The sequence below is a fragment of the Camelus dromedarius genome, chromosome 33 (assembly GCF_036321535.1).
Source record: "Camelus dromedarius isolate mCamDro1 chromosome 33, mCamDro1.pat, whole genome shotgun sequence".
Lineage (NCBI taxonomy): Eukaryota > Metazoa > Chordata > Mammalia > Artiodactyla > Camelidae > Camelus > Camelus dromedarius.
The window spans coordinates 5,166,608-5,449,443 of record NC_087468.1 but is presented as its reverse complement, the minus strand read 5'-3'; the positions used below and the strand labels follow the sequence as shown (position 1 = coordinate 5,449,443).

At 47.3% G+C, this 282,836-nt stretch overlaps 7 protein-coding genes across 19 annotated transcripts; all 7 read left to right on the top strand.

The window, feature by feature from the left end:
- Window positions 1-15,101: 15,101 nt before the first annotated feature.
- On the top strand, window positions 15,102-23,572 carry SULT1C3 (sulfotransferase family 1C member 3). Its single transcript, XM_010991879.3, has 7 exons — window positions 15,102-15,273; window positions 15,910-16,038; window positions 17,608-17,705; window positions 20,374-20,500; window positions 21,344-21,438; window positions 21,834-22,014; window positions 22,202-23,572. Exons 1-7 carry the CDS (start codon window positions 15,102-15,104, stop codon window positions 22,312-22,314), a joined length of 915 nt encoding a protein of 304 aa, XP_010990181.1. The 3' UTR covers window positions 22,315-23,572.
- A 2,117-nt stretch (window positions 23,573-25,689) lies between these two features.
- SULT1C2 (sulfotransferase family 1C member 2) lies at window positions 25,690-36,433 on the top strand. 3 transcript variants are annotated; one of them, XM_064481768.1, is made up of 9 exons: window positions 27,533-27,637; window positions 28,552-28,650; window positions 31,383-31,560; window positions 31,925-32,050; window positions 32,821-32,918; window positions 34,131-34,257; window positions 34,675-34,769; window positions 34,928-35,108; window positions 36,096-36,433. In XM_064481768.1, exons 2-9 carry the CDS (start codon window positions 28,579-28,581, stop codon window positions 36,206-36,208), a joined length of 990 nt encoding a protein of 329 aa, XP_064337838.1. In that variant the 5' UTR covers window positions 27,533-27,637; window positions 28,552-28,578; the 3' UTR covers window positions 36,209-36,433. The 3 variants fall into 3 exon arrangements, with proteins under 3 accessions (XP_064337841.1, XP_064337838.1, XP_064337840.1); XM_064481771.1 differs by lacking the exons at window positions 27,533-27,637; window positions 28,552-28,650 and adding an exon at window positions 25,690-26,008; XM_064481770.1 differs by lacking the exon at window positions 28,552-28,650 and having other exon boundaries at window positions 27,577-27,637.
- A 9,557-nt stretch (window positions 36,434-45,990) lies between these two features.
- Window positions 45,991-54,546, top strand: SULT1C4 (sulfotransferase family 1C member 4). Its single transcript, XM_010991875.3, has 7 exons — window positions 45,991-46,260; window positions 48,550-48,675; window positions 49,725-49,822; window positions 50,097-50,223; window positions 50,413-50,507; window positions 53,086-53,266; window positions 54,182-54,546. The coding sequence occupies exons 1-7, from the start codon at window positions 46,107-46,109 to the stop codon at window positions 54,295-54,297; spliced, it is 897 nt and encodes a 298-aa protein (XP_010990177.3). The 5' UTR covers window positions 45,991-46,106; the 3' UTR covers window positions 54,298-54,546.
- Window positions 54,547-57,025: 2,479 nt separating this feature from the next.
- On the top strand, window positions 57,026-94,602 carry GCC2 (GRIP and coiled-coil domain containing 2). Of its 3 annotated transcripts, XM_031441009.2 has the most exons (23): window positions 57,026-57,100; window positions 57,231-57,287; window positions 58,246-58,330; window positions 59,441-59,508; window positions 63,694-63,798; window positions 64,489-66,963; window positions 67,666-67,735; window positions 70,106-70,206; window positions 70,302-70,400; window positions 74,588-74,707; window positions 75,164-75,328; window positions 75,631-75,735; window positions 76,485-76,647; window positions 80,723-80,823; window positions 80,920-80,997; window positions 81,541-81,678; window positions 82,417-82,538; window positions 83,916-84,092; window positions 86,406-86,623; window positions 88,005-88,196; window positions 89,161-89,300; window positions 90,630-90,831; window positions 92,996-94,602. In XM_031441009.2, exons 1-23 carry the CDS (start codon window positions 57,095-57,097, stop codon window positions 93,064-93,066), a joined length of 5,058 nt encoding a protein of 1,685 aa, XP_031296869.2. In that variant the 5' UTR covers window positions 57,026-57,094; the 3' UTR covers window positions 93,067-94,602. The 3 variants fall into 3 exon arrangements, with proteins under 3 accessions (XP_031296869.2, XP_031296871.2, XP_031296870.2); XM_031441010.2 differs by lacking the exons at window positions 57,026-57,100; window positions 57,231-57,287 and adding an exon at window positions 57,613-58,036; XM_031441011.2 differs by lacking the exons at window positions 89,161-89,300; window positions 90,630-90,831; window positions 92,996-94,602 and having other exon boundaries at window positions 86,406-86,718; window positions 88,005-88,138.
- Window positions 94,603-106,698: 12,096 nt separating this feature from the next.
- LIMS1 (LIM zinc finger domain containing 1) lies at window positions 106,699-180,295 on the top strand. Of its 4 annotated transcripts, none has more exons than XM_064481766.1 (10): window positions 106,699-106,829; window positions 164,767-164,926; window positions 169,640-169,706; window positions 170,750-170,870; window positions 171,403-171,552; window positions 172,716-172,866; window positions 173,274-173,366; window positions 174,131-174,179; window positions 175,304-175,379; window positions 177,658-180,295. In XM_064481766.1, exons 1-10 carry the CDS (start codon window positions 106,798-106,800, stop codon window positions 177,770-177,772), a joined length of 1,014 nt encoding a protein of 337 aa, XP_064337836.1. In that variant the 5' UTR covers window positions 106,699-106,797; the 3' UTR covers window positions 177,773-180,295. The 4 variants fall into 4 exon arrangements, with proteins under 4 accessions (XP_064337836.1, XP_064337837.1, XP_064337835.1 ...); XM_064481767.1 differs by lacking the exon at window positions 106,699-106,829 and adding an exon at window positions 127,318-127,497; XM_064481765.1 differs by lacking the exon at window positions 106,699-106,829 and adding an exon at window positions 145,293-145,443.
- Window positions 180,296-187,654: 7,359 nt separating this feature from the next.
- RGPD4 (RANBP2 like and GRIP domain containing 4) lies at window positions 187,655-238,980 on the top strand. Of its 4 annotated transcripts, XM_031441002.2 has the most exons (30): window positions 187,655-187,816; window positions 195,715-195,782; window positions 197,062-197,173; window positions 197,921-198,073; window positions 200,358-200,588; window positions 200,915-201,060; window positions 202,654-202,846; window positions 207,052-207,139; window positions 208,889-209,098; window positions 210,159-210,340; window positions 210,427-210,602; window positions 210,756-210,879; window positions 211,556-211,717; window positions 211,982-212,119; window positions 212,198-212,344; window positions 213,202-213,381; window positions 213,468-213,551; window positions 215,573-215,708; window positions 218,986-219,080; window positions 219,967-224,758; window positions 225,313-225,390; window positions 227,609-227,779; window positions 228,368-228,460; window positions 228,740-228,918; window positions 231,684-231,888; window positions 233,061-233,162; window positions 235,687-235,832; window positions 237,143-237,416; window positions 237,547-237,881; window positions 238,267-238,980. In XM_031441002.2, the coding sequence occupies exons 1-30, from the start codon at window positions 187,745-187,747 to the stop codon at window positions 238,570-238,572; spliced, it is 9,378 nt and encodes a 3,125-aa protein (XP_031296862.2). In that variant the 5' UTR covers window positions 187,655-187,744; the 3' UTR covers window positions 238,573-238,980. The 4 variants fall into 4 exon arrangements, with proteins under 4 accessions (XP_031296862.2, XP_064337833.1, XP_064337832.1 ...); XM_064481762.1 differs by lacking the exon at window positions 225,313-225,390 and having other exon boundaries at window positions 187,656-187,816; window positions 195,718-195,782; XM_031441004.2 differs by lacking the exon at window positions 225,313-225,390 and having other exon boundaries at window positions 187,656-187,816.
- A 1,581-nt stretch (window positions 238,981-240,561) lies between these two features.
- Window positions 240,562-275,464, top strand: CCDC138 (coiled-coil domain containing 138). 3 transcript variants are annotated; one of them, XM_031440997.2, is made up of 15 exons: window positions 240,562-240,690; window positions 241,232-241,289; window positions 241,841-241,961; window positions 243,715-243,839; window positions 244,961-245,148; window positions 248,102-248,260; window positions 251,394-251,513; window positions 253,541-253,618; window positions 253,726-253,833; window positions 256,393-256,557; window positions 259,556-259,672; window positions 263,911-264,103; window positions 267,768-267,944; window positions 274,582-274,720; window positions 275,004-275,464. In XM_031440997.2, exons 1-15 carry the CDS (start codon window positions 240,598-240,600, stop codon window positions 275,167-275,169), a joined length of 2,007 nt encoding a protein of 668 aa, XP_031296857.2. In that variant the 5' UTR covers window positions 240,562-240,597; the 3' UTR covers window positions 275,170-275,464. The 3 variants fall into 3 exon arrangements, with proteins under 3 accessions (XP_031296857.2, XP_064337830.1, XP_064337831.1); XM_064481760.1 differs by lacking the exon at window positions 275,004-275,464 and having other exon boundaries at window positions 274,471-274,606; XM_064481761.1 differs by lacking the exons at window positions 240,562-240,690; window positions 241,232-241,289; window positions 243,715-243,839; window positions 244,961-245,148; window positions 248,102-248,260 and having other exon boundaries at window positions 241,924-241,961.
- Window positions 275,465-282,836: the final 7,372 nt, after the last annotated feature.

Genomic DNA, 282,836 nt, shown 5'->3' with positions numbered 1-282,836 from the left:
AAAGCACGAAATCAGGATGAAAGCCCAGAGTGAAGTTGCGTTTACAGGAAGTATTACCAAATTAAGACAAAAGAAATACAGCATCAATAATTCAACAGCCTGGTAGATTGCATATGCGACCCAACCAGCAAGAAAAATCACACCCGGCTTCTGGCTTTCAGGGTTTTAGGAAAATGATTTTTTTTTATTGGAAAGGACAGCAGGGCTATATCTCTGTTAATCTTTTTCCTCCTGCTCTGGAATTAAAGGGAATGAGAAGAGAGAAGCAGTGAATTTAAGAGACACAGAGAAGGCCATTTTATGTCTCACGAGGGCACCAGCTTTGTTAAAAGTCAGATAGAAAGGTAAAAAATGTACAGAAAATTCTGACTTTCCACCCTCAAAATAAAATCATCATTTTATTAGAAATAACAATTATTTTTAGATGTTTAAGGAAGAGTGAGTGCTGAAAGGAGAATGTGAGCGGCGGTCAGCAAGGACCCCTTTAGTATAAAACATCAAATACAAATATTGAAAGACTTCTTCAAATTCCCTCCTAGACCTCCAAGGCCAGTAAACACGCACGCTTTCCCGCCCACTCAGGCTGCAATGGGGCCAGGGACCGCGCTGGGCAGCAGCAAAGCCCATCGTGCAGCTGTGGTCTCCTGCCCTCCACGGTCCCCGAACCCGGGCACCCCCAGCACCGCACAGTCACTCTGGGCGCCCTTCTGCGGGCAGGACCATGGACAGCGAGCTGTGAGGGCCTCAGTGACGACCGTTTTCCCCGCCTCTTCAGCTGGTGTAGGCTGTGTGGGGACCTGCACGTCAGTTTTGCAGCAACACGCACACACCTGGGCACCGGGTCCAAACTGACAGCCCCGGGAAGTCTCACTGCGATCAAAGCCCGCCTCTCCGGGAAAACTCAGAAATGCTCTTCCCGGGCATCCATCCCCTCTCTACAGCCCTTACTAAAGACACTTCCCCAGAAGGAACGGGTAGTGTAGCCTGCAGTAAAGGTCACCTTTCCTCCACATGCACTCAAGACAAAAGCTGTTTAAGACACTTCCAGTGTAGGTTAACTCAGGTCCAGCTGGAGGCTCTTTTTTTTTTGGCACTGATTTTAATGCTGATTCTCCAGGTCAGCCTTCAGATGTTCAAAGGTAATGATTTCAAAAAGAATAACAACAAAATTAATAGCAGCTCAACTTCATTTCTCCCTTCTAGCCGGCATGCGGGGACTGTTCTCTGGCCACTGAAAATCAATACTTTCAGGAATGATGCTGACCCACTGCTAGTGAACAGCCTTCCCAGCAGGACAAAGAATGCTCTGAAAATTCAACTTACAAACATGTCTCAGGCTTTAGAAATGCAGTCAGTGTCAGAATCCCCACTGCACCACGACCTGCTGCTTCAGTAAGGAAAACAGGTTTACATTCCAAGGGTCTCAGTAACCTGGACAGGACCCACGAGCTGGGCGCCAACTTACACTGACGGATGGTCTTCTGTCACCCTGCCTCATGGGCTGTGACTGTTTGAAACTTCAAAATGGAGGAAGTGAAACGTGGCGGGCGCTCCCGGAGGATGAGGATGAGGCAGGGCGGGGGAGCCGACACTGTCAGAACAAGAACATGTTCTTCCCAGACTCATCCGTCAGGCTCGCAGACCTTCCGACCCGTGTGCTCCCCACGTGCACAAAAGTGTCCACGATGCACGGAGACAAAACCATGGATGGCGTTTCTTCTGTGTCTAAAATATGCAGCTTTAAACAAATGACCATCCATGTAATCCTTTTAACTCGAACTACATTTCAACGTGTGCATTCTAAACACTTAGAATTGTATTCTAAAGTTAAGGGGCTCAAGTGCTGTTCAGAGATTTTAAGCCAGAGAATTGGTTAGGAAATTACAACTAATTTAAACGATGGAACACCGGGAAATTGTTAAAAATCACATTCTAGATGATTTATATGCAGGTAATGTAGTACATTAAAAAATATCTCCAAATCGTATATCCATTTTATGTCAAATAAATGTATCAGTATAGGTAAGATCTATAGATTTAATAACACTAGATATAGATAGAAATGTGGATGTAAATACATCCAAAAACCACTGAAGTTTCACACAAAAATATTCACTGCAGTTGTTCCATAGCGGAAGTATGGGTAATTTTTTATATTTTCCCTCAAATTCTATAAATTCCCCATACGTTTATATAAGAAAAATATTGATAATTACAGTCTATATAAATTTCTCTCAATGTATACCTCTGTGTATTGAGAGTCAGCATCCTGTACTGAAGTTCAAGAAATCTCACTGTATCTAAGCACGTCTCTTCTTGAAACGACACACCTCGCACGTCCAGGGGGCCTGGAGGCTGAAGGGCCGTGGAACCAAGGCCGCGTGTGGATGAAGAGTCAGCAGCGGTCCACCTGCGGCTCCTGAGCAGACAAGGGAGGGGCCGCAGTGCTTCACGGTGTCGCTTAGAGGGTCCTCAGCTGACGGTGTTTGTGGACATGACATAAAGCTTTGTCCACTCTGTCAGGGAGGATGACTGTGTGGAGGAGAGATACCCCATCTTCAGAAGGTCGGAGGAATTGGCTCTGAACTGACACCAGTCCAGGGGGCACAGGTGCCACTCAGGGTGAATGGTCAGAGTGGGGCTTATGGAAGGACAGCTGATAAATAGTCTTGGTCTCAGTTTGTCTCACAGCGTGTCCTGTGGGCTCACAGGCCCATCCTGTGAGGGATCATTGGAATAAATATACTCAGAACTGACATAAGTCCCACAGTGACCCCCTGACCCATGGAGTGAAGACTGGTATGGTAGGCAAAGCAGAAGTAACACTGAGAGCATTTCTGAGAGAAATCGCAGAGGTTAGTGTCACCATGAAGGACGTCAAAGACGGAAGCACTTCACTGTACACCTGAAACACTGTAAATCAACTATGCTTCAATAAGGGGTGGGGGTATGTAATAGCAGCCAGTATAAATCCAAGCAGATCTGGGTCTAATGAGCAGCCTGCCATCACCCAGAAATAAACGCCAGGGGTTCAGACTGCAACTGACCCTCTGTTTCCTCTGAGCACCACTCACACATTCTACGAAGCAGGGCTGGTGGGATTAGAAGCCTTATGTTGTCTCTGCAGAGCCCAGGTAAGCCCACATCCTCCATTTCTTCACTGGAAAAGGACAGAGCTCCAGAAGACTGTCTGGTTCTTGGACAAATGCTGGGAACAGCAGCACCAGAGCAAAACACAAAAAGCAAAGACACCGGGAAGTGTGTGTGAGGCGCGTGGAGGGCAGCGGGGGAAGTGGCCCGCGGACTGGCCCAGCTGCTGGTCGGCCCTGTGGGCTCTCCGGTTCCCTCCCCTCTCTGAGCCCCGCCATCCTCAACTGCGTGGAGGGAGCAATGACCCACATCATTTATCGTCGGTGTCAGGTTCACATGAGACGGAAAGGCAGCGTCACATAGTGGTTGAGGGTGGGCTCAGGAAACAAGCAGCCTGGATTTCTGTCCTGGCTCTCACTAGCTGAGTGGTCCCAGGCAGGTTACTTAACTCTCGTTTAAGTTCCTTCCCCAGTAAGATGGACAGTTCTTACCCTTAAGGCTCTAGGGAGGGTTGCATGAGCTGGCACATGAGGACTCTCGTGACAGAGCCTGGCCCGTTGCTAGTGTTCAGTATCAGCTATGACGACAATGACAGTCACGACCTTGAACCAGAGTGAGGCCCATCGAGGGCCCATAGCAAGAGGCCCCGCACATGAGCAGTCCTTCCCACGACTCAGTAATCCCCTTTAAGACGAAGACCCCAGCTTGAGCTAAAATGGCAGCCCGTATTCACGTTCCTGCAGAAACCACAGCCCTGGCAAGTCGGTCGGAATCTCAGACAACGTCTAACTCGTTTGTGTTTCTCCAGAGTCCATCAATGACTTCAACCAGTTCATCTCAAACTTTTCCAAAAACTATCCAACTCCTTTGTTCTTCTGTTGTGAGACTGTTACACTTAGTGCTTTTACTGTAAAGTTCTGTCCTAAATAGTTAAACCTCACCAGGCACTTTTATAGGGTTTGATGACGAGTGAGAAACATCTGTCCAGACAGACCCATGGAAAACCACTATTTTATTAAACACAGTTGCATTCACACGCCATGCACAGATCCGTGGTGGGGGGGCTGACAGCCCCGTGGAACGTGGGTCAGGCTTTCCAGAGCCTGCTGGCTTCACCGGAAAACAAACATTTCCTACCACTTTTACATTAGTTTTTCATGTTGTCATATTTTCAGACAAAAATAACAAAACAGTTATACCAAACAATAATATTTCACACACGTGGACACCTCCCACCTTCTCCAGTGTATTTATGTCTACGTGCTTGGAAGAGCTAACAGTCCATTACTGCATCCAAGCAATGACAGTGGAGCCCAGACTGTACTTCTGGGGGTAATAAATCACACGAACAGAGCAGCACTCCTAGCAGTGAGACCTGCAGACGATAAAATGCGTGTACATTTGTCTTCTGAAAAAATGTAAACAGATATAGACAATGCAGAAATAGATCTATTGGTTAATGTCCAAAGACGCCTGTTTTTCTCTTCTTTCTGTATGTTTTCTTATATTCATGGTTTTTTTTTTAACATGCCAGCCTTGCTTTGCAAAAATATGCATAATCAGGTTAGAAAAATGCTCAGCCAACAGCATGAAGAGCAGGGGTTCTCAGATCCAGTTTTGCATCAGAAGCACCTGGGCGGCACCTGGTTTTAACCCAGACATTAACCTCCAGGGTTAGAGGCCACGACAGTGGCTCTCCTTGCTGTCAGGGCAGAAGTGGGTAGTGACAAACGGGGACCAGAGAGGGTCTTCCTAGGAGACAGCAGTGTTCTATTCCCTAACCAGAGTGATGATTATAATTATGTGTTTACTTTGTGACGTTTAATCAGGTTTCATACTTACAGTTCACACACTTTTGTGTCTCTATGCTATGCTCCAGTAAAAAGTCTTTTTAAAAATGAGTAACTAACGTGTAAAAAGTTATCAAGGAAATATTTTTTAAATGCAGGACTAGTCAAAAAGCAGCAAAAATTTGTATTTTCCACCTCAGAAACAACACATGATGCCAGTTGTTCACCTGTTTATAAGAGGAGTAGGTTCCCCCACAACAGAAGAGGCACTGACTCAGGAGTGAGAGGCACGTGTTTGCTGTGCCCCGAGCCGCAGACCAGGGGCGCGCTCACAGTCCCTCCTCCCCAAACCCGCAGGCCTGGGGGAGGCCCCAGACTGGCTCATGTTTGACGGCTGCTCTGGCCAGGGAACAGGGTCGTGTTTTATAATCACTGTTTCCCCCTCTGGGAACGTGAGAGTCAGGAGGAAAGTAATTGCCAGGAAGAAGCCGAGCAGGAGCGAATGGCCGGAGAGTCAGTCCGTCCGGGTTTCGCTGATGTTAACTTGATTTAGTTATTGGCCTAAGTGACTGTATTAGGAAAATCAATACACCTGAAACACACTTTTCCCAGGTATGTGGGAGAATTAGGATATGTTTTGTGTTCTAGCACCCAAATCCAAGCAACCAGACTGATTCCTGAGCAATGAAGTTGATTCTTTTTTTTTTCCCCTTCATTCTATCTCTGAGTTTCTCAAAAATCTGAGCCTAAAGCAGAAAGCTCATGAGCTACTATTTTATTAAAAGGATGATCCTGTCGGCAGACATGAGGGACAAGGTGACTGAGCAGGGAGGGCAGCAGAGCCAACGCGGGGACCCCTGCCCAGCCAGCCCTGCCCAACATGAGTGACTGTTCAATCCAGGACACCCAAAAAAGTCCCGGTAACAGTAGATTGGGACTGGCCCTCGGACGAGGCAAAGGAGGATAATTCATGCACTGTTCCCCACTCCTGCTGGCCCAAGCCTACTTCTTGGAAGACTAACTCCCCACACTCCAGGCTGCACCCCCGTGCACAGGTGGGCCGCCCTGGAGAAGGAGGCCGGGGTGTGCCGTGTGGGATGCAGGTGAGGGCTGATCAGGTGCACCTGCACAGAGCTGCCCAGACAGGGATAGAACCAGAGACTGGGGAGGCAGAGAGGGTCTGCGGAGGCCAGGGGGACTCTGACCCAAAGCCACTCACTAGGCTTAGAAAAACACGTGTGGTCCCCTCAACTCTGTGAGGCAAACTCAAGGAGACGTTTAAGTATCAGCATCACTGGCAACATCTTGTCTCAGAAAATGTGACATCAAATCAGTGCGGATTTATCTCGAGTTTGGAAGGGGTTTCATCTGAGCATTCTTTGTCAGTGTGTGAAAAGTCAAAAAAAACAAAAACAAAATTAAAGTCTCCCTCTAGTGTCCAAACTGCTATCTTACAATTCTGTCCATTATGAAATGGAGAAGCACATCCAGATGGCAAAATATTGATTAATCTTGTAGAGAACATTTTTTCAGCTGATAAATGGAGTAACAGAAAGTGGTATACGCATACAACAGTACACTACTCAGCCACAAGAAGGACATGCTGGTTCAGGCAACGGCACGGGGGAGCCTTGACAGCACGTGACCAGTGAAAGAGAGCTTCACACTGCATTTGTGTGAAGTGTGCAAACTGGGCAAATCCCTGGAGGCAGAAGGTAGGTTCCATCTCCAGGATGAGGGGTGGGGGCTCCCTGCTGGGGGCACAGGGCTTCTCTGGGGGATGGGGAAGCACTCAGGATTAGATAGCAGTAGTGTTTGCATGACTCCGCGAATCCCTCTAAAACCCTGACTCGTACCCTTTAGATGGTGGATTTTATGGAACATGAATTACAGTTGACCCTTGAACAATGCAGTGGGCAGAGGCATCACCCCGTCACCCACCTAGTCAAAAATCTGAGTATGACTTCACAGTCGGCCCTCACATCCACAGCTCCCTCGTCCCCAGGGTCCCCAGGGCAGATCAACCACCTGGATGTGTGGCACTGCGGTATTTACTCTTGAAAATATCCAGGAATAAATGGACCCACACAGTTCAAACCTGCATTGTTCAAGGGTCAATTGTGTATCTCAATAAACTGCTATTTAACAAAACAGAAAAATGCATAAATCTTAAGTGTAAGACCCAATGAATTTTCAGTGAACACACCCTTGTAACTAGCACCCAGATCAAGAAATAGAGTATTCCTTTTTTTTTTTAATTTATTACATCTTAGAGGGGTTGAGGAGGGTTAGGTTTTTTAATGGAAGCACTGGGGGTTGAACCCAGGACTTTGTGCATGTTAAGCACACGCTCTGCCACTGAGCTCTACCCTCCCCCAAGAAATACAGTCAGAAGCAATCTTCTTCTTCAATATTCCCCACTCTCCTGACACCGTAAATTAGTTTTTTCCCCTAATTTGGCCTTCACATGTATAGAATTACAAAGAATATGCCCTTTTGTGTCTGACTTCAACACAATAGCAACCCCCTCACATATGTGAGACTCACGCAACTGCTGTGCAGACCGTTCACTCTCACTGACCGGTGTCACCCTGCTGGACGAACACACAGCACTGCACACATTCTGCTGCTGCTGATGGATAAATAGGTTGTTTTCTGCTTTGCACTGTACTGCAGGTCACGCTGCTATGACCGTTCGTATAAAGATGGGTGCACTTTTGATGAACGTGTGTGCATTTCTGTTGGTTATATTCTTAGGAAAGAAATTGCTAGAATCGGAGTTATGCAAGGCTCCGGTTTAGTGAATTCTGCTAGTTTTCTGGTGAGAAGTATATGAAAATTCCAGTTGCTCCACATCCTTGCAAATGCTTTTACGCACAAGCACACACACACGCCCCTGCTGGGATTTTATTGGCATTGCACTGAATCTACAGATCAGTTTTGAGGAATTGACAGCTTGTCAATATTTAGTCTTCCAATTTATGAACATGGTAGGTTTCCCCATTTGTTTAGGTCTCTTTAATTCTCTTGTAAATGTCTTATAAAAATAATATTAGTCTTGCACAACTTTTATTAAATCAGTCCTAGGTGTTTAATGCTGTAAGTAATAACAGCCACGCCATCTCTCACAAGATCTGGACCTCAGCCCTGGTGGCTGCAGAGGACAGATCCCCTCCTGGGAGCTCCCATCTCAGCCCTACTGATGGTGGCTGCTCCTTCTGCTATTCCCAAATTCTTTAGAGTTTTTCTTTTTATTCTTACTAGCCAATCCCTCTTACTTCAGTCCCTTGCATGGCTCATAACTCTCTGTGTTAAACTTCCTCTGCTCAAATGACTGTGTGGTTCCTCTGTCCTGTCTGGACCAAGACTAACACACATGTAAAAATACTGTGCACATATTTTAAATGCTTAATATTTGTGATGCTTCTCTTTCACTTTTTGACATAGATATTAAGCATCCCCTGCCCGCTCACAGATAACTTTGTAACTATTTCAGTCTAACTTGTTTGATTATCTCCAAATGTAAATAGAGAACCTGTTATTTTGTCAGTTGGCTCCCAGTATCTTCCATCTTTCCCAAGGCAAGAGATTAAAGAAACATTTTTATAAGATTAAAATGCACCTTTAAAATACTGGGGAGGTGGAGTGGCAGGTTTGAATAGTGGACTAAAGACAAGATGGAAAATTCTCCTGTGTTTAAAAAATGGAGGATAAAATCATCAGAAGAATATGACAAAGAAGCAAAAGGTGACCCTGGTAAAAGAAAAATCATAAACACAGGGAAAAAATATTTACTGTTATAACCTTCAAGACTCTTTCTCTCGCTCACTCTGTGGAAGACCTCATTCTGCCTCGTGGACTTAAATTCCTTCTACATGGTGCTGTCTCCCAAATTGGTGTCTCAGATCTCAACACTGAATTCCTGAACTGTCCATCCAACTGCCTACTCCATATCTCTACTCCTGTGCTTAATATACAGTTGATCCCACGTGCAAAAGAGTGAAACCGGACCACTGTCTAACACCATACACAAAATCAATTCACAACGGAATAAAGACCTTAATTGAATGTAAGACTGGAAACCACAAAACTCCTGAAAGAAAATACAGGTGGTGAGCTCGTTGACATCAGTCTTGGCAATGATTTTTTGGATTTGACACCAGAAGTAAAAATAAACAAGTGGGATGACATCAAATAAAAAGCTTGGGCACAGCAAAGGAAACCACCAATGTAAGAAAAAGGCAACCTAATGGGAGAAGATATTTGCAAATCATATATCCGGTAAGGGGTTAATATTCAATGTATGTGAAAAACTCATACAACTCAATAGGGGGAATAAAATCAAGTAATCTGATTAAAAATGGACAGAAGATCATAATAGATATTTTTTCCCAAAGAATATGTACAGATGGCCAACAGGTACATGAAAAGATGCTCAACATCAAATCATCAGAGAAGCACAAATCAAAACCACAAGGAGATATCACCTCACACCCATCAGAATGACTATATCAAAAAGACAAGAAATAAATGCTGGTGAGGATGTGGAGAGAAGGGAAACCCAGCTCACTGTTGGTGGAAATGTAAATTGATGCAGTGACTATAGAAAACAGTATGGAGAGTCCTTGAAAAATTAAAAATAGAACTATCATATGACCCAGTAATTCCACTTCTGGGTATTTATCTGAAGAAAAATGTTAAGTCAAAAAGATATATTCACCCTATGTTCATTGCAGCATTATTCACAGTAGCTAAGATACAGAAACAACCTTTATGTCCATCAATGGATGACTGGGATAAAGAAAATGCAATAGATAGATAGATAGATAGATAGATAGATAGATAGATAGATATAATGGAATATTATTCATCAATAAACAAAGGAAATCTTGCCATTGGCAACAACATGGATATACATTTAAGGCATCATGCTAAGTGAAATAAGTCAGATGGAGAAGACAAATACCATATGATCTCACTTATATGTCAACTCTAAAAAATAAAAAATAATTTAAAAGCCAAGCTCACAGATACAGAGAACAGATTGGTGGTTGCCTGAGATGGGGGATAAGAGCTGGGCAAAATGGGTGAAGGTGGTCAAAAGCTACAAACTTGGCAGGTATAAAATAAACAAGTCCTGGGGATGTGATGTACAGTGTGGTGACTCAAGTTAATAATACTGCATTACATGTTTGAAAGTTAATAAGACAGTACACCTTAAAATTTCTGATTACAGGAAAAAAATTTGTCTGTATGGTGATGGATGTTAACTAGACTTACTGTGGTCATTTTGCAAGATACACAAATCTTGAATCATTATGTTGTACATTTGAAACTAATATAATGTTAAATGTCAGTTATACCACATTTAAAAAAGAAAATTTTAACAAAACTCTTAAAAGACTCATTCATGAAAACACTACTGAGAGAAATTTTAAAAGACCTAATAGGCATGCATACCATTTCTATGAATCGAAAAGCTCAATACCATTAAGCTATCAGTTCTTCTGAAATTGATCTATAGAGTCCAAGCAATTTCAGTCACAAACTAACAAAAAGATTCTAAGTTTTACATGAAAATACAATTACCCTGGAAGCATTGAAAAATAAAGTCATAAGGAAGCACTAGACCTGTAGCCACAGAGCGTTTGATAATGCATTCAAAATAAGGTTTACAACAGAGAAGAGACAGACCTTTGGAACAAAATACAGAGTTCCAAATTCACATTGAAATTTAAACTGTGATAATGGTAGCATTTCAAGTCAGTGGCGAAAATGTGTATCATTCAATGCAAGACAGTCAAATCCCTGGCTAACACTTGAACAAAATAAAGCTGAAGTCTTACCTCAGTCCCCCCATTAAAATGAACTTCTTTTTTTGTTTGTTTTGTTTGGTTTTGTTTTTAAAACAACTTTACTGTGATATAATTCCTGTACAGTAAACTACACGTATTTCAGACGTACAATTTGATGAATTTTAATAGCTGTATACACCTGTGAAACCACAGCCACAATCAAGATACCTAACATTTTCATCACTCCCCAATGAATCAACAATTTAAAGATAGAAAAAAAACCAGAGTTGGGGAGTTCATTTATTTATAAGCTCAGAATAAAGAAGTCCTTGCAAAGCAGAACACAAAACCAGAAACCATAAAGGAAAATATTGACAACTTTGAACACATAAATATTTATATAGTTTTCTTTCAGATGAGAAATGCCCCAAACACAGTCAAAAGACAAATGACAAAGTGGAGAAACAATCCTGAAATATTTGATAACAAAGAGCTAGTTTTATTCATTGTGAAGAGCTCACAAAAACAATAGGAAAAAAAGATGAGCGCCCCAACGGGAAAATGGGCGATATGTATGAATAGGCAGATGAGAGACAGCCACAAATTTACAAAAGGACATCTGCTCTGTCTTAGATATAAAGGACTTCTTTTCCAGACAAGGTATGTTCCCCGTCTCAGACTGATAAGTATCACAAGGTAAGCAGCACCAGGTGTGGGAGGGGTTTGGGGAGGCAGGCACTCTCTCATCCCACAGTGCAGTGCATCCCTTTCTTGGAGAAGAATTTGGCTGTGTCTATCAAAATTGCAAACATACATTCCCCTGCCCTGTAGTTCATAGTGCAGACCTGGTCACAAAATTTTTCGAAGCAAGGTTCCTGGGGATGGGAACCCGTGTTTCAGCAAAGTTTACTTTTCTCCCCTAGAACATGTTTTGTTTTGTTTTGTTTTTAAATACAGACTAAAATTACAGCCCTGTCTGTTTCTGGGAGGTGGATTTCACTCCAGTGCATTTTTCCTTCTCACATGGGAAGGAAGGAGGAAGCCAGGGGAGGTCCAAACAAGCCCACTCCACGCAGCCGGACACCTGCTTGCCCGCGCTCCTCTCCTCGGGAAAGTAAACAACTCTAATCCTCCTGTGCTTGCACATAAATGAGCTTATTTCCACCAAGGATGAAATCATGCGAAGGCCTCCAGGAGGCAGGGAGTCAGGCCTTCCCCACACACACGTCTATTGTGGGGAGAAACAAATGATTCCTGCAGGTGTTGGAGCAGTAAACCGATACGCCCCGAAAGGTGCGTCTGCTGAAAGGGGCGTGGGGCAGCCTGGCCCTGTGACCAGTTCTGTCCCCAAGGACAACACGTCTGTGATCATATCTGCCAGAAAGCACATTCGCCAAACCACTGCGGAAACCTGCAGTCTGGGGTGGGGGTGCAGCCCGAGGGTAGAGCGCGTGCTTAACCAGCGCGAGGTCCTGGTTCAATCCCCAGTCCCTCCGCCACGTAAATAAATAAGTAGATAAATAAACCTAACTCCTCCCCACAAAAAGAAATTTTTTAAAAACCCTGTAATCCAGAACATGTCTATAAAATGGATGCCTTTCAGTATCACTCCAAGGTGAGCTCGTGAGCCGTGACTTGAGAGCAGACAAGCTTCTGGGCTGTTACTGCCGTTGGCACCCCGCCTCCTGCAAACTGCTTTCCAACAGCAGCCAGCCTGCGCTCTGCCCAGCATGGTGCAAGCCCTCCAAAGGGGCCCTATCAATGTAGAACAAAACCCAAAGTTGCGTCCAGTCCCAAAGCCCGCTTGACCATTCGGACCTTGCCCAGTCATCACACTGGGAGGTTCCTGTTGGTCCAGCCCTGGGTCTTAGGACGCGCGGCCCCTCTGCTCCCATTGGCTGCTTTCTTCACCTCCTCCTCCAGCCCCGAGCCTTTATGTATAGTCTGCGCCTGACCCACCTTAAGCAGGTCCTGTTCCAAGGGAACAAGTTTCAGGATCAGTGTCAGAGCTGCTTCCCCGGTCTCCTCGTCTGGAACACGTCTGACATCCTCGGAGGAAGAGCCGAAGCAGGCGAAGCAGTCAGGCTCAGCAAACAGGATTGGAGGGCAAGGTGCGCGAACCACCCGCCTGGGGCCGTGAGTACCGCCTGGGGCCCTCCCAGCTTGGCCAGCATAGCCTGGTCGGGGAGAACACAGCAGGCGGCCAGCGGGGAAAGAGATAGCCCCTCGCTCCAGCTCACACAGGGAAAGCATTTTTCTCAAAGCTATGAAGGAGGAAAACCACTTTTCTGCCCTCATCCTGAACTTTCCCAGAGCCTCTGTCCATGGGTCCCAGGGCAGCCTTTCTGGACGGGGTGGGGGCAACCTTTCCTCCAAGTTCACGTAGGTTCCCCTGAGCAAACTGGCAGGTCCACTCTCCCTGCAGGTGGGAGACAGGCCACCTCCATGGAGTAGGGTGCCCTGCCCAGGTGTGTCCTCCAGGGAATAGGGCCGGGGTGTCCATAGTGGGGCCCAGACCACCAAGCTCTCTGCCCAGGGTGTCACCCCAGGACAGGTGGCCCTGCCTCCAACTTTGCTGCAGGTTGTTTTGGAAAAAACGGATGGACTGACAGCAGATTCCAGGCCCAGGCGGGAAGCCCACAGAGCCAGGGGCCAGGGCTCGGGTCCGGGTGACCAAAGGCCTTCCTAGTCTTTCTTTTGGCTGCAGAAAGGGTTCCATCCCCTGACCTGTCACCCCAGGATGGGCTCAGCCGGCTGCCAGGGACACTGAGCTCTGGTTCTAGATTCACACCAGGTCCAGCCCAGGGGTCCAAGGACCCAGGGAGCAGAGTCAGGAGAGAAGGAGGCTGAGGTGGTGGTTTAAGAACAGTAACAAAGTCATCAGACCAGCCCTGGAGGCAGACTAGGCCACGGCTTTCACAATCCAAGCTAAAACGAGTTCATTGGTTTATAGGTTTCCAGAGCAATTGCTCAAGTACCACTGTTTCTCTACGCCATTGAAATTGTTTTTTACTAAACTGAGTATGTTTCTAATATCTCTTAATTGAAGAAAGAACTTGTTTTTTAGGGAAATGCTCTTTGTTTTTTGATTCAGTGTGAGAACTTTAAAAAGTTTAAAACGTGTACGTAGGGAGGTCCTTTCTGCCAACTTACAGTATAAAAATGTCTTATACTTAACCAACACAGCCAGCTTGATTTGTGAAACAAGGAAATAAAGGCTTACTTCTCCAAAAACAAACAAACAAAAAAGTTTTACTTAAGCCAAAACTAATAGGTTAAGGAACTTCCGGGTCCAATACCCAAATCAGATACTTGAAAATCCTCCCAGTACAAACACCAAGAAATTCTAACCACACGAAGCAGACTTTTTTTAGATGTGAGCAGGGCGTGGAGAGGGAGCAGGACACTCAGAGGAAGGGGCTGAGCTCTGACGCCGCCCGCGTTGCAGGGCCGTAGGGTTGGGGGTGGCCACCTCCGTGTTTAAAGCCTGTACAGGTCAAGAGAGGAGACAGGCCCCTGCCCTGAGGGGACGTGGAGCTGGACGGCCCTGCTGCAAACCTGGCCTCTTCCAAGAGCCCTGGGGAAAAGTGATCTCGTGCAGGGAGTGGCCACCCTGGGCTGGAGGAACAAGCCTCCCCTGGGAATTTGCAATCAGACTGCAGACCGAACAACACAACCCACACGGCCCAGCAACCCCCAAGACAATGTGTTAAAGTGAAATTAAATCTTAGGTTAGCCACACCCTGGGCCCCTGCCAGGGCAATCCCAGAACTTCTGCACAGACAGGCTGCTGCCCTGAAACCTTTCCAAGGTCACTGTGCCAACAGGGACCTCCCCTCGCCCCACAAGTTCAGTTAAGCCTCACCTGCTTCTGGAACTTTGCTCTGTAGTGCCACCAGCCCGCCCCCCTCCTGCCCCCTCCCCACTGCTCTCCTGACCCCGGCCACTTCAGCACTGGTTGGCATCCAACCAGCCTATGTGCCGATTCCACTCTGGACATCTGTTGCTCAAAGGTGACTGCGTCTGTGAACTCGGTGGCCCTCTGCCTGATGCCCTGCTCGGCCACCCCCTCCTCCATCACTCAGGCTTCAGACGGGCCACCTCTGACGAGGCAACCCAAAAGACCACTGCCTCGTGCGCCCCTGGCTGCACTTTCCGCCAGGAACTGCAACTCATCAGAAACGTGTTCGTTTCTCCAGGTCTTTACAGCCAGAATTGAGGCGACTCAGAATGCTTCCGGCTCCCACAGCACTCCTGTCTCTCACTTAAGTTAGCATTCAACAAAGCAATGCGTTTCCACTGCATCTCTCCTGACTTTTTCAGGGAATCGTTCTACAAAAAGAAAAGAAATGACTGTTCAAAGCTTTAGAAATGACACGTGCACACCTTTCTTTTAAGCACCTGTCAAGTCAGTCCACGTAGAAAGATGTCCTTGGAGGAAATGAAAGACCTGTGTGTGGATGAGAAATGCCTGCGGCCAGAAACCTCAGAAGTGGGCGGGATCCTCATGACCAAGCTAATGAGCGATAATTGGGACAAAATCTGGAATTTCCAAGCAAGACCAGACGATCTTCTCATCGCAACCTACGTAAAGTCAGGTGGGTTTGAGAAGCTGGCAGTAGGGAGCCACGTTAGCAGAGCTGGGATCCCTGGAAGGGGCCCCAAATTTAATGCCACGGTCACATTTAGCTGTAAGAGAGACTAAACGGTGTAACCTGTGAGCCAGGTAGCCCTGTGCCCAGCTGAAAATTGAAGATTTATTAATTTGAGAAAGAAGGGGAAAGTGGGTACTAACTAGGCAGGAGGCAATCTCCGTCATATCTTACCTTCTACAGAAAAGACTGTACGCGTGGTCGGGCAGGGACAGTATCTGCTTCACCCTTGTGTCTCCCTGCTCCCCTCTGAGTCTGTATTCTTTCACTCAAGCTGTATGTATTAGGTGCAAAGCCCTAATGCGGGTGTGAGGGGCAGAGGGAACAAACAGCCAGAACCTGCCTCTGCAGCATTCTTGGTCCCACATGACGGCAGGTGCGTGGGAAGACCTGGATGATGAGCACAGGGGACCTGGTGCTTGGAGCAGAGGCTCCATCCACCTGGGTGTCACGCAGAGGAGGTGGTACCTGAGCTGACTCTACTCAACGCTAAGCACGTGTGAATTTTACTGAGTGTGTGAGTAACCAAGGAAAGAGAGCTATACAGTGAACGGGAGGGACTGAGGAAAACCGACCCTCTAGGCACAACGTGGACACAGGAGATTGTGGACATGATCCAGAATGACGGGGACTCGCAGAAGTGCCAGCGAGCCAGCACCTTCAACCGGCAGCCTTTCATCGAGTGGGCTCTGCCCCCGCTCATCAAATCAGGTACATGCCCAGTGGGGGGACCCGCGGACTGCAACCCTGTGCGGGCCAGTTCGCTTTGAAAGGAGAATTACTTGTACAGTCAGCCTTCCAGAAAATATTTCCAAAAGGAACAGGGAAAGCTTTTGAAGGAGGTTCAGGTCAACACACTCCTTCACCTGGGAAAAAAGACCCCTCCATGCCTCTCTCGAAATGCGTGAGTGGGTGGCCTCAGGCAGCACGCTGCCCACTCAGGAGTGACCGCAGAGGTCCAGTCCAGCGAGGGCAGGCTGAGGACTCCTGGAAACCACACCCCTGTGTCCGCATGCTTCCCTTTAGGGGGGTCTGTCTTCTGCTCTGTTTGATCTGTAACCTGTGCATCCACCGAGAGTCAAGCTAGATGATACCTAGGACCACTCTTACCAACAGGTGACTTACTTCCCACCAGAGATACTAAGAAATACTGAACACAGCATCCTCGAAGAGCTTGCAATCATTTAGGAATACAGGACAAGTTCTTATAAAGTAAATAGTAGCAAAGAGTAGCTTTTTCTAGAGAGGACAACCCAGTGGTGAAAAGGCACCGATTTGGGAATCAAGCAGTCCAGCTTCAGTTCTGGTTTGCACTCTTATCTGGGTGACCCTGAGCAAGTTGCTAAACCTCTCAAAACCTAACCTTTCTTCACTTGTAAAGTGGTACCTGCTGAAAACCTGTTACTCACTGAGCCAATTATTCCAGCACTACTGGTGGAAAAAGTTACCTTTTCTCCCATCGAATGGCCACAGCCCCTTTCCCAAATCTAATGACCCCATACCTGGGCGCCTTCTGGACCTTCTGCTCTGTCCTTGGCATCACGTGTCCCTCTTTATGCCGGCTCCACACTTTGCGATACAGCAGCTTTATACGTTCAGAAATTAGGTAGAATAAGCTGACGGTTTTTTTCTTTTCAAAATTCCTTTAGCTATTTTAGGATCTTTGCATTTCCATATAAATTTTTGAATCAGGTTGTTAGTTTCCACTGAAGAGGAACCAACCTGCTGACATGTGATTGGGAGTGACCATTGGTCTGGCCCTTCATGGTGACTGTCTCACTTTCCAGCCCTTGGCTGCTGTCTGCAAGGTGCCAGAGGTGGCCGTGGGCTGCTGGAGTGAATTTAGACCCGCGTGTGACTGGCAGGCGCTGGGGCTGGAGGGTGGCCAGGCCCCTCCCTCCCTCCAGAGGGACGCCAGCTCTTCTCCAGTTGCCTTATCCAGCCCTCCGTTCCGGGAGGAGGGACCCCAAAGGGGAAATGTCCCGGTGCACACTGGGTCAGAGTTGTCACCCCTGCCCCCCCCCCACATCCTCCCTGCCCGCACAGGCACACACACCAACAATCAGACCAGGGGCGTTCTGTCGCCAAGGTTGTTTTCAACACATAATTACTATTTCCTTCACCAGAAAGGACAGTAAAGGTGTCACCAGGAGGAAAATACAGATTGTAAAATCGTAATTTTAGGCAAAGCCAAAATGTGGTAATTCTGATTGCAGACGCTTGACCCCCAGCAATGACACTGGAGACGAGCGTGCATTGAGTGGCGGCCTTTTTTCGCAGGGCTGGACCTGGCCAACAAAATGCCGTCTCCGAGGACGCTGAAGACCCACCTGCCTGTTCAGATGCTGCCTCCTTCCTTTTGGAAAGAAAATTCAAAGGTAAGAACAGCCAGCTCTGATCTGTTGGCCAAGCAGTGTCTCCATCTAAGTGGAAACAATTGAAGCTGTTGGAAGACAACCACCCGGGGGGGTGCAGGGCAGACAGCAGCATCAGACCCTGCTCTTTCCCACTCCTCCTTCTGGAGCCGCCTTTCCCTTAAAGCACGATCTCTGGGTGCACCCGGGACTGGATTTCACACAACATCATTCTGATCACCTGCCAACAGAGCCACCACGGGAGGGGCATGAAACAAAGCGCTTGCTTCCTAAGGAAGGCGGCTCCCTCAGAGCGAATCCTCCAAGGAGCAAAGTGCAGGGGTTTCTGTCTAGGGAAGACCCATGAGGGGAACCGTGGAGGGAGACAACGGGGCGTGGAGAGAAATTGGTCTGTGTCCCATGGCTCAGGCTCCAAGGCACAGTCCTACCTCCATGTCCTCCAGTTTTTATTTCCTTTTTTGGTTTTATTTTGACACTTCCACATTCAGATCCTATAAATGCCATGTACACTGAACATGCCAGCGTTTTTTCCTGATATCTGCTTCATCAGTGACTCTTGAAATCAATGAACTATGGAGTATACACCAAATACCAACTTATACACCTGCAGTGACAGGTGTAGCCGCCCAGCAGAGCCATACACCTGTCTCCGCTGGACCATACAACTCCCAGCGGGGAAGCCACGCTGGGGCCCAGCTGCAAACCCTTCCGCCCTCTGGACTGAACGCTTTCCAAGGAAACCACATGGTCAAGTCTGTTTTCCCAAGACACTATCTCCCAGGCACGGTGCTCAGACCCTCTGTCCCGGGTCTCCCTGGCTCTCCACCCCGGATGTGTCTCTGGTCCCCAGACCAGCTGCTGTGGACTTAAGTAGGTTCCCAGAGATCAAAGCACTACCTCATCCCCGACTCGCTTCCCCAAACTCCCACCCTGCTCATTGTGGCCTTGAAAACAGCTTGGCTTACTCCTGCAGACAGATAACTCAGTCTTGATTAGGGACCAGTATGATTTCCAAGTGATGATAGTGTGGATCAGTCAGGAGACACCCTCACACTCGCCTGCCATCAGATTACCAGCTGCCCTTGGTGAGCCAGGCCTTCTAGAGCCGCCACTCTCCGTGGCAGGGCCTCCCTTCGTCTGCTGAGGACGGTGGATTACTTGAGGAGGCTGTCAGAGAGTTGAGTCTGGGCGTTTCCTCCTGTGATGGTGTGCTGAGCAGAACAGGGTCCCCCAGACGCCCGTGAACGTTGCCTGAGGGGCAGATGTGACCAAGTTGAGGCTCCCGAGGTGGGAGGAGTACCTGGATTCTTGGGGTGGCCCTGAAGATCATGATGAGGACCCTTACGAGCGGGAGACAAGAAGGCCAGAGGAGCAAGCTGGGGTGCGACACGTGACACAGACACTGGAGGGCTCTGAGGGCAGAGCCGAGAGCCAAGGAAAGCGGGCAGCCCAGGTTCTAGGACAGCGAGGGAGTGGATTCTCCCCTGGAGGCACCAGAAGGAGCCAGCCCCGGGAAGTCTGGTTTTCAGAATCGTAAGAGAATAGAGCTCTTGTCTTAGCCTCTCCAGCTACGGTCACGCGTTACAACGGCAGCAGGAAGCTCCCAGATGCAGCAGCAGGCACGGGAATTGTAAGCTGGGCATCGCTCATGCACAGCCGTCTGGCTCCAGACTCAAAACAGTTCACCCTGCTCCCCATCCAGCCCGACTTCCCCTCCTCCAGTTACTCTGGTTTGATTTGCAAAAAAGCAATAACCCACATAAGCACTGAGAAATATGTTTACTTGTTAATAAGACCTCGCTGCTGTGTCCTGCTTTTTGGTCCCTGAGTGTGTTTGTGAATATCCGAGAGAAACCCAGCAGGAGGGAAGGGGACAAGGACAGCCACGGCTGGTCTGGGCTCCTGGAGAGGAGCGACTGGGGAAATGCAGCTAGGGCTGCAGGATCTGGGCTGACTGCCCGGAGGAGAACCCAACAGGGAACGGGTGTGGCTGGGCCCACAGTTCTGCTGCACAGCTGGGGCCTGGGGGAGCACGCCTGAGAAACCACCAGTCTGCACCTCCTCCCAACCCCACTGAGGGTGCACGCAGCGGGGCAGGCTGGGCTGGGGGCCGGCTGGGAGAGTGGGAGGGAGGGGGCAGCAGGGCTGAAAGCCAGACCACGAGTCTCCTTTCCCAGGAGAAGAGAAGGCAGGTCACCCGCAGCTCCAGAAGGTAGACCGAGCCCCGCCTCAGGGTCCTGTAGTCTTAGCAGCAGAAGGAATTATCTGCATGGCTGCGGTTCCCTGTGCACAGATAAGGCAGAGGCTCCTCCCATCCTATAACTGAGTTAGATCCCCTGCTCGGGGAAAGCCACGGGGCCCTTCCTTCCACACACTGAAAATGCCACAGAGCCCCTTCAACCTCCAGGGACGTGACGGCCAGGGTGACTGGAGTATTTATCGTGAAAACCGGGACACTTTCAGAGAGAAAGGGGGTGTTCCCAGTGACGGTGCCTCAGCTGTAGATTCAAACTCCACTGGGGAGACCGGAAGAAGTGGGCACAGAAAAGGCACATCCAGTCACTCACCCGGGTGGTCTGAGGTTCTCCTGGTAACGTTGGCTCTGTCCTGAGCAGGCACCTTTTTTGTCTTGTTTTCTCTGTGTCTCCATCCCCTGCCCGGCTGGTTTCAGATCATCTATGTGGCCAGAAATGCCAAGGACTGTCTGGTGTCCTACTACCACTTCTCAAGAATGAATAAACTGATGCCAGACCCTGGCTCCTGGGAGGAGTACGTGGAGATGTTCAAGGCTGGGAAAGGTGCGTACCAGGGAGCTGTGGGGCCACGCCTCCCGCGCGCCCACCTGCTGGCATCAGGAAGGCGGGGCTCTCGCTGAGCGACCGTGTTTATCAAGGTCCTGGAAGGATGCGGATGGGACCCTCAGGTGAGAGTTTAGCTAGGATGCTCCTTGGAAAGCTGTGGCAGGGCGTGAAGGACCCGACAGGTGATGGGACCGGGTTCTGGGCCACTGAGCCCGGGGAGGGAGAGGGCTCCTTGGCAGCTGCTGCAGGCGTGGCTGGGGGACGGTCGGCCACGGCAGCACCATCCTCGCCCTCCTGCTCCTCATGCCTTGTGCTCGCAAAAAAACGAGGACCCTGAGGGCGGAGGAGCCCTCTGACACAGACCAAGAGGTCAACCTCATGGGGGAGGGGGGAGGGAGTGGCTTTGGGGGCCCATGAAGACACCAGTGCACCCCTCTCCCTCCACTGCCACCACAGAGAGTGAAGGGGCCCAGGTGTCTGGTCACTGTGATTCTTCAGAGTGAGATTTCTTTTCAAAATCAGCCTTTTGGGGAGCAGTACTTCTCGCCAAGCGCTGATCTCGGCACCTGGCAGTGAAGCAAGGGGAACACAGACCATGCACCCTGCCCATGAGCGGCCTCTCACGAGGAAGTCAGTTCAAGGGGCAGACAAAAGCCACGGAGCCTAGGGTCCTTCGTATGGTCTCCCAGAGGGTTAAAAATCCCTGTTCCTGCAGGGAATTGCGCCAGGGTCCCTGTTGCCTGGTTGTGCATATTCAACATCCTCTTTTACCTGAGACACCTTGCCCATCTCATAGGGTTCAGGTCAGTGCTCACGCCCCATCTTCCTCTGTCCCTTCAGTGCTGTGGGGCTCCTGGTACAACCACGTGAAGGGATGGTGGGATGCCAAGGACCGGCACCGCATCCTCTACCTCTTCTACGAGGACATGAAGGAGGTGAGGCTGTGCGGCCGCCTTCGCCCGCAGACGGGCCCTGTGCGAGCCCTCTCTCAACAATTCTCTCCAACTCAAGTTTATCCTAAGATGCCGTAACCTTTTTTTTTTTTTTTGGTCTTCTAAATTTTCTCTGCTTAAGCTCACAATTTCCAGAAGCTCCTCCCCCTCAAGAAATATCACATGCCTTTATCATCTGATTAATCCTGACACTTAGGAGCCATGTCTTTCATCTGCAAAATGCACATCACCTCTGTCTGAGTCTCATGAAAGCTTCGTGAGGATGTGTGAGATCGCGTGGTAAAGCGCTCCCTAACCCATCCCACCCCAAACACGGTTGTCCAGACAGAAAGAACGTCCCTAATGGGAAGCCTCGAATTATTTGTTTGATCCTGCAGGACCCCAAGAGGGAAATTCAGAAGATCCTGAAGTTCCTGGAGAAAGATGTCTCAGAGGACATTCTGAATAAAATCATCCATCACACCTCCTTTGACATGATGAGGCAAAACCCGATGGCCAATTACACCAGCCTGCCCAGCAGCATCATGGACCACTCCATCTCCCCATTCATGAGGCGAGGTGCATGGGGCCTGCGCTCTGGGGCTGGGCGGGGTCTGCCCCACCATCTGCATAGACTTTCCAAAGCGTCTCATGCTCCTTCTTGTGGACGCCACTGCGGGACAGTGTCCCCCTCATGCCGGCCCCGCTGGTGAGTGCTCCCCCTCCCAGGGCCCCCGCCAGTCACTGAGATGCTTCCTCATTGCAGGGATGCCCGGGGACTGGAAGAACTACTTCACGGTGGCTCAGAACGAAGCCTTTGAGGCAGACTACGCACAGAAGATGGCAGGGAGCAGCCTGACCTTCCGCACGGAGATCTGAGTAGTGGGGGGCGGCTGGGGACCCCACATGAGGCTTTAGACGTCTGAGCCTCGTGATCAAGGGCGCTTAGAACAGCAACTCCCTTCCTCCTTCCCTAGCTTTGCACACAACCCATAGATGCTACGCCCCAGTGTAGACAAAACGCGATCAAAGCCTGGGTAGAGGCAGACAATTAAATCACACAGTTACCCACGTAGACCTGACCACATGGTGTGTGGATGCAAAATGAACACAGGACTGAGCTCTGTCACTGGTGTCCCCCAGCCCGGCCCCCCACAGATGAGGTTTGAGAAGAGAGTCAGAAAGGAAAGGAACCGGGGACGCAAAGAGCTGAGATGTGGCCCCAGGGAGAACGTGAGAGCGGCCAGTTCTCACCCTGACGACATGGGAACCAGAGCCACCAGGGGCCCGCAGTAGAGACGTGAGCTGAGGGGTTAGGGGTGGATGGAGGAGCTGGTCTAGGACTGAGGGAGACAAGGCCGGGGAAGCAGGGCCGAGAGTGAGAATGACCTTGTATTTCAGGCAGACTTCTGGGGGGGGTTAGGGGGGCTCACGTTAGCCAAGAGAAAATAAAAGGCAGTAAAACACCCAGCACCACGTGCACTTTAACAAAACCTGAGTATCACATCTCTGATACGAAGCCCATGGTATCCTTCTTAAAGAGGCTCTTGGCAACATTGTCAGGGCAGCCAAGCTGTTTAGGTTCGCAGGGAATCGTGTTCTGATCCTTCTTGTTAAAATCTACTCAAGAAAGTACCACCATCATCTACACAAGTTGTGCGAAGGTTGGTGCTTTTTCTTAAATTTTATTTTATCAAAGTGTAGGTGAGTTATAATGTTAGTTTCTGGTGTCCAGCAAAGCAGTTCAGTTCTACAGTGGTCAGTGTTCAGTCTGAAAGGCTGTCAGGAAGGCTGCTCTGTGGGAGGGACTCTGCCCTGGGCCAGCACATCCTCTGACACAGACAACCATGTCCCCCGCCCCGGAACTAAGGCAGCCCCTGTGCACACTCCTTCTCCTTCTAAGGCAAGTGTGCGGATCATTGACCACCTGACGGATAAGCCCAGTGGCATCTCTGCAGAGGGCTGAGTTGCACGGAGGAGCAGGAGGGGGAACCAGCCGGCGTGATTAAACAGCAGACATGCTTCTGCCAGTGAACCCCACGCCTGACATTCTGGGGCTACTTAGCAATCTAGACAGCGAGCACGTAACTCCCTGTGTCCAGCACGGCCTCGGCGTCCAGGGGACCACGGTGATTAAACAGGCAATGTATCTAGTTACAACTAAGCAAAGCTTGTCTTTCTTCTTTTATGAACGGTCCAATTCTTATTGATTTAACTGTGAAAATAAATTGCACTCTTACATTCTCCATAAATTTCAGTCACAGAAAACATGTGTGGATTTCTCTCTTACAAAGCTCTGCTATGTCCTTTTAAAAAATACTCAAAGTATAAAGAGGAAGAATTAGTGGTTTAATTCTTAAACCTTTTGAGGTATCTTCTGTCTCTCAGTTGCTGGGCTCGGCCCACACTGGACTTAAAACTCCATGGCCCCCTCGAGGTCCAGCCCAGAGACCACTGGCTGCCCCTGAGCTCCGGGGGGATGGGGAACATGGTGGCCCCACCAGTGCGGGCCACAGGGAGGGGTCCAGTGGGGACGGGTGGGGGAGAGGTGTTAGCGGGGGGAGGGACAGCGGGGAGCAGGACAGTAGGGAGTGCGGAGGGACAGGCATGCTGGCCTCCTACACGGGGCCCTGCAGACAGTTGGCTGTGACTTCAGTGCATGATCTCACGTGTCCTCCCAGGAACCGAGTGACCAGGGAACTGGCATAAAACACCCCCAGATTCCCCCCAGCCCAGGTCCCAGGAGGATGGAATGTGGTGGAGTCAACCCAGCAGGGAGCTGGCATCAGCCTCGTGCTGATCTTGGGAGGCCTGGGGTCCTGGTTTGGGATTGGCTCACAGAGCAGACCCCGAGCTGAGGATTGAGTGCCCCCATGACAGACTCTCTAGGGAGCGGGGCAGCCGGGTGGAGGGACAGGAAGGGGTGTGGACAGAGCACAGCCCCAACCTGGGCCTGATCGCCAAGGTTCCAGGGTGCCCACCCCCCAGGCATTGGTCCCCCAGAGAGCTCAGCGCTCATACTCTGGTGCCCTCGGAGCATGGGGCAAAGCCACTGGGGCCAGGGCTCCCCCATCCTGTGAAGGCAGCAGCCCGGGCCTGGAGGGAAGCCCAGCTGAACGAGGTGGCGCTGGGGCACCCAGGCAGCACCAGCAGGTCCCCACATCTCCAGGAGCTCTGAGACCCACAGAAGTCCCTGTTAGGAGCCCCGAGCTCTGTGGGACCCAGAGTCCCACCCTGAAGCCAGATGCGGGGCCGTTGGGTAGGTGCAGATGGGACAGGCAGGTCAGAGTGAGGACAAGACGGTGGCTCCTGGGGTAAGGATTTGCCGGCCCGGCATGGTAGGTAGGCTCTGCCCCAGCCTTTGCCCCCCGAGCTGGGAGGGCCTGCAGGTGGATGTCCCCACCCCACCCGGCTCCCCAACATGCAACATGTGGCCTCTCAGATGGAACCCACCTGGCACCTGAGACAGGCAGCCTACTCCCCGAGGGGCAGAGGGGAGGGGGTCCCATCCGGGGGTCCCCTAATCAGGGCACGAGTCCCACTGTGATCACAGGAGTACAGGCTCCAGGGTTAGGTCTGAAATGAGGGACTGAGACAAGGTGGCTGGAGAACACAGCCTGGGGAGGAGTGGGTGTGGGCAGGACAAACGCTCACAGGGACAGCAGGGGACATGAGACAGACAGGAAGTGAGCAGACGGGAGGGTTTGGGGGAAACACCTGAACCCCGTGGGGTGGGAGGGCAAGTCCCCCAACAGACCGGCTTCACTCAAACCAGAGGGACAAAACATTACTGCGTTTTCCGAATGTACTCAATAGATCTTTACTTAATTTCTGAAAGCTGAAAATAAGAAAATATATACTTTTCCATTGACATTGAATTTTATCATGAAACCTTTCATTGTGAGAGAGAGAGAGAGAGGACTGTTCCCCTGTTTCCTGGGGTACTTGGCATGTGAGTCCCTAAATGCCCACACACCATGGGGATTCAAATGAGGTTTGCCTGGTCCTTCTGCCTGAGCAGGATGTTTGGTTTTGCAAAGATTTTCCTTTACAAACAGCCTGTGGACATTCAGGCTGGAATCCAGGCATGTCTATGTAGAGCTAAAGCAGAGAAACAGTATTGGAAATCGTGCAGCGATCTGGCACAAAGCTGCACCCAGCGGCCCCGGAAGTCCCATGGGAAGTCGAGAGAACGCTCTTTGCCCTCTCTGTGCCTGATGTTCGCGGTCAGACAGATGGGCGGGAGCGCAGGGCTCACTTCCCCCACCCCTGGGAAGCTGCCCTGGTCCCCAGGCGACAAAAACCCTGCGTCTGCACCAGGTGTGGCATCACTATCGAGAGTAAACTGTGTAGCCAGAGCCCTGACAGGAGGAGACCAGAAATGAGCTCCTGGACAAGAAAACAGCAACCACAGGCCACAGGCTTTGCCGAGAACGTGGCCACACAGCCCAGCGGAGGGACGCGTGATTGCCCAGAGCCAGTTCCCCAGCGGGGCCTGACAGCCTGGGGGTGGCCCCGTCCGGTCTCCCAGCCCCTCTGCCTGGAGACACACCACTGCCCCTGAACTCCAGCTGTAAGTAATCCTGAAAACACAGAGCACGGGCTTGGAGTCTCCCTTTGGAGACTGTAAATGAAATGGATTAAAACACTGAAAATGCAATGCTACTGATTCTGAAGGGGTGGTGGGATTGTAAGCAGATTAAAGGCAAGAATAAGTTTATGTGACCTTGACTGATGAAAGAAACGTGTTTCCACTTTTATTTTTTCCCCAGATGATGACATGTAATGGATGCATTACCTTGTGTAAGTTTAAGGTTGAGCGGGTTGATTTGACCCAAGTACACCCTGCAAAGTGACCACCACCACAGGGTCAGCAACACCCCATCCCGTCACATAATTACCGTTGCTTTTTTGTGGCGAGAACATTTAACAACTTTCGTGTGTATGATGTATTATTGCTAACTGCAGCACCATGCTGCACCTTAAATCCCCAGAACTTGTTCCTCTTGTGACTGGAAGTTTGTACCTTTGACCAACGCTCCCCACCGCTCCCTCCCCTGACCCCGGCAACCACCATGCGAGTCTTCGTGTCTATAAGTCAGACTTTTTTTAAGATCCATATGAAGTGAGATCACACAGTACTTGTCTTTCTCTGTCTTCTTCATCTCACGTTGCATAATGCTCTCCAGGTCCATCCATGTTGCTGCAAACAGCAAGATTTCCTCATATATATAGATCTTCCTTACCCACTCATCTGTCGATAGACACTTTGGCTGTTTCCATGTCTTGACTGTTGTGAATAAGGCTGCAATAAACACAGGAGTGCATTTGTCTCCTCAATAACCCTTTTTAGTTTTCTCCGGATGTACAGAAGCAGAACTGCCGGATCACATGGCAGTGCCAGCTTCGATGTTTTCAGAAGCCTCCATACTATTTCCACAGTGGCTGCACCAATTTACATTCCCACCAACAGTAAACAGGGTCCCGTTTCTCCACATCCTCACAAACATTCGTTGTTGTCTTTTTGATGACACCCATTCTGACAGGTATAAGGTGGTATCTCCTGGTTTTGATTTGCATTTCCCTGGTGATTAGTGATGTTGAGCACTTTTTCATGTGTCTGTTGGCCATCTGTACATCTTCTTTGGAAAAATGTCTACTCAGACCTTCTGTGAGAGAAATTTGCTTTACTGATCCGGCTCCACACTGAACCATGTCCCCTTTGACGAGTGTACCCTTTACTCTCAGCACGTGAGAACACAAGGACACAGAAGTACTGTCTCCAGGGGATCAGGTGGCTCGTAACTGTTTACAGACACAGCCCAGGGAGCCCCCAGTGTTTGGGGAGAGAGTGGCTGAGGCTCTTTGCCTCCAGAAGTGGCGTCTGAAGGTCTGGCCTCAAGGGAAGTGAGCCGCCGTGGAGTCCCCCCCTTGTTGGGGCCAGCCCTCTGCCCACACTCACCAGTAAACAAGGCTTCAGATGGAAGAAATAAAAGAGAACACAGGGAGGTGGCGCCAAGCTGGGGCAGGAAGGACGTAAGGAGGCAGCAGTGTGGTCGGAGCATCCAGGTCACCCACCAGCCCCCCCGACTCAGCGGTAATTTGAGGCTCACCCTGCCTCCTTGGAAGGCGAGACCTTTGAGCTCACTGCCCCTTGGTCCCTCCTGCCTCCAGGCTGCTGGGCTTCAGCTGGAACCTAAAGGTAAGAAAATGGCTTAAAAGAAATCCTTTACGTAACTCATTGATTTACCTTTTTTAATCTGTACGATAGTAATGTAGGTGCGGCTGTGTAGACGACTGATTAATTCAAGCCAGAAAGCATGTTAAGGAACCTGAAGAATAAGATGTTTGTAACCGGCAGGGCACCAGCCAACCGAGCAGGGCTGAGAAACCCAGGCCCAGGGCAGACGTCTCCCTGAGCTCCGCTCTGACGACAGGGTCTCGCTCCCACCCCTGCCCCTAGCGGCCCCCACTTCTGTGCCACGGCCACTCCTTCCAAAAAGTGCCCTCCTTCCATCCGGCTGCTGCCCACACTCAGCACTGGGTCTCAGACGGGCTGGGATCCGGGCTCTGGGGGCCATACGTGCAAGCAGGGAGCGTGGGGCAGTGGGGGAACAACTCCGGGGCTTACACACGAAATGCTACAGGTTCCCACGGAAGGGACCAGGATTTCTGTCCATGGCACCAGGGAACTTTTTTTTTTTTTTCAATCTCTAGGTTCTTCTCCACCTGTTTTTAAATTCTCTTGTGATTCACTAAAGAAACTGTACCCTTGACCTGCCGACTTTCACAAGGTCTGCATTTTGTCGAGCCTCCCTGTGGGGTGTTTTAACACGTTGCCCTGTTCTCCGCATTTTCTGTAACGCGTCTAGATTTTGAGACTTAATCAGAATCAGATTCAGGGCTTTGGGCAGAACCACTTTGTAGGTAACGTGCTTCTCACCGAGGGTCTGCTTGTCCTCTCTGTGATGTTGGGGCCTGTGAAAGTTAAAACCCTGGATCCTTTCACCATGGAGGGCTGCAAAGGACCTTACAAGCCTGTAATTTATTGTTCATGTGTTTGCTGGAATAATTCTGTGAAGAGAAACTTTTTTCGTCTCCTATTTGGTTTTTCAGCAGTGCAATCAGTACAGGAAATTCAAGATGAATGGTTTATCCTCTCCCTCCAGTCACCAGTTTCCAAATAGACAGCTGGTCTCTAAGCTGCCTTCGAAGGTTAGTTTGCATTAGTCCGTTCAGGCCGCCTTAACAGCATAGCCTGCACTAAACGGCGTAAACAGCAGAGATCTGCTTTCTCACAGCTCCGGAGGCCGGAGGGCCCGGGTGAGGCATGGGCAGGGTGGTTACTACCGAGGCCTCTCTCCTTGGCCTGCAGGTCAAGACTTCTTGCCGAGACCTCACGTGGTCGACCCTCTGGGCAGGTGCAGCCCTGGCATCTCTGTGTCTCATCTCCTCTGCTAGTAAGGACACCAGTCCGATTGGATTGGGGCCACTGGCCTCATTTTAACTTAATTACCCCCTTAAAAGCCCCATCTCCAAATACAGTCACATTCTGAGGTCCTGGAGGTCAGGGCTTCAGTTTGGGGGGAGATGCTGTCAGTCCATGGTCCATGATCATGTCCCCGGAGTGGTTTGTAATATATACAGTTTCCTGTTGTGGCTATAACAGATTACCACAAATTTAGCATCTTAGAACAACACACATTTGTTACCTGACACCTCTGTCATCAGAAGTCCCCAGCAGGTGTCTCCAGGTGAGACCAAGGTGCTTGCTGGCAGCGCTGCGCTCCTTTCTGGAGGTCCTGGGGGAGAACTGCTCCCAGCTCATCCTGGTTGTTGGCAGAATTCAGGCCCTAGTGCTACAGGATTGAAGTCCCATCTCCCCGCTGTTGGCTGAGGGTGGTTCCCGAGGACACGTGGGGCCCCTGACCCCTCCGTCTCCAGGCCAGCGACGGCTGGATGAGTCTCCCTCAGGCTCTGAATCCCCCTCCGCTGCTGCATTGCTCCCTCTCTCTGGCTCTTCCAACTCTAACCGTCCTCGCGGGGGCGTGGGTCCCACCGGCTAGCCCAGGACAACTCCACAGCCTTCACGCTCTTAAGCCTAATTCCACCTACAAAGTCCCTTGGCCACACACTGTGACAAATGAGGAATTAAGGCGCAGACCCCTTGGGGGCTACTCTTCTGCCTACCACGCATCATGTGTATCTGAAAAGGAAACACATCAAAATAATAATTCCTGCATGATGATTTTTTTCCTTGTACATCTGAGCTTATTCCAAATTTTATGCCCTGTGTATGTGTATTTATACTCACAACACAAAACAAGAGGTCATTCTTAAAGGAGGAATGTGGGATTTTAGGCAAACTTTGGCTGCCATCCTGAGCAAGTTACTGATCACGTGACTCTCCGCTTCCTCACACGTGTAACGATGTTAACACTCTTTCCCAATAAATGTTTGATACAAATTACAAGAGAAAAATTTGTAAAAGCTCTAACACAGAAGGCCTGTTAGAAACCTTAGTTCTCTCCCCTTCTCCCTCCTGAAACTGACCATAATCTCAGGAGGATTGTCCAAACTCCACCTTCTTTGACACATTATAAATACAGCTGCTTCTTATGGTTGAAATATTTTTGGAGAGAGTTTGTCTTTCACTTTCTGAAAACACAGGGTCCATCCTGAAGGGCTGGACTCACCCTGAGAGTAGAAAACCCTTGAAAAGGAGTCTGGGTGACGGGGACACCAGCCTCCCACCCACTCCTCGGAGGGACTGCCCCAGGCTCTCACTCAGCATCCAACAACCGTTTCTTGCCACAGCTTCTGGAAGGACCCTTTCAGCTTTAAAGTTCTAACAGTCATTTTATGCAAGAGTTGGAATGACTTCAAGTTCATAAGGCACTCAGCCCAGCACATGCAAACTGACGTGTTTGGTGCTGTTAGATTTTAAGTGTTAGTTAAATTGGCAGTAGCACTAAATGTCTCTGGAATCCCAGTTGCCAACTATCCTGGGGTAACAGTGCCCAGCCTTCCTCATTTCGTGCATTTAAAAGTCTCTCTATACAACAGCAAAAAACAGACAACCTGACTCAGAAGTGGACGAAGGATTTAAGCAGCCTCCAGAGAAGACACACAAATGACAAACAAGCACATGGAAAGGCAGTCAGTGTGGCTGATCGGTGGAGACACGAATCCCCACAGCACGATGAGCTGTCACCCATGAGGACGGCTATTATAAAATTCAAAAAGAAAAACATAAAATAACGAGTGTTGGTGAGGATGTGGAGAAGCTGGACCTCAGGTACTGCTGGCGGGAAGGCAAAATGGTGCAGCCGCTGTGGGAATGGTAAGGCAATTCCTCAAAAAATTAAACCTAGAAATGCCACATGCCCGGTGATGCCCCTTCTGGGGGAGGACCCCAAAGAGCCAAAAGCAGGTCCTGAAGAGATGTTTGTCCACCCAGTTCACAGCAGCATGACTCACAAAAGCCAAAAGCTGGAATCAACCCCAGGGTCCATGCATGGACGAACAGATAAAATGTGGTCCACACACACCGCGAACGATTATCCACCCTCAGAAAAAGGGTGAAATTCCAATACACGCTCCAACATGGATGGATTCCGAAGACGTGATGCCCAGTGAGATGAACCCATCACCACAGGACAAAGAGTGTGTGATTCCCCTCGTGTGAGGTCCCTGGAGGTCCGATCCACAGAGACAGAAGGCAGAGGGCAGGGCCTGGGGCTCAGGAGGGGACCGTGGAGAGTGAGTGTTCCACAGGGACAGAGCTCCAGTTTGGAAAGAGGAGACGTTGGCAACCATGACACAGCAGTGAGGTTGTGCTTCATGGCAGTGAATGGTGCACTTAAAAATGGATAAAATGGTAAAAATTTATGTCACGTGGATTTTACTACAGTTTAAAAAATCTCTCCTCTATTCTCTGCCCATAGGGACGCCCCCTCCCACCCCAAGCTGTCATGGCCCTGACCACAGAAGTGGGGAGATGGCCACCGCTGAGTGAGCTGGAGGGGGTGCCCCTGCCAGCGGCCACCGTGGACAACTGGGGCCAGATCCAGGGGTTTGAGGCCAAGCCAGACGACCTCGTCATCTGCACCTACCCGAAGTCAGGTGGCTGTGGGGCTGGGACGGAGCCCTCAGAGCTGGGTGGGCATGGCTTCCCAGGGCAGTCGGACCTCCCCCGATGGGAGGTTCGCCCTTGTTCCAGGAGACCTCCTTCTGCGCCGGGACGGGTGCTCCGGGAGGTGGGTTCCTGGGTTTACAGGCTCAAGCACAACAGCTTGGGGGACCCAGCCTGCTGGGCTCCTCCCTCCCTGGAGACCCCGTGGGTGCCTCCCGAGTGGGCGCCCGTCTCTGAGGCCAGCAGGACCCTAGCCCGAGAGGAGGCTGATCTGAGCAGCCATCAGTCTGCCCAGAATGGTAGGGGCGGACAGTCTAACTGGTGTCTGCCTCTCACCATCTGTGTGAGCTGCAGGGACGACGTGGATCCAGGAAATCGTGGACATGATTGAGCAGAACGGGGACGTGGAGAAGTGCCAGCGGGCCACCATCCAGCACCGCCACCCCTTCCTCGAGTGGGCCCGGCCGCCCCAGCCCTCGGGTGAGAGCCCCTCCCTCACTGCCCTGCCTCCTCCCTTCCTTTCTTTTAAGACTGTACTTTTTTGGGACAGTGTTGGGTTTACAACAAAATTGGGAGGGAGGCCCAGAGATTTCCCACAGCCCTCTTCCCATCACTACCCACTCCCCGAGGGGAGCCCACCTGTCAGGACTGAATTGCCACACGGACACGTCATCGCCCGGATCTGAGTCCATCTGAGGGTCCCCCAGGCTGTGCCTCCTGGGGGTCGGGCACACGTACAGGACGTGCGTCCATCCGGACAGTGTCACACTGTCTGCCGGGCGAAGGATGAGGAGGCATTTGCATCAGCGTCTGGTCCCTACACGGGGTGGCTGCTTCTAGAGAAGGACATAACTTCCCAGCCACCCTCAGGGCCACACGGTGGTTGCACAGGCCAGGTGCCCAGGGAACGTCTACAGGACGCGGCAGGAGTCCCAATTCACATGCCATCAAGAACAGCGTGTCTAGAGATGAAGCGAGGGGCTGGCTGGGGCGGGGCACATGCGGGGCCTGGCTCTGCCCCAGGAACACATCTGCTCATCCTCTGACCCACAGTATGTCAGCCCTCTGCTCCCCGCAGCTCTGGGCTGTGTGGGTCCACATGGGGTGATGGCAACACTCCTGTATGAAATCCCTGAAGTCGAGACGCAAGCAGAAAAACAGGCAGGCGATGGGAGTCTGGACAGAGCCCCGACATAAGGTCCCCGTGACGCCTGCACCACAAAGGCATTTCCCCTCTACTCACATTATAGGTGTGGAGCAGGCCCGGGAGATGCCGTCCCCGCGGGTGCTGAGGACTCACCTTCCCACCCAGCTGCTGCCACGGTCCTTCTGGGAAACCCGCTGCAAGGTGAGAAGCTCCCAGGGGTGGGGACAGTGCCTGACCCCAACTCACAGCATCCTCTGTCATCGTCTTCCCTACCCCACCGTGTCGAGAGTTTAGTAAGAGAAAACAGCATCTCCAACAGGACAGGAAGGCTACAGCCAGGCTGAATTTTTGGAGAGAACCGGAGACATGGGGGAGGCTGTGAAAGGACGAAAGGTCGAATAAGAAAGGTCGAATAATTTCCAGGCTGCAGACCTAGGACTGCCCTTGGTTGTCCCTGGTTGTCTGGTCGTGGCCTGGGTGACCAGAGCAGGAAGACAGTGGCCCCAAGTGTGATGGTGGGGGCTCTGGATGGGCTGGTTTGCATTTGGAAGGTGTGCTAATGGTGAGATTACTATCTCTGCAACTGTCCAACCCTGGAAGGGCCATCCCTCCAGAGCCGAAAAGCCCCCAAGATGTCAGGGCGTCAACCACAGCAGTAAGGACGTGGTTAGTGCAGGACTGACGGGCTTGGCGGTGGGGGCAGGGCCAGCCTGTGCACTGCAGTGGGCACAGCAGCTCCCTGGCCTCTGCTCACTAGGTGCCAGGAGCACCGCCACCCCCCATTGTAACAACCAAAACCATCTCCAGACACTGCCATGGTGTCCCGATGGCAAACTCATTCCCAGTTGAGAACCACTGCTTTAGGGTGAAAAGTCATCAAAGCTGTAATGTGGCTCGTGGCGGGTCTAGGACACCTCGTCAGCAGGGCCACTTTGGGGTGGATGCTGTCAGAGTGTGAGCTGAGTACCGAGAAGTCAGGAGATCAAGGTTAGATGTTAAAGTGAAGGCTAGGAGGGCAGAAAGCACAAGGCTGTGGTTGACATGAAACCCAAAGGGCTGCTTTGTAGGGGAGGGGTGCTGGGAGATGAGACCAGGAAGACATAAGCACTTCTCTTGTCCAAACTTAACCATGAAGCGACCTCCAGGGACCATCACCAAGTACGTGGAAGCTGCTGTCTGACGGTAGTTCATAGTTTATAGTTTCTGCAGGAAGATTCTTCTCTGAGACCAAGGGGGCAGTTAGGGGGTGGCTGCGTCGTAGGATGGAGCCAGGGAGAGGCAGGACACCAGAGCTGGGTCAGTCCGCACAGGACAGCTGAGCCCGTGTGTGCAGACCCCTCGGTGACCCAGCCTACGAGAATTCTCTGAAAACCCACTCTTTACGCCTGCACCCACTTCTCTTCTCCCTGCAAGTTCCTTTATGTAGCTCGAAATGCCAAAGACTGCACGGTGTCTTACTACCACTTCCAGAGGATGAACCAGACGCTCCCCGACCCCGGCCCCTGGGAGGAGTACTTGGAAACCTTCCTCAGTGGAAAAGGTACAGGATCATCCTCCCCTCCGCATCCCCTCGTGGCGAGGCTCCATCCGGGGACCACGCACACCACCCTGACCTCCACAGGCAGGGACGGCATTGAGCGGGCTGGCCCCTCCCACAGCCAAGACCCAGAGCCCCAGCAAGCGTCCCCGTGCAATCCAGAAGCCTTTATTCCTGTCCCAACATGAGGGCGTTTGGGTTAATAAATTAGAAGCCACTTCAGGCAGCACGTTGGGATAAGCGCCCCCAAGGCTGCCCCATCCCACGTCTCTGTCCACATCCAACACATCAGGACTCAGGATTTATCTGGCCCATAATTCATTATTCTCCCTCCGACACACTTCAAGTGAGCAAAGTCCCTAAGTGCTGGAAGGTTCTGTGTGATCCCTGCACGGACTGTTGTCCTCCTACGTCTTACAGTGGGCTGGGGCTCCTGGTTTGAGCACGTGAAAGGCTGGTGGGAGGTGAGACACAGGTACCAGATCCTCTTTCTCTTCTACGAGGACCTCAAGAGGGTGAGTCAAGGCCATTCCGGGAAAGAACCACTTCAGACCCAGGTGCAGAGAAACCCCAAGCTGCTTCCGGGCTGGATGTCTGGGAGGGACACCCTGAAGAGCCTGAGTGTGTCCTGACACCCTCTCCCCGTCCAATGCAATGTCACCTCCCCCCACAGGACCCAAAGCGTGAGATTCAGAAGGTAGTGCAGTTCCTGGGAAAGCGCGTGGATGGACCTGTGCTGGACAGAATTGTCCAGGAGACATCATTTGAGAAGATGAAGGCAAACCCCATGACCAATCGTTCTTTGGTTCCCAAGTCTATCCTGGACCAGTCGATTTCCCCCTTCATGAGAAAAGGTGTGTGGGCAGCAGACACTACACGAAAACAAGTGTAAACCACTCGGGCTGTCTGTCCACAGCGCCGGCCTCCCAGCAGGCAGACGCGGCGTCTGATTGAGTCCAGGTCGGCACGTGTGGATGGTCTGTCACGGGGTGGGGATTCGATGCTGCCACAGAAGGGAGCTCGCTGGGGTGTCTGGTCATAAGGAGCAGAGTCCTCGAGCCAGACTGGGGAGACCCGTAGGGCACCGACGGACAGGTCCGGCCTCCTGCGGTCCCCAGTCTGGGGAATCCGGCGCTTTGCTCCGAGGCTCCACCGTGTACAGGAGGAGGCCCTTCTCCACTGACCAGCTCCCAGCCTCGCTGGCCGCGGTGACTTCTTCCTGCTTTACAGCCTCTGCTCACCCCCCGGGCAAGTCGGTTTTCAACGACTACTCAGAGCTGCCTCCTGCTGTAATATTTCTTAGGTCCAGTTCCCAGGAGAGGAATTCTGACTGGCCCAGCTAATGTTTTTTAAGGAAACAAAAAAGCTTTATCACTTTTTAACTTAAAAAAGTAACACATGTGATTGTGAAAACCTAGAGCAGTATAAAATCATATAAAAAAATAGTCTTGGCAAAACCCAGCTCCCACACGCCCCACAAGTGAACCTAGGCAGTACGTACCTTCTCGTGTCTAGGGTCTTTTACTCAGTGCAGTGTTTGGAGCTTTCTGTGTGTGGCCGATGTCAGAGTTCACACTCTCACCTCTGTGTGGTCGTCCTGTATGTGAACACACCCCCGGTGAGGCCAGGCCGCTGGCCCCTTTGGGTTGACTGTCCACGATTTAGGGGCCCCACCCCCTGCACAGGCACCCAGGGCCGTATCTTAGCAGAGGGTCAGGGGCACAGGCGTCCCCAAGGGGAAGGGGGTGGGGCAGCTGTGCCCACATTCACCCCAGTTCTTCCCTCGGGCCACCAAGACTTGCAGCCAGAGAGTCACACCCGCGTGGGCTTTCCTCCTCTAGGAACCGTGGGGGATTGGAAAAACCACTTCACGGTGGCTCAGAATGAGAGGTTTGAGGAAATCTACAGGCGGAAGATGGAAGGAACCTCAATCTGCTTCTGCACGGAACTCTGAGCAAGACAGAAACAAAGAGACAACAGCCAGGGTGCAGCCCCACCCTCGGCCCCAGCTGAGTCTCGGGAAGTACGTTGTAAACCCCCTGTGGTTAGTAACAGCTGATACCAACTTCATCTCTAAAACGGATCATGCCTAATGCTCATTGTCCCAACCATTCCTTCCAAAGTAAGAAATAAGATGTAAGAAATAAATGAAATAAAACACAAGACTTGGATACTGCAAGGATTTCTAAAATCTCCATTATTTTGGAAAATGCATCCTAGTTTTCTGGTTTGTAATATATTTAAAAAATAATAATAATACCTTGAGTATTCACATGCAAATACCAGGTTAAATCCATACTAAGAACCTGAAGTTTCTGATGTGTGTCCTGGCCGTTCGAGGAAGTCCAGATGTACTAGGTCCTGGGTTCCACTTGGCCGCTCTGGGAAGGGACACTTGGAGGGCAAGCTGGGGCAGCAGCCCCGAGGAAGCATGTCCTGAGGTCCTTCCCTGGCACGGGGGATACAGGGGAGGGAGCAGAGGGGTGAGCCCAGGGACCAATACCCGGTCCAGGGAGTCTTGGCGCTGGGTCATGTGGGCGACAGAAAGGCTCACGTGGCCTTTTCGGAGCCCGAGGTGAATCCTGGGAAAAGCTGGAACTTGGAGATGGGGGCAGCATGGAATGTCAGACCAGTCATGGTTTTCAGGCTTGGGGATACTTGAGTCTAGACTTCAAGCCAGGCCCTCTGCGGAGCCCCCACAGCAGGCTGGACACCCTCCCTCTGGTTCCCACGGGTTCCCACAGGCTCCCGGTGTGGCCCCGATACTCCATCCACACCTACCAACTCACCTATCTGTATCGCCCTCTGGGTCGTCAATTCTTTTGCGTTCGGTTCTTTGTCTCAGTCACCATTTCCCTGCTGGTATCTAAGGCAGTTTCCTCATCTGGAAAATGGAATCAATGTTCGTATCTCTTGTGATGTTGTGATTTATGAGAAATATATATATTTGATCTTCATGTGGTTCCTGGCACGGAGCTCCTGAACCCTTGGAATTTCCCATGAGGAGAGCCGCTCTAGTATCTTTTGTTACATGAATGAGGTGACTTTGGGAAAGCCCTACTCATTAAAGGGTGGGGACTGGTTGCCAGGGAACCAGCCACCTGATTAGAAGGCTGGAACTTCAGCCCTACCCCTTGACCTCTGGGGAAGGTTCCCCAGGGAACGTTCTTCCCATTCATTTTTACACCCTGTGCAACCAACTTGCCAAAGAAACTCAGGGCAGCTGCCCACCTGAGCCTGCCCACTCTCCCCTTGAGAGCGTCCTATCCACCTCTTAATAAATCCTCACTTTACTTTCTTAACCTCCCAGTCCCGTCTCTGACTCATTCTTTCTGTGGCAAGACAAGAACCTAATCACCGGTGACAACCTCTCCAAGACAGAGGGTTAATTTGGGCAACGTCAGGTTTAAGGACGAAATGAAGCAGGTCGAGTTCTTGGATCTTGTGACAAAGAGAAAACGGAGGTAAAGGGAGGCAGGCCTGAGCAGTGGCTGCAGAGTCTGTCAGAAGACTCGGTATCAGCCTGGAGGAAACTGGTGCCCGACCTGGCTCAAAAAACGCAGGTTAATTTGTTCAATTCCCCGGAACAGTTCTGTCAACCTTTGGTGCAGACAAATACTGCCTAATACTTGGATTTCCCTACTTGGATTGTAAAAATGCCTACCTAGATTATTTCACCACTTTATTTCCTCCTCCAGTTTCAAAAATTCAGAAACAAAGTCGTCTGCTTCTACAGCTTATATTATTCATAACTTTCACCCTTCTAAGGAAGTAAAATAAACATGAAGGACATACCCGTAAGGTAAGAGGGTGAGTTAAACATCTTCCTGACAAAGCAGCCTCTAGGACAGAGTCTGGAGATAAGAGAAGATGGGGTGGGGGAGGCAGGGCAGGAGCTGCCCCTTGAATCTGCTCGACATGGAAGGAAGGAGCCAGACACAGAGGGCAGGTCACGGACGACACCATCAGCATGAGGGTCAGGAGGAGGAGGAACTTCTCCACGGGGGTAAAGTCTGGACGGCGCCTGCCTTGGGCAGGGGTTGGTGGTGAGGCATCGACTGGGAAGGGAACTCTCCGAGGGGTGGAGACAGCCTCATTCTGATCTGAGCACTGGCTACGTGGGCGTGTGCACAAATGAAACTCCATCGAGATGTAAACTGAAGGTATGTGCATTTCACTGCACGTTAATTATGCCTCGACACTCAAAAACTCTCTGGGGACAGTCCTCAGACCCTGCGGTCTGACCTCACTCTCACAGAGAAGACCAGAGCCCCGAGAGTTAACTTGGCCTCGGAAGCTGAGGTGAACTGCCCTGGCGGGTGACATCCACGGGCGCCCCAACGTGAGACCCATTAACAGAAGCTCAGCTCCGCTCTAAGGAGCAGGGAAGGGGGTTCTCGGAATCCCCGGGACCTGGGATCGCTGACTCCAGGTGAGAAGGGGAGGAGGGGCCGGTGCGGGCAGTGATTCCCCCTCCATGGGCATCGCAGAAGGAAATGACTCAGGGAGGGGCCGGGCGCGGGCAGCCCCTTCCCTCCCGTCGGCGGCAGCCTGGGGCCCTGCAGGGCCTCGTGGGAGGAGGGCCGATGCTGGCACCATGTGAAGGGTTCCAGTCCAGTTTTCACTCAGGAGGGACCGAGCCAGGCTCCTTCTTCTAGGATGGCTACCTCCCCCATTATTTACTCTGACTTCCCAGGAAAAGGATTAGGAACCTAACAGGAAAGAGGAAGTGAGGAAGGGTGGAACTGTTTTGGTTGGCTTTCTTAAAATGCTAAAGATCTTTTGTTTTAAATATAAGTTCCCCATGAGCAATACTTTTGCACGTGACATCCTGCTCCGAAGTCTGTGCCATAAGCTCACACATGAGCTGCATGCATGGCCCAGGGCAGACCTGGCTGGTCCCCGGGTCCTTGTCAACCACGCTACTCTCCCTGCTCCCCTCTGATGGACAGAGGTCTCTGCCCCTTCCTTCTTCTACTTGGCTTGGGCCCAACCCCTCTTCCTGTCCATCTGCAGCTTTCCAATGTGTCAGCGTGGTCCCTGTGGCCCCCAGCCCCACGCCTGTTTGAGAGCTGCAGAGACTAGTCAGCGGGGCCGTAAGGATGTGAGCTCAGCCAGGGTGGCAGGGAGCTGGGGAGCCCCAGAGGGCCCGAGACTCCCTACAGGAGACACCTACCCCAACCTGGAGCCCTCCCTTCAGAGTACATGGTCTCACATCTGTAAACAGATGTCCCCATCCGGCCCAGAGTCCTGTGGCAAGCACGAAACATGGGAGATACGGGACACGGGACGTGGGAGCGAACGCCCCAAGGCTCCACGCCCACTTAGAGGAAACACGTCTCGTTTACTTTGAAGGACAGCCCTCTCCTCCCAAAAAGCGTCTTATCTGCCCCCCCCATGAGTAAAGCCAATGATGCTTCCCAGATAAAACACTCCCGCCTGCCTGCTAGAGTCCATTCGAGCACGGAGGAAACAGGGTTGTGTTCATGGAATGGCACTCGAAACCGCCATGTTTAGCGATCTGATAGTCACAAATCTACACATAATAAGACTAATAATAAGCATAACTTGTTAGAACTACTTTTAAACATAAACTAACAGGCTTTTAAAACATTGGTTTTAAATGTTTTCTCCATTCTTACCATGCTTGGCTCGCTAAGGTTTGACTGTTACGTTTTCTCCTTGGGCAGAAAAAAATCTACTACCGCCTTCTACTCCTCCCAAAAGGATCCAAACGTGAGATCAGGAAAGTGATGCAATTCCTGGGGAAGGACCTAGAAGAAGAGGTTTAAGACAAAATTGTCTACCACACTTCATTTGATGTCATGAAAAACAGCTACATGACATGAAAATGAACCATGAGCTTTCTCCGTTCATGAAAAAAGGTGACGTGTGTGCGCTCTGCCTTTCTCCCATAACAGAGAATTCACTGATTCCTAACTGGGTTTCTGCCTTCGAGCTGGGTGAATCACTGCCTGAAGGGTTTTCTGAAGCCAGTTTCTCGAAGCCTTATTCAGAGAGAGCCCACGTCTCACCCTCAGAGAAGTGTGGGAACCCACCACCCGCCCCCTTGGAGCCCCAGAGCATAAATACGTTTCTGAGAAGGAACTCTGCTTTAATTCTGCTTAACTCGGGGCTTCAAAAATACACCTAACAAAAACGTCTTTCTCAAGCAAAGCCTTTAATCTCCAGAACACTAGTGTTCCTCCCTTCACATTCTGGAGGACAGTGGCAAAGGTCATTGGCCTTATGAGTTGGGAGGGTGGCCACTTAGTCAAAATGCCTTCACTGAGAGTGACCACGGAGGCACCTTGAGTGGTTGGAGCCTGGCCGGAGCCAGGACCTGCAGCCGCCAGCCCAGCTCCTATGCTGGTGGCTCCTTAATGGAGACAAAATTTGTTGAGGTTGTAACTACTTTAGGGAAATGAAAAAAAAAAAAAATTCTGGTACCTTTTGTTTGATAAAATAAGCAAAAACTTAAGGCTCAAAGGAGAAATTTTCTAATTTGATCTTTAATGAACCTGATTTCTTTTTTTTTTCCTTTTTTTAACATTTTTATTAGAGTTGATTTGCAATGTGTTAGTTTCAAGTATACAGCAAAGTGATGCAGTTACACATAATATTTTCATTATAGGTCACTACAAGATATTGAATATCGTCCCCTGTGCTGTACAGTAGAAACTTGTTGTTCATCTGTTTCATATACAGTAGTGTGTGTCCGCAGATCTCAAACTCCAAATGTATCACTCCCCCCACCCCCTTTCCCCTTTGGTAACCATAGTTTGTTTTCTATGTCTGTGAGTCTATTTCTAGTTTGTAAATAAGTTCATTTGTCTCATTTTTTAGATTCCACATGAGTGAGATTGTGCAGTATTTGTCTTTCTATATCTGGCCTGTTTCACCTCACATAGTGTCCCAGGACTGCTTTTGTTCATGGATAGCCAGCTGTTGTTTTGGGAGCGAAGGCTGGTATCTCCTACTCCACCATTTTGCTGATAGCACTAAGGCATCTAATTTTCTTGTAATCCCATTGATAAATCATGTAACCATGTAATTTATTACTCCTAGAAAATTAAGCAAATTTACATTTCACACATGAAAATAACGCTGTACGGCTCAGAGAGCCTATGTGAAGCTGACGGCCGGGAGCCATCAGAAGGGAAATTGCATTCTATAGACTCTGTGGCCATTCTCAGTTATGAAAGACAAAAACGTCTGAATACTCTGTTGCATTAAGTGTGAAGTAAAGTTAACCAACCCTACCGTCCCTTCACAGGCCATTGCTTTATCACACGTGAACACAATGAGAACCTAGGCTGGGAAGGAGAGGCCTCAGCCGTGTTCAACTCGGAACGCTGCCCGCACTAGGGACACAGATGAGACAGAGAGCTCTGCGGGGCAGCCACGTGCACCAGCCCTCCAGCCACCCCAGAGAAGATGAGAAAAATCAGTCCTGTTACCTTAAGGAGAAAGTTAGATGTTCTGAGGGTTCGGGAAGCGCTGGCCCGTCAGAGGGCTCAAGGTGCGATGCGGAGAATTAGCCCGCGTCCCGAGCGTTTCAGAGCGAAGCTATTTGCAGACACCTCCCCTGCCAAGCGGGGCAGTCACCTGGAGCCAGGGAGCTGGTGTCTGTGCGGGGACGTTAGGAATTGAGAGGAAGGGACTGATGTGCAAAGTGGTTAAAGTGTGTGAGTGTATCATTGAGTGTGCTTTCCACTACCCTCTTAGGAGTCATGGGAGTTCACTGAAGCTCAGAACCAGAAGTTTAATGAAGACTATGCGAGAAACATGGCTGACACCTCCCTGTCGTTCTGCGTGGGGCTCTGCAGCCCGGAGTAAACATGTCCTCTCGGCCGCCTCCCTGAAGTGGAGGAGAAACCTGTTTCCAGCGACCACCATGGCTTGGGTGCCTTGACAGGAGGGCTTTTGAACAATGCCTGGGCGTCCCTCAGCCCTGAATTCCTGACCTGCCTTTTGGATGGGCCCCAGTGTCACTTTCCAGCCTCAACACTCCTCCTGCTCCCCCTCCGCAGATTCGCAGTGTTAGGTGAATTTCGGCATAGCAGCGTGTAGTGTGTGACACAGTGCACGGCCGGTCATTTCTGTTCCTCCTGTAATCCACTATCGTGCTATAATGTTCCTTGAATTAAAACATTGCTCTCAAACTTAGTCATCGGAAATGCCAGCTCCAGTCACTTGACAGCAGACTTGTGTCGAGGGCCCTATCCATGTGGGGACAGAGGGTGTCGAAAGATGATAAAAATAAGGCTACTTCCCCCAAGAAAAGTGCAGCCTAGTAGGGCCACAGGCAAACTGCCCAGTCGAGCGAGCTGACTCGCACTGCCACAGGGGAAAGGCTCTGGGGCGGGACTGCAGAGCGGGGCACGGCGCCGGGGTGGGGCCCAGAGAGGCCGAGGGCCAGGCCTGGGGTCTCACAGTGCCCACAACATCAGTCTCCCTGTCTCCCCCGCCCACAGCCTGTGGTCCTGCTAAGCGCAGGTGCCCCACAGACCTGCAGTTTCCACAAGTTAAGGCTGTGGCCACCCTGCGTCGAGCAAGTCTGAAAAAACAATGTGTAAACCTTAATTTAAAAATATTTATTGCTTAAAAATGCTAACCATCATCTAAGTCTTCAGTGAGTCATAACATTTTTGCTGGGGTGTCCTGCCTCCACGTTGATGGCTGCTGACTGGTCAGGGTGCTGGCTATTGAAGGTGGAGGTAGCTGAAGAAATTTCTTAAAAATTAGACAACAGTGAAGTTTGCCATGCCTACTGACCCTTCCTTTCATGAGTGAGTTCTCCGCAGCATACAGTGCTGTCTGACAGCGTTTTTCCCACAATAGAACTTCTTTAAAAACTGGACTCGATCCTCTAAAACCCTGCCACTGCTTTTTCAACTACATTTATGTCATATTCGAAATCCTTTGCTGTTATTTCAACAGTCTTCACAGCATCTTCACCAGGAGTAGATTCCATCTCAAGAAACCACCTTGCTCTAACATAACATAAACCAACTATACTTCAATTGAAAAAAAAAAAAAGAAAGAAACCGCTTTCTTTGCTCATCCATAAGCAGCAGCTCCTTGTCTGTTCAGGTTTCATCCTGAGACGCAGCAGCACAATCCCGTCTTCAGGCTCCATGCCGAATTCCAGTTCTCTTGCCATTTCTACCACATCTGCAGTGGCTTCCTCCACGGAAGGCTAGAACCCCTCAAAGTCATCCAGGAGAGTTGGAGTCAACTTCTTCCAAACTCCTGTGAATGTGAGTATTTTGACCTCTTCCCATGAATCAGGAATGTTCTTAAATGGGATCTAGAATGGTGACTTCCCAGAAGGTTTTCAGTGGACTCTGCCCACATCCATCAGGGGAATCCCCACCTGCAGCAGCCACAGCCTTAGGAAACGTACTCCTTAAATAATGAGGCTTGAAAGTCGAAATGACTCCTGGGTCCGCGGGCTGCAGAGTGGATGCTGTGTCACCGGCATGAGAACAACACAGACCTCCTTGTCCGTCCCCCTCAGAGCTCTCGGGGGACCAGGTGCCCTGACAAGGGGCAGTGGTGTTGCAGAAGGAACCTTTGTTTCTGGGCAGTAGGTCTCAACAGTGGGATTAAGAATATCCAGTAACCGTGTTGTAAACAGATGTGCTGTCGTGCAGGCCCTGCTGTTCCACTTACAGACACAGGCAGAGCAGGTTTAGCCTCATTCTTCAGGGTCCCAGGACTTCCGGGTGGTAAATGAGCACTGGCTTCAGCTCCACGTCATCAGCTGCACTAGCCCCTTCCCTCACAGTCCCTGAAGCCGGGCACTGACTCCTCTCTGGCTGTGGAAGTCCTGGGCGGCATCGGCTTCCCACAGAGGCTGCTGCTTCGTCTGCACTGGGAATCTGCTGTGCAGCGCGACCACCGCCGTGAGTGATCTGAGCCGGGTCTCCCGGGGAACCTGCCGCGGCCTCCCCACCCGCACCGGCTGCGCCTCCCGCGCTGTGACGTCACGAGGGCGGCGTCCCCCCTGGAGCCTCGTGAACCAGCCTCAGCCTCTGCTGCCTTCACACTCTTCCTCCTCAGCTTCCTCACCTCTCAGCCTTCACGGACTCGAAGAGAGTCGGGACTTCGCTCCAGATTAGCCTTTGGCTAAAAGGAACGCTGTGGCTGGTTGACCTCTCCAGGCACTAACACTTTCTCCGCATCAGCAAGAAGGCTGTTTCACTTTCGTCTCATTCCCGTGTTCACTGGAGCAGCACTTTTAGTTTCCTTCAAGACTTTCCCTTCGCAGCCGTGACTTGGCTAATTGACACGAGGCCCAGCTCTCAGCCTGTCTCGGCTTTCGACAGCCTTCCTCACGAAGCTTAATCGTTTCTAGCTTTTTTTTTCACCATTTAAATCTCATTTATATATATATTTGTTATTGAAGTACAAGCAGCTGACAATGCTGCGTGAATTGCCGGTGCACAGCACTGATTTAAGGTGAGAGACGTGTGGCCCTTCCTTCCACCCGAACACTCAGAGGTCATTCACTGCAGGGCTATTAATTGGCCTGGTCTCAATACTGTTGTGTCTCAGGGGACAGGGAGGCCCGAGGGGAGGCAGAGACGGGGACCAGCCGTCCGTGGAGCAGTTGGAGCACACACAACATTACTGACTGGGTTCACTGTCTTACAGGGGTGCGGTTCATGGCACCCAAAACCATTACAAAAGTAACACCAAATATCACTGCGCACAGATCACCATAACAAACAAAATAATAATGAAAAAGACTGAAATGTTGGGAGAATTACCAGATCGTGACACAGAGACACGAGGTAAGCAGATGCTGTTGGAAAGATGTCACCGACAAACTTGCTCTATCCTCCTGGTGTGGCAGCCCTTCCTCGGAAACTAAGGGCCCACCAGGAGCCACCTCGTTAGCACAAACTCAGGCGTGGTCGAAAGGGGGTCTCTAAGAACAACCGAAGATACCGCGGTCACTCAGGAACTTCTGAGGGTTTTTGAAACACAGTGTCAGAAGCCAGAGACAGGCCAGACGATTACGCCACAAGGAGAAACAGGAAAACTGCACGGGTCTGCTCTTCTTTTTGAGATGGCCAGCAGAGCAGGGTTGTGGTTGAAACAGAAGGGAAAAAACTCCAGCAGGGGCCAGGAATGGTTCCCGGGAGGGTAGCACACAGCATAAACACACAGCAGGGCTTCTAGGGAAGCACAGAGGCCCACAGGACTCTGGCAGGAGCCTGAGAGGCGGGCCCCGGGAGGGGGATGTGTTCTGCAGCTCTCCAGCTTCTGCATTCCACTTGGCTGTAGATGAGACAGATATTCGAAAGTCTGTGAAGAGGCCCCGGTTGATATGGTACTGGACAGCCTGCAAAAGGAGGGGCCCTTCCCCAGCAGAGCACCGTTTACTTAAAAATGACATGGCAGCCCCTTTCGCACCTCCGTGCTGGGAGACACAGCTCCAGCCCCTGGCTGTCAGCAGCCCTTTCAGGGAAGTTGTTCTTTCTGCGTTGCAACCTGTGATTCCACGGGCAGGTGCCTTGCAGCTCTTTAAGAAGCTTAAAATTCCCAGGAGAAACACTTAATGGTGATCTGTGACTTATTTTGTGAAGAAAGAGAAGAAGCAGAAACAGGAGGCCTTTCTCGGCAGTGACACGTCATGGCCTGGCTGGGGAGGAGGCGCGACAGGGTCAGGAGAGCGCTGGGTAAAGTCCTGAACAATAGTTCCCAGCTCCCAGCTGGCCAGCAGAGGGAGGCCTGTGGTCTGAGTCTGCCTTATCTGCGCCACACCACGAGTGCAGCCGCAGACGGAGAGGAACTCCCAGAGCAGAGGTCTGACTTCTGACACTGTCGGCTTACGTGAAATGGAGGACTTGACGTGGGGATGGGCCGAGCGCCTCGCTGTGGACTGCGTGCAGGGCATCCTGCAGCCTACGCCCACCTGTGACACCTGGGAGCAGATCTGGAACTTCCAAGCCCGGCCTGACGACCTCCTCATTTCCACCTATCCGAAAGCAGGTAGGGGTGAGGGGGACAGGTGAAGAGAGATGGGGATGAGTGGGCAAGATGCATCGATCATGAGGTAAAGCTGGGTCTCAGCGGGAAACTGTTCACCGGGCAAGACAGATCACTGGTGGAAACTGAAACCACACAAAAAATATAAAATGACATACCCGTTTTAAGAATTTAATTCTTCCCATGATGTCCATATCACTTACTTCCCCGGAAGAAAGTGGGTCAAACAGCTGAAAACAAAAGGGCCGGTTGTTGATTTGCTTGTTCCGGACTCAGGCCCTCACTGCAGTCCCTGGGGAGAAGCAGGGGCTTGGGTTATGCAACGCTGAGCTCACACGTCTCCCACTCCGGGGTCCGGGCACTGCTCCCTTAATCTCCACCCTCCCTGGGGGTATGCGGTAAACCCACTTTCTTATCCCAATAATCAGCTTAAGAAAGTCACTGTAGAAACAAGACAAACGTGAGCCCAGCCACGGCACCATGAAGACTGGAGGTGAGCCGGGGGAAGTGGCTCTCTGCCGCTGGCTGCATGGGTTTACATGTCGACTTCAAACACAGCGCTCAGTCCATGCCCCGACCGCGTACGCACTTGCTCTTTGCTCTTCTGCAAAATCATGCTCCCTGTCAATAACTTCTGCTACACGTGCACAAACACACACACACTCCAACGCGTCACCGCCTCTGTCTGCAGCGATCGGATCAAAGTCTCTGACGGGCTTTACACTCACATGTCCATTGGCTTCATATCGGCCCTGATTTTCTGAACTTACACATTGTGAGTCTGTTCAGGATAAAAATTTTCTAAATGTGAATTTCTGAAAGTAACCACTGGTGAGGATCACATCCTAGCGCCTTAATTTCATCCACAACTCTACCTTGTTACCATAATTTCAGTAAAATGTTTAATAATTAGTCCTTTCTCCACCTGTCAAATATGAGCACTAAGATTCGGTTCATTTCGGGTTTTCACAGGTTAGGGGTTAGTAGGACTTGGGCAATCCAAATGACTCACACAATAAGTAACACGCTTGCCAGCCGAGGAGGTATTTCGTCAGTCCCCCAAACCCGACACATTAATAAAGGCAGCACTGATTAGTGGGAAGAAGAAACGAGCCCAGGTGACCCGTATGTTTTACACCTAATTTTTAGGGAAAGGATGGGTGCTCTGTGAATGAGCCAAGACAAAAGCACGTTGTAGGGTCACCGACTTCTAGAGGCTGAGCTGAGACGTCGCTCCACCCACTGGAACTTCCAGCCACAGGCGAACCTGTGCCACTGCCAGCCCGTAAATTCCAAGCAAGCTCACAGGCTAGCACACAGGGATCCCACCCCTTCTGAGTACAGGGCTAAAGAAATACAGGTCCTTCATCCACGATGAAGGCATCGGTGCCAAAAAAGGTGAGACCAGCTCATCAGGGACGTAAAATGCTGGTGATCCCGGGGACCCAGAAGTGAACTGAGAGCGTGAGAAAGGGGTCCGGTAACGAGGGCAGGCATCAGAGCCGGTCAGGAAAATCAGCCTAGACCCACGGTTCAGAGCCTCCTCCCGATGTGGACTCTGTCAGGACGCCCGGCCCCACGTCGGTCAGGACTGGGGGCATCGGGAGACAGAGGCCCTTCTCCCATGGCAGTGGTGGCAGTAGGGGTGCAGCCTCTGGGTCAAGGCCCTGGGCAGCAAAGGGTGGGGTGACCTCCACAAATCTTCTATCTGGTGGGGCCACCACCAGCAGTCATGATCTCGGGAAGGGTGACCCCTAACTCCCCTCCTTTAAATCTCAGGCTCATGCATCTCACCGGCAGAATCTAAGTAGCATTCAGACCTTAGCGGCCAAGAGGTCTAGGGACGCACTTTTCAGCCTTTCAGGGAAAACAGAGGAAAGGCTGAGAGGGGACACTAAGCCCTAAGTGGCCCCTGGGTGGCAGCCCGATGCCGCGTGCTGAGGAAACAGTTCGAAGGCCATGTCATGACTACTCCCCGCCTCACAGTCTGGTGGGAAAGACCGCCTCCCACCCTTTCTAGAGAAATACGCAGCTCACTCAACAGCACAACAGTCACGATTAATGGTGGAGAAAAAAAAGAACCATATATTTATCAATCTAACAGCCACTCCAAATTGGAGTCTTTGTATAAAAGTTCCTATTATGATCACACGAGATACAAAGAATGATGTTTTCTGAATTCCGTTATAAACCTGGCCCCAAAGCTCACACAGCTGTGCTGGCAAGCGCTGGGTCATATTCTAAGACACGCAGCATGTAAAGGTCTGTGCCTCTTCCTCTGTGTGGAATAAGGAACGACTTGGACACAGGAGATAGTGGACCTGATACAAAACGAGTGTGACGTTGGCAGAAGCCAGAGAGCTCCGACCCACGAGCGCTTCCCCTTCATCGAGTGGAAGATCCCGACCGTGGAGTCTGGTGAGTACGGCGCAGCCGCCTGGGCCGCGGGCTCGGCCCGCACGCGGGGCGGGCTCTGCCCGCAGCCTCTCGGAGTTCTGGGCATCAGGCAGCTGCGTCTTGCCCGCTATGCCTGGCCACTGCTGTGCTCCAGAGCCTCCCTAAGCCCGGGCGGGACTGTGCAAAAGGAAGCGAGGTTCTGACTCTCCAGTTAGACGTCAGTTTCACTCCACAAGGATCAGCGTAAGTCACGTCATTTCACGGTGGAAGGACTTGAATTTTTAGGCTCTGATCTATTTGGTTGATTGTTATGGTTAAAAATTGCTCTAGCCAAAAAACTCATTCAGGGCTGGATGTATGCTCTCAGACGAGACTGAGATAAGAGGGGAAGGGGCAGGGGACTACTGTGAAAAGAAGGAGACAACCTTCAGCACCACAGTGGAGGAAAATTCAACTCCCAGGGGAACTTGAGGCCCAAGATGGCGGGAGATTTGACCTCCAGGAGACCTTGAGCTTCATTATACACTCACTGCAATATATTAACATGGCAAATGGCACTCCCACAGGCGCCATGACAGCTTCGAGGCTGAGCACAACAGGTCAAAAAGGGGGTGCCAGGTGGTGGCCCAGTTCCTGGGAATCCCAGCCCTTCCCCACAGCAGCTGGAATAATCCTCCCACTTGTCAGCATATGAAGTTGCCAGGCCCATTAAAACTAACACTCCACACCCCTCATGGCCGTTCTCTCTCACCCTCTGAAACGGCCCGCACTCTATCTGTGGAGTATGTATCCCTCTGAATACATCCACCTTCATTCTGCTGTGGCTCACTCTTGAATTCCTTCCTGCGCGAAGCCAAGGACCCTCCCTCACTTGATGGGGTACATCCCAGGGACTCGCCCAACACCTGGGACACCAACATCCTCTCGCGCCCCACTTACCTGTGCCAAGATCTGCACACAGTACAGGCTGCCTTGAACCGTTCGTAATGTCGTAATAACAAAGCAGCGAGATTTTGAAGCAAATAGATAAAAATAGTGGAAAGTGATGGAAAATTCATTTTTGAACACAGGTTTGGAACAAGCCAACGCGATGCCCTCACCACGGACCCTAAAGACACACCTTCCCATCCAACTGCTGCCACCATCCTTGCTGGAGAAAAACTGCAAGGTAGAAAGCAAAAGGAACTCAGAGTTCACTCCTTAGAACACCCTGAGTCGTCTTCATTCAATTTCCTCTGAAAACACTTCACTTGTTAAATTTTTTACAAAAAAGAGAGAGTTCTCTTCACATTAATCCATATGCAAATTGATATGAATGCTTTTCATCTCCCACAAAAGCCAAATCACAGAAAAGCAGCATCAGAAAACTTCATCTGTGTGGAACACACCCGCGTGAACATAACCATCTCTGGGTCTAATTCTGCTTTTGCTTCCATTCCCAGATGATCTACATAGCGAGAAACCCCAAGGACAACATGGTGTCTTACTACCATTTCCACAGGATGAATAAAGCCCTTCCAGCCCCAGGAACCTGGGAAGAGTATTTTGAGAATTTTCTGACTGGGAAAGGTGAGGTTCCTTCCTGTCTCAAACTCTTCAAGCACTCTAAGAAGAAGGCACTTCCTTAGAACAGCAGGGCTCTGCCCTCTTTACCATGAGGGGGTCACCCCGTGACACTCTCCCTCCCCTCGGGGTCCCCTTTCCAGTGGGGTGTCTGCGGGCTAGGCTTCGTGACTCACTGCCGGTTCCCTCTTGCAGTGTGCTGGGGCTCCTGGTACGACCACGTGAAGGGATGGTGGGACGCCAGGCACCAGCACCGCATCCTCTACCTCTTCTACGAGGACATGAAAAGAGTAAGGGGCAGGGCGCCTCCGCGGTTCCCATCTGACCATAAAACACCTGGGGTGTAACGTGTGGACCCCCTCAGGGACCCACAGAGTGGGACAGGGCACAGAAAACGCTGCATCTCACTGGCCGCTGGCCGCGCATCAGAGTGCACCTGGGGCACCGTGAATTTCTGTATCACAGTCTCACCTGCGCTCTGGGGTATGGGATGCCTTTCCTTATAGGCAGATGGCAGCCTGAAACGAATGACGCCTTTTTTCCCTTGCACATCTAGTTTAAAATTCCATTCAGGAGGGGAAATTTTTTTCTAGCACATTTTGGTTTTTTTCCGTTAGTACTTGAGGATGTCATAGTTTTAAGAAACAGTTTAAGAAATTGTAGTGTAATGGAAAACGCTAATGATTTAGAGTCAAATCTGTTGAATCCAAGTTCTGGCTTTATTGCCTGCTGGCAATTATTCTTGGTGAAGAGGCTTAGTATCTTAGACTTACTTAGTTTCCTTAAATGCAAAAAAGGGACAGTAATATATCCTCCTCCAAGATCTGTTACAGGGGCTAAATGAGATGGTGTCACAAGAGTTTACTCAAACGATCATCTACTCAATTCTGACTCCACTGAACACAGGGACCGATACAGACTTAGAGTCTCTGTTCTTGAACTGATGATTGAAAGTTGGGCTCTCAACAGGTAATTCGCAGACAGCTGCATGGGTCCTCGGAGCCCACACCAGGCCTGCTAACTCAGACGCACAGTTTTACACAACTGCTAGGGGACTCCTGTGCACATCAGTTTAGCTGCGTTTCTCTTGGGTTCAATCACTAGTGGGCTTTATCCACTTGTGCCTACAGAATATCAAAAGAGTAAAAACACAATCATTTTTCCATGTTTTTATGGAGATAAAATTGGCATATATTAGTTTCAGGTGTACAGCACCATGATTTGATATTTGTGTACACTGTGAAAGGATCACCGTAATCAGCCTAGTTAATATCCGTCACCTCCCAGAGTTACAAAATTTTTTCTTGTGTGGGGAACTTTTTAAGATCTACTCTCTCAGCAACTTTCAGACACACCACATCATCAGTTGCAGTCCGCATGCTGTACACCACATCGCCAGGACTTTTATAAGTAACATCTGATCTGTTCTCTGTCTACCGTTTTTATTAAACAGATAAATCGTCACATTTCTAGGATTCTCAGAACCATGATTAAGGGCTTGCGGGACACCCCACAGATACCACTGTAACATTTCCTCCTTTATGCTTGCTTCGTACAGTTGTACTAACACACCACGGAAGGCAGGGAAAAACCAGACAAGCGAGTGTGTGCAGAAGGAGACACTGGCAGCCTGGGTCCCGGGGGAACACGTTTCACAGACGGGCACTACTGAGGCTCAGAGGGTTGTCCAGACACACAAATCGAGAGGCAGCTACTCAGTTAAGGACTGTCACGGCAGGGAGCTGCATGTTATGAGGAAGCGTTTGCTCCTCTACGAGCAGATGTGGCAAACGGGAACATGCTAACGGGCACTAATGAGCTCAGACCAGGAAATGTCCACCTGGGTGACGCCTGCTCACCCTGTGTGTCACAGCCATGTCCACGGAGGACGTGCCCCTGGGAACAGTGCCCTTTTGTGGGGGTGGATCCCACTGTAGGATGAGCCCCAGGAAGAAACTTTGTTGAAACAGGCAGTCTAACCTCAGAGCCCCCACGGCCCTTTCACATGTTTCTGTGATCATGTTCCGAGTGTCACTGGACTGTGGTCACTCGAGGCTCACAGTTCTCAGCACTCTTGTTGGCTCCTAGTCTGTGTCAGGCCAAGTAGGCACTTTTGACATCCAAGCTTTCTCAGAAGGGGCCCATTTTAAGGCAGAAGACACAGTGGTAGGGTTCCACCCCACCCCCAGCCCACCATGCCTCTGGGGACAGGGGACTTCCTGCACACGGCATCCTGAGCCGTGTCCCTCTGGTGAGGAAACAGTGGTGACAACGGAACTGAAAGCTTCACCCGGACCAGTGGGGGCACTGGAGCTGGTGCCACGGTGCCTCCTGGGTGCAGAGATGTCCCCTCCCATCCTCCTGGCCCCCCATTAGCACCACTGCAAAAGTCTGGGGGCCCTTCTATTAATGTCAGAAGCAGGAGACAGGCTGGCCGTGGCCATGTCCCCAAAGCTGCTGCACAGCCTCTGTTCTCAGCAGTGGCCCTGCAACACTCCCTGTTGCGCATTTAGCTGACCAAGACCCCACTGTGGCCCATGACTGGCTGGAGCAGGACACTTGGACGTAACCCTGGTCACATGCCCTCAGTGGAACATCCCCCAGCACCACAGGCCACCTCACTGACACGGCTCAGCCGATGCCCCCATGTTCCAGCAAGAAAAGTGTGATGATTCCAATTGATACAAGGAGAACAATATGAGTCAGTAGGTCAAAATGAGTCATTTCTGAAAAGCTGAGCATTTGTGAGACGACTTTAACTCATGACATGTTACTGATTACTGCTATTAATTCATTCAATGTTCTTGTAAAACTATTATTGATTTAAATTATCTTATATCAAGTCTTTTCTTTTGACTCTGATCATAGAACCCAAAGCATGAAATTCAGAAGCTGGCAGAATTTATTGGAAAGAGCCTAGACAACAAAGTTCTGGATAAAATTGTCCACCACACTTCCTTTGATGTCATGAAGCAGAACCCAATGGCAAACTACTCATCGGTTCCAACTGAAATCATGAATCAATCAATTTCTCCATTCATGAGAAAAGGTTTTTATGTTTTCTTTTGGCCATAATCTTTCAAGTATTGTCCACTATTTCAGAGTCTTTGGGGATTTTTCTTTTCTATAGATAAGAAATGTGCAATCTGTAATGAATGATTCTGGGAAAAGAGGATTTAAGAAATTACAGATGAAATGAAATCAGTATTTAGCCACAACTGGAGAGTGAGGTTTGGTGTCTAAGTCCAACCTCTCATCCTCACTTTTACTCCAGAGCTCTGGCTCATATGGTGAAAATACACAGAATAAAGTCAGGTGGAGAAAAGAAGCCATTTTATAAATTAGGGCTCTAAGCTATTAGTTAGATCCATTCATTCAAAAATACTTAGTGAGCGGCTACTATATGCTGGGCACTGTTCTAGATAATGTTCCAAGCAGTGAACAAAACACAGAAAAATTCCTGCCCTCGTGGAAATTCTAGCCACAAACAAATAAAAAAAAACTTTAAAAATACACAAGACAGTAGATGAGATGAGAGTAAGCTCTGTGGAGAAAGAGCAATCTGAGAAAGGGAACAGGGATTGCAAGTGGAAAATTGGGGGGAAAACGTTTTTCCCCCTTCCTTTCTCAAAACTGTACCGAGTCCCTCCAGAAGCAGGCCTTTCTCGGTAGGCCTGCAGCATGGGAGCCGCAGGCACAGCACCAACCACGCTGGGGTGTGCAGGAGGGCAGGACAGAGGCAGGCACCCGGCCCGCTGTCCCCACCTGGTGGCCGCTCCTCCACATCTCGCTGATCAGGCCAGCTGGGGGGAAAGGAACAGAGGTGCGGCGGTGGGGTGGGGGGGACACGTGTGGTCCAGGTCCGCCCCTCCTGGAAGGAGGAGCAGAAGCATCTCACAGAAACTGGACAACAGAGGAGTACAGACCCTCGCCAGCTGCTGACTCTCCCCCATGGCTGTTTCAGGGACAGTTGGAGACTGGAAGAACCACTTCACGGTGGCCCAGAACGAGAGGTTTGAGGACGACTACAGGAAGAGGATGGCTGACAGCAGCCTGGCTTCCCGCTTCCACTTCTCATGAGGAAGAAAAGAACCTCAGCTCGAGCAGTAGGACGCTCACTACCCAGGCCACACGCCATTGGATTCAGGTGCCGGGCTAGTATTGCCTGTGTTTGCTTTTGCTCACTCTACACAAAACCTTGTAACCAGCAGGATTTGTAAGTAATCTAAACAATTCAACTCAATTTAAACATAAACACACCCAACGAGAGAAATTCAACTAGCCAAACTAAGGAGAGACAAAAATTAAACTGAATTACTCTAAACCAAACCAACTGTCTTTCAGTGTGTGTCTTGCCCAAGTGAGTTAAGTGATGTTTATTTTATAATTTATACTCACTTGTACACTTAGGTTCACACAGAAGCCTGTACATAAATGTTTATCGTGGCTCTAGTCTTAATCACCCCAACAAACCCAAATGTCACGCGGTTGCTGAATGGATAAATAAGTAGGGCACATCTGTACAGTGAACATCACTCAGCAACAGAAGGGAACAAATTACTGACAAGTGCGACAACCTGAGTGAATCTGAAAGGCATCTTGCCAAGGTAAGGATGCCAGTCTCAAAAGGTAACACGCTGCATGTTCCCATCTCTATGACACTGGTGGTGACGGAGAACAGACGGGGGTTTGCAGAGGTTAGGGATGGGAGGATCGTGGGCCACAGCGAGTATTTCGGAGGAGTCCCAGGGGTAATAAAACTGTTCTCTAGACTGATCACACCAGTCTGCACAGATTTTAAAATTCAAAGAACTGTGTGCCAAAAGGCAAGGCAATATTTCCGTACATTAATTGAAAAAATAAAATGAAGGTTGGGGAGGACTATAGTTTTCAAAAATGTGAATTCTTCTTATTCTTCTTTTGAGATACACTTGACACATCACATTCTAGCAGTTTCAGGTATACAATATAATGGTTTGGTATTTATATGTCTTGTGAAATGATCACCACAATAAGTCTAACATCCATCACCATATATGGTTACAAAAAATGCTTTTCTTGACTTGAGAGCTTTTAAGATCTATTCTCTTAGCAGTGTTCAAATACAGTACAATGTTGTCAACTGCAGTCACCAAGCTGTACATGACATCCTCAGGAATTATTTACTTTATAAATAAAAGTTTGTGCCTTTTGACCCCTTTACCCATTTTGCCCATCCCCACCCCTGGCCTCTGGCAACCATTCTGCTATCTATGAATTTGGTTGTTTTTGTTTTGGGGGTGGAGGGTTCTAACAAAATGTCAAAAATGTCAATTTTATAAAAGACAAACGCCATGGAAATGTTTCAGATTAAAAAAACCTTAAGAGAAGTGACAATTTAATGCAAACCCTGGTCCTCGGCTGTACCCCATACTGGAAGGGAAAAAATGCATTAAGTCCTTAATGTTAATAGAACAAATATCCCTGTAGTTTCTGTTCTAAGCTTACTCAAAACCTAAAAAAAACTGACTAGTGATCTTAGGTTCTGTTTTGCTGGTTGGTTTCTACACCAGTTAATTAATAGATTCAACTAAGTTTTCATGGAGTGTGGGCTGCATACAAGGCAATGGACTTGATGGAGAAAGGGCAACAGGAAGTCCTCTATTTTTCACCAAAAGCTGCTCAAAGTCTTGGGTTTTTCCGGCACTACCTGCCGAACTATTTGGTCTTCTTTCTGAATGGTGTTTGCTGCCACATAAACATTAAGAATTTTGGTGGCTTCTAGGAATTACTCGTGAGTTTTCTAAAAACCTGCCTGGGATGACTTGCCTAGTGTGGAAAAGTCATTCACCACAACACAGCACAAGGTCCAAGTCACGGGCGTTTTCTGAAGCCAGCTCCTTACAGGGGACGTTTTTGGCAAGCTGGCACTCTTGCCCCCAAGATACGAGTACGGGCGTTGGAGGTGACAGCAAACGGCAGGCTCTGGCTGCCCTAACAGAGCGCTCGGACCGGCTCAGGCATCACACCTCTGTCCTGGGGACTGGGACCAGGAGGTGTCCTCAGGCCACTCCCTCCCGTGCCAGCGTCCCCACGCTCAGGGCTGTCTCCTCAGTCATGTACAAAGACAGACCTCGCTGTCACCAAAGGGAAGTGTCAACAGAGGCCCCGCACCAGGCTGTGCCCCCGGGCGGGGACCGGGGCCACCACTGTCCAGGAGGACGGCGGGGTCCAGGCCATGGGTGCTCTCCGGTCGCCCTCTGCCACCTGCAGCCACAGGGCACAGCCCCAGTGCCAGGTCCCAGCACGAAGGGTGTCTCAGGGAACCAACGTGGGATGAGGGGACATGTGAGGGACAGATGAAGGGCGAGGTAAGGGGACAGCTGAGGAGACAGCTGAGGGGACAGCTGAGGGACTGGAGAGGGGACAGCTGAGGGGACAAATGAGGGACAGGTGAAGGGACAGCTGAGGAGACAGGTGAGGAAAAGGAGAGTGGACAGGTGAGGGGACAGGAGAGGGACAGCTGAGGAGACAGCTAAGGTGACAGCTGAGGGACAGGAGAGCAGACAGTTGAAGGGACAGCTGAGGGGACAGGAGAGTAGACAGGTGAAGGGACAGTTGAAGAGACAGGAGACTTGGGCGACTACCCGAGCCCGGCGAGGCCCCTCCCTGACGGCCGCCCCGCCCCGCCCCGCCCCTTCGAGGCCGTCCTGGCGGGGTTAGGGCGGGGCGCGCGTGGGGAGCCGCCTCCCAGACGGAAGCGGAAGCGCAGGCGCAGGCGCCTCCGGGCCGTCACCGTGGAGACGGGGGGCGGGGCCGGCGGAGAAGCGCGACCTTTGACCCGCGGTCGGGCTCCGTCCGAGGCGGCGGCGGGCGGAAGTGCGGGCTGCGGGCGGCCATGGAGGTAACGCGGCGGCGCCGGGGCTTGGGGGCTGAGGGGCTGAGGGGCTGAGGGCCCGCTCCCCTCCCCGCCCGCCCGCCCCGCGGCGTCCGCAGGACTCGCTCTGACCGCCGGGTCTCGCTTTGTCTTGCAGGATCCTGTTCACGATGGGGTGGCCTCCCCAGCCACTCCCGGGACCGGGAGATCCAAGGTGAAGGGAGCCTGACTAGCGGCGCTCCGAAGCGGCCGGGGTCGCGAACTGGACACTTAGCCGTGAAGGGTGGCCCGCCTGGCCGGACGCTTTCCCCCGGGGTCTCAGTTGGAGGGTCACTGTCACCCGTTTAGCTCCCTTCTCTCCTCTGTCACGTTTCCCGGGGGGAGAAGCCCTGGCTTTGGGGTCACTTCCTGTCCTGCCCGGCGCCGCCGCGGCCCTGCAGGGTCTCGGACATTGACCGGGCTCGCAGATGTGAGGCGCTGGAGGTCGGGGGACGGGGCGGGCCCCCCCCCCCCACGCGCGCCTCCGGGTCGTGGGGGCGGGTGAACGGGGTCGTTTTTACGGCCCTGGGCAGCGTTTCACAGTCTCTAGGCGGTGAGGTTTGTTCTGCATACTGAGTATCAGATTGAGACACTCGCCTGAGCACTTTATTTCCCTTCACTTCAGCTCGATAAGTACTGTTATCTCAGTTTCACAGACAAGAAAACGGAGCCCACAGGGGTTAAGTAACGTTCCCTGATTTTTTAAGTTAAAGCCTAATGCAACCCGATTTATAGTGTTGCTGTAGTGAACAGGCTTATGTGTTTTCAGGTGGCCAGAGACTTCTTTCAGCCTTAGGTAGAATAAAATAATTTTATAGCTGTAAGGAACTTTTAAGTAGAATTAGTCCCCTAATTTTGCAATTAAAGAAATCGAAATCCAGAGAGTATCTTAACCTGTAACAAGGATATCTATAATACAAGAGGGTATGTGCGTTTCTTACATTTCACAGTAGTTGCTTAACTAATAATTATTGAGATAAACTTGCATTTGCTAATCTTAAGATATGTGGTGTTTGGTTGACAAAGATTTATTCCGTAAGATGATTTTATTTGTAGGCAAGCTTTGTGTTTCTTTTTGTGGTATAGTAGAAATACGAATTGCAACAAATTGGTAACATCAGTACCTCTTTCAGCTGGAAACATTGCCCAGGGAAGATCTTATCAAGTTCGCCAAAAAGCAGATGATGCTAATACAGAAAGCTAAATCCAGATGTACAGGTATTGGCTTAAAAATATTCATCGTGACCACAGTCTTACTTAATCATGGTTATAAATATTAGTTTTTAATCGTATTTTGGCTTGTTTTGTTTAATGAGTAAATCCAGTAAAATCTTAGTTTAGTGGAATCTCCTATTAGTTAACATTTTAACCATTCCCCCCTGATATTTTTAGTTATCTCACATCTCTAAACTGCAGTTGCCTTTGAATTAGTAAAAGTCAGGGAGGAGGATTTTAAAAAATAGTTTGTTAAATAAGCACTTTTTTTTAACTTCATGTGGATTGTATATTTTGAGTAAAGCATTTTTTTCTAGAGTAGTCAATTGAAATGTTAGAGACATGAGGTTTTGAGCCTAAAGAAGTAAAAAGAGGCCTCAAGTAAAGCAATAAAAGATTTGCATATCTGAAATTATGAAGTATGTTTATTTGCTGAGGTTGCTGAATATTTCCTATTCAGCTTCCCTTTCTTTATATTCCAAAAAGATAAAGATACTAGTATCGTTATTAATAGTGTAGGTGAGCTCTTGAATTTCCAATGGCTTAACAGGTGTTAACTGCCCCAGCCTAAAAGCCAAGACTTATTTTCTACTACAGAAAGTCAAATTGTGTTTCCGGAGATTGGATCAGCTGCTCATAAAAAGAATAATTTATTTGGAAAGATTATTCTAGGCCCCAGACCTAGACATGAGTTGATGAAACGGATTAACACGTGTGTTTAATATGAAGTTAGTTGTTGCTTTTAGATTATTCAGTAAGGAGTTATTTACAGCTGAAATAATATCTGGGATTTGCTTCAAAAATGTCAGAATGTGTAAGAAAAAAATGGGAAGGAGGAAGTGAATACAGGTGAGGATGAAACAAGATTGACATAGAGATTAACCATACTATTCTCTCTAGTTTTTTATTTGTTTGGAATTTTCCATAATAAAAAGGAAAGTAAAAGGTAATACTGGGTGAAGTTAATGATTCCTCAGAATATCTGCTGCATCTTAAATATTTTCTGATTTGTAGTGACTTTTTTTTTTTTAAGAATGTACTTATCACTTTAGCCAGTAATTATTTTCTTTGTTTCTGAACTGGTATCTTTTATTTTTTTTAATAATTGTTTAGAATTGGAGAAAGAAATTGAAGAATTCAAATCAAAATGTGTTGCTGGAGGAACTGATGATATTATTAAGGTATTGAGACAGCTGGGAATGTTGCTTTCATTTTTATTTATTTACTTAGAAAAAATGCTGATGATAAGTCAGATTTCCTGGAGAGCTGTCAGCCTGCTTCAGCACTATCTGGCTTCCTGTCCCTGGGATTCCACTTCCTCTCGGCCCTTGGTTACACTTTTTACCTTTCTGGTTGACTGTAAAAAGTGAGAGTTAAGTAACCTCCCATTCTGTTCTGAAATGGGTATTACTTTCTGTCCTTTTCATCCCACGCACGCTAATTATGGTCACTGCCTCAGTCTCAGTCCTGCTCTTCCCTCTCCCCCTCAGAAAACCCAGCTGCTCTCAGGACTTTGATGGCAACTTTGGGGCTGATCATCTATAGATATAATCTATAGGGCTGTGTCCCTGGACATGCCTACTGTGATCAGATGTCACAGTTAAATTCTAGCTGTTTGGGGGGAAAATCTTCACCCGTTTCTCTTGTCCTCTTTTCATACTCAGCACGACCGCATGCCCTGCCCTGGACAGCCAGGAGCAGCACAGTTTGGGGGCCTTTTAACTTTGGAGTTTGTGTCAGTTGCCAGAGACCTCGTGTTCTTCGGGGCGATGCTCCACTTTATCCTCTTCTCTCCATTTCCACGGTTTTGTTAAACACCTCGTGTCGAACTTCACTGACTGGGCTCCCTCTCTCTCTGGCTGCCCGGGCCCTTGCTGGATCACAGACTGCTGTTTGTGTCTTGCTGTTCCCTGTTTGAGAGTTCTTATTCTTACTTCCATGCCCCTTATGCTACCTTCCCCAACCTGGCCTAACCTTGCTTCTCAAAGCTCTGCTGTAACTTTTTTCCGTCTTTTTCCACATTTAAATTTGACTGTTGCTCTCTGTTCCTTAATTATGTGTTATCTTAGTTTCTCGTTAAGTGGCTCCCAACTTGAGAGCCATGGACGATTGTGGGACTCCCAGGAAGTTCTACAAGGAGTCTGTAAATCCCTATGCGTGTCTTGCACGACCATTTTGTTCTTTATGTAACTGAAACAGTACATGAAGTGTGAATTGTGTACACAAATCCCATTTGGATTTGTAATGTGCTGATTGATTTAAACATTGCTGAATTCATAATGATTTTGTTTATTTTGGTCATTATGTATTTACTTATTTAGTCATAACCAAAGTGCAACTACATGGCAGTTAACAATGGGCACTCACTCTGGAGCCAGACTGCCTGGCTCAGGTCTTCAGACCTGTGCTCTGCCGAAGACCAGCTCTGTAATCGGGGCTGCTTTCTTCGTCCTTTCTCTGTGACTCTGTTCCTCCATCTGTAGACTAGAGAGCATATGATGCCTGCTTTTCTTAGAGCTGTGTTATGAGTTAGTGCACATACAGCAGTTAGAACTGGGTCTGTCACACATGCGCAGTAATTGTTTATTCCTGTTACCATGTGTCATTTGTGGGGGTGTTTTACACACACATACACGGACATACACACACATCCACACACTAAAAGGAGATTTTTGTATTTGAAAAGACAGCTGCAGAGATTCTGTCCTAATTTTGTATCAGTTAACTATTAGCCCTTAGAATACTTTTTATACAGTTGCATTTCAGAATATTTAAATATCTGTTCCTTATTTCCTCCTTTGTATTCTCTCATTTTGTCAAAACTACTTCTAAAGATGAGGGTGGAAAGTTTCTCTCTGTCAGCCAACTTGACCTTTCAAGTGATTAGTTTAATATTAAAGCATGTTACCCTGATCACTCAAATCTCAGAAAGTAAAGGTTTGGTAAAATTAAATGAGAATGAAATCTTTGGTTTCCAGTCCTAATGAGAAAATTACTTTGGGGAGTGATCAGAAAATCTGTGCAGCAGTTACTCAGCAGTTGTAGAAAAATCACATACTGCAGCATAGAATGTGCTCTGCACCTCCAGAAAACGGAGAAGACGTTCTTGCTAAGTTTCATCTCTTCATTGGAAAAGTACACTGGGGAAGATACGGCTTTGAATACAAGGTTTTCTGTTCGTAAAAATGTACAGCTTTTTACAAGTTTTGATTATTAAAATTTCTAGCAGTCATCTTTTAGTGCATTAAAATACATCTAAAGTTTTATTGCAAACTGGCATATTTGATTTTTAAAAAAGAGGAATAAAAACCTGTATTTCTCATGTCAAAATCTGAGATATATAATGTTAAGTGAACTCACATGCTGCTTCCAAGCCCAAGACAAAGGTGACAATTGCATGTTAAGATGCTGAAGTTTCTAGTACATGTCACTCTTGTTGAGTTCTCTTTGCTGGAATCAAATCTGTATTTCCTGGGAAGTAGCTGTCTATTTTGTACATCTAATCTTTAAGGTTATTTATAACTTTCAGATAATGCTCTCTATATATTTCCTAAAATTATTAATGTATTTTGGCTTCTGGTAATTCACCAAACTGAAGTTTATATTCTAATACTATGTAATGTGAAAAACCTGATTTTAAAACTAAAATTATTTTAACAAAAATAATATATGCACATGATTTAGAAATAGTACCAAAAACGAAATAACTCATTATGATACTGAATAAAGTATGGAAATTATTTCTATATTTCTAAATAATATGCTGTGCTGCTATTCCTTGATTTATACATGTGAGATATTAGCTATTAACTTCCTGTTAGAGCAGATGAAAATTTAGCTGTCTTTCACAATGACTTCTACTTTCCAAATGGTCAAACTGATCAAATAATCATTTACATTTTCTCCTGGGCTCCTGCCTTCTAAAGCCTCTGTCCTGTGCTAATGTCGCCTGGTTGTTCTCTTGGTCTTTGGTTTTCCTGGAATTGGTCTTTTGCCTTGACCCTGTGGGTTTCTGTACTGCTTTCCTGTGCTGGCCCCCCGCTCGCTGGTCACATCACGTCCACTGTCTTGGTTGACCTCATTTCGGTAGAGCTTGTTCTTCTGTAGCTTCCTAAGAACGAATGTGTAGGAGGAAAATTGTTGCCATCTTTTATATAAAAATGGCTTTATTCTACTCTCGTGTTTGAATAATAGCTATAACTTGATATAGAACTCTAAATTTTCTACGTCTGCTTTGTTTTAGTATTTTTGAACAACAAAGTTTTTCTTTGTTATTTCATGTAAGAAGTTTAGGGGCAGTTCTAGAGTTATAGTGGACTGATGTCTGTTTAGAATGTTAACGTTTTATCTAGATTTTAACGTTTAGGATTAACTTTATCTAAATTTGTAGTGAAATGGATCTTTGATTTTCCTGTCTGTAAAGTCCTTGGATACTGTCATCAAGTTATGCTGATTTTGTGGTATAACTCAGTAATTCTTGCTTTTTATTTCCTCTGGTGCAATTCATATGTAATTGGGATAGCCTGTTCTTTGAAAACTTAATAGAACTCACCTATAAAACTATTCCCCTTGTTTTTTTTGGTGGGCAATTTTAAACCACTAGTTGGATTTTTAGGTAGTTATAGTATTGATGATATTTTTAAATTTTTTTGAGTTATATTTTTCTAGGAATTTTTATCCATTTCATTTCAGTTTTCAGTATTATTGGCCAATAATGGATTATAATATTCTTCTTAACTGTGTAGTCTCTATTTTATATATAGATAGGTTCCCCTTTTATTCATAATATTGTTTGTGACATCTGTCTTCTCTTGGTCAGTCTTTCAAGAGATCTATTTTGTTAGCATATTTCCAAAGAACTGACTCTTGGCTTGTCGTCCTATTTTCCACTTCATTAACTTCCTCCTCCTTGTTTCTGCAGAGAATAAACCTTCTCTAGGGAGGAGGGCCGTTGGTGGTTTCTTGCCCATTTTTCTAACCACTCCCTACTGAGACTGTCAATCAGTCCCACTTTTTGAACCCCTCATGCTATACCTCCCTCCACAGTATCTGGTGCTTCCAGTTTCTGAGCATTTAATTTTCTAATGAGTGTTTGCCAGCTTCTCATACATGCGTCCCTGTGCAAGTCCTTAGGCTATAGCCTTCCTTCTGTTTCTCACTCAGTCCCTCCACCTCCTCCACTTTGTTTTCCAAAGACATACTAAAATTTCTCATGTCTTTTTTCCTTTTCTCTTTGTTCTTATGAATATACCTTTTTAAATATTCTTTCTCTGGCATGGTTTTGGAAAAGGTGAGGAGAGAATTATACATGTAGTTAATCCACTATTTTTAAACTCAGTTGAACAGATCATCCTGTTCCAACACAGGCATTGACCGAACGTCTGGATGCTGTTCTTTTGGAAAAAGCAGAGGCTGAGCAACAGTGTGTTTCTCTGAAGAAGGAAAATATTAAAATGAAGGAAGAGGTTGAGGTAAGGCACCATTTTAATTTTTTTATTTGTTTTTAGTTGACTTATGTAATTAGTCATGAATTCTAGAACTGAGACCTTAAAAAGCATCTGATCTGATTTTAACAACTTATAGACAAGGAAACAGGTTGATATTTAAAGAAAAATAACTGAAATCACCCAACTACGCAGAGATAGAGGTAACATGTATTTATTTGTTCCACTGTTTAATCTTCCTTTACCTGTAATATCAGTCTTTAATAAAAATAGAAAAAGGTATTTTATGAAGAATTGAAGTAAGTTGATTCTCACACACACCCTAAATACCATCATCTGTTTAGTTCTGGGATATTCAGTTTTGCCCATTGGGTCTGGGCTAATGTTCTCCCAGAAGATTTATTAATCCATTCAGGAGATACTCATTAAAGCTTTGTGACTTAATACAACTTACATAATTTACTACCATTTGAAAGAAAATTAAATTCAGAGATTTCCTAGCTTTTAGTTATTGCTTTCAGTAACACATTTTGTACTGCTGAAATATATCATCATACTTAAGGTCATCAGAGCCTAAGCAGAATTACTGGAATCGTAGTATCGTGTTTCTGTATGGACATTTCTGCCCACTTCCTCTTCTGTGAGCCTGTGGCTGGTATTTTACCTGAAGAGAGGGGTTTCTTTTGTCTTAGTCAATTGTTGTGCTCATTTTTATAGAACTCTGTAACTAAGTTGGAAGATGTGCACAAGGACTTTGAACAATCACAAAGCAACTATGTGAAAGAAGTGGAAAATTTGAAAAATGAGTTAATGGCAGTACATTCCAAATACAGTGAAGATAAAGCTAGTTGGCAAACGGAACTGGAAGGAGCAGTGAAAAAACAATTAGAGCTTTCAGAACAACTTAAATTTCAGACTGACTCTGAAGATAATGTTAAAAAACTCCAAGAAGAGATTCAGAAAATTAAGCCAGCCTTTGAAGAGCAAATTTTATGTCTGCAAAAGCAGTTAGAAGCTGCCACAAATGAAAAGGAGCAAGAAATTACTTATCTCAAAGGAGTCATTGAGGCTAATTCTCAGCAGTACCAAAAAGACATTAATAGTTTACAAGAAGAACTTTTACGGTTGAAATGTACACACCAAGAAGAGGTGAAAGAATTGATGTGCCAGATTGAAGCATCCGCTAAAGAACGTGAAGCAGGAGTAAATAATTTAAACCAGCTGAAGGAGAACTTAGTCAAACAGTGTGAGGCAGGTGAGAAGAACATTCAGGAGAAATATGAATGTGAATTAGAAAACATTGGGAAGGCCTCAGATGCAAACCAAGTAACTCAGATGTGTTCTTTGCTCTTACAAGAGGATAGTTTTGTAGAACAAGAAGTAAATGAAAAAGTCAAGCACTTAGAAGATGCCTTAAGAGAACTGGAATCTCAACACAGTATCTTAAAAGATGAGGTAACTTACATGAATAATCTTAAATTGAAACTTGAAATTGATGCCCAACATATAAAGGATGAGTTTTTTCATGAACGGGAAGATTTAGAGTTTAAAATTAATGAATTGTTATTAGCTAAAGAAGAACAGGGGTGTGTAATCGAAAAATTAAAATCTGAGCTAGAAGATTCAAATAAGCGGTTTTGCTGTGCCATAGAACAACATAACAAAGAAGTACAGAGTCTTCAGGAGCAGCATCAAAAAGAAATCTCAGAACTCAATGAGACACTTCTGTCAGGTTCTGAAAAAGAAAAATTAACACTAATGTTCGAAATACAGGGTCTTAAAGAGCAGTATGAAAACCTACAACAAGAAAAGCAAGAAGCAATTTTAAATTATGAGAGTTTACGAGAAATTATGGAAATTTTACAAACAGAATTAGGGGAGTCCGCTGGAAAAATAAGTCAAGAGTTCGAATCAATGAAGCAACAGCAAGCATCTGATGTTAATGAACTTCAGCAGAAGCTGAGGACTGCATTTAATGAAAAAGATGCTCTTCTTGAAACTGTGAATCATCTCCAGAGAGAAAATGAAAAGTTGTTATCACAACAAGAATCTGTACTAGAACTTGAAAATACCATAAAGAACCTTCAAGAAAAGAATGAAATGTGTTTAGTTAGTCTCAATCAGAGAGATACCATGTTGCAAGAATGTGAAACAAAGATAAATTATCTTTCTGAGGAAAAAGATGATTTCATAAATAAAATTAGAAGTTCTCATGAAGAGGTGGATAATCTCCATAAAGAATGCGAAAGAAAAGAAAGATTGATTATAGAACTTCGGGGAGAAGTGGAGCAAACTACCCAGTACAACGCTGAACTAGAACAAAAGGTAAATGAATTAACAGGAGGACTAGAAGAAACATTGAAAGAAAAGGATCAAAATAATGAAAAACTAGAAAAGCTTGTGGCTCAATTGAAAAGTCTCTCTGAAGACCAGGAAGCAATGTCATCTGAAGTGAAGTCTCTTTATGAGGAAAATAGTAGACTGAGTTCAGAAAAGAACCAGTTGAGCAGGGATTTGGAAGCTCTCCTGTCTCAAAGAGAAGGAGATTTTATGCTTAAGGAACAGATTTCTGAATTAGAAAAGAAACTTCACTTAACAGTTGAAGAAAGAGATAATTTCAATAAACTGTTGGAAAATGAGCAAGTTCAGAAGTTATTTGTCAAAACTCAGTTGTATGGTTTTCTTAAACAAATGGAGCCAAAAGTTTCAGAAGAAAGTGAAGAGCAAGATATTGTAAGTGTCCTACAAGCTGTCAGTGAATCCTTAGCTAAAATAAGTGAAGAAAAACACAACCTGGTTTTTCAGTGCGATAAAAAGGTAGTAGATTTAGAAAAAGAGATTAAGTCACTTCAAGAAGAGAATGTAATTCAATGTGAGGAACTTAGGTCTTTACTAAGAGACTCTGAGCAGGAAAAAATTACCTTAAGGAAAGAGTTAGAAGAAACCCTCTCAGAAAAAGAGGCCCTGCAGTCTGATCTTCTAGAAATGAAGAATGCTAATGAACAGACAAGGCTTGAAAACCAGAATCTCTTAATTCAGGTTGAAGAAGCATCTCAAAAATTATGTAGCAAAAATGAAAAACATAATGAAAAAGAAAAATCTTTTGTAGAGGACCTTGAAAACCTAAGGCTGTTACTGGAACAAAGAGAATCTGAATTGCAAGATGTGAGAGCAGAGTTGACATCATTAAAGGTACGTTTAATTTGAATTTTGTTGATATAAATAAATTCTTAGTTCTAATTAGAGACTAGAAAATATGTATTACTATTTTGACACTCTGAAGTCAGAAGTAAATTTTTAGCATTTAAGCTCAAATGCAAATTCCTGAAAAGTACATTCAACGTTTTCATGTCATACTTATCAATCACTTTTTGGTTTTAGATCACTTTAGAATCTTAATCTTACATAAGATTAAATGATTAGGGGGTTAAATGTCTTGGTCAAAATTATATAACTAATCACCAGCAAAACTACAACTAAACATGGAAAAAAATCTAAATTTCTTCTTTGTGTGATGCACATATTACCTTTAAAAGCACTGTTGAGTAAAAAAAAAGTAGGCTAAAGTGGTATTTAACTTTAGCCAAAAATTTAGGTTTTTCTCCCAAAATTGAGTACGATAAACTATAATCATCATTTAATCTTTTCCTTGTTACATTATGTATTTGGTATATGTTGGGTTCTCATCTTCACCTTGGATACTACTGTTTTCTTATAGTAAATGTGACATTCATGATGAGGTCAGAGTTACCTGGTCTATCAAGGGAAGAGACTGTTCACCAAATTGCTTTTTTGTATGAATTCTCTTTGATGATGATTTTTTCGTGCTTAACATGATGGCCAGTACATCATGGGGAATGCAGTGATTGTCTTTGTTTTTCCTATAAAATCTAGGATTCCTTAGAGAAATCACCTTCTGTAGAAAGTGATCAACCTTCAGTAAAAGAGTTTGAAGAAAAAATAGGTAACTATGGTTTTGCGTTTGTTGTCACGATTAATTACACCAATCCTTCTTAGTGTTGGAGTAGGTCGGGACACGTCACAGTCAGTTAACGAGTTGTTACAGACATGATGCATAGCTCTCCCTTCTTAACGCCCCATCCTTGCCCCTCTGCCATCTGTTTGCCTGCCCTCTCAAGACTCTCACTTTCTACTGTTTAATCCAAACAAAGGACTAACGTGATACATTCCTAAATGGTTCCATGATTGTTTTTGGATTTTTCATTCATTTAGGAAACTTTGTTTGAATGCCCAACTGTCTAGTCACTGGTAACAAAAAGGTGAGTGAGATACAGACTGTGTCTTCAGAGAACTCACTCTAAGAAAGGGCTGTTATTACAGCACTTTGGGGTGTGGACAAGGTAGTGGTGGCAGTGCAGGAAGGCATGATGAATTGCTTGTTTTGAGTTAGGAAAAACATTATGGAATAGGCTATACTTCTGTTGTGTGTGAAGAATGAGAAATTTAACAGAAGAAGAAAGGTACCAATAGGGAACAGCAGGTGCTTGTATGTTAATATGTAATACGAAGGAGCATACTCGGAGGTTCTGGAGACGCAGGAGGCTGACCCTAAGAGCACTGGAGTGAGATGCGGAGGAGCTGGGACTTCACCACATCCATTTATTCCTCAGAATAACAGCAGGAGCTCTTTGATTCCCATTTTAAGATGGAGAAACAAACTTACAAGTGTCGTGTAACATACCCGGAATTCCTCAACTTAATGCGCAATTAGATTGATGGTAGAGACAGGGAGAAGTGGTTGAAAGAATTTAGAACGACTCACAGTTTTCTGAAGTGGGTGATGGGGGAAAGCCAGGGGAAATTAGGAGTTCAGTTTTAGACAAATCAAGTTTAATTACCACCCAACTGGGGATGAGTGGACTGCTGTGTACGCACATCTGGGGTTCAGGGCAGAGAGCTGGACTAGATGAAAATTTGTGGTGAACATAGTTGGCTTTAAAAGCCATGAGATTGAGATCACCAAGGAACTGAGTGCAGGGAAAAAGGACCAATTAAAAATCAGAAAGATAGAAATGGCAAAGGAGACTGAGAAGGAATAGCCAGTGAGGTAGAAAAACGCAGAGCTCCAGACGTGCTGGAAGCTAAGACACGAAGTGCAAGTGAAGGCAGTGTTTCAGGAGGGAGAAGACGTGTTCCCACCGTGAATACTGTGGGAGGTGATGTCAGTCCTCGGACTCGACCACGGAGTTTGACTCTGGTAAATGCTGTGGTTGGTGAGGTAACAGTCCTCAGAGCTGACCGCCACGCTAAGCAACACAGAGGTGATTGGTGACTTGATAACAGTCATGATGCGCTGAAGCCAGTGCCTGTGAAGGCAGTTGGGGAAACTGGGGGAAGAGAAAAAGAAAGGGAGCCCGTGTGGCTCTTACAAGGAGTTTTGCTGTAAAGGAAGAGGGGCTGGGCCAGTATTCGGGGCAGGTGTGCTGTTCTGCCTCTGTGTGTGATGTGTCACCTGTCTTATTGTGACCTCGCCCCTCCCCTCTTTGGCTGCTTCCACTCTTTTGTTTCTGACCTTAATCTCTTGATGATATTTTTTCTGGTTGCATGTTTATAAACTGCTGGGGAAAAAAAAACCCATCGGAGAGGGGGGTTTGCTGCATACAAGGGGGCGGGGGCGTCGTGACGCTGATGCCCGAGTAGGTGAGAAGGTATGAGCTGAAATGCAGAAGTGGAGCGGCTGACCTGTGCCACACACACAGGCGGTTCCCTGGTAGCAGCAAGAGGAGGGCAGCGTGAACCAGCATGGACCATCTGGTTAGTGAGCAGGGACAGAATTTCAGGTGGTAACTGAAGTTAAGCAAAGATACCAAGAAGTAAGGCCTGGAAAGCTGGAGTTTAAGTAGGGGGACGGCTGAAGAAGTTAAGGGGCAATCAAAACCGGACACGTAAAACACATGCAAGTTCAGTTGTGAAAACCAGACCCACCAGCTGAGACTGTACCTGTGGGTCGTAAACGTTTAACTGCCTCCGACACCTCTGCTTGACCTGACTTGCAGGTTACCACCTAAAATCCTGGCATACTTGCGTTTCCAGAAAATCTTCCAATGATAAAAGATTCCTAACAGCCTCTCCAGGTCACAGACACCTGTGAAATGGCTGTAAACAGTAGAACTGTTGGAAGATTGAAGAAAATGAAACTTTTTTACATTGTTTGCATCACTTAGATAATGAATTAGGCTTTTAATGTCAAATTGCAGATTTTATGTTCCAGATTAAAGGCCTACTGCTAGGGCTAAAATAAGTAAATAATTTGAACATTTTTCCCTATTTTTCTTCTGAGTTTATATATAATTCTTTCATTTTATGTTTTTAGGATATCTGGAAAAAGAATCCAAAGAGAAAGAGGAGAAGATAAATAAGTTAAAACTAGTTGCTGTGAAGGCAAAGAAAGAACTAGATTCTAGCAGAAAAGAGGTAAGGTGACTTAAACTTGCAAGATTTAAGAGCCTTACATTTTAGAAAAATCAAGTTTTTCTATATATAAAAAAACTATTGTGTATTTAAAACAGGCCCAGACTCTACGGGAAGAACTTGAATCTATTCACTCTGAAAGGGATCAGTTGTCTGCTTCCATGCGAGATCTCATTCAAGGAGCAGAAAGCTATAAGGTAAAAATAGTCATTTTAATACCAAGTTACATTTGCAACTTCTAAGTTAAGAATGTACTAGAAATGTAAACTCTTGTCTGTAACATAATTGCCTTGTATTTTTCAGTAAGTCTTTTTTTCTATTTTTTAATGTAATGTGAGGTCCTCCTAGTATCAAGAGTTTAAGTGGCTGAACTTTAAGCTGTTGTTTTTTAAAACTAAATTTCTGTTTTGGGATCTCCTAATAAAATCAGTAACAAAAAAGGTGGCTATTGTTACTGTTATTATTTAATATTCTTCTAGTCAGGTGAGTAAATGTGAACGTGAAACAGCATGGCGGGGGAGGGATACAGTCAGTGGCGGAGCACGCGCCTGGCATGCATCACGTCCTGGGTTCCATCTCCAGTGCCTCTGTTATGAGGGAAGAAATGAGATAAACATGTCTAACAAGAAAGTGAAAGCATTATTTGGAGGTAATATGCTTGTCTATCTAAATAACATGAGGCTCTATTGTAAAAATAAAAATTTATAAGAATTAAAAATAAGAGAATGCCATTATATTTCTTTATGTGTTCTTTCAACAAATATTTGTACAGCCAGGCTGAGTACCAAGTACTGGGGAGATGGTCAATCAAACAGACGAAGTTCCTGCCCCCTGAGGACTTAAATTCCAGTGACATTAACAGAAAGCAGACAAAAATACAGATGCAAACTATGTAGAAAAGTAAAGGTGGGCCAGGAGAGTGAGCAGTAGTCAAGTGGGATTTGATGAAAAGAAGGAAATACCAAAGTAGCCAAAAAAGGCAATTTCAGGAAGAACTTTAATGAGAGATTTGGGCACTTACGAAGAAAACTGAAAAACATTTATAGGACAACTGAGCATTGTTTGAATTGTTAGATCTCAGGTTAACAAGTCCTGAAACAATTTCACTAAAAATTCTAGGAGGTTTTTAGTGGGACAGTCTTGCCAATTATTCTAAGTTTCAAATGGAAAGCTAGCAAGAATAGCTAACTTTTTTTCAGATTGTATTAATGGAGGCACTGGGGATTGAACCCAGGACCTCATGCAAACTAAGCATGCACTCCACCACCGAGCTATTACCCTCCCCCCAAGAATAGCTAGTGTTTTTTTTTTTAAGAGAAAAGTGACATCTTTCTCTAGCACACACTAAAATTTATTATAAAACTACAATAATGTGATACAGTTCTGATGCAAAAATAAGAGAGGTTAATTTAACAGCAGACACAGGGACTTCTGTGTAACAACAAGCACTATAGGCCAGGACTCTTCTAAGCACCTTGCATATCTCATCACATTTAATTCTCAAAACAACCCCAAGAAGTAGGTTATTAACATTGCTGACTTGCCAGTGAGGAATCTGAGGCATAGTGGTCACAGAGCAGGTAGCACAGTAGAGCTGGGACTGGATTTGAGCAGTCTGGTTCCAAATCTGTTCTTTCACCAGCTAAACTGTCCTATCCCAGTAAGATTTGAAAACAGACCAGTGAAGAAGGAATCAGAAAACTACTTTAGTAAAATCTAGTTAGACTTTTATTTAATTCCACACACCAAAATAAATTCCGGATGAATCGAAGAGAGTTTTGTCAAAAATGAAAGTGATTTTTAAAAACCTAGAATAAAATACCGGATCATTTGATTTCTGGATACAAAATACTTTTGTAAATACCAAATACTTTTTCTGAAGCAATTAAAGAATTTACAAAAGAAAAGATACACAGATGGCAAGTTAGCACTAGAAAGTTACTCCACGTCATATGTCATCAGGAAAATGCAAATCAAAACAACAGTGAGGTACCACTGCACACCCAGTAGAATGGCCAGAATCCAGAACACTGACATCACCAGATGCTGGTGAGGATGTGGAGCAACGGGAACTCATCGCTGCTGGCGGGAAGGCAGAACGGGGCAGCCGCTTTGGAAGAAGTGTGGCAGTTTATTACAAAACTAAACATACGCCTATCATGTGATCCAGCAGCTGTGCTCTTGAGTATTTACCCAAAGGAATTGAAAAGCTATATCTACGCAGAAACCTGCACACAGATGTTTGTAGCACCTTTGTTCGTAATTGCCAAAACCTGGGGACAACAAAAATGTCCTTCAGTAAGTGAATTACAGGTAAACTGGTACTTACAGACAGTGGCATATTCCGTGCTAAAAAGAAATGAGCTGTCAAGCCGTGGATGGAACTTAAATGCAGGCTACTACTAAGTGGAAGAAAGAAGCCAGTCTGAAATACCTACATAATGTATGATTCCAGCGATAGGACGTTCTGGAGAAGGCAAAACTATGGAGGCAGGGGAAAAAAAAAAACAGTGGTTCCCAGGGGTCGTGGAGAGGAAGGGGGAGGACTAGGTGGCGTGCAGGACTTTCAGGGCGGTAAGGCTGTGTGACCCTCTGAAATGTGGGTGTGCACCGTTGTACACATGCCCAACCCACAGGATGGACAGCATCAGGAGCGACCTTAGTAATGCTGACTCTGGGCTGGATGATGAGCCATGTCAGTGTGGGTTCATCAGTTTGACAAGTGTGCCCTCTGGAGGGGGACGTTGGTGCTGGGGGAGGCCCTGCACTTGGGGGTGGGGGTAACGGAGTCTCTGTGCCCTCCCCTCAGTTTTGGTGGGAACCAAAAACTTCTCTAAAAAGTACAGTCTATTAAAACATTTTTGAATCCATTTTATAGTTGTATTTCATTTGTGATGAAGTAGCAGCCTGTAAGGTGGAGTGAGCTGTTGCTGTGGTCAGGAATGGGAATCACTGTTTATAAAAACAGACAGCTGAGCTCCCTTAGGGTCCTCGGGGGCATCACTCTTGAGATGCTGAGTAATTTTGTAGGTTCCTTGTAAGTTTGCAATGTTGGTGTTACGTGTAATAATTTTAAGATCTGAACATGCAGCCATTTTGAAGGGACAATAATTTGTAATGATTTATTTGCTCAGAGGCATCAGCATACCCATCAAGGAAATTAGACCATGGCATGCATGGCCCTCATTTTTTTCCAAGACTCCCTTTAGGAACATTGTGTGATTGTGCTCAAAATTTCCTGTAGGGAGCCATTATTTACTAGAGTCAGCCTTGGTATAGCAGTATAGTTTTTTATTAACATTAGAACCATAATGAGTGAAAACAAAGAAGACTGAACACAAATGGTTTTTCAACCCCATGTTCACATGTGCCAAGAAGTGACAGACTCCTCGGGGACAAATACATCAGCCACATTCTCAGTTCCTATCCCTGTCTCCTGCCAATCACCAAATGAGCAGACCGTAAGGTCAGACTCAGATTCTGACACTCAGCCACGAGCATGGACAGTAATTGATGGAGTGTAAGTCAGAATTAGAAATGGAATTAGACGGCTGAGAATCAGATGGGCAAGCAAGAGCCAGAGAGAAGGTATGATTGCCACGCACATGACCGGGCGGGTGGACCAAGGCCCACAGAGGCCTGGATCTGGACGAGAGACAGAAAACTCAGTCTGTTAGCTCTTTTGTGCACAGATTAGTTTCTGTGAAGGAGGACCGTCAGTAGTTGTCCAGGAACAAGGCAAAAACGAGGCAAGCTAGAAATGGCGAGTCTCATTACGTATTTGGAGGGTACCCCAGATGGCTGATGTGAAGTACAGAAGTTGGTCTGGGCGTTCTGTCCCTGAGTGGGGGCCAACAAGGAACAAAAGAAAGAAAAGAAAAATTCAGTTGGTTTTAGAGTCCAGAAAATACTGAACGTTTTCCCCCAAAGGGTGAGAGACTGAGCAATGTCTTCCCTGTTCTTCCGTCAGCACGTCTGCCTTACACCAGGCCAGGCCTGAGACAGTCCCTTGTCAGAATTCTTGAAGTGGAATTGACAGGTGACCAGGTTAAGCTTTTTCTCCTCCCACCTTAAATGGTGTTCTCGTTGGAGAAGTTTATTTTTGATGATGAGAATATTTAACTTGGTGATACAATATTGCACACATTTAAAGTCCTCTTCAGTAGATCCTTTCCCCCCACCCCCATACTAAAAGTCTTCTGAATAATGCTGATTTTATTATATAATGCCATTGGGTATTCTGCCAAATGTTGAGCCTAGGTAAATGTTTTAAGCTTCCAGAATGAACTCATAAATCTTATATTAAGATGACTCAATAATAAAGTGTGGCTGGTCGAATGTGTGATAATATCCTACAGTTAAATCCTGTTGTCTTTTATTGAAGAATCTTTTAATAGAATATGACAAGCAGTCCGAGCAGTTGGATATAGAGAAAGAACGTGCTAGTAATTCTGAGCATCGTGTGGAAGACCTTACAAAACAGCTAAGGAATCTGACTTTTCAGGTAACTTTAAATTGAGTAAATACATACATGAAAATTGTAATAAGGATTTTTCAATTCCAACCTTTTTTGCATAAAAAATTTAAATTAATACATAGAAAAATTTATTTTCCTTTTCCCAGTGTTGGGAGAAGAATATGACAAAAAAGCTAGCAACCACCCTGTCTTTCTACTGCTCTAATCTCAGTTCCTCTGGGATTTTTTTGTTTTTGTTTTCTTTTTTTTCATTTTGCCTTTTCCTCTGTCAGTGCTCCTGGTCTCTCATGTTTGCCAAGTTAACATCAACCATGATTGTGTTTTAAACTTACTTGTGGTTTTACATTTTCATTCTGCGGAATTGACTTTGAAATCTTCATTTTTTTACGCTATGCCAGCATTCTTATTAATGTTCCATTTCATTCTTCCTCTCCTGTATATATTTCCTGCATGTTTACAATCATGAGTCGTTTGTCGTTCTAGTGTGAAAAATTAAACTCTGATAATGAAGACCTGCAGGCGCGTGTTGAGACGCTGCAATCTAACTCCCGGTTGTTGGAAGTGCAGATTTTGGAAGTCCAGAAAGCCAAAGCAATAGCAGACAAAGAGCTGGAAGCTGAAAAACTTCAGAAAGAACAGAAAATAAAGGTATAAACAGTTCCGTGGGATTAATTCATGTCCTGTAGTGATATTTTTATCCAAGCACTCAAGTCGGGGAAAGGCTGGTGCATAGCCTCGGTTCGTGCCGCAGAGCTCATCAGCCCCTGCTGTGTGCTGGCTCTGAATCTGAGCGTCCAGGCCAGGATCTCTGGGGGTGTATTTTTAAAATTTGGAATGATTTCCAACTTTCTGTATTTTCGTGTATCAGATTTATTTTATAACTCCATAACAATTACCTTTTTTTAATGTTGGTTGGCTTGGGGTGGGGGCCGTTTTTATTTTAATTTTAGGAGCATGCCAATTCTGTGAATGAACTTGGAGAACTTCAGCTACAGCTTCAAAAGGAGAAGAAACAGCTTCAGAAAACCATGCAAGAATTAGAGCTGGTTCGAAAGGTAAAATAAAACACCAGACTCAAAACTGATAGCCGTGTTCACATGGTTAAACTAGTCTATAAACACTGAGAAGAGGTACTTGAAAAACAAAGTTACTTGAGGTGCTAAAATTTATAAATTTTTTGCCTCAAAAAATTGAAAATTTAACTTAGTTCTCTGAGTTCCTGTCTCTCCAGAAGAATCTAGACTCACAAATTATTAGACTTTGGTTTGCTGTCTTATTTTTTGTACATGATCGTTGTATGACACATGATTTAATTAATGTCAAAAGCTGAAATTTGTGTTATACTTAGAACTTTTCTCAACTTTTTCAAAGATGAGGCTAAAATGAAAGGTACTCTAAGAGCTGTTTAAAATATGAACATTTGATAAATTAGAGCCCCATAAGAGTAGAATGACCAATGGTGGTTACTAAAAATTCTAATGAATTACAGTGAAACTGAGAAAGTTGGATTAAACTGTTACAAAAATACTTTGCTTTATGAAATTACAAACTAGAAAGTATCCAACTTCTGGTTTCTTCGTTAATGTGTAAACTTTCTATATTACGGAAAAGCATAATAGAACCTGTATATTCCTGAGGCATCCTCGTAAGAATTTTTAAATGAAGTAACTGACCTAGTGTCGTGTGGATAACTGACCTAGTGCTGTGTGGGTAACTGACCAGCGCTGTGTGGACAACTGATCTAGTGTCATGTGGATAACTGATCTAGTGTCGTGGGTGGGTCTTTTATGTACAATGTGTGCAGGATGCTCAGCAGACCACACTGATGAACATGGAAATTGCCGATTACGAACGTTTGATGAAAGAACTAAATCAAAAGTTAGCTAATAAAAACAGCAAGGTGGAAGATTTGGAGCAAGAAATTAAAATTCAGAAACAGAAGCAAGAAACCCTGCAAGAAGAAATGAGTGAGTAAAGCACAGCCCGGTCTACCTCAGTCGTTTCACCTCAACACAAGACAGGAGGGGAGCCACACTGGTGCTACGGCTTGCTGCCCGTGGCGGCCCAGCCAGGTCTTCCACACGGTCCGGGATGTGATGCAGGACCAGTGGGCTGTAAGCCCACTGTCCTTCCACGGGTGCAGGCACGTGGGTGCGTGATGCATCCATTTAGTTAAACCCTTCTTAGCCGCCTGCTGTGTGAGAAATACAGAGATCAAAACTGGTCCTGTCCACAATTTGCTGATTGTCAGCAGAGTGGGGTAATTGAAGCAGCAGTGAAATCTTTCTCTTTAAGGTTATTATATTCCATTTTACCCAAGAAGTAATTTCCGGCGTAAGCCTCTAGAGCTGTAAACATCCCCTTCGGCACTCCTTCCACTGGATCTGACAAACTGGAGCGTTGTGTTTTTATATTAATTCAGCTCAAAATATTTTTTAATTTCCTTTGAACTTCTTCTTTCACCCATGGGTTATTTAGAAATGTGTTTTTTAATTCCTAAATAATTAAAGGAATTTTCGGATATCTTTCTGACTTAATGATCTGTAACTTAATTCCCACCCTGCATGGTTTCAGTCCTTTTAAACTTGGGTTTTGTTTTATGGCCCAGAATATGATTTCTTTTGGTGAGTGCTCCCTGTTCACTTGGAAACGTGTTAGACTGGGTTAGCTGTTGGGTAGAACGGTCTGTCTAGTGTCAGATAAGTCAGTTGTTTAAGTCTCCTGTGTCCGTAACAGTTTTCCAACTACTGTCCTACCAAGTACTGAGAGAGGCATGTTGAATTCTCTGACCATAATTGTGGATTTCTTTCTCTTTTCAGTTTTGTCAGTTTTTGCTTCATGTATTTAGAAACTCTGTAATTAGCTGCACGTACATTTAGAATTATTACTTGTTCTTGGTGATTTGATCCTTCTATTATTGAGAAATGTGTAGTAACTTTTTATCTGTTGTGTAAAGTCTGCTTTGATGTAAATACTAATATAACCATTCAGCTTGCTTTCATTTATTACTTAAACGGCATGTCTTTCCCATCCTTTGACTTCAACCCAAGTCTAAAAGTGTCTCTTTTAGATAGCATATAGCAGTCTTGCTTTTCTCTTCAAACTGACAATCTCTGCCATTTAATTGGAATGTTTAAAATGGTTTTTAAATATAATTTATGTGATTGGGCTTAAATCTACCACCTTGCTAATTGTTTCTTCTTGTAGCTTGTTTTCTTCTTCTGCCCTCTTGTGAATTGTTTTTCATGATGCTGTTTTATCCTTTATTAGCTCATTAACTATACTGCTTTGTCAGGGTTTAGTGGATGCCTTAGGGTTTACAGTATGAATGTTTGATGAACGTAGCCACATCCATTTAGTGTGTTGTATGTGGCTACTTTGGTGCTGCTCTAGCACAGCTGAGTAGTTGTAACATCCTGTATGGCCTGGAGGCCTTATAATATGTATTATCTGATCATTTAAAATGTTTACCAACCCCTCTTTTAAAGAAATGAAAATGGTTATTTTTTTTAACATCTACCCCTGTATTTACCATTTCTGGTGTTCTTCATTCCTCCAAGTATCTCCAGATTCTATCAGATACGACTTTCCTTCTTCCTGAAGAACTCCCGTTAACTTACCTTGTAATGTAGGCAACAGGCATTGAATTTTCTCGTGTTTTGTCTGAAAAGCCTTTAACCTGCCTGCATTCTTCAAAGATACTTTTGATGGGTATACAATTTGATGGTGTATCTTTGTATGTTTTCTCCTTGCTTGTGGTTTATTGAGCTGCTTTAATGTGCAGGACTTTTATAGTTTTCTTCAGGTTTGGTGTCTGAAAGGCCATTATTTCCTTTAATATTTTTTGTGTAAACCTCCCTCCATTTTTCCCCCAAGGATTCCAGTCTCACACATTAGACCACTTGGTACAGTCCCATAGGCCAGTGATGCTCTGATCATTTTTCTTCACTTTTCTGAGCTCTTAGGGAAATATTTTCTGTCATTATATCTTTAAATTGTTATCTGCAGTATCTATTTGGTTAATCCCATCCAGTCACATTTTCACTTTAGATATTGATATTTTTCCTCTTTAGAAGCTCCATTTGTTTTTTGGTTGTTTTCATTTATCTCTTCACTGTGTTCATGTTTTCCTTTAATTCCTTTAGCATATTTAAGAGCTCTTTTAATGTCATTGTTTGCTAATTCTACCATTTCTGTAATTTCTAGCTTTTGATTAGGTTTTTCTCCTGTTTATGAGTCACATTTTTCTGCTTCTTTACATTGGAAATAATTTTTTAGTTGGGTGTGACTTTTACATTGTTGATGCTAGATTTTTTTATATTCATTTAAAGAGCCCCTTTTAAAGACAGTGGGGAAAATGACTGCCCAGTGTATCAGATTAACTCAAGAGGTGCAGAATCTGGGAAATACCAGCAGCCTTGTGACAGCGCAGGCCTTGAAAGGCTGAGCTGCGGGTTGTGGTGGGCCAGGAAGAAGGTAGGGAGGCCTCAGGACACTGCTCCAAGCGAAAAATGAACTGACTCCCTCTGCCTGACAGTTAGGAACACATGTCTTTTTAATCTCAACCCCTCCAACCTCGGGCCCTGTCTGACTTCTGCCTTAATTCTCATTATGCTCTCAGGTAAAGAGGACGCTTCCTTTCTCCTGAGACACGCCTTGTGCAAATTTCATCTGCTGTTAGTCTTCCTGTCATGCCCTCGTCCTCCCACCCCTGTGCTCACCTTTTGGAGTCCTTCCTAATCTTAAATGTTTGCTGTTCTAGGAAGTCTTCCTTGTCCCAGGCAAGTATCACCTGGTAGAAGCATTTGCCACCGTGGAGCCCCATGGCCTTCCATATTTCTTATTTGACATTTGTATTTGCTTGACATTATCAGGTTATCCTGAATGTTATCCCCTGATTTCATTCTGCACTCTTTGAGCTCAAGAACTTAGTCTTTCTTATCGTAATTCCTGGAGCACCTAAGGCCTCGTATGTGATGTGTGCTTTGTACACTCTTTTTAGGGCTGGGTAAATAGTAGCCAGGAAGTAGCTTATCATAACATATCATAAACGCATAGGTAAGGTGTTTCCTTATAGTCCACCTGCTCTTATTTACCGAGTGCAGCAGTTGGTATATGTGGGATCAGCTGCATGAAGTCATCCTGGCGCAGTCCCACGGCCACGGACCTGGTCTAGACTCGGCGTCAGAGCACGCTTCTTACAGACCAGGTCATAAACTCGAGGCTCACAGGCCACGTGGTCTCTGTGCGTTCGCGACAGCTGTGGCCAGGTTGGCCTGCTGGTGGTGGTTGATACTGTGACCTGGACAGTGAATCCACTTATTCCCATTTGTATTTGTTTCTTCTTTACCTCTGTTAGCATGAAAGTTTTTTGCTTTTTATCATGTTTCAGTCTGTTCCTTAGTGAACTCTCTTTATCCTAGAAAACAGTATCACAAAAACAGACCAGGTCTGTGCTTCTGATGTGATGGGAAGCACACAGCACCTCTTTTGAAGTATTTCTTAAAAGTAAAGTCTTCATCTTTTAGATATACAATAAGTATATACCTTTATTTTAGAGACACATGCTGAAAATTTACAGACAAATGGACTCTAGGGGTGGAGGGACCCCTGGGGCACAGGAGTAGGTGAGGGTGTGGGTCAGGGGTTGGCAGACGTTTTCTGTAAAGGGCCAGACAGTAAATACGGCAGCCTTGCAGGCCCCGTGGTCTGTGTGGCTGTTCCTCAGTCTGCCGGTGTTGCACTCAGGCCGCCGTGAGCAGCATGGGGACAGACTGTTGGCAGAATCAGGCAGCGGCCAGCGGCTTGTGGGCCCAATGCCTGGTCTGGATGAAGGGGGTGAGCCATTGTTGTTGTCAAAGCCGGTGACAGGCACGGCGGGGTTTGTGGTGTTGCTGTCACTGGTGTCGTGTGTGTGAAATTTTCATAGTGAAAAGTGGAGCCAGGTTCCTTTTGAAGGTGTGTTGGTACAAGACTTGTCACTTGTTCATTTAAATTCACTCACAGAAACTGTTTCTCCTCTGAAATCATTTCTCCCACTAGCCTCCCTGCAGGCGTCAGTACAGCAGCACGAGGCAAAAAACAACAAAATCAAGCAGTTGCTTGTGAAAACCAAGAAAGAACTGGCAGATTCAAAGCAAGCGGTATGCTCATTTCTCAGTTTCCTACTTTAATACTTATTCATAGAGTATTTACGAATAACTCCTTTTTTTCATTTAACCAAGTTTCTTATTCTGTAGGAGACTGATCACTTAATACTTCAAGCGTCTTTAAAGGGCGAGCTGGAGGCGAGCCAGCAGCAAGTAGAAGTCTATAAAGTAAGGCTCTTTACTTTTTAAGATTTAAAAAATATCCAAATATCCGTGTAGAAGTGGGATTTTTCTGAAATGACACACACACACACACACACACACTCTCTCTCTCTCTCTCTCTCTCTCTCTCTCTCTCTCTCGGGACACCCTGCATCAGAATTTTGAGGAAGTGGAAGCAGTAAAGCCAAGTATGCCTTCTGACCATGTCTCCCATTTACTTTAACTTTAAGCTGGGTTCTTTTCGTGTATTTGAAAACCCATACTACACTGTCTTGAGGTATTAATTAAGCATTGAGCTCTAACATTTGGCCTGAAATTGTTTCATGATTGACTTTTGGGTTGATTTTGATTTAAGGAAAACCAACTTAATTTATTGAGAAAATGTTCTACTCAGATTGTCCCACTCTTTCAAAATAATAAGTTAAAAATTCTATTTAATTGTGTCCCTTAAATGTTGTCCTCTCTCAAAGCTCAAGTTTGTGTTTAAGGCAGGCTGTTTAGTGAGTGTGGCTCTGATAGACTGGGGCCTGACTGAGCGCCTCTCCCCAGATCCAGCTGGCCGAGGTGACGTCGGACAAGCATAGGGCCCACGAGCAGCTGAAGGTGTCGGCGGAGCAGCACCAGCGCACGCTGGCCGCGTACCAGCAGAGGCTGGCGGCCCTGCAGGAGGAGTGCCGCGCCGCCAAGGTGCGTCCTCCAGGGAGCCCGCCACCCCGACCCCAGCCCACCCCCAGCTCTCACTTGCGTGGACATGGGTACATGTTGTCTCCATTTCAACCTTGGTTTCCAGTTTCCATGTGGAAGAAAGTTACTTTTTAAAATTTTGTGTTAGAAAGCTGTTAGAGCTCTTTCTGAGGCTTCACGATTATAAAACCAAATTCTAATAGAATGGCCACTCTCGCTCCTCAGCAAGTGAAACAGGCTCTGCAGGGGGCTCGTTATATGTGCAGCTCTGTTCGGCCACCAGGGCAAGAGAGTCTTGGGGTCACGGGTCACTTTGGGAACATCAAAGACCTAAGAGTTTACCTCTTCCCACTCTCCTTTGAAAACTGAAGTTCAAGTAGCTTAATTTCTTTGGGTTAATTTTTATTGTATTTATAAAAAGAGAGAAAAGTGAAAATCGTTCTGAAGTTGCAAAGGCAGGTAGTGCCGTTATAAAATGTATGGGCAGTGAATTAGTCTTCCAGGGAAGAAAACAGAAACATGCCTCTTGTCAGATAAAATTATGCCACTCAAAGGCTATTAGAAAGTGTAAGGCAAAAAAAAGTGTACTTTTTTTTTTTTTAACCGGGGGATAAGGAGTTTCAGACATTTAACTCATTTTTGGAAAAGGGTTTTCATCTTAATTCACGAATCTTTGAAAGAAAAGGGGACCATGTGACACAGAAATGCAATAGACAGACTTCTCTCTCTCAAATGTTACAGGCAGAACAGGCTGCTACCACTTCTGAATTTGAGAGCTACAAAGTCCGAGTTCACAATGTCCTGAAACAGCAGAAGAACAAGTCTGTGTCTCAGACCGAGACCGAGGGAGCTAAACAGGAAAGGTAAAGTCCGACCTCGGAAAGCGCTCTCCTCCGCAGGGCCAGAAACCCCGCTTCCGCTCCTCCTGATTGGAATTCTAGGTGAAATCACCGATGAGAGCAGAGTCGGCCTCACCGTGACTCCAGATGGCAAGGGGACCGTCGCTGTGAGGGGCACAGTTCAAGCTCAGAGAGATGGAGGCATGGGGAAGTAGGGGTCATGACACGGGGCCGAGCTGGGACTTGCAGCCCCACAGTCTGTCCACGTCAGGACGTTCTGGTCACAGTGGAAGGACAGACCGTAAAGTTGCGTGAGGACTTTTTCCAGTTTGAAAACTGAGACGTGGAAGAACAGAACGCTTCCCTGATGCACTTACTCACCACTAGCTAGGCCAACCTTAAGTTGCTTAAAAACACTGTACTTATTTCAAAAAGTTTTAAGCTAAATACTAAATTCTGGTCTACAGTTAAATTTTTCTTCTTAAATTTATGACCATCTCATTTGTATGCTGTTTCAGTAGCATATTGTTTAACACATCTTTCACACTAGCATACAGATCACTCCTGAAACAGGCGAGGAGTGAGCAAGGGAGAGCCTTCTGCAGCGAGTGTCTGGCTTTTGTGAGCAGAGGCCCTGCATTAGAGCCATTTCACGTCCGGCTCCGACTGTTCTCAGTAGGACTAAATATCCTGCCACGTTTGTGTGTTGATGCGTGTGTTACTTTAGTTTAAGTACTTAATAAACTAGGGGACTGTCGGCTGAAAGTGATGAGGCTTTTTCTGTTGATAGCTCATCTTAATGCTGAAGTTGAATAGTGACACACTTAACATACAAAATCACCATTTACAAAAGTTATTTTTGATCATGCCAGGATTTTGAGTTAAAATTATTTTAATGTAAATATTTTACATTCCTTCTGCTTTCTTATATATGAAATACTTATTTTTAAAAAGAAGCTAATAGTGCATTATACCACTTGTGGCAGAAGTGAGGGTTTTAACTTTTTCTCCAAGGACTTTCTTTCACTGTGACTTGATATAACGTGCTGTTCTCACAATGGTTAGCTTAGAAGTGTGTGTTTTTTTTTTAACTAATGGCATAGTCTTGTAACATAAAATAGACTGTTTTGATGTTATTTCATGGTCTGCTCCATTTGAATATGTAATTTGTAAATTCAGAGACTTCTGTAAATGTGTAGTGTCTGAGATCTACAGTCTGACTATAACATCTTTTATATCACATTAACCCTTTTTTCTGAATTCTTCTATTATATTTCCTTTGGCTTCATCCATAATAATGGCAAAAGTATGGCATTGAAAGATTAAATGATTAAAACTTATTTGAAAGCACAAAATCATGTTTACCTCTTTGAAAAAAATTTTTATTTATTTCTGTTTCAGAGAGCACCTGGAGATGTTGATTGACCAACTGAAAATCAGATTACAAGACACCCAGAACAACTTGCAGATGAGCGTGTCTGAGCTGCAGACGCTACAGTCTGAGCACGACGCCCTGCTGGACAGGCACAACCGGACGCTGCAGGAGGCTGTGGCCAAGGAGGCCGAGCTCCGCGACAGGTAGGGTGCCGGGCCTGCCGGCGGACTCACCCTGCTGCCCCGGGGCCGATACAGACTGAAAGGGGGAGATGGGTGTTTCTAAAGGCTGGTGACTTGCTTCCTCCACCTTCAAGCTCCTGCTTTTCGTTGTTATCGTACTTTGCTTTTTTTAAGAGTAAGTTTATGTGCTCATCCAGTATCCTGTCTCTCCTGTGGCCTTCATGGCCAGATGCTTCCTAAAAAAAGGAACACTACTTTCCAACCGGGTGTCAGACGACACGCATTTTCCTCTCTCTAGAGGAAGACCTTCAAGTGCTGCTGGCTGAACGTCCCTTTGCAGCCGTGCCCTCAGCTCGGCACACCTGCACTTCATTCATCTGTGCTTCCAGTGAGCACGGGGGTGTCGGCAGCATAGACGTGCTGTTGCAGACGAGGAGTTCTGAGTTCCTTGATACAGCAGTCGGGAATTATTTGCAGATATTTGTTGTGTCTTAGAATCTTCGCGGAGCCGCTCCCTGCAGGGCCGTGGGGCTGCTCTGCAGACCTCAGGTGCACTGGTCCCGCAGGTGGAGACGCTTCACTTCCTTGGCTTCTGCTCCTTTGACAGCAGGACTCGCATGTGTTAATCTTGTAAATCAGAGGTTCGGGGAAGAGCTACGGGTTCTGTAATTAACCTGCTACCAGGCTCTCCATAGATTAGGGTCCTTTGTACAGCGGTGTGCACTTGCTGTTTCCATCAGGAATGCCCAGCACTCACTCTGTACTCCAGAGAAGTTGCCACAGCTGTACTGCTAACTCGAGTGACGTGCGCGGGCGCCTCTGAAGGCGCTCGGTCCCCCAGGGGCATCGGAGCACCTGCTGTGTGCCAGTCACCGTCCGAAGTGCTGGAAACCGTTCACAGCATTCTTGGTTATTTTAGGGGTCTTCCTTCCCCCTACTTCCTCCAAAACATTAAAGACTAGTAGCATTGTTGCTCTCTGTGCCCTGGTGTGAGGCGATGGCTTTCCTTTACATAGCCTCCTCTCCCTTGAACAGCTGACTTTCGCACTGTGTGTGTGAAATGGTGAAAATGACCACAGGGTCATCGTGAGGCTGAGCAGCTGACCCCCACGCTGCCCAGACGACCGGCTCATGGAAATGCCCGTAACCGCCAGGGCAGAGGCAGCACGCAGGCGGGGCTCAGCCTCCTGCAGCCACGGGGGTACAGTCGGAGCAGTCCCCGCTGCCACCTGAAGCCGGAAGCCCTGTCCGGGCTCTGGAGTGTAGCCCCTGACCTCCGTAGAAAGCGTCATCACTGTAAGAGCCTTACTCTCTCCGTGGGCGCTGTTTAGACAACGCAGAAGCTGCAGGTTCCAGGCCGCGGCTGCCCTCACATTCTCTGAAGTCCAGCTGGTGTGAACTTGGCCGTTAAGATCCTTCTTCTGACACATGAGGTGTTTGTACTGCATGTCCCCCGCCAGCCACTAGTCCTGCTTTGAAACCTTCATGGATGCTGACGTTTAGCACACAGAGGAAAGGTCTTGGGCGCCCCACACTAGGCCACGAGCAGACTTTTGGTTTTATCTAAAATTGGCTCCATATTGTTTGAATTTCCGAAATCATGCTTGTATGAAAGGAGCCAAACACATAAAACCAGCGCTACAAGCGAACCATTAAAAACAGTGGTTCCCAGTTGCAGGCCCAGTGGGTAGCGTCAGGCAGACTGCATACAAGCTGCGTGGGGAACTGCTGCGAGTGAGCGACTGGGGGCCCTCCCTGGGAGCGTGCGACTCGCCGGCTCTCAGCTGAGAGCCTGTGGTTGACGAGGGCCCTGATTCCAGCCTGCAGCGAGGTCAGGCACAGTGGTAGGAAACCAGGCCCTTGTGTTTTTTAGAGCTTCGCGTTAATTAGTTTAAAATGGCCAAAGACACTTTCCTTTGCGGCTTTCCTTATGAGTCAGAAGGAGGCCTTCTTTTTCATGTTTTCATGTTGATAGAGAACAAGAACATTCATCCTGGATTTCTCTGAGTTGCTATGTAGGATAACCTGCGGAAGGGGCCTGATTTCAGGTCTGATGAGTTTATGTTCTGATGCCACCCTGTGTTCTAGCCGACTGTGAAGGAAGGAGCCTGGGTCTGAAGGGGGGGGGCCGTGGTGGGAGCAGGGGGGCAGTATGGACGTCTGGGTGGACCTCTGCAGCCCTGCTCTCCTGCAGCCCTGTGTCTCAGGTGCTGGGGTAGAGGGTGTGGACATCTGAGTGGACCCCTGCAGCCCCACTTTCCCACGGCCCCGTGTCCCAGGTGCTGGGGAGGGGTGGACGTCTGAGTGGACCCCTGCAGCCCTGCTCTCCCACAGGCTGTCCTCGCTGCAGTCAGAGGGCTCGCTGCTGAGGTCGGAGCACGCGCAGGCCGTCAGCCAGCTCACCGCCCAGAACGAGGCCCTCGGCAGCAGCTTCCGCGAGCAGGTGCGGCACCTGCAGGAGGAGCACCAGAGGACAGTGGAGACGCTGCAGGGGCAGCTGGCCAGGGCCGAGGCCCAGTTGGCCCAGCACCGGAGCGAGCCGCCTGCCAGAAGTGCGTATGTCCCCCGGGCACTGCTGTCCCTGTCCCGCGTCTCTGCTGCTCTGTCCACCCTCTCGGGTCCACAGAGAAAGTAAACACCTGACCAGGTGACGACCACCTCCCTTCTGTGACTGGGGGCTCTGGCCTTGCTTCTTGGGGAGACTTGAACACTGAACCCTTCTTAACTTTACCGGACAGCCTCTGTAACCCCTCAGATACCAGTTTTCACAGGCCGTTCCCTCCAAGTAATCGGGTTTTGCTTCTCTGGGACTTGCACACGCTCTGCCCCGACACCAGTGTTGGCTGCATCTGTTCACCATCAGATGCGAGTGTGTCTGGAGAGCGTGGAGCTTGGCAGCTCCTCCCTTCACTTCCTCATGGATCAGATGGGGATCTTGGAGGCCAAGATGAGGCCACGTTTAGTATTAAGAATCAGCTTTATACTTAACACTGGTTCCTTGTCACCAGGGCACTGGCAGTGGTGGGTCACTCGTCAGGGTCAGAAACCAGCGTCAAGAAAACTTAACATAAGCCAGGCATCTCAAAGGACGAGAGCAGCCCGGGAAACGCTGGCATCCAGAGGCAGCAGCAGAATAAGCAGTTAACAGATGTCAGAGCCCAGGCCGGTGCTGCATTGAAGATGGCCAAGGGCTGATGCTTGTGAAAGGGGGTGAGGGGTAGTAGGGCCAGTGTGGGGCAGCTTCACAGAAAGGAGGACAAGTGACATTCAGAGTTTTAAAAATCTGGTTAGAATTGTGGTCCTTTATCTTTACCCAGCTCTGAGACCTCAGGCAAAGCCATTCAATCTCTGGCCTTGCAGTTTCCTGGGGTTAATAGGGTAACGTGTTTGAGGGTGTCATCAGTCTCCCTTCCCCCACAGTGGGGGTGACCAGCTGGTGGGGAGCCTTGCCCAGGACTGAGACACATACTGTCCTGGATCTGGAGTTCTCCTCCCAGACACTGAAGTTGCAAGCGGGCGGGGATGGGCACCAGCTGGCAAAGGGGTGAGGGCAGGGGCCAGTGAGAGCGTCCTTGGTGCAGGCCTTGTCCAGGGCAAGCGTCCCTGAATCACCAGGACCTCAGGAGTAGCTAGAACCAGTCTGAGAATGTCTGCAGAGTTGGTGCCAGGCAACTGTGGTTCACGCTGATGCGAGTAGCAGTCGTGGCCTCATGCTATGACTTAAGGGCTAGAAGTTCAATAGCTAAGATCTTAGGACTGTTTTAGGAATTCTTTCTTTCTATACTGTTTACTTGTCTTCTGGTCATTCACATTCCCTACCATATCATTTGACATTCCTACAATCACTTAAATTTTATCATGTGTCTCTGTTAATGCTGAATCCATGATTTTGAACAATCTCACATTTACTCTTTAAAAAAACAAATGTAACAGGTACAGCTTCTTCCCACCAACCTGTGAGGAGCCTTCGAGAGAGAAGCGCCGACCTCCCTGTCCTGGACGTGCAGGCCGCGGCCCGGGAGCAGGGGGAGGGCATGGAGGACACCGACACCGAGTCCACGCCGCCCACCGGCGCCCGCACACCCTTCCTGGAGCAGCTGCTGAATTACCCTGAAGCGAAGCTCGGTGTGTTTGTCTGTTTAATCGTGTGTTTGTTTAACTCTGCTGTCCTGTCTCATATTACTGTAGTTTATAAATGCTTTTTCAGCTGCTCTAGTAAAGTTTTATTCAGTATTCCACCCTTTTTCAAATGGAAAACTTACCTGCAGAATGAAGCAAGAAAAATTTTTTTAAATGTTTTTTTAGTAAAATGCTAGTTCTGCCCACAGCTGGAGGCAGAATAGGTGGTGGGAAGTTCTGTGCTGAGATGAGAAGTGGGATAAACTATTCTCCCACCTTCTGAGAAACCGGCAGTTTTTTATTTATTCCTCGTAATAATGCTCAGTTTGCCTTATTCAAGACAGCTTTATTCTTCCCTGTAATGAACATTAATTCCCTAATTCGGGGGACTCTGTTTGCCATCTTCCTGAGTTTCTGGGTCTAGCGGGAGGACGGGTCACGGGTGTCCTCAGCCCTGGGTCATAGTGAGCGGACACTGTAGTCATGGTTCCTCCTGGAGAAGGTGGTCCTGGGACAGGCGAGTCGTGCCAGCATGGCCGTGACTCCAGAGTGGCACTTGGCTTTGTGACTCGTGCCAGAGTTACTGGTTGACTCTGAGCCGTTCCCTCGTGTACAACATGTGAATGATAATACCCACCACCCCACGTAAACTTCTTAGGCAAATTCGTGGTTTAAGTGCTACTTCCTCCTCCCTAAGTTACTAGACGGAGGAGGGTGAGACCGGTAAACTGGTGCCCAGACGCCCGCCCCACGGGTCCCAGGATGAGCTCGTGGGCCTGTGTCTGGCGGGGGACGGGGGACCTGCTTCTCGGCAGAGTCTGTCCCGTCTGTGCCACCAGGAACCTGTTCCCCAGGATGTCTATGTGAGACATTACAGCAGGAAATATCCCCCTGAGGGGGCTTTCTCATTCACAACCTCCCTCTCTGACCTCTCGCTTTGGAAACTAACCACAGGACCCATACCTTGCAGAGTCCCCTTCGTGGCACACTGAATTTACCAAAGAAGAGTTGGCCCAGAAGCTCAGCTCCACCACAAAAAGCGCGGACCACTTGAATGGCCTGCTGCGGGACTCAGAGGCCACCAACGCCATGCTCATGGAACAGATTAAGGTGAGGCGGGAGGCTGCCTGGTCTCCAGACTCTGCGTACAGCCATGTTAACAGTGCCCGTGGCGCATGCGTCTGTTGTGACTCCTTGTGACGTTACGTTCCTGACGTTGCAAAGTGTTGACTGCAATTATATCTGTTATATAAAAACTAATTCCTACTTTTTCCAGGAAACCATAGTAGATTTAGAAACTGGACAGATGCTCACAAGTCCCACATGTGCTTAAATAAAACTGGGACGGATGTGGGTCCCCCCTGGGTTGTAAAGGTGAACGGTGGAGCTTTCTGATTGACAGCAGGGTGGAGGGGAGGCTTTCCTGCTGAACATGGACACTGGAAACCTGTAGGACAAGGCGGTTGAGGATGACGTTGGTGTTTGCATCGCGACTTGCTGATACTGTGGTCCTGCTGTTTTCTGACCAGTTACCCCGAGGCAGGCCCTGCCTTCCCATGTTTTTTTCGTGGTCAGGTCTCACCGTGGCTGAGCGAGAACAGCTGAGGCTGATGGCGGGGGAACGTTCAGACCCCAGTCTGCTTTGCCCTGGACCGCACTTCCCCCAAGAGATCACCCTGCTGCTGCGCAGGGCCGGGGGCTGTCCCTACCAAATTCTTTTCTTAATGCTCAGTCATTCAGCTATTTTCAGTAAACTGCATATACCAGGACGTCCTACCTCTAAATACTTCGGTATGCATCTCTGTAAGCTACATAAAACACCACCTTCCCACGTGGTCAAGGTGTTACCACAGCTGACAAACCACTACCTAGCTCAGAGCCTGAGTGTTCAAACTGACATTCTCCCGTGATTTCTTGGACCTCGTCACTGTTTTAGACGACCCTGGGTTTTAAGACAGAGGTGGCCAACTTTCTTGGATGAACCTGAAACGGTGAAATGTGACAAATATGTTCTTGCTTCAACCTGGAAGTCTTCCTCAGAGGCTCCACACCCTGCGTCTTTGTCATGTCATCTGTGCCGTGTCCGGTAGTCTCCAGGCTGCTGTCCGTTCCTGAGTTTGCACTAGGTTACGTGCTGTTCGCCTGTCTTGTCAGTCACCTGCCCGCCTGGGCTCCGGGCGCCGGGCAGGGCGGGGGTCGGCCCCCTCCCCATGTGCGCGGGCTTCCCCGGGGGCCTCGCCTGCCCCGGCGCCGTGTGCTCTGGTCCGAGTCACCCGCTCCCCGTCTTCAGGGGTTTCTCGGTATTTCTCATCTGCTTTTCTCTCCTGACCTAGCAGCTCCTTTAGTGCCGTGCTTTGGGGCATTTCGGGGGAAGAGAAGGAGAATGTGTGTGTTCGGCCTGCCACGTTTGGCCGTTTCTCCCTCCTTTCTCATCTCCAGCTCCTGAAGAGTGAGATCAGGCGGCTGGAGAGGAACCAGGAGCGCGAGAAGTCGGCGGTGAGCCTGGAGTACCTGAAGAACGTCCTGCTGCGCTTCCTGCTCCTGCAGCCCGGCAGCGAGAGGGCGCGGCTGCTGCCCGTGGTGGGCACCATGCTGCAGCTCAGCCCCGAGGAGAAGGCCCAGCTGGCCGCCGCGGCCCGAGGTGGGTGCGGGAGGGCCCCAGGCGGCCGTGCCTCGGGGCCGTCCCTCTCAGACTGTGCTCACCTGCGTGAGTTCTGTCGTACTTGTAACTGGGACCAGGTGGGAAAGCTGGGTTTTTAACATTTTAGGGCAACTGCAGTGCTTTTATAACAGTTTGACACACAGCAGAACACAGGGCGGTGTCCAGTTTGATCCTCCAGTTCTTTGGAAATTGGATTTGTAATCCTGGCGTTGAACTCTGTCCAAGAATGTGGTTTCCTCTCGTCTCCTAGTTTCCTAATGCGTGTCTGCTTGTTCTCACCCGAAGCTCCGTGAGGAGTCCAGCCGTACCCCGCACGCAGGCCCCTCCGGCGTGTGCAGCTTTAAAGATGCTCTGCATTTGGAGCTCAGGTTTTCATGTGAGATGGGTTTAGTGCTGTGATTTCATAAGCGCCTTTGAAATGACTCACATTCAGCTGCTGTAGTTTCTGGTCTCAGATGGCTGCTTAAGGGTCGATCGTGGTCTCCTTGTTTCAGTTCTTACACACTTAGTGTTACCATTTCCCAGCACACAGAATGCTGGAGGGCCCCTTGAGGCTGTCACCCACCTTTGACAACTCAGCTCTCGCTCAGTCGTCCTTTGGCCGGGGCAGAGCAGAGCCCCACACGGGGTAGATTCCCCAGTGAGTCTGGACTCCTCTGCCCCTGCTCCTGTTCAGCGTCCTGCGCTGTCGCAAAGCTCTCTTTATGCCTGCCTGATAGGACTCACGGTGCCTTTGGTCGATGTCCCTTAAGCTTTGTCTTGTTTTTGTTATTTCCAGCTATTCCATGTTCCTTCTGTAGCATGTCATTCATTAGTTGAAGAAGCTGGTCGTTGCTCCTGTGGAAGTTCTGATCTGGACTTGACACTTCGGGGCAGCTTTTAACACTGTCCCAGTGTTGCCTGTAAATCAGCAGTTAGTCTCTATTCAGATCCAGGTGCCGTTGGTGGGGAGGGACAAAAACGCCCTCCAGGATTTATTTGTGTCAATCATAAAAAAAAGATAAAAAGAGAAACTGGAACACTCAGTACAAAATGATACAACCACCTTGGGGACTTTTGGCATTTTTTGAAGTCAAACATATCTTCAGAAAAATCACTTACATGTAGAATCTGAAAAAAAGACACAAGTGAACTTAAAAAACAGAAACAGACTCATAGACAGAAAACAAACTTAGGGTTACAGGGGCGGGTGAGCAGTGGGGAGGGATAAATTGGGAGTTTGAGGTTTGCAGATACTAATATCTATAAAATAGATAAACAACAGTATAAACTGTACAGCACAGGGAACTATAGTCATATCTTATAATGACCTATAATGAAAAAGAATATGGAAAGAAATATATGTATGTACACATGACTGAAATATTGTGCTGTGCACCAAAAATTGATACAATGTTGTAAACCAACTATACTTCAACTGAAAAGAATAAAATGAAATACTTTAAAAAATAGCTTATCTTCACTGACCACAACAGTCCCATGCTGAGGTTTTTATTCCAAGAGAAATGAAAACTCAAAACCTATTTATACATAATAGTTTTCACTTCCTGATCCCCTCCCCCACACACCAGCTTTACGTTGATTACTAAAAACAAGAAACAACTGGGACCCCCTTCGCTGGTAAATGCATGAACTGGTCCAGCCGCACGGTGGGTTCGTTGCAGCGAGCAGTGCACAGCAGCGTGGGTGACTGGGTGCCCTGGGGTCCTGTTCGTGTGACTTGTGGAAAAGGCAAAACGGAGGACAGATCAGTGGTTGGGGGGGCGGGGGGTGGAAACACTCCTCCCTGGCCGGGGGGTTGGGGTAGGAGGCTGCGCCTTGAAAGGACTGACTTTACCATAAATAGCTTCTTCCTGAAGGAACCTAGTTTCCAGATGGTTAAAAATCAGTTGTTGTTTCCAGTCTCTTTGGTTTAATTTTGAAGTTTACCATAAATCTATTGATTTTAAATTTTAAGTTAAGTTATATGAAGACCTCTGATTTAAAGGAGTGTAAGAAGGTCCCCTGTTGTCGGAAATACTTAGCTGTGTGGGGACTTGACTTGGGGTTGTCTAACGGGGAAAGACATTAAGTGCTGACAGTCTGAGGACAGAGGGCTGTGAAGGGTGGAAGGAGAGAGACTAATCCTGTCTTTTGCCCCCAGGTGAGGAGGAAAACGCCTCCCGCGCCTCCGGCTGGGCCTCCTACCTGCACAGCTGGTCTGGACTTCGGTAACTGACGAGGAGGCATCGCTTATTAACCAAATAGAACCCATTTGGCAAAAGGTCACGTGTGCTGCTCTTCTGTTGTCCCAGAGCATATGCGCGTGACTCACATCTGCACAGACTTGTACATACGCGAAGGTGGTAAAGGGGGCGGCCGCGGCCTGTCACCCTATGCCCACTGTGGCCACGGACCCTGAGGAGCCCCGGACAACTTGCCCCCGGAGCTTCAGGCCCACCCGTCGGGCAGTGCTGTGAATTCTAAAGTGAAGCCCAATTTTGATCCTGTACCAACTGGAATTTAGGCTGTTAACACAATGTTATGAGAGCATTTATGGCAAGGTCGGGCTTGCAGATAGATTGTTATTCGTGATCAATTGTTAAAGAAAATCTGTGAATCAGAACGTGAAGGAAAGCGCTTTCTTGACAGACTTGACACATTTATGAAGGGACTGCAAGGTGCACACGTTGCAATGAATTGCGAGACAGTTAAAATGCAGTTCTTCTGGTGATTACTGTAAGGCGAGCTGTTCTTTCGTTCTCTAAAGCGTGTCATCTCGGAAGCTGTTCTTGGTCAGGAGCCCCGGCAGTGCCGGGCATGTGTGGACGGGGCCACCGCGGGTGCCGGTGGTTCCCGGGGGGCAGGTGTCCCCAGGCTCTTGGCCTTCAGCGACTTCTGAGCCAGGGGTCTGCTCTGAGAATTCTCCTGGCTCCACAGACGGCAGCGCCCCGGGCCGCGGCTGGGCCCTCAGCATCGTGTCTGCGTGTGGACGTGGTGCCACCGTGTTGCAGCAGGTAAGTCGCTCTGAGGCTCCACGCCGGCCCCTCAGCCTCTGGGGAGATGCTTTCACAGTTCTTGGGAACAGCTCCAGGTGGTGGTGTTACTTACCTTTGATGCCTCTGAATATTTTATTGACCAGATCAAAAATGTGTTCCTAAATGGTAAATGTGAGAATTCTATTTTTAATATTTATTTGTTAAAAATCACCTCACAGTATGCTCTATGACGTTCTCTCAAGCCTTCCAATTTCTACTCTGATTTTCAGTCTCAGCTGCTGAACTGACTTTGTACTTCGGTTACTCAGAACATTGATCTCCAGTTTAACTGAAATGTGCTGCTGACACGTTGAGTTTGCTCTTTAAAAAATATCTCATATACCTGTCTTTCTTCCTGTTTTAGAAGAACAGACCTAACTAGTGAATGTATTAATGAAAATGCATCTATTTCCAAGCTGAATTTAAAAGTTTAGTTTTTTCACTTTATACCAAACTGTGAACATGAGTATGCTTGTAGCGTACAATGTAACTGTTATCATATTTAAACACATTTCACTTTCTCTGTAAGTCTAGGCCGCTTTGAATCCTGTATCAACTTGTTTTGAAATATAGTCTCTACCTATGGATGCAATAATCGAAATGCCTTTTTGCATGATAAAAAAAATTATTACTTTAATTACAGAAGGGATATCCTTTCATGGCTTCAGCAATGAGAGGAAATGTAATGATTATTTTAATATTTCTATTAAATATGTTTACCTGTATATTCTTATACCTACTTGCTTTCTGTTAGACACTGTCCCCTTGGGGTTTTAAATTAGTTTATGATGTGGGATGCAGACCCCTTCGCTCCTGTCTGTATGCAGCCGGGGCCTGGGGCACCAGGTGCCTGGGAGAGCAGGGGGCCTACTAGGTCTGTGATTGCAGCCCACAGTGCCTGCCGCGGCTGACACCCCCGTCTGCCCGAAACCCGGGCCCCCGCTTTGTGTGGGCACCTCCCAGGTTGCGGTGGCCTCTGTGCCGGGGGCTCTCATGTGCGGCAAGCTCTGTTTGTGCTCCAGACAGTGTGAGATGAACAACTTTCCTTTAAACAAACTGTGGCAGAAGCGAACCACTTACTAGCAGAGCTAAGTCTCGCTAAAGACGCGCAGTGCCCGTGTGCTTAAACCCCACGTTAGTTGATGATGAAATTACGTCGTGTTGAGAATGTGAAAGTTCCCATAAAGATACAGCCCTGGTGTCCGGTGAGCAGCAGAACACCAGCCGGGTCACCCATGAGACTAAACCGGAATGTGGGCGTGGCATCGGCCCAAGACTGTTGTGTTTTGATTTGGTGTCTGAAAACCAGCAGCGGCTTCAAAATAAGCCTGGGGGACAGCCTGATACAACTTTGCAGGTGACTTTGGGCTGATTCCCATCCACAGGTGTTAAAAAGCACTTGGTTGTTTAGGTGTTGGTTATATATCGAAGGGAACTTTTTTTTAACCTGCATTCAAAATGTGATTACATGGGGAAAAGAATCAAGTCCTGACATTCAAGTTGCTACTTTAAAAAAAAAAAATAGATTCATGTGAGTAAAACACGGACAATGGCGAGGAAACCTGATTGCAGCTTCCACAATGCAGGTTACCCCCTGGTTCCCCTGGAGGAGGGGCTCCCTTCGAACCCAGAGTCTGCCTGGCATTTGGGATGGCAGAGTGCTGTCTCCTCCACCCCTCCTGTTCCCGGGGACGTCTGCCTTAACCCCGACCGCTCAGCGGGGCGGGGGGCCCAGCCGTGAGCAGCTGAACCAGAGGCAGAGCCCCGGCCCGGCCCGGCCCAGTCAGTCAGCATCTCCCTGCACCTCGACGTGCAGAGGTGGGAGCTCCAGACGCCCCGCCGGGAAGAGCCCACCAGCAGGGCAGAGGGGGCCGAGCTGCCCTGCAGAGAGCTCCTGGCCGGCAGATAATACACAGAGTGAGCTCTTGATAGTAAAGTTTCAATAGCAAAAAGAGGAAAAAAGATGTGAGCAAAAAGAAGCAGACTATTAATAAGGGACAAATTCTTATCTAGGGAGCTCAGAATTTAATAGTCTCTGAAAACAAAATAGAAAATTTCCAAGAAGCGCTACAAGAAACCTTTGCACAAGGAAAGACGAGGTCAGAGTAAAGGGCCCCGCAGAGGCCCTGCAGGGACAGCCTCGACTCAGCGAGAGACTCGGGGTCCTCTGACTTTCCGTGGGGCGAAAGTAGCACATATTCTGGAGACACTGTTCTTGGAATTCTGAATTGCGCTCTTCTCCTAGGTGGGCGGGCGTGTGCCACGTAAACCCCCTGTGATTCTGAGACGAGGGGTTGGGGGGAGGCACAGCCGTCAGAGGGCGAGCGACACGGTGCTGAGGATGCAGCAGCCTCACCATCAGCGGGTGAGGAGGACTGTTCCCCTTTCTGCCCTCAGGGCCTCTCAGGAAGCCACACAAGACAGTTACACTGACTATAAAATGGGCTGGGTGTCAGGTGACTCTGCCCCACGGCAGGCTGGTGCAGGTGTCCTGAGAACATGTGAGCTTAGGCTGAGCTGCGATGTGGGGGGGGGCGTTAGGGGAACTGAACGCAGTTTCCACTCGCGGTCAGTTGTTGGAGCAGAACCCTATGGGAAGCGGAGGAAGAGCTGTCTGAATGAAACAGGAATATCAATGTATATTTTTAGAACAAAAAGAGGGTCCTGAAAAGTTTCCAAAGGGAAAAGGCAAGTTGCAGACGCAGGATGGGATAGGGAAAGCACATCAGACCTCCCCATAGCACCACCGCACCCCGGCAGGCCCCGGCAGGCCCTGGGAGGCACCTTCAGAATCCTCCAACCTGGAATTCTCTAACAACCTTTTGATGATGGCCGTTCTGACAGGTGGGAGATGGTGTCTCATTGTGGTTTTGGTTTGCATTTCCCTGATACTGGTGGTGGTGAACAGCTTTTCATGTTCCTGGGGGCCATCAGCTTTTCCTCTTTTGGAAAAATGTCTCTTCAGTTCTTCTGCCCATATTTAAATGGGTTGTTTGTTTGCTTGCTTGCTTTTTAATTGAAGTACAGGTGGTTTTTTAAAAATTAATTTTTCAGGGTCTGTTGAGATGGTCATGAGGTTTCTGTCTTTTATTCTATTAACATGGTATATTATTACACTGATTGGTTTTTGATGTTAAGCTAACCTTGCATTCCTAGGAACAAGAGTTGTTATTTGAAGCTTAATGGTGAAGGCTAGAGTGTACATAATACTATTCTCACTACTTCAGTATGTCTGAAATTTTATGTAATAAAAAGTTACTAAAAATTAAAGAACAAAAGTTTGTTAGAGAATTAGCGAAATGTCCATAGGAGACTAGGAAAGCGGGGGGGAAAGTTAATGTTAACGTTAGGAAAGGTGGATGACAAGGGAGGTGGATGACAAGGGAGATGTGGTCATAGCGCACTCCTGGCCCACTGGGCAGCATATAAAGTCAAACACTGCCTGTGCAATATTAGGGTGTTCTGTTGGGAGAATGGGTATAGGTGGGGTGAGGAGGCATGTGAACCCTGAATTCTCACCTAATGTAAAATTAAATCAATTAAAAAGATCAAAAATGGATTTAACAAATCTATGCGTATATTATGTAGAAATATGAAAGTAAATACCAGAGGAAAAAGGTAAAAGAGTTCAAAGTAGTTGCCTCTGAAGGGCCTAGTGTCAGAAAAGTGGAGCAAGGGATTAACATTTTTCTATTAAAATCCTTTAAAATAAATAAATGATGCACTTACATAATAAACAGGAATCCCAAGGTACCAGGGAGACTGCCCTAACGCAGTCGTTATGGGCTGAATCATGTCCCCCCACCCAGACTGCTGTGCTGAAGCCCTAACCCCCAGTGGACTGTACTTGGAGTTGAGGCCCAAAGGAGGTAAAGTTCTATGAAGCCATGGGGGTGGGGCCCTAGCTCAACAGAGTTAGTGTCCATATGGGAAGAGGAGGAGACACCAGAGCTCCCTCTCTGCACTCAGGCCCCAAGGAAGGACCACGTGGGGACATAGAGGGGACTGCGGCTGTCAGCAGCGCGCAAGGAGGATCCCCACTGGGAACCAAGTTGGTCAGAACCTTGGCCTTGGATTTCCAGCCACCAGACCTGTGAGAAAGTAAGTGACGGCTGTTTATGGCCCTGGTCTTCGGTGTGTTGTCACAGCAGCCTGGGCTGATTTAATACACATGCCAGTACCGTCCACACGTGAACGTTGTGCACTTAGGGTCTGTAGTTCTTGTCCTGTTTTTGTCGTGTTTACTGAGTCTGCTGATCTTGGGTGACAAACACTGATACCTAGCAGCAGTGGGAAACGTCAACGTTTGGTGGGTTGTTAGGACTCATTTCTCACGATAGTCAATTCACGGATTTATGTGAGTATTTCTCCTTCTATTTCATTGTGTGAGACTGTAGTGGTTAGGGTTCTCCAGAGATGCAGAGCTAAGAGGGCCCAAGCTGGAGAATCCGAAAAGTCAGGGGTAAGTTCCGGTCCAGATGCAGGCGACCAAAGCCCCAGCTGGGGGACAGTCGGGTGGAGCCAGAGCCCACTCACCCTGCTGTTTACTCTGTTCCAACCAATGGGACGAGGCCCCCTGCCCCCGGGGGGCGCCCACTTTATTCAGCCCGCCAGTCCTGGGGTTCATGCCACCCAGAAGCTCCCTCACAGACGCGCCCAGAATAATGTGTAAGCAGGTACACGGGCCCTGCGTCTCAGTCAGGTTGGCATAAAATTCACCACCGCAGGCACAACATGTGAAAGTATTCTCGTGAACTTAACAGCTTTCGTCAACAAACCCAATTAGTTTCTAACCCTATATTCATAGGCCAGTCGGGGTAAACACAAGCAAGACGCTGAACGTTGCCACAGCTTGATTTTCTCCTTCCCAGCCTGCCTCACTGACCGTACCAAGTGTGGTTAGTCCATAGCATTCCACGTGGCAAATAAATCCTTAGTTAGCCCACTTAATCCATGTTTTCCTGACTCGTGTTAACTTCACTGGTGTCTGTTCCGTGTAACCACATTAATAAAAATACAGTTTAGGAAAATGATAAACCACTACCTTTGACTACAGTTCAAGGTAGTAAATTCTATAAGCAAACCAGTGTTCTATGCAAAAGTTTCATGACCTCAGCAGCTGACTTCACTCGCCTGATATGGCAGGTGTAGGTGGTGGACAGGAGCTCAGGGACTGGAGACGAAGTGCCAGCCTCCCAGCGTCTCCGCTTCCTAACAAGCCACGTGACTGGGCAGGGTACCCTTGCTGTGCCTCCGCGTCCACATCTACCCAGTGGTGTAGGGACGCCGTAAGCTGGCCAGCCCATCACCTATTCCACATCCTTCTCTCTTGCTCCTCCTCATCTGGAGGTTGAAAATCAGATACTTTGCCAATCTTCCTTATAGTTAAGAACGGCCAAATAACTCACATTGGGCCATCTGGCCAATGAGGAACATAAGGAAGTGTGCTTGAAAGCACCTGAAAAAGCTTATGCTTTTTAAGAAAATGAAACAAGAACTTCCTGGCACCACTTTTCTTCCTTCTTCCTGCCTTGAAAGCTGATGTGTTGCCTGGGGCTGTGGCAACCATCTTGTGACCATGCGGCAACAGTTACGGTAAGAATGGTAGCTATGAAAACAGGATTTGTGTTAATTCTTTCTAATGAACTATCCCTGATCGATCTCAGATTTCTTATTACATGAAAGCAATGGATTCTTATTTGTATACTTACTGTTACATTGCAACTAACTCATTCCTAATTTTCAAGTAAAAATAATAACCTCATAAGATTAAATGAAATGATGCAGGTAAGACTCAGCACAGGATCTGGGACAGGACACATACAATAAGCATTAGATGTTTTGATTTTCCACCTCAAATATGTAATTACAAACTAGTTTCTGCACACTCTTGTCGCTGTCACTACCAGGAAGACTAACGTTCATGTTATCCAGTGAGATAATTGTGGCTATAAATGTCCGAGGGACGTACTGAATTCTAAATGGAAAGTTATTTTTAAAACTAATATCAATGACATTTGGATCATTCCTGTTACTGCTTTCCTAATTAGCAAAAGCAGTTTAAAATGTGGTTTATCCAGAATATTGCAATTTCTGCTAGTTGGGTTTCTTGTATTTTTTTTGGTAACTTACAAGAAAACAGGTGTTTGGTTTTTGGTTTGTTTTGCGATCAGCCTTGCTGAGTGTTATGCTCACTGCTTCTTAGCTGGTGGTTGCTGGCTGGATGCAGTGTGCACTGTCCTTGTGGGGTCTCTCGAGAACTGGCCATCCCTCTCCTTTTCTTACCCCAGTGGGTGACCAGAAGGCCACAGTCCTGTGAGAAGCCCCATGTTTCAGCTTCAGGCTTTACTGTCATTACCTTCCCTGAGGAGACAGCGCTGTTCCTGAAACCTGGCCTGCCTGACTTCGCGCTGTCGATATTATTCCGTGGTGTGTTTTTCCAGTTGCTTTGTCTAAGCGTAGGTGGAAAGCTCCCTCACTGCACAGCTGTGCTGGGGACGTCAGCCCAGTGGAGTAAAGATCCAAGACAGTTAGAAGAAGCCACAGACTGTCTTTTGGTGAAAGGGGTTCTTTTAACCGCTTATAAAATTAAAACAATTTAGCGGGCTGAGGGTAGCACTCAGTGGTAGAGACTGTGCTTAGCGTGTGTGAGGCCTAGGCATAATTAGGAATTCCCTACATTTTGTGGAATCAAATGATCTTATTGTAAAAGCTGAAACTCATTTTAAGCACTGGATGTTGTCCAGTGTTTAATTTGTATGATTCATTCTGAGTTTCTGTCTGAGATCACTCTGGCCTTGTGCGTTTCTCCTGGGACCCATAAAATACGCAGCTAACTTAAATTTCATGACTGCACTTTCTGCTTCCTTTCCTGGAAAAGGAGAAATCGTTCAGATCAGCTTTCAAACTGCCTTAGAGACCATGACTTTGAAACATTCTAAAAGGAACTCCTTTTTTTTTTCTAGAACTGCTCTGTCTAATACAGTAGCCACTATTCACATGTGGTTATTGAAAGACGGAAGTGTGGTGATTCCAAGCTGAGAAACACTGTAAATAAAAGACACACCAGATTTCAAAGATAGATGAACAAAATAATGTAACATATCTCATTAAAAATTTTTATAGTCTTCCAGTGACTGTGAAGCGGGGGGCGGAGGGGAGGACTCTGACCGGGCCGAGGACATCACTGTCCCGGGAGCCCGTGATCTCACTGTCCTCACAGCCCTCTGACCTTCCCCCACAGCCCCACTGTAGAATGGTTTCTCCAAAACAAGTTTTATAGTGATTATATGCTGAAATTTTAAAATTGTGAACATTTGGTTTAAATAAAATATATTCTTAAAATCAATTTTACCCACTTCCATTTCCTTTTTATGATACTGCTACAGGAAAATTTTTAAATTACTTGTTGGGCTCACATTTGTGGCTTGTATTACATTTCTGTTACCCAGTGTTCTTCCAAAGAGCCATTCCATTAGGTCCTAAAATTCACTCCAAATGCCTCCAGGAGAAGGTGCCAAGTAAGCAAGAGAGGCACGTCAAAGGAATGGCACAGCCTTAAGTATTTATATTAGACAAGATGGAAGGCTCACCATTAAGGAGTCAGGTGTCCCTACTGTGAAATTTGAAAAGACCAGCAGAATCAGTAGAAAACAAATAAGAGCACAGAGTAATGAAGCACAAAACAAAGAGAAAAATAACTTGATTCTTTGAGAAAACTAATAAAATAGACAAAACTCTGGCAAGATTGACTAAAAGAAATAGATGATAAAATTAATAATTTCATCAATAAACAGGGGACATATAAGAGATAAAGCAGAATTTTAAAAGATGAGAAGAATATAAACAACCATGCGCTAGTAATTTTGAAACTTTGGAGATGAAATAAACCAATTTCTTTAAAATTTAAAATTTAAGTATACTCTGTACGCTGTGTATCTATGATGATTGTGTAGAATTTAAAAGCTTGAATAATCCTATTACTACTGAAGAAATTGAAATGGTGTTTAAATCTTCCCAGCAAGAAAACGCAAAGTCCAAGTGGATTTGCAGGCATATTCTACCAAACTTTCAAGTATCAACTCTCCCAATTTTATACAGATTTATTCAGACAACAGAGAAAAAAAGGAACTATCCTCCAAGCTAATCTCTAAGGCCAGCGTAAACCCTGGTACCTCAGAGGGATATAATGAGAAAGGAACATTGCAAGCCGTGTCATGGTGAGTAGAGCTGCAAAAATACTAAACAAAAATTGATTCACAAGTCGAATCCAACTGTGTACAAAAAAGAATATATCATCACACTCACGTCCCCATCACTGGCGGGACCAGCCCCCCGCAGCCGTGCTCCGGCAGGATGCTGTAAGGCACCATCGGATGCAGGGAAGTCAGGCTGGGTTCTTCAGGATGCACTGACCCCAGGTGGGTGATACCCCCGAGAGCTGGTTCGTGTGCAGCGCACAGGAGTGAAGTTGGAGGAATGTTTGTAAAAGCTGGGCCTCCTTGCCTCTCCCCGTCTGGCGCAATGCCCCCGGGTCTGGCTCTCTTTCTTACCGACAGGCAGTGGGGAATTATCAAGAGGGAGGAGGCGGGAGCCTTAGAACCTTCCTGCAGGCACTGGCCGTGGTGTCAGCGTGTGAGCTGGAGGCAAGCCAGGAGTCCACCTAGGGGGCGCGGAGGTGGGGGCGTGGACGCGGAACCTCGGCAGCAGCACAGGAGAAAGTAAAACAGGCTGGAATAGGAAGGTTGCTTCTAGGTGGACGGAGAGCCAGAGACAGGAGACCCACAGCCTAACACCTGCTGTAGCGCAGAGCACGCGCACGCACACAGCCACAGCACCGCTCTTCTGACAACACGAACAAAGGCGAGGACTTTAACCAAAACTATGAAAATCTTCTCTATGGTGGGGTATGGTGGGTGGGGAGGGAGGGGATGAGAGTGGGTGAGTGTCAAGGGAAAAACATGGGAAAGAAATGAAAAGAAAATTTAAGCTGAACGATAAGAGTGGAAAGGAAGCGAGAAGGGCCTTGCGCTAATTGTCAACAAGTCAGAATGAGTAGAACTCTTTCCACCGGTGGTTAAAACCAGTTAGGACTCTGTTTTTTCCTGTGTGCTTTCTTGCTTGCAAATCTGAGCTTTCATTCCCCTTCCTCGTTGATTCCATGTGTGTTCCCCAGACAGCAGCCCCAGGGCCCCCAGGGAGCCCCACCCAGACCCACGGGGTCAGATCTGCAGGCGTGCGGCCCAGCTCGCAGGGTTTCAACACACACTTGGCGGGCCAGGTGCACACTCCGGTTTGAGAACCACTGGTCCCTGAGACTTAGCAATGAGGACCCATCAGAGACCAGAGAGCCAAGGTCAGGCTGGAGACTTGCACACACACACAGTTAGCGCTGAAGATGCAGAAGAGAGTTATCTAACTAAGCCACTAACTAATCCAATGTTTCTTGGGCATACAGCCTCCAAAACATTTCCAATAATGTGCCTTGTGTGTGCAAGTGTGTACACACGCACATAGAAAAAACAAAGTTACAAAACACCAAATTTCACTTTTAAAAGCTGGGTAATGAGAGTCAGAAGGAAAATGAAGGAAGCAGTCTTGGAGACATCTGTGTTTTCATCCTGAGAGGCTCCAAGGAAAGATGAGAAATACAGCTGAACGTTCCAGACCAATAGACAGTACTCTTCCAAGTCCTTGTGACCGACGTTGTCAACCCCGGAAGCGGGCTCATCCAGACAGCACGTCCACAGACGGGGTAACTAACCCCGGTGGAATGCACTGCTGCTCTGCACCCACCAATTAGCAACTGAGATGGGGCCAATTTTGAACCAAATATCCTGAAATGACAGCAAGACAAATAGATCATAAACTCCAGCCTGCTGAAAGCAAGCTACTGTGAGAAGAGAGCTGCTTTATAAAACATAAGCATAACAACAATTAAACAGGGCAATTGTACAAACACTTATCATTTACTGCACCTTTAAAACGGGGATTATTTGGAATATATCTGCAAAAAACTGAACTCTGTGCAAAAAAGAAGTGAGAAGTGAAAGTTATTGGGAGATGAGAGATCAAGACAAGTCTAAATATTTTGATTTTATTTCTTTAAAAACTCATACATATTCTTTTCTGGAAAACAGAAATGCAGAAAAAGAGCACACAGGTTGCTCTCCAAACAAATCAGAACTATTGTTGATATTTAAGCAGTTGTAAATCATACACTGTATAAAAATGTTAACTTATCCCATACAGTTCAGCAGATCGCATAAATCTCTTAGATTACTACTGTCTTGTAATTTGAATTTTTAAAGTTACACGACTCCATTTAAGGAAATATATTTCATGTGCGTGTTCTCCCTCATTGCTAATCCCTGGCTCCTCTACAGATTCAATTTCTGTTTCTAGTTTCTTGCATATCTTATATTTCTGCATATACAAGCTGTGTGTGTGAGAGAGAAGGGATGTATGTGTGTGTGTGTGTGTGTGTGGTGTCTGTGTGCGCTCTTCCCTCAAATGGCAACTTACTAAAGGAACATTTCCCCTTGCTTTATTTCCTTACTTAAAATAGATTGTGGAGATCATTCTTTATTACCACATATCATCTGCCTTATTATTTTTTTTAACTGTGGTAAAATATGTATAACATAAAACTGACCATCTTAAGCATTTTAAAGTGTGCAGTTCAGTAGCTTTGAGGATATTCACGTTGTACAACCAGCGTCCAGCGCTTTTTCATCTTGCAAAACTGAAACTCGACCCGTTAATCGAGACTCCTCCCTTCCCTCCCTCCTTCCCCCGGCCCCCGCTATTCTACTTCCTATTTCTTTGAATTTAACTGCTCTGGGACTTCATATAAGTGGAATCAGACAATATTTGTCCTTTTGTGCCTTGCTGATTTTACTCAACTTACTGTCCTCAAGGTTCACCCCTGCTGTATCATGTGTCAGAATTTCCTTCCTTAAGACTGAGTAATATTCCATTGTATGGATGGACCACATTTTGCTTATCCATTTGTCCTTTGGACACCTGGGTTGTTTCCACCTCTGGCTGTTGTGTATAGTGCTGGTAATGAACATGGGGGTACAGATATCTCTTCAAGACCCTGCTTTCAATTCTTTTGGACATATACCCAGGAGTGGACTTGCTGGGTCACATGGGCGTTCTATTTCTAGTTTTTTGAGGATCTTCCATATTGTTTTCCACAGTGGCTGCACCATTTTATTTTTTGATTTAAAAAAAATTTTTTGGATGGGGGCGGTAATTAGGTTTATTTATTTATTTTTAATGAAGGCACTGGGTTACCCAGGACCTTGTGCATGCTAGGCATGCACTCTACCACTCAGCTATACCATCCCCTGCACCATTTTTACATTCCCATCAACAGTGCAGGAGGGTTCCAACTTCCCCAATGACACAACATTCCTGTCAACACTTGATAGCAGTGGTATTGAACCCAGGTTAGCCTGCAGTCACTCAAGAATCCGATACTGAGAGACAAGTGTTGGGTAAAAGAAGCTGGCAATCCTGGGGAGAAGGTAGACTCATGTCCCAAAGAACCAGCTCCTCATTGTTGATCGGGGCAAGAGTTTTTAAAGAGGAGTTTAAGGGGTGCACAGATGGGATGGGGGTACATGCAGAATAGCACAGTCAGTTCTGACAGTCATCCTGAAATTGGCCATGTGGTGGTCTGATCAGCATCATATTGATTGTTTTAAGTACAGTTAATCTTCAGTGTAAGACAAAATTGTGTAAGACAGAGCAGTTAATGTCATGGCTACATTCTGTCATCATGCACTTAACTTCTTCCACCTGGTGGGGGTTCCAGTAGCTACAAGACAGCTCAAAGGACATGGCTTAGAATGTTATCTACAGCCCTTGTGGAGGAACTAAAGGTCCTTGACTTGGTTTAATGACTAAACCATTATTTTGTCCTATTTGACTGCTTTTCTTCTGCTTTTTTTCCTTTCATTTCTCTGATTATTCTTTGGCTTAAGTTTTTGTAGGGACAGGAGACAGGCAGAAGATGTGGGGTGGGGGGCGTCTGTCCTAGGAAGGCCCCTAGGGTCCTGCTTGTTACACGAAGCATCCCGTTGGGCATGAGACAGTGAGTCACTGAGGTTTTAATTTGCATGTCCCTAATGACTTATAACATTATGCATCTCTTCATATGCTTGTTGGCTAGTCTTATTTTATTAACAGCGGTGTAGCATTATAGGTAGAAACCATGACAGCTAATTACTGTCCTGGATAAACAAACTTTCTCAGTTGCTCTTAAAAACAACTACATTGCCCCCCGACCCCACCCCGTGTTCTCCCGGTTCCTTGTAAAGCCCCCTGCACTCGGGACTTCAAAACACATGCCGAAGCGCACAGACCCACAGGAAGGCGCCTGCACCCCTGAGCCGCCCCGCGGTCCCAGGCTGTGGCCGGTCTTGCTCCGCTGGGCGCACTCCCGCCCCTCCTCGCCCCCGTCCCCTTGAGGGGCAGCGTCGCCTCTGGGCTCACGGGGTTCCCGGAACGGCCACCAGAGAACCGCGCCTAAACATTGCGGCTCCAAGAGGCCACTCACAGCGCGGAACCGGGTCTCAGCAGAGGTGTCTTTCACATCCGGACAGACACTGCCGTCCGCCCCCGCTACGACACGGTGACGCGGCCCTGGGGACCCGGGCCTGCCTCCAGGAGGGCGGGGCCTCGGCTCGGGGGCGGGGCCTCAGCCCGTGGGGCGGAGCGTGGTCGCGTCCAGCGCCGGTACAGGCGGTTCCAGGGCGGCTCGGTGGGCGTGGCCTTGTGGGCGTGGCCACTCGGGCCCGCCCCCGGCCCGCACCTCCCCTTCCTGCCGGGCCGCGCAGCCAAGAGGAGCGGCGGGAGCGGCGCGAGGGGTCCGTGCAGGTTCCCGGGGACGCGGTGCGGGATCACTGAGCCTCCGGACATGCTTGGCGTGGCGGCAGGAATGACCAACAGGTAAGGCCGCGCCGACGTGGAAGCCGCCGCCGGAGCCCAAGCGGGAGCCACGTCGGCGACGCTGCCGGCCCCTCCCTACGGCGGCGGGCAGACGGGCCTGCAGAGCCGGCGGGCCGAGTGGACCGCGTCCCGGCCCGGCGCTCCGCCCGCTGGGCGCTCCCAGCCCGGCTCCGGGTAGCGAGAGGCGTGTGTGGGGGCGAGCACCGCTCACGGCTAGAGATTTACCGAATTAGAAACGAAACTGGGACTTTGAAGTACATTTACTCATTCATTAAACGTGAAATAAATTGTGATTTCAACATACAGAACGCATGCTTTATAAAAACAGTATTTTTCTAAACAAAAAAATAGTCCGACAAGTGCCGTTCCTTGATGTTTTGCAAATCTCTTAAGTGTGTTTTCCTCTGCTTTGTCTTCAGTCCATTGCGGTATGTTTTGATGGAACTCTGAGAAAATCTGCTGGTACACAGACATGCGGTTAGAAAGGGGAGGTGTGTACTTTAATAGCTTTTCCATGTAATTGTGGATATTTTCAGTTATTGCTCCAAAACTAGACAGGCCTTCGCTTCTTAAAGATTAGTTTGGACGTGAAACCCGAAGCCCTGTTAACACCAGAGCTCACTGCCTTGCAGTGTAAAGGGGCCTGTTCCCAGTTGTAACAACCTGTGTTTGTCGTTTGGAAAATGTTGATAAACTGAGTTAGGCAGCTCTTCCGAAGGTGGACACATCTCTTTATACAGTATCACTAAATAACATTTCTTCATATCACCACCGATCTACTTAGAAGCTCTTTTAAGTTTGAGAAGCTGTCAAGCTCAAGGTGGTGGATACAAGCTTTCCAGCATTCTAATTTTCAGTTGAAATCCTGATTTTTATTATTGGTAGGAAACCATTGTCAATTGTTTTCCTCAAAGTGACAGACTCGCTTTGTTTAATTTCATGAAATGTCTGCCAAATACAAGTCTAAAAACGGAGTTTGTTATTCTTTCCGGTAAAAATGGTCGACCATGAAAAAGCATCTAGTCAGCCGGCTCTCAGCCTGGAGTGCTGTCCCGGCGGACTGTGGCTCGCAGCCCCCAGGGCTGTCCCTGCGGACTGTGGCTGTGGAATGCCGCCCACGTGCTCTGTTCATCTCAAGGAAAGGACCAGTGGGTCAGGGGTTGAGATTGAATAGCATTCATCACTTGTCTGCTTCATGAAGATTTTTTTGTTTTAAAAAAAATTATTGAAAATTAAGTCAGTACAAAATTTAAAATATATGTAAGATATAAAGAATACTGATACAGTGGATACACAGCGTGAGTACAGAGTGTAACCTTTTCCTTTTAAGACCCTCCATCAGCTGTTTTCCTGGTGCTGTGTGCTTCCCATCCTGAATTTTCCCTTAGCAACCCCTGCCCTTTTTTTGGTATTAAGTACATTCTTGATGTCATGCAGCCATCGTCACCATCCGTCCATCTCCAGAACTCTTTTCATTTTGTGAAACTGAAGCTCCGTATCCATTAAACAACTCCCCATCCCCCCCCACCTCCAGCCCCGGGAACCCCTGCTGTCATTATCTGTCTCTGGTTTTGACTATATTCTATGAGGGTTGCCGCACTTGAGTGGAATCATGCAGTTATCTGTCCTTCTGTGATGGGCTTATTCCACTGAGCTAATGTCCCCAAGCTTCATTCATCCATACTGTAGCCGGTGTCGGGATTTCCTTTCTTTTTTGTGTGGTGGGGGGGGTTGCTTCCTTAGGTAGTAAGGGGGTTCCTGAGCACCTGGAACATCCTCCCGCCTACTTTATCCTCCAGTATTTCCTTCTGGTCTTCCTAGAAACCTTCCTTTCTTTTTGAGGCTTAATAACATTCCATTGTATGTGTATACCATTCATTTGTCTATTCATTCATCCTTCGGTGGACATTTGGGTTGTTTCCACCTTTTGGCTATTGTAAATATTGCTGCTGTGAACACAGCTGGACATTTTTTAAATTGAAGTTTTTATTGAGAGAACCATAGACTCACATGCAGTTGTAATAATATAGATAAATAACATGGAAAGATCCAGTGTGTGCTTTACCCAGTTTCCTCCCTTGGTAGCATTTTGCAGAATTGTATTGCACGATCCCAGCTGCGATGCTGACGGCGGTACAACCATCGACCTTATTCGGTTCCCCATGGCTTTACCCGCAGTCCTTTGTGTGTAGTTGTGTGATTTTATCACAGTGTAGGCGCCTGCCTCCTCCACCACAGTCCAGCTAGAGGACAGTTAGTCCTGTCACCGCAAGGGTCCCTCCAGTTGCCATTTCCTCCGTGTTTTCCTCCGCCTGATCCTTAAAGCACTCATTTGTCTGGCATTCTAAAATTTTATCATTTCAGAAATGTGGAATCATATGTACTTAACCATTTGCGATTGCCTTGGGATCAGTTCAGCTGAATTCTCTGGAGGTTCATCCAGGCTATTATGTGTATTGTGATCTTTCCTTTTTTCTTGCTGAGTCGTACTCCATGCGTGGGTGTAGGACAGTTAACCGTTCACCTGGGGAAGGACATCTGGGCTGTTTCTGGTTTCCAGTGTTAATAATAAGGCTATGTGAACGCTATGGACAGGTGTTTGTGTAACCACAAGCATCCCTGTCTCTGGAATAAGTGTCTGGGAGAGCAGTTGCCAGGTGGTGTGGTGATTCGTGTTTTGCTTTCTGAGGGACTGGTGGACATTCCCAGAGTGGCTGGGAAACACCCGCTGTCACCAGGGACACTTAGAAGAGAAAGCGGCCTTCTTTCATGCAGGTCCGTGGAGGCGAGGAGCTGGTCACGTTCTCGTCGTCGCACCCTGGTCAGCGCTCCCGGGCGGGGAGTTGTGCCCACAGCTGTCTTTGCGACAGCAGGGACCCTGCACCCCAGGCAGAGGGCCCAGCGACTGCTGGGAGCCTCCTGGAGGCATTTTGAAAGCAGCTGTGATGTTTAGTACGGAACAAGCTTCGGAAATGCAGACTTCTGGAATATGCAGAAAGGAGTCTATACCACGAGTTCTTGAGAAGCGTGTGCTGAACGCCTGTTGTTGCATGTGCTTTCTAGGTTTGGGGAGTTCCAGTGGGACTTGAAGAACCACTGTGGAAAAGCAACTTTTGCCAGTAAGGATTGTTCCAGGCAGGATGCCAGGGTGTTAGGAAGGGGCGATGTCGTGCAGTGAGGGGCTTCGCAGGTCTTCTGTGCTCTGTGCCTGCTCATATGGTGAGGACGCTGGGCTCTTGGTTTAGGGAGACTGATGAACACTTGGTGGTACAGACGCCTTTGGCTCTGGTTGTCGGGGGTCCTGGGGGCTGAGAGGACCGTCAGGGCTGTGCCGTCTCGATGATTATGGCCCCCTCCCTTTGTGGCAACTCTTTCTCCTGCTGAATGTGGGGACACTGAGCGACCATCCCTTTCCTCCGGGGGCCTTCCTGCCCATTCCCCTGGTCAGAGGAGCTGCAGCGGCCACGGCTGGTGGAGATCAGGGAGCGAAGATGGAGCCTCACCCCAGGAGCCTCTGCCTAAGGTCACCTGCTGTTTGCTGCTCAGATGGTCGTTGAGATACACATCCTTGTAGGTCGTGCTCTCAGCTAGGGCTGCACTTAAACAGAAGGAGAAGCATCTCAAACGATTTTACATTTCTCAAACTTATGCTTTAAGCTGTGGTTTCCCACCCGCAGGTTGTCATCTGCATTACATGCTGGCCTGTTGCCACGTTGTCCTCCAAAAACTTCCATTTTAAGGTACTTGAGACACCAGAGCTGCAGTCTCTTCCACCTGGTTCTGCACCCCCTCTGGCAGCCGTGGTCCCCCGCCACCTGTGACGTCACTTCATCTCTTGTTTCATCTCGTCAGATGCCTCCACGCTGGAGCTCCCAGGAGGGGATGGGTCCTTTTCCTGCCTCTTTTTTCACGACGGAGCCTCTTGATGAGTCTACAGTGACGTTTGACTTGGAGCTTGGGAAGCTGCAGATACTCCGGGCTCTGAGTTGTGCGCCCTGAGGGAGGTGGGAAGGGTGTGTGCCCCGTCCTACCACTCAGCCTAGTGACCCCTGCCTGATGGGGAGCCTGTCAGCAGGGCCGGTCTCTTCACTCGGCTCTCCCTGTGTCGTGTGGCGGAGATTTTCCTGTGAACCCTTCACTACAGCTCCACTATCACACCTGAAAAAGGTTACTCGTAATTCCTTGGTGTCATCAACCATCCCGTTAGTGGTCAGTTTTTGTTTTATCTCAAATGTTCGTTTTATTTTATCTCAAATGTTTATTTTATTTTAGTTTTTCTGAATTGGGATCTGAATGAGGTTCATACATTTTGATAGCTTGCTAAGCACTTTAGTTTCTTTGGACATTTAGGTGCCCCTTCCATCCTTTCCCACCCTCTTCTTACTCTTGTGATTTTTTTGTTGAAGAAATGGTTTGTTTGTCTAGCACGATTTCCTAGTCTAGACTTGGCAGATTGCACCCTCTAGGATTAGCTTAACATCTTCTTTGCTCCTGTAATGTGTGTAAGTTGGTAGTTGGAGGTGAATAAGCGGCTCTCAAACTTCTTGGTCTCAGAACCACTCTGCACCCTTCAAAGTTATTGAAGACCTTGAAGAGTGTATTGCTGTTGGCTGTGTTTGAAACTTAATACGCCTTTTGTATGTCAACATTAAGTATTTTGTAATTATTTTCCAAAAAAACAAATTAGTGAGAAGGGTGGCTTTAGAAATACTTGTTTTGGCAAATCTCCGCACTGTCTTACTGGAAGACGGCTGCTTTCCTTCTCTTGTGCTGTTTCATGGTCGGAGCTTCTGAAGACTTCACTGTGCGCCCCCGAGAGAAGGACAGTGCAGAAGCAGACACCGGCTCCAAGCTGGTGTGAACACAGCCTGGACCTCCAGGTCTCCGGGAAGCCAGGTCAGACTGAGGTTCGACGCCGACACCACTGTGACCGTGTGAGACACGGTGCTGGTCCTTTCCCCAGAGGCGGTGGTGGCGGTCTGTCTCTTTTTGTCACATCAGCAGCTGTTGCTGATCAGGGCCCTCGATCGGGGCTGGCTCCTTCCCCTTGAAGGACCTCACGGTGAATATTTCCTCCTCTGCTCAGCTGTGCTGCTGTAGCGTGAAAGCAGCTAGGGACAGCATGCAAGGGAGCCCCGCTGTGTCCCAGTGACGTTTAATGGTAGACACTGAGATTTGCATTTCATGTAATTTTCATGTCACAAAATATCACTCTTTACGTTTTTTCCCCACATTTAATATGTAAGAACCTGGGAATAAGAATCCTATCCCTCCCACTAACTACAGCGGAAAATGCTGGACGTTGTGCATAAAGCAAGCGTAAGAAGACCCTGAGACGCTGGCCGGGGACGGGGGACAGTGCGGCCTGACAGACAGCAGGCCTTCTTTTCACCTGACGTGTCCCAGACTTGGAGCTAAAGAGTCCGGCTGGCTGGAAACACCAGTGGGTGCAGACCAAAAAAAAGGTCCGACAGAAGACTGCTGTCTCTGGCCAGAGGTCCAGGAAAGACACCATCTAGCAAGACAAAAAACGTTTACACAAGAAATGCTTGACTTCAATCAAACACCCAGAAGAAACTGTGTCCCTTCCCCCTCTTGTGACAGCAAAATCCAGTCGGGTCCAGATGTTGTACTCCCCAGCTGGTGATCACTGCCCCTCCACTGCCACAGGGTCAATGGGGAAGTGTGGGGACGGGAACCCACATCCTGGCCCAGCAGTAATGAGGATGCCCCCACCTTGGGTGTCATGGAGGACAGATGGGGACCCTGGACCCTTCCTCCATCTGGCAGGGACAGGGGAGCCCCCCGGCAGAGAGACAACAGAGGAAGGCAGTTAACACCGAGTTCAAATGAGATCCAGTCTCATAGCATAACATGAAGATGTGCACGTTTCATTAGCGTCATTTGTCATATCAAGAACCAGGAAGATCCTGAAGGGAAGAGACAGCTATTAGATACCAACACCAAGAAGACGGAACCGCCAGAGTGATCTGACGGAGATTTTAAAGCAGGTGTGATGAGAATGCTTCAGTGAGCCGTTGTGAAGATGCTTGAAACAAATGAAATAAGAGGTAAGATGTAAAAAGATCCAGAAGGAAACAACTGAAAAACGCAGTAACCAAATGAGAAGCTCGGTGGATGGGTTCAACAGGAGGGGACAGAGGGCAGAAGCACTGAACTGGAGGATAAAGTGACAGAAATTACCCAAGGGGGAGGGTATAGCTCAAGTGGCAGAGTGCGTACTTAGCATGCACGAGGTCCCAGGTTCAATCCCCAGTGCCTCCTCTAAAAACAAACAAACCTACTTACCTCCCCCCACCAAAAAAAAAACAAAAAAAAACCCCAAACTAAAAAACAATAATAAATATATATATATAAAAGGAATTACACAGTGAACAGCAAAGAAAATAGCCTGGGGGAAAGGAGCAAAGCCTCAGGGACCTGAGGGACCACGCCCACGACATAACGTTTGTGTCGTCGGACTCCTGGAAGGAGAGGCGGAAGAGCAAGGCGGGAAAAGTGCTGGAGGATGGAATGGCTGAAGATTTTCCCAAATTTGCAAGAAACAAATCTACGGATTTATGAAGCTGAACAAACCAAAAACAGGTAAACCCCAAAGAAATTCAGGCCAAGACACATCATAATTAAACTTTTGAAAACTAAAGACATTAAAAAAAAAAAAAACCTTGAAAGCACCAGAGGAAGGTGACACCTTAAGTTTATGGGAAGGAATTGGAAAGACAGCAGATTTTTCGTCAGAAACAATGGAGTCCAGGAGGAAGCGACACAGTGGTTTTCGGGTGTTGGACCCTCACATCTCCAAAAGGGGGGCCTGAAAGGTCTTTTTTAAGGACCCTTTAGATCCCAGACTTCTCTCAGCTTCTGTCAGAAACACAGGCTGGCTTCTCCAGATGCAGAGCATCTAGTTGAGAACTAGTGTTTGGAATTTGAAATTTTGGATGGAGAGAAGTGAGAAGTTAAAATGCCATCAGTGCTTCTGGAGCAGAGGTCATGACTGATCTTCTCAGGGCTCGTGTCTGAGATTGTCCAGAGCTGGGCATGTCTGGCATGGCGTCCCCTGAGGACAGACTGGGCTGTCAGTGATGGCACGGGTCCTTGATGGCGACTATCTTGAACACCTGGTCTGTTTGTGCACTGCTTTGGGATTCATAAGCCGTTCTGTCTTGTCCCCCAGCCCCTACCTTTCCAGCCCCATTTGTGATTCATCTTCCTTCCCGCGCTGCCCCGGAGAGGTGTGTTCTGTGCTTTTAGGACTGTTTCTGTGCTTTGTGAGGCCTTCCCAGTCTTCCGAGATTCGTTTCAGGAGGGATCTTTTTTCGGTGCTTCCTGGCAACCTGCCCCAGCTTGCTCACCTAGAAAGGTGACGCACGCTCCTCTCTCCCAGCCCCTGGTGCCCCGTGACTCCTGCCGTGTAAACCCTGCTGCATCATTTGTGAGGGCATGTCCCCATAGCTCCGCTGTAGACCTGGTCCCTTCAGGGAGATGACTGTTCTCCGTTCAGCCTGTGTTCCAGGATCTGGCAGCGACGCCTGCCGCCTGTTAGATGTCAGTAAGCGGATGAAAGACTTAGCGTGATTGCCAACAGCCTCACTTTCACGTTAGGGATTGAAGATTTGAAATTAGAAGGTGTGCTCAGGGTGTGACGCCGACGCTGGAAGGAGCTGGAGCTTGAACTCTGGTGACTTGACTCTGGGGATGATGGTTTTCCGGCTGGAGGCGCTGGCCTGCGGGAGCCGGTGCACCCCCACCACGTTGCCAGGATGGAAGGAACCATGCGTGTTCTCTGAGTTCTGCTGATGGGATTGGTTGGAGAGGGATGAGAGCAGGCGTGGAGGTCAGAGGCGTCACATCCGCTAAACTGCCCAGGCTCGGACCCCGGCTGCTTGCTCATCCACCATGATCACCTGACTCGCCTCTGCTGCGTGTGCAAAGGCAAGGTGCTGGTGTCCTGTCTTGTGTGTCTGCCATGGGGTCAGACCTGTTTCTCCGTGTAAAGCATCAGAACAGCGCCCAGCACATCACGCACTGTTGGCTGGTGTCATTCATGTGTGTTACTGAAAATGGAGAAACGCAGGTTTCCTTCATACGTGTGAAGATGTGACCTCTTAGCTCACAGGCCTGGGCCGTGTTTTTCAGACTTTCAACCTGGATCATTAACTCATTAGGGGACTGCAACATGGTGCTGTTCTAACGTTGCTGTTGAAGACATTTTGCATCTTAGCTGCCATACTTCTGAAAAGAGGCACTTCCTTCTGGTGACTCTTGGTAACCTGGTGGAACCACGTGACAGATGACACGTCTTTGCACGTGGCTCTGCCCGTTCCCCACTCCGTGTGTGCTGACCACACCCCGTGTCTCCTGCTGGACGTGAGCTCTGTGCCCAGGGAAGTGTGTGGTCTGTGGCGTCCGTGGTGCTGGGCTCCGTGTGCTTCCGTCCTACAAGGGCTCAACTCAGCTGGGGCTGAGCCCACGCTGTCTGAGCAGGGCTGCTCCTGAGCTCAGCCCAGCCCAGGTGGCCTCCGGGTGGCCTGCCGTGGGAACCGGCAGCACTTCCCAGTCACCACGGAGCACAGTGTGGGGAGAGGCGCGACTGGGTGGCCTCCAGGATGTGGTTCTCGCATCCCTGGGATGTGGTTTTGAGAACATCTCCAGCCCAGGTCACCTGGCCAGCCGCAGGCTCCGGACGCCTGGACTCCCCTCAGGTCAACGTCCTCTCAGCCCCGGGCTCTCGGGGTAGGTGCAGAGACAGAGAAAAGGACGTGTGCTAACAAGCGTGTCATTAAAGAAGGACCAGTGACGTTTGACTTATGCCTTCATTCCTGCTCAGATTTATGTCCTCGAAACTAAAGCCTTTGAATATAGGTTGAATTTGCCTGATTCCCCGGACTGGAGTTGACTGCCTCTGTCTGTTATTCTAGTGGGAAATTTTAGAACAAAACAAATATTCATTCACAGCTTTCAGATTTTCTCATTCAGAGAGTGTGTGGGAAGGTCACTGCCCACATGAGAATTCACCGAGTCTCGTGGGTCCTCATGTGCTGTCAGAATGTGCTTCCTTTGGAGCACAATGTAGCTTTTGTCACAGCGAAGCGTGTTGGGGGACTTTGTGTAGCCTTCCTTAGAATCTTGAGATGGAGTGATACATCCACCAAAAAATGAACAGCCCTTGTTCTAGGAGTGTGGGCAGTGATGCTTTTGTAAAAAGCCATTAACCCTTCGTAAACGTGGCTGAAGACTAGTTTTATGTTTTCAAAAATGAGTTTAAGAAAGTAAGAGCTTCAGCCCCGATTAGAATCTGGAAAGTTCTGTCAGCACTTAGCCCATTTTGAGTGATTGAATATATTTATGTGATTGAGGATAACGATGAAAAAATATGTTAAAACATTTTTAAAGCTACACATATAGGACATTAGGTTGTCTGTTTTATGAGACCAGAATTACAGTGATACTGCTTTGAAGCGGGTGCAAGGCTAATGTCTGAGATAATTTAATGGTGGTTCTGGACTTAATGTCCTGTTTTTTTTTTAATGCTGGCTCACTCACAGCAGGGAGTGAGAGCTCTTGTATTCTGGGCATTGGCCAGACCTGCACCGAGCACAGGACATCTGTAGATGTCTGTTTAAGGTGGTTTAGCCTTTTGTTTATTTATTTATCAAAAAACTTTTTTTAAACATTTTCTTTTTTTTAAGCTTTTTTTTTTTTTTTGATGAGGGAGGCAATCAGTTTTATTTATTCATTCATTCATTCATTCAGTGGGCGTGCTGGGGATTGAACCCAGGACCTCGTGCAGGCTAGGCATGCACTCTACCCCTGCGCTGTACCCTCCCCCGAGGCAGTTTAGCCGTGTCACAGGGTGCGTGCAGGTCACAGTTGTGCGCGGGCTCCGTGACTGTCGCCGTCTTGCTTTAGACCTGGGTTTCCCAGCTGGTCAGTGCTTTCCTCTCTGGAGTGTAACTGGTGATGACAGGGCGCCGGTGAAATGCGGAAAGTGAGACTTCGAGCTAATACAGAGCCCTCTTTGAATTTGACAAAAGGCAAAAAAGTTGCAGCAATTCCTCAAAATTTCAGAGGTCTGTTTTTTCCCACAGAGGTCATTTTGGGACCGTGAGACCAGACTTAAAAAGAAGCCTTTTCCCAGCTGGAGCCCTTTTGATTTTTAAAGTGAGAAACACCCACGTCTCTTTCTGCTGATGCTCAGCTGCTTTCTGTGAAGGAGGAGGTGGCAGCGGTTCCAGACGGTGGAGGCGGGGGCAGTGGGCGAGGGGAGGGCTGGGGCGCGGGAACTTCGTGGAAATGGAGTTTCTGTTGCTCCGTCGGGATCCTGCGTCCCAGGAGGAAGCGTTGCTGGAGATTAGCTGAAGCGTTGCTGGAGATTAGCTAAACACGTGGGGTCAAAGTCGAAATTCCAGGTTGGATTTTTTGAATGCATTTTGATAAAGATCTTAAGTCCTGAGAATGCAACGTTGTCCAGCAGAGGCTCTGACACTTTTGGGGGCCATGTGTGTGTCCCATACCCACGTGAACACGCACAGCACACCATGGGCCCTCGCGAGGTGCATGTCAGGTGAGTACATAATGATGTGATATGTTTCATTTGGTATATCTGGGTTTTTTTCTGCTTTAGTGAAGTAGAGCTCTTTAAATATTTCCATAAAATAATACATGAATAAATGCTGATAAAGACCTTTCCAGTAGGCGTTAAGATAGATTTGAAGGCTTATTTCAACCTCATGTAATTTCAGGAATTCTGTGCAGACACAGGTTTTCTTCTCCTCCTGAGGGATCAGGGCAAGGACAGTTCTCGAACGTGGGAGATGCTCTTCTGGACGAGTGAAGCCCCCAGGGGAATGGGTTAAACCTTTTACATCAAACGTTAACACTTTTTCCCCGTGAACATCCTCAGTTTCCATATTATCATACAGCTTCAGTACTGTTAGTCAAACTTCCAAGGGGAAGTGTTTTGGTAAAACTGACAGTTATCCTGAAGTTTCTTTCTTTGGAGGAATAAAGGGGGAAAAGTAGCAGTTACTGAAGGGAAGAGGTGGGCGAGGGGAGGGCCCGGCCACACTGGCTGGTTAAACATCGCAGGGCGTCATGTGAGCTCTGTGATAGACAAGGCTTTCAGTGGGAAAACAGGCAGATCACCAACGTGGTGAGATCATTTGTTAGCAGTTAAGGGGGAAAATGTATAGCCTTACGTGACTCAGAAGAAATTCCAGATGGATAATATTTAATAGATGTTTATAGAATCAAGCCAGATAAACACTAAAGTAAAATAGAAACGAATGTTTGTCAGACTTCTAGAATGAGAAGTACTTTTTAAATTGAGAAGTTTTAGGAACAAATTACAAAAGGAAATGTATATTTAAATAAGAATAAAGTAAACTGAAAATTAAAAACAAAAATCAGATTGGGAAAAAAACGGTTGCAACAAAAACAGTATGGAAAGCGTTGGTATTGTGAGTTGATCAGAATATGGAACTATTTGTGCGGGTGTAGGGGAAAGAACGTGAACGGAAAAAAATAACAAAGTACAAGCAATAAGGGATATAGGACTAATGTGCAAAAGTATAAAAATATTCAACGTGATGAGTGATTCATCAAAGAAATGTATATTAAAGCAGAGATTATCCGCTGCCTTTAATATTAGCACATCTTGTTCAACACATAATTAGCTCATGTCGCTGATATAAGGGTAGATTACTAACATTTGTTAGGAAAATAATTTGGCCATATGTTATCAAGTCTGAAATGATTTATAACATGTAATCCGCAGTTTCTACTTCTGTAAATCCAACCTAAGAAAAAGTGATTCTGAATGTGAAGAGACTTTGGTGTAAAAAGATTTTGGCAGCATTATTTATACTAGTGGAAAGTTTGAAACTGTATACGTAAGTAATAGTAGAGGATCAATACCTGTTTAGTGGAATCATGTAGGTGTTTAAAATGACAGCTGTTAAAGCTTTGTAATGTCACGGTATCATGATCGCCTTTTCTAGTTAATAAAAAAGGCAACATGTGAAGTTATAAACATGGTATGATTACATCTTTGTCATATGTAAGCATAAAATGGCTAAAATTAAAAGAGCTTTTTTAAACAGCTTTTTTGAAGTGTAGTTTACAGTCCATACAGTCTACCCCCTTGGTTTTGTGAGGTTGCGTGTGTTTACGGTTGTGCGACAGTCACATCACCTGATGAGGACATTTCCATCGCCCAGAAGCCCCTCACTCATGCCTCTCGCCTGCAGCCCTAGACAGGCAGTGACATGTGTCCTGTCTGTGGACATGTGCCTTTCTGGGCATTTCACTCAAGTGGGGTCACGTTACGGAGACCTCAGCTCTTGGCTTCCTCCACTTGGCTTGTTTGTGAGGGTTTGATCAGGACCAGCTCAGTCTTCCTCCCATGTTTCTCCTTTTCTCCCAGGACCACCAGACTCCAGATGTGTGATTTTTCCCACACCAGGCAGGTCTCGTAGACACGGGCTGGGGACCCAGCAGCTTCACGCAGTCCCGACACTCTGCCCACGGTGTAGAATGAAACATGTTTAAGTGCACTCTCCCCACCATCCTCCCCAGAACTCTTTCATCCCATAAAAATGAAACTGTACCCACTAAACAATAACTCTCCGTGCCCCCCAGCCCCAGCCCCACCATCTGCTTTCTCTCTCGAGGCACCACGCGTAAGTGGAATCACACAGGATCTGTCTGTGTCTGGTTTATTTCACTGAGTGTGATGTCCTCAGGGTTCATCCGTGTTGTAGCAGGTGTCAGACTTGCCCTCCTGTTTAAGGCTGAGTAATATTCCCGTGTGTGGATGGACCGCACTTTGCTTGTCCATCATCTGTTGGTGGGCACTTGGGTTACTTCCGCCTTCTGGCTGCTGTGAACCTGGCAGAGAAACAGCTCTTTCATTGTGGTTTTAATTTGCATTTCTCTAATGACTAATGATGCTAAGCATACAAAGTGCTTTTAAAACTCCGCATTTTAGATTTTTCTTTAAACTCTTAACGTACTGTAGCTCTCACTGTCACCAAACAAAAAAGCAGTTTGAGAATCTGTGAGGAAGTGGCCTCGGGACTTCACGGGCTCCGGAGGGAGCTGACCTCAGTTTAAGGAGGTGCTGAAGTGAACATATTCGGTATAAATAAACATCGTTTAATTTAGGTCGTTGCTGGTAAGTTTCTCATCTGTCGATTTTTAAATGTTGCTATTTTTCAGTTTTCTTCTTATTCCCTGGCGTTTCCCTTTTATGCTAAGAAATCAACGGGGCGGTTTGAACCCTTAGAGAAGCAGATTAGAGGCGCATGGTTATCCCGGTGAGAAGGCTGAACTCAGCAGCAGGTCCCGGCTTTCGCCCGGAACAGCTTGGCAGGTTATTTTAAATAAGGTGGTTTCACGGCCTGGATGCGGTTCCCGGCCTCGCTGGGTGGATGCTGTTCCTTCCTTGTGTGTGTGAGTTCCTTAGCACTTTCTGTCCACAAGATCGTGTTTTCTGCAAGTAGAGATAGTTTCACTTCTTCCTTCCCAATCTGAATGCTTTTATTTCTCTCCTTTTTCTTGCCAAAGTGCCCTGGCTGGACCTACCAGGACGATGTTGAATAGAAGTGGCTTTTTTGTCTTGTTTCTGATCTGTTGGAAAAAGCTTTCAGTTTTTCACCATTATCTTTTTTTCCTGTGTTTTGAGTGTTTTCTTGGTAAAACAGTGCTGAAATCCTTTTTCTATACCCATTGAGAGAATCAGGGTTTTTGATTTTTGTCATTTACATTTTACACTGGTTGTTTTTTTTTAGATGTTAAACCAAACACATCCCTGGGATAAATTCCACTTGATCGTGGCGAATAATCCTTTTTAGATGTTTGCGGTATTTTTTAGGAATTTTGAAGCTATATTCGTAATCATGGTGCTCTGTGGTATTCTCATTTGTGTCTGATTCTGGCCTCCTGGGTGAGCTGGGACCGGTGGGCGCCCATTCCGCCCACCGTGCGGTGAGTTCACAAGGGCGCTTCCAGCTTCGAGTTCCTCCCGTTGGGAGTCCTCAGATGTGTGCGCCCCCGGCCCTTCAGGCTGCAGGTTCACTTGTTCCCAGGTGTCTTCTCTGGGGCTGCTGCTTCTTCTGGTCACCTTCCCGTGCACGGCTGAGGCAGGCGGTCCTGGTTTGAGGTGTCCGGTGTGACCCCACGGAGGCCTCTCACCTGTGCACGGGTGTCAGGGTTCACTGCGGCCCCAGGACCCTCCTGTGTGGCCCTAATAACGTTTGTGAGGCTTCTTCCTCCTTGAAAGGGCCTCCCTATGGTGTGTGCCATGCCCTCTCTGTTGGGATGGTTCCATGTGTGCGGAGGGTGGGGTGCCAGGCCGGGCCAGGTCCCCACGTGTTACTCCCGGACATGGAACGTGGAAGCAGCCGTCTTGGCTGCGGGGCTGCTGCGCGTCTGTGAGGCCGACCACCTGCCAAGCTGCCCTGCCACGTGCCCGGTCCTCGTCGTCATTCTGTCTGTCCTCCGGGCCCTTCTGGTCGCAGATGACAGGAAGCAGCTCTGGTCAACTAAGCCAAGTCCAGGAAAGGGATGATCGGAGGCTGTGAAGTCGTAGATAAACGGAAAACTGGTTGTTCGGATCTAGGGAAGAGGGTGTTAGTCACGTTCTCCTGATCGTCTTTGTTGGGAGGAGCCTTCCCGGCTGTTTCACGGGCTGGTGTCATTGGCTGACGGCCCCGTGTCCGGGCAGCGGGTCCGCGGGCCCTGGTTGAGTCAGGCCTCCTGACTCAGCCTCACAGGAGGAGAACAGAGCTGTTCATGCAGAAAAGGGTGTGGATCAGGGGAAAGAATATTTGTCATATGAGGGCTTTGCCTAATTGTGGTTCATCCCTTTTAAACATATGTATGTAATTTGCCTTATTTTACTTTATTTATTTACTTTTTAATGGAGGTCCTGGGAATTGAACCCAGGACTCCATGCACGCTATGCATGTGCTGCACCCCTGAGCTGTACTCGCCACCCCGCACCGGTTCACCCCTTTTAAAAACAAAGGTAATTCAAGTCCCACTCGTCCCAGCACCCAGCGCCCGGCTGGGTCTGGAAAGACAGCTAAGGTGGATTCCTCCCAAAGGATTTCCAGTGTGTCGTGTTCTAAGCGTGTTAGAGAGACATCCAGACAGAAGAGAAAAGTTCTGCTGCCCGACACCGGCTAGAGAGGTGGCAGGACTTCAGAGAAGGCAGGGAGCGCTTTGTCAGCCTGAGAAAATGGGAGGGCCAAGCAAGGGTGTCCTCCGTCACGTAATAAACATATTTTAAGGAGAAGGTCCTCACTAAAAATGCCCCCAAGCCACGGGCTGCAGGAGGTGCTGGTTCACACATGTCGATGTGACTCACCGCGGTGGCCCTGGTACCCGCGGGGCCCGTCCATGGTGTGTGGAGTCTGGGTGCTGAGCCCGCGGATGCCGCATCCTTTTCTGTAAGGGATTTGAGCGTCCACGGATTTGGGGTCCACAGACAGGTGCCATTTTTCCGACAGCATTTGCTCACTTTGTGTCTCTGCATCACATTTTGATAATTCTCGCCACGTTTCAGAACTTTCAAACAAATTCTGTTTGCTGTGGTGATCTGTGGTCCGTGATCTTTGATGTTACTGTTGTAAAAATATTACGACTCGCTAAAAGCCCAGTTGATGTTTAGCATTTTTTTGGCAATAAAGTATCTTTTAATTAAGTTAAATTATCTTTTTAGACATAATACTGTTACACCCTTCAGTGCAGTGTAAACATAACTTTTACGTGCACTTGGAAACCAGAAAGTTCATGTGACTCGCTTTGTTGCAATACTTGCTTTCTTGGGGTGTCTGGACCCGAGCCCACTGTCTGCAGGGTCAGCCTATACTTCTGCTCCTTAGCAGTGAACACCAGAGAAGTCTCAGTGCTTATCTCAGGAAACCTGTCCACGATGCATGGTCTTAAAAATTAATTCCCGCTCACAAGGCATAGCGATAGATCCAGGGAAAATTAAGATTATTTCTCTGAGACTTCTGTGTCATGGCCATATTAACTGAGAAGTGAACCAAGTTTAATCAGGGTGGGCCCTGGAGACAGTCCCAGAGCATCAGAAATCACTGCTGGCAAAGTCAAGCTGGTCAACAGGAAGCGTAATGAGAGGTCCAGTCCGTGTGAGCCGCGTCCTCCCACCAGCTTGTCCCGGAGCCTGGGCTCCCGCAGACACAGCCTCTCAGGCCCGGGACTTCCTGCCTCCCTTCCCGGGTCCTCCTGCCGCACGGAGAGTGCCCGCCCCCGGGGCTCACTGCCCTGTAACAGAGCACTTTTAACTCTTGGTTCTCTTCGAGATCTTGCTCCAGGACCAGAGGAAATGGCCACATTGCTGTCATATGAGCTCGGGGCTGTGAGGACAGCGGCTGGAGTTTGGCCAGGTGGAGCAGGCTCGTGACAATAGAGGCTTTGATGACCGGAGAGATTCCGGATCCCGGGATCCTGGACGGCAGAGACTCAGAGGGCGGGCCAGCCTACTTTCATTGGGAACAAAGGTGGTTTGGTCAGGGTTACAGTCTTGGAGCATTCTCTGTCTCACTGTCAGCGTCCTGCTTGGGGTCATGAATCCCTGAGGACCAGGAGGGTCCAGCCGCAGCCCCACGTGGCCACTGCCCGCCTTTCCTGCGTCTGGAGCCTGGCTTCCGGCAGCAATGCTCCTGGGACAGTCCCTGCAGCCGGAGGCCCCGGCCACAGCATCCTCAGTCCATGTGTGCAGAGGTCTCCTTGCTGGGGAAGCTGCGTTTGCTCCCTGTCCCCATGGAGACCCGGAGTGACAGTGACAGCACTGTGTTGTGTCTCAGGACTAAAAAGGATGTCTCGGGGGTAGGGGAGGATAGCTTAGCAGTAGAGCATGTGCTTAGCATGCATGAGGTCTTGGGCTCAATCCCTGGCACCTCTATTAAATAAGTAATAGTAATAATAATAATAAACATTTTAAAAGTAAAGTGGGCGTCCCCCTGTGCCATCTCACTCATGTCCCACAATGCTGGAGGCGGCCTTCATCCTCATCGTCCTCTCTTCTGGATGCACAGACGGACCTCAGGAGACGCTGCTCCGCTGCTCGGCTCTTGGAGCAGGTGAGAAAGGAGCGGAGCTGACATTCAGACCGGTCCCGGGATTTCGGGTCCCCTGCCCTGATTTCCTAGTTATATTTAAAAGCACAACTGTTGTACTTGGCTTTGTACGAACTTATTTCCAACACATATACCCAATTCTGTTTCATCTCCCTTTAAACACAAGCACTTTTATTTTGAAATAGTTTTCAAATGTCAGCAGTATCACTCGGTGGTGTTGTCAGGTCTTGACTGTGTTGGGTCTGAGTGGACCCTGCTCAGCTCAGAGAGATCCCCACGGCTATGAGCATCTACGGCCAAGCTCTGCTCTTTCCTGGGTTCTAACTGCGGTGAGAAGAGGCTCCCTATTTTATGATGCCATTTTCTTGACACAGTTTTGTCTGAGTTTGAAAATATTTGCAAGTTGGGGACTTCTTTGATCAAAAAGTTAAAGTTATAATTGAAATTTTTTTAGTTACACTGTTTTCATTTTAATAGTTTTGTGTTGTCTGTTGTTACGTGGGTCATCAGACCCTGACAGGTGGATCTGTCAAGACAGTTAATCAGCGCTTCTGCTGTTAGGTAGCTCGACGGCTTCAGAAATTCTCTGGGTCAGTAGTTTTTAGTGGGGCTAGAACTGTTCTCCAAGGAGCCACTGGGAACTTGTGGGCATTTTTTGTTACCTGGATGGTTTTGAGCGCATAGATATGGAGTTGGCTAGGGCTGGGGTGCTGAATGGGACCGGGGGTGCTGGATGAGACCAGGGATGCTGGGTGGGACCAGGGATGCTGGGTTGGGACCAGGGATGCTGGGTGGGACCAGGGATGCTGAGTGGGACCAGGGATGCTGGGTGGGACCAGGGATGCTGAGTGGGACCAGGGATTCTGGGTGGGACCAGAGGTGCTGGATGAGACCACATATGCTGGGTGGGACCATACTTGACGGGCAGGACCTCGGATGCTGGGTGTCACAGAGTTTGTCACAGAGCTTCAGCCCCGGGTCATCCTGGGTCACATCCACAGGACTGTGGTGCAGGTTTAAAAAAAAAGGAAAAGGAAAAAAGTTCTTGTAATTCTCTGATGATAGCACCTACTTCTATTTTAGAGTACCTTTTTTTACAGTACTCACAGAGTACTTTTACACAGTTTTAATAAGCACTTGAGTGTTCTAGGAATGCCCTGAAATTTGTAAATCGAATTTAGTGCAAATTTGCTTGGGTTTTTAACTTTAATCTTTACTCTTATAAGTGTTATTAATTTCTTTTTTATCCTATTTAGAAGCTCAAAGCCTTTAAGGCAATGATTAGGATATATTGAAAAGGGTTTTGTTTTTCATTTTTAAATGAGAGATGATTGGTAAACTAAATGGATGTTTTCTCAAGTGCAGTAGGGCAGAGACCCCAGGGAAAGTGTGAGCGCAGGGGAGATGGTGATGAGCTTGTTGGAGTGTAAATGACTTTCATGATAAGGACGTAAGAAAAATATTTAAAGATGGAGACTCGGTAGCACTGGATAGATTGGGTGAACCAAACTGGCTGAAATTACCCCAAATTTTTAAAAGGCCAGAGAGGAAGAGACGCAAGGACATGGGACGTGTTATGGAGTGGACCCGTGTCCATTCTGGGAGTTCTCCGCCAAAAGTGTTTGAGCTGATTCCTCTCTGTTAGGCTGTGAAGGAAACCGAAGCGTGGCCTTGAAGAGATGGCAAAGGCCGGTCTGTACCAGGACCCGGGCCAGGGCTGCAGGGGACCCAGGGCTGAAGCTTGGTCTGCGGGAGGGACTGACCCTCCAGACCCTCCCTCCATGGCTGTGGGCTGTGTGGGGTGACAGGCCCTCCTTGCTCCGAGAGGCGTCCTGCCTTTAAGGACGCGGCCTTCATTTAGCTCCTGTGTCTTCTTACACTTCTTCTCGAGGGGCCTTAAAGTCGTGTGAACACACCCCTCCCCGCATCACCTTCCTGATCTGTGAGGTGAAGGTGACAGCCCCTCCTCCAGGTTCTGTTCAGTTGAACTCGCCCAGACGGCCACTGTGTGCGGGGCCGGCCACTGTATGCGGGGCCGGCCACTGTGTGCGGGGCAGTGGGCATGTAGCTCCCCAGGGAGCTCAGGAAAGGGCGCTGTTGCACCGCGGTGAGTGAGAAGGCCTGCGGGGCCAGGCGGGGCGGGGCTGGAGAGGGTTGGAGGTCAGGGAAGAGCTGGCGCTCCCCTCGCCTGCTGCGCAGGGGTGTTGGTGAGGGGAGACCGGAGGCTCTGCCTGCCGCTGAGGGGCCTTATGCACAGCAGTGGTGCAGTGAGGGTCTCCCTGGTGTGCCTCTGCCAAGTCAGCGTGGCCACTTTCCAGGGTTTGTATCTGCGGCGGGAATGGGTGGGAGTGGAAGGGCTGCTTCTCCCCGAAAACTGGCTCTGCATGTCCCCCCTTCTCCCCTAAAAGAGAGCAAATAAATCAGAGCAGAGGGACGCTCTGGCTGGAACTTGACTGCATTGCACCCAGCCTGAAGGCTGGTCTCCGTGCGACGGGGCTGACTCTGCGTCGCAGACCTTGCTCTGCCCTCGCTTGTCTCAGACGAGCTCTTCCACCCCCCGGACACGAGTCTCCTTCCTGGACTCCGACGCCCAGTTCTGCTGTCCGGGCGCCAGACACCCAGGCTCTGGTGCTGGGGAGACGAGCAGGGGTGATGGGTTGTCTTCTTGTTTCTACAGATTTAGTCTGAGGTCCTGAACCCAGAGATCCGTCATCCTCCGAAGAGTGACTGCTATCACAGTCTGTTAGGGACTCTGTGTGTTCCCAGTGAATCTGGGCGGGGAAGCCCTTGTACTCAGGGAGGAAGTGAGTCCCCCCACTGCTCCCAAGTCCTTCCTGCGTCTCCACCAAAGACCCTGTATTCCTTTTTGGTGGAACTTGGTGGGAGGCATCCCCGGGGGTGACTCAGCCGGTGGCGGGGGGACTCTGGGACAGGAGGGGCTGTCTCCATGCTTCAGCCCAGGGGCCTCTGCCTGCCTCTGAGTCAGCCGCACCGCCCTGGGGGTGAATGAGACCAATGCCAGACACTGAGGTGGAGACGCTCTCAGAGGAGGCTTGGAAGAACCTCCATCAGCTCCAGCGTGTGGATGTTGTCAAGACCTAAAAGGTGGAGGCTCCCTCTTTATGAAAGTTCGCCTCTTTCCGTGCTGACCAGTTGTGTGCATTTTTCTAAGTTTTCTCTGCGTATCAGCAGTGCTTTGGTAAGTGTGTGGGTACGGTTCCTGACTGAGTGCAGTATCGAGAGCAACCCAGCAGGATGTGAGTTGTGACATTTGGGGTGTTGTCTCATTGCTTCAGGACTGTGGGTTATCGCTGTGTCACATGGTCCACCCGAGGGCAGGAAAACCTCCACTTGGGCTCATTGGCTTAAATATAGCTCAGGGCTGCGATGAGGAAGTTCTGTGCCGGGTGGGAAACAGGAGCTTTTCAAGATAATTCACTGCGATGAGAACCCGCCTCCAGCCCTGATGCAGGAGAGCAAGTAAGGACCAAGGGAGGTTGTCTGCCCCGTATCGGAGGACGGAGCGCAGAGGCCGGCAGGTGAGGCGCTGGGGTGGGGGCTGCCTGGGGGTGGGGTCGTGTGTGCAGGGGGTGAAGACAGCGGAGAGGGGACATGTGGACAGACACAGCCAGCTCCAGCCCTGTGCCAGTCCCCATTTGTTTCCCTCGGGACCCGCCCTCCCAGTGTTGGAAAGCAGACCTCAGAGACACTTGTCTGGGCGTGCCAGCGCGGTGCCAGAGCTGGCATGTGGCCTTTGGCCATGCTCGTTGCAGCCGCAGCTCCCTCTGCCAGGTCACCGTGCTCCCGAGACTTCCTGCGGGTGCTCTCTCCCTGGCCAGCGGCCAGCGTGCGTCCGTCCGGGCAGCTCGGTGTGATACTGGTTTCATAGCAGGAGCCGGTGAGGGAGGTGGCCGTGCCCTGTGTTTGCAAAGAAGATGTTCGTAGTGACGATGGTCCTGCAGAGGCTGTCCTGTAATGCACCTTCGTGAGACATTGAATGTTTTTAGCTCAGGTTCTGTGTTGGGACTTAAAACAAACCAACAAATGTGTACTGTTTAGCACTGTGGTTAGCCAACTTTGGTCTCGCCCTGGTGAGGAAAAAGCATTCTAACTGGCAGGGCCTTTTCTTACTCAGTAACCCCGGTAACTGCTTAAAAACCAGCGGGCTGTCTTTAAAGGAAACTTAATGCACCAAGTTCGCATTTGTAAAATCTTTATTAAGAGGTGATTATTCACCCAAAAGGATCCCGTGCCTTACATGTGATTTGTGTTACATAGTGAATTTCCTTGGAGACTTAAATGTGTTTATGAAAATGTCTTGCAGCTGATCTTCAGGAACATGGTAACCTTGAGAGGAATAGTCCCGTGGTGACGGGGGAGGGGTCCCTTATGTATTAATATTTGTGTATATGTTACACATCTGTATATAGATGCGCATAATCGTGAAAGGTGGGTTATAGTGACCAGGAGAAGAGAATTCTCTTTTTCGGGGACAAGAAAGAAAGTTAGGAAGAGGGTGATCACTGATCACTTCCACTGATCTTTCGTTAATAAAGAGTGTTCGTGGCTGGGTTTGCAGCAGGAGGCACTGTGCATGGCTTATTGGTAGAAAGTGAACAGAACTCTGGATAAACATGCACCCAGATGATGACCTCAGACCAGCACGAGCAGAGCAGCACGAGTGCGGTCACGAGCGAGGGTCACCAGAGGAGGGGCCCTGTCACCTCGGGGATGGCGCCGGGGGGTGGGTGACCGAGCCGGGTGGTGGAGGGTGAGTGTGTTTCACAGCTGCAAGCAGCAGCGGGAAGGGGGCTCTTCAAGGTGGGGTTGGTCACAGAGCGGGAGGGTCTGCAGGTCGGGTTTGCCCCTCTGTTCAGAACCTCCATTGCCTGCTTCTCCCTGAGTGACAGCTGGTTCTCAAGGCTTGTTTGACCTGTGCCCTGCCCTGGGCCCCCTGCCCTGGGCGCTCCTACTCTTTCCCACCATCCTGCGAGGTCCTGGAGCGGGGAAACCTTGCCTCCCCGTTCACCTCTGTGTCCCCAGGGCTGGAGCTCTGAGAGCTCCGTTGACTTGTGTCGAACGAGTGAAGGAAATTCAGAAGGTGTCCAGTGAACTGGGATGTGCGTGTTTGGGGGATGAGGGTGACGGGAGTGTCATGGCCTGCTGGTCTTGAGTGCAGTGTGAAGTCTCGGGGGGTTTGGGGAGAAGCGGTGTGATGACGTAGCATAAGATGTGCCCTGAGCAGTGTTTCTAGGGCTTAACAACAAGGCTGGAAGGAAGCTCTTTGTAGCTTGGGAAGGTGTCTGGGCGCTTAGTTCTTCGGGTTTGGCTGCTACTTGGTCTTTCTCGTCACTAACTTGACAGATCGGGGCTTGTACAGAGAATCTGCCTCCTCACCCGTCTATTCACTGAGCCAGTTTATCCTTGAAACGCTCTGGTGTAGCTGGGAGGGTGTGGGTTTCACAGCTGCCAGACTTGGTCCAGATGTCACTTCTGCCACGTGTATGGTTCTGACAAAATTTCCTAACATCTCAGTTGCAGGATCCTCGTCTGTAAGCGGCAGTCGGGCTGAATCTGTGATTGAGAGAATGTGTGTAAAAGGGTTCTAGCTTGGTGTCTGGTGAGATACAGGCACTTGACAAATGTCCCCTCCTCGTTGTTTACTGCGGTTAAATACATGTAACACCAAACTTGCCATTTGAACTGTTGTTAAGAATAAAACTTAGTGGCACTGACTATATTCACAATACTATACAGCCATCCCCACTGTCCGTTACAGAGCTTTCCGTCACTCCAAGCGGGTACCCGGCACCCGTTAAGCCTTAGCTGCCCGTTCCCCGCCCCCCGCCCGCAACAACCCTAATCCGCTCCCGGCCCCTGGATTTGCTGAGTGGAGCGAGCGGCCTGTGGCTTCTGTCTGCCCGCCCTCGCCGAGCGCCCCGAGGTGTGTCCCCATCGGGGTGCGCGTCCGGACTTCTTTTCCTTTTTGGGCGGATATTACTCTGTTGTGTGGGTGGACCACACCTTGTTTATCCATCGTCTGTCGTTGACACTGGGTTGTTTCTGCCTGTTGGCTGTTGTGAACATGGGTATGTGAGTGTCCGTCTGAGTCCCTGTTGTCAGTTCTTTGGGGCTGTGTCCCCTGTCGACTGAAATAAAATACACCACCTAAAAGCTGAGAGTTACATTTCATTCAGTGGACATTTCTGAGAACCTGATCCCCTTTGAGCTGGGATGACAGCCTCTCAGATCACTGTGAGGGACTGCTCCGAAGAGGTAGGGGAGGAGCCAGGAGATAAAGGAGATATAGGAGGACCAGGTAGTCAGAACATTAAAGATTACTGTTAAAGAAATCATGCGTCTCAAGTTAAAAAATTTAGCGCTTTTTTATGTATGGGAGGGAGCAACCATCTGGGCTCACTGAATTCATTCCTTTGACAAGCACCTAGCTACCTAGGACCAGTATCCTGTCCTTTCTTACTCTGCGTCCCCTCAGAGTGCACCATTGTCAGGGCTGCAGGCTGGTCTGCACCCTGAGGTCACTGTGGGGTGGGGGTGGCTGCAGTCACTGAAGACTTGATGGCTCCAGCATTCTTTGTTTACTGATACGGCTGCAGTATTTTTCGTTCACACCCCAGAAGTAGAATTGCTGAGTCATGGTGATTCTGTGTTTAACTTTTTGAAGGACCACCAAGCTGTTTCTTCCACTTAGATCTTTATTTTGCTCTGTGTCATCCATGCTGGTCTCCTTGAAGACCCAGAACTACCAGAGCTCAGGTTTGAAAGGAACCACATTCTATGTAGTATCTGATAACCCCATGTGTGCCCTCCACTTCCAGATGCCAGCCTCTTCAGAGCTCCAGCAGCTCGGCCGCTGCTGCAGAGGACGTCTCTTCCTTCCCCTCCTTCCTTCTTCCGTCTTCTCCCCTCTCCGACCTTCCCCTCCTGCCTCTGCTCTGCCTCATCCCCCAGCTTCTCTAAAGGGACATCAGGGAGGAAGTCTTGTGGGAGTTGGTTCCCCCCGCTACACCCCCGCTGGGACCTGGCGTTGCCGTCCCCCTTGTAGGAGGTTGTGGGAGGGTCCTGGGGGCTGGATCTCACCAGCACACAACAGGCTTCCTGAAGCCAGGCCTTCAGGATGGTCGGCACATGTGATAAATGCCAGCAGGTATTTGGGCAAAGTTGGGTGGAAAATAAGAATATAGCATCATCATGGGGGGGGGGGGGGGATTCAGTCTTCAGGGCTGCCAGCCCAGCACAGCATCGTCAGCAGCAGCTGGGAGGAATCCTTAAAGTGGGTTTCCTGCACACCTGCCGGAAATAGACCCCAGCCTGCCAAGTCGGGTGTGATCGCTTAGGCAGAGAAGTTGCATGTCGTCCCCTGTGACCCTGACTGGCCTGGTCAGCTCAGTTTGGCTGCACCTGTTTCTGAGACCATCGCAGAGGCCTTTGGCCTTTGTGTGTCTGGTGAGACGTCGCAGTGAGTAAAGGCCGCGCCGCTGCCCTGCCAGAGACTGAGGGGCACGTGGGAAACAGCCGCAGTGGGGGCAAAGCCACATGCACATCTGGGCCGAAGCAGTGACTTTCTAATGACAGTCCCAAGGAGAAAATCTGCGCGGCCAGAGTTCTGAAGAGAACTGTAGCCAGTTGCTAATTCGTGGACCAGGGCGAGGAGGTGGCAGGATGCGGCAGAGGGGCGGGGCGGGCGGGTTTGGCTAGAAGCCCCCACCCCTGCCTGGGAGGCTGGAGCCGTGGAGGGAGTCACAGTGAAGAGGGAGAGACTGGAGCCCAGACCTTCTGTGACCAACCCAAGGTGACCCAGTCCGCCACTGCGCGTGTCCACCGGGCTTCCAAAACCCTAACGAAAGGGGAGGGACGTTCACCGAGAAGGCACTTTGAGTTCTACACGCCGGGGTGCTCCCGCTCGGATTGGGTCCTTGGCAGCTGGGACGTCACCCACGGGAGTCGAGCCCGCAGGTGCGAAGCCAGAGTGCTGTCCAGCTGCCCCCGGGCTGCACGCCGACTGTGATGGGTTCAGAGGCTCCCGGCCCGAGTTGCACGTCGCTGCCTGAGTGCTCAGGGCCTCGTCCACAGGGCGCCGCGCTCCAGAAGCAGGACCTGGGGTCACCCAGGACAGCGCTCCGATCACACGTGGTCACATGTCCTGTGAGCCCCGCCCTCGGGTAGCTCAGCATCCATGGGAAGACAGAAGCAGGTCTTTTATTATCAAAAGAAACAAATTTTAATAAGATATTTGATTTAACTCAAGATGCCAAACTGTTAGCATGTCTGAACTGTATATGCCTGGTAATCGTATTAAAAGCTAATGAGCTGTTGTGCAGTTGACGTGAAGGTGTGAAGGGAATCTCTGAAACCCCGCGTGTCGTTCACATTTAGAGCGTGTCTGTTCACACCGGCCACACTTAAGTTGCTGCAGGTAGCGGTTTAGCTCCCAAACTGAAGCGCATACACAAGAGGGAGGCACTGAGACTCGCCCTAAAAATCAGAGGTAGGGACTCTGCCTGGAAGCCCCTGGGAGGAGAGCAGCTTGGCCCGGCGGGGGAAGCCCATTGGGAGGATGCAGGTGTCACCACACGTGGAGGACCACCAGGGCCCTTTGTGGGGGGCAGTATCGTCCGATGAGCTCTATCGAAACCAGCAGCAGCGACCACAGGAAAACCTTGTGGCCTTGACTCCGATGTGGCCCCGCACTTGGGGGTGGGGGGAAGTGTGTCCGGGCAGACCTACCGGCCACGGAGAATGGAACCACAGCCTTGGAGGTCTGTGTGGACGCCGTTGCCAGAGAACCCTTCCTCCCGAAGGCCTGATGACTTTTTCAGCCGGAGCTGCAGCGTCGTCTGAGGAAGTGACTGAGAGATGACCTTATAAGGGGATTTCACAGACCTCGACCCCGAGCAGGAGAAGTGGGGGTGCAGGCTTGTCCCCCAGCCAAGCAGAAACTGTTTGTAGATGTTCTTGGACTTTCCCTACATGCTTCTTGTGATTCTGCCGCTTTGTGGTCTTTGTCCCACTTCCTTTTGTGGGGGGCAGTAACTAGGTTTGTTTATTTATTTACTGGAGGTGCTGGGGATGGAACCCAGGACCTTGTGCGTGCCAGGCGCGTGCTCCACCACTGAGCTCTCCCTCCCCCGCCACCTGACTTCTGTCTTTCAGGCTTTCCCCCTATACTTACTAATTTTTTTTGCTAGTTTGCTGTGTGCCAGGAATAAGTGTCCCTGGGCCTGCTCTTGGCTCTCTTACCTGTGGGTCTTCAGTGCTGTTCCTTCGTCTGAAAAATGAAGAGAATTAGGATTAAAATCCTCTATAATATATTATAATTATTTATAATCCTCCAACGTCCTCACTTTGCATCCTGAAGCCTCTTTTTTTTTTTTTCTTAAATTGAAGTATAGTCAGTCACAATGTGTCAGCCTCTGGGGCACAGCACAGTGTGCCAGTCCTGCATACATAGATACACACATTCGTTTTCATATTGTTTCTCACCAAAGGTTACCACAAGATGCTGAATATAGTTCCCTGTGCTGTACAGAAGAAATTTGTTTTTATCCATTTTTATATGTAAAGGTTAACATTTATTTGCAAATCTCAAACTCCCAAATTTATCCCTTCCCACCTCCTTTTCCTCCTGGTAACCATAAGATTGTTTACTATGTCTGTGAGTCTGTTTCTTTTGTAGAGGAGTTCATTAGTGTCCTCTTTTTTTTTTCTTTTTTTTTTTAAGATTCCACTTACGAGTAATATCATATGGTATTTTTCTTTCTCTTTCTGGCTTACTTCACTTAGAATGATGATCTCCAGATCTATCCATGTTGCTGCAAATGGCATTATTTTGTTATTTTTTATGGCTGAGGAGTATTCCATTGTATAAATACACCACAGCTTCTTTATCTAGTCATCTGTCGGTGGACATTTACGTTGCTGAAGCTTTTTTTTTAATTGTGGTGAAATACATATAAAATTTACCATCTTGAACCTTTTAAAATGTATAGTCCAGTGGCCTTAAGACACTCACATTGCTATGCCACCATCTCCAGACTGCTTTCCGTCTTGCAAAGTTGAAGCTCTGTTAATCAGTGTCTCCCCCCACCTCCCCCAGACTGTGACACACACCATCTCCGTTCTGTTTGTTTCTGTGGATTTGACGACTCTAGGTCCTCACACAAGTGGAATCACGCAGGACTTGTCTTTCTATGTCTGGTTGACTTCACTGAGCTTAATGTCCTCAGGGTTCATCCGTGTTGTAGCAGGTGTCAGAGTGTCCTTCCTTTTTTAAGGCTGAGTGTTTTCCGTCGCGTGTATAGACCGCATTTGTTTATTCATTTGTAGGTGGACATCTATGTTGCTTCCACCTTCTGGCCGTTGTGAATAATGCTGCCATGAACGTGGGTGTACAAGTCTCTGTTGGAGCCTCTGTTTTCAATTATTCTAGATGTATACCAAGAAGTAGAACTTCTGGGCCATATGGTGACTCTTTTTCATTTTTCTGAACACTACCGTACTGTTTTCCATGGTGATTGCACCATTTTGTATTCCATCTCTCCATATCCCCAGCATTTGACTGTACTTTCCCCACTGAAGGGTCTTGGCACCCTTGTCAAAAGTCGTTTGACCATGTTTGTGAGGTCAATGCCTCGGCCCTCGGTCTGTTCCACTGGTCGGTGTGTCTGCTTTACGCCGCACCACACTGTTTAGATTACTGGAACTTGAGATTGAGTTTTGAAATCAGGAAGTGTGAGACCTCCAACTTTGTCTTTTTCAGGAATGTGTTGGCTTTGGAGGGCTCCTTGACGTTCCTGTGAATTTTAGGATGAATTGTTCTATTTCTGGGAAAAAAAAAAAAACCACCTCATTTTTGAACTCTGTAAAGCAAGGGTGATATTTTTGCCCAGTGGTTTAATTTAAGACAGAAGAAATTTCTCCCTGTAGCAAGAAATGAGGGCTGGCCTGGGGACAGCCTTCAGCACCTGTGGGTGGTGGAAGGCCCTGCGGGGAAGATTCCCTTGGAGCAGAGATGGAGAGCGGGGTGACTTCCTGGCTGTACTCGCAGTGGCCCAGGTCCGAGGCCATGCTCTCTGGCCTCCCCGTGATGCTGCGGCCACCCTGCTCAGTGACCACCACTGTCGTGGTCCTCCAGTGTCTCTCCCAAGCTGTTTCTGGTTAATTCCCGTTTAATTCTTAAAAGACTGTGGAGCAAACACGCACTTGCTGTCTTTGATTTACAAGAGAGGAAGCTGCGGGTGCAGTAAAAGCTGGAACGGGGCCTGGGGCGGCCTCCCTCCTGGGGGCAGAGCCCAGGGTGGTCACTCCATGTGGACGGGGAGGCTTCAGCAGACCATCGAGTGACCCTCCGGCCCCTCTGACCACGCATGCCTGCCTGCTGGGCCCTCTCTTCAGCTGTTCAGCATGTGACATGGGAGTATAAATAGGTTTTTAGTTACTGTATTTTTTGACCGAAACTTTGTATGTGGTCCTAATGTAAAAGGCAGGCAAGCTGAGTATTAATTATATATAGTTCTCCCTTAAAAAGTAATTCTTAAATTGCTGTCCATGTGTTTGGTCAATGGTTGGCTTTAAAAAACATACACAGTTGAGGGGAAGGTATAGCTCAGTGGCAGAGCGCGTGCTTGGCTTCCACAAGGTCCTGGGTTCAGTCTCCAGTGCCTCCTCTAAATACATACGTACGTACATAAACCAGCCCTGATTATCCCCGCAAAACGAAATAGAATAAAACATACACAGTTTGCCTGTGTCTGTATTTTTGTAAGTTAGAATGTTTTCCCATCCATCAATGAGTTGCCAAAGATGCTCTGTGGTAGAAAGAAAGAGCAGAGAATTGATTTACTAGTCAGTGTTGTCAACATTCACCTCAAATGTAGCTTTAAAAATAATTGTTTATTTCAGCAATTCTCTGCAAGGATGAGATTTTTAATACAACTTACATTCCCTTTTTATATAAAATATGTTTTAACAACGTGCAGCCCTTGAGGGATGGTGACTGTATATCCTCTCTAGCCAGGATACCAAAAATAATTTGTTTTAATTAGAGTTAACAGACCCCAGAGGCCAGAGACACAGTCCGCTTACTTTAGGTAATTCTGCTCGGTGTTTGGGGGGAAAGTTAATCTTACTGAACTGAATTCCTAAGCCCGAAAGTGATCCTTAAAGTCAGCCTGTTAATCCACCCCCAGCGCTGTACTGCAGAGCGCAGGTCTGCAGGTGGCTCTTTGTGGACAGGCTGCCCCCATCACACTGCCTCGTCAGCCCCGAGGTGTCCCTGCGACACCCGAGCGGTGGGAGACGGGGGAGTTTCCGCAGCTGTGAGTGGTTGGATTAGGAGTGTGATGACGCGGGGCCAGGCGGGAGACCCTCTAAGAAGCTGGGCGGTTGGGGGGGGGGGTCTGCAGGGTCTTGGCCTGTGTTCCCACTGGGGCCGCAGGGCGAGGCGGGGACAAGCGGGGGGAGGCGCTTGGAGCCCTTGTCCCCACCAGCGGTGAGTCTTCGTCTGCTTTTAACTGAGACTCTGAGGCTGATAGACCGTCACAGAAAGACGCACAGAAGCACACACAACATTTTCCTTATCACGTCGGGGGCTCCTGCCCCAGCCCCACCGCACGCGACTGTCATGGTGACCGCATTTCTGAGGCTTTTCCCCTGAAGCCTGATATTGAATGGAGCAGTTAAAATATCATGAATTCTGATAATTGCCTGAGCAGCAGGTTCACCAGCACAGACCAGGTCCAGTATTTTGGGCAGGCTGCCAGTGTGCGTGCGTGTCTGCCTGTCTGAGAGACAGGCGCCGTCTGTCCACCCTACAGCCAGAACAGCGTCTGTGCACGTCTCCTTCTCGCTTTTCTCCGTAAGGCAAACAGAAGTGCTGCTCTTTCAAAGCCTTCTCCCTCGAGTCTACAGGTCACACTAAACCCTTTCATAGACGTTGTGTGTACAGCGGCCGTAACTACCAGGTGTAGGCCCCACGCTGCAGGCACGTCCCCTATGACCCCCCAGAACCTGCCGTGAGGGAGGCTGGCTCGGGACCGTCCAACTGGTCAGCCTTCCAGCTTCTCAGGTTCACAATAAACAGAAGCAAACACCTGCTTTGGCCGCATTTACTAGTTTACAAATAGATATTTTCACCAAGCGGGTCTTAGATGTGATTTGAGGGGCAGGGAAACTTTCTGCTCAACAGGACCTCCCGCGGGGTGACATTCCCATCCTGCCAGTCAGGATAGCGAAGGTGACCGCCAAGTGGAGATACTCAGGGGGATTATCGTTTCAGCCTCCATGTTTTCCTTTAGTTTGTCAGTTTTTTGTTTTTTGTTTTTCCTTTAACCGCAGCTTTAATAGAATTGAAGGAAACATGACTTCTTACCAGCAGGGAGGAAGGAGAAATGGATTGGTGCTATATTCGGGAGAGATTGAAGATGGGGCAGCTGGACGGTTAGCGGTGCGGGAGGAGGTGCACGACAGCAAAATACCTGGTTTGGGAGTTTGTTTAGGAGGCAGTCCTGCAGACACCTTTGTATTCACCATATTCTTTCTGTGTAGTTACTTCTGGGTTTGAAGTCTATGCTCACAGGTCTTCATTTACCTACTAGGGTAATTGTGCCTGAAAGCTTTAAATTTTTATTTTTCCAGCTTTGTTGAAATATAATTGACGTGTAACATGGTGTAATTTTAAGGCGTACAATGTGATATTTTGAGACATGGACATTGTGTTGCAAAGTATTTACCAAGATAATTAATGGTTAATTAACCCATCATTACCTCCCATGCTTATTATCATTTTGTTGTTACAAGGAGAACATAAAACTCTTCTCACAGGAACTTTCTAGTACACAACGCAGTCTTGTTAACTGTTGTCACGCTGCTGTACATCGCAGCCCCCAAACTTACTCATCATATAACTGGAGGTTTGTGCCTTCCGACCAGCATGCTGTTCCCCCTTCCTCAGCCCCTGGCAGCCACCCTCCTCTCTGTTTATGTGAACTCAGTGTTTTTAGATTCCACGTGTGAGATCATATAGTGTTTGTCTGTCTGATTTATTTCACTTAGTGTAATGCCCTAAAGGTGCATCTATCTTGTTGCAAATGGCAGGTTTCCTTTTTTTTTTTTAATGGCTGAGTTGCGTTCCTGTGTGTGTGTATGAGAGAGAGAGAGAGAGAGAGAGAGAGAGAGAGAGAGAGAGAGAAAGAGAGAATAGGAGGAGGATTTTCTTTATCTGTTCATCCATCAATAAACACTTAGGTTGTTCCCATGTCCTGGTTATTCTAAATAATGTTGCAGTGAACAAGGGGACACAGAAGTCTCTTTGAGACAGTGAGTTCATTTCCTTTGAATAAATACCCAGAAGTGGACTTGCTGGCAGTTCTAGTTCTGGTGTTTTGAGGGACCTCCATACTGTTTCCAAAGTGGCTGCACCAACTTACGTTCCCACCAACCATGACCAAGGGCTCCCTTTTCTCCACGTCCTCACCACACTTGTTATTTCTTGTCTTTTTTACAATAGCCATTCCTACAGGCGTGAGTTTGATTTGCATTTCCCTGATGACTAGTGGTGGTGAGCATTTTTCTGTGTACCTCTTGGTCCTCTGTATGTCTTTGGAAAAATGTCCATTCAAATGTGCATATTTGTTAATCAGATTTTTTTCTTCATTTATCTTGGATATTAACCCCTTACATAAATGTTACTTGTAGGTATCTTCTCCGAATCCATAGGTTGCCTTTTATTTATTTTCTGTCATTTCATTTGCTGTGCAGAAACTGTTCAGTTTGATGTAGTCCTGCTTGATTTTTGCTTTTGGCGTCAAATACAAAACAGTCACTGCCAAGGCTCATGTCAAGTTGCTTTTCCCCTGTGTTTCTTCCAGGGGTTCTGCAGTTTCAGGTCATATGTGTAATTCTTTAATCTATTTTTTTTTTAATTTTATTTTTTGAGGGGGGAAAGGTAGCTAGGTTTATTTATAATTTTTTTAATAGAGGTGCTGGGGACTGAACCCAGACCTCAGAGCTTGCCTCCCCGCGTTCTACCAGGTGTGGGTGGTGTGGGTGGTCCGTGATGTGGGTGGTGTGAGGGGGGTTCGGGTTTCCTTCTGTGCCGGGCGTGGTGCTTTATGTCTTCTGACGCACTAGGCATCATTTAGAAGCGGTGAGATGGGCTCCAACACTGGTTCCTCATCCAGCGGTGGGCACACCGGCCTTCGCTGGGGCGTGGCGCACAAGACACGGCACCTGAGAACTAAGGAGGCCCCTTTCCAGTTTGATTTATTCTGAGAACCGTGTGCTTGTAATACCGTGAGGAGCCACACGATGGCGGAAACGGCGCTTTCAGCAGGTGAGTTTGCACCTGCTCTGACAGCAGGTCTGCTGGTCCTTATCCTTTTCATAAAAATAGGAAGTACTTAACAGTACGAAACCCACCCCCACTCCCATCCCAAGGGGGGCACTGCAGGCGGGCAAAGTCCCTCAGTCCACTTCCTGCCCCGGTCGTTTCCCTTCTGCTCTTCCCTTTGGAGGACGCCTCCCCGTCTGGTGTGTCACCCTGCACCCCCCTCCTGTCACGCGCGTTCCTAGCAGCGCGCGGGCGGGTGTCGGAGGGGCCGTGTGTTCCTATGCAGGTGGCACAGTTCACTCCACCCTTGTTCTTAGATTTCTTGGTGTGGACTGAACGCAGCTTCAGTGGATTGTCTTCTGTGTCACCAAACAGCATCCCACGGAGAGATCTTGACATGTTGCATCTACCCTTCTGTTGACAGCACTGGAGGAACAGTGGACGGAGGGACGGGGCTGGGCACCTCGCTTCTGCTGCTGCAAAATAGGGCTAACCCCCCTCTGATGGGACTGTGAGTGGGGACGCAACAGCTGTGACTGTTCCCTCTGCCACCACAACAGCGTGACAGTAACGTGGAACCACATCATCCGTGTCTAATAGTCAACTCCCTTGGAGCCGGAATCGTCCGCTTCTTGCATCTCCCTAGGGGTGGCTCCTTCCTGTGCGGTGGTGGTGGTCTCACTGAGCTCCTAGGTGCTTCCCCTCAATGTTGAGACATTTTAGTTACTGCAAGCGGGTTCTCTAGGATGTAGATCGGTCAGATACTGGCTTCAGGAGTTAGGGTTTTTGCCTTGACAGGGATTTCTTAAGGTCAAGATGGGAGGATGGAATTGCACACTTTCTTTTCTTTATTAGTCTCAGGAGACTGGTTTGTTTTGTGTTTGGAATCACCATCTTCACCGCCTGGCTTTGCTGCGGTGGCAGAAGCAGGCACTGCGTGTGTGGCATAAGTTCCAGGATCTGTTTGTGGCAGGGCGTGTCCTCAGGGCACCTTATCCCACAGCCCCAGCCCCCGCCCCCCCCCCCCCCGGCCTCGGCAGAGCTGCGACGCTGGAGAAAACCTGTTTTCAGTAGAATCTTTGCCTTTTCCCCCCATCGCCTGGAACTCTTGGAATCCGGGTCATCACAGGTGCCCTGGAGGGAGGCAGGCGGCCTCCAGGGAGCCCAGGGATGCAGTGACATCAAAGGCCACCGTCCAACTTGTCTACTGGCTTGCTCCGGGGCCCTAGGAGGGGAGGGGTTAGGGGACATCTACAGGACTGACCTCGGGCTCCTTCCAGGACCTTGGCCGCCCGTCTCCAGCCCCTCTCCAGAGCAGAGCTCTGGGGACAGTGGGTTAGTCTGGGGCATTGTCAGGGCCCCAGTTCCTATGCTGGGGAGGGGACACCCCCCCCACCTTAGGTCCCCACCTGCCCGCTGGGACGTGTCAGTTCCCGAATGGCGGATGAAAGGAAAACTCAGAGGGGCTTGGAGACAGTGCAGTGCAGTGCAGTGTCATCCGCTTACAAGTGGGACCAGTTTTTGGTGATTTTTTCGGACTCTGCGCTGTTTTCCTGGACAGTCGATTCTGCCTTCTCATAGACGCTGCTCTGGTGAACTTGAACTTGAACCTGCTCGTGAGAAACATGGCAGTTTGAGCTGCTGGGGGCAGGTCTGTGCCCAGCACCCGCTCCATCCTTCCCCTGATGGCCCGGAGCCTCCCCAGAGGCCTCACTTGGGAAGACGCACTTCGGAGATGAGGTGTTGGGCGTGGTGAGGAAGGATGTTCGTGCTTTTCAGAGAAATGGTCCTCTTCCCTGTAAACGGTTATTCATGAGATAAAATTTAAACTGAAAAAAGATTCATTTCCATTACACTCAGAGTAGTTACAAAACAACATTCCTCCCTCACCGCGTGTCGTACAAGGAAATTAGTGGCTTGGAAGCTACAGCCACCCGACGGTCCCCAGGCCCGGAGCTCCTCGTCTGGGAGGGCAGCCCTCAGCCCTGGACCAGCTCCGCCCGGGGCCCGTCTGCAGCCCAGCCCCGCGCGGGGAGGCGGTGGCAGTTCAGCGACACTGATGGGCAGTCTTAGAGGCTGAAGTTTAACCAGATTTCTTTACCCTGGAAACTGGGGTGTCAGGTTGAGGCTGCTTTTTGAATTCTCGTCCCAAATGGAAAGCGTTCAAACTTATGGAAGGTGTTGCTCAACTTCAAAGAGAAGCAGGGTTGGAGTTTTTACAGTCTCACAGGAAACTTAATTTTTCCGAAGCAGTGGAATGTATGAGCCTTTTCAGAGTCGTTAGGTGATGTCAAGCGTTTTCAAGAAAACAAAGCCAGTGTTAGAGCTCCAGAGCTTTCATCTCAAAGTAGCGTCACCATAAAGTGATGCCGGTCCTAAAATCGATGGGTCGGTTGGCTGAACGATAAACCAGAGAACAAACTCACTTAGCGAACACACATGGAGCCCTGTACTTCTGTGTAGACGTGGTGGCCAAGCGTCCTGTGGTGCTCGGGGAGGGCGGGCGGAGCCTGTGGGTGAGGACAGAGAGGGCGAGGGTCTTGGAGCCTTCTTATGAGGGGGACCCGTGCTCAGAGTCCAGAGTGGGGGACTCAGGTCCAGTCCGGCAGGAGGGCAGGAGGGGAGAGGAGGCCACGTCTGTCCTGGGACGGAGCTCAGAGTGGGCGCAGGGAGCCACTGGAGGGCATCCCACAGGACCCCGCCTGACCGGTTTACATGTTGAAAGGACTCTTTGAAATTTGGAGGCTGTATTAGAGGCGAATGAGACCAGTGGTAGAGATCAGTTAGGAGGCTTAGAGGAACTGAGGGGAGGCAGAAGGAACTCTTCTGAGTCAGTGTCTGTCCCGCAGGCACTGGGAAACTTAGAATTAAATGAACAGATGAGATCCGATGTCCTGCTCTGGGGAGAAGGGAGGCATCGGTGCTGATTGGGAGGTCAGGGTAAGTCCATCTCTTGGCTCCTGAAGGACCTGCCAGTCCCTGAAATGGGAACAGGATGTGGTCGTGTGCATTTCTGAGAGTCACTAACTTTGATCAGACTCACGGGGTCAGCGGCCAGCCTGTAGTATGGGGGCCTGGTGAGATGCTCCCGGACCATCCTGTACAGTCATTTCCACCAAGAGTTTCAAACCTGCGGAAGAAATGCCGGCTGTGCTGATGACACGGAGTTGGACCCGACGTCCTGTGACGCTGGGAGCCAGAGCACAGGTTCCAGGAGGGCCCACGGGGGACAGATGTGAATACACGTCATCAAGTTCACGGACCTGCCATGGAGTGGGGCGAGGTGCCCCCACAACAGCTTTTGTGAGCCAGTGTCCGAGAACCGGCGGCGTTGGGCCTGGCAGGGACGGTAGTGAGCCTCTGTCCTGGCTGTGACCATGACCAAGGAGGGGTGGGCTCTGTGGTGAGGGGGGCGCTGTGTGGGAGTGAGGCCCTGTGTGGGGGTGGGGGGCGGGAGTAGGGAACCCGCCCTGAGCCGGAGCCCACACCGGCCTCGGAGATTGTTCCCGGAGCTGAAATGAGCATTTCTGTTCCCGGAGCTGAAATGAGACCACCAGGCCTCCCTCTGTACCGACAAATGCCCGACAGTTCTTTGAAACTCAAACTCATTTCATTTTAACACCTTTATTGTGGTCTGGTTCCTGTACAGTAAGCTACATACGTTTCAGATGTACAGTCCGGTGAATTTTGATAGATATGTACACCCATGAAACCACCGCAGTCAAGATAGCTAACATTTCCGTCCAAAACTCATTTTAAGTAGGCCTGATCCAAGGTTCAGGCACAAACGATAACTGTGCTTCCACAGGGCAACATGAAAGGGGGCTATCTGGGGACTGGGACGTGGGCCCTTCCTGCCCCCACCCCCTCCCTGAGCCTGAGCCGCGGGGGTTGGGGGAGCCGTCCTTCCTGGAAGCGCTAGCTCCCTGGGTGCACAGGACTGCTCAGTGCGTGGAGGGAGGTCTGGGGAGAAGACGGCCTCCTCTCTCACCTCTGTGCTGTCAGCAAAACAACAGTGGTTAGAGACCTTTGCCCAAAGCCCCAGGATTTAATTTTACGCAGTTGTGACAATTTCGATAGAATGTAAGCGTGGATTTACTGAAACTCCTGTTTGTCAGCACGGCTGGCCATTTTCAAAGTCAGAGGGCAGATGTTTCGGCTTGTTTCACGTAACTTTTTTTTCTGTTCACATCCATTTAACCTTAGACTCGTCAAAGCAGGATTCCTCCTACGCAGTTAGGGGTTTCCTGTGTTGCCACCTTTACTGGCTCCCAAGCTCTTCTTCCTTCGCAGTTCACTGCGTCACTCTTCAAATCTCTCTTAAAAATCAAGCTCTTATTTACATTTTCCTGTAGAAACGTCATACTCAGTATTGAGGTTTCTGTGTTTGCAGTGGCTACAATTAATTTGAGTTTTATTCATCAGGCATCCATTCTGTTTTGATGCCTAGAGTTTAAAAAAAATTGGTTCTTGTTTCTCTTGAGTTTTTCACCTGTCATGACACAAATGCAAGAATCAGATGCTTTCGGAACCCTAATTTTATATGTTCCTATTACTATAAACTTTAAACTTTTCTGTATTTTTCAGTAGGATCCTCGAACTTTGTATGGAAGGTATATTAAATCTTCTGAATTATTCCCATTTATTTTTGAGTGGGCAGGAATTCAAAGCCCAGGGAGCTACAAAGGGGCATGTCAGTGACCAGCCGTCCTGTGCTGCGTCCGGAGGCCTCAGGCCCCAGATGCAGTGTGTGTGTCCTCCCAGGAGAGAGAGACCTCTGGCACTGAATTTTTTTTTTTCACATGTTGCATCACTAATTATATCTAGTGTGGTAATAAAATTACTAATTTTCCCCCTGCATTTTCTTTAAAAAACGTGTCACATTTTGATGGCAGCTGTAGGAGCTGTGTTTCCTTTGGGGCGGGGGAACCAGAGTGCCGGACCAGCCCCAAGGGGACCCAGCACCTGGGGTCCCTGCAGTCCTTCCTCCGGAGGCAAGGGCGCCTTAAGTTTTGAATTTCTAATACAGGTAACTTCCAAAGGAGGGGACATTCACTGATAACTCTTGGTGTGAAAAGAACACGCAGACCCACCTCTGTGCTCCTGTCGCCTGAGGGGACTCCGGGAGGGCAGAGCTGACACTTCACTCCAAGAGAAAGGACTGCACCGCAAGTCGCACTGCCGGCCGAGAGCCAGCCCTTGGTCAGCTGTGCTGACTTGCACCCAGCAGGGCTGAGTCCGCCGGCTGCTGGTGCGCGCGTCCCCTGGAGCCTGCGACAAGGACGTGCCCCTGCCGTCCGTCCTCGTCCTGCAGACACCCTCCCCCCCCCCCCCCCACCGCAGAACCGAGCCGTACTTGCCGGCGGTCGCGCCGGCCACACGTGGAGATGAACGGGCTGCGAAGGCACCCTGGCACCTTGGGGCGGAGGAGTGCTCCCGGGAGGCGCGCGTCTTTGGAGAGGGGGCTGCTCCGAGTGGGCGGTGAGGGTTCGTTAAGTCACTGAATGGGGGTTGGTAGAAGAAACCACCTTCCTCTCAGTTGTGAATTTTTGAGTAAGATTTAATGGGGGAGGGAAAAAGACACTTCCTTCCTCCTAAGGAGGAGTTTAGAGTACCGCGGTGAGAGGGAGGACTTCGACTGCTTCCCGTTAGAATGTGCGTTGTTTTTTTTTTTAAGGAAAATGCCCCAAAGAGCTCACGATGACCAGGCACTTCTGTCAGTCGCCAGCTGCGTGTGAAATGTTAATGGGTTTCCCGGCCAACAGGGCAGGGCAGGACCCTCCCTGAGTCATCCATCACCTGCTGGAGCGCTGAGCCCAGGTCTCGCTCGCAGTGACGCTGGAACGGCTGGAAAGGAAGGAGCGCGGCCGCTGACCGCAGCGGCTCGGCCCCGGGCGAGCACGTGAGCGGCCCCCAGGTGCCCGCGGGGAGGGCGGGGCGCCGGCAAGCAGGAAGCGCCGGGCCCCTCCCCGTCAGGTGCGCGGCCGCCGGCAGGGACGCGCCGAGTCCGCCCGCCGCGCGGGGACATGACGGCCCTGCGGCTCAAGGAGCTCTCGGAGTCGGGCCTGTACCGGCGGCGGCGGGCGCGGCCGGACAGCCTGCGGCCCCGCGTGCCCGGAGAGGAGGCGGCGCGCAGGTGAGCGGGGCGGGGGACCAGCGCGGCCCGGGGGAGCCGCACACCTGGAACAAGCAGCACCCCCCCTCCACCCCCCCAACCGGGCCCACAGCATCCCTACCTGTCGCGGCCGCGCTCCCCAGACCGGCAGTCTTGTAACATCTTTACAAACGAGAGTCACCGGGGGATATTTCAAACTGCCCACAACTCTCTCTTCAGTTTAAAGATGCTTATAGGACGCATTTCCTGGGCTTGGTGGTGAGGGTAGTTTGTGTTGTTTTGGGTGGGGGTCCGGGCTGTTTTCAGAGGATTCTTTGTTGTTAAAGTGGGTTTAACAGAAGACTGAAGAGTAACCTTTGAACGTAACCGGGGAAGGAGGGCAGGCATCCAAAACGTGGAGACCTTCCTACCTGAAATGGTTCAGGGTGTTCTGTGTTCAATGTTAATTTGCCTAAAACAACACGATTTTAGTTTTTGTTACAGCTATTGAATTTTTTTAGCCCATTAAGCTGTCGGTTTCTGTGCTGTGTTGTCGGTGGGGCTGCAGTTGTCTGCGGTGACAGGTGCTGCGGTGGGGACCCTCCTCCTGTTACCTGTGCCTGGTGGCCCTTGTGCTGTGGACCCTTGAGTCACGTGTTTAAGTCGTCCACTTAGGTGGTGGGAGGGGTATATACGTTATATATGATTGCTCTTTCTCCTATAAATTCATTTTTAGAGTTTATTTTAAGTTCTCTTTTTAAGTTTAACAGGGACAAAAGTGAAAAGGAAGTGCTTTTAAACGTATATTAAATTTGTGTCTACTCCAGGAAGTGTACTTTGGGAGGGAAACGTTTATTTGAAAACGATCAGCTCTTTACTACTATTTGAAGAGAACAGTAGTACTGAAGGACTGGTGTTGGTCCCGACATTATTGGAATGTATTTCCTGCTGCATCAGGTGTCTCGGCTACTGGACTGGACGGAAGTTTAAAGCTTCGGAATTTGACTTGTTGTAGATTTCCAGCATGAGGTTTAGTGAGGATCCTGACTCTTGAAGATGAGATGGGCTGGTGGGCCTGAAATGGACTCCAATCCGCCCTTGATCCAAGAGCAAAAAGTTACTGAAAACGGTTTCAATTTCAGACTTGGGGTCCTAAGGAGTTTACTTTTTAAAAAAAAATAAAATATGTCGAATGACATTTGAGAGCGGGCACCTTTTACTTATCTTCAGACAGTAACAAAAGTACCCATGAGTGAAACTACGTAAACGTCCGAGGAAGTGGTCATTTGTGTACTTGTAATGGCCTCTGAAACAACGAGACTGTTTTCTTTTACCTAGAGTTTAAATTACAACAGGGGAGCCATTCTTAAGGAGTGTTGCTTGTTCCACTGCGTTAAGGAGACATAATTGTTCACGCATTCTGGTGATGTGGTTCCCTGGCCATAGGAAGGGACTTAGGTTTCTGCGTGTCTCTGTCCCGTGCAGAGAAAGTGACCATTTTCCTTATTTTAGGACTGTGAACTTAGGTAGGAAAAGGAGACTTTTTATCGATTTAGAGAGGCAAGGTTTTCCCCTAGTTTTATAGGAAACCCGTTTTCAGTATGAAGTCAGCTAATAGGAACAGGAGGGTAGGGACTTCGAGGTTAGACGCACCCGGTTCAGGGCCCCTATGTCGGGCAGGTGGTTCCTCTTTAAAACAAGGATAAAAATCACTACCATTTTGAGCGTGTTATCTCATATCAGTCTCCCCCCCAACTTAGTGAGCAGGGTGTTTGTTATCCAGCTAACTTTGGGTGCCTACTGTGTGCTAAGCAGAGAGGCCCCCGGGGCTCAGGGCCTGGAGGGTCACCAGCAGGTGTTGCTCCTGGAGCTGCACTTGACTTTGTACGTGTGACCTCAGACGCCTCTGGAGCCTCGATGTCACACAGAACCCACCCCCCCACCCCTTGTCACCGGCTTCCTCCTCACCCATGTGCCGCCCTCTTGACCTGTTTCTGGATTCTAGCAAAAAAGGTCAGAGACTAAGAAGGGCTATGCCCCCTGCCTGAAAACACTTTTCTTTCAAGTTTAAATTGAAGACTGCTCTGAAGCAGCATACAAGTATTTAAAGAGCACCAAGGGTCATGAGAGTGCTTCCGGCTCAAACCGAAACTTCTTAGAACAGAGGTGTGTGAAAGGCATTGTTCGTGGAAAACGCTGGCTCTGTCGGTTTTTACTTTAAAGTTTTAAAGCATTGAATACAACCTGAAGCTACTTTTTATCCACTGTACTGGAGGGGAGTCATGGCTGTTCCTGTCACAGCAGGAGGAAGCATCCTGGGGCCTTTGTCCTCCCTCGCTGTAGGACGTGCCCTTGAGTTTGGCCAGAACCTGAGAGCCTGAGAGGCTCCTGGAAGTTCCCTTCCTCCATGAAGGTAGCTGTGAGGATGCTCTGCGTGCAGGTGGTGGTGGTGTCGTCCCTTCTCTTGGGGACGGGCTTGGCCGGGTGGTCCCACTTCCCCCATGGGCTCAGGTCAGAGATGCCCTCACTGTTGCACACCCGGGGCTCAGGGCCTGTCCCTCACACCTTTGCAGGCGTGGGCCCCTTCTTCCTGAAACGTTTGATGCCCAAAAATACCATCTAAGTTATACCCTCAGTGTCCCCCATCACCTTGGCTCTGCCTCAGACACACAGGATTGGAGGTACCTGACTGGGGACAGCTCAGAATTGAGGCCTTCGCTGGCCAGGGGCTGGCGACCCCTGAGCCTTAGGCCTAATCTGCCTCTTCCTGTGTAGCCACGAGCTGGGGGTGGATTTTTTATATTTTTCAAATAGTTGAAAAAGAATACGAGAATATCTCTGATGGGAAATTCCATGAACCTGGGATTGGTCAGCAGAGCCGTTCTGGAGCCCCGCATGCATGCTGTCAGGGGCAGGGTGTCTGGGCAGTGACCGCAGACAGTCCCTCCCTCTGGCCTGGTCCCCAGGTCAGATAAGGCCCTGGGGTCTGTCCCTCCCAGTGGGTTGATTTTGCCTGTGTGACTGACTGCAACAGAGGAGGTGCCCCTGCAGAGTGGCCTCAGTGCAGCAGGGCGCAGCTCTTCACTGGGGAGAATGGATTTTCCGGACAGCCCGGACCGCCCGGGACCAGAGTTAATCATTTAAATAAGCTTGGAGCTCCCGTCTTTCTAGATGTGGGATGGAATCATTTTCAGGCTGCAGGGTTGCCCAGAGTGGGTTGACAGGAGGAAACTTGGATCAGGTCTCCACCCAGACTGAGCCCGTCGGGGCTGTGACCACAGTTCGGCTTGTCACTCTGTCCCGTCCTGGCTTCAGCGTCTAGGCGGGTGGGATGGCCGGAGGGCAGGTCTTCAAACGTGTGTGCTGGTCATTTGGGGGCCTATCTTTTGACTGAAAAACCGGTATTTATACTTTAGGTTTAGAAATAGAGCCTGTTACACAATTAGGGTTAAAACTACACCTTTGCCGTCTTGTCGGCTCGTTACTTCACGGCTCAGTGAGGGCACACTCCGTCCTCCTGACGGTGGCGCAGCTGGCGGGCGCGTCGCCTCACCGCCCCGCAGAGGTGTCCGTTGGCCGGCCTTGCTTTCTGAAAGGTGGTGACACTTCCCGTGTGTTTGAGGGCGTCACCCACACACACCTGTGGAGCGCTCTCTCGGCTGTGAGGTGGGGGAATCTGCCGCCTGCGTCTCCCAGGCTGACTCCGACGTGCTGTGCTGAGTGAACTGAGTCAGAGAAAGGCGGACCCTGTGTTCTTCCTCTCATGTGGAATTGAAAAACAGAGTAGAATAGGGGTCCCTGGGGCTGGGGCGGTGGTTGAAGGTACGAACTTGAACTAGAGGATGAGCACATTCTGGAGATCTAACACACAGTGCAGTGGTTACAGTCCACAATAGCCTGTTCAGTCTTCGAAGGTGCTAAGAGACTAAATCTTCATTGCTCTCACTGCGAAAGGGAAATAATCGTGATGTGACAGAGGTGTCAGCTAACGCAGCACATAAATGCATCAGGCCGGCAGCCGCACTCCCCAGCCGCACTCGTCCTGTGTCTGTTTTTATCTCGATTTAAAAAGTGGTACAGGGTGTAACGCACAGGGTTCATGTTGGAGTGATGGGTTTACAGCCTCCCCATCCCGTGCCCCTGAATGGAGACCACAGGCCTCCCCGTCCCCCAAGGACTGGTGGCCGCCCCGCTTAAAGTCCTCTCCTCCCTGAAGCAATGAAGCCACGCCGGTGTCGAGGTGCCTTGTTTATTCCAGACTAAACCCCCTTTACTCTGCTTCCCTCACCTGAGAGATTAACTTAATTCACGCGCAGTGCCACAGATGGACATGTTTCCCAAGGATGGATGAGGACCATTTGTTTTTTCTTCTTTGGTAGTTTTGGGGGCTTGTTTTCCAAAGGGAAATGTTTTCCTCTCTATCACCTGAAATACATCCGTAGAGTTGAGGGGGTATATGCTGAAATTAAAGCTAGCGTTCACGCTAAAATCCGTGTGTGTGAAAGGGCAGCTGGAGGAAGAGGAGCCTTTAGGCGAGCTCATGTCCTATGTCTGCGCAGCGCAGACGCGCTCTGGAGGGACCTCTCTCAGCCCAGTCAGCGTGTACACCAGCCGTCAGCTCACACCACACCTTCCAGATGATTGACTGTGACAGTAAAATGCCAGGATTTTAATCACTATAATTGCTTTCCTATTGGTTAAAAAAAAACTTGAAAGATCAGTTGTGAATCACTTATAAAAACGAAAAGCTTAACAGATGGTTAAACTTGTGCTCCCCTGCATTACATTGGGCAGATGCTGTTAGAGTGAAGCAGTGTTGTGTATTTTTATGTGTGTTTATGTATCTTGGAAACACAGCCACTTACTGTGTTTCTGTGCAATCCAGTGGCCGTTCTGTGATTGAAACGAACTTGAGACACAAGTATTCTCTTATATGGAAAATCTGTTTTTAGAAACAATCATTATATGTGTTTCATGTGATATAAAACAGTGGTTATGTTAGTTTCGTAGAGGTGGTGTAACAAGTACCACAGAGTAACAGGTACCACCAGGAACAAGTACACACTGGGAGGCTTCAGAGGACTGAAGTTTATCATCTTGCTCTTTTGGAACTCAAGGTCAGATATCAGTGCATCAGCCCCTGAGAGCCGTAGGGGCTCCCTCCTACGTCCTCCAGCCTCTGGTGTTGGCCACCAGCTGTGTCAGCCTTGTGGGAGCATCACCCCACCTCTGCCTCTCTCATCGAGTGGCTGAGTCTCCACGTGGCCTCCTTTGTGTGTGTCCTTTCTGTCTCCTCTTGTAAGGACACCAGTCATGTTGGATTCAGGCCCACCTGCTCCAGTGTGACTGCAACTTGTACCTTAATTAGATCTATTTTCAAATAAGGTCCTTTTCACAGGTACCAGGGTCAAGACTTCAGCATTTCTTTGTAGGAACAGAATTCAACCCACAACAGTGACCTTTCCTACAGTCGTGTATAAAGGGTAAAGGCCATGCTGAAGTGCAGGCTGATCGGCTGTGGCAGGTGCGCAGTGGTGCTCCGGCGCAGTCGAGGCAGCGCGTGCTCCTGGCCCCGCGCCCCCGGCCTCTGCGATGTGCTGTCTGTCACTCTGGATGCGCCTGCACTTTGCCGGCTGTTGTGTGAACAGGATAATTCGGGAGCGGACTCTGTCTTTTCCTTCGGCCGCTTTAACTCAGTGTAACTATTTTAAGATTTGTCCTTGGTTTTATTGCTGCCTCAGCTTCTGGTTATAGATTTATGGCATTTGTTGGTTGATGGTGGAGCGATTTCCAGATTTTGGCCATTTCCCCTCCATGTACAAGTCCTGTGCGGACGAGTTTTCATTCCTCTTGGTGAATGGCTCGGTGTTTGGCAGCACCTACCTAATGTTTTGAGAAAGGGCTAAACCGTTTTCCAGAGAGGTCGTACCATTTACGTTCCCACCAGCAGCGTTGGAGGGTTCTGTTCCCTCCACATCCTCGCCAACACTTGGCATGGTTTTTTTCCAGTTTTGGTCATTTGAGGGGAGAGTCCTGCTACCTCTTAGTGGTTTTGTTTGCATTTCCCTGATGACTCATGAAGTCAAGTATCATTTAATGCGCTTATCTGCAGTTCTGTGTCTTCTTTGGCAAAATGTCCGTTCGGGTATTTGCCCGTCTTTCATTGAGTTGTTTCTTGGTTGAAGCAATGCTTTACATATTCTAGATACAAGTCCTTTGTCAGATACAGATTTTGCAAATGTCTCCTCCCAGTCTGTGGCTTGTCTTCTCATTTTTATAAATGCCTTTTGAAAATTTTTTTGGATACTTTTTTGATCTTTTTCTTTTATGTAAAGCTTGTGCCTTCTGTTTCCTATTTAGGAAATCTTTCCCCAACCCACGCCCCACTCCCGTCAATAAGATTATTAATAAATATTTTCCACATAAACTCGAATTATTTTTTAAAACCGCTTGGTCTCTCTTGACCGTTTCTTGCTTTTCTGGCAGGTGAGTGTCTTACAGCCTTACAGGGTCCTCACCAGGGTCCTGGGGATTCGGGGTGTCTTCCTTTTCTCAGGAAAGGGAGAGGACTCCTCGAGACCCAGGACTGGTGATTTGGGATTTGAACGGGGCTGGACGCAGAGTGTCGTATGTTCCGAATGTTATCTCTTAACCACAACACTTAGGCTTCACTTGGGTTTCAGGGTTAAGACTTCCTACCTGGAAGGTCTGAATACACTTGACTGTATCTTAGAAGTTAAAAATTCACCAAGAGTAACCTCCTGTGATGCCTGTTGAAACAAAAATGGAATTTTTCTGCCTCATAGATAATTCGTAGATATTTGCCAGAGAGAATATCTAGGTTAAAAAACCTTAAAAATTACGTCTTTGTGTCATAATGAATATATTACTTAAAATTAAACATTGCAGGAATATCCAGCTTTTTATCTTGCCTAAATATTGTCCTCCTAGCCCAGCAAACAGAGCAGGGGGCAACTGGACAGGCAGGAGGCTGTCCTGAACCAGGGCTGATGTCTGAGACTTTCTGCTCTAACTTTGGTTCTCAGTTCTCACATAGAAAATTGGTTGGGACAGAACTCAAATTCTGCTGTGTTTTGGAAAATTTCAGTAACATTTCCAGGTACAAGAAAATATATTCTATGTTTCATGGTAAAAATTAATGAGGATAGTCCTGGAAGTGTTGGAGATAAACTGATGCTACGCGTATTGTGAGCAATGGGGTTTTTATAAAAGTACAGCCAGTATGCAAGATCAGAATTTTCTCTGGATGTGGAATCACCCTTTGTGTGTGTGGTCCACAAATACCTTTGAAATAGATTCAACCGAAGATATTAGCTGTTCAGCACAAACCGTCGTTGTGGCTTCTCCTGATTTGTTGTTGTGCTTTATTTAGAGGATGCCTTGTTGGCTGGGAGTTTCCTGCCCGGGGCTGTAAAGCTCCTTTGCCTCGGCTTCTGGTTCAGTCCACAAGGGCACGGTCCTGCCTCGAGCCAGGGCTGGGGATGTGAAGTTGATCAAAACGTTTGTTCTTTGCTAACATAGTTAGCATGTGGAGGAAAAGGCAGGGGACAGAGATACTCAAAAGCCACTGCACTGCGGGAGGGCTGCCCACGATGCCAGAGAAACAAGGGCATTGACTGACCGATTACCTGGTGCTGAGGACAGAGGGAGTTGGCAGATGTGAAGGGCCAGGTGATATACATTTCAGGCTTTGCGGGCTGTGTCACCACCGCTCAGCCTGTGTTGTGTGAATGCGGCCGGAGGAAATGGGTAAGTGCACATGTTGCAGCTAAACTGTATGTAGAAAAAGCAGACGGGGAGCCCGGTGTGACCTGTGGGTCCGGACTTGCCGACCACAGGCTTCAGGCAATCACTGTGTGTCATCTCCCAGGGCCTCGGGCCAGGAATCCAGGTTCAGCACCGCCCAGCGCCTCTGGCTGTGGGTCTTTGATGACATCGCCATTATGGGGCAGGTGGCCCCAGAGAGGGGCGGGAGCCCGGGTGCTGTAGGTCCTGATCTCAGAAGTGACCTCTTGTCACTTCAGCAGTTGTATCTTTAGAAGCCGGTCAGTACATCCAGCCTGGACTTGGGAGGGAGGGGGTTACACATGGGCGCAAACACTGTCAAAGAAAAAAATTTGCAGCCCCCGCTAAAGAGCAGTAAGGCGGACTGTGTCCAGGACCCCCGGATGGGTGCCGGGGCCACTGCGGCAGGAGTGGGGCCTCTACTCCAAACACAACAAGGGGAGGTAAGGATTTGCAGCCAAGGGGAAGGTGGGGTCAGTGGGTGGAAAATTACTGAGAGGAAACATGGGCTGGGGGGTCGGTTTCTGGCTAAAGTGACCTCCCAGGATTCCTGCCGAAGACAGGCCTGGTCGACCAGACATCCCCAGGGGTGGTGGGAGGCTGAGGAGGTGACCAGACACAGAGAGTGACCACATCTGGAGGAGGAGCGGTGCTGGCTTAGCTGACATGGCAGGATTCTTGCTGAAGCTGGGCCACACAGAGGTGACCACTGACAATCAAACGTCAGGGCCCCGTCAGAGAGCTCAGCAAAACTAGGGGTGGGGGTCCCTGGGGAGGAGCGATCGAGGGCAGTGCCTGGAGCAGAGCCGCGTGGGCCCGGGTCTCCCTCTGCCCAGGTCTGCGCTTCCATCTGTGGCCAACACGGCCGGCACCCCCACGGGCACCTTCATTTCCTCCCACCCCGCTCGCCCCTGATTCTCTTGCATTTATGACTTTACGGCTGGGCTTCAGTAAACATTTGCTGAATAAAAACAGAGAGGATCCCGAAAGGAAGCTGACATCAGCAGACGAGTTCTGGGAGCTGTCAGACGGATTCCCGTGTTCTCTGTTTCGGCCTCTTTCCCCGTTGGTGAGGGGGCAGTGGGGCCTCCTCACCCAGGGGCCCAGGTGCCTGTGTCACCGTCAGGGGCATGTGCACCCTTTGCCTTGGCCGAAGGGCAGGCCGTCTGAGGGCCCAGCCACTCGGAGACTGTTTCTGGGGACCCTGTGTCCCCCGTCACAGCAGCTTCCCCGTAATAATGGAGATCCTGACCACCTGCGGTCACTTCGTGGTTCCTCGCACCGCCCAGCAGCATGGCCCCTCGACCCAGAGCCACCGCAACCCTGGACCACGTCCTCGTCTCTGACAGCAGCCTCAGTCCGGGCAGCCCTCCAGACCTGCATCCACGCCCGCCAGCCGGCCAGCCTGCCAGCCTCCCAGACCATGTTTAACGCCCTCCACGCTTCAGGGCCATGGTCATTCCCTGGACCCACCCTGCACCGGTCCCCATCAGATCACTCTCGAAGTCTGCTTTCTGTGCAAGTAAGTGATGAAAGCAGTTTTCTCTGTTCCACAACCTCAGCTTCTGCCTGGTACTGCTGGGCAGCCGTGTTTTACTGGTTCTTCTGTCATCCTCACTGGTGTAAGATCTCCCTCTGTGCCCTCCCCATGCTTGTTTAAATAAACTTTATCTGGAGACCCTTTTAGATTTAGAGGGAAGTTTCACAGCTGGCGTAGTGGTTTCTCCTTTCTCTCAGTGTCTGTTTTGGAGGTTGGTGGCTGAGGTGGGAGGTGGGCAGTGGGGAGGGCTGGTGCAGGCCGGATGGACAGAACTCTCTGGCTGCCGGACGGATGGGAGGACAGCTGCTGGCCTGTTTGAGGGACAGACTGGCTTCTGCCAGGACGTCCGGAAGGGGAGGGGGCGCAGTGACAGGCCCGACTCCGCCACCCACTGTTTGGCTCCACCCGTTCACCTTGCAGAGACCCTCATGTCCTGCCTGTCTGGCCTTTATCTGACGGGGACTGAGGGCCAGGTAGCTGGTGAGGAAGGAGAAGCGGTAACAAGACAAGGTCTCCCCTCTTCAAGGTCATTTTGTGACAGAAATTGTTCTGAGGATCACAGTTACATTGTAGATTTTGACCACTCAGAAGGCGGGAGGCTCAGAACCCCCCACCCCCCAGGGTCGTGTCCTCGGCCACTGACCCTAGGTGACTGACAGGCCCAGGCGGGGCGGTGAGCAGAGGTCTCTGAATCCCAGGGCTGTGTCAAAGTGTGTTCTCGTCCGGCAGGGGAGCTCAGGGACAACCACAGTGAAGCCACCTGGAACCCTCATCCTGTCTGTGCACAGCAAGGGGTCGCACGTCGGGTGCTCCAGAGGGTGGGGGTTCCCTTTGTTCTCCGCTTGATTCTTGAGACTGAAACAAAGAGGATCCCTGTCTGGGCAGCACCCAGTGTGGAAATATTCCAGGAATCCCCAGACGTGTCCCTGGAACCAGGGTGCTGACAGAGCGGGTCCTGGGGGGGCCGCCCGTTCCTGTCCTGCGGGCTGAACAGGGAGTCCATCAGTGGCCTCTGTCCTGCAGGAGCAAAGGTGGGGAGTTGACCTGGACACCCAGCGAATGACCTTTTACAATGTGACCCACTCCCCGTCCTTCCCAGTTTCGGGTGCAGGTGCTGAGTGAGTCGTGTGTCTGTTACTGGGTCAGGGCCGTGGGCTTGAGAGTAGCCAATCAACTTTGGCCTCTGGTAGAGATCCAGGTTCAATCAGGAGAGAAAAGCCACAGAGTCATTTGAATGGGGAAGGTTCACTGTAAAGTCAAAGTCATTCACTCTGACAAGGTTGGACAGCAAGGGTTTGGCTGCCGGGAACAGGGCACTGGGAGGTAGGAGTGGGAAGTATGTGAAGGATCTGAGCTTGTGGGGAGCCTTTGTGCAGGGAGGGAGCCAGGAAGCCCTTGTAAGGTATCTCCCTCCAAGGCTGACTGGCTGGGAGTAGGGAGGTGGGCAGAGCCGAAGCCGCCCTGCCCTCAGGACCCCACACAGGGAGTCTCCTGCAGCAGCCCTGGGGAGGTGGGGACAGCCACTCTCCCAGAGCAGCAACTCCACGAGAAGCTGTCAAGGACTGGGCAGGTCTGCCTCCCCGTGGTCATGACCACTGCAGTTAGCCTCCTGCCAGATCTGCAGGATCCCTCTTCCTGAGAAGGGCTAAAGGCACTGAGCTGAGAGCTTTCTCCCTAACCCTGCAAACCGCTGTCAGATCCCAGTTTATTTTGTGGGCAGTGGGCCCCATGGGGAGAGAGGAGGACTGGACGGACCAGAAGCCAAGGAACAGCTAGACACACATGGAACAGATGCACCGTCACAACTTCACTGCCTCGTCCCCTGCGGGTGACCTCAAGTCTCCTTATTGCACTGGGAAAGCTAAGGCACCATAGCTAAAGTAGTTCCTCACCTTTCTGTTTGTGCTTTGCAAAATTTGAAGTTAATGAAAGAAAAGAAACCTTTTAAAAGTTATCAAAAAACCAAACTTTTTAGTTTCTCCACTTCCTCTTGTCCATTATTTTTAAATATTGTTTAATGTGCTAAAATGTACAAGAAAACATGTTTTTTGTTAAAAAGAAAACAACTGATTGGATCATTTCTTTTACTTTACCCTTTGATTCTGTTGGTTTTGCTGCAAGGTAATCCCTGAAGGGAGGTGGGCTGTAAGCTTAAACTACACGTGATGGCCCACCTCTGGGAACCCTGCCTCCCAGGAAATGAGTGTTAAGCTAAAGTACCTTGTTGAGCTCACAGGAAGCATCCTGACCAGGCCCACCTGGGAGCGACTGCAGGAAGGAGGAAATGAACACAGCCTTCCGGAGCCAGCCGGACCGGACCGGAACAGGAAACGACCAACTTTCCTCTCTCCCCTTTGAGTATAAAGGAAGCCTGAATTCTAACTTGGGGAAGGGGTTCATGCATCCTGTCTTCTCTGGCTGCGGACTTGCTTTCCAGAGTCGTTATTCCTTGCCTGCCACCTCACCCCCTCCAAAACAAAGAAAGACAAAAAAGAAAAAAACAACAGCTGGCAAGGAGAGTGGATTAAAATTGGAAAGGGTTGTTTTCACCAGAAAAAAATGCTGCTTTCTGTCCTGAAATTCTCACCGGCTTTCTTGGCCGTGTCGCTGAGGAGAGGAAGCCCACGATGAGCTCAGGCACAGACTGAAACCGGGGCTGACTTCCTCCACCAGCTCAGCTGAAGGCCAGCGCTCAGTGAGCCGTTCCAGCTGAGTCAGAACTGAAACAGGAGTCTGACTGGAGCCAGAGACAGTGCTGGCGGCCGCACAGCCATACACGGGCTCGTGGACACACTGCAGGGGCTTCCCTTAGCCGGCTTTCTCCTAAGACAGCACCCTTACTAAAAATATTGCCCTCTGTGTCTGAAACATGAGGCCCCTCAAGTTTGTCTGTTTTGGTCAGGACACAATACATCCCTTAAAAGAGATGATTGGGGTGAGACTGTGTGTGTGTGGGTCACAGTATGAGTCAGAGGGAGAAGGTGATCTGAATAATGGAGGCGTTTTTCCCGGGGACGTTTAAAAATGCAGAGAAAAGTTGCCCAACCTCTAAGAGAATTTTAAGAATGTTAAGTGTTTGAGTGACTGGGGAAGCATGGGAGGACACCTGAGAGAGTTTCCAGGTTCTGACAGCGCTGGGAGTTCCTTCACAGACAGGAGGTCAGAGAGCTGGACTCTTAGGTGGAGACCCCCGGGGAGGCACCCGCTCAGCCTGCCCGGTCCTGGGTCCTATTGTGGAGGCTTTATCTGAGCGCTGATCTGATTGTTGGAGAAAGTCAATGCGGAATGTGCAGCCTGTGGAGATGGGTTTGTGGGCAGGGCTGCTGGCCCCTCCGCTGTCTGGAGCCCTCTCCTTTGCGGAGAGCCCCTCCCCAAGGGGAGCCCTGTCCGTCATGGGGAGCCCCTGTGCCGTGGGGAGCAGTGCTCGGTCTCTCTGAATCCCTCAGTGCTCCGTAGGGGACCCCAGGAGCCAAGTTAGAAGCTTCCCAGAAAAACCTGAGGGCTGGGCCAGCTTCAGAGGGACTGAAAGTTCGGCAGGAGGGTGCAGGGGCGTCCTGGTCCTGTCCTTTTGTGCTGGAATAGATTGATCATCACCATTAAAGATGGTTCTCACAGTTGCCTGCAGCAGCCCTGCTCTTCTTTACAATCTCGAGTGGATTTTAAATGGGATGGAGATGGGACATTATGCTGTCTCGAGGTGGCAGGAACTAGTGATAACTGATAACTCTGCCTTCATACATTTTCTGTAAGAAGCTGAATTCCATTTGGGCTGACAGGTGGGGAGCTCAGTTCACCAGACAAAGCCATGCAGCCCAGTCCCCAGTCCTGTCCCTGGTGCCCACAGCCCACACAGATCGCCGTGCACATATCGCCCCGCACAGATTGGCTGTCAATTCTGTGCCCTTGACGACGTTGTCTTCTGCTCCCCAGTCCACTGCTCACCCAGTGAGGCCTGCGTCTCTCGTGATGGGGCTGCAGGGACAGTCCAAGTCTGAGGCTGGGGATCACCAGGGGGTGCCCTGCGGTGGGGGTCTGCTATGCCAGGCCATCTCCTCCCCTTGCCTGCCCCAGGCTCTGAGGCTGTTGCTCGTTGGATGATTAATGTTCCTGCAGGTGGTCTGGAGAGATGGACTTCCCAAGACACAGGCCGTGAGTACCAGTCAGTGGGTCAGGACTGCGAGACGAGCTGTTTCTTTGCAGGACTCTGCCTGTTGTGGGCGGGCCATTTCCAAGCCATTTCTGGACATGTCTTGTGTCTGCCCCCCCCCCCCCGCCTACCTCCAGCGGTCCCGCAGTGGCAGGTCTTCTGCTCAGGAACAAAGCCAGGACGGTCTCTGTCACACACAGGAGACCCGCAGCATCTTTCTACTGGAGACAGGTGTTAAGTGTTGCCTTGAGGATGGAGAGTGCACCTGCTGAAGCTTGTCACCCTGGGGCTGAGTTGCATTTTACTTGCTTTCCTTGCGAGGGACATGGACACACCTCTTGGAATACCGCCCGGTTGGGTGCTGTGAGTCTTCTCTCCAACACTGGAGGTCTCTGTCCTGTGGGCACATGTGGTTTCAGAGCAGGTGGCAGTGGGGGCAAACAGCCTTCCCCGCCATGGCCCCCATCACTGACCTTGGTACCCTGTTACTGCCCCCAACACTGACCCTATCACTGCCCCCCACCTCCCCTCATCACGGCCACACTGGCCTGAGCGGTTGGGGGCAGCAGGGAGGCAGCGGTGACATTCCCTGTGTTCAAACATAACATAAAATAACCAAGGGAGTGGTGCGAGCCGTTACTCCTTAAGAAGCTGAGACCTCAGTGGAAGAGCTGCCTCCCCACTTGGCCTCAGGCCCCCACCCCAGCTCCTCTACGGTTTTGGCACCAGGAGTCTGTGGGGTCCAGAGGCCTCCTGGGCCCCGGGAAGGTCTGGAGACCCAGATGGCCAGGGCTTTGCTCCTGGGAGAGGCCGGTAAGGGGTGAGCGGTGGACAATGGTAGCAGGCTCTCCCTGCCCCACCTTTCCTTCCTTCTCCCCTGGCCCCCAGACATGGTGTTCCTTGGTAATAAAAAGAAGGAAAGGAGAGAATGAGATCTGGCAAAACTGTGAACAGCCACGCCCTGTCTGAGCACCTTGGCTTCCGGTGACCGGTTGGTCCGTGGCGAGGACTGTGCCAGGCACCCTGGTTAACATGGGTCCAGCTGCAAGTAGAGGAAACCAGGAAGAAGGGGGCCTCCTTTGCCTTGTTTATTAGCACTGTGTCCCTGAAATAGTGCAGCTTGGAGAGCTGAGGGGATTTGTGCTACGTTTCCAGCACCATCTGAATTGGAAGAAGGACACAGTGGGGTGACTTACTGAGGGTGTGGAGGGTTTGGCAGCCGGTGGGGAGGAGGGTCAGGACCGTCTCTGGTCCAGGCGCGGCCCTCTGGCTCAGGCCACAGTGAGATCTGCGAGCCAGGCCACGCTCCGGGCACTGGGGAAGCAAAGCACAGCAAAACCAGATTTGCCCTAATTCAGCCTCCCCCTCAGTCTTCATGGTCAAGAATCAAGTCGTTCTTTGAGCGTTTCAGTTTCATCAGAGGGACAGATAAGACTCTAGAGCGCACACGAACTATGAAAAGTCTCCACTTTTCATTTCATCCTTCTCTGTAGTGTTTGCATTTTTCCCAAATGCAGGTAGTACTCTTTTTCCCTTCTTGTCAGTACGACTATCTGGTGACATTTCTGATCTCCTTTTTGTGACTATCTGCACATATGTGAGCTTAATACATATGATAAAAGTCAGGGCTGCGCCCCAGCAGAGCAGCTGAGATGCATGATAGCGCCATGCCGGGGGAATGTGGAGGGGCTGTGTCTCTCCAGGTTGCTGGTGGGAATGTGAAATGGAACGACCACTAGAAAGTAGTTGGGCAGTTTCTTTAAAAAACTAAAAAAACTAAACATACGCTTATCACACAACTCAGCAATCTCACTCTTGAGCACTTATCCCAGGGAAATTAAAACTTAGAAACCTGCACACCGCGCGATTCACAACAACCCCAAACCGGAAACTACTTCAGTGTCCTCGGGGGGTGGACGGCAGAACAGGCGGCGCTGGCTCCACGGTGAAGACTGTCCATGTCTGTCACAGCTCTGGTGGGTCTCAAGGACATTTGCTGAGTGAAAACACCCCGTCTCGGACGGTCTCGTGCTGCACGACCCCACATCTGTACGTGTCTCAGTCAGCTCGGTCCTGATGAAGACGGAGAGGTCCCAGCCTGGCACTCATCCCAGTGCCCCCTAGAGCAGGGTGGGGGTCAGCCGGCTCCCAGGAGCCTTGCGCCACCACAGTTGGGAGGCACAGCGCCAGGGCCTGGGGACGGCCACCTGGCACGTGGGCACGTGGGTGTTTCCGTCCTTGGGAGCCGGCCGCCAGCCCTGTCCTCCCGCTGTTCACAGCTGTCTGGGGGCGGGGAGGTGCCCGGCAGAGGCTGGGTCGCTGGTGTGGAATGTTTTCTGGAGCTTCCAAAGGGCTCTTAATGTGAAGGGCAGCAAGCCGGCAGGCTGACGTGTGGGAACCGGGAGTGACCTGCGGGAAGCCCCCGCACTGCCCCTCCCTCCCATTACTCCCCTACCTCCCGGTTTGTCCCTGCTCCCAGCGTGCTCCTGGCAGCTGTTCCCACGCTCACCCGCTCCCCATGGCGCTCCCAGCCGGGCTGCGCCCCCCACTCATCCCCGAGGATGGAGAGGTACCCCCTGCGGCCCGGAACGGGGTCCTCCCTGCCCCCAGCAGTGAGGATGAGAGGGCTGTGTCTAGGCTACAGCGCAGGCAGAGCGACGTCCAGGTTTACAAGGAGTTTTGTGACTTTTATGCGAAATTGTGAGTGTCCCTCCCCCCCGGGGGGGCTGGGAGGTCACTGCCTTGGGTTTGACCCCTGGACCTTTAGCAGGCACTTCCCAGGGCGAGGGTGGCGGGGCGGGCGCCGGGCACACATGCCAGCCTTAGTTGGACCTCCTGCATGAAATGTAGAAAGGAGATGCTGCCGGGAGTCGACAGGTCTGCGTGGGCTCCTGATTGCAGTGTGTTTCCATGTTGTGATCTCAGAATGACTGCAGGTCTCCAAGCTGTTGATCATGGGTTCAGGGGAGTTTAACTGACCTGACGCTCTGTTTCCACCTGTCTCTTCTGTGCGTTTTGGCAACAGCTGTCACTTGTCTTCACAAAGAGCTCGTTTGACAGTAATCAGGCAGTTATTACACTGTAACCAAAATGCTTGGTAAACTCTCAGCTTGGTAAACTCTTCTGGGTTTTCATATTTGCATTTTAGTGCTAGAAAATTCGTTTCACATACTTTGAGAAATGAGGAGGTTGAATAACGGAAAGCTGGAGGACACCACGTTTTCTGTGTGCAGTTCATTTGTGGACAAGGTCAGCTGAAACAGTTACGACTGGACAGTCATGAAGACTGTGCTCAAGGCTCTTACATTCCCCGACATGAAAATCCTTTTCTGAAGAATTAGTCAGTTGATCATAACTAACCAATGACAGCTCATCGTCCATGGCTTTTAAAAAGAAACTTCTGTCATCTGTCTTAAATGTGACAGTCTGTAAACAACACGCAGGTCAGCGTGGGTCTGTCAGTTCACAGCTGGGGGATGTTGGGGATGGCGCGGTCGGGGGGACGTGGCAAATTTCTGCGTCTTCCACTCAGTGTTGCTGTGAACCTAAAACTGCTCTAAAAAACAGTCCATTAAAAAAATAAAAATACACAGTGCCAGAGGGTCAAAGTCAAGAGGCAGAGAAATGCGAGCACTTCAGTAGGTGGGTGGGAGTATTAATTGGTTTGTTTTCTGAAAGTTTCCTCGAATACTGCCTCCCTTCTTTTCCTGCTTGTTGTTAAAATGAATCCTTCTTTGAAAATCTGCATTACTTTATCTGTAAAACTAGCTTATTTTTCCCGTGTGGGGAAAAACTTCATGCTTATTTTTACAAAGTGTCTGCTACCTTCTAACTACTTGGGTATTTGAACTTGAATATAATCAGTCTGCAGTACAGCGAGTATGAACAGGTCAGTTATACATGTTTTGATCGTGGGGCCCCTTTATAGTCTTAGAAACTTTTAAGGTCTCCAAAGAGCTTTTGTTTTATCAGCATGTACAGTATTAGAGAATAAAACGGAGGAAATTTTTAAGTATTTGTTAATTCATTTAAAATAACAATAAGCATATTATACATCAATAATAAATATTAATACTGGTTTTTTTATGAAAAATGAGTGTTTCCAAAACGATAAAAGCTTGATGTGAAGAGTTGCATTGTTTTGCATTTTTGCGAATCTCATTAATGTCTGTCTTAATAAAAGACAGTTTCCCTTGCATTGGTTTTACTGTAATATGTTGTTTTAGATGAAGTGTATGAAGAAGATGCTCTGAGGTGTGGTGGACGGGGGAGGAGCCTCCCCCCCAGGTGCGGTGGACGGGGGAGGAGCCTCCCTTCGAGGTGCGGTGAACCAGGGAGGACCCTTCCAGCCCAAGGGAGTCACTGATCTAGGAAATAATGATTCAGGACATTCTGGGATTTCTTCTTTTGTAGCATTCTTGGGGTTCTATTAAAATCATCGAGAATTTGGTGACTCTTTTGAGAGGGTTTCTATTTAACAATAATGCTTTATATTTGAGTAGCATCTTCTGGTTTCCAAAATGGTTTTATGTACCCTTTCTTATTTCATCCTCAGAATAGCAGTAAGAACACGGGGCAGCTGCAGGCTGAACCGAATTCATCCAGGGACACCTGTGGATTTTGGCTACACTTTGGAGAAGGGGGCACAGAGCTTCCCAGAGCTTTGCTAGAATTGCCCCAATTCATGCGGCTTATGGAAAAGCCAGGGGAAGAAGGGGCTCTAGGGATTTCCCTCCCCAGCCCACAGTCATTTTGCAGTAACAAAGTAGAAAATTTGATTCAGCGTGAGGCTTGGGCTGGGCTTGCCAAGCTGTGAGGCTGCCTACCTTCCTTCCTTTTTTTGGTGACGTTTTACTGAGTTTAGCTTGGTGTCGGGTTGTGACCATGGTACGTCTGCATGGAGTACTTCCGGCTGCAAAGCAGGAACACTGCTCCATGAGGCATCTGGGGGAAGAGGGCAAGGCTGTCTTCCCTGGGGTTGGGGGGGGGGGACATGCACTGTGAACACTTTCTGAAACAGCAAGGTGTATAATCTGACAGAACCGGGGAGACCCCTGTTCCACCTGCCTCACGGGTTGGGCAGTGACCTCACGAGGTGGGTTGGTTTGATGTCTGGGTGAGCAGAAGCCACCCCTGGAACCCGACACAACAGGCAGTGAATGTGCTCTGAGTGGGCGTCTGAATATCTGAAAATAAATTTGGAAGTTACAGAGCTGGCTGGGCCCATGCCTGCTCTGCTGGGGGATGGTCACCCTGAGGCCGCTCAGAGACAGAGCAGTTCCTTCTGTGAAGTCCAGAACAAATACGCACCTGACTCCAGGCTTGACTGTGTCCCTGAGGGTTAGGTGGATGTGGGCCGTTTATTGACCAGGGGTGGTCACCAGCCAGGGGTCTTGTGGTTTCTCTCTCCTCACCTGTCCCTCTGATGTCCCTTCCAGAGTTTGACACGGACACTGTCACCTGGCTGTGGCTCGTGGGTGGGGACCTGGGTTCCAGGCCTGTGTCTCCCACTAACTGAACAGCTCTGGGGAGTTTGGCTCATTGGCTCTGAACCTCTGCCACCACCTGTGAACTGATGTGCACGATGGAAATTCTGTGGCTTTAGGATGCATTTTGTGGTATTAGTGTTCAGTGTGTGTTTTACCAGCGGGAGGACAGGGCTAAGGCACCTGTGGTTTAAGAGCCGAGTCCTAGCAGGATCTGCCACAGGACGGGCGAGTCTGGGGTCCTGCGCTATTTAATCAGCCTCACTGGCCCTGGTCCCGCAGGCGGGCCGTGCGCAGGAGGGACCAGGGATCCGAGGGGGCGGCGAGCAGGGTGCCAGTGACCTGGGGGCGCCACATCCTGACCTGCCCTGCGTGTTGTGTTGCAGCAACATGGCCAACGCCCTGGCCAACGCCAGCTGTGAGCGCTGCCGGGGCGGCTTCGCGCCCGCCGAGAAGATGGTGAACAGCAGCGGCGAGCTGTACCACGAGCAGTGCTTCGTGTGCGCCCAGTGCTTCCAGCAGTTCCCGGAGGGCCTGTTCTACGAGGTGGGTCCGGGCCGCACCCGCCCTCCCCTTCCCCTCGCCGTCACTCCCAGCGGGGCTGCTCCTGCCCCAGGCCCCCTCGCCAGCCCTGCAGCTGCCCCTCCGCGGAGTATCGCTCCCCACCACCTCCACAGCCCACCTCTTGTCTGTAGACTCCATTTCGGTGGGGGAACCTCGTCCGTATCCAGCTCTGCTCTGTGTTTTCCAAATCCATGTTCTTGCTGATCCCGTGGGTATTTACCACCCGGTCGACACTTCTTTGTGTTTGTTCAGACCAGTCCTGAAACCCCCTTCCCACATCTGCTTTTGGGACTGGTCTGGGAATGACCCGCCCGTGAATGTGGATGCTTGTGTGTGTGTGTGTGTGTGTGTGTGTGTGCGCATGTGTGTGCATGGACATGTGTGGTCAGCCCCACGCATGCTAGTGTGTGTTACCCACGTGTGTGTCTCTGGGGTGATATGTGTACACACAGTTGTGTGACAGCCAGAGATAGCACTTGTTTGATTCCTTCTTTCGAGCAGATTCTAAGTTCCCCTGTGTTAGGAGCCATTCCTGAGGAAGGAAGGGTAATTTTTAAAGGTCGTTAGTCAGTCAGCTGTTTGCCTGTCAGTCAGCGTTTCCCACAGAAACAGTGACCCCGGGAGGGGCTCCCGGCCAGCCTGCGGGAGGCTGCTTCCTGTCACGGGGACGTGAAATGCAGAGCTGAGTGTGTCTAGGGACGTGGCTCTGGAGCGTGCATTGGGGAATGCTGTTTGATTCACTCAAACACGCTTTTGCAGCCCCTGCTGTGCCCCAGAAACACGCATCCCCTACAAGAACTCCAGCAGTAGGAATGGAGTCTCTTTTTCTGTCAAGGGTGATGGCTTGTGACGGGGGGGGTGACAAGGGACAGTTTGGGTGGACGGAAGCAGAGGACGAAGGCAAGGGGTGGGGGTGAGGGACCCCTGAGGCTGTGGGAGGGCAGGGCTGTGTGGGTGACGTGAGGGGCAGCAGGGGGAGAAGGGGGTGGGGGGTGTAGGGAGCCTCACAGAGCCCCCCAGGTCTGAGCCTGTGACAAGGTCAGACCCCAGAGCACGTTTAAGGGACTCATGGGAACTTGCCTCTTCTTCCTGGAGACCTACAGGTGTTGAAGCGTCCTGACAGCAGGAGAGTTGTAACACAGACGAGTTAGAACCTAGTTTGGTCCCCTAGTGTCCAATATGGGTATCCGTCCCCAACATAACCTTTTCAGATCTAAGGCTTTTTATTGAAGTGGGTAATTATGGCCAAGGCCCATCCACCTCCAGTACAAGGAATATTTGTAAAATGTCCAGTCCTGGAGACATGAGCAGCTGGTAAACGCCATTTCCAGGGGCAGTATGTGTCCAGCCCATGGGCCCTAACACTGACCGTGGGGCCACCACACTGGTTCATAAACTTGACTTCATGGCATTTGAGGTTTTCTCCAGTAAAACGATTCTTAATTTTTTCTGCAAAGAAAATGTTTCATGAAATTAAGTGGGACCAACAGTCACCAAGTGACATGACTCCAGCCAGGTTACGGACGGGGTGGACTGAACGAATGGACCTGTGGCCAGGCCACCTTCTCCAGCTTGGCCCAGGACACGCCGGGGGCGGGAGTCTTGGTTCACACCTCAGGCTTCTTTGTTTCTCAGTTTGAATTTCCCAAATGGGACCTTTTTTCCTATCACAAATGCATAACAGGAAAGACCAGTTTATGGTGAGTGATTTAATGGAAAGACCTTTTACAGAGAGGTTTCTTCCCTCATTTCCTCCAGTACGGGGTCCTGATTAATCAGGAAGCCGAAACCCGGGAGGGGAGACCAGCTGGGAGCCTTTCCAGCCACAGACCTCACAGCCGCTTACTGCAAACCAGTGAGGACTTGATGCACCGCACTTGAAATGAGACCATCAGCTCAGTGTCTAACTGTGAGCTTGCTTTCTTTAAAGCAGCAGAATTCTTTTCTCCCCCATAGTGAGTCTTCACAGAACTCCAAACAAAACTTAGAACAGTTAACAGCAGGGCTGTTCTTGGCTGAAGTTCACCCTCCTGGTCCCCGCAAGTGGTGGGTCCCAGACTCTCAGCATTTTGTTAAAACACTACTCATTTGGGGCATTATTTCTTATTCTGTAGGCCAATTGTATGTTATACCGGTGTCCAGTTGCAGCGTGAAGTTGCCTACAAAGGCAGATATTATTCATGGAAGCTTGATTCCTCCAACTGGATGATTTCTGACTTTTCTTCCTTTTACATCCTAGAGTTTTACATTTGGTCACTTCTCCACACTGTAGAAAGAGGCAGCTCATTGGAGCAAAAGGAGCTCCCGCTCTGGTCATCCTCACCAGGGACACACCCCGGGCCGTGCAGGGCACTGCCGTAGGGATGGCTTCAAGGGAACCCTCTTCTGAACCCGATTCTGGTTTCAAGGAACCAGTTTCTGGATTCTTCTTCCTAAAATTGATTTGCCTGATAATATTCTTGAATTCACGTTAGCACTCACCCTCCCACTTGCCAGAAGAGAGGGATCTCCCTGCGGTGAGTTCACTGGGACACCAGTCAGAGGAGATTTGGCGGCCCTAACCCACAAGGCTTCCGTCTTCCCCGCCGTCTGTGCTTTCTTTTGAGACAAGCCTGGCTTGGGGCCGTGCTGAGTGCTCTGTGGGCAGGTGTACGCCTCATGTAAGAACATGGGGAGACAACTGTCTTTTAGTACTTGGCTGTTTCATCCCCTAATTTCAAAAGGACACAAACTTCCAAAGCAGACAGCGCAGGGGAGAGAGGTTGTGAAGGGTGAGTGTGTCCCGAGCCCCAGCAGAGCGTCCACAGCAGAGCAGGTGCGAGACTCCAGGCCCTCAGGACAGGCAGCCCCCGGGTCAGCCAGGCTGGGGGCCACATTGGCGTCCTCGCCCCCACCGCATGCTGCCCGTCGGGACGCCCCTCACCTTTCCTGCCTCCTCCTGACAGCACAGCACACATGCTCACCGCTGGGCTCACCTTCGCTTTGTTTTTTCAGGTCGTGTGTGTCTTTCTCGTTCATTAAATGCAAAGCAGCTGCTCATTGTTTCTTTACTTTTTCTCATTAAACTTTTCAGTCATGGGCCTCAAAATTCTGACAGGTTTTTGGTCAAGTCATTTCCATTAAAAAGTACTGATTTTAAAAACTAATGACTTACACACACACACACAGGTCCACAAGGTGCTCGCCTGTCCTGAAGGCTCAGGTGCGTGGCTCTCATTGACCAGCTTTTCAGTATTGACCTTCAGTGACGGTGGAGACGGTTCTGTCTCCCCTCCCGCTGATCGAGACTGGGTGGCAGGTACAAAGTTGATCCTTCTAACTAAATTAATGGAGTTATTTCTGAGCTCTTATATTTTATTTCTTTTTGAAGTTACTGCTTAAAAGCTCAATATTAGATTTCTGTGTAGGTACATAATATGCATTCAGCAAGGGAGTTTATCTCCTTGTAAATAACTTCTACTTTGGGCTGCATATTACAGTGCATTTTGACCAGATATGGAGTGATAACATACTGGTCTATTATATATTCTGTTTGTAACTTTAAAAAAGAGATTCATTAAATGTATTAGAGATCATTCATTTGAATTTAGAAATGAAATAAGACTTCTTTTCTCGCACAAAATAAACCTGCTTTACCTGGAATGCCAGTTTAGCTGTAGTGGATACTTTTGATAAACTGAATGAGCTGAAGCTGCAGCTCATTTCAAATAATTGAGGAAATTGAATTGACAGCTGGTACATCATTAAAAATGGGTTCTGATAGTCAGTGTGTGAGTTTTGACATATAACTTCCAAGGTGCTCGAAGATTCAAGGGAAGACATTACATCATTCCCGTGACTTATTTATGTAAAAAGGATACAGGCAGCCCCCAAAACAGAAAATAAAGCCTAGGGCTACTGTTGGACCCTGAGTTTTCCAGCAGTAAGTCACCTTTATCTGCAGATGCATGACATAATCATGAGGGTAAAGAACATACGCTTTTCATGTAAATAATTAAATAGTGAGTAAGTTTAGCATTTGTAACATATTTATGTTTCCATCACTCGTGTACCAATCATCACTATCATGATAACTCAGTCCAGAAGAAAAAGGACGTTAACCTTTAGGGCCTTATGGATTCAGAAATTAAAACAAACTTTAACGTCTCACTAGATAATTGCAGAGAAGTATAACAGGGTGATGTGTTAAAGGCATTAGCGTGAAAAGTGCTGTGGTAGCATAAAGCCTCCTGGAAAATGAAATGCAAACAGTTCAAGGAGAGAAATGAAGGATAAACCTTCCAACTGTTAGAAAAGAATACGTTTATTTTTTAAGGTGCGTTTTGGTCTCACTTAAAAATGTTTAAATATAAAATATGACAATATTGACTATGGATTTTTTTTTTTTAATGTGGGAAGGGGTTTGTAAGTTTGTGCACATTTTCTGGGGGAGAGGGGTCTGTACCTGTCCTGGGATTCATCGGGGTGGAGCCTGTGAAACAGTAGTCGGGCCCCAAGGTGCGAGGTGTGGGTTTCCGGCGCCCACACGGAGGCATGTGGAAGGGACGAGGGTAGGCCTGCTCCACACATCCCGGGAGAGCTGCAGGTCCCGGGCACAGCTCTCAGCTCAGAGACACCCTGCTGTGACTCCATGGGGTAAGGACATCCCTCCCGTGACGTTTCCCTGCTGACAGTCGGCGGTGCTTTGCGTTTCAGTTTGAAGGGAGGAAGTACTGTGAGCACGACTTTCAGATGCTCTTCGCCCCTTGCTGTCATCAATGTGGTAAGTCCGCTGCGGAGCCCGCAGGACGGTCAGCGCAGTGAAGGTGGGGACCTCACTCACTCCCCTGGGCTCCAGCCCCGCCCCAGTGAACAGCGCTGAGACCCTTCATCAGCCCCCGTCCCCATCACTAACAAACACTGACAGCCTGGAGGAGCGAGGCCCCAGAGAACTGACCCCAGGCGGAGAGCTGACCCCAGGGAGAGAGAGCTGACCCCAGGGAGGGAGAACTGACCCCAGGGAGAGAACTGACCCCAGGGAGGGAGAACTGACCCCAGGGAGAGAACTGACCCCAGGGAGGGAGAACTGACCCCAGGGAGGGAGAACTGACCCCAGGGAGAGAGAGCTGACCCCAGGGAGAGAGAGCCGACCCCAGGGAGAGAACTGACCCCAAGGAGGGAGAGCTGACCCCAGGGAGGGAGAACTGACCCCAGGGAGAGAGCTGACCCCAGGGAGGGAGAACTGACCCCAGGGAGAGAGAGCTGACCCCAGGGAGAGAGAACTGACCCCAGGGAGAGAGAGCTGACCCCAGGAAGAGAGCTGACCCCAGGGAGGGAGAGCTGACCCCAGGGAGAGAACTGACTCCCGGGAGAGAGCTGACCCCAGGCAGACAGCTGACTCCAGGGAGAGGTGTCTCAGGACTGACAGGACGTCTGTTCCATGACCCCCTGGAACAGTCTTTCCCTGTCAATGCCCAAGGCTTGGCATCAGAGAGATGCCTGCATGTTACCCGCACCCCCACCTTGGCCTCCAGAGATGGAGACACCAGGAACAGCACTGAGAAGGTTGGACAAAGGAGTATTTAAGTACACATTACAAGAAAGTGAGTTTCCTTTGTGAGTTGCTGAGGACGAGACATCATCCAGCATCTCGTTTGGGAAAGGCAGGCAGATTCAGGGATGTGGTGAGGCAGCTGCAGAACCAGGACCTGATGGAAGAAAACGTTTCCCAGCGTCGCGCTCCCGCGGTGGGCACAGCGGGGAGGTGCTCGCGAGTCTGCCGTCTCCGAGCGCGAGGGGCTGCATCGTCTGTGTCACTTTCCGCAGGTGAATTCATCATTGGCCGGGTCATCAAAGCCATGAATAACAGTTGGCATCCCGAGTGCTTCCGCTGTGACCTCTGCCAGGAGGTCCTGGCTGACATCGGCTTTGTCAAGAACGCCGGGAGGTAGGCGCGGTCCCCTGCCAGCGGGGCGGGCAGCTCCCGGGTGACCGCGCCCTCCTGGAGTCACTGCGTTCTCCCCAGGGCTGCAGGCAGCTCTGGGATCACTGCGTCGTCCCAGGATTGTTGGAGGCTGCAGGGTCACTTCGTCCTCCCGGGGCCACCGTGTCCTCCCAGGGCTGCGGGCAGCTCTGGGGTCACCGCTTCCTCCCGGGGCTGCGGGCGGGGTTCCTGAGGCTGCGGCACCGGTGCGTCTGGTGCACGTGCCGGTCTCGGAGGTGCCCACACTCCTGCACAGGGGTGCGCAGCTGCCAAAGGGGGTTTCTTAAGGCTCAGCCTGATCATCTCGGTTGGAATAAATAACTCATCGTGTAAAAAGCGGTGGCTTGATTCTGCTCTTTCAAGCGCAGCAGTCATTTTTAAAGAAATGATTTCGTTAATTTCTTTTCAGAGGTATGGGAAGCATTTTTTTACTTACTAGGAGGAACCTTAGATTTAAATGAAGGGCTCTCATGCAGCTCTGGCTCTGTCTGTACAGACATCTGTGCCGCCCCTGCCATAACCGGGAGAAAGCCAGAGGCCTGGGGAAGTACGTCTGCCAGAAGTGCCACGCCCTCATCGACGACCAGCCCCTGATTTTCAAGAACGACCCCTTCCATCCAGACCACTTCAGCTGCGCCAGCTGCGGGTACTGCCAGGCTCGCCTTTTCTCTCGCACAGGTGGTGGGAATAGAGGGTCAGGTTTATCTGCAGTATTTCTGACTTTTAATCAGGAAAACCTTAAACCTGTAGAAGAGTCAAGAGAATGAGTAGAGAGGGTCCCGACACACCCTCCATTCAGTAACCTAGTTAGCAGTGTCCACACCTGAGTGTGTGTGTCCCCGTGTGCATGTGCAGGCACCTTCAGTCAGTTCACAGTGGAATATCCCCAGTTATCCCCCAGACTTCTCCGTCACTAGGTTTTCCAGTACAGGAGGCCCCCCCTCCAAAAAAACTTAACAACGGTCTTACGTTTGTTCATACACAACTTTCATGGTTGTAAGAGGTAGAGCTTTATCTTAAATTGCATGTGTTTATTTTTGTTTTATTTACATCTGAAGGGGATTTTTTTTCCTTCAAAAACTCAAGATGAATTTTTAGGCCATGAGCTTTGGAATTTATTGTCTGGTGTGAAAATGTAACGGAAGCAGAGACTCGGCTGGTGTTAACGTGAAGGTCCACACTGTGTTCTGGGGGTAGGGAGGTGAGGAAGGGCAGGGTTCAGTTTGTGCCTTATCTCATTTTCCTGCCTGCCCTCCCTGCTCACTTTTCACTAGCCCGCCTCCTAAAGAATCTTTTAAAACATGAAATGCATCTTGTTTGGGGCCGTCTCTGGCTGCCTGCTCACTCACCCAGAGACTGAAGATAACGGTGCACTTCAGCACTGGAGGAGGAGCAGTCTGGGCCGGCATTTGTGTATTTTCTGTTAACCTGTAACTGCCCCTGCAGCTTGTCCGCCAGCGCTAGTCAGTGGAACAGCCCCGCAGTCCTCGATTACTTTGTGGAGAGCTGGTGTCTGCGAGCCCATGCTCAGCACTGGGACCGCCTTCTGCAGCCCTCTGAAGGGGACGCGTGGGCATGACCGGCTTGGCATGTCACCTGGCCCGCTCACACGTTTGTCACACGTGATACTTGTGTTCTGACCAGACCCGAAGCTTGTGCGAGCCTGTGGGTCAGGCTGCTCTGATCACCTCCGGGGGTAGCGAGGAAGCCCGGGGCTTGTGGGAGTGGCCCCTCCTGGGGGGGGGCTGGCCACACTGGCCGCCCCTCCCTCTCGGGGTGGTGCTCAGCTGGCGTCTTCCCCGCGGACAGGAAGGAGCTGACCGCTGACGCCCGGGAGCTGAAGGGGGAGCTGTACTGCCTGCCCTGTCACGACAAGATGGGGGTCCCGATCTGCGGCGCCTGCCGCCGGCCCATCGAGGGGCGCGTGGTCAACGCCATGGGCAAGCAGTGGCACGTGGAGGTGAGTCCTGTGGCGTCGCGCCGCCGTGCCTGTGGATGGGCAAGGTTGGGAGATGCTGGAGAGTGAGCGTGGGCGTCTTACTGGCCATCACCTTGGTGGGAAACGAGGACCATAGACTGTGCACTGACCTGTGGTCCCGGCGACGACACAGGCAGTGCTTTTGTTCCTGGATCCTGGAGGTGAGAGGTGTTGTGGTCCAGTCCAGCAGAGGCCTCTGTGTTCGCTCTGCCCTCGGTCTGCTGTTCAGCAAGGCCCCCGGGCGCTGGAGTGAGTGCCACAGGGCTGCCTGGGGCCAAACGAGGTCACTGCCTCGGGCTTCCATTTCTCCTCTTGAGGCTTTGGGGCTTTGCTTCATCAAGTAAATAAGACATGGCAATCTGCAAGTGACTGAATGCACTTTCTTTCAGCATTTTGTTTGCGCCAAGTGTGAAAAACCATTTCTTGGACATCGCCACTATGAACGGAAGGGCCTGGCGTACTGTGAAACCCACTACAACCAGGTACTGACTGGGCTCCCGGGACGCGGCGTGTGCCTGCGGGAGTGTGCGCTTGGCAGCATCGTAGCTGCAGGGAGAGCTCGTGGTCTGTAGAGGTTTGCTGTTAACTTTTTATCTGGAAAATCATTCCGGACTCACGGAAAGGTTGCAAAACAAAAACTCAAAGAAAACCCTGGTATGTTTTACTCAGGTACACTATTTGCACTTCCTGCTGTCTTTGTAAAAACACACGCTTACATAAATGCACATTTCATTATGTGCAAATTTATGCGTACACAGAAACAAATACATGCATATTTTTTTCTGCAGCGTTTGATGAGAAGTTCATGGTCCTTTACCCCTAAATACCTCCGGTATATCTCCCAGGAACATGGAGCTCTCGTGTGTGCCTGGCTATTGGTGTTGATCACTTTAATCTGCTCATTCCAGTTCTGTCACTTGGCCCAGTCATGTCCCCTCAGCGTTTCCCCACTCCAGTACCAGACCCAGGCCAGAGTTTTCCTGTTCCCTTAACCTCCCGAAATCTGGGACATTTCCAGAGCCTTTTTTTGTTTTGGGTCATGACGAACTATTTTCATTGGAAGAAGTAAAAACTCATCCATGAACTTTTACTCATTTCTTCTAGTAATGGTGGATTCTGGACTGAGTTAGCCAGCTGCTTGTTTTTAAGTGGTACAAGGAGCTGAAGTCATAGTAAGTGCTTGCCATTCTGATACTTAGTGGTAACACACCTTTAATTTTTACCATTTTTTTTCTTCCATTTTCAGCTATTTGGTGATGTTTGCTTCCACTGCAACCGTGTCATAGAAGGTGACGGTAAGGCTCTGTTGGGATCTTTATGACACTGTTTTGACACAGAAACTCTTGGGTGGTGTGAAAGCTGGAGAAGGTTGTTTGGGGTGTGACCATTATCAGCCCCTTTTCTCTTCCTTTGGCGTATTTCCACGTGATCTCCAGCAGTGAGATGAGGGTGTCCTGGGGGCTGGACTGCTGCCCGGGGCCAATAACACCCAGGCCAGGCCGCAGGGCTGTAGGGCTGCTCCTGTCCCATCCCTGGGACTGAATTCCGCAGACACTGGAGAGCAGAGCTGCTTAGGAGCAGGGGGAAGAGTGACTTGAACCCTGTGGACACCAACACCTGGCAGCTGTCTGTCGGCGGTTCCAGGACTTGCCACCCTGGACGGTGGACTGACTGGGGTGGGAAGGAAGCAGCTGTGTTCGCCAACAGTCACCAGCACAGGTGCCAGAAACTTTCTGGCAAAGTTCTGAAGGTTCCTATTTCCAGCCTGCTTCGTGGCTCTCGGCAGACAGCCTGATTCAGGAAACGCTTTCTAAAACACTGGCCACCTGCAGTTTGCAAGAGGATTAGTTCAGGGGAGCGATCCAGATCCTTAATGCCTTTGAAAATAAGTCTCAAGTCCCGCCTGCCAGGGGGAGGGAATGGTCGAAGGAAGCGCTTTCCTCGGTGTCGGCTTGGGAGACAGACTCAGTACATTGTCTGGACTTGGTTTTGTGTTACTTGTCTATTAGCCCATGTCCTTTGCTGGCCGGTGGTGGGAGGGACAGGCAATGGGCGAGCGCCTGGGAGTGGAGACCGGGACCTGCCATCTCTGGGCCTCGCGGGATGCTCAGCGGAGGGAGACAGTTAACTCCAGATAGAGGCTGGGTACCTTCCTGAGAGGGGCCTCCGGTTGTGGAAGACAGAAGTCGAGTGCTTGGGTCGTATGCCTTTTAATAACGTGAAGGAGTGGCCTTGGTGAGTCGATGCCCGGGGTGGCCGGCTTAGTAAGTAAAGGTGTGTGGTTTCTGGCGCTAACTCTGCTGCGAGGAGGCCCCTTGGGAAGCAGCTCCCCCAGGGCCAGGGGCCTGCGAGCTGCCGGTGTGGGCTCCCAGCTCGGGTCCCAGCGTCCGTGACCTCCTCTCCCTCCTCCTCCCCCCAGTGGTCTCCGCTCTGAACAAGGCCTGGTGTGTGAACTGCTTCGCCTGCTCCACCTGCAACACTAAATTAACGCTCAAGTAAGTCCTGAGACTGGAACTCGGGGGGAACCGTGTGCACGTGCCCGTGGAGCTGAGGGAGAATGAGTGGTCCTCTCTGCTCCTCCTGCCCCGCCTCCTGCAGGGGAGGTGCTCCCTTTAACTGCTCGCTGTTCTTTCTTCTGTTCCTTCTCTGTCCTGCGCGAAGGGATAAGTTTGTTGAAATTGATCTAAAGCCAGTCTGCAAACACTGTTACGAGAAAATGCCAGAAGAATTTAAGAGGCGGCTTGCCAAACGGGAGAGAGAAGCAAAGGATAAGGACAAGCAGAAAAAGAAAAAGCCCGTCTGTCTGTGAGCTTTCCTGTCCCTCTGCCATCACTTCTGCTGCTTCTTTGGTCAGTCCTTTCAAATATGCTTTTGTTCTCTGTTCATCTTTTGCTTTTGAAGTTTATTTCTCCTTGTGTTGGTAGCCGCCAGAGATTGAAATAGAAGTATCTTTCCTGTTCAGAGTTTACCCTTTTGCATAATTACTAAAATATACACTTCGCTGAGGTCCCCGCTTAATATTGGCTTGTGCTCCACTGATTTCCCTTCACCTGTAGACTGTCTCGTCTCTGTTTGAAATCACGATGTGGTGCACATTTCTCTCTCTCTCTCTCTCTCTCTTTTTAATGGATTCAAAGGGGAGAATTCTAATCTCTTAATAGATATTGGAAAAGCTTTAAAGTATTTTTGTCTGATAAAACCCTTGTTTTTGGTTTCTTTGCCTAAACTAAAATAACCGGTAAATCCAGTGTCACATGCCGAGTTCTGTGTTGAACTAAACCCTCTCGGCACGTCTCACGTCTAACAGGGACATCTGATGTGCGTAGTAAGCCAGCTGTTACCTTGGGTGCACGTGTTTTCCCGCCGTGCCCATATGCTACTGGCTAGGAATTCACTTTCTTGATGTTTTCAGACTCAATTTTAGTCCTGATTTTTATGGGGCGTATTTCAGTCTTTGAGATTCTCTTCAGTTGCTAGCCTAATTGTCCCAGTTCCTTCATCATTACCGTTGTGTTCTGAGGTTTTGTTTTTATTCTCACGTTTCCTTCCACAAAGAGGAATTAAAATTCAAATATAAAACTAAAACAGTGGGAGGTTTGTTTAGCAGCGTTTCTGAGACCGGTGATTCTTTTATCAAAAACATGGCAGTTCTTATACCTTTTGTTCTAAGAAGACTTTGGGAGAAATTTTTAACTCTGTACTATTTAAATCCAACTGCCAATTGAAATGTGACGTTTGAATTACTGTCAGCATTGGATCTCTGGAAAACAGAAAACAACTCTTCTGTGGTGCTTCAAAGTAAAACTTCTCATTTTAAATAATGTGGTCAGGAATCAACTTTATTATTAATGTTGTTCTTTAAAATTGTATCAGCAGATTTAATAATTTGTCACAGTTGTGTCACTGGACCTGTCCCACAAATGCTTCCTTAGGGTGATTCTACAGAAAATTAACAAGTTACAAAGTTCTGTGTTCACTCAATTACCATTAAGGACCCTACATTTCAGCAGTGATAAACCCTTACAATGGTCAACTGGCAGTGCGTTACTCAGAGTTAGGAGGCCGTCTGAACCCCTGCCCAGAGCAGTTTTACAAGTACATTGAGTGTTGCCCTGGCGTTTAAAACGCGTTGAGTTCTCCATATAAATTCATGCCATTCACAGACGTAACTGCAGGCAGCCTGGCTCACTGGTGCTCTCGGAGGGTGATTTAAGAATTTCTGTCAGCCAGCCCAGATGACCTGTTCTTATTTTAGATTTCTTAAAGGTGACTGTTGTTGCTGGGGGCGGGAGGTCAGGAAAGACACAGCCTTACAGCTGCCTCCCTTAAAATACTAAGTAAGATTATTTTGCCTTCAGTAAAGGGAGGCTCATTCAAACTACAGAAATACAGCTCTCTGCTTTGAGTAACTTCTTGAAGGTGTTCTCGTGGCGCTTTAAAACGTGGTTGACCTTACCTACCTGCTCACGTTAGGTCCCCCGTGTCCTTAGCACAGAGTGCAGTGCAGCACGCTCTGCCTTCTGCACCACACAGAGAGAGGCGTGAGGTCGGTTCATAAGGACAGCTTTTTTCACATGCTGTTATGAATTTGTATGTCTATCATAATGATGAGCACTGAGACTACAGCGTTGCAGGTTTTGCTGACATGAATGTGGACGTGCTGTATGCAGTGTCTTCATTCACCAGAAAATTACTGCACATTATTTCTGTATCTGTGTACATATGTCGAACACGTTTCTACTAATTTCTTCTCTTTTTAACCATTTTCTTTAGGAATAAATTTGTGGAGTTTGACATGAAGCCAGTCTGTAAGAAGTGCTATGAGAAATTTCCGCTGGAGCTGAAGAAAAGACTTAAGAAGCTAGCCGAGACCTTAGGAAGGAAATAACTGCCTTCAGTTATTGTTTCTCTTTTGTGCAAAGATCAGAGATTACAAGATTGCGTGACCTGATCCACCCTTACCTAAAGCTGTATCTCAAAATAGCTGAAAGTAGAGAGGACCAGGAATGGTTTTCTTCATCTCCTTTTTCTCGTTAAAGAAGAAAAAAGTTTGTGGAATCAAATTTTAAAAATGGATGAAATCAAGATTTGCCTTTGTTCATAACCCTTGTCAGTGTGCTGAAATGTAGGCTTAATAGCAAAAAAAAAAAAAGTTAATGCTAAATTTTAATAAAGGTCCAAAGATTAAATATAACTTTTAAAAGTGAAAGTAGGGAGTTAGCTTTTACGCGACTCAGATAAAAAATATGAACCTTATTTTGAGTTCAAGGTAAATAATTACAAGTGCAGTTGGAGAGGATATAGGAAAGAAAAATAACCAGCCAAGAAAAACAAATCTCACAGAATCTCAGTACGTTTATTGGACTACTGGCTGTAAGACGAATACGCACGTTACTAAGACAAGAAGCAGGTCTATTCAGAACTACTTGACTTGGGGATTTTTGTCGTCATTGTTAAATGCAGTAGTTATTATGCTTAGTTTTATATTTTGTTCTCCTTGTTAACTTCTTCATACAATTACTTAACATAGTAGTTACAGCTAGCTAATAGTATTCCTTTTTAAATTTTGTGCAAAAAAATTTATACTAGGTATTTGAAAATACAGTGTACTTTACAATTTTGGAAAAATGAAGTATTTTTTAATGCAGTACAGCAATTATGCGTCTAAGCTTAAGGTCAAAGATGTAGTCTTAGGACATGAAATTAAATCTGATGTAGTTTGGAATGTATTGCTTAAAAAGTGAATGTATATGTATCAGTCATATTGCCTTTATAACCATGCTAGTATCTATGCTTTATACATAATCAAACTTGCGTTGCCTTAGAAAAATACATACATTAATCAGGAATTCTAGCTGTTTCACACAGTACAAACCAAAAATAAGTGCTAAGTGCACTGACTGAGATTTGTAAACTCAAATTCATTTGCCACAGCTATGAGTATATTAAGAATATTTTTCTCCTTTTTGGGGAAACACGTTGAGATTAATTTCTGTGATCTCATTAGGAGAGAATGATGTTGCTATGAATTTCAAGTTTTTCATTACAAATCATTTACTATAAGTAGGAGGTATAAGTGACACTTCTAAATTGGAAGAGGGATGTTTAAGGGCCGATTTTAGGTCGAAAGTAGTGAATTATTTTATTTGGTAAAAAGTTTTGTCCTGATGTGTCTGGACCATTCTTTCTCCATAAATGTGTATGCAAAGCAGATTCTGTGAACATTTTTTAAATGTTACTGCTGCTGTGTTATGTAAAAGATTCAGTTGCCAAGATGGACCTCTAAGGTGAAAATTATGGGTTTTTCCAAAAATTTCTGAAATACTGTTTTGCCATTTAAAAAAAAAAAACTCAGGATGCTACCAGTCTGCCATTAAATATTTGTATGCATGTATTTTTTTTAAAGTTTGTGCATGCACTTTACAGAGTAAATTCTATCTCAGTTTTCAAATAACTTATAACCAATTACTTTATTTTTTAGTGTTCTTTTAGGGTTCAAAGAATTATCAGTGATGGAAAATAATCAATATACAGTTTAAGACTATGTGCTCAGAGGTCTGATACAGTCTTTGCATTTGAAGCAAGAATTGAAATCACTTCCATGTGCCTTTGGCAGCAATAGATGACCAGCAACGAAAGTCTTCAGCATATTTGTTAAATACTATACTGTGGTTACAGGCAAAATAGTGCAGGGTTTGCTGCCTGGAGCCTTGTTGCTGAATTCTCAGATACTCCCCACCCTGGAATCCGGGGCAGAAAACGCCCACTTACCTGTGTTCTCGATCATGTGGATGCAGCGTGGGCTGAACCCACTGGTTGGTTCACATCTCGTGTCCAGAGGTCCCACTGCTCACTCTGCTCTTGAAGTGTTAGTTCACACTTCCAGTGCTGTTGGGGGTTTTATCCAAACACACTTTCTTCTTTGACAGGGTATTGCTGGGCCCTTACACATGGGAAGCGGGGAGGGGTGGGGAGGCTGTCAGTGAAACAGAGGACAAACTGCTGGAGTTCACAGCATTTTCCATGGAAAAACTCAGGCTAGAGAGCATCTCCTTGTTTAAAGTCCTAAAGTGGCCTGAAATCACTTTCTGTTCTTACCAGATTTCTGAGTGTTCTTTCTAAGTCTAGGATAATTGGGAAAATGCCTAGGTACGAGTAAGACAGTCTTTGGATCACTTTCAAAGCCTTATTAACATTGTAACTGAAGTGGTAGGTCATTTTGCTTCATTTATTTGCCAAAATAACGATTTCCAGGTTAGGAAAGTTGTGAGGTAAGCTCACAGCATTCTTGTAGTATCTCATTTTAGACTGTCAGCTCAGTGGCAGGGACACTGTATCAGTAACTTTTTATAGGGCAACCATCACAGTGTACTCTTTGTGCTTAATAAATGCTCATAATGATTCAGAATAACCTGTTGTGCATTGTTTAGCTTCCGTGGCTTTGAGACATGGAACTGTGAGAAGACAGGACTAGTGCTTAAGAAAAGGGTGTCTTGGAAACAACCTGTGTCTGTGGATGGATGAATGAATAAAGAAGGTGTGGTGTGTACACGATGGAATATTATTTAACCATAAACAAGTGGGGAATCTGGCCACTTGAGCAACGTGGATGGGACACAATGCTGACTAAGTGAAATGAGTCAGAGAAAGACAAATATTTGTCTTGTATGACCTCACTTACATGTGAAATCTTAACAAAACACAAAAAAGCTCATAGATCCAGAGGACAGACTGGTGGTTGCCAGAGGCAGGGTGGAGGGGTGGGGGTGGGCAAAGCGGGTGAAGGGGCAGGCAGTACAGACTTGCAGTTGTGAAGTAAGTCTTTGAGAGGTCACGTCCAGCATGGGCACAGCTATTGGTAACGTTGCTAAGAGAGTAGGTCTTAAAAGTTCTCATCACAGGGGAAGTTTCTAGCCCTGATGGATGTTAACTGGACATTGTGGGGTCATTTTGCAGTGGGTACCAGTTTGGAATCATGACGTTGTACACCTGAAACTAATACAATGTTATATGTCAGTTGTACTTCAATTTTTAAAAAAGAGAGTTCCAAGTTTTTAAAAAAAAAAAAACTTGCTTAGATTTTCATTTACTTTTTAAAGCTTTTGGCGAGAGTATTAGTTTTATTTACTTATTTAAAAATTTTTTTTTAATGAAGATACTGGGACCTTGTGTGTGCAAAGCACGCACTCTACCACTGAGCTATACCTTCCCCCACAAAAAGCCCTTTCAAGCTTTTCCTGTGTGTAGTTTTCTCCTGGAACACTGTCTTTAAGTAGCTCTATATGTAAGTCCCCGTAGAAATGTCAGACATCCTCTGGGTTCACAGAGCGGCTTCTTTGCAGGTGACACTGTCATTTAATCCTGACACCACCAGCTCCTTGACAGCACGGGGTGTGATGCTATGTTGGCCTTTGGGGTTGCACCACTGAGAAGTGGCACTACCAGAATCCACGTAGTGTGTCCACGTTTCTACTGTTACTCTGGGGTGGGGGGTGAAAAATTCAGGTATTCTTGAATATATCAGAGAACCTTTATATGTATGGATGAAAATGGTAAGGTTACTGTGAATGAGGCAAACCTTGGAACCCTTGGACTGGAGGGGGAGTCTTCCCACTGTTCACTGTAAATTCTGATCTGTTTTAGTTCTGGGGCGGGGGGATGCCTGCCTTCACGTCACTCAGGCAGCCAGGGCGCTGTGTGTGGTGCGCTCACTGCCGGTGCCCCAGGCGCTGCATCCTTCCCGGCTGACTAATCCCAGCCCTGCACCCCTTTTCCTCACCTGGGCAGGTGCAGTCTTCCTTCCCTCCTCCCCAAGCAGGAGGGACGGGAAGCTGCAGCACCACGTGGACGCCGTCATGGGACGAGCCAGCGTAGGGTCTGCAGAATCACAGCACCCTCCTCCCGCGGAGGGGGAGGGGAGTTTTCCCAGAGCTGGACTCCCGAGGAGGATGCCAGGTAGTGGACAGGAGGGGCTGGGAAAGGGTGGGTGGCCTAGGCCCTCTTCCATTTCCTGTTTTCTCCCTTTCCCTTAGTGAGGTCACTGTCTGTCCAGGCTTCTCAGCTAACGTCCAGCTGACTTCTCTCCTTCCCTCCCAACAACCTCCATGTGTCCACCAAGCAGAGTGCTCTCAAACCCAGCCCCTGCCCGCCGCCAAGCTGCCCTCCCTCTGCCCTGACCTCCAGGCACCCGTCACTCACTCGCTCCTGCTTTGTGACCTGGGTTTGGTGCACTGGGCCAGCAGGTCCCAGCCTGTGGTTGCCTGTTTTCTCCCAACTGCCAGTGCCCATCACACAGGGTTCAATGTCTTTCCCATATTGTCACCTGCCCTCCTGAAACACAGATACCCTTCTCACTTTTGAGACTCAGCACAAATCCAACACATTTTAGAACACTTCATCACTTCTCCAAGCAAAACCAGCACTCTTCCTTTCCCCTTAACTAACCCTCCACTCACACCTCTGACTCCCAGGCTGTTAGACACTGTGTGTATCTGTGTTCCCCCTAGGCGGTTGGCTCCACAGCCTCCTTGCCGCTCACAGGAGGAGCGCAGCGACTGCTGCATCCTTGGCAAAGCACACTCTGCCCTTAACCAGTTTCAAGCATTCCATGAAGCTATCCTAACTTTTCAGCTCAGAGCCAGCAGCGCCCCCAGCCCCAACTGGCCCCTGGGACTCACACATGCGGTGACAGATCACGTTAACATCTTTATTTTCATTCATCTCAAGGTATTTTCTAGCTTCCCTTGTGACTCCTCCTTTGACTCAGTGGTTGTTTTAGAAGTTGGTTGGTAATTTGCACGTATTTGTAAGTCTCACCTCTCTCTGTAACTGATTCCTAATTTCATTCTATTGTTGTGAGAAAACATACTTCATATGATTTCAGTCCTTTTACACGTGCTGAGGCTTGTCTCATGCCCTGGCATGTGGTCTCTGCTGGAGAACATTACACATGTACTTAAATGTTCTTATTCTGCCTTAAAATGTAGATTTTATTTTATCACAACAAATAGCCTAATTAAAATATAGGCAACAAGACAAAAGAGTTTACCAAACAAGAGTTACTGATGGCAAATGTGCCTATGAGAGAATCTTCAACAATATTACCTTATAGGGGCTAAAATAAAACTGCTACTGAATGACACTTGGGCCCATTTGCCCACAGTCAGTAAAGCCAGTCTACTGACCCCAGGTTGTGGTGAAGGAAGGTACAGCGTTTACTGCAGGTGCCAAGCAAGGAGTCCGAGCAGCTGGTGCTTAAAAAATCTGAAGCCCCTGCAGGCTTTCAGGGAAAGGTTTTTAACAACAGAGGAGGGAGGGGGCTGTGGGGTGCATGAGCAGCACCAGACATTGTTCTGATTGGTCAGTGGCGAGGTCATCAGGAGTCAACATCATCAACTTTCTGCTTCCCACCCATCTGGGGTCCCCGTGCTTGTGGACAGCACAGTTAACTCCTTCCAGCTGGTGGGGGTCTCAGTGTCTGCAAAACAGCTCCAGGGACGTGACTCAGAATATTATCTATAACCTTCAGGAGGAACTAAAGGTCCTTGACTTTGTTTAACGGCTAAACTATCGTTATTTTGTCTTGCTTGACGGTTTTCCTTTGTTTTTGCATTTTTTCATTTCTCTGATTCAGTTTATTCTTTGGAACTCAGAGAAGGTCTACAGACAAGAGGCAGGTGAAGGACAGGGGGGTGGGGTTGTCCTGGGAAGGCCCCAGAGGCTCCTGCTTGGCTACAAAACCATGTGCAGTCCTGCTACACACTTTTTAGAATGGCTTAAATGTAACAATACTGACAATACCAAGTGATGACTAAGGTGCAGAGCAATCAGATTTCTCACACGTCCCTGCTGGGAATGCAGAATGAGATGGCCGCCCTACAAAACAGTTTGACAGTTTCCTAAAGTTACACATAACACCCACCGTGGGGCCCAACAGTCCCACACCTGAATCTTTACTTTAGAACAGGTGTGAGCAAAGTTATCCTTAAAGGACCAGATAATAAATATTTTAGGCTTACAGGACACAGGTCTCTGTCACAACTAACTACTCAACTCTGTCACTGGAGCACAAAACAGCCGTAGGACACCACATAAACAAATGGGCATGGCCGTGTTGCAGGAAATTTTCATTTGCAAAAATAGGCAACCAGCCCACACATAGGACTTTGTTTGCAAACCCTTGCCCTAAAGAAATGAAAACTTGTGCTCACTGAAAAACACATATACAAATGTTTACAGCAGCTCTGTTCTCAGAATCACCCGAAACTGTAACAACCCAAATGCCCTACAGCTGGTAAATGGATAACCCCGTGGTACATTCACACTGTGGAATATTACTCAGCAATGGCAAAGAATGAACTAGTGATTATGCAAAAACTTGGATGAATTTCAAAGGCAGTACGCTGAGTGAAAGAAGCCAGTATCAAAACACTGTATGATTCCATCCATAAGATATTCTCGAAGAGACAAAACTACAGTGTGGAATCAGGGCAAGGGACGAGTGCAGGGCGTGACTCTAATGCCGTCACCTGACCCAGGTTGGGGGGTGATGGAATCAGCTGCATCCTGTGGTTGTGATTACACAAATCTATGCATGTCTTAAAATTCATAAAACTACACACACCCCAAATGGGTCATTTTTCTATATGATTATTTACCCCAAATACCAGCATCAGTTCTATTAAGAAGATAGTAATTATGACTTTGTACCTCATTTCTTTACCACCTAAGCCCTCAGCTGTTTGCAGGCTGGTTTTTGCCTGCACCGTTTCTTTCAAAAACCAACTTTCAGGAAGCAAGTTGTCGGTGGCGCGGTATCATGTACACACGAACACCGTGTGGAGAGAAGCGAAGCAGTTCTCTATTGATTCTTAGAAAAGGGTTTATAAAGGATATGCACGATGCCTCACATATCATCTAAGTTATAACAATGTTAATAATCTTAAACTATTTAGGTCCCCAAGCTCCTGCAGTAAGCACAGGATGTTACATGATCAAGGACAGACTGTTTGAAAGTTCATCAGGAAACTTCATTAAGTAGGCCATCTCTTGTCCAGCCGGCTGTGCCTATCTTAGGTTGTCCTCCTCTGAGGAGCTCACCCGTCACTGGCTATCCAGCCATCCATACTGGATACATTAAGTAGGCCATTTCTTACCAGCCTGGATACGTGACATTCCTCACAGCTTGTTTATCAGTTCAACCTACGGCTATTCTCTAGAGCTTTCAGACAGGGGCCTACATAAGTCTAAAGAATTTATCTCAGTCACCTTTCCTGACCTCTCTGCAGCGTTTTTATGCTGTCGATTATTCTCTCCTCAGAGTTTTGTTCTAGCTTCTGAGATGCTGTACTTTTTGGCATTTCTGACAGTGCCACTGACTGCTACACGTAATACTGTTCTCCAACACAACCTGTTCTCTTTAAGTTCACCATCTGAACAAGTACTAGAACTGTTCAGAGCTTCGCTGCACAACACACCAAACACACAGGGCACTCGAGTACTTGAAATGGAGCGAGTGCATTCAGCTGAGCAGCTGAATTTTTAACTCGATTAAATTTTAATTAATTTAAAATGTAAAGCTTGATATGCATTTCGGTTATTGACAAATTCCAGGTATGTCTGGAACAACTTGGGTAAATGAATCTATTTTTTTCCACCCTACATTTTATGAAATCTAAACACAGATTCAATTTCCATAGACCAGATTGTGAATGCTTGGTACAGAAAAAAGAATGTAAGATCGCTTACTAACAATCTGTTTATATTAATTGCATGTTGAAATTATGTTTTAAACATAGTGGGTTAAATAATTATAATTACATAATTATAATAATAATTATTAAAATTATATTCATCTGTTCCTTCTTGCTTTTTAAAGTGCGGCTTCTAGAGAATTTTAAATTGTATGTTGGGTCACATTATATTTATCCTGGGCAGCACTGAGTAAGGGGCTTCAATTTGCACACTCGTACGTACAAAAGCACGTGCACATATATACATATATACAAGTGTCTACATACAGAGCCACGTACATGCGTGTGTACACACGTTCCTTAATTTACAGGTGTGTGCGAGCTTGGCCTCCAGGATTCCAGGCAAGGCTGGGCTGAGCTACCATGTGATCCCTCTTCAGCTGACAGGGAAGAGACATTTCTGCACCCCGAAGGCAGGGGAGGTTGAAGGGAAGTCAGCGCCCCAAGTACAAAAGACTATTTTCACAGATGCAATCAAAGCAAAAGTTTTAAAATGGAAACTTAATTATGGGCAAGAGCAAAAGACAACGTCGGTGGCAAAAAGCGGTCATGTTGGTACTTCCTGTTTCTGGCGTTCTTTTTTCATTGTTAAAGTATAGTCAGTTTACAACACTTAGTTTTGGTGCACAGTGATTCAGTTATACGTATGGATATCCCTTTTCATATTATTTTTCATTATAGGCTATTTCAAGGTATCAAATATAGTTCAATTAAATCAGAGGTGAGGACTCAGGTTAATCAGATGAAATGGTGGCTAATGAAAAATCTCATAAGCCAGGTATGTCTGTGGACTCAACTCTCACCTGAATGGCATTTACATTTGCAATGCGTCAGCAGGAGTGGTGGCCGGTACAGTGGACGGCATCCCACCGCTGAGGTGTTCCCTATGGAGAATTTATAGCTACTGTGTCATTCCAGGAAAGGGTGATTACTTGTGAAAATGTTTGGATGGAACTGGTCCGTGCTGCGAAAAAAGACCTGGGCCAGAACACACATCTTCATGGAGAAAGTCTGTTTTCCAAGCCCAGAAGGGCAGCTCATCCTTCCACTTGGTAAAAACTGAGATTACAAAGCTTAATAAATTTACTTAAGAAAAGGCCTTTTGAGTTCCTCAAGCTTTTCTCTTTGGCCTCCTCCTTTTCAGTATATTCAACTAAAACAGACTGGTGGTGGTACACATGCTAGGTAAGAGTCCCTGGGAAAGGGGCAGCCTGCTCCCTTCCTGGATCTCCTGACCTGCAAAGCCGAGCACGTTAGTAACAGTGCCCTCAGGAAGCTGTCAGGAGAATCAAGGGCGTCACCAGAGTGAAGTGCCAGGGAAGGACCTGATCAGGGCGGTGCTCCCTGTCGCCACGGCTCTGCTACCCCGCCCTCTCCAAGGCAAACGCGCGGTTTCCACGGGAGCCGGGTTCCCGCAGGGTCCCCCCGGAGGCTGGAGTGAGCGGACTCCAGTCCCGCCCCCGGTTAGCGGACAGGACTGAAACAAAACGGACAGCCTGGGGGTGCCCTCCTTGGAGAGGCAGTATCGCCCATTGTAGAAAATAAGGGACAAGCAATGGGGAAAGCCTGGAAGCGGCCAGGTTAATTACAAGTGCTGGAGAAAACCGCATTTCGTCTGTTAAAACAGGAGGACACAAATCATCCACAACCGTAAACTGCCGACGTCCAGTGCACACGGGCGCGCTTTCTTTAAACTGGAAACACTTTGTGAAATCGTTTTAAACTAAACTTAAGACTTAGAAACTCAAGTTCCGAAAGAAGGCACTTGACGACTTGGAAGACGCAGACGACGGGCGCGGAGCTAACTCCCTTCCGGACGCGGGCCCTCTCCGCCCGCCGTCTCGCCGCGCGCTTTCACCGCGTCACAACCCACGAGCTTCGCGTTCCCGCGCGCCGGGGCCCGCGCCGCGCAAGCGCAGTCGTCTCCGAGCGCCGGCGCCCGCGGGACTTGCGCGGCGCACAGTGCTGACGCAGCACGCACGCACGCGCGTCGGCCCCTCGCCGGCGACGGCGCTGCGTCACGGACCTTCGAGCACTGTGCTCCCGAGACGGCGGCCCCTGCGGCCTCGGCGCTGGCGTCCCGCGCTCGGAGTCCGGTCGGCGGCGCGATGAGGCGCAGCAAGGCCGACGTGGAGCGGTACATCGCCTCGGTGCAGGGCTCCGCCCCATCGCCCCGAGAGGTGAGCCGGCCGGAGCGTGCGGCCTCCGGGCGGGCCGGCGGCGCCATGGCTCCGGCTGAGGCGCGGCCGGGCTGGCGGGCGGGGGGTGGGGAGGCGGCGGGCGTTGGCGCGGCGCTCCCTGCTTCTCCTTCTCCTTTTCTTTCTCCTCGGCGCCCCGGCGGCACCGCTGCGCCCACGGCCCGGGCTCCTCGCCGGCCCTCACACTCCGCTTTGGACGCGGCCTTTACTGGCTTTTCGCTTTTCGGCGGAGTCTTGGGGATTCTGGGTTTCCTGTCGGGTCTTGCTCGTGGGGTAGGCCTTCCAGCCTTCCGAGAGGCCTCCGAGGGCGCTTTTCCTTCTCCGAGGTGGGCCGCGTGCTGGGTGACCAGGGTGGGCGCTGGATCCTGAGTCACTGCCGGCTCGCAGGTTGTGGGGCGTGGGGCGCGCAGGGCGGAGTTAGGGCGTCTGTCCTCGGACCAGCAGTGTTAGACATGCAGGACAGTGTTCGGCGCACGGTAGGCGCTCTGTCAGTGTGGCGTTCTGGGCTCGGGCCCGTGGGGACAGAGGTTTCTGAGGGAATTAAAAGGGGAAGCGCACGGACAGTCACGGCTATCGTGGCACACAGTCTGCGCGTCTTTCACCGCCCACCGGGCACGTGTTATCTTCCCGCTCCCAGCGACCCTGCGGGTATGGAAACCTGCAGAGCTTAAAGATACTCGCCCGGCGTCGGAGTGGTGGTGCGGCGGGATTCCGGCAGTGCGTGTGGTTTTCATTTAGAAGTAGAGGAGCAGGTTACAGGCCATTCCTTCACAGGAGAGAAGGGTGCCTACAAACTTTGTAATTTCAAACTGCTGGCATAGTCGTAAATACAAACGTGGTACCAGAGTCTAAAACAGGGCTTTGTTTAATGTCTCTGTACCCTTGAAATTGATAGACTTTTATTTTCTAAAGCAAATCTGTAGCTTTTATGAAATTCTTGGTGGGAACCCGGATTCTCAAAATGTTTAGAACCACTGTCTAGACAGGAGTTAGAATGTTCTTTGAACTAAACTTTTCTATCAAATAAAGAAGGGTGAGGACAAGACTTTAAAGGTTTTGGGTTTTTGTTTTTTTTTTTTTTTTTGGCCTCCTATTTTGTATTTATAAAGAGTATTACTATTATTTTAAATGGAAGTGCTGGGGATTAAACCCAGGACCTAGTGTACGCTAAGGATGCGCTCTACCACTGAGCTACAGCCACCTCTCCATAAAGAGTATTATTCTAATGAGATGTTCTCCTTCAAACAGGGGGAAATCATTTGCTTTAGAACCTGGGACTTCAGTGGAACATTAGCAAGTGATGACTTAGGAGCCTGTGACCGTATTCTTTTAGCTTGGGTCTGGGTGAAGCAGAGGCAGTGGCTGTGAGGAGTAGAAAGAGACTGGTGTTGACGTGGTGCCCAGTTTGGCAGAGACTGGCTGTGAGTGAACTGACTTACCAGGATGTCCGAGTTCTAGGGGCAGTGATGGGGCCACAGTCTCCTGTCTTCCCAGGCCTCCATTGTGCTGTCGTTTGTTCCTCTCCTCTTTGCTTTTGCCATTTTCTACTCTTTCATGCCTGCTTTTGCCTTTGGTGAAAGTGTCACTTACGTTTCTTTAATTTTTTTTCCAGATGGCTTCTATTTAGTTTTCTTAGAGTTCTGTCTAGTTGGCTTCCTATTCCTCACCTCTGATTTCCTGCTTCTCAGGGGCAGCTTGACAGCTCTTAGTTGTTCTAGCATTGACACCTGTGCTTCATACTTCTGAACATACGTATATACTTCTAACATACGTATATACAGGGACCCTTGAACAACATGGGTTTGAACAGCACAGGTCTACTCCTGTGTGGGTTTTTTTCAGTAAATACGGACTGTAGTACTGTACAACCCAGTGTTGTGAGTCTGAGGATGTGGAAACTTGGGTACAGAGGAGCCAAGACTGTAGAGGAACCCTGTGTACAGGGGACCGGCTGCAAGTCTGTGTGAATTTTCTACTGCCAGGGAGTCAGTGTTACTAACCCCTGCTTTGTTCAATGGTCAACTGTATTTTTCTTTATCTGCTTTTCCCTATTTTAGACACTTTTTATTGGCTTTCAACTCAGTTCCTCCAAATCTGTTCACAGATATATTTATTTTCACCCTCATTTTTCCAGTTATGTTATTGCAAATTTTAGTTAAATGATTATCTAGTGTTTGTATAATTATGGGAAGGTAAATATTTTTGCATTTGAGTTACCTTTATAGTTTTTTTCCCCCAGAGTTAATAATAATTGCTCTATCTTTTGGTTTGTTTAGTTTCCTTTGATATATTACTAATTCTGTACCCAAATTCAATTCAGACTCTCAAGTGTTAACAGATAGGTTGCACAATCTACCAATTTTAGCTTAAAAAATTGTTTTAAAGAGTCTTCCTTCTGGATTACTCTTGTCTGATTGCTCCTCCCTAGGCCAGTTGCTGCTTCTCTTTGCTACACAGCTGTGCTACTGGGCTTTCCTATATCATCATCTTGAGAATTCCTTTCACCTCTTTTCTGGTGTTAGACTCTTGGTTTCCTGTAACTCATGTCCTCTGTTTTGGTGTAGCACAACCTCCAGTTTGCTTTGATTAGGAATCGATGGGAATTTTTTTTTTTAAACATCGTATGTCTAAAGAATGTCTTTACCTAATCGATTGGTTATCAGATTCTAGGTTTGAAATAATTTTTTCCTCAATTTTGAGAGCACTGCTTCATTTTTGAATTGTACTGTTAGAAGTGTGATGTGATTTTTAGTTCTTAATAGCTTACAGGTTTTCTGGAAGTTTCAATTGACAAACTCATTTCTTTCCGTTGTGGGACATTTTTTATGTTATTTCTTCAAGCTTTTCTTCTCTCTTGCTTTTTTTTCCCTCTTATTTTTCTGACGTTCTTAGTAATTGAAAGTTGGTTCTGACTTGATCCTCCAAATTTTTGTCTCTTATTTGTGTCCTCTGTTTGTTGTATTTTTTGAGAGATGGTTTTTAACCTAATCTTCCCAGCAAAGGGGAGTGGGAACACACTGTTCAGTACCTAAATGTTGCTTATCCCCCTTTCCCTCACCCTTGTCGGGACTCCATAAGTTTGGAACCCACCAGTTTATACTAGAACAAACCTATTTACTTCAGGTTTTTACAGGGGATGTATGCAAGAGGCGGAGTCAGGTGGCTGTGTAAGTTGAAGGGTCATGTGGCATCTCTTGAGGTCTGAATGTACTGTTTTCAGCCCCACAGCAGTTCTCCAGACTTAGCAGCTGAAGTGAATTCAAGTATTCGCTCACAGTGGCATGACGTGTCATGGGAAGCAGCACTGGTCCAGCCAGGGGCTGTCCTGTGCGCTCCTTTCTCGCTGTGTGTCCTTTACAAGGCACTGAACCCACCTGGGCTCTCCCCTCATAAAATGAGGAGACTAGAGACAGAAGAGTATCACGTTTCCCCCAAATTTTGTGATTCTTTGTATTAGTCTTTAATAATTGTTTAATCATCTGAAGATAGTCCTCTTTAGTGAGCAAAATGGGTTATGGTGTTGATTTTTCTGTGATGTGTTGACATTGTACCTTGTGGAAGTCTGTTTTAAAAAGGGTGGGGGAAGCTACATTCCTTTTAGTGCCAGTTTGAATGTTGTGTATTACTATTGTCATAAACTTCCTCCTGTCTTATAAATTCATGAATTCATGGGTTTGGGGAAGGAAGGCTGTGTACCAAATTCTGATGTATTCCTTTCTTTGCTTTTTAAAGTATTTCTTATTAACTACAGTTCTATCCTTCTTGATCTGTTTTCTCAGATGTTTAGGAATCCTGAAGTTTAACATTGTTTATAGTTTTAGAATATATCCTGCTATGGATGTACAGTAAATATTGTCATACTAAGATCATATGGAATGACTTTCTGGGTGTAAGTCACTATTTTGACATGAAAGTAAGTATGTTTTCAACACCTTTATGGAGAGTAATTTATATACTGTACAATTCACCCATTTAATGTGTACAGTTTAAAGAGTTTCAGTGTATTATTGATGTTTTAAATTGTGGTAAACTAGGTATAACAAAATTTGCCATTTTAATAACTTTAAAGCATATAACTCAGTTGCGTTAGTGATGTTTAACCTTCACCACTGTCTATTTCTAAAACTTTTCATCACCTCAAACTGAAACTTTTTAACCATTTAGCAGTAATTCCCCTGGTTCCTCTTCTCCCTAGCACTGGTTACCTTGAATCTACTTTCCCACTTTACGAATTCGCCTATTTTAAATATTTCATTTCTGTGAGAGTGTACAATAATTGTCCTTTTGTGTCTGGCTTATTTAACTTAGCATGTTTTAAATATTCATCCATATTACAGCATGTATCAGGACTTTCCTTTTTATGGCTTAGTAGTAATCTATATGTATATACCACATTTTGTTTATCCATTTATTTGTTGATGGACACTTGCGTTTCTACCTTCTGGCTATTACTGAGTAATGCTGCTGTGAACATGGTACAGTGTACAGGCATCGCTTAGAGACCTTGTTTTTAATTATTTTGGGTATATATATTTCTAGGAGTAGAATTGCTGGGTATAGCCTGTGTTTAGCTTTTGAGGAATTGCCAAACTATTTCTATAGTGGCTGCACCATTTTATATCTCCACTAGCAGTGTAAGAGGGTTCCAGTTTCTCCACATTCTTTTTTTTTTTTTTTTTTTTTTGATTTGTAGCCATCCTGATGAGGGTTTTTTATTGCGAGTTTGATTTGCATTTTCCTAATTACTAATAACATTAACGTTGAGCGTCTTTTCCTGGCTTATTGGCCATTTGTATATCCTTTTTAGAGTAGTGTCTACTCAAGCCTTCTACTTTGGGTTTTTTAATTGAATATTTGTGTTTGTGTTATTGAGTTGTAGAAATTCTTTATGTATTTTGGGTATGATTTCCCAGTATTTTCTCTCATTCTCTAAGTTGCCTTTTCACTTTCTTTATAATGTCAGTTGATGCAAAAAAAAGTTTAATTTTGCTGAATTTTATTTTATCTGTTGTTTCTTGTGCTTTTGGTGTCATACCTAAGAATCCATTGCCAAATTGGAGATAATGAAGACTTACCCCTATGTTTTTTTCTAAGAGTTTTATGGTTTTTAGTTTTTATTGATCCATCTTGAGTTAATTTTTATACATGGTGTGAGGAAGGGATTTAGTTTCATTCTTTTGCATGTGGGAAATCAGTTGTACTATCATCATTAGAGTAAAACTAACCTGCCTCACAAAGCTCTAAACCCAGCTCACACTAAGTGCAAATCTAAACTCAGCTGTATTAGTGAGTGAACAATCCTGTGGCAGGTGAATTCTCCTTACAGTGATAGGAAGAAGTGATGTCAGGGACCAAAAGTTGAGGTCTCTGAATATTTGGCTGCCTAAACCCAGTACGGTAACTTCTGGTACCTCTAGTTTAAAACTAAAAAGATCAAAAGGATTGGGAGAAGCCACTTTCAGGGTCCGTAATCCTAGAAAAATCTCAAAGATTTTTCCTTTATCAGAGATTTTTTCTGAATTTTTTCCTCCTGCTTCACTGGTGTTTTCTCTCTATTCAGCTTAGGAAACTTCTGTTATGCCTTTGACAGGTGTACTGGACCCAATGCTGCCTCCTCCCCAGGGCATAGAGGGGAGGTGAGAGGGAGGGGAGTTGCATTGGGGCCTTCCACTTACTCTGCTTTTCATAAGTCTCCATGTGCCAGGCCAGGGCCACTTAACAGGGTCCTCTCTGTCAGCCAAGTCTCTCAGACTCATTGCCCCTCAGCTGCTGTTTCACTAGAAGAGTAAGAATCTTGGTCTTCCATTCATAACTGTCTGATGAGATGATGAGGCATTTGACTACCTTTCATAGTCACTCTGCCATTTATTTGCCTTTATTGTATTTCTTCACTGTGACTTTGAAAGTCCTGGACGGAAATCACATCACATCAGTACCCGCCATTGCCTTTATTTACATGAAACAGACTCCTTAGGAGAAGGAGTTGGAGAAGTGCCTTCTGGTTTCAGTCACTGGCTGGACCGAAGTATGCAAGCGCCAGAGGAAGTAAGTTGGAGAGCTGGGCAGGCACTGTGTCATGCTAATCCTGGGTGAGAGAGTTAGGTATCTTCAACGTGTAATGGAAGCCATAAAAGAATTTAAAATTTAAACAAAAGCATAGTGTGATTTGTCTTATGTTTTAAAATGGTACTTCTTTGGAGAATGAATTAGATGGGCACTGAACAGGAAGGAATGAGCCTTTGCAGTAGCCCCAGGAGCTGTCATGGCAGGCAGGGACTTTGGTGTAGCAGTGGAGGTGTAGAGAAATGGACGGCTTGAGATAACTTAAAAGGTAGCACTGATGATATTTTGCACCTAAGTTTAGAGCTCAGGAGTGATGAGAGCCAGAGATATGTATTTGAGAGTCAGTGTACCATCAGTAGCCCCAGGTGAGATGGACCGTGTGTCCCCTATGAGACACTGGGAGAGAGAAGAGGACCTGGGACCAATTCCTGGGACGCTGATGAGTGAGGAGGAGCCTGTGAAGGAGCTGGAGAAGGAATAGCCACCAAGGTAGAAGTCAAACTAAAGAGAGCCTGATATTTTTTGAAGTCACGAGAAGAGGATTTCAGGAAGATGGCTGTGATTTAAGAGTACGTTTTACAGATTTCCTAAGAAGGAAAAATTGAAACTGTACATAGTAAACTGTGGAGATTAGTTAAATTACTGTAGTTCATCTGCTGTCTGGTCTGCCCTAGGTAACTACTTCTTTACTTCAGTCAGGTTTCTGGTCAAATATGCCCTTAATGAGACCTTTTCTGACAACCTGGTCTCTCTCCTGTTTTGTACAATCTGTCATGCTGTTTTTTGTCCCCCTCCACTGTAACCAACTAAGAAAGAAGGAACACTGCCAGCCAGCAAGACAGTCAGTGTGCCTGTGGTTTGTGAGGATGAACACTGACTTTGGCTTTGTCAAAGTGCGGTGTGCTGTCAGTAACTGCTGCAGTGCTGTGGGGTAGCACTGTTCTGCTCCCGCACACATCACTGTGTGCTTGTCACCCTTCCTGAAGTGCAGGTTCGTGCGTGAGGACAGAGAAACTGACTGCTGATCTGCGATACCAGAACCGTGAACAGGAGGCATGGCGGACAGATCCAGCGTCTGCGTTTTTAGGATTAAAATCAGTAAATGAAAACATTACTTTGTAGATTGCTTTTTTCACTTAATCTGTTGATTGTTGTTTTCCTGTGTCCTTGTATAGTTTTAAAAAATACGATGTTTGATGACTGTGTACTTGTATCGCACGTACGTGAAGTCATCTGGTACATCCCAGCATTCTGGACTTCGGAACTTATAGAGAAAAAAAGAGCCAGGTTGTGGCCTTGGATTATTACCAGGAGAATTCAGTTTTTATTTCTGCCTCTTTAATTCCTTGAGTGTAAAGTAATGATCTGTGGAGAGGTCGGTAACTGGACCAAGGAATCTCCAGTGCCTTAAAGGGCCTGAGGTACTTTCTGACTCTTCCACATGAGGCTCACACGAGGAAGGAGACGTGAGGTCCCTGAAGTACCTTTCCTTTCCCCAGAAAAGTGGCTTCCTGTCTCTTTCCTTAACTGTGAAGTGAGGGAGTGGCACCATGTGATTCTAAGGTTTCTTGCTGATATAAATTCTTAATTTCTGATGTCATCTTGTCTTGCTGTTCTTAAATTTATTTTTTATTTCATGAGAATTAGAAAACATGGAATCTTAACTTTTAGAACATACATGCATTTGTACAAGCAATTCTTTTTAACCTTTTAACTGAACAAAAGAATTATATTAATGTTAACCTTGATTTTTAGTTCTTGTGAAAATATGCAAAATTCAAAATATGAAAAATAAATGAATTCTTAATTTTTTTTAGAAGTCAATGAAAGGATTCTATTTTGCAAAGCTGTATTATGAAGCTAAAGAATATGATCTTGCTAAAAAGTAAGTACCAAACTGTAAACTTAATTTTCTGAACCCAGTGCCTTTTCCTCATGTTCTTTGAAATGGATAAAAGTAAGTTCTTTTTGGCAGTTTTTTCCAAGTGTGTCCTGGGAATAAGGGAATCATCGATCAGATTGATGGTGAGGACTAGTCTGGATCCTCGGAGACGGAGTTCAGGGTGATACTGTCTGCACGCCCACCGCTTGTTTATACCTAGGGCAAGAGGTCATTTGGTTAACGTTTTCTCTAAAGATTGTCCTGGGTTAGAGTAAAAGAGAATCATGGTTATATCTTCATTTCTTCCTGGTGAGATGTCTGCTCTTATCAACTGGAAAATAGCAGTGAATGAATACAAAGTTAAACTGTAATTCCAGGCGGGAGAATAGCTTGTGCAAAAGATTTTAATTGACTGAATAGGTGGATCCTCTGAGGCTATCTTATCCCAGGACCAAGAAGGTTGGGGATCTGGTTTTCTGAGTTGTAGTGGCTTAAAGCGGGGAATTAGGAGGGAGGCAGGCTATTAGTGGCATTGTTGGAAAGATGTAAAGATAAGTAAGGAAAGTGTTAGCACCTTTATTTAACTAGCAGCACTGGGGCTGTTAACCCTGTTCCTTGTTACAATGGCACTTTTTCCTCCAGTGTTGATCTTTGGGCTAATTTCTCTTGTGATAACATTCACTGAGCCTAGAAAATGCTCATTTTTAGTTGCCACTTGAGTTAAGGAGTGGAGGTCACCTGCGTTTCATCCTGTAGGGAGTGGTTCTTCCTCTGCGCTGTTTCAGCTGCACACAGGCCTCTTAGATGTTGTTTTCTTGTTAAATAGGTGAATGTTCTCTTGGTTGCTTGGAAATTGTTGCTCTTTAATATTTTGCATTATGATAACTTAGAAGATATTTACTGTAATCACGTTTGAATTTCTATGCAAAACTTTTTAGTGCTTTACCAAAATGTAGTCAGAAAAGAATATAATTTATGCATTCATTTCTTATGAGTAGCACTGGAAAGAGCATTTGGTAAATGTAGCGTTTTAAAGTAAAATGAGTACGTTGTCAACTTGGTATGTGTGTTCGTGTTTAAGAATTACCTGTTTTTTTCCTGTGGGTGCTTTTGAGTTATCTGCATATTCTACTTTAAGTGAATAGTGCTGTCAACAGTGAGAATAACAATGTAAATTAGTTTAGTGGTTGCTTTGGCTTAAGATACTCTCTCAGCATTTAAATACAGTTCTAAATGTCGTAATTTAAAGATGATTTGTTTTTATATTATTATTTTTAAACAGATATATATCTACATATATTAACGTGCAAGAAAGGGATCCCAAAGCTCACAGATTTCTTGGTCTTCTTTATGAAGTGGAGGAAAACATAGACAAAGCTGTTGAATGTTATAAGGTAAACTATATAAGATTAATACTTAGCCTTTGCACAGCCAAACATGCATATGCCCAGGTTAATTTATATGATAAATAATTTGAATATATTTTATGGATGTCTTGAAAACAAGCACTGGTATCACTTTATTTATTTGGATAAATTTTTTTTGTTTTAATTTTTATATTTTTTGAGGGGAGAGGTAGTTAGGTTTATCTTATTAATTTATTTTTGGGGGTATAATTAGGTTTATTTACTTATTTTATTTTTAGAGGAGTTACTGGGGATTGAACCCAGGACCTCATGCATGCTAACTAAGCAGGCAGGCGCTCTACCACTGAGATATCCCCCCCTGTCAGATTTTAAATTATTTGGCCCAGAGTATGCTATTTTATCATAAAGAGCTTAGCATTTGTAAAAGAAGATTAACACCTATAAATTTTAAGTCTACCATAGTCAGAAAGTGCTGTTCTTTTGTGTGTGGTTTCCTCCCATCCTTCCTTGCCTCCCAGCCATCCCTCCTTCCCTCTCCTTCCTTTTGTCTTTCCTTCCTTCCCTTTCTTTTTTACATTTACCTAATAAAAACATAATTCTTACTTAATTCATCTTCAGAAAACTTCCAGATACTTTAATTTTAACAACCTTGAAAAAACATGTTATCATTAAGAAATAGTTTTTAATGGAGTCACTTGATAAATTTTTAACTTTTATGTATGAGTTATGGACTTTAGGAATCCTACTAATCTGTTATTTCTTTTCTGATGTCAGCGTTCAGTGGAATTAAACCCAACACAAAAAGATCTTGTGTTGAAGATTGCAGAATTGCTCTGTAAAAACGATGTTAGTGATGGCAGAGCGAAATACTGGGTTGAAAGGGCAGCTAAACTGTTTCCAGGAAGTCCTGCAATTTACAAGCTAAAGGTAAAAAAAAAAAAAGCAAAGCAAAACATTTAGTAAAAGCAGTTGGGGAAAACTTAAGACACAACTATTTCTTATATTTAGAGTTTAAATGACTTTTCAGTAGCAAGCCTTAAATGGGGGATGGGGAGTTGGGGGTGAAGGGGGACAGAAGGGTACAAATCTTTAGTTCCAGATAAATAAGTTCTTGGGATGTAATGTGTAGCATTACCATAGTCAACAATACTGTGTTGTACATTTGAAAGTTGCTAAGAGAATAGATCTTAAAAGTTTTCATCACAAGAAAAATAATTTGTAACTGTGAGGTGATGGATGTGAACTTACTGTGGAAGTCATTTCACAATATATACATATATCGCAATATGCTGTCTTATTAGGCATTAGTTTGCTTTACAAATGGCATCTCATTTACCCTTATGAAATAAAGAATATTTTAGGGATTTTACTGTTTTGTAGCTAAGTAGTGGAGCTAAGATTTAAACTGAGCTATATCTGATAAAAAATCTTTGCTTCATTGGGTGAAAATTACCCACAGGATGACAGTTTAGAATTATAAAACTTTTAAAGAACTGTTATCTAAAAACGGAATGTATTGTTTATAGGATAGTGAAGTTTTTAAGCAAAAGTTAAAAGACAGTTTCTCTAGTATGTTACAGATAATCACTAAAAAGGATAGAAAATTGTTGCTAATGTGTTAACTGATTTTGATTATTCTCTGCTGGGTAAAATATAGTTTACTAAGTGATTCTTTTGGAGAAAGTCCTAGTGTGCTAAGCAAACAGAATTTTAAGTGTATATTGTTTTCAATAGGACCCCTCCCCCCATACATGTTTCTGATAGAATTTTTTAAACTTCTAAATTTTGAAATAATTACCAAGATTTTTCTCAGGAAGTTGCAAAGGTTGTACTGAGAGATCCTGAGTCTGTGTCATCCAGCTACACCCTAATGTAACTATCGCACAGACCAAAATCAGGCTTTGCCGTGGGTGCATTGTTCATCTCGTCGTGTGCAGGCGCACAACCAGGCCTGCGGCCACGACATAAAACTGCCCTGTCGCCATGGGTTCACTTTCCCACCATTCCTGTTGTCACGTCTGCCCCCCTTCCCGTCATCCTGCCACCTTGCTGATTTGTTCTGTCTTTGTAATTTTGTAATTAAAAAACATTACATAAACAGAATCATGCAGCCTGTGACCTTCTGAGGCTGCCTCTTTCTCTCTGCTCAGTGCTTCTGAGACCCGTCAAGTTGCATGTGTTAGTGATTGGTTCCTTTCTTTCATTGCTAAGTAGTATTTTGTCGTATGAATGTTGTACAGTTTAATCATTTACTTTTGAGGGAGATTTTGGTGGTTTCTAGTTTTTAGCTATTACAAATCTGGTATGAACAATCGTGTACAGATTTTAAAATCTAATGTATTTTTTAAAACTCCTGGAAATAAATACTAGTAGTATTAAGGTTTTTTCCTCCCTGTGATATGCACCCAGGTTTTAAATATTAATCTGAAATGTTAGGTTTTGGTGTGCAGATTTCTTTACCTTATTACTTTGTTTTATGCCTCAAACATAATTTCCTTATTGGTCATGACAGTCCAGTCCATTGGTGACAATGGCATTAAAGACTGTATATATGAGGGAGGGTGTTATTTTTCTTGCAGTGTAACAAAAGTTAAATGAAGCATCCTAATGTTTTTTAATGACTCTTTAAGGACACTGTTGTCTAAAAGTAAACCTAATGTCAGATCAGGGAGGGGAGGAATAGCTGGAGAGCAAGTCCTTTAGAAAAGGGGATAATCCGCAAGTGGAGGCGGGGGGGCGTGATCTGGAGGTGACTTTGGGAGTGAGGAGTCCTAAATGCCACGTCCTCTACTTGCATGTAGACCAGCAGAAAAGGGATGCGGCTGTCTTGAAATGTCACTGCATTCAGTGGGGTCAGAAGGTGAAGACTCTGAGAAGGGTAGTGGAGTAGGGGGCTGGGGGTTGAATCAGATGCAGGGAGAGCCAGTGCCCTTCAGGGATGAGGGCCCTGGCTAAGGATGACTGGAGAGGCCGAGGCTTCTGGTAGTGACCAGGGCGTGCAGGGCCGCAGGGCAGGAGCTCTGGTGGTGTCTGAGGTGAGGATGGCAGCCACTGCTGCTATGTAGTCCCAGGTGTTCCTGTCCACGTGCCTGTGCTGGAAGTGACTCTGAAGGGTGTTACTAAAGCCAGACACTGGGGTGGTGCTCATGGGAACCATGAGGCGTTTAAAATTGCACAAATGTTTCTCTAATGAACGGTTCTTTAAAAATAGGAACAGCTTTTAGACTGTAAAGGTGAAGATGGATGGAATAAACTCTTCGACTTGATTCAGTCAGAACTTCATGCGAGGCCTGATGACATCCACATGAACATCCGACTAGTGGAGCTGTACCGCTCCAACGGGAGGCTGAGGGACGCCGTGACCCACTGCCGCCAGGTGGAGAGGAGCGCAGCCTTGCGCTCCAGTTTAGAGTGGAATGCTTGCGCTGTGCAGACCCTCAAGGTGGGTAAGACTGTTGAATCTGCATCTTCTACATAGGCAATTGCAGTGCATCCCTTTGTGGTCAAGCTCTGCCCCCCAAGACTTAAATTTCTTTCATTTATGTATAGCAACTGTGAAATGAGATTTTTCCTAGCATGATTTCAATTTATAATGGGTAGATTGGAGAGAGAAATGTGACAAATTTTTTTTGGTGTTTTTGTAGATTGGTGTAAAATTGATACGGCTTTACAGTATAGGAATGGGCAAAGGAATTTGTAGGCATGAAATACTCATTTTTGTAGCACTTGATAAAGTTTTATAACTTAAGAGTTTTTCCTATGAAATAGGAATATCTGGAATCTTCCCAGTGTCTGGAGTCTGATAAAAGTAACTGGCGATCAACCAGCAAGGACTTACTTCTAGCCTATGCTAACCTTATGCTGCTTACGCTCTCTGCTAGAGATGTGCAAGAAAGCAGAGAATTATTGGAAAGGTATGTAGACTTGTATTTGTGGCATTTCAGTTCATGGGTCTAAACACCTTAACAGTGGTATTATTTCTGTAATGTATCCAGAGGTGATAGGTAGTATAATGAACCACTTAAAAGGAATCTTTTTTTGTGGGGATATTAACTGGTGTTGTGTGACTTTGATTTGTAGAGAACGGTATTACTCTTTAGACTTGATTGAACTATTTTGCTGGTAAGTACCTAGTTTGAATGCTTAATAAAGAGTCAAACCTGAAAAAGAATGTTCTAAATGTTATTTCATGTTTGATTCCAAAAAACATTCTTGAGTGAAAGTCAGAGCATAAACGTCATCTGTCAGATGTCCTAGTATAAGTATTTGAAAATTGAAGTACTGGTATTTCAGAAGACACTTAATGTTTTAGCTTAGAAACAGGGTAAGTAAAATAAAGTGTGTGATTTTTCAGTTTTTGTACATTTTAATTTTGAGGACCAGTATCTCCACTTGTTTAAATTCCATTGAATGAAAGCAGCACTTGGATCTGTATGTTCGTTGAGAGCACGGGTTGACTAGACAGAGCTCGTGGCAGACAAGGCTCCCTGCCCAGCTGTGAGTTGAGTCCCACTGGGTGTGCCATGCCTCTGTGTTGTGTGTTCCGGCTGCTCTGCCCACACACTGCACTTACGGGCGGAGCACCTGTGACAGTTGTGTGCCTGCCTGGCCCCTCCAGTGTGTGGCCTCCCCTGGCTTATACCGTTCATCTGACTTGGAAAGAAGTTCTTTTCACTGGAGTGGAGCGGATAGTAGTTTTCTTGAAGAAGTACGTGGTGTCCTGAGATGGATAGGGTAGAGGTGGTCCAGAACAACTAAGTTGAACACTCAGATTATTTTAGAAAATATTTAGGAATTTTTTTCTTTTTGATGTGGCTTATAAAGCTTTCGGTCACATGGGAGAATGAGGGTGAAGAGACAAATAATTTCCTAGTAGTACTCTAAAATAATTTTAACTTCATGGATTCCTTAAAGGAGTCTTGAGAACTTTGAGGGGGACCAGGAACTTACATACTAGAAGAAATAGCTGTTGCCCGGATTTCTTACTGTAACCTGCTTTATAATCACGCTTCACATTTCTATTAAGTATTTGTTTTTGATTTTCTTACAAAATGAAGACTCTTGACGTCTGTTAGGATTCAGAAGGCCTAACTAGTACATAATTACAAATAGTAGTGAGAAATATAATTTATTTAACTCTGTAGTTGTGTATATAGTAGAAAGAGCACTTATGGTGTTGACGACCACCTACCTTAGTTACTGTCTTACGGTGTGGAAATGACATGTTTAATGTGAGAAATTTCAACTTTGAATCAAAGAATGAAGCCATATGACTAGAATATGTTTTGGACGTCATTCTAGAGGTTAAATTTGAAGGGTAGGAAGTGTGTGGAATAAGAGTAGGCACTCGATGACTCGTGATTCATCAAACAGAGAACAGGGATTATTAGGGATGGAATATGGAAGATGAAGCTGGAAATAAAATTCTTTTTTTTTTTTTTAGTTTTTTTAAATTACATATTCACAATGCAGGAGTGGAATTCCTATGTAACATTTCACTGTGACAGTTTTGACAGTGCTCTTCAGTCTGTGAAGTCTTGTGTGGGTGCGAACGACGAGCTCTCTGCGACGTTTGTGGAAGTGCGGGGACACCTGTACATGCACGCTGGCTCTCTGCTCCTGAAGATGGGCCAGCACAGCACCGTGCAGTGGCGGGCACTCGCAGAGCTGGCGGCCTTGTGCTACCTCGTGGCATTCCAGGTAACCCGCCTCCATCTGTGCGTGCAGTGGACAGTCCAGTGAGACGACTGTGTTTCACATGGAAGTGTGTCCTGGTACCTAGTGAAAATATGAATAGATGAAAGTGAAAATGAAATAGTTCATTTGATGGGTGGAGAATAAGGATTTATGGAGCACAGTGAGGCGGTGAAGCAGGCAGGTGGATGCGTGGCTGGCAGCAGTCAGCATTGCTGAGACTTTGAAGAGTTTGATCTTTTTACTCTGCCATTTTGGGGGCCCTGTAGTAAGGAAATACTCTCAAATACGGATAAAACTTGATGGAAAAAATATTCATAACTTGGACGAAAACCTAAGGAAGTAATTTTTGGGTGTAACTACATAAGCCGTGATGTAAGAGCATGTTTACCACAAGCATTTAGCGTGTTAGGTGAGCTGTGTCACGTGCACGTGACATTGACAGGAAGTGATACCGCTGTGTGTGTAACATGCACTTGACATTGACAGGAGGTGATCTTTATTGTACAGCAGTATATTTATTCATCTTTGGAAACGTGACGCTGTATATACAAAACATGACATGAAGGAAATATGCCAGAACGTAACCATTATTTTTTGATGATGAGATGCTGGCTGTTACCCCTTCCCCGATCCATCGTAGTTCTAGTGTTTTCCCTTTGTAAGCTTAAGTGGTCTGCCAAAAAGTGCAGTAAGCCTGGCTTACAGAAATCGTTGTTAGCTTTAAAGAGTGATCTTTTGCTTGAGGGAAAGAAAAAAGGATTCACTGTAGAATTTCCTCTAGAGAATACGCCTCCTCCTCGTTCGAATTACCTGGATCTTTTAAGAACTTGTTGATACTCACCCCACAGAGTTAAGCGCTGCTTAACTGCTCAGCAGAGGCATTCTGCTTCATAACGGATGTATTTATTGGTGAGAATTAGTGAAGTTAACAGAGTTTGCTGATTTTATATAAGCATTAAAAAGTTCTTATGACTCAATTTCCATAGAATCCTCAAGTAGCTGATAGTTTTCGTATTTTTAATATGAAGGTAAAGTATATTAAATTTTTTTCAGTTAACACACAGTCAACTGTTCAAACATTGACATTTCAACTGAAATGCAGTTGGTTGTACATTGTCTGTTACAGGTGTATAATACAGTGATTCATAATTTGTAAAGGCTAGACTCCACTTACAGTTACTATAAAATATGACTGTATCCCTGTGCTGCACACACACGCTTGTAGCTCATTTTACACAACAGCAGTTTGTGCCTCTGAATTCCCCTCCCCCATTTTGCCCCCCCTTCCCTCTCCCCACTGTCACCTCTAGTTCTCTGTATCCGTGAGTCTGTTTCTTTGTTGTATTCATTAGTTTGTTGTGTTAAACTTTGACCTTTTTTAATAGTAAAAACTAAATCTTTCTTAGTTCATCTACTTGTGTCTTTCCTAGAAGACAACCACTTACCGGTTTCTTGGGAATTCAGAAATATATCTGCATGTGCACGCGTGTAATACACTGTTTACTTTTGAAAACTGTTTTGCCTCAGTGCAGGTGTCACCTGTCAGCCGTTGAATACCTTGCTTTCACTTTCTCCATTGTTTGATTTTAGTGCAGAGACATCTACCTCAGTCTTGTCTCTTTACCCACCACATACTTCCATGAAATGGACACAAAATGGAAGCCTCTTAGATACTTGTATTTTTATTGTCATTTGTTGTAGCACTCATCAGAGCACACAAGGGAGGTGTGGACTGGCATGGGGTCCTTAAGGAGTCATGAGAGGCTGACTTTTTTAATGGTAGGGTTTTTGGACTCCTGATCAGTGAAACGCTGTGGCTCTAGTAAGTACAGATGGTCCCTGAGTTACGATGGTCCAAATTACGACTTCGACTTTTGGTGGTGTGAAAGTGATAATGCACTTTGTAGACACTTACTTTGAACTTTTGAGTTTTGATCTTTTCTGGGCTGGTGTATGTAGTGCGGTAGTCTCCAGTGACACTGGGCAGGGGCAAGGAGCTGCAGCCCACCGTGGGCCGTGCAGTCACGAGGGTGAACAGCCAGTGCACTTCCAAGTCTTCTGTCCCAGACAGCAGTTCTGTCTTCCACCTTCAGTGCAGGATTCAGTCCCTTACATGAGGTGCTCAATACTTCATGATAAATAGGCTTTGCCTTAGCTGGTTTTGCCCAGCTGTAGGCTAATTTGAGTGCTCTGGGCACATTCAAGGTAGGCGAGACTAAGCTGTGGTGTTCGATGGATTAGGTGTATTAAATGCATTTTGATTTATGATTCTTTCAGCCTTTCATGGGTTTATTGGGGTGTTACCCACATTGTAGGTCGAGGTTTCAGCTGAGCATTAAGCAGTCTCTCTTGAAACCTTCTAATTAAGATGAGGAAAATACTCATTGAGGTGTTGTGATTGAATAGATTCATAATTAGTTCACCGGTCACAAATGATAGCTGTCAAGTGCTGTGTAAAAGGGGTTGGTTTTTTGATTTGAGATCAGTTTGAGAGCAAAAAGAATTTTGTCACATTTTGTTTTTATTTTCTGTGCTCTTCAGCATCTGTACATGACAGAGTTTGGCTTCATGTTTAGAAAACTTGTGGGTAAAAGCATAGGTCAAACTAATGTTTCAGAAATTCAAAATCAGGAGTTTTTAGGTTAGTAAGGAATCTGTTTATTTTGAAAAATTATGTTTGGAAAGGTGATTATATTCACATGGTTTGGTATTGTAGTGGCATGTAAGAATACACTGAAAAGTCCTTCCTACGTCTGTTCCTTAGTTATGGACTTCCCTGCATTAATTTTATTTCTTATGAGCTCTTCAAGAAATGTTTTATGCTGCATGTACACACCTGTACTCCCACTCCTCTTTAAAATACAGAAAGAAGATGCACTGTACATTCTGTCTGTTTTGGTTTTATTTCCACGACATACACCTTGGTGACATTTCCATATCAGCACAGAAAACAGCGTGGGTAAAGCACCCTCATTTGTTTTGATGGTTGCATATTATTTTATGGATATACCATAGTTTGGATTTTTTAAACCAGTCCCTAAAAGCAAGATATCAGACTTTACTTTTTTGCAGTCCTATTTCAAAATAATTCTGCAGTGATTAACCTGTGCCATTTCACATGTGAACATTTTTGGGTGGAATAAGTTCTTGAAAGAAGATGGCAAGATTAAAGTGTATCTATGCATTTATAATTTTTAGAGCTGTTGCCAAATTTGCAACCTCATAGAGGTTGTACCAAGTTTATTCCTGCTGCCAATTAAGAAAGTAATTAGACGTTTAACAGCATTTACCTGCCTCACCCTCATCGTTACTTTTAGGATATCTCTAGTAAGTGGTCACTGTTTGGACTGAACGTTTTCAGTGATGGACATTTGCTGCTTTTCAGGATAGCCCATTGCATTTTTGGGTAATTTGGTTCTTGGTGCTTCCTTATTTAAAGTAAAAATATTTTTCAAGCTGCTACTCATTGGCATTTTTTCTTTTGTCCTATTAAAAAAGTCTAGCCCTTCTTTCACAAGATAATCTTACTGATGTCTGAAGGCGGCTATCTTGTTTTCTCTTCAGCCTTCTATTTATTCTTCATTCTTCCAGTTCTTCTTCATAGGATGTGGCCTGGAGTCCTTTTACTCTCTTGGTTGTCCCAGTTTTCCCAGTGGTGTCTCAGATTACCTGTTCTCTGGAAGCGTGCTGTCCACAGTACGGCATTAATAAGTAGGATTCCCCCGTGCCAGGTCACAGAGCTGCCACTGTTTCCCCTGCTGCAGTTCTGTTTATGGAGGGGAGAAGAGACCCCTAACCAAATACTCCATTTCCCCGACTGGGTCCTGAATGTGCTGTTAGTGGAAAGTAATTTCTCAGAAGTCCTCTTTGTAGGCATCTTTTATTTACTTTTTTAATCAGTCTCTTTGGAGGGGGACAGGTAATTAGGTTTTTATTTATTTATTTTAATGGACATGCTGGGAATTGAGCCCAGGATCTTGTACGTGATAAGAATATACTGTACCACTGAGCTATACCCTCTCCCCTGTAGGCATCTTTTATAGATTATCTAAATTCCTTGGTTCCCAGTGTTTTGCAGTTGAATTTCCAACTTGGTTTAACCATTGGCTGTATATTCATTGTCAGAAAACCAGAAGGTAATAGAAAGGAACATCTAATTATTATAAATGTAACACTAAATTAAAGATTTTTGATTCTAAAATGATCAGGTTCCAAGACCAAAGATTAAATTAATAAAAGGAGACGCTGGACAGAATCTGCTGGAAATGATGGCCTATGATCGTCTGAGCCAATCAGGTAATAGTAATGTTTAACTGATTTTATTTTGAAAAGAAAATTTCTCTTTTTTAGCACATCTTACGATTGCATCTTCTGTCTGTCCAGAAGATAATTTGTCATAATCATTTCTCTTTGCTGTGTTGGAATAGGGCAAGAGGTATAGCAAGAATTAGAAGAAATGGTTTCTTCTTTAAAAGGGACAGATACTTGATATTAGTTCCCAGGTGGAGAAACTCCTTAACCCCTCCTTATAATCTAGCTGCTAGAACCTCCATCCAGAATATTTTAAAGTACTTCCTGAGCTAAGAGTAAGTTACTGATTTGCCAGCCATTTAACAGCAGTTGCTTATAAGGCAATGCCATGGGGGATATAAAGATGGAAAGGATACACAGCTCTCTCTTAAGGAACTGACAACATAGTAAAGAAGATAGAAGATGCATACCCACATTCTGTTAGGCTCTTGGAATTTGTAGATTTATCCCAGCTTTGACTGTTGGGGATGGATCCTGAAGGTCTGTTACATACTGTTTAGTTCTGCTAAGGCAAGACATGAAGGTGTTCACATAGGCAGACTCCGTAGGGAAGTGTTTCCAGGAGAAGCAATTTTGATACAAAATTGGACAGACCTTGTTAAGAGTGAAGAAGTGCTCTTAAATTAGAGAAGCGAAGCTTTGGTCTGTAGGTGGACTGCTGGTCGAGGCTGACGTTGCTCCTCTCCCACGGCTTACTGTTTTGTAGGAGGCAGGCTTCAGTCCTTGAAGAAGTGACCTGCTTTTTCTTGGGTCTCCCTTCTCCCTTTGCAGGGTATCATAGTTGGTAAAGTGAACTGTTTTTCGCTGTCTTTGATCTGGGCCTTTCTGAGCTTGTCTCTGCAGATTTTCAGAGATAATAGTCTGGTGGTAACCAAACCTGACTGACCACCAGAATTACTCCAAAGAGTTTTGTGTTTTGTTTTTTTTTTCAAATAGCTTGATTGAAATAAAATTGTTATATGGTATTATTCACCCTTTTTAAGTGTACAGTTCGGTGGGTTTTAGTATGTTCTCAGAGTTGTGCAGCGGTCACTACAGTCAATTTTAGAATGTTTTCATCGCCTCATAAAGAAGCCATGTATCCATTAGCAGTGACTCCTCATTTCCCTCCAAACCCGCTAGTCCTCAGCAGCCACTAACTTTGTGTCTCTTTAGCTTTCCCCATTCTGGACATTTCATAGAAACTGAATCATCCAATGTGTGGTCTTTGGGTAACTGTCTTTTTACACCCAGCAGAGTGTTTTCAGGGTGCACCCATGTTGTAATGTGAACTAGAACTTCATCCAAGGAGTGTTTTATAAATAGATCATTCATCCCAAATCTGTGGAATCAGAACCTCTGGGCATGAGGTCTGGAAATAAAATTTTTTTAAACTTTTTAAAGGGTGGTTCTGACCAGCCAGGTTTAGAAGTCAGGTGTGTCAGGGCAGAAAATGTGCACTTGGTCCTGTTCTCCTGTGGCCACTTGAAACCCACACTTTTCCATCTAAAATGGAAACACTTTGGTATTTTTCACACCTTTTTTTTCTTGCCTTTTATTCTGTCACGTAGACACAGGTACAGTTAAATATGTGGTCTCTTCATTTTTTGCATCAGCACCCTTCTGGGTGTCCAGCTAGGGTGGTGGTCAGCCGAGATAGTTGTTATTTCCCTTTAGAGGATGTGAGTGAAACTGTCAAGAGATGTCAGTAAAAATCTGTATTTTTAAAATGATGGAATGTAATTTGTTTTTCAGGGCATATGCTGCTAAACTTAAGTCGTGACAAGCAAGATTTTTTAAAAGAGGTTGTAGAATCCTTTGCCAATGAAAGTGGGCAGTCTGCTTTATATGACGCTCTGTTTTCCAGTCGGTCACCTAAGGATAGATCTTTCCTTGGTAGCGATGTTATTGGAAACCTTGATGTACAAGCACCGGAGCCTGAGGATTTGGCTCGATGTGACGTTGGTAAGTTGTATCTTTCAAAAGAAACACTAACATTTTACATTTTAAATCTTTTATATGACATTGGTAAGTTGTAGCTTTCAAAGGAAACATTTTGCATTTTCATTCTTTTAGTATATGAGACGAAAGCAAAAAGGAAAATAAGTTACCTGTAATCTCATTACCCAGAAGTAATGACTAATATTTTCTTGTATTCCTTTCAGGTTTTTGGGGGGTTGGAGTAAGTATAACGGGGTGGTGGTATGTATATATATATGTTTTTTTTTTTTTCTAAATAGTTGTTTACACTGTATACATGACTTGTCTTCCATGAATTCTCTCTCATGCTGTCTCTCTGAATATTACTTTTAATGGTAATATGGTCTTTTTAATAAAGTAACTATATATGCTTGCCACTTTTAATTATTGAGTGTCCAAGATGTTTCCAGTTTTTTCACTTATATTAAAAAAATACTGATGAAGACTTTAGTATGAAGTGTCTCCATTTCAGATTTTTTCCATAGAGATTCCTAAAAGCAGACTTACTGGGACAAAGTTGATGAATATGTTTAAGTTTCTTGCAAATTGCCACGTTGCCAGAAAGCTTGTAGCTCTTTATGCTTTGAGAAACCCATCATTTTTCAGTAATGAGTTTCCTGAGGAGGAAAAGATCTATTACCCTGACGGATTAATACAATGGTGTCCCATTGTTTGAATGACTCTTGACTGAAAGGACGTCTCCTGTTGCACGATTTCTTACTGGGTGACTGTTCTGAATTTGACCCCTGTCAGGTTTTGTTTTATTGCGTTCTAGTGAGGCTCTTTTTTTTTTTCCTCTTAGGTGGACTTGAAAATAGCTTTCTTCATCAAAACTGTTTTATTAAAACTCCTAAATAAAGAGTATGAGTACCTTTAGTAAGATCACGAGACTTTGCTTACCATAGGTTTTCCCTGTGCTCTGATGTAGAAAAGTGGTAATAAAATTAAGGTGCCTTTAATGTGAGTCAGTTGTTTATGTTGGCAAAACTGATGGCACACAAAAATTTTTTCAAAACCTCAAGCCGATTTTTCCCCTTCATTTCAGGTGCGGTTCGAGCACACGGTGGTAGCCTTCAGCACCTTACTTGGCTTGGCTTACAGTGGAATTCATTGCCTTCCTTACCTGTAATTCGAAAATGGCTAAAACAGCTTTTTCATCATTTGCCCCAGGAAACCTCAAGGCTTGAAACAAACGCACCTGAATCAATATGTACTTTAGATCTGGAGGTAAGCAGAGATTTTAACAGCTTCAGTTTTATGTGTTTTGTTTGACTTTTTTCTACTTAAATTGATTTTTTCTTTAAATAAAACAGGTATTTCTAATTGGAGTAATATATACCAGCCACTTACAGTTAAAAGAGAAGTGTAATTCTCACTACAGCTTCTATCAGCCTCTGTGCTTGCCTCTTCCTGTGTGTAAACAGCTTTGCACGGAAAGACAGAAAGCTTGGTGGGATGCGGTGTGTAATCTCATTCATAGAAAAGCAATGTAAGTAGTAAAATAACAGTGCTCTTTTACCTTACTGCCCAAAGACTTCATTCACTTCTCATGTTTTAATTTTTAGTAATCTTGTGATTAACATGCACATAGGTGTTGAGCTGCATATTTATAAATCAGTTTTATTAAATTAAACTTTTTTAGACCTGGAACCTCAGCAAAATTGCGACTTCTAGTTCAGCACGACATAAACACTCTAAGGGGCCAGGAAAAACATGGCCTTCAGCCTGCTCTGCTTGTGCACTGGGCACAGTGCCTTCAGAAAACGGTGAGTTCACTAAAGTGAAAGCAGTTTTTAAGAACATTACCTTAGTTTTTAAAAATCACAAGCTTTCCATTGGAAGTCTTTCAGTTCTGAAAACTATAGCAGCTTCATATTATGTCAGGTGAAATGTATTTTCTTAATCTTGCCATAAAGTAGTTAATATTTAAGCACTTTGAACAGTGCCTGGCACAGTGGATGTTACAAGGTATTATATGTTGTTATTACTGATAATTACCTGATGATAAATACTGTCCAGCTTGAAAATTTTTTTTGCATGTTTGGTGGCACAAGGCTCTGTAGGTGAGGGCATTACCTACATAGATCTTGCTAAATATTTGAGGTCTGTTCTGTGGCAAGATTGGGTGTAAATGTTTAGCCCTTTGACCAAACTGTGACACTTACAGAGTGGCAGGGTTTGGCTATCTAAAAATAGCAACTTTAAGAAAACAGGGTGGGCTGCCTGATTAGGATTAGGTGGTGTCATTGAAAGTTTTTAAAAATTGCATCTAGAATGATCACTGGTATTAAAGTAGTTGATTATTCCAATATTTGGAAAGGTGAGCATATGAGTTTTGAGATTCTATTTTGCCTTTGTTTGAAATTTTAACCAGTTGTTCAGACCATGTGTAACTGAATTTTTAGATTTGACCCTTTGTGTGCTTCTCCCCTTCTATTTTAGGGCAGTGGTCTTAATTCTTTTTATGATCAACGGGAATACATAGGCAGAAGTGTTCATTATTGGAAGAAGGTTTTGCCATTGTTGAAGATAATCAAAAAGAAGAGCAGTATTCCTGAACCTACTGACCCTCTGTTCAAGCATTTTCACAGTGCAGACATCCAGGTAATGGAGGGCCTTGTGAGTTAACTGCAGATGTGGATTTCTGGTTTATAAATGAAGGCATGCAGGTAGAAACTGCTTCCGTCAATTGCCTGGCTCTCTGATGGTAGTTTTGCTGTGTAGGTCCACTAGCTGTCATAAATACAAGATGGCAGAAAAGAGTACTGAGATGCTAATCTCATAGATCACATAAAATCTTTGGGAAATCATTTGGGTTTGATATTCCAGGTAGAGGCAGTTTAACTGAAAATTACTCACTGTGTTTAGGCATCTGAAATTGGTGAATATGAAGAGGAAGCACACATAACTTTTGCCATATTGGATGCGGTTAATGGAAACATAGAAGATGCTATGACTGCTTTTGAATCTATTAATAACGTCGTCTCTTACTGGAATCTTGCACTGGTAAGTAGTGTGATACTTGAGTTAAAAGGTTTTTGTTTTAAAACCTAATTGTTTCACAAAAGCACTCTGTGTATATAGATTTTTCACAGGAAAGCAGAAGACATTGAAAATGATGTGCTTTCTCCAGAAGAACAAGAAGAATGCAAAAACTACCTGAGAAAGGCTAGAGACTACCTGATCAAGATCCTGGACGACAGCGACTCCAGCCTCTCGGTGGTTCAGAAGGTGAGCTGCAGGTGGTTTGCACTTTCTTGCTTCTGGTTCCTGGGTGGTAAGTGCTTCTGCCTTGGTTTTATATTTTGGGAAATTCAAAAACACCCAGTAATACTTTGTTAGTGCCCAGAAGGGGGTTGTGTTTAAATATTTAGCATTGCTTTGCCATAGATTTGGGGGGGGTGTTGTTTTTTTGTTTTTTGTTTTTTTATCTTAGGCATCTAGATTTATACTCTTCACAAAAATACTTGTTGGGGAATTAGAAAAGGTTCCTAAGGCAGGCATTTATTTTTGTTATCTTGGCAATGTAGTCAACAAATAATTGCCACCAAAGGACTAGTTTGGAATGGATTTGGCAGTTAAATATTTTACTGAAATCGGAGATAGTTGCTGACAACTTCAGAGCATTTCTTCTCATCCTCACCCTCTGCTGTCAGCTCCCTTTTCCCCAACTGTCAACAGTTTGAGGCTGTTACCACTGCATTAACCTCAGTTATATTCAATCTTCCACATGTTTTGTTGATTAATTTGTGTTGCTCGGATTAGGGCTTATGTTGGTGCCTTCCAGCCTCTGTGTTTCTGTTCCTAGTCCAAATCTGTAACTAACTTTGTTCAAGTGAAAAAGCTTCCCCAGTTAGCATTGCTCTGCCACTGTTGCGGCTGACAGGAGAAACAGAAACGGCACAGGCTGGAGAGCGGGAAGACATTAGATTACATGAAAGTTTCATGTGTTATTACATAAAGTGTAATGTTCTTATTACACAAAAGTGTGGAGCCTGTAAATTAGTAAGATAAAATCTAATTATTTCAAGTTCGTTCTTTGGCATTTTTGCAAACTGAAGCCGTTGATTCGTGCCTTCTGCTTTCAGTTGCCTGTGCCCCTGGAATCTGTGAAGGAGATGCTTAATTCCGTCATGCAGGAACTCGATGACTACAGTGAAGGAGGTCCTTTTTATAAAAATGGTTCCTTGCGAAATGCAGATTCAGAAATGAAACATTCGACACCATCTCCCACAAAATATTCTCTGTCACCAAGTAAAAGTTACAAGGTAAGTGGGGAAGAAATGAATCTTTCCACACTGCAGGGTATGTTGCTGTTCTAAATGTTCTAAGTCCTGTCTTGTTATTTTTTCAGTATTCTCCCAGAACACCACCACGATGGGCAGAAGATCAAAATTCTTTATTGAAAATGATCTGCCAGCAGGTGGAGGCCATTAAGGTAAATCACTCAGGTTCTCTGAACTGTGCCTCTCCTATTCCAGGTTCCTTCTTTGGCCACTTTCTCACTCCCTTCCAGCCCTGTTCAGAAGGTCCCTTGGCCACACAATGGCAGACTCTTACTCTGTTTCACATACTTCCATCGTGACATTTGCCATATTTATGAAATTACGTGTGTGTCTGCATCCTCCCCTAGATGTGACTTTCACAGGTGGAGACTCTTACCCAGAACATAGTGTTGCTCCTGGTACAGAGGAGATTCCGAAGTGATTGAATTGAACTAGTGAGATATGTATTCATACCTTGGTCTGTGAGCTCATGTCTCAGACTGACTGTGGTTGTATGTGTCATATTTATAGCTCAGATTTCACAAGGGGTCTAAACTTCAAAAGGTCTCCTTTTTGATATTTCATGTGAATTTAACTTAATTTTATGAAGAAATAGTTATGTGTATGTGATCATATTTTATAACTATATGAAGGTGACCTTAAGTATAACAGTCCAAGGAGCTTTATTTTACTTCTTTGAAATGGGAAGTACAAGTAAATTGTTTCATTTTCTTTGGTAAGAACTAAATTATTCCTACTGCTAGTTACACCAGAGAAGTCTTGTGTGTGTGTGTGATTATTGCAGTACTGTCAGCAGTGTGTAAGATCGACAGAATCTTTGTTCCCCTCCAAGCAGCACTTTTTGTGTGAACTGTGTAGACTCGTGGCCTGTTAAATAGTACACATTTACTGTCTAGGTTTCTGGCGCCCAGCCTTGTACTCCTGGCAGCACTGGTCATGGAGTGCCAGTCCGTGTGCCGGAAAACTGGCTTCTGGTACCGACAGCCACTGACTCGTGGTCTCAAGCCAGGCACTTCCTTATCTTTCTCTCTGTTTGGCTTCTCACCTGTAAAGTGAGAATTGTACAACCAGTTTCTATCACATGTTCTGGTTGTTTGAATTCTTAAAATTGTGATTATAGATTTAATTGCATGTTCTAAGTTACGGCCTGGATACCAGTCGTGACCAGCAAAGTTTTCCGGTTGATTGCATCAGTTTCTTCTGTTTTTTTTTTTTTTATAGATGTGTAGCATCTGAATTAGACACAGTAGATGGATGAATGGGGAAGTTTTTATTTAGTTTGGAAATTCGGATATTTTTTACCTCAGTAGCTATAGCTTTGGGAAATTTCTGTTCCTAAAACACTTGTAGAAGAAGAGAGCAGAAATGCCGGGTCTGTGTCTGACCTCAAATAACTTACTATTCCTGACAAGTGCCTGCTTTGTAGGTTCTGGGGGTGGGGAAGGGGGTTGTCATTTGGTTGTCCAGAAAGTGATAGATCTGATTGCTATCCACTAGTGTCATTAGAAGACAGTATGTCTGCCGCTTTGTAACTGTCAGAATTAAGAAGTGCCTGGAGTGCATTATTGTCTACGTAATATATTCTGAGCAAGCATCACTTGTTTTCCCTTTCCTGGTAGAGCATTTGAGCATTACCTGAAACATTAGCAGTGTTCCATGCAGCGTATGCGGTGAGTGGGAAGCTAATATTGGGAGGTAGTTTGGAATGTGGGTGGTCCAGGTGGCTGAGGAGTAAAGCAGTGTGGAATGAGGATGCTGGAAGGATTGAAATTGAGGTGATACTGCTTAGGACCTTCAGCGTCAGAGGAGTTTAATTTGTAGGCCCTAGTTTCCTTGAGCAGAGAAGTGTCTTGGCTGGAATGGAACTTCAGAGAGGTTATTTGAGCACATGTGGGATAGAAACGGAGATGCGGCCACTTAGGCAGTTGTCCTATTGTTTAGGTTAGAGCTGCCTCTGAATTCTGGAGTGAGTGAGTTAGGTGACAGCACTAAGAAACCAGAGAAGGGAGCAAATACAAGTTCTAACAGATTTAAGGATCGTGTCTTAGACCAGCACCTGTTTCCGAATCTTACCAGAATATAGAATCTCTTAAAAAAGGCATCACCAAGCATTAAGTTTGCTCTGGCACTGTTTCTGGTGATAGAATTGCTTTAAACTGTCTTCTTCCGACAGAAAGAAATGCAGGAGTTGAGACTGAACAGCAGTAACTCGGGGTCCCCTCATCGCTGGCCTGCAGAGAACTATGGGCCAGACTCAGTGCCTGATGGACATCAGGGGCCACAAAATTTTCATGGGGCCCCTCTGACGGGTGAGTTGGCAGCTGACTAATCCCAGGTGTTGGTAAAGTCACTGTGCTTCGTCCTCCCTTACGTAGAGAACTTGTCTCTGTATGTTTATATGTGTATCTGTATATGTCTGCCTTTGTGTTACTTAAGCTGTGTTTGGTATTGCCAAGGCTTTTTATAAGCAGAAGCAAAACAAGCTTTATCTGATCCTGTTTATATCGAGGCTTAAAGAAACCCTTAAATGCACATCTCAAAGGTGCTGAGACTGAGGTGGAACTATGCCTTATAATTGGAGAATGTTAACTAATAGTGTTGTACTTTAAAAGATGCCTAGCTAAGAACTTAAACTTCTGGGAATTATTTTGATGATATACTGAGAGGTATGACATTCATAGGAAGTTTTATTTTGAAATACCACAGTCGCATATAGAAGGAATGAGTTTGGAGCTAGATCATACAGGACTTGTAAGTTGTGCTCTGCCACTTACTGATCTCTCTGAGCCAGTTTGTCTTTTTGAAGGATAGAGATAATACTTGGCATCATGTGGTTGCTGTGAGCATGTGTGTGTGGAGGGCGCAGAGAGTGCTTCCTTTGGGTTGTCTGCGTGCAGAGGTGCTCTGTGTATGTAATCTAGTTTAATTACAGTAACGCAGAGTGTTAACCATTATTAACCATTATTAACCCGTTTTTTAGATGAGGAACTGGGTCAGGAAGGGTTAGGTGACTCAGCTGTTACTGTACAGCCAGCACCAGTAGAGCTGGGTTCACACTCCAGTGCTCTAACATTAAAGCCACTTGCCCCCATTAGCCAGAAGTGATGGTAAAAATGGGTTTCTCTTACATGAGACAGATTGCTGACATGGTGGTAGTGCATATTTTTTTCCAGTTGGTTTTAATTCAAAAAAGACTGAGCGTGGTAGGGCCTAGTGCAGCACATTGGTGTGATGGTCTGGAGGGCCATGCTTAGGGAAGACCTGCTGTCTCCTAACAGTGTCCTCCCAGTGCGCATGAGATGACAGAACATCTTTGTAAAGGCCAGCTCACTGCATGAGCTGAGTCATAGTATAAATGTGTGAGAAGTCAAGAGTTTTAAGCATCACTTACTTTGAACCCTGTGTGCTGCATAGAGCCTGGTGTGGAGAAGTTAAGCTGGGCGGCCGGCCTCTTCCAGGGCTTCCTGTGGGCTGTGCGTTCATCACTTGGCACCTCGTGGGTCACAGTCCCATCTTATCCTCCTGTGTGCCGGCGTCACAGGTCTTCTGCTTGTTTAAACACACAGAAACATACCATTCACGGTGTCTCATTTCATTCTTGCAATACCCCTGTGGAACGTGTAGAGCAGCACATCCTCATTTTGCAGCTGAGGAGACGGAGAGCCCAGGCGGCTACTTGACAAGGTCTTGGGCAGCTTAGGGGGCCTGGGAGGAGCGCTCAGATCTCCCAGTTCCTGCTCCTGTGTTCACAGACGTTTTTTCTTAATGAAAGTACAGGTGTGCCAAGGTGGTCCTTGTCTTTTTAAAATAAGGTGATTAAAAAACAATTAGTAAACTTATAGTAAGGAGACACTCAGAAGTACTGAACAGTGTAAAGAAAACTGAAAACTAAACACATCACGGAGAGCCCTGCCAGCGTTTTGGAGCATTTCCTTCTGGTCTTTTTGTGTGTGTAGAGATTTTTTTAATGAGACTTTTACCGTGTTATCATGCTGTGTGGAGATGAGTCAGTCTTTTTTAAGTATTTCTCTAAGTTCTGAGCATTTTTCCACTGAACATTTTTTGACAGCACCGTTGCTAAATACAAGGTGTCCCATCGTGTAGCAAATTTTATTCCTTTATTTGTTTATTTCTAGTTGCTGCTATTATAAATGGTGCTGTGGACACAGTCCTGAGATCGTAGGGTATTGGAGAAGTCCTTCCCTGTTGGGAAACTGCTTTCCTGAAAAGCCGTGCAGCTTTTACACTCACACCCCTAGTGTCTGCTGGTGCCCGTCTCCTTGCAGTCTTGCCGAGGGGTAACTGCTATCAGTGTATAAAACCTTTGCCAGTTTTTAAAAACAAAAATAGTATCAGCTTTTAAGTTTGTTGGAGTTTTTTTCTTTTTTTCTTTTTTTTACTACTAGGCATGCTCAACATTTTATAACCCTTTATATTTACTGAGTTATTGTTCATTTGGTGCATTTTTCTATTAGATTTTTTTAGTAGGTTAATAAAACATCCGAGTTTATTTTTTTTCATGGTCACTGATGGAGGCACTAGTTACATTTCAGACTCTCTGATTCTTTGCTCGAATCCATCAGCTTGTCTATGTTCTATGCCTGTTTTCTCCCCAGAATATTTCACGGTGACCATCTTCAGGCAGTCCTGTTAGTTTTCCATGTTCAAACTTGTGCTTGTCCAGTGGCTCGGCCTCTCAGGGAACTGTCCCGAGAGGACAGACAAGCTAGCTCGCCTTTTCTCAGGCTTTCAGGGCTTTCTAGAGTCAGCTGGTCAGCACCTCTTGGGTCACAGTTAACTTCCAGTTCTTCTTCTATGTAAAGGTATAAATGGTCTTTAAGTTGTTTTGTTTTCTGATAAAACTTTCATTAAGCAGATCAAGCAAATAAATGATTGTTGGTTGTTTTTACCATTGACAGGAGTGTCTTTTAGTTGTTGGTTTCCTGGTGACACACAGGCACAAAACAGATTGAGCAAATAGTTTGGCCACGAGCTTGAGTGTCAGTCATGCTGTGCCCTTTTTACTCAGCCAGGGAACACGTTTTGTGTTGTGAGATCCTTCGCGTGAATTTGTCGGTGACTTTTGACCTGAACGTTCTCAGCTTGAGTTTATAAAATGCAGTCTTGTCATCCTGCAGATCGTCAAAGCTCACTTCAGACACGTGGCCCCGAGGCCATCAGATGCGCTCTGGCTCCCGCAGTCCTTGCTGTGGCTCGCGCACCGCGTCTCTGACGCCGCACAGCTGCTTCTGCGTCGTGCCGTCTTCCCTTGGCAGCTGCCCTGCGCTCTCTCGGCCCCTCGGGTGCTTGCTGTGGGCTCGCTCTTGCTGCCCGCCTGCTGCTCCTCTCTCCCTCCTCGTGTGCCACACTTAGCAGTCATTCCCCGTTTGTCGTTGGATAATCTTCCTTGTGGTGAATTTTGATGTATAGAAATTTTTTAAAAACCTGTGTAGTTAAATCTCTCTTTGGTTTCTACTGGTTTTGTATTTATAGTTCTTGCCTAGGTAGTCCTAACTGCAGCATAGACTTTTTTAACAGTGTTTTCTTTCTTTTTTTTCTTTTCTTTTCTTTTCTTTTTTTTTTTAGTTGCAACTACTGGCCCTTCAGTATATTATAGTCAGTCACCAGCATATAATTCCCAGTATCTTCTCAGACCAGCAGCTAATGTTACTCCCACAAAGGTAACAAAGGAATAATTTATACATTTATAAATATCTCCTTTTTAATTGTCCAGGCTTCCTACAAAAAAACTCAAGAAGTAGTTCACCATTAATACTTTAATGTCCCACAAGATATAGATATTTTAAATTTCTTTCCTGATGTAGAAATTCTGCTTCAACGATATTAGTTGTCTAAATTTTATGTCACAGTAAGCGTGAACATTTAGAATATTTTAAGTGGGGGTGGGGGTGGGGTCTTCTTCATTCCGTTGTGACAGAAGCAGGCCTGGGTGTCCTCACCGGGCACTGTGTGCAGCCCTGACGCCAGGGCACTGTGCACAGTCCTCACAGGCCTGGCATGCTGCACTAAATGTCTACTGAGGCACAGGGCTTGGGTGCACCTAGACCCTGGCTCTTCTGCTCACCGTGACTTCGGGCAAGCTTCTTAACCTCTCTATGCATTAGTTGCCTCATATGTAAAATGAGGATAATACTTTAATTCATAGGGTTTTGAGGACATTAAAACGAGATGTTAAAGTGCTTAGAACTGTGCCGCGCGGCACACTAACAAGTGTTAGTCCTCATCTTCATCATCATCGTTAACATCATTTTTACACCTTGTTCAGGAGGGAGGGGGTGTTATTGTATTGGGTACGTTGGAGGAGAATTAGATTTTTAAGGTGCTGTCATTACTTAAGGCAGTTTTCGTTACATGCCAAGATGGACTAGAGCTGTAAGTATCTTTGTAGTCATGTCTTCTCGAGGCTGTGCTGCACACCCTGAGGATGCATTTACCTCGTAGTGCTCACGTTTAAGGGTGATGAGGATTGGTTTGTATCTGGTTAACTTGTAGTCTTGCAGACAGCCTAGACAACCTACAAACATTTTAACTTTATTTTTCTTCTAGGGACCAGTTTATGGCATGAATAGGCTGCCGCCACAGCAGCACATCTACACCTACGCTCAGCAGATGCACACCCCCCCAGTGCAGAGCTCATCTGCCTGTATGTTCTCCCAGGACATGTATGGTCCCCCGCTGCGTTTTGAGTCTCCTGCAACAGGAATTCTCTCACCCAGGAGTGACGATTACTTTAATTACAACGTTCAACAGACAAGCACAAATCCGCCTCTGCCAGAACCAGGGTATTTCACAAAACCTCCAGTTGCAGCTCATGCTTCAAGATCTGCAGAATCTAAGGTTATAGAATTTGGGAAACCCAATTTTGTTCAGCCTGTACCAGGCGAAGGAATAAGGCCATCTCTGGCAGCACCTGCACATCCAGCACAGCCCACTTCTTTTAAATTTAACTCAAATTTCAAATCAAATGATGGTGACTTCACATTTTCCTCACCACAGGTTGTGGCACAGCCCCCTTCTACGACTTACAATAATAGTGAAAGCCTTTTAGGTCTCCTGACTTCAGATAAGCCTTTGCAAGGAGACAGCTACAGTGGACCAAAAGCTGCTCAGACCATTGGACCTCGAAATACATTCAATTTCGGAAGCAAAAATGTGCCTGAAATTTCATTTACTGAAAACATGGGCCCAAATCAGCAAAAGAATTCTGGTTTTCGGCGCAGTGAGGAAACGTTTACTTTCCACAGTCCAGGGAAGTCAGTGTTTGGAGCACCTGCCGCAGAGCCGGCCAACAGGAGTCCCGAAGCAGACGGTGGGAGTGCCCATGGAGAGGACGATGAGGATGGTCCCCACTTTGAGCCGGTGGTGCCTCTCCCCGATAAGATTGAAGTGAAGACTGGCGAGGAGGACGAGGAAGAGTATTTCTGCAATCGTGCAAAGTTGTTCCGTTTTGATGGAGGATCCAGAGAGTGGAAGGAGCGTGGAGTTGGCAATGTAAAGATCCTGAGACACAAAACCTCTGGGAAGATCCGCCTTCTGATGAGGCGCGAGCAAGTGCTGAAGATCTGTGCAAATCACTACATCAGCCCAGACACGGCCCTGGCGCCCATGGCGGGCTCAGACCGGTCCTTCGTGTGGTGCGCTCTGGACTACGCAGACGAGTTGCCCAAACCAGAGCAGCTCGCTATCAGGTTCAAGACGCCTGAGGAAGCAGCACTTTTTAAGTGCAAGTTTGAAGAGGCCCAGAGCCTGTTGAAAGCCTCTGGAGCAAACATAGCCACAACCACAAGTCAGGCTGCGAGAACTGTAAAAGAACCCACAAGTCACGATAGTACAGATATCTGCAAACCTGATGCTGGAAACATGAATTTTGAATTTCAAGTTGCAAAGAAAGAAGGGTCTTGGTGGCATTGTAACAGCTGCTCGTTAAGGAATGCTGCAACTGCTAAGAAGTGTGTATCGTGCCAAAACCTCAACCCAAGCAGTAAAGACCTCCTTGGCCCACCATTAGTTGAAACTGTTTCCACTCCTAAAACTAGTTCAGAAAGTGCTCCAGAAAGATTTGCATTGATGGCGCCAAAGAAAGAAGGTCACTGGGATTGTAGTGTCTGTTTAGTTAGAAATGAACCCACTGTGTCTAGATGCATTGCATGCCGGAATACAAAGTCTGCTAGCAAAAGTGGATCTCCATTTGTTCAGCAACCTTCCTTTAAATTTGGCCAAGGAGATCTTCCTAAGTCTGCCAGCAGTGATTTCAGATCTGTTTTTTCAATAAAAGAAGGGCAGTGGGATTGCAGCGTTTGCTTGGTGCGAAATGAAGGAAGCTCTACCAGATGTGTGGCTTGTGAGAATCCCAGAAAACAGAGTGTACCTGCTTCTGCTGTCCCAGCTCCTGCCTCTTTTAAGTTTGGTTCTTCAGAGACAAACAAGGCTCCAGAGAGTGGATTTGAAGGAGTGTTCGCCAAGAAGGAGGGACAGTGGGGTTGCAGTTTGTGCTTAGTGCAGAATGAGGCAGGCGTGGCCCAGTGTGTGGCCTGTCAGAATCCACGGAGACAGAATCCACCCACTCCCGCTGCCCCTGCCCCTGCCCCTGCCCCTGCCCCTGCCGAGGTGAGCAAGGCTCCAAAGAGTGGGCTTGAAGGGCTGTTCCCCAAGAAGGAAGGGCAGTGGGATTGCAGCGTTTGCTTGGTGCCAAATGAAGGAAGCTCTGCCAGATGTGTGGCTTGTCAGAATCCCAGAAAACAGAGTGTACCTGCTTCTGCTGCCCCAGCTCCTGCCTCTTTTAAGTTTGGTTCTTCAGAGACAAGCAAGGCTCCAGAGAGTGGACTTGAAGAAGAGGCATTCCCCAAGAAGGAAGGACAGTGGGATTGTGGTGTTTGCTCTGTGCTAAATGAGAGTTCTTCCTTAAAATGCTTGGCTTGTGATGCCTCTAAACCAGCCCATAAACCTGTTGCAGAAGAACCTTCAGCTTTCTCATTGGGCTCAACAGCTAAGGTAAACGACTCTTCTGGAAGTCAGGTGGGAACAGGATTTAAAAATAACTTTTCAGAAAAAGCCTTTAAATATGGCAACTCAGAACAAGGATTTAAATTTGGGCATGTGGATCAAGAAAATGTACCTTCGTTTAAATTTCAGGGTTCTTCCAGCACAGAGTCTAGGTCAACAAAAGAAGGATTTAGTTTTTCTGTTCCCGTGCCTGCTGATGGGTTTAAATTTGGCATTCAGGAGACGGGAAATCAGGAGGAGAAGAGTGAAAAGCCCCTTGAAAGCGACTCTGGTCGTCAGGCTCAGGAAGCAGGTGGCCAGAAGGACGGGGCTGCCGTAGGCTTCGGCCAGGCTGGCAGCACTTTCACCTTTGCAGACCTTGCGAAGTCAACTTCAGGAGAAGGCTTTCAGTTTGGCAAAAAAGACCCTGACTTCAAGGGATTTTCGGGTGCTGGAGAGAAATTATTCTCATCACAAAGTGGTAAGATGGCTGATCAGGCAGACACCTGTGCTGACCTTGAGAAAGACGATGATAAGACGGAGGACAGTGACGACATCCACTTTGAACCTGTCGTCCAGATGCCTGAGAAGGTGGAGCTCGTCACGGGGGAGGAGGATGAGAAAGTTCTTTACTCACAGCGTGTGAAATTATTCAGGTTTGATGCCGAGATAAGTCAGTGGAAAGAAAGGGGTTTGGGGAACTTAAAAATTCTCAAAAATGAAGTCAACGGCAAACTGAGAATGCTGATGCGGAGAGAGCAGGTGCTGAAAGTGTGTGCCAACCACTGGATCACCACCACCATGCATCTGAAGCCCCTCTCTGGGTCGGACAGGGCCTGGATGTGGCTGGCTAGTGACTTTTCTGATGGCAACGCCAAACTGGAGCAGCTGGCAGCAAAATTCAAGACCCCCGAGCTGGCTGAGGAGTTCAAGCAGAAGTTTGAGGAATGCCAGCGACTTCTGTTAGACATACCACTGCAGACGCCCCATAAGCTCGTGGACACTGGCCGAGCCGCCAAGTTAATACAGAGGGCTGAAGAGATGAAGAGTGGGCTGAAAGACTTCAAAACGTTTCTGACCAGTGATCAGATGAAAGTCACCGACCAAGAGAGTAAGAGCCCAGGGGCGGGCGCTGCAAGCGCTGAGGACGCCAGCAGCCTGCCGAATCCGGAGCACAGCGGGCCCGCCCTGGAGTGGGACAGCTACGACCTGCGGGAGGACGCCCTGGATGGCGGCGGCTCGGTGCACACCTCGCCCCTGGCCAGCAGCCCCGTGAGGAAAAATCTCTTCCGCTTTGGTGAGTCAACCACCGGGTTCAACTTCAGTTTTAAATCTGCTTTGAGTCCATCTAAGTCTCCTGCCAAGTTGAATCAGAGTGGGGCCTCCGTGGGCACCGATGAAGACTCGGACATCACCCAGGAGGAGGAGAGGGATGGGCAGCACTTCGAGCCCGTGGTCCCTCTGCCGGATCTCGTCGAGGTGTCTAGCGGTGAGGAGAATGAGCAGGTGGTGTTCAGTCACAGGGCAAAGCTCTACAGGTACGACAGAGACGCGGGGCAGTGGAAGGAGAGGGGCATCGGCGACATAAAGATCCTGCAAAACTACGACAGCAGGCAGGGCCGCGTGGTGATGCGGAGGGATCAGGTGTTGAAACTCTGCGCCAACCACAGAATAACTCCAGACATGACTTTGCAGAGCATGAAGGGGACAGAGCGAGTGTGGGTGTGGACTGCGTGTGACTTTGCAGACGGAGAAAGAAAGGTGGAACACTTAGCCGTCCGCTTTAAATTACAGGATGTTGCAGACTCGTTTAAGAAAATATTTGATGAAGCAAAAATAGCCCAAGAAAAAGATCTTTTGATAACACCTCATGTTTCTCGTTCTGCCACTCCCAGAGAGTCACCGTGTGGCAAAATTGCCGTGGCTGTGTTAGAAGAAACCACGAGGGAGCGGACGGATTTGGTTCAGGGTGATGTGGCCGATACGACCTCAGAAGTTGGAGTGTCTAGCACGTCTGAAACAACAAAAGCAGTGGTTTCACCTCCAAAATTTGTGTTTGGTTCTGAGTCTGTTAAGAGCATTTTCAGTAGTGAAAAATCAAAGCCATTTGCATTTGGCAATAGTTCAGCTACTGGGTCCTTGTTTGGGTTTAGTTTTAATGCACCTTTGAAAAACAGCAGTAGTGAAACCAGTTCAGCCCAGAGTGGATCTGAAAGAAGCGTGGGGCCGGGTGGTGACGAGTTGTCGCAGAGCTCTGACCCTGGACCAGCTCCTGACGGCAGTGCCAGAAACCTCACTCCTGTGTTACCGAAGGAAGAGTCCACAAGTGGTCACACGTTCAAAACACCAGAAAGGGGTAAGCACTCACTCGTCTTTAGATTCAGCAGAATCTTCCTCCCTCCCTCCCTTTTCGTAGGCGGCTGGGATGTTTTAGTAAAGGTCGGGTTGTTAACACAGTGCTTTGTGAACAGCCAAAACAAAATTGTGCAAATTTTTTTCTCCTTCAGCCAGTTTACCCGTGAGTATCTGCACAGGAGCAGGCAGTGGGCGAGCTGCTCAGGAGGTTTCAGTGACCCGGAGGTGCGCCCAGCCCTAACCCTAACCCAGCGCAGGGCCTTGAGCACTCGAATCCTGAGGTGCACTCCAGGCTGGTGGCTCGAAAGGGCTCGTCCTTCAGTGTATTATCCTTGTGTTCTTGTCACACATAAAACCGGATGCTGATATGTTCACGTTTTATGTAAGGCAGTCTTGCCACCACTTACAAAGTGAACAAGGAAAGAAACCCCCAGATAAATGGGACGCGTGAGACAGTCATGTTGGTGTGAATGTGGGACTCTGGCTTGTATACTTTAAATTATGTTTACTTTGATTCTCAAAACATTCGAAAGTGAAATCCTCTTTATTTTGTAGGATTTAATTTTAGCCTTTTTAAATCTAACCCAATGGCCTTTTGGACCAGCGCCCCTCTCTCACAGCCTGAGGACAAAGGTACAGAGCTGGCACCGCAGTGAGAGGAGGACTCAGGCTGTTTGGTGGCAGCTGGTCCTCAGCGGGGTGGCTGGCTGGGTGACAATGAAGTCCGTAACCCTGCAGCCTGCATGTCAGTGCCTGCCTAACCCCATGACGCTGTTTCTCATGGGCTGGGGTGTCGTGTTTCCCGCGTGGTGCACAGTTGCTTGGAGGCAGATCCACGTGGTCTTTACCTTTCTCTGTCTTGTACGTCATACGTGTTGTTTCTAACTGTGATTAACGAAGGCTGTGTTTTATCTAACCTTTATCAACAGCCACTGGTGTCTGCCAGCACCCAGACGTTTGTTGGCAGCAGCGTGTATCGCACAGGGAATATGTTTCTTTAAGGCTGTCCTTTTGGCTGTGGTTTAGGACGATACTGTGTTTGAAAGCAGCCCCATGATTCACAGCCACCACTGACCCTGGCACGTTAGCATGTGTAGCACAGACCGTCTGCAGAGGTCAGTGTCAGTGCAAGAGGGAGCACTAGGCAGTGGGGTCTGCTGGAGACCTTCGAGAGCAAGGCTGGGGAAATGGAAACTCACCCTTAGTGTCTGATGACATGACACAGCTGTGTTGCAGGTTGCCAAGCAAGGACAGTGATAAAATGACAACCTTTGATTCTAGGACATTCAGTTTTAAAGTTTACCAATTGTGCAACTGGCCACAGCAGCTCTTAGCCTAAGGACACAGTCTTTGAAAAATTATGTGAAAAGTGTGGGCTTTTTTCTATTAAAGGGCATATACTTGTGCACAGACTCCGTGGGCCCCAGGTTTGAGAGCAGATTTACCAACATGCTGCTACAGGACAAAAAGCCCTGTCCTCTTTCAAGTTCGAGGAGGTCATAGTTCCAGAGGACCCTAGAGAGGAGGACTGTGGGCACGGGGAAACAAGGCCCCGCCAGGTGCCTGATACACAGCGTTGTGCTGTCCTGGCTGCGAGCTGGCGTGAAGTGTTTGTAATGAAGGAGCAAGAGGCAAGTTCAGCGTTGCAGGACTGTTCTCTCGGTCAGCATCATCCAGTGGAAATACGACCTGTGTATGGAATCAAAACGTTTCTAGTCATGTCAAAAAATAAAAGGAAACAGGTGAAAAAAAGAGAAACAGATGAAATTAATTTTAATGATCTATTCAACTGAACCCATTATGTTCAGAATATTATTTCAACTTCTACTCAGGATAAAACCTTAACAGTGAGATTTTTTTTTTGGTGTCAAGTCTTCACAGTCCCATGTGTATCGTTACAATGCAGCACATCCCAGTTGGACTGGCCGCACTTCAGGTGTGGCTGGGCTGCCATCTGGACCGCACCCTTTGGCACGTAACATGCTTCTTGATTTGCTGACCTTATCAGTTCCTTTAGCCAGAAGTCAACAGACCAGAGCATATCGTATGAAGAGTTCTTTTTCTCTCCATTTTTTGCCTTTTTGTTGTTTTTGTTATTGTTGGTTTTAATAGGAGTTACCTTAGTTTCTTACAGGATTATTTACCCAAAAGGTAACAGTTTAATTTAATTGCTTCTATTACCGTGTTTAGAAATATGGAATACTGGATGTAATTCTTGTTTTTTATTTTTATTTTGTGTGGTTTTGGCAGGGGTAATTTGACTTATTTATTTATTTGTTGATTGACTGATTGGAAGGACTGGGGATTGAACCCAGGACCTCATGCACATTAGTCACATACTCTACCCCTGAGCCACTCCCTCCCCCCGTAGATGGAATTCTTACCACCTGCCTTGGCAGTTGTAACCTTTTCTTGTAGGGTCTCATCAGTGTTGGGCTTTGCATTTGTTTTATATTTATACTAATCTTTGCTTATGATTTAATTTTTCTCAGTTATAAATGTAGGGATATTTTGATAAACCATTTAGTTTGCCAAATATGGTTATGGCAGCACTTTTTAAGTACCTTTTTAATTTATAGCCATCAGTACTGTATTTTTCAATGATCAGTAAGTAAAAGTGGGGCGTTTTTTGATTTTTCAGTAGATTCTGTGTTCACTAAGTGTTTTTGATAGGACATTAAATCAGGCTTCTAATTCATGGTTACTATGAGCTGTGTCCACATCAAAGTGTGTGTTTTTATCAGCATGCTGTTTCAACCTAGAGATGAATTCCATGACTTATTTTCAGTTAGAATATTGACATTAATACTTAACACCTTGTCTTGATCAATTTCTTTGACTTGCCATTTAGCGGAAGAGAAGAAAAAGCCAGAAGACCCTCCCTTGGATGACGATGTCCTCGTGGTGTATGAGCTGACCCCGACCCCTGAGCAGAGGGCTCTTGCAAGCAAACTGCAGCTTCCTCCCACTTTCTTCTGCTATAAGAACAGGCCAGACTATGTCAGTGAAGAGGAGGAGGATGGTAAGTCTTTTGTGCTTTAAAGCATCCTGTTCACACTCCTCTTTGTGAGATTGTCTTAAGCCTGCCTCTTAGAGGCCCCCGTGCTGTGGCCACAGATGAATATTTGTCTCAGGTGCATGTGAGCAGTCAGTGGGTGTCACCATTGAAATGGCTGCATTCTTCATTAGCGTTCCCTGGGTGCCCGTCATGAGCAGGGCAGGCGTTTGAGGGGACTGACAGCAGTCCTAGTTTCCCTGAGGTCTTAGGGGCAGAAGTGCCAAGAGGCAGAGATGGGGTCTGACTGCAGGAAGCTCTGGGCCACGGCAGGTTCCAGGCAGGGAAGTCACGTCCTCAGAGCAGGTGTGGGGAACAGTGAGGCAGAGGTGTAGAGGGTTGTGGAGATGGAGGTGAGGAGAGGGGCTGAAATAACAGGGCAGCTCAGACAAGAACAGGAGCACTGGGGGGTGGAATTGGCAAGATTGGTTGCTATTTGGATGTGGGGAGGAGGGGAAAGGATGAAGTTGAAGATGACTCCTAGATTCCTGGCTAGAAAATCTCCTGAAACTTATGAGAAATTATTTTATTTAATAAAACCAATTATACTTTAAGATGAAGATTTTGACACAGCTGTCAAGAAACTTAATGGAAAACTGTATCTGGATGACTCAGAAAAATGTAGACCGCTAGAAGAAAACCTGCCAGGTATGTGACGTTAAAAAGACTAAGTCTGATTTTTTTTAAAACTATTTAAAAGGAATCTCCCAGTGTGGTCACTCTGTAATGACCGGCGTTGGCATGGTGATTTAAAGTATGTAAAACTAGCATTCTGCTCCCAGGGGTGCTTGTGCTCCGTCGGTGCCTGAGGTCTTGTTATTCTGTCTGCAGTCTGCAGGTGACACTGAGGCCCACTGTTGGGGAGGAGTTGGACTTCATCTACTTTTATCTTAACCTTACTTTGCTTGCATTGTACGGGGTTTTCAGGTAATGAGAAAGAATGTGTTATTGTTTGGGAAAAGAAACCAACAGTTGAAGAGAAGGCAAAAGCAGACACCTTAAAACTTCCACCCACATTTTTCTGTGGAGCCTGCAGTGACACTGATGAGGACAATGGAAACGGGGAAGACTTCCAGTCGGAGCTTCAGAAAGTTCAGGAAGCTCAGGTAGGAGTTCAGTTGTCTTTGTTGGTGCCATGAACCCACAGGACAGCAGTGATGGGGAACAGCTAGCGGTGGGTCAAGCCCCCCATTCAGCTCTGGCCAGAGAAGGGGTTGTGTTCTCCACAGAGGACCCGAAAGGCCCACGCTGTCACCCCCGTGCATGCTGGGTATGGGGAGAGGGTGGTGGCATGGACGGTGCAGATGTCCCTTAGAGGGTCTGCCCCTGCACCAAGAACAGGATGGAGGTCGTTTTTCATGCAGGTTAGTTTATTGTGGAGTGGGCAGGGTGGACAAGAAATAGCGTTTGCAATGTAGTTCCCTTGGCCTGTCTTTGTACTTTGTTTTGTCAACAGTTTCATGATTTGATTACTTCCTTAGCTCAACTGTAGTAACTTTGATAGCTGTCAACACTTTGTTGTCTTAATTTGTGTTCTACAGACACTAGAAGGTAAGGTCCCTGACTAGTAACTGTTGACAGCCCCACACTGACGTGGATTCGGTGTCTCCTTGCCCCAGAGGCTTGAGGGGGCTGCGTGTAGTGCACGTGTAGCTGATGTAACGACCCGGTGGCCTTGTCTGTGGAAGACCTAGCTGAGGTTCTCCGCCGGAGGCCATGCTGCCCTGAACCTGCAGTGTGTCTCAGACCGCTTGGCTGCGCCCCGGACCCAGTGGGCACACGGGTTGCAGCTCGCCCTCACCATTGGCTCCTCTCGCAGTGCAGTAGTCACAGTAACTCAGCAGGGCTCCGCAGGCTGAAACAGTGCAGTTTAAACACGGCCTCAGTCTTAGGTGCAGAACTTAAAAATAGTTAAGCTTATTTATTTAAAATTTACCTAATTTAAAACTTAAAACTGAAAAATAATTTCCACACTGATGTGCAGGCTGAATTGCACATCGTTTATTCCTTTTCCTCCTGTGGCACACAAGGGCTTGGTACCTTTTGTCAGTGTTTTGGGAACCATACTGTTAATAGCTGTTGAGATACCTTATTTGAGTGACTGGTGTATCATCATTCTTACAATTTAAAATCTTTTTGTGAAATATCTTGTAGCACTATCATAATGTTCATTAAATTGCAGTCATAGGGGCTGTCCAGAAATACCTTTGGTACAGAAATTAAATACGATAAATCGCTATAAAGGTTGAAAAAAATTGCCACAATAAATCGTAATTTTGGAGGAGAGCACCCTTTGATACACAAGATGAAACAATTAAGACCACTAAAGTTAAAATATGAATATGCTTCATAACGGATGTAGGTGTTCATCCTCTTAGAATGCATCCTTCCTACTTTACTCTCAGTCTGGTTCTTGGACCACGCAGGGTCTTCGGATGGTGCATTCCCTGCATAGCGTGCCCAAGTGCTTCTGCAGGTGCTGGCTGCGTGCCAGCTTGGAGCTGAGGACTGGGGGCCCAGTGTGAACGGGCAGGAGCGGCTTGATTTGTCTCCAGGAGTCTCATTCGTGGACTCCCATGTGGAGTATGTGTTAGTTGCTGAATTACGACACTCCCGTCCCCCAAGTAATCTCACCTGCACTTTCTGGATAACATTTATTGTGATACGATTCATATACCATGCAGTTCACCCATTTTAAAATGTAGAACTCAGTGATTTTTTAGTAGATTCGCTTGTGGTTTTTAGTATATTCACCACAGTCAATTTTAGAACATTGTTGTCATCTGCAAAAAGAAGCCCTGTAACCTCCAGCAGTCACCCCCTTCCCCATTTACACCGCCTCCTCTCGCCCTGCATAACCGCTGATGGCCTTCTTCTGTCTCTGCAGATCTGACATCCCATACAGACAGATCATATGTCGCCCTTTGTGTCTGGCTTCTTTCACTTAGTAAGGTTTTGAGGTATAGCCACATTGTAGCATATATCTGTATTTCATTCCCTTTATGGCCAAGTAATACTCCATAGTGTGAATGTACCACATTCTGTTTATCCTTCATCTGTTGATGGCCGTTGGGGTTGCTTCCACCTTCTTGGCTGTTAGGAATACTGCTGCTGTGGGAGCCCATGTCACTCGACACAAATGGAGCAGGTGACCTTTTCCCTGTGCTTCAGAACATTAGGAAGTAACGATTTGTTTCATTTGTACTGATTTTTTTTTAAATTACATAGGTAAAATTCACTTGTTGTGTTATGTTTTCTGTAAATTCTTACACAGGCCTGAGTGCTTGTCACCTCCACCACAGGCAGCATTAGACAGGGTCTTTTCTTAGTCAGCATAATGCCTTTGAGATTCATCCTGGTCACCGTGTGTTGGTGGCCAACCCTTCTGTCACTGGCTGGTACTCCGCTGTGAGGATGTACCACAGTTTATTCGTTATCCTTTGCCCTTTGCAGAACATTGTTTCCAGTTTAGCTTGTTCTTTTTCTAGTTTCTTAAAGTGGAAGGTTAAATTACTGACTGAAGAGAATTCTTCATTTCTAATACAATTTTTTTATGTCGTTTCTCCCTAAGAGCTATTTAGGGAACAGGGAAAAACCCACACGGTTGTCACCACCAGGTTGTCCCTCAGGTCCTAAGATTCTTAATCCTCCTGCTTTCATCCACTGTTCAGAGGCTTCTTAGAGTTGCTTTAAGTCCAGTCCAGCTGTGGGTGTTGGGAGGGCAAGAGTGAGGGTGGGGTGAGAGAGAAAAGCGTGCTTACTCCGCGTTGTCCAAACCCCCGCGTCCTCAGTTCCTCTGAAAATAAGGTGTATGATCCTCTTTGTCAGTCAGTATCTCGTGGCATTCTTATTTGTTACTTTCTCTTTGCAGAAATCCCAGAGTGAGGAAGCAACTAGCAGGGCTGAGAGTGTGTGTGCAGGTGGGAGTGAAGTGACCGTCCCACACGTGTGTGAATCTCAAGAACCTGATTTTACCACCAGATCCGCTAGTTCGCCACCTATTTCTTCTGGGACTGTTGACAAACCTGTGGATTTATCTACTAGAAAGGAAGATGATGCAGAGTCTGCAGGCCAAGGTAAAATGTGGTAGATGTTTACAAAAACTTTCTAGGCAGGTGTTACTACATAAAGGACCTGTGATTTTGAGAAGATAGACTTTTACGTGTAGATCAGAAACTCCCTTTCTTAAATTTTGGATGTATAAAGGGACGTGAAATATTTGTAATAATAATCAGAAAATTAGCTGCCTTGCCAACAAAGACAACACACATGTATTTTTGTCGTTTGGATTGCAGTGATTAGGGAGCACCAACCACTGTGACTCTCATGAGTCTGCCTAAGAGTAAACGACAAGGTTGCTTACATGGAAGTTTCCTTTGTCTGTGTATTTGCATTTGACTGTTGTCGAAATTACATCACCACCCAAGTATATCAAAATTGTGTAAAGTACATGAAGTAGTTACAGAAATCTTAAGTAGAGGTGTCAACTTTTTAATGATACTACTTAATTGTCCTTTTCTCTACCCACTTCATTAAATTAAGTATTTATGTACAGTAATTAATACCTGATGTTCCCCCCCCCTTTTCATTTCACTTGATTTTTGGAGTCTTTATAATTGTAGTGCTTTTTATGTTTACATTGTCTATATTACCTTTTTTTTTTCAGTAATAGTCCTGAATAAATCACAAAAACTATGTTTATAGGCACTTTAGAGTCTTAACATTCTAGAAGAGGAAGGTGACTTCAGACCTAAAACCTCACATGTTTTCAGATGAGGGAAGCAGAGTGCAAGACTGAGGTCCTGCAGCTGCACGGGCGCAGGATCAGGACAAGCCCCCAGACGCCTGCTGATGAGATGAAAAGACATTAAGCTCTTACTATTCACAGTAGGGAACACAAGCAGTCTTCATGCAGATGCTTTAGATTATGTAAGGCTATAAAGCAGAAACTGTTCAGCTCTGTGTCTGACTTAGTGTAGACCTACATCTCACTTTTTAAAAATGCCTTTCGGCATGCTTTTGGTGTACTGCTCGTTGAAGGTAGTGCCTTGCACTTAATACTGAAGAAGCTCAGAGCTTGGATGTATTTAGTAACTTCAGAGGAATAACCAGGTTATAAATGTTCCACACACACCCCCCCTCAGTAGTATATAAGGTCCTACCGCCATTCTCTTTGGGTCCTTGGTAAAGCTTTGATGTTCAACATACATTGGATGAAATATTAAATTGCTCTTTTCCTTTTTGCCAGTGGAAAGCAAAACACTTTCATTTGGATTTGGAAGTAGTACAGGGCTGTCGTTTGCAGACTTGGCTTCCAGTAATTCTGGGGATTTTGCTTTTGGTTCCAAAGGTAAGATCAAGAGGAGAGAGTTTAACCATGTGTTACAGAACGGGCTACACCTGGAGGAGCTAGTCCTTTGTCCCCGTGTTGTTACTCCCGTGGACGTTTCTTCCTCCAGCTGTGCTGGGTCAGGGAAGGGCTTCCCTTGTACTATTTTTGATGTTTATTAATAAAAGAATTTTCTCTTAATTCATGGTAAGTCATGGTGATAGTCCTCCCCATCCTGAAATGCAGAACCGTGTCTCCAGTTTTGGAATAACCTTGATTTTGGTACATTGTCCTCTTAATTATACTTTGACTTATATTTCAAGACTTGTGCATTTTTAAGGAAATGATTCTGCAGTTTTCTGTTTTTCCAGTACCCTTGATTATATCTTTAATGGTTGTGCTGATTTATGTTTGTTGAGCTTTCCCATCTTTTCCAATGGTTTTTCTATTTTTGGTCCATTTTGGTATCATTTATAGAAGAGAATTTTTTTCCTTGATTGTTTCAAGTTGATTGGCTTATTATATTTTCTCATTCTTACAATGTCTTTCATATTGTCTGATTATAGCATCACCTAAATTGAACAAGATGCTTGGTTTATAGAGTAAGCTCTAGTTTGTGTTTTTTATTTTCAGATTTTGTCATAACTTTCTTTTAAATTACTAGTTTTCTTGTGTGTTGAATGCTTGCTTTACTTGAGTTTGTAGTAACAAGCACAAAAAAGCATTTTGAAACTGTAAATCCCCTGGAATCATTTTCATGGGGAATTTCACACTTTTGTAAATTTCTTAATAATTTAGAATTTCAGTCTTGCCTTCTTTGATAAGAGCTTGTAGGATTTAGTTGTTTTTTTTTTAAGATCATCAATTTCACCAGAATTGGTTTTTTTTTGTTTGTTTGTTTGTTTTTTACTTCTGGCATTGTGTGGACCTGTTTGATCTTACACTTAACTGTTTTGGTTGGTTTTAAGCTCAGAGGAGTCTCTCGCACCCATTACGGATTATTTCTGTGGTGATTTCTTTTTCTTCATCTGTTCATTTTTGTCATTGTTGTTCATTTCCTTAGTTTTATTTTTGTTTTATTTTGTTCCTTTTTTCCTATTTTCTCCTGAAAGTCTTATTCACACATAGGTCTATCAGTCATTCCTTGTCTGTTGTGTGGTATTTCATGCGGAATCTAAGGGAACATAAGGAACACCTGTTATCACTGCTGTTTTACTGTATTTCCCTCATAGTTTGCAGTGTTTTTATTAAACCTGGACACAGGGTGTAAGTGTCCTAGGTCCTGTTACCTAGAACTGTTAATGTGAAGTTGATGTTACTGACATGCATGTCTTTATACTTTTACTGTACAAATTCTCCCTCCTGTTCCATCTAGAGCAGTGGTTTTCAACTCTTGGCTTCATATTAGAATTTCCTGGGAGCCTTTTTAGGAAAAAAAGACACTTGATAGTTGGATTGGGCTCTCTAGGCCTGGTGCCGGGCATTCATATTTTACAGAAGCTTTTGGTGTGATTCTAGTATGCACCGGTGTTAAGAACCATTGCTGCAGAGGAGTTTTGAGATTTTCTGCCGTACCCCCTCCCCCCACCAGGGTATTTGAGTTAATTAAACTCTTTTCCTGCTTGGGTGTTCCTGAGCCAGCCATCTCTGAGCCCGCACCTGTGCTCGCTGTTCCCCAGGAGCCCCCATGCAGCCCGAGATTGTGCTCATCTTGTTCCAGGGCGCTCTCTTGCAAGGTCCTCTTAAGAATTTTTGTCTTTTTTTTCCTTCTTTTCTTTCCTGATTTTTTTCTCCCCATTAAATCTGACTTAGAAGGATACTGTTTTAGTCACTCATTTTGTTCTTTCTCCAAGATGCTGAGTTGCTTTTTAACTGATTTGTGACATTTTGCTTTCTCCCAGGTTTGTAGCACCAGGTGTAGGGTTCTCTGAGGCAGTGATTCCTTAGCAGGTGATGAAGAGAGGTTTCTTTCCTTTAAGACCATTGGGGATGGGGCCCTTTCACCCTGACAGCCTCGAATTGCTTGGGGACAGTGGGGTCGGCACGCTTCTTCCAAGCCTGCCAGGAAGTCTGAGCCCCAGCACTGTTTCCCCGAGGAGGAAGGTGAGGGAGGAAAGTTGTAAACATGTGTTTAGTCTGCTTTGGCTAGTTTGAAAGCAGCAGATTTGGCCTCTGTGAGGACATTTTTAGGTTTAAAAGTTAGTTTTTTCATGTGACAGATTGTTTTATGAAATAAACTATCTTTGGAGCTGAGTTGGGTTTTCAGAGTTCCAGGGGGGTGACTTCTATTAGGAACCTGCCTCACTGCTGAAAGTTCTTGTGTAGTTTAGTGTCACGAAGCCTGTGTGTCCAGGCATGGACATTTCCAGCTGTTTGGTGTTCCCCCACGTGAGTGTAACTTGCAGAATAATATGATTTGAAACATTTTCACTAAAAGTATGTCACATCACTGGAAATTGGGTTCTTTGATAAACTAATGGAACAGGGGGCTTAAAAGCTTATAAAAGTAGACACCACTGTTTAAATATCCCAATTCATTTATCAGATAAAAACTTCCAGTGGGCAAATACTGGGGCAGCCGTGTTCGGAGCGCAGGCAGCCAGTAAAGCCGGCGAGGATGAGGACGGCAGTGACGAAGAGGTGGTTCCTAATGAAGACGTCCACTTTGAGCCCATAGTGTCGCTTCCCGAGGTAAATGGGGAAACCAAGGCACTTGAAGGGACTCCACGTTGTGGGTTCACAGCCTGACATGGGCTTACTGTGTTTGTATTTCCTTCAGGATGCTGACCTTTTCAAATGGAAGCTCTTTATTAGAAGTTCAGCCTTTAAGTTTAAATTGTTTATTTTGTTAAAGTTTATATATAAATGTTACTTTGTAAATTCTATATGAAATTGTTGGGAAGAACTTAATTTTTTTTTCTTTTTCCTTTGTCTTTTTTTAAAATCTTTTTCCATTATAGTTTATTACAAGATACTGAATATAGCTTGCTGCACTATACAGTAGGCCCTTGTTTATCTTTTTTTTAACATTTTTTATTGATTTATAATCATTTTACAATGTATCAAATTCCAGTGTAGAGCACAATTTTTCAATTATACATGAACATATATATATTCATTGTCACATTTTTTTCTCCGTGAGCTACCATAAGATCTTGTATATATTTCCCTGTACTATACAGTATAATCCTGTTTATCTATTCTACAATTTTGAAATCCCAGTCTATCCCTTCCCACCCTCTGTCCTGTTTATCTTTTTTATATATAGTAATGTGTATCTGTTAATCCCAGATTTAATTTATCCCTCCCCCCTTCCCCTTTGGTAACCATGTTTGTTTTCTATGAGTCTGTTTCTGTTTTATAAGTAAGTTCATTTGTATCATTTTCTTAGGTTCCACATATAAGCAATATCATATATTTCTCTTTATGACTTACTTCACTTAGTATGACAATCTCTAGGTCCATCCATGTTGCTGCAAATGACATTATTTCATTCTTTTTTATGGCTAAGGTGGTGTTCCACTGTGTGTGTGTGTGTGTGTGTGTATATGCCATATAGGGAAAAAGTTAATTTTTTTAATGTTTGTTTTCGTAACAATTCTAGGGGCAAAAAAAAACCTCATACTTGCCACAGTCCTTTCAATAAAAAGTAAATTCTTTTTCTGGACAAGAATGTTGTTTTAGGCAAATTACTTTTATCAGGTTCATCCTCAGTCAGTAGGGAATAATATTTCTCTTGAAGAACAAACACATTTTTGAAACCTCTCCTCCCCTGTAAAAGGACTTTCCAAAATGAAGAATAAAACTGCATAAGAGGAAAATATTTAATGGCAAATCGGGACTTTCCTTCCTGATCCAAATTAGCTGTATTTGTAGCCCTAGGATGTTAGCTGTTTTCAAATTCTGTTCATGTCAGTATCTTAAGGAATTTGGATCTCTGGGATTTGTTATGGGATATTTTATAAGCAGCAGCTCATAGATAATTTCGCCTCCTATCACAGGTAGAAGTAAAATCTGGAGAAGAAGATGAAGAAATTTTATTTAAAGAGAGAGCCAAACTTTACAGGTGGGATCGAGAGGTCAGTCAGTGGAAGGAGCGTGGCGTTGGAGACATAAAGATCCTGTGGCACACGATGAAGAACTACTACCGCATCCTCATGAGAAGAGACCAGGTCTTCAAAGTGTGCGCAAACCACGTCATCACCAAAACCATGGAACTGAAACCCTTGAATGTTTCTAACAATGCTTTAGTTTGGACTGCCTCAGATTATGCTGGTGAGCTCTATTCTCAAATGCTACTTTCTGTTTTTTGAATTTTTCTAAAATCTATAGCAAACAGGTAAAACCATTTGTAACTTTTTTTTTAAACACTAAGTTTACTGTTTTGTTTGTTGCTGTTTAATAGATGGAGAAGCCAAAGTGGAACAGCTTGCAGTGAGATTTAAAACTAAAGAAATGGCCGATTGTTTTAAGAAAAAATTTGAAGAATGTCAACAGAATTTACTGAAACTCCAGAAAGGACAGGTGTCATTGGCAGCAGAATTGTCAAAAGAGACAAACCCTGTAGTGTTTTTCGATGTTTGTGCAGAAGATGAACCTCTAGGACGTATAACCATAGAATTGTTTTCAAACATTGTTCCTCAAACTGCTGAGAACTTCAGAGCACTGTGCACTGGAGAGAAGGGCTTTGGTTTCAAGAACTCCATTTTTCACAGAGTAATTCCAGGTTTTATTTGCCAGGTAAGTCTGAACTGTACCTCACAGTTGAGTCTAGAGAGTCCAGCACACCAGCTGGGAAATTTGAGTGTTTCTCCTTTCCTGTAATTTTCTTAGACAACTTCTTAGCTTTTCCACATATCAATTGTTGTCACCACCCCAACTTCTATCCTCACAAGTACTTTCAGCCTAAAGTCATTTATATTTCTAATATCTTGAACCTGCTAGAAATTGAGGGTGGGAAAAAGAGCTTTTCATTTTTGTCTTCTTTCACAAATGGATATTTTCTTAGTTTTTAAACTACATTCTCAAAGAAGCTGAGTGTTTAGGACCTATCCTTTAGTGGTTAATTCTGTATCTGTTGTAACATTTTATTTGGGATTCCTGTTAATTGAAATCTTTTTTTCAGGGGGGAGATATCACCAAACACGATGGAACTGGAGGACGGTCCATTTATGGAGATAAATTTGAAGATGAAAATTTTAAGGTGAAACATACTGGTCCTGGCTTACTATCCATGGCCAATCGAGGCCGGGATACCAATAATTCTCAGTTTTTCATAACACTGAAAAAAGCAGAAAATTTGGACTTTAAGCATGTAGTATTTGGGTTTGTTAAGGATGGCATGGATACTGTGAAAAAGATTGAATCATTTGGTTCTCCTAAAGGATCTGTTAGTCAAAGAATTATCATCACAGAATGTGGACAGATATAAATTTGTTTTTCATAGTGAATTTTACCTGTATAAACTGTTGAATTGAAGCTTAGCTGTTATGACAATATGATAATTATGTTCAGCTTTTGAAAATGGACGTTTCCAATGTATAAATGTAAAATTGCAGCTTATAGCTGTGGTCACTTTTTAATGTGCTATAATTGACCTTGCATGGTGTGAAATAAAAGTTTAAACACTGGTGTATTTCAGGTGTACTTGTGTTTATGTACTCCTGACATCTGTATTAAAATGGAGTAATACTAATCTTGTTAAAAGCAATAGACCTTCTCAAACTATTGAAGGAATATGACATATGCAATTTAATTTTAATTTCTTTTAAGATACTGGACTTCCTGCATGGATATACTTACTGTTTGAATAAAGGGACCATGACTTGGATAAGTTTTATTTTAGACTTGGAATATATTTGGTAATTTTAACTATTGGTGTGCTCATTTTTGCAGAGAGTCACTTATGAATGGTAGAGCCACAGAGGGTAGAAACGTAACCAAAGTGCTCTTCTTTAACTTCCTGCACCTCCTGTGTAGTTGAATTAACTTTTCAGCAGAGTACCTTCTTTCCTTAAAATGATATTTAGTTTCCTGTTCCCTTTCAAAGGTATTTAATTAATTTTTACATTTTAAACAAGTTATTTACTTAAAGATTTTTTTAAGCCTTTCTGTCATCTGTTTCTACTACCTCAAACTGCAGCTTGGTTCTGACAGAACTTGAATTTTTCCTTGCAGTTATTGTGATAAAGTATGAGTATTTTTAAAAGGTCTATACCATGTTTTTTGGTTAAAGATTTGCTTTATACTAGATTGTTGCAGTACCTTTTTCTGGTGAATTTTGTAGCAAAAATAAAGTGACAATTGTTAACAGCCATGACATTTTAAAAAATTAATTACTTGTGCATCTAGTTATTTGTTCATCTTTTAACCAAAGTGCGGAGGATAATTTAGGTCGGTAAACTCACACTGCTGCATAATTCCCAGAGCTCCCAAAGAGGTGCCTGTTTTCGAGTTGGGTGTACACGAAAAACTCACTCGGAAATGGCGTGTGTCAAAAGTTCGACCGAAACGGGGGACGGTGTCACCGGCCTGCTCAGTGCAGAACTGCAGAGAATCTAGAGTGCGTTTTCGGGTTCTAGTCGCTGCCAGTGGTGCCCTCTGCCCTCCTGTGTTCTTCCCGTGACGTCACCTCGTTGTGTTTGGTGACACATCGGGCTTGATGGCACTGCTGGGGATTTGGAAAATAGCTGCAAAGTGGCTCCTGTAATGAGCACCTGCTCAGCGCGGGGCAGAGGAGAGGAGGGTGTCACGGGGCTCGTGCAGGAGCGGCCGGTGGTCCTGAGCCTTAAAGAGGACGGTGGGCCAAACGCAGTGTGTGTGTGTGTGTGTGTGTGTGTGTGTACGCGTATGTGTATGTGTACCCATGTGTATCTGTGTGCACATGTATATGTACGCATAGCTGTATGTGTATGTGTTGTGTGTGCATGTGTACGCGTGTGTACACATGTCTGTGTGTGCGCGCACGTCTGCTGAGAAAAGCCGGCTTCCTCGGAAACCTGTGAAATACAAGCCTCTCGGCTGGGACCCCGGACCCCCTGTCTCGGGTTCAGAGCAGATCCCAAGTAAAGACAGCTGCACTCGAGAGGCTTCCTGCGCCGAGTGCACGATTTCCGCGGTGCAGAACGATGACTGGAGAGGCTCGGAAACGGCTGCTTTGACCGAAACCGACTCTCCAGTACTAGTGATCGCAAGGGCTTCCAAGGACGGCGCCTCAGCCCGACCCGGCGGGACGCGGAGCAGTCGCGCAGCGCCAGGCACGCAGAAAGGAGAGAAAAGAAGAAAGGAAGCGAAAGCACCGTGCCTTCCCGCTTCGCGCCGCCAGGGCCCGGGAGCACAGACGGCCCACGGCGCCGGGGGCGGGGCGTGAGTGCGTGTGTGCGTCGTGACGCACATCCGCTGCGCCCGCCCCGCCCCGCAGCACGCCGTTGCCGCGGAGACGACGGCGGCCGCGGCCATGGAGCCGAGGGTCGTGAAGCCGCCCGGGCAGGACCTAGTAGTGGAGCGCCTCAAAAGCCGCTACGGACTCGGGGGCGGCTGTCCCGCCGAGGTGAGGCCCCGCCCTGCCTGTCGGTGCGTGCCAGGTCGGCGGGTCGCCAGGTCTGCGGGTCGGGGCGTGTGGGCGCGGGGCTGAGGGGCGTCGGCGTGAGGCGGGCTCCCTGGTGGCGGTGGCGTGCGCTTGCGGGGAGCGGGCTCCCGGTGGTGACTTGCGTGCTGGTCAGAACCGCCTTTGTCCTCGCCCAAAGCGGCGTGTCGGAGCCGGTGTCACGCCGAAGGTGCAGGCGCGTGGCCCGGTGGGTCTGGGGTGGTGGTCTCTGTCCTTGGACCCGGCGCTTTGTTAGGCGAATGAGGTTGGGTTGGGCTGTGGCGGGACGGCGTTCGGCTCTAGGGGGACGGAGTCGGCTGTGCGAGTCCGAGGTTGGCGGTGAGGGGACCAGGATGGCTATGCGGGGCTTGGGTGGGCTTTGGGGGGACGGAGTTGGCTGTGCGGGGTCGGGGTCGGGGTCGGCGGTGAGGGCACCAGGATGGCTGTGCGGGGCTGGGGCAGGGTCGGGCAGCTTAAGATCACTGCGACTGTCGCTCTCTTTCAGCCGGGGCGTCGGTGTTCCGACCGCGCAGAGCATCAGAGGCGGCCTCCCCGCACCCCAGGTAGGCCAGCGGGGCCCCAGGTGTCCGCACCCACGCGTGTTTAGGACCTATCTCTCAGCGTCTTATTGGGGAGGTGCTCATTCGTTCTTAAACTGCATCAGATGTGGGTGATTATCCTGCATTTAATGTTCGAAACACTCAAAGGGAAGAAATAACGTGGTGAACGATTGAGGAGTGGTGGGATGTGGAGATGAGGCAGGAAGGCTGGATCCTGAATTTTAGTATTTCCGCTCACTTTCTGCTTGTGTTACTTGGGAAAGTTCACTTAACATCTCTGGTCCTTTGGTTCCTAGACTTTAGAGTTAAAGGCATCTTCTCTACTTGCTTCCCAGCCTCCTTGCAGGAGTGGATGAAAGAGTATTTTGTAAGCAGCAAAGTGCTATTTAACTATTTAAATATAAGATTTGATGCTTGTTTTCTAGAAGTTTGCATTAGGGAGACATAGAGATAAGAGCTCTCTTAAGTACTTTTGCTCTCTTACCTTTAGGAACCTAGAATGACGTTGTTAGTATCTGAGCTTAATGAGTAACATCTGCTGTTTTCTTTAACAGTTGATTTCGATATCTACTCATGTGGAGATAAAGTTGGTTCACCATTAAAATGTGGTTCTGGTGAAAGGACGTGGGGCCCAGCAACCCTCTGTGGTTCCCTCCAGCGCAGACCTGAGAGATGGTAAGATGCCCTGGGTCCTTGCTGGTGCTGTTCTCCACCCCGCCCCCCCAATCCCAGAGCATCCTGGAAAACTGAGGAAAGGTAAAGACGCTGCGTGTTTGCCTTTCCCTGAGAGAAGGCATAAGCGGCCTGGAGCCTGGGGAGTAGTTGAAGAGACCGAGTGACTGTCTCTGAGAATCTCTTTAACAGCTGCACAAACATAGCATGAGGTTTGCCGGCTTCATGGAAAGCGATTTACACAGTATGATAAATGAAAAATTACTTTTGTGTGTTTATTCATCCAGGACCCAAATGAAGACTGTACTTTTTTTTTCTTTTTTTTTTTTAGAAAAAAAAAGAGTACTAGGATAAAAATGAATACAAGTTTGTTAGGCAGCAATATTCAGGTCAGTCTGTGTTGTGTGTCTCCTGGTGTGGTGAGCACTGAGTTTCAGGTGGTTGAGAGAGATGAAGAAGTCAGCCTGTGGTGTTGGTACCTGAAAAGTATGTGTGATATGCTGCCGGGTGGGAAGGGGTCAGCAGTGATGAAGAGGAGGTCAAAACACTAGAAGCTAAGGTGAAATTAAGTTCTTGGTTGAATATTAAGTGTCAGAAATATGTGGCAGAAGGAAATGCTTAGGTGTCAAGAGGGATCCACATTTTGGAATAATGTTAAACCCTGAAGAGGTGTACGTAACACAAAATGAAGCACTGGCATGATTATGGAGGGAAAGAAACAACTGCCTAAAACATATGTATATTATTGTGATTGATACTGAGTTGCTTCATCCTCTGATTAAAGGAATTAATCCACATAGAGCATTTGGCACTTAGAACCGCCCTCAGGACCAAGAAAGGCACTCACGTGTGCCCTTAGCACTGTTGTCGTTCCTTCTGCTGTTGCATTTGGCAGTAGAGAGTCACATAATTGGTCTGGAGTGAAGATTTGGACATGGGGTGAATTGAATATAGAGGAAGGAAAGTGAAAATTGCTTGAAGATAATTATGAATTCATGGAAATTACTTTCTTATGTTTAACTGATAGTTTTATCATTTTTAAAATAAATGATCTGGGTAAAATTCCAAGTTATAATTTGAAGATTTTGGACTATGAAAGTTTTATAACATTGGACAGTTTTTTCACAATCCCAGGAATTACAGACCTGCCCAGCACAGTAGCCATAGGCCACAGGTGTCTGTTGAGTTCTTGAAACGCGGCTGATCTGAATTGAGATGTCCTGTAATTGTAAAATACACACTAGATTTTTAAAGGTGGATAAAAGAATGTAAAATATCTCATTTTTTAATAGTGATTGTATGTTAAAATGATAACCTTTTAGATATAGGGGCTTAAATATAATATGTTGTTAAAATGTCACGTCTCTTTATGTTTTTAAATGTGGCTGCCAGAAAATTTTAAATTATCTTACGTGACTTGCAGCATATCCCTTTAGAACAGTGCTGCTCCAGAAATGGCAACTTTGAGATGGTCTTTTTGGAGAGGATGCCTGGGATTCTAGTTCTGCTTCACCTCTGCTCGTTGTTACCTGTCAGTCATTTAACTTCAGCGTCCTGACCTTAAACATTACTTCTTTTACTGAAATTAGACCTGGCAGCAATACCCTCCCCCATGTGACTGGTACTGTAAAATTTTTCCTTTTGCATTTTAAAAAATATTTACTTGTTACTTTTTTCTCAGTTGTGCTGCTATTTGAAAGGCAATCTTGTCTTCTTTAAATGCTGTCCAGAGGCTGTGATAGAATTTTCTTTAAAGCCTAGATGATGAACTGGATCCTTTCCGAGATTGGAAGCAGCGGAAAACAGAAGAGTTAATTGGGAATGGCCACAGGGTTAATGCCTCCAAAGTAAATGAGCAGCCGTTTAAAGAAATAGAAAAGGGTAAGAGAAATATTCGCTTTAGAACAGTCATTTAAATAGTAACTCTGTCAAGTAGAACACATGAGGCCCACCCTGCGGTGACTGCATGGTTCTCTGTAAGCTGTTTCTGAGTGAATTTTTGTAAAGCCCTGAGATGGTCACTGTCATAGAGCCACAGAAGAGTAAAACGCCATCATTTTCCAGTAGGATTTGTACACTCTCAAAACTTACCAAAGTAAGTTCACAATCAACTGAATATTTTCATAATTTCTTCAGTTCTTTTTTATGTCAGTGTTTGTTAGAAAGTGCTGAGGTTCAGGTGGGACGTGGCTTACCCTTCAACACTGTTGGAAGATGGTCCAGACCACTGGAGGTCTGGCTTCCCTTGCCCTGAGCAAGGAGTTGCTCTCTGTCCCTGGTTGCCTGTCCTGGCTCTGTCAGGATTTCAGGGAAAGAGACGTCCGCCCCCCTTGGCCCCACGGGGAGCCCTGGGACGCCTCTTCTGCACACCACGCACTTGCTCTCCGGGGCCGGGCGTGTGTCCGCATGGCGTCTGTGCGCGGTCTGCGCCGGTGCCAGCATGCAAACCATAAGCAGTGAAGCCGGGAGGGCTTGTGACCTGATTCTGTCGTTAGAACATATTATTTAATGGAAGGAATTACAGCGTTTCATAGTTGTATGGTTATTTGATTACAGATGTTATATAAAGTTTAAAAAAGGGAAGACAAAACTTTTAACGTAAGTAGTAAAAATTAAAAAGAAATAAAACAGTGACTAAACACTGTGGGTTAGTAGTTAATTTTGGTTCAAGGAAGAGAAGGGAGTGTGGTTGGGGGTTTCGAGGTAACTTTCCATTTCTCAGCCGAGGCGATTAATCTGCGAGTGTTTTCATGCACTCATTTTAAAAATAATTTCAGGTTTACAGAGAGGCTGCAAAACGAACACGAAGAATTCCTGAATAGCCTTCACCCAACTTTTCTAAATGTTAAGATTTGCTATATCATTCTTTCTGCATATAATACTTGAAACTGGTAAACAGTACTGTAATTTATATGTAAAGTAATTCTTCTTGAAGATTACTCAATCTAAGGATATTTAAAACTAAGTTAAGGAAGTTGTTAATTTAAGTTTTATTTTCTTAGCACTTGCCTGGCCAACAAATTTGGCCTCAAATTCAAGAAATTGGACTGACTGTTGTAGTAATGCAAGTGTCTCCCCTGCGAGGCAGGCCCCATCCCCGGGATCCAAGGCATCAAACAGGCAGAGTGTGCTTCCTCATCAGATCAACCAGATATACGATGAACTGTTTCACATCCACCAGAAACTGCAGGTGGGCACTCGGTGCTGAATTGGGAATTCTGAAATATTTTGTTGTAAGCAGTGAACATTTAGAAAATACAAGTGTGAGGTATCTGGTTTCAGTTATTTTAGATCAGTGCAGCCAGACAGGGTCGGCAGGAGCCCTCGCAGTGCCTCAGAGCTCCTGTGGAGCAGGGCAGAGCTGGCTGAGAGAGGAGTGTGGCTGGTGGTGTTTTGTGTTTATTCCCGTGCCATCCCATCCTTGCTTAAGAAGTAAAATTTGCTGGTAAAGTGTGCTTTTTGAAGTAGGTCTTCTAGAGTCATTTGTTTTAAATACCCATAAGTAGGAAGTTCTCTGGTTCAGTCTCTATCCAGTCTATATCACTTTATCTGTCTTCCCTGGGATTTTTGTTGTGGTTGTTTCTAAAGGATGTAATTTGTGTATTCATCAAGTGTCCAGGAGGTGGGACTACAGAAGGAAGCAAAAGCATATATAGGAACAATTTCTGTTTGAAAGTCTTTTTATACAGATGAAATAAACAGTTTTTAAAAATCAGTAACTCATTTTGTCTAAATAATTCAGATTATAATTACCATAGCATTTCAGAAGATTTTTTGGCCTAAAATAATGGAAAAGTTCAGGGAGAGACTTAGCTTGGTCACTTGACCCAAAGGTAGAATTTAAAGAGGAGAGCAGTGGGGAGGACATTCTAGGTATGAGGAATTGGAGGTGAGAGATTTTTGGAAAAGAGTGATTTATCAGATTGTGAATTTATCAGCCTGTCTGATACTGAAAGAAGATAGTGGAAACTCAGGCAGAGGAGTGCCAGGGTGAAAAACAGTGCACTAGGAAGATGTCTTCGGTAATGCTTTATGGGATTAAAAAAAAAGGATCCTAAGGATATATCTCATCCATGGCAAGCACATGAAGTATAAATATTTAATTTAAAAAATGAAATGCAGTGGATTAATCTGGTTTAATTAATCTGTAGTTTTATGTGACTTTAAAAATTACTTTGTGGTCTTCTATTTGTTAATTATTAAATATATACATTCTTGTTATGCTACGTGATTTCATACATTCAGCAAATATTTGAACACCTGTTAATATGGTTATTCATGCTAAGTGCTGTGTATATAGATGTGAATAGATTATATATGGTCTTTGCCATGCATAGTTTATTGGAAGGGAATCATTAAGTCCCATATAGTTAATAAGTTTAAGTGCACAGTGTAGTTACAGCAGGAACACCCAATTGGGGTGGGTGGAGAGGTCAGGCAAGGCATTTCCAAGAGGTCAGACGCTGAAGGAGGGTAGGGTCTGCCCGGCAAAGGGGCACATTATAGACAGACATTCTAGTGGGAGAGGCCCCGAGGCCTGGCGTCATGCTCACTGTAGGGAAGTGTGGTGGGTAACTGAGAAATGGCTTGAATGAAGGTGAGCTGAGACTGATGGTGTGGAGGGGGCAGGTGTGGAAGTTGGTAACTTGGACAGGATACTCCAGTGAGCGGTTACGTGGAATGGGGTGGCAGCCGAGAGACAAGCGAGTAGATGGGAGACTTACTTGGGACTTGGCGTGATGTGTCGGAGGCGGTGCAGAGAGAGTGCGGGCAGGTGTCCTCAGGGTTTGTCCAGGCCGCAGCGCATCCAAACCTTGAGTGACGTTCACACGGGTGCGCCACGTTTTCCTTATCTGTGCTCCCAGGGGCAGGATGTGGGCTGTTTCCACTTTGTGACTTTTATGACTAACGCTGCTGTGAACATTCGTGTTGAAGTTTTGTGTGGGCGTAATGCTGTCATCTCTCCTGGGAGTGGAGTCCTGGGTCGGGCGGTAGCCATCTGTGGTGTTTCCAGCCCCACCGGCAGTGCATGGGGCTCCCGGCCTCCCTGCCCTCGAGGACACTTGTCACTGTCAGGCCATCTTAGCAGGTGTGGAGTGCTGTCTCGTTGGGGTGATTAAGTTGAATTTTGGGTGTGTTTATGTTGTGCTGCCTGACAGCATGCAGCTGGGATGTAAGTGGGCCGTTTGGACTTGAGTCTGGAGATTGGGAGAAAGAGCTTGGAGGCACTTGTCTCGGACACAGTGGTTTTAGCCCTAGGCTGGATGGAACCAAGTGAGTGAGTGTGGACAGAGAGAAAGTGGCTGAATCCCAAAGAACATTCATTAGTAGTTGAAGGGTGGGCAGTGAGGAGGCCGAGCCTGCTGGGGGGATGGACACCATGGCCGAGGGAGTAGGGGGTCCGACAGAGGGGCCCTTTAAGCCGGAAGGAAGGGGCAGAGGATGAGATGCTGCTGAGAGACCAGGAGACCCAGGGGGACCGAGCCACAGACTCAGCCCTGGGGAAGCCACTCTGCAGGGGACAGAGATCGAGGCCAGATTCAAGGAAATTGAGGAGTGGTTAAGTGACTGGGACGGGAAGAGGGCTCAGCGAGTGTAGATGGAATTCTTGAGTTTGTGAGGGGAGATCAGTGGTGGGGTCCAGAGAGACCTCATTTCAGACGAGGTGTGAGAGCTTGGGGATGGGGGCAGTCTCCATGCAAGGCAGGGTGTCCTGAGAGCCCGCTCTGCCCTCTCCTTCCTGGGGTGGAGCGAGACCTGGCCATTCAGGTGCAGAGGACGTGCGGACTGGAAGGAGGGAGTGGAGGTGGTGGGGCAGGAGCTGGCCCTGGCAGCACAAGGGTCTGCTCGGCGCCATGGTTGGGGGGGCCAGGAAGGCAGGAAAGTGGGCATGGAGCGAGGGTGAGGCTGGGCCTGGGGGCTGGGGGACTGACTGCTGGGATACCAGGTGCTCTCGGGTCTGGTCCACACATTCTGCAGCAGGACAGAGTTCCTGTGCAAGTCTCCTGCTGCACTAGTCCAGCTGCTGCTGGTTGCGGTCTCGCCGGCTGCCCGGAGGCCCTGAGCACTGCCTGGTGAAGAAGGAAAGATAATGTGTACTATGGTGAATTCTAAAAACACTGAGGTCTGGCCTTTTGATGCAGTGTGAGACCACAGCACAGCAGGAGTTCGCTGAAGAGCTTCAGAAGCGAGAACGTTTCCTGGTTGAAAGAGAACAGCTGCTTTTCCAACATGAAACTGCCTTGAGTAAAATTAAAGGTGTCAGAGAAGAGGTTCTTACAAGATTCCAGATTATAAAGGAGGTAACTACCTGGCCTTGACTTTAGAGTCAGATGCCTCCCCTTTTCCGCTGAGTTTGGACTCTGGTTGTTAACGTCCCCCACGTCCCTGTTCTCCGTCCCCCCAACCATGCACACGTTTTCTGGACCATTTGCAGGTAAGTTGCAAAAGTCCAAGCGTAGCACCTGAGTCCTTCCTCAGTCCCAGGAGGAGCGTGACTGCCCGGGAGTTAGGACACTCTCCACAACAGTATCTCACAGGAAAAGAATGCTAATTAAGTGATTAACTTCATAAACACGTACAGTCTACATTCGCTTTCCCAGTTGGCCCCCCAATTGTCTTTTATTGGTCTTTGTTCTATTTTGTTCTCTGATCAATGAACTAGACAAAATCTGTGTAAATCTCCGGTTTCTCTGGATCTAGAGCAGTCAGCATCACCATTTCTGCTTTTTTGCGGCTTTTCTGTGAAGACTCCTGGCCAGCAGTCCTGTGGAGTATGGTGTGTCCTGTTTGCCTGATTGTTTCCTAATGATCACATTCAGTGTTTTTATGTCACGTGGTTGGTCTGGCATCGTTCTTTGTTTTACATCAAGCCATGTGTCAGTGTGTGTTTGCCTTACATAGTGTAGAATTCCTTGTTTGTTTTGAGAAGTGCACACAGTCTTGTACTCAGCACGGGAGTCCCTAGTGCCCCTGGTTGTGCCCTCAACCACCGTCAGCCCCGTGGCCCGGCCCTGAGCGTCAGGCCAGCATGGCCGGTGCACATTTGGATTTAGCAGTGGTGTGTCGGCATGTGTCTGCCTGCTGCTCCCTGATTCTGTCCTGTCAGCGTCACCAAACGTCTGGAAGTTATAACCTTGGGTCTGTCCCCAGATCAGGGGCATGTCTGCTGATGCCCCTTCTGGTGTTTCTTCTCTTCCAGTTGCTCCCCCTCCTCCCGGCCTCCGGCAACTCGTGCTGGGTGCTGGCTGCCCTCCGGTTTGGAGGCTGTCCGTCTCCTTGTCCTCGCGGCGGGGCCTTCGGGGCCTGCTCTGCTCGTGGTTTCTCCTTTCGTTCCGTGCTGCTGTTGAGTTCATCTAGAGGATGCTTTGTTTCTGCTATTTTAAAGTTCCACGACGTCCAATTTCCATTTTTCTAACAAAAGTTTGTGTCTGTCCACGTGTGCTTACCTCATGGAATTCAGTTACAAACCCACTCCAGGGCGTCCAGGGCTGGCGTTTCTGCTGAAACCTGGTCCCATTTTTCTGGTTCTCTGTGTCCGGTGGCCTTTGGCTTGTCTTCAGGACCTTCTATGGATGATGCTGTGTAGATTCTGGACCCTGTCATAGTCTCCTGGAGAGCGCTGGTTGTCTTCACTGATTTCTGAAGCCCTGAGCCCAGTTGGTCTGTCGCCATGTGGGCCGGAGCCTCTTGCTCCGTTTCTGGAGCCAGGGCTGTTGCTCCAGGGCATGTGCTGTGGCCCCCACTGGGCGGCCTGAGCCTCGGGTTCTCGGCCTTCTTGTGATGCTCAGGTCTCTGATGTGCCTGCGCGAGGCGGAGGGTGGCTGGCTGAGTGGGTGGGGGCACCTGTTTTTAAACTGCGCCCTGGCCTCTGCCCCTTCCCCAGCTCAGGGCCAAGCCGGGTTTCAGCACGCCCTTCAGCTCGTTGGGCTCCTCTTCCTGGGTTCCCAGCCCTGAAAAGCAGCTTCTCTCCGTCCGATTAGCCGTGACTGGGGCCTGCTGGGGCGAGACTCCAGAGAAAAGGGAAGCGAAGCCCGAGGAACTTCAGCCCCTGGAGGGCTGCTTCTCCAGGTGTTCGCTCCTGTCTCCAATTCCCTGCTTTTGTTTCCCTTTGACATTCCTCAGTTGGTTGCTTTTTGTGTTTTGTGTATGGTTTTCCGGTTTTTTGTTATAATCAGAAAGAGAAGTAGAGTGCAGTGGGCTTATCCCACCACCCTTGAAATGGAACCCATGTTGTATACTTTGTTTGTTTTTTTATTTTTTTAATTTAATTTTTTTTTAAACGGAGGCACGGGAGATTGAACCTAGGACCTTATGTGTGCTGAGCACACACTCTGCCACTGAGCTGTGTCTGCCGCCCCTCCCCCCCCCCCCCGGTGTCATATGTTTTTCATATCTTCTGGATGTGGGAAAATTTGTGTGGTGAGAATATTAATCTAATTTTTAAATATTTATAGTATGTGTAACCATAGCCTAAGTTATTTAAGGGGTCATTTAATATAGTAATAAGACTGCAGAAAGCTAACTTTTTCCTCATGATTGGATTTTCAAACAGGGCAAAAGAATGAGTGCTTAAATTCTCGGCGACCTCCATCTTCAGTCTTGATTTTTTTTCTCTTTGGAGTCTGTCTGCTGTTCATATTAAGTATAAAATTAACTGCTTTATTTAAAAGGTGCCTATATGATTACTTGGAAGAGGGAAATGAATTGTTTCTTGATTTCCTATGGAAACTCACTTGTTTTAATACATTCTGAATAAATTTGAAAGTAAGAAGTGAAAGAAATTATATAAGTATTCACACTTTAAATCTAACACGTGCTTCTCATTTAAATAAGGGAAATAAATTATTATTATAATAATTTATAAAACTGATTAAGGAGAGTCCAGTATTTTGGGGCTCAAAAAATTTTACTATGTATTTAGGTTTTTTGAGATGTAAAACAATTTTAGCTAATTTATGAGAACAAGAAATTAGTTTTACTTATAGACTATTTCTTCTACTCCTCAGGGATAATTTAAATTTTAATTCTTTTTTATTTAAATTTTAATCCACAAAGCTATGAGTAACTAACTATACACTGGGAAAGGATCAGAAATCCTTCATTGTTTTATCATTCCATGATGTCAAATAGAAATTTTTTCAGTGAGTTTCTGTGGTGAGTTTTTCTGAACAGAAGCAGAAAATAGCCTTATTGCTTGCTAATTAATTTGTGTAATACGTTTTAATAGGTAATTTAATGAAAGCCTTTAATGCTTTGTTATTAGTTTGGTTGATTATACAGTTTTTATAAGTTGTTTGCAGTATTAGTCATTATGCTTAAATACACTGATTAAAGTCCTTGTGGTTCAAGGAGCCCTAATTTTTAATTATTTTCAGCAGCATTAGCAACATGGAATCTGTACCTAATTTTTAGATCGTATTTTTTCTGTCCTAGCAACACGATGCAGAAGTTGAGCACTTAACTGAAGTTCTTAAGGAAAGGAATAAAGAAAGCAAGAGGCTAAGGTCCTCTTTTGATGCACTGAAGGAATTGAATGATAGCTTAAAAAAGCAGGTAAGACCTATTTTATCTGTATTAGATTGTAAGACATTCTTAGAACTAGATAGATGAACAAATGAATAATGAACATCTTAGAATATATTCTGGCTGGAGAAAATCATGATTATCTTTATTTGTTAGCCTTATAAAATACTTCCAAATATAAAGAAAGTATTTTTAACTAGCTGAGATGTTTGGCAACTTGAAATTTTTAAAAATATAAGAGCAATTACTAGATTAACAAAAGCAGAAGGAAAACCTGCTCACCTGGGCGCTTCCAGGCACTAATTTCTGGCTGGAGTGCTTCCCCTTGTCATGCTGTTACACACACTGTTGATCTCGGAGTGTGTTCTGTGCAGGGACTGCTTGGAGGAGCGTGAGCTCATGTCATGAGTACAGGCTGGGTCGCAGGTACAGGGATTTTTTATGTGTGTAAGCAGTGTGGTTTAGGTCAGTACTAAAGGTGCACCAAGTTTTTGTGAGTTGTATTTTTACTTATTCTTTTACTTCCCTTTGCTAGTGTTTGACAGAGGTGTGAAGGTGAAGGGTATGTGAAAGAGGGACAGGAGGATGGTCTTGTGTGTGTTTGTGTGTAGAGGAGACAGCAGAAGTGGGGTACACCTGGTCAGCTGAGCAGTGGAAGCGTCGGGCTGGGAACTCCCTGGATTCCGAAAGGTAGCTAAGCTTAGACTCAGAGACATCGTTGGCTTCCTGGAATTCCTGAGCTGGTCATGTGTTCTCTGTTTCTTTTTCTGATTTTCTGTAGTCGCTGCTTGTTAGAACCTTCCTCCTCAGCGGTGATAACCAGGTACCCGCTTCTCACTTGCTCTAATACTTTGGCATCCCTGGATTCATGGATCGCCTCCTACGGTTAGAGTGTGACCTTGGCTTCCTGTTGTCTGGATGCCTGCTGTTTCCCACCAGTGTCAGCCAGTGTTTTGAGAAGGTGTCTTTGGTTGCAAGCTTAGCACGTTATTGCCCGTACTTCCTCTTAAGTTAGTATGATCCGTGTTTGCAGGCGTGTGTGGGGACTGGAGTGGATCTGTGCATCCTTAAGTGCCTGAGCCTGTTGACAACTGGGTGTGTCCCCTAGTGTGTGCAAACTGAAAGAACCTGAGAGAAGCCCCTCAGGCCCCGTGGAAGATGCATCTTTACGGTTACTCTGTTTAGTGTAGCTCAGAGTCAGCAATTTTTTTTTCTACTAAGGACCAGATAGTAAGCATTTTGAGCTCTGTGGGCCATGTGGTCTCTGTCACAGTGACTTAACTCTGCCTTCGGAGCGTAAGGCAGCCGTGGGAGTGGGCATGGCTGTGCTCGGCTAAGACATCACTTCCAGAAGCAGGGAGGGGCCACAGTTTGCCAGCGTCCAGCATGAAGAGTGGTCTGTAGTTTGAAATTGCTAAGTAAAGGTAAATTATTTCTGTGACCTACTTACGTAGTAATTTGTGATTGCACTGGGCATACATAAAATTTGCTTTACTATCGATTTATTATGAATGTTAATAATAAAACGTTACCCATCAAGTCTTGCCAAGCTGAGGGGACAGGAGTTCATGTCCAGCCCCGTCGTGGGGAGAGACCAGTGACACCCCAGGCTCTCAGGTGGGCGCAGTAGGCTGCATGCTGGCTGGAGGCCGATTAGCAGTGGGTTGACCCTCCTCAAACCAAAACCTGGCCTTAACTGATTTCAGTTCCTAACCAGACTAAGGTGCCCTGTCCCTGTTTTAAATACCTTGCAGAGAAAAGGATGAGCTCTTTTGGAAGGAAGATATTGTGTGTATAAAATTGAATTTTTTCTGAAAGACGTTTCCTATTAAAATATATACGTGTAAGATGTTTAGAGACTTGTGCATTTTTCATAGAATGAAGTAAACTTTCTTAGAAACTGCCAATGTTTTAGGGACAGTGGTGGTTTTCACTGTGGCCTGTAGTCATGAATGCTGCTTCTGCTGCTTACATTGCTTGGTATGTAGACTAGATGAGCTTGAGTGTGAAATCGGCTTAAGGTTTGTGTTGAAATACCTAATGTTCCTCTACTTTAGTTAAATGAAGTAAGTGAAGAAAACAAGAAGTTGGAGGCCCAGGCTAAAAGAGTTCAAGCTCGTTTGGATAATTTACAGGTAAGTTACCTTCTCTTGTGACAAAAGGGAATTTTAAAATGGCTGCCTTTGGATTTTCTCACTTCTAGTGTAATTTTTCTTTAACTCATGGATATGTGCTGTTGCAGAGGAAGTATGAGTTCATGACAATACAGAGATTGAAAGGAAATTCTCATGCTGCTCAAGAAGTGAAAAGTTTAAAACAAGAAAAAGCTCCAGTGTCAAAACCTTGTAAGGTATGATATGATTGAAAATTTCTCTAGTGGAAAGCCAGGTAGTTTTCTCTTTGTTCTTTTTTTTTCTCTTTGTTCTTTTTGGTGTGAAAGGATTCATAATAATTTCTTTACAGAGAAATGTCTCTGTAATATTTCAAATATGCTTTTGTTTGCAAAAACAAAATATTTCACCAGTGTTTTAGGCCCAGGAACACGGACAAATCACAGGAACTTAAGCTTATTACCGGCTTTGCTATTCGTCGTGTTTTGGGACCTATAACCTTCGGCGTTACTTTTCTTTCAAGCCTGCAGGCCACCCTGAGGCCACCCTGAGTGCGCTTCACGGATTTCTTTGTGCTGAGACTTTTCTTTTCTTTGAGGTGTAAATCACCTACAGTAACTTAATGCACAGATCTTAAGTGTACAGTTTGATCAGCTTTGACAAATGCCCTCCCTCGCGTAGCCGACACCTGGGACGTTCCCTCATGTTCATTCCCTGCAGGTGGTAGTTATTGGTGTGATTTCATTCACCAGGAGTTAATTTTGCCTGACTTCGAGCTTGAGTCGGTGGCGTTGTGGTGTGCGTGCTGGTGACGCCAGGAGTGGCAGCACCTGTTCCTTCGTCTGCTCGGTGTCCCAGTGTGACTATGTCGAGGTTTGTCCGTCCTTCTGCTGATAGACACCCGGGTTGTTTCTGGGTTTTGTCTCTTCGTGAATAATCCGCTAAGGAAATTTGTGTACAAGGCTTTTTGTGGACAGATGTTTCCGTTCCTCTGAAAGTCTGACCGGGCCTGGCATGTCTGGGTCGTGAGGTAGATTACGTTGACATACCTTCTGGGGCAGTGGCCAGTTTTCCAGAGGGTTGTCCTGCCCCTGTGCCTGCTCCTGCTGGCGGTGTGTGCGCTCTGGTTTCACCGGCACTTGGCATCACCTGGTGTCCTTGTCTTGCTCGTTTGACCTTTCCAGTGGGTGGATGCTGCTGTCTCCTGGTGATAAATTCTCTGGGTTTTTTCACAAAGTAAGGTGGGAGGAGAGCCCTGTTCAGAGGTGGCGGCAGGGGGTCTCAGCAGCAGCGCAGGAGGGGAGCTGGGCAGTGACCCCCACCCCGGCGCTGGCGGTCTGGCTCAGCAGGACGAGACTCTGGTCTCAGAGCCGCCAGCCTCTCGGTCCTGCCTACGGAGTGCCAGAGGATGGCCTCCATCAGCAGAAAGCCATCCACACCTGCACCACCGGGCCTGGGCCCCCGGCTCCCCAAGTTCCCAGCTGAGGGTTTCCACCCATGGTTGTGGACCTGGTGGGGCAGGTGGGGAGCAGACCTCCTTCAGTGGCCAGAGGCCCTGGGCCTGCACTTAGCCAGCAGGCTGTCGGAGTTCTGCTGCATGAGCTGGAGGCCTGGGAGCAGGACGGAACCTGTCCAGTGCGTCACATCCCAGGAGCATGGGGGCAACACCGAGGGCAGCAGCAGTGACCGCACGTCTTCCCCAGGGCTCCAGCCAGGCTCTGCCTTCTGGCCTGTGGCCCCACAATTTCCGCTTTCTCCCCCGGGCACCAGACACGCACAGGGTCTTGTGGTTGCAGGAGTCACTTCTCCCCTCCTTTTGACCAGACGTACAGCCTTCCGTGTTTTATTAGAGGGATGCTGGTGAAAATAATTTTTTAATTACAAAAAATTGGGAAAAGTGGAGATTTTTTTTCAGGTACTCAAGATGATCGTGGTTTTCATCAGAAGTTCCTATCTGAAGAAAACTGAGAAGGTTAAAAATAATGGATAGTGTGGTAACTGTTTTCATTCATCTGATTCTCCTTTTGTGAATTGCTATCTGCTTACTTTTGCCTTTTTATTCATTTGCATTTATGTTTCTCTAAAACTAAAATGAGCATAATTCCCTTCTTAAGGTACGTGTGTGATAAATGTTTAATTTAACTGACTAACAGTGATTGGAAGGAGTGCTAAAATCAGTCTAGTTGAATTAAGTTTTTGTGGCCTTTTGTTCTTATTTTCCTCCTATTTTGGTGGACACTTGAACAGGATTTCCAGAAAAAAATTTTCATACCCTGTTTAAAGAATGTTACTAATGTAAAGAAAGCCAGCTTTCTTGGGAAGAAGATAAGAAGTTCCATGGTGGAAACTGTTCAGCTTTTGAAACCTTTACTAAAGTCTGTTAGTAATGGTGGTTTCATGTTCTTTGGAGGGGGGGGGGGCTGCCATTTTTGTTTAAGTTCTTTCTTTTAAGATTCATGCTCTTAAGGCCAGTTTTACTTCCCTGTGTTATCAAACGTGTGTAAAGAATTTTAATAAGAATTCTCAGTTTTAGTAATAAGGTACAGGTTTTTCAGTTCCCTTATTGTGATGGGTTTTCTCGCCTTCGGTCAACCAGCATTTCACGTGCTTCTAATGTTAACTGGAGATACTTGATTTCGAATTTCTTTCATTTGGAGAAGCTTTGTCATTCAGTACATATTTTAGTAAAGTGTCTTAGGTAAATTATTCTGTAATCACTTGCCGAATTTAAAACTTGCCTTTGAAGTTCTAGGAGGCTATGAATTTAAATTAATGTTTGATTTAATTTTCACATGTAGGTACCACTTAATGGACAGGTTTATGAACTCTTAACTGTCTTCATGGACTGGATTTCGGATCATCACCTCAGCAAATTGAAGCAGGAAGAATCTGAGGTGGACGGTGAAAAGCCAGTGCTTGGACCTGCCTCTCAGAGAGATGACATTCAGGAGAAGTGTGTGAAGGTTTGTTTTCAGGTGCATGATTCAGTGCATGTGAGACCTGAGAAGGGAGCTTGTGGCATATTGTACAAGAGAAAAGTGTTGAAAGTATTTCTGATAGAAAATTGATCGTTCCAATAGTCAGTTGTAAAAAGATTCATTCTTGCTTAATTCAAATGAATTCATACTTAGGTTTTTTTTTTTAACACAATGGGAATTTCTTTTTAAATTTCTTTTTAAAAACAGACCAGAAATTGAAAACCTGTATTTCTTGTCAATCTCTGACACCTCATACTGACTGAAATCATGATTGTCAGTATCCAAATTAATGTCTGTAATTTAAGAAAATAGTTACAACTCTTTGGTAATGAGAAGCCCCTGAATCCCTGACACCCTTGCTGCCGTTGTTATTTTGAACAAACTGTTGCCTGTGAGAGTGACCAAGAATAATGAAAGATTTTATTTTACTTTCATTTGTTTCTTCCTTAATGCTCTTTCTCTATGTAGATCCCAGTTTCTGACCTATATCCTTTTACTTTACTCTGAAGAACTTCTTTTCACCTTCTTGAATGGCAGGTTTAATGGTGAGAAATTACCTGAATTATTTGGTGGAAAAGTGTGGGTGGCGGCTCCCGTCCTGGGCACACGCGCAGACTCGCACGTGGTTGTTCACACGGCGTGGGGCTCAGTGGCCCCCGAGTGGGAACCACCCGGCTGCCTGCCAGCTGACAGCGCTGAATAAGCTGGTGCGTGTGCGGTGGGTAAAGGCCAAAGACGTGTGGGCTGCAGCGTGAATGAACTGAAAACATCAGCGAGTGAAAGAAGCGCGTCACCCAAGACTGCGTGTTGTGTGATTCCATTCTGTCCGTCAGCCAAGAGCCGGCTCGTGTTGCGAGGACTGGAGTGTCGGGGTGGCTGCTGACGGGTGGAAATGTTCTCAAACCAGTTCTGACGATGGTTTCACGACTCTCTGAATGTACTAAAAGTCACTGAATTGTACACCTTACATGTGTGAATTGTATCTCACTAAAGCCGTTAGCGAAAAACTCACCAGCATAAAAACCTGAAGAGAACCCCAGGTGCTCTTGGTCTCGGTGTCTCCGAAGTCTCTCTGGACGCGGGCACTTGGCGTCCCCCCGCCCCCCACCACCCTCAGGGTCCTGCCGATGCTTGCTGGAGAGTCCGGGCAGCCGACTCTCCCGCTTCCCATTTCTCTGCTCGCCTCCTTGTGTTATGTGACTTGTTGGGTGGCAGAAACACCTCATAGATGATTCTGAGCACTTTTCCTGTATGTATATGTGTGTGGTCCCAATGGAAAGATTTCCCCCTGAAACAGAACACTTTCATGTTTTTTTTTTCAATTTAAAATTCATTTGCTGTATTTATTTTTTTTATTGAAATATAGTCAGTTTACAATGTTGTGTTCCATTCTTGACCAAGTTTAAATATTATTATTTAAGGGGAGGGATTAAAAGTATACATTTTTCCTGTAATTATGATCTACACAGATTAGGTGGTTATCAATTTCTGTACACCCACAAGAGTACTCAACTTAAGGTGCCTGTAATTTTTCAGTTTTGCTTGAAGTTTCATTCTAGACAATAACTAAGGCTAGGAGGAGACCAGTGCAGAGCTCTAGGGGGAGAAGAGGGCCTAGTTTACGCCCTAAGCAGAGGCCATTAATGGAGGTGAGGCTGAAGAGGTACAGGAGTGGACGCTGAGGAAGAACCAGAAAGCTCTTAGGTGGTTCAGGGCGAGGAGGGTGGTGGCTGTGGACCTAGAAGTGGGCCAGTGAAAAGCATTTGGCCAGTGAAGCTGATGAGACTTGTCATGGAGCCAGTGTGAAAGCTGAGGTGTCAGGGTTGGCACCCTTGTTCTTCCTCTGCACCAGGATGAGTGTTGGTAGCTCTGACTCAGAAAGGAAGCATCACACAGTCTGATGAGTTTATTTTGGGCAAGTTGCCCTGGGGACACCAGAGTGCACGTGTCCTGTGGGCATTGATACGGGGGCCTTGATGTGTAAACATGGGGGTCTGGGGTCTGTGCTGGCCGTGCCAAATGTGAGGGGCTCCGATACTTAGCGATCAGGTGACAAGGGTGAGCAGCAAGAGAGAGCTGGTGGCCAAGATGTGGGGGAGTCCCAGGAGAAACCGGTGTTACAGGCCTGGGGGCGCGTTTCCCAGGGAGAGAGTGGATGGCGGGGCCCTGGTGACACTGGGAGAGGCCAGATGTGTCCTGCCGGACTTGGACATCACATCTGTGGTCCATTAGATACGTTTTGTGTCCTAGCTTTTATTATTCCTACTTAATTTTTATCATTAATGTTTTTCTGTTTGTAATCTGTAGTCCACTGAGTAGCTCTCCACTTGACACAGCCGCTTCCCTGTGGCTAGGCTGTTCATTACTTCTGTGTTTTATAAACAACGTAGCTGAGTATCTTTGTACCTGTGCTTTCAGAGGGGTATGTTCTAGGTGATTTTCTTAGGATAACTAACCTAAGAAGTGGGATTATTAAGATATTATGAAAGACAGACATATAAAGAGGAAAGTAAGTATCACTTCAGTTACTAAAATGTCACTGTCAATATTTTTTAAAAACATCTTTTCATATCTCTTTTAATATAAATTCAGGTATATATTATGTACATGGGGTCTTACTACACCTTTGTAACCTGCTTTTATCAGCTCGGAATATGCCGTTGCAGTAAATAGAGTTGCTGTTACCATTTTTAATGATTGTATATGACCCATACATTTATGCAACCATTTAAGATTTAAAGAGTGTGTTTCTATAGGTTAGCCTTAAAATCCTAGATGTGCAATTGCTGGGTCAAAGAAAATACGTATTTAATATTTCAGATACATAGTTTCATGTTGTATCACATGTGGTTTTAAAGTGAAGATTATTTTTTAGAGAACTTCTTTTTTCTTTTAGAAGAAGATAATTTTGGGGAAGTTGTGGTAATTGATTTCAGACCCTGAACAACAGCATGGGTTTACATCTCCATCATTCCGCCCTCAGCTCCTGCCTGTGATGGCCGAGCAGCTGCAGTGGATGCCCCTTGTGAACACCAAACTCCACGAGCCATTTGTGAAGTTTCTGTACTGGTCTCTGCGGCAGCTGGATACTGGAACCCAGGTGATGGTCTGTCCGCATGTGGACCCTGCTTGGGATTCCTTCTCTTGGTCTTGCTCGCCCAGCAGGTGTCCCACATGCTGGGTTTGTGTGTTGGGACTTCACCTTGCCTCCTCTGCCTTACTCTCTTCCTTTCTCCTCGTTATGTCTGTCTGCTCAGGGCTATAAGTGGGATTCAGTGTGTGACTTTGTTTTTTGTTTCAGAATTGTGTAAAGAAGGAATTTCACTGAGTTAGGTTATTATCGAAACCAACTTTCCTCCCTAATTTAATTTATAATTTTTCATATTCTTTTGAAAGTAATGGAAATTGATTTCTTGTGTTTATGCCAGTAAACACACACTAGCTAAATGGGACAGTGATTACGAGGGTAACATAATCAAGAAGGGGAAATTATTCCAGCATCTTATAAAACGAAGAGTGTGTGCCACCTACTCATGTAAAGGTCATTTAATTCAAGTGATGGGGTGCATATATGACCATCTGTTTTGTGAGTTGTAATTTAATTCCCCAGTTACTGTTGTAAATGCTGTTCTAGCTTCCATTTGATTAACGCGGCAAGAAACAGATTTGTGTTCGGTAGTGCACACTTGGTCCTATGGGATCCAGCACGCAGTGTGATGGGCTGAGGACACGTCTCTTTCCTGGGGACGTCCTAAGTGCGCTGCCTGCATGGTGCGTGTGAGTATGTGAGCGTGTGTGTTTGCACGTGTGTGTGCACACACACGATACCATTTTACTGTATTGGTCTTTTTGTTGTTTTATTTAATTTTTTTTTTACGGTCCAGGTTTTTTTTTTTTTTAACATTTTTTTATTGAGTTATAGTCATACAATGTTGTGTCAAATTCCAGTGTAGAGCACAGTTTTTCAGTTATACAGGAACATACATATATTCATTGTCACATTTTTTTTCACCATGAGCTCCCACAAGATCTTGTATACATTTCCCTGTGCTATACAGTATAATCTTCTTTATCTTTTCTGCATATGCCTGTCAGTATCTATGAATTTTGAACTCCCAGTCTGTCCCTTCCCATCCGCCGTCCCCTTGGCAACCACAAGTTTGTATTCTATGTCTATGAGTCTGTTTCTGTTTTGTATTTGTTTTCTTTTTTTAGATTCCACATGTAAGCGATATCATATGCTATTTTTCTTTCTCTTTCTGGCTTACTTCACTTAGAATGACATTCTCCAGGAGCATCCATGTTGCTGCAAATGGCGTTATGTTGTCAGTTTTTATGACTGAATAGTATTCCATCGCGTAAATCTACCACTTCTTCATCCAGTCATCTGTTGATGGACATTTAGGCTGTTTCCATGTCTTGGCTATTGTAGATAGTGCTGCTGTGAACATTGAGGTGCAGGTGTCTTTTTGAAATAGGGTTCCTTCTGGTACTGTATTGGTCTTAACTGTCTCACCAAACAAAGTTGTATACATTGCCAGGTCTGTTCACGCCCCTGTCTTCTCACAGCGTGTTTGCTTTGCTGTTTGTGTCATGCTTTCTGAGAAAGGTTGGCTGGAGGCTCACTTTCAGCCATAGAAGGCTAGACTCATAAAACTGAATGAAACTGTTTTATCTTCCTTCCAAAATAGTCTTCTCGTTTTCCCTCAGGTAATTTATAGTCTATTTTTGTTGACTTCCAATCTGTGCTCAGTGCCCCACTCTGTGCCGTTGGTGAAAAGTAGTGTTCCTGCCACTCTCCCGTTCACTTAGTCAACACCTGCTGACGGATTTTAATATTCTAGTTTTAACAATTGTCTACTTGCGTGTACTTTTTAAAACATTAGGCTTTTTACTTTGAGATAATTGTGGGTTTGCTTGTAGTTGTGAGGAGTAATATGGAGATCGCCGGTCCCCCCCCCCCCCGAGGTAGCACCTTGCAGGACTCGCATGGTTTCACAGCCGCAATACCGGTATGACTGTGGTCCAGGTGACAGAGCGGTTCCACCACCATAAAGACTGCTCACACTGCTTTGTTTTAATGTATAGACTATATTTTTTCAGAGCAGATTTAGGTTCACAGCAAAATTGAGCACTGAGATTTCCCATATACCCCGCCTCCACACACACACAGCCTCCCCCACGACCGGCCCCACCCGAGGGGACATCTGTCACAGTCAATGGACGCACACTGACAGCCACTGCCTGCAGCCTTCCCTCCCTCAGCCCTGGCTCCTGGAAGCCTCTCACCACCCCCTGTCCGCATGGTCCACACGGAACGTCGTGGTTGGGGTCGTGCAGCAGGCACCCTCAGATGGGCTTTCTCCTGGCCACGTGTATTTAAGGCTCCTCCACGTCTTTTCACGGCTTGACAGCTCGTTTGCTTTTAGCTCTGAATGCTATTCCACTGTCTGGATGGACCCCGGTTGGTTTATCCATCACCTCCTGAAGGCCGCACCGTCCTTTCATCCCTTAATCGCCCCCCACCCCATAATTGTGACTCAGGCGAAGGGAAGGGTCTGCCGTGTCGCCGCACCAGTGCCCTCCTGGAGGCACCCCTCCTACCGTCTGCTGGACACAAGCTGCTTCCCTGTCCCTCGTCTTCGAGTCCTGATGTTCCCCCATCCCTGAGGGACGTCCTCTCTGGATCCCGGATTTGGGAGCACATCTCCCTTGCCCACTCCTGTTAGTCAGTTTCCATGCTTTATAGTAAGAAATCTGCTGTCATTTGAATTGCTTTCCTGTATGTGTCCATTTCGCTATCATTGTGTTCAGGTTTTCCCTTTTTCTTCAGTTTTCGTAAGTTTGTGGTGCGTCTTGCTGGGCTCTGGATTTACCCTGTTTGGGGCTCTGTCAGCCTCCTCAACCTCTGGACAGTTTTTGCCAAATGTCAGGTTCTCAGCCTCTGTCTCTTCAGGTATTTCTTCAGCCCGTCTGGCTTTTCTTCTCCTGTGTAAGTCCTGTTCTCCGGTTGTTGAGAACGTGGTAGACGGGGTCAGTGTTGTCCGTGACATGCCCTCCTCGCAGCTGGGCGGGCCCCCTGTCCTGTGCCAGTGCTGGGGTTCCCATCCTGGTGGAGGTGGGCCCCCGGGGAGGGCAAGGTGTCGGCAGAGAATTCAGAACAGTCAGATGCCACATTTGTTTCACGTGAAGGGAGACATAACAACACACGTTCTAGGAAGAAAGTGTGCTTCCCGTTATAAAGGGTGGTATCAGGTGTCACGTAATGTTTGAACATCAGCGAGTCCACTTAGCTCTGTCTTTCTAGTGGGCTCGCTCTGCGTGCGGTTTGAAGTGTTCCCTTCTACCGCCTCTTTTGTAAAACACAGACGCATCACCTTCTCCTGGTGACAGTAGAAGCTCAGTGGCGATGCGGGTAACCCAGCTGGCACCGCGCGCGCCCCTCTCCACCGGGTCGTTTGGCCTCTGGCGTCCGGGAAGCCTCAGTTTGTCTCTGACTTACGTGCAGAAATTCTGCAGCGGACACTTGTCACCCACCTTGCGAGCTCAGTGCTGATTTGGGTACAAGTTGGAAGAAACCCTCACAAATGGGGGAAGCCATTGTAAAACTTGTTGACGAGGGTTTGGGGGATTGGTCTGTAATAAAAGGGATTTTAAATTATTTCTGAGCCTGGCTGAAGTGCTCGCATCTGCAGCAGTTTGGATGGTTTTCCTGTGTTGTTCTTAGCGTGTTTGTGCAACTCCGAAAAGCCTGTACTGTTTTAGAGGCAGTCATGGCCATCATTTCTGTTTTTCCCATTTTCTTGTTTTAGTTTGTTTGCCATGAGAATTATCCATGATTCTAAGCCAGTGTTTTATCTTTCTGAAGGTGTTAAAATTTATCAAAATCACCGTGACATTTACAGTCTTCCTGAGCTTTGAAAGCAGTGAGGCCCTGGCGGGCACCTTGTAAACCAGCCCTTCAGGTGCGCCTGCTGGGCCCTTTCCCAGTGGTGGGAACGGAAGTGGCAGGACAGCGCAGAGCCCACAAGCCTCCCTCTGTCCTCTTGACTGCTCTGCGTCAGGAATCTGGTCTCAGGTCTTCTCCTAATTTTATTATTAGGAAATGACTGTTTCTAATGTCTTAATTCTGCTTATTTCTTTTAGAGAAATATGTAGTTGCAAATAGTTTTTAATTGATTTTAAAATTATTGCCTTTTGATCTTGCATATTTTCCCCTCCATTTAATTTTTTTAGTTAGCAGAAGATTGGCTATTTTTAGTTAATATATTTGTACTATTCAAAATACATATTTCTGAACATGAATAAGTGTACTAAGATAGTACCTGTTTTTAACAGCACTCGACTCTGACGTCAACACTGAGGAGACTGGGTGAAGACATATTCAAAGGCGTAGCAGCTAAGGGAGTGCAGGAGAACTCTGTGGTGCATTCGGTGGAGAGCAAACCAAGGACAGCCGCTTTCTTTAAGAGTTCCAGTCTGCCTCTGAGATTTTTATCCACTTTAATTGTTCTCAAGACAGTCACTCAAGGTAAGCGTTCAGATGTGCGCATGGAATAGCGTCCTGTGAGCAGCTCCACGGTGAAGCCGCGTACACGCAGTCACACACAGTCCACGGTGCCTCACGTTTTCAGTCAGATTTCAGGTTGTGCTGTGATGGTGGCACATTGTAAAAAACTCGTCTAATTGCAGAATTTGAGAAAATGGTCGGTTGGATTGCTGCCCCTCCCAGAAGCTTTGCTGACTCACGTTCCCATAAAAACCTTCGCCGTCGCCGCACCGCGTGGGACGTGGCACTGAAGCGGCCTGTTTTCCCTTTTGCTTGAGCAGGTGCTGGCAAACTGGAGCCCCTGGGCCGCGTGTGCCCACCCCCGTCTCATAAGCACAGCTCTGCTTGGGCACGTCTCCGCAACCTTTGTTTGCTGTTGTCCACAGCTGCTTTTGCTTTGCGACAGCAGAGTGGAGTGGCTGGTGGCAGAGACCACAAGCCCCTCCAGGGCCTGTGGTGTTGTGATGTGCCCTTCACGGAGGAAGCCTGCCAGGCCCGCGCTAGTTTGTAAGGTTGCCGCTGCCCCCCAGCACCCAGCCCAGCACTCAAGGTATAATAGTGAGCCAGGGGATGACTGAGTTGAAAATGTTCCGTCAGAGGTGGCCATTCTTAGTGCAGTTTTGATGTACAGTAAGTAGTAACTATTTTTTCAGGTTATTAAATATGAGAATTTTTGTTGCAGTAAGCGATGTCAGCGTAGCCAGACAGTAAACAGACCATCTTTCTGTGTTCCCTGTTTGTTAAATTTTATAACTCAGTCTGGTGGCTTTTTAAGTGCACAGCGGCAGTTAATTTGACTACTGTCTCTGAGGCACATTCTCTTTACTTACCCCTGACTATAAGGAATTTAAGAGAAGGACAAAATTGTAACTGTCTGAGTTACTTTCTCCCTCATGGCTGTGGTTCCCAGAGTTACAGCAGACAGAGCAGTGACTGGTTGAGAGGGCGTTTGTGAGGAGAGGTGTTGCCCAGATTGCAGCTCATCTGCACCATGGCACCATTTGATGAAACGCAACACTCACTGCTAATAAAACAGGAAGTGGAGATACTAAAAAGGGAGAGTGCAGTGCCCCCGTCCCCACTTCTGTGCGATGTAGTGTTGGACCTGCTGCCCGCAGGGAGCCGTGGACGGAGGGTGGGTGACTCTGGGAAGGAAGAGGGGCAGCTGTTGCTTCGCGGACGCTCTGTGTAAATTGGAGAGATTTGCTGACTGTGACGCGCTGCGGTCTGAGTGCTGGTGTCCCCTGGGAATCACACAGTGAGGTCCTCAGCGCAGGGAGGTGGTGTCAGGAGGTGGGCCTTGGGGGCGGTTGGTTGGGGTGGTGGGATTGGTCTGCGCCCCGATGCAGGAGGCTGCAGCTCCCTGGCCCCTAGTGAGGACACGACCGAGGCGCCGTCTGAGAGGCGGGAAGAGGACTCGCCGGACACCAGGGCCACTGGCGCCGGGGCCTCGGACCGGAGTCTCTGGAACTGTGGGCGATGCTTTCTCTGGTCTGTGGGGTTTTGTTACAGCAGCTCGGGGACCACCACGTGACTGTTTCGGAAAGTGAGCTCCAGAGGAGATTCACAGAAGTCTGTTGATTTTGACTGTTGTCACCACTGTATGACCCCAGTGCAGCTGCCATGACCAGAGCGTAGCTCCTGCGACCTGAGCGTAACTGTCGGGACTGTCGTTAATAAATAGAAAAAAGAAATTCTGTTCAGGTGACAAAGCCAAACATGTGAAATGTGGGTATTAGTCTAATATGATGCCTGTAAAACATCTCCCTTGTGAGTAAATGGAACGTGAGTGAAGATTAGGTAAATAAGGGTGAGTGAGCAGGCTAATGAGATTATCTCTGAAGTTAAATGGCAGAAATACAGGACTTTTTTCTTCTTACCTGGGCCCAGAGGGCTCAGCCATCTCTGCTGCGTCTGTGGGTCACCATCACTGGCTGGCCCGGGTGCACAGGGTGAGTGGTCACTGCAGAGTGGGGTGTGGAGCCGGCCATGTGCACTTGATAGGGCGAAGATTACCGTTGAATGCCAGGGCATTTTCGAAAGACTCAATAATACAGCATATTGGTAAAAAGAAACCAGAGTTTTGGTACAACTGGTAACTAAATTTTTTAAAATACGCTTTTTGAAGTTAAATTGGTCTTGTTTTTAGAAAACAAGCCTTCACTATTAGGGAAATTAAAGTAAGGATGTAATAAGGCCACTTTAAAAAAATAACCAAACACCATTTTTCTACATGCCCGCCCCACTGATAAAGGACTGTTTTGTGAGTTTGCAAACTTTCTATAGCGTGTAGCACCCATCCTGTTTAATCTGAGATGTCATCACTGAGAAGGGAGGGACTTGTGTCAAACCCCGCAGGCGGCTCTGTGGTGAAAGCGTTGGCTCCCGGGCGCGGCTGCCCTGTGCTCTTCTCCCTGAGCTACTGCCGAGTGCAGGGGGGTCCCTAAGTGACGCAGGTCCGAAGAGAATCCAGCAACTTTGCTTAACCTAGATGCACATTTAGTTTGCAATGTTTTATTTCATTAAACTACGAAAATTAAGTACAGCCATGCTCCTTGAGCTGGATCCTACCAGAAGTGAGAATGAGGTGCATTGTGGCTTGTTGCAGAGGCACCGATCTTGGTTTCTGAAAGTTCTTTCACGTGTATTTTAATTTCACACAGGTTATTTCCAGCTTCTCATTCTTAATAATTAGGGTTTTAAATTATTTCTTTAGTTTATGTAAGCTGGGACAGCAAAGAAGAAATGCAGCGTGAGGCCAGAAGACTGAATTTTAATGATGACTCTGTCGTATTTTCAGGGTATTTCAGGGCTCTCTTGAGCCTTTTTTAAACAGAACTCTGAGTGGAAGGATTAACTCACTGGGACGTGAACAGCTCTGTACCTTCGCGTTCTGAGTGGAAGGGGCCTCAGAAAGCTGGCGTGTTGGACCATGAAGAGCGCAGGGTGCGCAAGGGCGAGGCTGGAAGTGTGGCTCGTCTGCACTGATTCCGGTCACATTAGTGCTTCCTGGGCGTCTGAGCGCCTGGGACGAGGCGCCGGGGACCCGGGTCTGGCAGGGCCGTCCTTGCCTTGGCCCCAGGGAAACACGGCCCCGTCCCTGCTGGTGGGCGTCACGGGTGACACCCCACAGCACTCATCCTCCAAGGCCGGCTCTGAGTGCAGTGTGCGACCTCCGTCAGGGTCACGGGCCCCCGAGTGGAACCCTTTGGGCGAGTTTGTATGAAGTTACGTTCTGAAATAGGTAAACACCTAGGAAGCAGCGGGACCTCAGAAGCGGTTGTGAAGGCGGAAGCACCGGTGCTGTTTAAATTTTGGAAGCAGGCGGTAGTTACAGTCGCATGTGGAGAAGTAACGTCACTTGTGGTATTTACTGTTAGCGACTGTTCTCTTTCTTGATATGAAAAAGAAATGGTGTTTATTGTTATTTTGGTGTTAAAAGATGGAAATCCTGAAAGAGACATGCCCTGTCGTGATGTCATTTCTCCCCCATTTGAGTTGTAATGTCTGCATTTAGCCCGTAATCCCCGATCAGGTGATTTTTCTTTTCCTCCTGAACCTGCTGGAGTGACAGTGTCCCCTTCACCTCCTGTGTCTCACCCCGCTGACCACTGACATGGCCGTTGGTTTACTCGCTGTTTTTCAGCTGACTTCCTGGCTCGGGCATTCGATTCTCTTTGTGTGGACTTGAAGACGGAGGAAGGAAAAGCCTTGTTTTTGGAATATCAAGCTGTTCCAGTGATACTAAGCCACCTAAAAGTATCCAGTAAAGGACTCCTGTCCAGTGTCATCGATAGTTTGCTTCAGATGACAGTGGAATCTAGTAAGTTTGCAGTTTCGTACACACAGAGGAGTGACGGTGGGTGACTTTTCTCATCTGTTCTGAAAGCAACCCTACGCATCAGGCGCTGTTGCATTTTGTAGTGTAAGGGCTAAAAAGATTTTCGACAGCCCTGTCTAACCCCCTGTCCACGTTGTCACTAACCCCACGTGGGTCCCAGGGGTCATCTCAGTTGTGGGCTTGGCTCTGCCAGCGTCCCTCCTGTTTCTCTCGGGGCCACCTCCTCTGTTCTCCTTGGTCTCATCTGTGACAGAGCACACTGCAGGCCCATGTGCTGGTGGGGGTGAGGCCTCGGGGAGGGTGAGGCCAGCCCTGTCCTGCCCTGGCCCCGCAGCCCCCCTGGCCCAGTGTAGGACGCAGGGCCGCTGTTAAGTTCTCATGGTTCGGCTCTGGATTTCGTTCTGCAGTCGGCGGCGTTCTCCCGTTGCTCTGTGCTAGTCTAACAAGCCCCTCTGCCTTGTCCTAGTGGGCCTGGCATGGCCCGGGAGGTGGGGGCGCCGAGTGTGATCTCTCCGTCTGCTCCGCTTGGCAGTGGTGGTGGCCCCTCGAGTCACGCGTTGGCTGGGAGCGCGTAGCCTCAGCAGCCCTCGTCCCCGTGCTATGCCCTCCGCCCGCCGCGGTGCTTCCAGGGGGGCTGCTGCTGCCTTCCCAGAGGTGGGGCCGCAGCCGGGAAGCCCTGCTCTGCGCGGGGGTGAGTGATGGGGCCCAGGGAACTGGTCCTGGGCCCCGCGGCCGGGCGACCTGGAGTTCGGGCGTGACACTGGGCTGTGGGTCCTGGAGGGGCGATGCGGGGAGCACCTCTCCCTGGTGGAGGTTTGCTCCTGCCCCAGAGTCCATCTGTTTCCTGTGACGGACTTTATAGTGTTTCTTGCTATTTGTCACTTGTGAGACAGACATTAGACTGCCCATGGGCATCTGGCCACCAGTAAGCAAGCTTGAGGCTTTGGATCTTGATTCACTACATCAGGTATGGAGCAAAAAGTGAAAAATGGGTAAACTGAGACATGGTATCTCAAGATTACTGTTTATTTAGGTTGGCAGAGTTCCGTCTAGTGTCACGGTTTTTTGGTGTGGTTGTTTTTTGTTTTTTGTTTTTGTTTTTTTGAGGAAAACAGAAATCTTTCAGATGTCGATGTCTGTCCTTCAGAGCAGATCTGCCCGCGTGTGTCTGTCAGAGACAAATCACCCTGCAGCCAAAGGTGGCTGCAGGCACCTGCGCGAGACTGCGGGCCGCCAGGGCCCTGCCCTAGCCGCACTCACACCCGGGCTCACCCTCTGTCACCCACTGAGGAGATGGCTGGGGAGCCGCGCTATTCTCAGTGTTGGGGAACTTTTGGGAGATCTTTGATGATACTGGACTGAGTTTATCTATTTGCTGGGTATATTTTCTACTTTTACTGTAAGTCTGGTACCTGGTGTTTGCCAGTGAAATTTGTTGAAGGGGTGAATGAGTGATGGATCAAAATGTAGCCAGTACTTCACCGTTGGTTTTATGTTCTGTTTTTGTAAACTCATTTCACTATATACATACTTTCCACATGCTGTTTTTTAAGTTCACAGGGAAAATTGTTGGAAAAGAAACCTCGGTGGAATTGGTCTGCAGGTGGCTTGTCTCCTCAGCGTTTGGGTGCTGGTGGCCCGTGTGAGGTGCCGGGTCTCAGGCCTCCTCTGAGCCCGTCTGGGGCCTTGAGGGGCTGGAAGGAGCTGCCAGGGGGCTGAGCTCCAGCCCCGGGCCTCCGGGGGCCGGACTGGCTCCCCGGGAGCCTGCACAGAAGGCAAACCGGGTAGTGACTTGACAGTAGTTTCATGTTGGTTAACTCCAGTGATAATTTAAAACATTGGACTTGAATTTTGTATGTTTATTTCCTTTTCTGGTGTTTTTAATGGTGTTGTAAGATGGTAAACTGAGACACCTTGTAGTTGAAAAGGTTATTGGATTCACAGGGGCAGCACCTAGACCATCGGCGTCAGGGTCAGGGTCGGGGCTGGGGCCCGCGGCGGAGCCCAGGCAGGGTGAGGAGGAGCCGAGGCCGCAGAGGAGCCGCGCGGGTCCGCCGCGGCCGTCTCCGCACTCGGCTGTCAGGACGGCCATCCTTGTTCTTGTTCCACAGGCCCGAGTGCGGCTTGGGTGTGGGTGGCTGTGACCTGGAGGCCTCCTGGTGGGTTCTGCTGTCATGTGCATGTGGAGAGTGACGGCCCTCTGTGCTGGGTGGGACTCGGGAAGCCTGGGGGCCCGGCGTCCGCTCCCAGCCCCAGGTCGGAGGGGCGGCCGGAGCCCCGCTCGGGTCCCCGCGCGCTGCGAGGACGCCCTGCCGTGAGCGTGGACCCAGGTCTGTGCCCTCAGCGTGTCCTGAGTGCGGGCTCCTGGGCGGAGGGCTTCTGCTTGCAGCCGTCTGGGCGCAGCCATGCATGGCCGGTTGTGTGCTTACAGAAAGGCTGTGGTTTCTGGTTTTCCCTCCTGTCGCTGATGAAGCCCTTACTCACTGGTTTAGCTGTGTGAGAACTTGAGTCTTACTTTGTTTCAAAGAACACTTTCCTTTTCTTGTCAGGCATAGTTCAAGTAGAAAGATTTGAGTTTGTGTCTAAGTAAAATTTATTTCTGTTATAAAAATAATAGAAATTTGGAAAACTACAAACTGGCAAAAAACCAAAAAGCTTTATTATCCAGATATATATACATTTATTTACAAGCTTGCGTCACTTTATTGTACTTTGCAAATATTTCACTTTCTTGCAAGTTGAAGGCCTGTCATGGCCCTGCCTCCAGCAAGTCTGTCGGCGACGTCTGCTCACTTTGTGTCTCTGTCACGATTTGGTAATTCTCCCAACATTTCAATCTTTTTCATTATTGTTGTGTTTGTTATGGTTCAAACAGTGCTTCTCTTCACAAACTTACTTATAAAAAAAGTTCATGTGCACATGTAGGAGCTTATTTGGGAGAATAGACCTGAAAGTGGAATTGTTGGATCAAAAGAAAATTTCTTAGATTACAAGAATGACATGGAGTAAAAAGTGGGTAAAATAACAAAGGAAAAGGAACAGGAGAGCCAGAGAGGCGGTCACAGAATTCCTGAGTCCTGTGTTTTGTTTGTTTTCTGCAACTTGCTCTTTCCTAACTGCCTGTTGCCGGAACCTCAGGTCATGGCCGGGGTTGGGGGGGGGGGCAGTGGGAGGGGGGCTCGGGTGGCCCTGCCCCTAGTGCACCAGCAGGGGAAGGGGCCCTGGTGCCCAGACAGCAGCACCGCCTACAGGGGACCCTGGGCTGGTGCTGGGCCGCCCGGCTCGGGGGCTGATGCCCAGCATGGTTCGGGGGCTTCAGGGTGTAACGTTCGGAATTTGAGGACACCTGTGTAGACACCTTCTCTGAAGTTTAATCCTGGACAGGTGAAAAGCAGATTTGTTTTTTCTTGTTCTCTAAAGTATTTTAAAAATGCCATCCACACATCACTTTAGTTTTTTTCTTCATTTATTTTGAAATAGTTTTATTTTTAATTATGGTTAAAAACACAAATAGTTGACCATGTCAGCCATTTTTAGGTGTGCCATTTGTTACCGTTGAGGGCATTCACACCATCATGTAGCCACCCCCCTCACCCTCCACTGTCTCCCTCCATGCCAGCCAACCCCCTCCACACCCTCCCACCTTCCTTCATTGGAGATGTCACCTGCCATCTCCCACCATCTTCCACCATCCCTTTTTTACCCCCTCCATCCCTTGTTATCCCCACAATCACAGCCATCCCCTCCATCCCCATCTATTCTCAGCCATCGCTCACCATCCCCCTTTCATCCTAGCCATCCCCCTCCATCCCTCATTATCCCCGCCATCACCTCTATCCCCCGTCTTCCACCATCTCGCTCGCCATCCCCTCCATCCCTATCCCCCGCCATCCACACTGTCTTTTCCATTCCCATCATCCCCCTCCTTCCCCCACCATCACCGCCATAACCTTCATCCCCCTCCCTACCGCATCATCCCTTTCCATCCCCCATCATCCCTCTTTCATCACCTCCATCCCAGCCATGCACTGCCATCCCCCACATCCCCTCCATCTCTTCCATCCCCTTCCATCACAGCCATCTTTTCCATTCCAGCCATCCCCCACCATCCCCTCCATCCCCCACCATCCCCTCCATCCCCACCATCCCCCTCCATTCCCAGCCATCTTAGCTATCCTGTGCCATCCCCTCTATCCCAGCCATCCCCCGCCATCCCCCGCCATCCGCAGCTATCGCACACTATTCCCTCCATCCCAGGCAGCCCCACCATCTCCCACCAGCCCTCTCCATCTCCTTTGCCATCCTTGCCATATCCTCCATCCCAGCCCCCTCTATTCTCAGCCGTCCCCTGACATTCCTCACCATCCATGCCATCTCGCATCATCCCCCCACTATCACAGCCACCATCCCTCCATTGCCTCCATTCCCAGCCACCCCAGCTCTCCCACCATCCTAACCATCCCCTCATCATCCCCATCTTTCTCTTCTATCCTTTTTTCATTCCCCCTCCATCCTTTGTCATCCTTCTTTCACCCATGACATCCCAGCCATCTCCCACCAACCTCTCCGTCCTCCTCCATCCCTGGCCATCCCAGCTATCCCCCGCCATCCCTTCCAACCCCCCCAACCCCCTCCATTCCGCACCATACCAGCCATCCCCCTCCCTACCCCACCATCTCTTCCATCCCAGCTCTCCCCCACCCCCCCACTATCCCAGCCATCCCCCTCCATCCCAGCTGTCCCTGGACATCCCCCACCATCTTTCACCATCCCTCTTTCATCCCTCCATCCCCCATCACAACCACCCCGCCACCTTACTCCATCCTGTTTTCATCCCCCACCAACCCCACCATCCCTCTCCATTCCAGCTATCCCAGCTCTCCCACCATCCTCCCCCTTTCTCTTCCATCCCCCAATCCCCCAGTATCCCAGCCACCCCTGCTATCCTCTCCATCCCCACCATCACCCACCATTCCCATGCCATCCCTTCCATCCCCACCATATCCTTCCGTCCTCTCCATCTCCCAATATCCCCGCCATTCCCCACCATCCTCCTCCATCCCAGCTAGTCCGCACCATCCCCCACTACCCCCTGCATCTCCTTGGGCAGCCCCCACCATCTTCCTCCACCCCAGCCATCCGCCACCGTCTTTCACCATCCCTCCTTCATCCCTCCATCCCCACCATCTTACTCCATCCCTTTTTCATCCGCTCCATACCCCACTATCCCAGCCATCCCCCGCCAACTCCTCCATTCCCCTCCAGGCCCCCCCCCACCAGACGCGTGTGTGGACGCTGTGTTGGTTACTCTTGGGGGCAGTGGTGTGTCTTCTTCCCCAGGTGGCCACGTGTGAAGGGCACAGCCCACGTCTTGCACACAGGTCTCACTGTTCCGCAACAGCGTTCCTCTGACTTGATAGTTTGGGGTTTGGGCTTGCAGGTTTCATTACTGGATAGTCCGCTTCACTCAGCGGCTGTGGCCTCGCAGAGAACGGTGAGCGCAGGGCTCTCATTTTACGTCCTTTGTTCACTTACTTGTGTTTGCAATAAATTCTGTACTCACTGTGGGAGCCTCTGAGTGTACAGGGGACTCTGTTTTAAAGGCCACGATTAAATGTTCTGCTCGAGCTTCCCTGGTTACCGACCAGTGCTGCACCGTGGCAGCCGGCGTGCGCCTTCTGTTCCCCAGAGCGCGCGCCTCTCCCTGTTAGGGCCGCACCTCCTGCTCGTGCAGGTGCACGTTCGTGCCCCTCAGTCTGCAGGCGGGGTGCTGAGTCAGGGGACACACGCCCAAGGCCTCTCATACATATCTGCCAAATTCCACTTGTTCCACCCCTCCCCAGGGCGGGTGTTTGTCCTGTGTCTATTCTGTGAGTCGCTGCCGTGTGCGCCGTGCTCATTGCTAAACGTGTTGGGGCCACGTCTTTTTCTTAGTGATTTGTAAGAGCTCTTTTTTCTAGTAAAATATTCAGCTTTTGGCAAATACATTACAAGATTTCTGCTCCCCATACCACAAGTTTGGGATTTCCCCTTTTTTTTTGTTGTTTTTTAGAAAAAAATAAAAGACAAAAGCTCTATTTCTTTTTTACATTTTAACAATCTTATTTTGTAAAATTTTTCAATCTTTTATGAATCTTTCCTCCTTTTCCTTTTATGCTTAAAAAGTTCTTCCCTTTTCAGGGATTATATGATCTGTCATTAACACTTAAAAACCATAAATTTAAGAATTTCATTTTTCAAAAAATTACTACCCCATTTTTTCCAATAAAGACCAGCCATTACATTGGCTCCTCCTTCCATTAAAAAACAATTACTACCCCAACAAAGTGTCCTGTTGCTAAGTATTTAAACAGGCCACTGTTACTGGCATCTCTCACATATGGATTTTCTTCTGAGTTCTGCTCGGTGGAAGTTTGATGTCAGGAAAATGGCCCTCCCTTTGGTTAGCGTGTTCAACCAGAGCCAGTAGACACTTTAATTTTACATGTGATGGTGTTTTTGCCCCGAGTTTCAGTGTGGAAAGGGTGAAAACGCCAGTGAGTATTCGTGAGCGCCCCCGGTCCTGGCCCCCGGCCGGCCGGCTCCCCGCAGCCCCTCACCTGGCCCGTCCTGTCGGCAGGGTCCCTGCGGCCCTTCCTGGCGGCCTGCAGCACCTCGCTCTTCTTCCGCACCTGCTCCGTGCTGCTCCGGGCCCCGAAGCTCGACCTCCACATCCTGGAAAAGCTCAGCATTATTCTACAGAAGCTCTCCAAGATCAAGTAAGAACCCCTCATTTCTGACCTTCTGTGCGGGAGGCGTCTTGCTGTGGTCATTCGGGCGTCTCTGATTCCTGGGGTAACCCTCCATGCTCGGGTAGCGGACACAGTGCAGTTTTCAGGGTTACAAAAAATTGTTTTCTCCTTAGTCCTTTTCCACATTAAGGCCTGTTTCATGGAACCTGCTTGGCTGTCTTGGCACCTTTGTCCCTGTGTTGCCCCCCTTCTCCACCCGTGTCCCCGCATTTACACCAAGTGTGTGATTCCTGTGCCCGTTCTCTTACAGGAGTAACAAGAAGCTCTTTGAACTGTTTACAATTCACCTGATGCTTCAGGAAATACAAAGGACAACGCACCCAGAGCACGCCTTCCTCTGTATTAACCTAAATTCAACTCTGTTCAATTTGGGTTTGACAAAATCCAACTCCCTGGCCTCCGGTGCAAACCATTAGATTGGATTATTCCTTAGAGATATTATAGACATGTTGCTATTTGTCCGACTGTAAAAATCACCAAACTAACTAAAAGTCTACCAAGTGAAGTTATGAGTAGCACCATTTATCATGAAAAATAGAACATTTTTTTAACTTATGAAATGCAGCCTGTACAAGCTGTGTAAGGTTTAGAATGTTTCAGCTCAGCTGAGGCAGTGGAGACGCACAAGGTGGGGTTTCCAGAACTAAAGGCATGGGTTGACTGTTTGTAAAAATTATGTGATTTGTAATAAAATTGGTGTTTGGGAGCGAAGCTGGATGTCGGCGTCCTTCTCTCACTGTATTAAAGATCTCCCTTTCTGCAGGAGGAGTACGTAATTTTAACTGCATGGTCCCAACACCCAGGATGTCTGTCACCGAAGCCAAAGATGAGTGAAGGAACTGGGGGGCGGGGGGTACTCGGGTCTTGGGTTGGATACTGAGAAACAAAACAAATTATCCTCAAGTCTCATAAAAATTATACTCTATCAGTATATAATCTCATTTCAGAATCAAGAAAAGTTTTCAGGAAAGTGTGTGTCTCTTCAGAAGCATAAGAACCCATGCAGATGTGAAGCAGCAGAAATAGTAGGAACAGGCTCGGGTGGACACAGTGACACTTGTAGGGACTGAAGTGAGCATCAGAGACAAGAACCGTCGTCCGTGCTTCAGGGGACGAGTTGGTGTTGGCAGCGGGGTCCTGGAGGGCCCGACGCTTATGCTGAGAGGCAGGCAGGGCCGGCGGGGTGGAGGCCTTGTTCAGAGGCAGATCTGAGTGGGGACAAGGGCTCATCGCTCTGGGACCCATGAGAAGAGGTCCTGTATTAGACACAAGTGCTCATGTGACCAGGGCAGAGACAAAGCAGACCAGAGCCAGTTTCCTGCAAGAGGGGAGAAACCACGCTGGCCTCACACGATGGCAGAGGTCAGTGGGACCCACCTTCCAGGTCTAGGGAGGGCGCTTGTGGTCCGAGAATTCATGCCTGTGAACGTTCCTGTCATGGTGCAGACAGCGGGATGGACACTCTCAGGTTGGCAGGTGTTGAAGTTACACCACTCACGTCCTAGTCCTGAGAACTCGGGTCATTCTGTTCAGCTTAAAGGCGAAGAAAATCGAGTTTATTAAACCAGCCTCGTACCAGAGACTGCAGTGAACACACACGGAGGCTTAAATCACTGTGACTCTGCTTATGAAATGGGGTGAAATGCTGAGCTCAGCAGGACGAGTAACAGGGAAAGCAGGAACCTGGTTGCATTTGGATGAAACTGTGTTAACTGATGTCAAAACTGAGAACTAAGGGGACTCTGAGGTCGAGGTAGGACGGAGGACCTAGTGAATAAACATTTCCTACATTTTCACCAGAAATGGAGTCGAATCTTCCATTTCAGTGTCCACAGTTAGAAAAATGAAAGCTCTGAAAACACGATACCAAGGCTCTGAGACGCAGCAGGGGCAGCTCTGAGAGGGGCATTCACAGTGACACAGGCCTTCCCATAAACAGCCTGACCTGCACCGGGAAGAGTCAGAAACAGAGGAGCAAAACCAAAAGTCAGCAGAAGGGAGGAAATAAAGACCAGACAGGAACTAAGTAAAATGGAGACAAAAATGAAGGATAAAAGAATGTTTGGGGAACTGTCGAGATAACGACTATTAAAAGCAGAAGAAAATGCTTTGAACGGAACTGAAGAAACTGCTGTGTGTACAGACAGCAAAAGACAGAGCCAGGAGCACACAGAGCAAGGTACTTATCAGGATAAATGAAAGTTTTTAAAAATCCTAAGTTCCCTGTTGCTCTATGCTGGTAAATTTGATAAGACGGATTATAAATTAGACAAATGATCAGAATTGTCTCAAGGAGTCTGTGATAGAAAACCATTGACATCTTTATAAAAGCATGAAAATTTTTAAAGTGACTTTAATTTCAGGTGTTTTCCAGGTGAATTGTTTAAACATTTCAAAGAGAAAATATTTAAAGCTATTTAAATTGTCCCAGAATGTAGAAAAACATTCTAATTCATTTTATACGGGTAGCATGAACCCCGTACCAAAAATTGTCAGAGAAAGTAAGAAATAATTAAAGGTTCAAAAGTTTTAAAGCGTTATGAACAAATCAGCACCAGCTGTATTACAGGAACTTCGGTCCACGACCAAGTAGGCTAGCACGCATCCTAGAAATACACAATTGGCTTTGTGGCAAAAATACACGTTTTACTGTATTTGTAGAACAAAGGTGGAAAGGCATACACTCGGTAAATGCCTCAAAATATAATTCAGCTTCCATTCCTGATAAAACTCGTTACCCAGTATGTTTAAAGGAAGGTGAAATTAGCAAAGTTACTATGAAACATGAGACGTGTGCCTGTTAAAGTTGGGAACAAAACTGGGGCGCCCACTCACCACTCTCCTGTGACGCACTCGGGTATTTCAGGAGCCGTAACTTGGGTTATTGTAGATGAAGTGACCACCGGGAAAGCTGTGGGTTATTCCAGAACTTCAGCAAGATGCCCGCTTATAAAGTAAACACAGAAGCAAAGCACTTAAATACTCCAGCAATATCTAATTAGAAATTAATATTTCACTGACAGTGTTGGTAATAAACCTAACAGTGTACATTGTAACCCCGTCCAGACCAGGGGTCAAACATGACGGTCTCAGAGCCTGGACAAGCGACCGTCCACTCTCGGCTGAGGGACGTCAAGGGAGGTTTGATGGGGCCGGGGCTGCGTTCCGGGATGAGAGCCCTAGTTTTGTCCGGACGCCTCAGCTCCCCAAGCACTTCACACACCTGAGCCGAAACTGATTTCCATCAGAATTCTGAAGAGCTCTTTTCACAACCCGGGGAAATCGTCCTACAGCTCATCTGGAAAAGGCAGCAGGTCAGAGAAGGCAGGCTGTGGAGACAGGCACAGCTGCTCTGTGACTGACGCTCTGGACACGAGCCACGTCTTCACGTTTTTATTTAACCTTCCTGGGGGCGGGAAATGGCCTCCGCCATAATCGTCGCCCTCGCACAGCCTTTCTAGGAAGGAGCAGCCGCTGAGGGGACTTGCCGAGGGGCGCCCGGTGCTTGCGGGCTTGGGGTCACCTGGTCCCTGCTGACTCAGGTCCACGCCGCCAGACCTGCTGGGATGAGAGGAGGCGTCTTTCTGAATGAAAGCTTGATTCCAGCGCTGTGGTGTCGTGTACTCATCCCCCCGGTTGTGATGCATAAGGACGTCAGGGACACACACACACGCCCCCAAGCTGGTGGCGAAGTAGAAGGGTCCTTGCTGCCAGAACTGACGATGGAACGTAGAAGTCGGGTGGGACCCTGGGGCCTGGGGCCCAGCTCCCCTTAGCCGCCTTCCAGTCCCCAGGGGCCCGGAGCCAGGTCGGCAAACCGGTCAGAAAGTAAAGACTGTTGGGGAGGGTGGGCCTGGACCACGACCCCTGCAGAGAGCTAGGACCCCTGAGGGGCAACACTGATTAAACGAGGGAAACCCTGCACAGGACGGTGGACACAGCATGATGTAAGGTGTGCTGAGCAGGTTTAGAGAAACAAGGTTATTAGAATATGGAGAAATGAAACCAACAACATTGACCAGAAAGTTTTGAAAAATAATTTCTAGAAGTAAAAATACAGTCACTGAAATTAGAAAGTCAGGGATACGTTTAAAAAGAAACCTGGTCCCAGCAATCACGGGAGCCCCAGAGAAGCAAGAAGAACCTACGAGATTGTGTTACACAAAGGACAAGGCAGAGGTGGGTCCGACACACGTGGGACGAGCCCGGGAGGAGGGAGGGGCTGAGGGTAAAGCACCGAGAAAGACGAGAAGGGAGGCTCCAGCTCAAGAAGCCAGGCGAGTCAGAAGTAGAGTGGGAAGAAGACGATATCGCCGTCGGGAAATTCACCTCTGAGGGAACTTGGACCTGAAGCGGAGATAAGATGGGCCGCTTCAGGGGCCTCCTCGCCCTCGGGTCCCGTCCCCGCCGCACACGCCCGCCAAGCCCCCAGACTGACTGCCACCACCAGTCAACTCCACGTCCGCCTCCAAAGGGCGCACGTTAGGAAGAAGCAAGATGGTTTCAGAAAGTTGAAGGGATGAGGTGAAATAGCAAAGAAACAGTAAATACGTGAGTGAAGGTGAGCTTGGTGAAGCACCCAGATTAACGTGGTTCCAAAGAACTGCAGCCCGGGAGGGAGCAGCTCTGAGTCGGGTCCCTGGACGCGGGCGCTGTGCTCTGACCTGGGGCCCCCGACGCGGGCGCTGTGCTCTGACCTGGGGCACAGGGGACGGTGGCACTTGCTTCCACGCTTGCCTGGTGTTGTCTGAAGATGTCTGCTCACGCGTGCAGCTGGCACGTGCACATGCTTGCTGGTCTCGTGCCCGTGAGCCCACAGCTGAGGGGCTGGCGCTTTTCACCCCATTTCCATCCACAAGCCGTAGTTCCCCGATCACAGTGATTTTACAGTCAGACTGGGGGGTGCCCACCCAGATGGCCAAGTTAACCATCTGGGGGCTGTTCTGGAGGCTGTCGAAGCCCTCAGGTCCTCAGCATGAACTGGCCTGGGCCCCGGCACGGCCAAGGCTGGGCTGCGGGCAGGCGCACGCCGTGACCTGGGCCCTCTGCTCGTTCCCTCTGGAAGGTGCTTTGCGGGCAGCTCGCCCACTTCCTAGCCTTTCCAGTCAGTTGACATAATGTAACGATGGTGCTTACTCACTGGACCTCACTCCGTGCCAGATGGGGTGCTTTTCCACTTAATTCTCACAGCAGCACGACGCCCCCGTCCCCGTGAGCTCTGGGCAGGCACGCGGGCGTCACTGCCGGGGCTGCTGAGCCCCGAGGGAGACAGACCAGGCACAGGCGTGATAAGCTGGGTGACGGGGTCACTGGTGCCTGTACCGAGTGACAAGGCAGGCACGGGAGGCTCAGGACAACGGTTTTCAGTCTTCTCTTTCTGGTTCCGTCTGCAGGGTTTTCTAAACCAAATACCTACCAGCTTCTCCTTGAACGTACAGCTGAGGAGGACTCCCTGGCCCTCCAGAGTGGCTTTTCCCGACCCTTTGCATCTCCTGACCTTTCCTGGTTCACAAACTCTCCAGCGACACGGGGTGGGCAGCCAGTGAAGCCTCAGATCACAGCCCGGGTGTCAGGGCCACACAGGACAGCAACCTCTTGGGGCTTCTAAAGTCATCGCTGTGGCCAAAGTGAGTGATTTGCCAGAAATGACTAGAGTGAGCAAAGGCCCGATTAGATGTCCTCCGACTCTGGGTGGGGCTCAGGGACCCTGCCTCCTCCCGGCGGGGCCGTGTGTCCAGCGGGGAGCGGCGCCCGGAGCCCAGACTGACCCATCCACCCCTTGGTCCCCGGCAGGAAGGGAGCGCCCGCACTTCACGCTTTATCCACGCGGTTGGGTGGGCCCGGTGGAAAGCATCTGACAGAGCACTTCCTCTAACGGGGCCACGTGGTCGTTTCCACCCCTCGCGCGTACTTAACCGTGGGCAGCAGGACCTCCTGCCTCGTCCCCAAGCCTGTGACTGCGACCTCACCTGGCAAAGGGACTGAGCAGAGGTGGCTACGGTCAGGGTCTTGAGAGGGAGAGGTGGCTGGATTGCCTGGGTGGGCTGTGTCATCGTAAGGGGCCTTCCGAGGACGGAGCAGCAGGAGGGTGAGAGCCAGGAGACACGGTGATGGAGGCAGTGGGCGGGCCGCCTGAGCGCTGGCTCGGAGGACGGGGGCCAGGAGCCCTGGAGTGTGGACGAACGAGCAGTCAGACGAGGCAGGAAAGGGTCCCTCTCAAGTCTCCCCGAGACACTCCCTACTGAAACCTTGGTTTTAGGACCTCTGACCTAAGGGCAGAAGTTTGTGTTGCTTTAAACCAATAGGTTTGTGGTACGGTCAGCCCTTTAAACCAGCGGGGTCAACCAACCACAGATGGAAAATCCTCGGGGGAAAAATTCCAGAGGTTCCAAAGAGCAAAACTTGAATTTGCTGCTCGCTGGCAACTGTTTCCTCGGCATTTGCACTGTATTGTCAGTCACGTAGGGTGCACTTGCGTAAAAATCTGCAAATATCAGGCCATTCCACAAGAGGACCAGAGCGTCTGTGGGTCTGGTGCCTGGGGTGGTCCTGGAACCAGCCCCCGCGGACGCCGAGAACAGCCAGTCAGCTAGACCAGCTGCAGGAAACTCGTGCGCCTGGGACGTCTGTGAGGCCCACCCCAGCTGCTCGCCTTTCTCTCTTTGATGCCGAAGTTCCTCATGCCAACAGGGTGGGGCATATTTCTGCTTGACTCGGGGCTGGCCGTGCTTTGGCTGATAGAAGGATCTAGAAGAAACTGTCCCTGTCTGTGCTCATGTCTGTCGGTGCCATGATGAGTGCGGGAGGAGGAGCCTTCACCAGGACACTTGGCCCCAGGGGCCCAGCCGAGCCACATCCAGCTGAGCCTGTTCCCGAAGGCAAGTCCACGTGCGTGACACAAACTGAAGCCAAACAAACTGACATCTCCAGGTCTGGAGCAGAGGAAGGTTTACCACATGGCTGAGCAAGGAGGACAGGGTGGTTCACACCCCAGAACCTCCCCGAGGGTTTCAGCTGAGCATTTTTAAAGGGCAGCTGAGGGAGAGGGTCTCAGGGTCCGTGATCAGCTGTGCACAATCTTCTGGCTGGTTGATGTGTATGGAACAGGGTGGTTGATCCTCAACCCCAAGCTGAGAAGGGCTGAGGCCATGTGCTCTGTGTCAATAGTTCATTTCTTCCTGTTGGTGGTGGTTTTGAGCATCTGAAAACCTCAGGAAGTAAGCATGAGATACTGGTATCTGGTCCTTCAGAGGGGAGCTGCAGCAGAGGATGCGGGAGGGTCTGACCTGGGAGGATCCCACAGGGTCCCCCTCAGGTATAATCCCCTAGTTTTGAGATGCTGCTCAGTCCTGAGGAGAACAGGTGCTGGACAAGGAGGGGAATGACGCTGTGGACAGTCCTGTGTCATCTCTCCCCACATCTTTCAGGGGTGACAACCACTTGGCTACTTCCTGCTGAAATGGGGTAGAGCCCAACTTCAGTTTGGGGAACGGTTGTGGAGTTGGAAATATTCTGGAGTTCCAAGTCCTGGATCTGAGTCCTGTATGATTAAGATCTCATTCCCTGAGGAATTCAGGAGAGGAAGCCTGAAAACCAGTCTGGACCTAGCACTTTGGGGGAGACTTGGAGCCAGTTGTCCACTTACTTATCTCAGGGTTTAACTTTTAACGTGGTGTCAACATATACGTAACAAGAGCTACTGGCCACTTGCAGCAACATGGATGGACCTGGAGATGGTCATTCTAAGAGCAGTTAGCCAGAGAGAGAAGGAAAAATACCATGTTATCACTTATATGTGGAATCTAAAAAAAAAAAAAGAAAAAAGACAAATGAACTTATTTACAAAACAGAAACAGACTCACAGACATACAGAACAAACGTATGCTCGCAAGGAGGGGAAGGGGGTGGGAAGGGACAAATTGGGAGTTCGAGATTTGCAGATACTAATTATTGTATATAAAATAGATAAACAACAAGTTTATACTGTACAGCACAGGGAACTATATTTAATATCCTGTAGTAACTTGTGGAAAAAATATGAAAATGGATATATGTGTGTTCATGTATGACTGAAACATGATGC

Coding starts and splice junctions, on each gene's coding strand:
- SULT1C3 (XM_010991879.3), top strand. CDS start 15,102: ATGTCCTTGGAGGAAATGAAAGACCTGTGTGTGGATGAGAAATGCCTG. Junction 16,039..17,607: donor GCCCCCGCTCATCAAATCAG/GTACATGCCCAG, acceptor CTTTTTTCGCAG/GGCTGGACCTGGCCAACAAA. Junction 22,015..22,201: donor CTCCCCATTCATGAGGCGAG/GTGCATGGGGCC, acceptor TCCTCATTGCAG/GGATGCCCGGGGACTGGAAG.
- SULT1C2 (XM_064481768.1), top strand. CDS start 28,579: ATGAATGGTTTATCCTCTCCCTCCAGTCACCAGTTTCCAAATAGACAG. Junction 32,919..34,130: donor TCTGGGAAACCCGCTGCAAG/GTGAGAAGCTCC, acceptor TCTCCCTGCAAG/TTCCTTTATGTAGCTCGAAA. Junction 34,258..34,674: donor AACCTTCCTCAGTGGAAAAG/GTACAGGATCAT, acceptor TACGTCTTACAG/TGGGCTGGGGCTCCTGGTTT.
- SULT1C4 (XM_010991875.3), top strand. CDS start 46,107: ATGGAGGACTTGACGTGGGGATGGGCCGAGCGCCTCGCTGTGGACTGC. Junction 48,676..49,724: donor GATCCCGACCGTGGAGTCTG/GTGAGTACGGCG, acceptor TTTTGAACACAG/GTTTGGAACAAGCCAACGCG. Junction 49,823..50,096: donor TGCTGGAGAAAAACTGCAAG/GTAGAAAGCAAA, acceptor TTCCATTCCCAG/ATGATCTACATAGCGAGAAA.
- GCC2 (XM_031441009.2), top strand. Junction 57,288..58,245: donor CCGGGACCGGGAGATCCAAG/GTGAAGGGAGCC, acceptor TACCTCTTTCAG/CTGGAAACATTGCCCAGGGA. Junction 90,832..92,995: donor GCTGGCCGCCGCGGCCCGAG/GTGGGTGCGGGA, acceptor TTTTGCCCCCAG/GTGAGGAGGAAAACGCCTCC.
- LIMS1 (XM_010991870.3), top strand. CDS start 161,413: ATGGCGCTCCCAGCCGGGCTGCGCCCCCCACTCATCCCCGAGGATGGA. Junction 170,871..171,402: donor TTTGTCAAGAACGCCGGGAG/GTAGGCGCGGTC, acceptor CTGTCTGTACAG/ACATCTGTGCCGCCCCTGCC. Junction 173,367..174,130: donor GTGAAACCCACTACAACCAG/GTACTGACTGGG, acceptor TTCCATTTTCAG/CTATTTGGTGATGTTTGCTT.
- RGPD4 (XM_031441002.2), top strand. CDS start 187,745: ATGAGGCGCAGCAAGGCCGACGTGGAGCGGTACATCGCCTCGGTGCAG. Junction 187,817..195,714: donor CCGCCCCATCGCCCCGAGAG/GTGAGCCGGCCG, acceptor AATTTTTTTTAG/AAGTCAATGAAAGGATTCTA. Junction 225,391..227,608: donor CTCACAGCCTGAGGACAAAG/GTACAGAGCTGG, acceptor CTTGCCATTTAG/CGGAAGAGAAGAAAAAGCCA.
- CCDC138 (XM_031440997.2), top strand. CDS start 240,598: ATGGAGCCGAGGGTCGTGAAGCCGCCCGGGCAGGACCTAGTAGTGGAG. Junction 241,290..241,840: donor GCGGCCTCCCCGCACCCCAG/GTAGGCCAGCGG, acceptor TTTCTTTAACAG/TTGATTTCGATATCTACTCA. Junction 241,962..243,714: donor CAGCGCAGACCTGAGAGATG/GTAAGATGCCCT, acceptor TTTTCTTTAAAG/CCTAGATGATGAACTGGATC.